The 255,785-nt window shown below is 44.1% G+C and overlaps 2 protein-coding genes across 5 annotated transcripts; one reads left to right on the plus strand and one right to left on the minus strand.

Moving 5' to 3' along the window:
* Nucleotides 1-42,513: 42,513 nt before the first annotated feature.
* Nucleotides 42,514-80,670, minus strand: PURG (purine rich element binding protein G). 2 transcript variants are annotated; one of them, XR_010785864.1, is made up of 4 exons: nt 80,571-80,670; nt 48,212-48,281; nt 43,927-45,231; nt 42,514-43,782 (listed from the first exon to the last, which is right to left on the minus strand). XR_010785864.1 is itself a non-coding variant. In XM_066574529.1 (3 exons), exon 3 carries the CDS (start codon nt 45,211-45,213, stop codon nt 44,239-44,241), a length of 975 nt encoding a protein of 324 aa, XP_066430626.1. In that variant the 5' UTR covers nt 45,214-45,231; nt 48,212-48,281; nt 80,571-80,670; the 3' UTR covers nt 42,514-44,238. The 2 variants fall into 2 exon arrangements, 1 of the variants encoding a protein (XP_066430626.1); XM_066574529.1 differs by having other exon boundaries at nt 42,514-45,231.
* Nucleotides 80,671-80,810: 140 nt separating this feature from the next.
* WRN (WRN RecQ like helicase) lies at nt 80,811-228,831 on the plus strand. 3 transcript variants are annotated; one of them, XM_066574530.1, is made up of 35 exons: nt 80,811-80,921; nt 93,055-93,161; nt 95,525-95,640; nt 97,896-98,041; nt 103,548-103,696; nt 105,805-105,954; nt 109,867-109,939; nt 110,046-110,148; nt 116,083-116,359; nt 123,712-123,783; nt 129,872-130,001; nt 130,666-130,741; nt 138,516-138,583; nt 143,482-143,590; nt 145,377-145,445; nt 147,014-147,096; nt 151,336-151,442; nt 153,588-153,775; nt 161,342-161,516; nt 164,941-165,122; nt 166,334-166,435; nt 167,045-167,137; nt 173,212-173,353; nt 189,362-189,532; nt 204,548-204,645; nt 206,088-206,163; nt 212,926-213,002; nt 214,386-214,464; nt 217,160-217,272; nt 217,420-217,534; nt 218,729-218,860; nt 220,892-221,054; nt 223,749-223,990; nt 226,575-226,709; nt 228,664-228,831. In XM_066574530.1, exons 2-35 carry the CDS (start codon nt 93,075-93,077, stop codon nt 228,769-228,771), a joined length of 4,206 nt encoding a protein of 1,401 aa, XP_066430627.1. In that variant the 5' UTR covers nt 80,811-80,921; nt 93,055-93,074; the 3' UTR covers nt 228,772-228,831. The 3 variants fall into 3 exon arrangements, with proteins under 3 accessions (XP_066430627.1, XP_066430628.1, XP_066430629.1); XM_066574531.1 differs by having other exon boundaries at nt 80,819-80,932; XM_066574532.1 differs by lacking the exons at nt 80,811-80,921; nt 93,055-93,161; nt 95,525-95,640; ... (1 more) ...; nt 103,548-103,696; nt 105,805-105,954 and adding an exon at nt 109,693-109,730.
* Nucleotides 228,832-255,785: the final 26,954 nt, after the last annotated feature.

Below are 255,785 nucleotides of genomic sequence, written 5' to 3' on the forward strand. Positions count from 1 at the left end.
GCTGCCATTTTTTATTTTGTTCCTGCAACTTTATATTGGGGGAAACTGGGCTTGTTTGTCTTTACCTAGTGATAGGATCGTCTATCTCCTCCTAGTGGATGAAGGGTATCTCCATACCTTTGGACTTACCTCTTTATCTTATTCCTGCAACTTTATTCTGGGGGAAACTGGGCTTATTTGTCCTCACCAAGTGATAGTATCGTCTATCTCCTCCTATGTAAAGAAGGGTATCTCCCTATTTTGGGATTTACCGATTACTTTGTAGCTGACCTACTAAATTACAACTCTGATGGTTCCTGATGAGGCTACGCTATCCGTAGCGGAAACGCGTTGAACCCAATTAAGAACCCATATAGCAGCTTGATATACTGCACTCTTTGGCCATTTGTTTGCCATGGGCTCACAAAGACTCTGTGTTGAGCCGTAGTGATTGACTATTGTCAGCTCTATATTTATTGTTTTTTCTTCGACTAGCCGTAAAAAGTGTGCCAAATACAATCTTGATACACAGCCACGGTCTGTTGATCAAATTGACAGCATTCATCAATAGTAGGAATGATGCACTCGCTCTGTGCTGGAGCTTGTGATTGATCACCTACATATTGAATAGCTGCAGTATTTGTTCACGAAGGTGGGAACATTACTTTTAAATCCATTGAGCCAAACTTTACTATATTCTCAATCTCAAGTGTCTTGAGACTAGAACTTGAAAAGAATTGGGAATTTTGATATCCCAGTACTACTGTTTCCAGACACTTTTTCAAAGGTGGCTCATGGGTTGTTCTTTCCCCATCAGTTGATAGGGGTTAGATTTTATATTTTTTTTCTGTTCGTGTGTCTGTAAGCTAGGATTTTGAGTAAACAAATCCTTTTTATTCTAGACTTTGAATAAAGGTTACCCCGTGTTTTACCGCGGATTGTCCATGCAAACAGCGATTGCGGAATACGCAATACAAATCTGGTAGTGTGAGACTGGCCTTAAGGAGTTAATAGGACATACCAGCACTGCGCTTTCTCAACTCTCATCTGCGGCAGGGAAAGGATACGGGACAAGGGGTTAGTTACTCTCAGCACTGTGAGTGCTGACAGATTAGCAGCACAGGAAGATAAGCAGGCAGCTCTATCACAAGTCATTACAGCGTCTGGCCTTATTATATATTAAAGGGGTTGTCCCGTGATAGCAAGTGGTGTTAAGCACTTCTGTATGGCCATATAAATGCACTTTGTAATATACATCGTGCATTAAATATTGGCCATACAGAAGTTATACACTTACCCCCTCCGGTGTTGGCGTCCCCGTCTCCATGGCGCCGACTGAAGCCTTCTTCCGCCTGGATTAGACGTGCTTGCGCTGTCTGCTTCTTCTGTCCCGCTGAAGGGGCCGCTTCGGCGTGCTCGCGCCGCACAGGTCTTCTGCGCATGCGCAGAAGACCTCTGCAGCGCGAGCACGCCGGAGCCGGACAGAAGAGGGCAGACAGCGCAAGCGCATCTAATCCCAGCAGGAGAAGGCTTCGGTCGGCGCCATGGAGATGGGGACGCCAACACAGGAGGGGGTAAGTGTATAACTTCTGTATGGCCAATATTTAATGCACGATGTATATTACAAAGTGCATTAATATGGCCATACAGAAGTGCTTAACACCACTTGTGACTCTTTTGGACCAGCAGACTAATAAGCTTAAAATTAAAATTTAACTTTTATTTATTCACTTAAAAAGTATGAAATAGACAAACAAACAAACATACACATATATGTAGTGGATTCTGTCTCACTTAGAGATCTCAATTCCTCAATCGAAGATTTCGGACAACTAATGTGTCCAATTACTAGCAAGCTAATATAGTGCGTATATTTTATGCGTGCCCTCAGGTAGAGTGGCAATTCTGAATAATTCACAGGCCCTCCCGGTTTCCACCATCAGGGCTGACATGCTGCATCTCTGTTTATTTATTTTCTGATATCTGCTTTTAAACGCTGTCTCTTATCTTAGGCCTCATGTCCACGGGGAAAATCAGGCCCGCTCCGGATTCTCCATGGAGAATCCGTAGCGGGTCCCTCCTGCCCCGCGGACATGAGCGCTGAAAATAAGAATAAACTTACCCCTCGCACGCTCCGGATCCTTCCTTCGCTGCGGCGTCATCTTCTCTGCGTCGCGGCCGGATCTTCTTTCTTCGGCCCGGCGGATGCGCAGGATGACGTCGGTGACGTGCCCCACGCATGCGCCGGCCCGAAGAAAAAAGATCCGGCCGCGACGGAGAGAAGATGGCGCCGCGGCGAAGAGACGAAACGGAGCGGGTGAATAAATTCCGATTTTTGTCTCCCGCGGATCCGGACGGCTTCCATAGGCTTCAATAGAAGCCCGCGGGAGCCGTCCCCGCTGGAGACCCGCACGAAAATGGAACATGGTCCAGATTTTTTCATGCTCCATTTTTTTTAAAATCACTTTTATTGACCATCCGCGGGTATTTATCTACCCCGCGGGTGGTCAATGCATCCCTATGGGGTGCGGATCCGCGGGCAGGAGAAGAGTCAAAATCTGCTGCGGATTTTAATTCTTCTTTTGCCCGTGGACATGAGGTCTTAGAAACAGAGGGTGAATAACCGATTGTGGGTTGTCACTATTGACTCCTGAGAGAAGGTTAGGTAGATGCATTAGATATCCAAGGAGAACAACTGCTCTTTGAATGCTACTACCTTCCCTATAGTGAGTCACCAGTGAGGGATTAGCTCCTTAGAGGACAAGGCAGTGGAAACCATAGAGGGACGTATTAATATCTATTGGGGTTTCCCTGCCTATATTAACAATACTCCTGAGGGTAACTCCAAAAAGGTAATTTTTTTTTGTTGTCCACGATTGTTTTTGTGGGAAGATTTTACTAGCTAATCACTAACAAATAACTTTGAAACATACTAGCCGATCACTAACGAATACGTACGTGAGGGAGGTGATTTGACCTTCGCACGACATTCTTGTTCTCCATAACCACTTGCCAGAAACTGATTCCTGGTATAACTATTGGCCCCTGAGGAGCCCCTGTGTGGTTGGGGGTGAAACGCGTAGGGTACTTATTAAACACTTGTTGCGGTCAAAATATATCATACAAATCGACCGCCACTGGTGTGTTTGTGGCCGGGAGGGCCTGTGAATTATTCAGAATTGCCACTCTACCTGAGGGCACGTGTAAAATATACGCACTATATTAGCTTGCTAGTAATTGGACACATTAGTTGTCCGAAATCTTCAATTGAGGAATTGAGATCTCTAAGTGAGACAGAATCCACTACATATATGTGTATGTTTGTTTGTCTATTTCATTCTTTTTAAGTGAATAAATAAAAGTTAAATTTTAATTTTAAGCTTATTAGTCTGCCGGTCCAAAAGAGTCAGTGGTGAATTTAGTAACTGGACCTTGACTGCCTCTGTGAAACCCCTTAACACCACTTGCTATCACGGGACAACCCCTTTAATCACAAAAATGTGATTTATATGATAGGTCATTTTCTGATGATACATTCCCTTTAAGAATATTACCATTGTAATAATGTAGGTAATGATTTTTTTTTAATTAAAACGTTATAGCAACAAGAATTTACAGGGAAAAATCAGTAAATTCTGAAAGTGTGAAATAGCCTAGTTTGGCTGCTTTGCTTATTTATGTTGACTAATTAAGAAGAATTTATAATGTGATTTCCTTCTCATTAAACGGCAAGTAAGTCTGGAATCTAGTTCTGCCTCAATAGTTTTTTTCATCAAGCTAAAATGATCCCCTGCTGTATACTGAGCGACATTATTAGAATAAAATCAGAATTTATTGCTGCTGACTATTAAGACCAGCAGGAATTAGATTACATGAACTGAGGCTTTGCTAACAAGTTACCCTACGATGGACTGATCACTAAACTCCATTGAAGTGTTTCTCATACCCATTTTCCAATAAGGTATTTTAGTTAGAGATGAGCGAGCATACTCGCTAAGGGCAATGCTCGTCACCCAGGTTCAGCTGCTGGCGCGGGTGACAGGTGAGTTGCGGCAGTGAGCAGGGGGAGCGGGGGGGAGAGAGGGAGAGAGAGATCTCCCCTCCGTTCCTCCCCACTTTCCCCCGCCGCTCCCTGACCGCCGCCGGCAGCCGAACCTTTTCTCTCGAGCGGGCAAGTACTCGCTAAGGGCAATGCTCGCTCGAGCAATTGCCCTTAGCGAGTATGCTCGCTCATCACTAATTTTAGTATTTATATTAATGAACATATAAAGAAAATATACTATCTAATATAAAATGGTTAGGACTACATTTTGGGTGGTTTCACTTCTGCGTTGGAGCCTCCGATCGATGGCTCCGGCACAAAATACTGGAAGTTTTCTGTCTGCAGCACTTTTTCTAGCTAAAAGCCGGGCAGCTGAGCGGAAAGCAAACTGTCCCAATTATAGTCAACAGCGTTCACTCGGTGCTGTTTGGTTCTGTCCCAAGAGTGAGCCATTTGGCCACGGGAATTCCCCTTATCTCCTCCCTGAATGGAATAGGAAAGCAAAACCCCCGATACAGATGTTTAACCACACTTACGTCACTGAAATAATTACTACTGACTTATAGAAGTGTATTCTACCTGTCATAGCAGACAAAGGACTTTCAATTTCCCATGGTTTCTAGTGATGATCACACTCTAGTATCATATCAATACTAAGATTATTGTAGAACAAAATCCTTCAACAGCAAGAACAGATTTTCCAATATTACAAAAAAAACAAAAACAGGATTTTTCAGTTAGTAAAAACAGAGTCAGGGGATAATGGTCAAAGTCTGCAACAAAAGTCAAAAAGGCAGGACACCCCAGCCGTTCAAATCCATTCCTAAAAGTCTATAACATGACATGATGAAAGGAAAATACATTGTGTATTGTCCAACAATGAGACACTTTCCAATCCAATTTGTATCCTGCTTTTCCTAGGGGGCTTACTCTTTTTCTGCAGTGATACAACAGCGCTATCTGCTGGCTAAAGCCAGTACTGCATGAGGTGACACGTTGGATAGGCTCCGACAGCAGAGAGGCTGGCAATATACAGTAAGAGAACCACGACGGACGTCTTCCAACATTGGAACTGTACAGCCTTAAATCATAATGTCTTCAGAGGTCAGACAGTGGATTGGAAAGGGTTAAACAGAGTACAACTATGAATAATGGAAATTGAAAAAGAAAAGGAAGAGGGGGTGGAGAGAAAAAAGGTGGTGGGGTTTAATATCCGGAGATATTGAAGGTAGATATAAGAATGGCCAGATGTAGATGAGTGTGAAAAGAACGCAGCGACAGGGATAAATACTCCTAGGAGTCTTTGAAGCAAAACTAATAATGCCAAGAGCCTAGGAATATATCGTGACAACCATGGTGGGAGGCTGTCAAGTCTTCCATTCATTTGATGTCATGGATTTGTTTTGGAACCAGAAGACATATAGGAGGGAGGGATCGCTTGTCTCCATAGGTCTGGAATTTATGAACAATCTACATTGATCATATGGCCAATAATGGACTTGTAATTAGAGAAGGGATGTTGTCTAGATGGAGAAGGAAGAGACCAAATTTAGGAAATGCATAATCTGTGAACTTCAAAGTGACACGCCAGACAATAACCCATAAATCAGCGAGTTTCTGACATTCCCAGAAGACAGTGAAGATTGCTACCTTGTAAAACCAGGCTAGAGGGGAGTTAAAAGATACAATGGAGTTTTGAAGGGTCCCTGTACCACACAGTCAAGATTTTAAACTCAGTTACTTGAATCATACTAGATATAGATGATATAAGAGTCATTGCATATAACTAGAGATGAGCGAACACCAAAATGCTCGGGTGCTCGTTACTCGGGACGAAATTTTCGCGATGCTCGAGGGTTCGTTTCGAGTAACGAACCCCATTGAAGTCAATGGGCGACCCGAGCATTTTTGTATATCGCCGATGCTCGCTAAGGTTTCCATTTGTGAAAATCTGGGCAATTCAAGAAAGTGATGGGAACGACACAGCAACGGATAGGGTAGGCGAGGGGCTACATGTTGGGCTGCATCTCAAGTTCCCAGGTCCCACTATTAAGCCACAATAGCGGCAAGAGTGCCCCCCCCTCCCAACAATTTTTACTTCTGAAAAGCCCTCATTAGCAATGCATACCTTAGCTAAGCACCACACTACCTCCAACAAAGCACAATCACTGCCTGCATGACACTCCGCTGCCACTTCTCCTGGGTTACATGCTGCCCAACCCCCCCCCCCCCCCCCGCACGACCCAGTGTCCACAGCGCACACCAAAGTGTCCCTGCGCAGCCTTCGGCTGCCCTCATGCCACACCACCCTCATGTCTATTTATAAGTGCGTCTGCCATGAGGAGGAACCGCAGGCACACACTGCAGAGGGTTGGCACGGCTAGGCAGCGACCCTCTTTAAAAGGGGCGGGGCAATAGCCCACAATGCTGTACAGAAGCAATGAGAAATATAATCCTATGCCACCGCCATCAGGAGCTGCACACGTGGGCATAGCAATGGGGAACCTATGTGCCACACACTATTCATTCTGTCAAGGTGTCTGCATGCCCCAGTCAGACTGCGGTTTTTTATAAATAGTCACAGGCAGGTACAACTCCGCAATGGGAATTCTGTGTGCACCCACAGCATGGGTGGCTCCCTGGAACCCACCGGCTGTACATAAATGTATCCTATTGCAGTGCCCTGGACAGCAGAGCTAACGTCTGATTAAATGCAGGTGGGCTTTGGCCCACACTGCATGCCCCAACCTGACCGGGGTTTTTAATTCATAGACACAGGCAGGTACAACTCCCTATTGTGAAGTCCCTGTGGACCCACAGCATGGGTGGCTCCCTGGAACCCACCGGCGGTACATAAATATATCCCATTGCAGTGCCCATCACAGCTGAGGTAATGTCATGTTTAATGCAGGTGGGCTTCGGCCCACACTGCATGCCCCAGTCAGACTGGGGTTCTTTAGAAGTGGACACATGCAGTTACAACTCTGTGTGGACCGACAGCATGGGTGGCTCCCTAGAACCCACCGACGGTACATAAATATATCCCATTGCAGTGCCCAGCACAGCTGAGGTAATGTCATGTTTAATGCAGGTGGGCTTCGGCCCACACTGCATGCCCCAGTCAGACTGGGGTTCTTTAGAAGTGGACGCATGCAGTTACAACTCCGTGTAGACCGACAGCATGGGTGGGTGCCAGGAACCCACCGACGGTACATAAATATATCCCATTGCAGTGCCCAGCACAGCTGAGGTAACGTCAGCTTTAATGCAGGTGGGCAAAAAATTAATTGGATTACACTGTAGGCGAGGGCCCCAAGAAATTGGTGTACCAACAGTACTAATGTACATCAGAAAAATTGCCCATGCCCAACCAAGAGGGCAGGTGAAACCCATTAATCGCTTTGGTTAATGTGTCTTAATTTGTAACTAGGCCTGGAGGCAGCCCAGTTAAAATAAAAATTGGTTCAGGTGCAAGTTTCAACGCTTTAATGAGCATTGAAACGTATAAAAATTGTTTACAAAAATTATATGACTGAGCCTTGTGGGCCTAAGAAAAATTGCCCGTTCGGCGTGATTACGTCAGGTTTCAGGAGGAGGAGCAGGAGGAGGAGGATGAATATTATACACAGATTGATGAAGCTAAAAGGTCCACGTTTTTGATGGTGATAGAGAACAATGCTTCCATCCGCGGGTGCAGACTACGTATTGTTTAGGTATCGCTGCTGTCCGCTGGTGGAGAAGAGGAGTCTGGGGAAATCCAGGCTTTGTTCATCTTGATGAGTGTAAGCCTGTCGGCACTGTTGGTTGACAGGCGGGTACGCTTATCTGTGATGATTCCCCCAGCCGCACTAAACACGCTCTCTGACAAGACGCTAGCCGCAGGACAAGCAAGCACCTCCAGGGCATACAGCACGAGTTCAGGCCACGTGTCCAGCTTCGACACCCAGTAGTTGTAGGGGGCAGAGGCGTCACGGAGGACGGTCGTGCGATCGGCTATGTACTCCCTCACCATCCTTTTACAGTGCTCCCGCCGACTCAGCCTTGACTGGGGAGCGGTGACACAGTCTTGCTGGGGAGCCAGAAAGCTGTCAAAGGCCTTAGAGAGTGTTCCCCTGCCTGTGCTGTACATGCTGCCTGATCTCCGCGCCTCCCCTGCTACCTGGCCCTCGGAACTGCGCCTTCGGCCACTAGCGCTGTCGGATGGGAATTTTACCATCAGTTTGTCCGCCAGGGTCCTGTGGTATAGCATCACTCTCGAACCCCTTTCCTCTTCGGGTATGAGAGTGGAAAGGTTCTCCTTATACCGTGGGTCGAGCAGTGTGTACACTCAGTAATCCGTAGTGGCCAGAATGCATGTAACGCGAGGGTCACGAGAAAGGCATCCTAACATGAAGTCAGCCATGTGTGCCAGGGTACCTGTACGCAACACATGGCTGTCCTCACTAGGAAGATCACTTTCAGGATCCTCCTCAGGCCATACACGCTGAAAGGATGACAGGCAAGCAGCATGGGTACCCTCAGCAGTGGGCCAAGCTGTCTCTTCCCCCTCCTCCTCAACGTGCTGAGATATAGACAGGAGGGTGCTCTGACTATCCAGCGACATACTGTCTTCCCCCGCCTCTGTTTCCGAGCGCAAAGCATCTACCTTTATGCTTTGCAGGGAGCTTCTCAAGAGGCATAGCAGAGGAATGGTGACGCTAATGATTGCAGCATCGCCGCTCACCATCTGGGTAGACTCCTCAAAGTTTCCAAGGACCTGGCAGATGTCTGCCAACCAGGCCCACTCTTCTGTAAAGAATTGAGGAGGCTGACTCCCACTGCGCCGCCCATGTTGGAGTTGGTATTCCACTATAGCTCTACACTGCTCATAGAGCCTGGCCAACATGTGGAGCGTAGAGTTCCACCGTGTGGGCACGTCGCACAGCAGTCGGTGCACTGGCAGATGAAACCGATGTTGCAGGGTCCGCAGGGTGGCAGCGTCCGTGTGGGACTTGCGGAAATGTGCGCAGAGTCGGCGCACCTTTCCGAGCAGGTCTGACAAGCGTGGGTAGCTTTTCAGAAAGTGCTGAACCACCAAATTAAAGACGTGGGCCAGGCATGGCACGTGCATGAGGCTGCCGAGTTGCAGAGCCGCCACCAGGTTACGGCCGTTGTCACACACGATCATGCCCGGTTGGAGGCTCAGCGGCGCAAGCCAGCGGTCGGTCTGCTCTGTCAGACCCTGCAGCACTTCGTGGGCCGTGTGCCTCTTCTCTCCTAAGCTGAGTAGTTTCAGCACGGCCTGCTGACGCTTGCCCACCGCTGTGCTGCCGTGCTGCTGCTGACACATCTTGATTGCGAGACAGAGGTTGCGTAGGAGGAGGAGGAGGGTGGTTTAGTGGAGGAAGCATACACCGCCGCAGATACCACCACCGAGCTGGGGCCCGCAATTCTGGGGGTGGGTAGGACGTGAGCAGTCCCAGGCTCTGACTCTGTCCCAGCCTCCACTAAATTCACCCAATGTGCCGTCAGGGAGATATAGTGGCCCTGCCCGCTTGTGCTTCTCCACGTGTCCGTTGTTAAGTGGACCTTGGCAGTAACCGCGTTGGTGAGGGCGCGTACAATGTTGCGGGAGACGTGGTCGTGCAGGGCTGGGACGGCACATCGGGAAAAGTAGTGGCGACTGGGAACTGAGTAGCGCGGGGCCGCGGCCGCCATCATACCTTTGAAAGCCTCCGTTTCCACAAGCCTATACGGCAGCATCTCCAGGCTGATAAATTTGGCTATGTGCACGTTTAACGCTTGAGCGTGCGGGTGCGTGGCGGTGTACTTGCGCTTGCGCTCCAACACTTGCGCTAGCGACGGCTGGACGCTGCGCTGAGAGACATTGGTGGATGGGGCCGAGGACAGCGGAGGTGAGGGTGTGGGTGCAGGCCAGGAGACGGTAGTGCCTGTGTCCTGAGAGGGGGGTTGGATCTCAGTGGCAGGTTGGGGCACAGGGGGAGAGGCAGCGGTGCAAACCGGAGGCGGTGAACGGCCTTCGTCCCACCTTGTGGGGTGCTTGGCCATCATATGTCTGCGAATGCTGGTGGTGGTGAGGCTGGTGGTGGTGGCTCCCCGGCTGATCTTGGCGCGACAAAGGTTGCACACCACTGTTCGTCGGTCGTCTGCACTCTCAGTGAAAAACTGCCAGACCATTGAGCACCGCGGCCTCTGCAGGGTGGCATGGCGCGAGGGGGCGCTTTGGGAAACAGTTGGTGGATTATTCGGTCTGGCCCTGCCTCTACCCCTGGCCACCGCACTGCCTCTTCCAACCTGCCCTGCTGCTGCACTTGCCTCCCCCTCTGAAGACCTGTCCTCAGTAAGCGTAGCAAACCAGGTGGGGTCAGTCACTTTATCATCCTGCTGCTCTTCCTCCGAATCCTCTGTGCGCTCCTCCCTCGGACTTACTCCAATTACTACTACTTGAGTGATAGACAACTGTGTCTCATCGTCATCGTGCTCCTCACCCACTGAAAGCTCTTGAGACAGCTGTCGGAAGTCCCCAGCCTCATCCCCCGGACCCCAGGAACTTTCCAAAGGTTGGGCATCGGTCACGACAAACTCCTCCGGTGGGAGAGGAACCATTGCTGGCCATTCTGGGCAGGGGCCCGGGAACAGTTCCTGGGAGTCTGCCTGCTCCTCAGAATGTGTCATTGTAATGGAGTGAGGAGGCTGGGAGGAAGGAGGAGCAGCAGCCAGAGGATTCAGAGTTGCAGCAGTGGACGGCGCAGAATTCTGGGTGGTCGATAGATTGCTGGATGCACTTTCTGCCATCCACGACAGGACCTGCTCACACTGCTCATTTTCTAATAAAGGTCTACCGCGTGGACCCATTAATTGTGAGATGAATGTGGGGACGCCAGAAACGTGCCCCTCTCCTAATCCCGCAGCAGTCGGCTGCGATACACCTGGATCAGGAGCTCGGCCTGTGCCCACACCTTGACTTGGGCCTCCGCGTCCTCGCCCGCGTCCACGTCCTCTAGGCCTACCCCTACCCCTCAGCATGCTGTATTACCAGTAGTGCAGAAATAGAACGCTGTAATTAAATGTGCTGCTTATTGGCCTGTGGTTGGAGGCTGACTTCGCTTACGGAACGCACAGGAAAGGCAGGAAAGAATTTTGCGCAAGCCTGCTGTAACACTTAGCTGGCTGCGTATGAATTAGGACAACTACCCCCAGCAGAGACGCAGTACAGTCAAGACGGTCACAGGCAGCACAAATAGATTTTTTTTCCCAAATTTTTTGGGAAAAGCCCACTGCGTATATAGACTGGATATGTCTTTCACTGTCCCTGCCTCACCACCACTACTGGCCGTGGACTATGTAAAATTACTGCAGGACGCAATGCTCTGCACGGCCGATATACAAAAAAAAAAATGTGCAACACTGCAAAAAGCAGCCTCAACAGTACTGCACACGGTCAGATGTGGCCCTAAGAAGGACCGTTGGGGTTCTTGAAGCCTAAAATCACTCCTAACGCTCTCCCTATAGCAGCTCAGGCATCAGCAGCACTTTCCCTGATCTCTGTCAGAATGCATCTGTGGCGAGCCGCGGGAGGGGCCGATTTATATACACGGGTGACACCTGATCTCGCCAGCCACTCACTGCAGGGGGGTGGTATAGGGCTTGAACGTCGCAGGGGGAAGTTGTAATGCCTTCCCTGTCTTTCTATTGGCCAGAAAAGCGCGCTAACGTCTCAGAGTTGAAAGTGAAAGTAACTCGAACATCGCTTGGTGCTCGCCTCTAGTAACGAGCATCTCGAATACGCTAATACTCGAACGAGTATGAAACTCGGACGAGTACGTTCGCTCATCTCTACATATAACCCTTTATAGAGGTTTTCCAACCTTTCATTTTTTAGTCACCCTTTGACTTACCACTGCTCCAATGTGGAAAGTCCCTTGATACTTACAGTTTACATGTAACCACTCTGCGTTCGCTCCAGGTTTATGCAGGTCATTGGGCAATAGAGTCATAGTGGGCTTCTTTGTAGTGTGTCATGACACATGCAGCAGTCAAACTTCCATTGAACCTAATTTTTCATTAAGTTGATACATTTTAACCTTGCTATATGGGTTGTTGCAATTTTAGCCATAACGTTTGTATCACTGCACTAATGCTTTGGAATACCTAGTGTTGGTAAGCAATCACCTACTAAAGACGTTTTTACCATGTGAAACTGCAGCTCCCAGTATTAACTGAAGAGTGGTATGGGTAAGCTAAGAGTTGTAGTTCCACAAACGAGAATGTGATCAAACTTTACTTCTCAGTACAATACTGATGTGACAGAGGCAGAATACACAGTGCCACTTAGTGATTCATAGGTGATCTCCTCTGGATTCCCTCCTTTTCTTTTCGAACTGGTCCAGATCTTCATAACGTCATTCAGCTACCTCTTGTCTCTGCAAAGTTTCTGTCAGACATCTTTTGCTCATCTGAAAATGACATTGTCACACACTGTATCATCTGAAAATAGTGCTACTCACTATACCCCCAGAAATAAATTATAATATACACTTTGCCCTCTGCAATAAATTATCTTTTCCTCTCTATCTGGCCCAGGCCACCATAAGGATTTCTTTCAGCCACAACTCCTCTCTAAACACGGTCCTCTTTCTGCTACTAAACTCAACAAACCACTTAGTGTGCCCTACACAGTACTTATCCCCCTGTGTCTCCCTCCACCCTTATTTTTTGATTAGCTATTACCACTATCATAATCTTTTTCCTTGCGGTTTATCAGATCTGTAAGCACCTGCACCGCTCTCCACAGCGCACAGAGCCACATCCTGTGCTAGGTCAAATACTGCTCCCTTATGAATTTATCCCTGGTTCCTTCTTCTCTCAGGTGCTAAAGACAACAACTTAACAGGGGAGTGGTATTGAAAATGCATAGGATGCCAGGCTATGCACTGTGCGATCTCAGTAGGTATTATTGTATCTTATCACCACTCGGATGCTAGAGGTTTGACAGGGCTTGGATGGTGGAACACCCCAGTCACGCCCTTAGCTCCCAATTGGTTGAATTCAGTAAGGTCCTAGCAGCAGCATGTTGATTGATTTTGTGGCCGTGCTGGAGGGTTAGGGATTAGTTTTTCTGTTTACCTTACATTATTACCTGTAAATGCTGAAGCCTTTACAGCTATAAATGTAAGCCTAATAGGAAAACTAACCCTAACCCTTCAGCATGGGCACAAAATCAATCTACACGCTGCTGCTGTCCCTGGGCTCCCTCAGTGGTCCGTGCAGCCACTTTTTTACAGCCGCTGTGCCGGCTGTCAGCTCCGTCCCGGCCGCCAATTGCCCCAGTCACTCATTAATGGGGTCCGCTGTCTCTCTGCCTCAGCTGCCGCTCCCAGTCTTGGCACGGTCCTCCTGCCGTGTCAGAACTGCACTTTGGGAATTCAACAGGCCACCGCGCTCAGCCTTGTCGGTCTTCTCTGATGCCTGTGCCTCTGCTGCCGCTCCTAGCGTCGCCGCTGTCTTCCTGCTGTCTCAGAATGGCAGCGGCCGGTGTCCTCCGGTGCCTGTAGCTCTTCCCACGCCGCCACTCCCAGCCTCGCTGCTGTCGTCCTGCCGTGTCAGTACGGCATTTGGGGGATTACACACGCCCCCAACCAATCAGAAGCTGGGGGTGTTACTACATTGTTTGACAGCTGGTACCTTATCACAACCCCTAACTTCCAGTGGTGACAAGGTACAATAATACCGTCTTAGTGTTCATAATGATTCAGGCCTTAGTCACACAGGCGTTTTTTCCCGCGATTTGCGGATCGCATGACGGATGCGCATCCGCAAATCGCGTGACCGGGCCGAAAAATCGCCCGAAAAAACTGCTCCTAGCCGCGTTTCAATAGAAACGGGCCGGAGCTGTCCAGCGCATTGAATTCAATGGAGCCAGCAATAGAGCCGGCTCCATTGAAAGCAATGCGCTGCGGGCGATCTCACGATGAATTGTCGGGAAGGGCTTAAATATATAAGCCCTTCCCTGCAATTCATCCAGAAATGTGTAAAAAAAAAAAAAAAAAAAATTATATACACACATATACACACACACTCACCTTGTCCCGGCCGACGGAGTTCAGCAGCGGCCGGCGGCAGTTCTGAACTGCTCTCTGTAGTATTCAGCAGCCGGGGATTTAAAATCCCCGCCTGCTGAATGAATTGCCTCTGATTGATTGGTCAGGCTGTGACCAGAGGCAGCTCTCACTCACACCCATTCATGAATTCATGAATAGGTGTGAGTGAGAGCTGCCTCTGATTGGTGAGGCTGTGACCAATCAGAGGCAGCTCATTCAGCAGCCGGGGATTTTAAATCCCCAACTGCTGAATACTACAGAGAGCAGTTCAGGAGAACTGCCGCCGGCCGCGGCTGAACTCCGTCTGCCGGGACAAGGGGAGTATATATATTTTTTTTATTTTTACACATTTCTGGATGAATTTCCGGGAAGGGCTTATATATTTAAGCCCTTCCCGACAATTCATCCCGCGCTCGCCGGCAGCCCATTGCTTTCAATGGAGCCGGCTGTATTGCCAGCTCCATTGAATTCAATGGGCAAACATCGTTCTTCTCTGCCACAGCTGTGGCAGAGGAAAATGATTTGTCTACTATATGTTCTCAATGGGGTCGGTGCTGCTGCCGCCAGCCCCCTTGAGCGCGTATAGAGAAGAGAACAGGAATCGCAGATCGCAGGTAGGTGCGATCTGCGATTTCTGTTCTATAATTTATCGGACGAGCGCATAAAAAGCGCTCATGTGTCCGATACCATTGCAAAGCAATGGTTTTATAAAATCGCCGGACGCATGCGGAAATCGCGCGAAAAACGTCCGTCTGACTAAGCCCTCATACTGTAAAAATATTATGTCCTTATCCTGCAACGAATGGTAAAAAAAAACGAAAAGAAAAAAAAAACTAAATTGCTATTTTTCATTCATCCATGTCCTAATTTTTTTTTTTTTTTTTTAATGGAATGTTCTCCAAAATGGTATTAATGAGTCTCTCCATAAACAGAACCTCACACAGCTCATTTGGCAAAAGAAATACAAATTTTATCATTTGGTATCACCAACATCATATTGATCTAAAGAATAAACAAGGTGATCACTATAAGGCCTCCTTCCCACGAACGGATTTCCGCCGCGTAATTCGCGGCGAAAATCTGCTGCGTTGCCCGCAGCTATTAGGTTCTATTGAACCTAATAGCACAATGCTCACGATGCGTAATTCCAGTGCGGAATTACGCACCGCGATTTCTCCCGTCCTCACCCGCAGCATGCTCTATTTTCTGCGGGTGAGGACGGGCTGTACGCACTGACGGCTTCCATTGCAGTCAATGGAAGCCGTCCGTTCACGCTATCTCCCGCTGTAACCAGCGGGAGATAGCGTGAAAAAACGCTTTCCCGCCCACCGCCGCGCGTCATATGACGCCAAATGACGCGTCCGGCCGCGTCACGTGACACGGCCGGCCGTGCACGTGACACGGCCGGTGACGCGGCGGTGGTGGGCGGTGACGCGATTTCACGCTATCTCCCGCAGGTAAGTATAGGGGCTCTGGGGGGCGCCGTGACGGGCTTCACTGCGTAATATTAACGGCGGACCCCGTCACGCTCGTGGGAAGGAGGCCTAAAGGGAAAAACCCTGAATAATTTAGAATATCTGCTTTTTCCTTGTTTGCATGCCAAAAACAAAAACGGATCATAAAATTGCATGTATCCCAAAAGAGTACTAATTGTAAACACAATTCAAAAAACAAGACTTCACATAGCTCTACTGGCAGAAAATGTTATAGGTCCTTGGAATGTGGTATTACAAATACAGTTTTTTAATGTCTTTATTGTGAAAAACTAGTAAAAAAAAAAAGCAACTACACTAATTTGGCAAAGTAAAGGTAATGTGATTTATGCCATGTGGCGAACTCCTTAAAACACTCAGAAATAAAAGTTGGTTTTTTCCCCATTCCCTTCTAAAAAAAAAAAAAAAAAAATGTATAAAAAGTTAAACAGTGCATCATCTATACTCCAAAGTAGTGGTATCTAATAATATTTGCCTTTCCCAAAAGAAAGGCCCTCAGAGGGCTGTAGTTGACAAATAAAATATTCTGGTTCTTGGAATGCAGCGATGAAAAAGTGAAAAACAAATTGCTTGGTCATTAAAGTGCAAAATGGGGCAGTCACTAAGGTGTTAAACCTCATCCACTCACAGCAGAAAAAAAATGAACTGCACATTCGTTATGTCGCAGATTTTCAAATCCACAGCATGCTCTATTCCTTGCAGAAAATTCACTGGCCTTCATTCATCTCCATGTAATAAAGTGAAATTCCGCAACCGAATCTGCAACAAAATAATGTTTGAATTTCATTGCAGACAGCGTGTGACAGCAGCTTTGTAAATATTGGGCAGAATCTGCCGGGAATAACAATCATCCAAGAATTCAGTAAGTAACAACTGTAAATCTCTTGTGTATTCTGTGATGTCACCGATGCTTCTCCAGGCGCCTTCATGTAGATGATGTAAGACTAGAAGTCTCTGGTCACACCTGGGGAATAACCATTTATTATGGCAGTGGAAATATGCTTAAGGCTTTGTTAGGCCGAGCTCACACCAGCATAATGTCACAGAGTGATACACAGTGACCAGAGTCAATGAAAGTACATCGTTTTCTCTGTTTCCATTCACCCTGATGTATATTCATTGCGTGTTACACGTGTGCAAAAAAAACAGCATGTTCTATTTTGCTGCGTATTACTGGAAATAGTCTTGTTTGTGTAGGTGAGCAGGCAGACAAATCATCTAACAGAATACAAAAAAAGATATAGGATTGTAAAATTGTATTCTTTAAAATACCACTCTGAGCACCCCTGTGTCACACCTAGTGTAGAGCCTGTGAAGGGGCTGCGGTATTACACAGGGATTCAGAGAGCACCAAAGAGAATTCCTCTGTCATTCACCACTTTCATCACTCACTTTCATTCACCCACAAGATTCATTCTCGTACACCACTATTTCTCCTTTGACAAAGAGATATTCCTGCAACTTAACGGGACCGCCATGGGCAGTAAAACGGCAGCGTAATATGCCAACCTTTTCATGGCAAAACTGGGGAGTGACTTTCTGGCCTCCTGCCCCACCAAACCATTGGCCTACTTCCGCTACATTGATGACATCATAATCATCTGGACCAATATCGAACAAGAACTAATAAAATTCCATGAGAGATATAAGCCTGACATTAAGCTACTCATATACAGAAATCAACTTTTTGGACACCACCATAAAAATATATACAGACATTCCTATACCGGAAATCTATTGATCAGCTGACATACCTCAGATGGAACAGTTCCCATCCTAAACACATCAAAAAGTCCATAGTCTACAGCCAGGCCATCAGATACAACCGGATCTGCTCCAACCCAACAGACAGAGAGGAACATTTACACAATCTCAAAAAGCCTTTTTTTTTTTTTTTTAAATCAAGGCTACCATCCCACCTCCATTGATGACCAAATCACCAGAGCCACCAGGATACCCAGAAATCAACTACTCAACTCAAATACAAGGAGAAAGACAAAACCAGACGTGTGCCTCTAGTAGTGAGTTACAATTCACAGCTAGATGTACTAAGGATGACTGCAAAGAAACTCCATCATACCCTATACAAGGATGATCATCTGAAAACCATATTCCCGGACCCTCCCCTTCTGTGTTGTAAGCAATCTCCTAATTTGAGGAACTCTATAATCAGTAGTGTATTGCCCTCTGATACAAAGAGGAACTTATCCCTGTAAGACCTGCTCACATATACTGACTGCGGACAGGATACGGATCCCCAACACACAGCATGACTATAAGATCCCTGGGACACCCACATCTTCCACGTCCAATATTGTATACCTGATCTGCTGCAGTAAATATCCTGCTGGGGGGCTTTATATTGGGGAAACAGGACAAAAACTGAGGGCCACAATGAGATCTCATCGCCACTCAATTACAGAGGGAAAAGACTGAACTGCCTGTGGCAAACATTTGTGTAGTCAGGGACACAGCATAGAGCAGATGAGAGTTATCATACTGAAGGGCAATTTCAAGTCGCAGTATCACAGAAGAATTTGGGAGTACAAATTTATGGTCATGTTTTACACCCTCAAGAATTGAATGAACCTCAGCCCGGGATTCTTGCATAAGTGGAAAGTATAAAAGGTCTCAAGGAGATCAAGAGGGATGTCCTCTTCCCAATCATAATTCCCCCCTCCTCTGTATGCCTCCAGTTTCATATATTGTATATTTTTCTCGGTTTCATATGGATTCTAAGCAAACAATAATATATATGAACTGCTATGCTACAGTGATGTTCTTTTTATGAACCTGCTCTCAACCAAGAACTTTCATGTGCATAAGAATTCACCCTCCGAACATCTCATCGTTTGTCGTTCTGCCATATTCTCTCTTTGTTGTTATATTGGATGTAATGGTGCTCTGTAGAATGTTCATAGTTTGAGTGTTTCCCCCACCACCACCCCTCAACCCCAATCGGGACTTCTAAACTTTGTCTCTGTCCTGGCTGGAGAGCTCCATGTTGCTTGCTTATTGCAGACCTAGTCCGACGGATGGATTATTGTTGTGGAAATCGCAGTCAAGACACCCGCCGCGATTTTCGCAGCAATGTCCGTCCATAGTTATGCTGTGTAAAACGATTCTCCCATGCCCATGAGTGGAAATCAGCTGCGATTGTCCGCCCACGGGGGAACAATCACAGCAGGTTCTCATATGTGCAGAAAAACACAAAGACGGCTTCCATTGCAGTCAGTGGAAGCCATCCGACCTGCGATACTCTGCACTGCAGGCACAGTGGAAGTATCGCGGGAATCCATGTCATACCCCAGTGCTGGCGAATCATGCGCTGCATTGGCATGCACGCTGGTTGACACTCACACGGCGGATCCCAACAGGTTTGTATGGGGTCTCTGGGGAGCGCCGGGTCTGATTCCACTCCGAGATTTTGCAGGCGGAATACGACCTGGACGTGGGCATGAGCCCATAGGGACTTTACAGAACGCCCCCCCCAAACTTCACGGCGCCCCCCCAAAAATTCCATACTCCCCTCTCCGGATCCGACATGCGCGTCCCGCCTGCAGAGTACAGCGTGTTATGTGTCGGCAGTGAGGGATGGCCAGCTTCCATTGACTACAATGGAAGCAGGCTGCGCATTTTTACGCGGCAATTAGAGCATGCCGCGGTTTCTGTCATGTTGCGGAATTCCATGGTAGAATTCCGCAGCGTGAACTTTGAGCTATTAAGTTCAAAAGACCAACAACTGTGGCATAACGTCACGTGAAACGCAGCAGAAATCCGGCCGTGGGCATTAGCCCTTATACAGACATCATGTAACACTTGGATCTTCTTTAACCAGTTATATGACTTGTACAGTTAATGGGCTGGACCACACGGTATTTAGGGGTTTATAGCAGAGTGGGTAAATACATACAGATACAGAACTGTCCCGTTTTATTTTGTAAACAAGATAATTTTTTCATTCTGCTGTAACAATTTGGGCGATTCTGTCAGGTCCGTTACAGAAAACTCATTTTAATTCCAGGTTGCAGCAAAACAAAAACCACCAGGGTGGAGGGAAGATTTACCTACAGATACTTTTTTCCCTCCAAGTATAAACAATCCCCTTAGTTGTAAAAGTTAGGAAATATGGACCCGGTGTGCTTGTTGGGCTGCTAAACATAATGTAATATAATGAACAAAGAAGATTTGCTCACTTCTGCGTTCTTCTACATACTTTTCAGCAACCCTTTGGTCAGTTTTATCTATCCATATATAAATGAATGTCTGTTTGTCCTTTATGCGCTACTACACCATTCATCCGATCGCCATGAGACTTTGGGAAGTTGCTGAGTACACTCCTGGGAAGGTTACTGGCATAGTACAACTATCCTACGATAGGTGCCGCGCGTGCGAGCATCGTCGACAGTTATGCCCCCCAGACAAAGATCGTTTGATTTCCATCTCAAGCACGAAAGAAAAAGGCATTACCAGCAAGCGTGTTCAACTACAAAATGGCGCATCCGCCGAACGTTGAAAGCTGCGCTGTGATTGGTTGCTATTTCTTATACTGCTGAGGTATAATGAAAGCTGCGCTGTGATGGGTTGCTACTTAGTATAAGAAGTTTGAGGTTGCATAAAAGTTGTGCTTTGGTTGCCATTTCTTATACTGCTAAGTTAACATGAAAGCTGCGCTGATTGGTTGTTACTTTCTAAACTGCTGAGGTAGCATGAAAGCTACGCTGTGATTGGTTGTTATATATTATACTGCTGAGGTAACATGAAAGCTACGCTGTGATTGGTTGTTATATATTATACTGCTGAGGTAACATGAAAGCTACGCTGTGATTGGTTGTTATATATTATACTGCTGAGGTAACATGAAAGCTACGCTGTGATTGGTTGTTATATATTATACTGCTGAGGGAACATGAAAGCTGCGCTGTGATTGGTTGCTATTCCTTATACTGCTGAGGTAGCATGAAAGCTGCACTGTGATTGGTTGCTATTTCTTATATTGCTAAGGTAACATGAAAGCTGCACTGTGATTGGTTGCTAATTCTTATACCGCTGAGGTAGCATGAAAGCTGCACTGTGATTGGTTGTTAATTCTTATACTGCTGAGGTAACATGAAAGCTGCGATGTGATTGGTTATTTATGAGGGCTCAGTCACACCGGCGCCGATGCGCCCGTGTGTCTGCCAGTTAGAAGACAGCTGTCTCTCTGCAGCGCTGATGAAAGAACACATGACCGGCAATGAAGCCGGTCACATGTTCTTTCTCCCGGCGCTGCAGAGAGACGCCCGTCTTCAGGTACGGCCGTCTGCTAGCTGCAGTAACACGGGCGCCAATGCGCCTGTGTGACTGAGCCCTTATACTGCTGAGGTTTACTGAAACCTGTGCTGTGATTGGTTGCTATTTTCTATACTGCTGAGGTAACATAAAAGCTTCGCTGTGATTGGTTGTTATATATTATACTGTGGAGGTAAAATTAAAGCTGCACTGTGTGTGTGTGTGTGTGTGTGTGTGTGTGTGTGTGTGTGTGGTGTGTGTGGTGTGTGTGGGGTGTGTGTGGTGTGTGTGTGTGTGTGTGTGTGTGTGTGTGTGTGTGTGTGTGTGTGTGTGTGTGTGTGTGTGTGTGTGTGTGTGTGTGTGTGTGTATGTATGTATGTATATATATGACAAATGTCTGTCTGTGCAGCAACGCGTAAGGTGGTAGGTTAAAAAAATTAATGGACTCAACTGATTGTGAAGGCTTTCCTTCTCTGTGTGCATTTATGATAATGTAAGTTACCCTATAAAAAATATAGTTAAAAAAAAAAAAAGAAGATTTGGGTGACACATTAAAAAAAAGATAAATGTTTTACTTTGCACCACATTTGGTAACTATCCAAACCAAGTTGGTCAGAGCAGATCATATGGAATTTCTAAAACAAACAGTTTAAGGCCCAATATCCACTTCCATGTACAGATTATGCCCGCGGACATGGGCAGAAAAATCTATTTTCTTACCTGTCAAGATCAAGCGCGGGTCTCCTCCGTGCCGGACGGATCTTCTTTCTTCAGCACTGATGCATGCGCAGTGCAATTTTTAAAAATCTTTCGCCTTCCCGCAGATCCGTGGTATGTCCACAGTGACCCGCAAAAAAAAAAAAGAAACTGGAGCATCCTGCAATTTCCATACGCACGCTATGGGGGTGGGTTGGGCTCTAAAATTGTTTTTCGGATGCTAATGCATCCCTATAGGCGTCTCGTGGTGCAGATCTCTCCGCCTGTGGACATTGGGCCTAAAGAACAGCATGCGATAAGAGTACTTGCAAGACTTTATTTGACGGGGCAAAAAAACTAAACAAAAACCACACAGACTCCATTACAGACAGAAGCAAATTTATTTGTAAGACAGAACAAATGGCAAACATCAATAAGCAAATTCACTGTATAACTGGGGTAAACAGACCTCAAATACAAAATATATCGATGGGACTGTATTTAATATCAGTAAGAGCAGCTCATGTCTCCACATTTGTTTCTATTTCAGTAAGATTAATTTCAGATTGAACCCATCCGGCCAAGAAACTTTAAACAAAGGGACAATGAAGTAAAGCATCAATGAAGTTGTTATGCATAAGGCTTCTTTGGAATGAGGAAAATTGCACTGAAAACACTGGCTACTGTATCTAATGGCACCGTGTGCCAAGCCAGACTCTTAGAGGTTATATAGCGCCTTTGTCTGCCATCTCTACTATTAGGCGGTGAACTATTTTGGGAATTTTCAGAAATAGGCTGCATTAGCAACACTCAGGGATGATGAATCATTCATGTTTTATTACCTGGTCTAACATCCTTTCCTAAATCAAACAGATGAGCAAAGGTTTGTGAGGCAGATACAAAGAAAAAAGTATGCATTCTTGTGTTCATCTAAGCTGGGAAGAGATTTCATCTTGACATAAAATATTATGTAAACTACATTTTTCACTGTAATAGTCACAAGTATAAAGCCTACGCATTATTATAGGGCCATAGGACTAGGAACCAGTTAAATCCAGCAGGCATATCTGTAATATTTCCTTACAGCAGTACCTTGGATCCATCATCTTATGGCAAGCGTTAGAGCGGAACTATCAGCCCTTCTTAGTGGAGCACCTTTCCCATTATTCATCCTGGACATGTAGAAATTGATAAGTGTGTTACTATTCCCCAAGTCAAAGGGACATGTTCCTACACAATGCCACGGTCAGCATGGTTTGGCCAGTGAGAAGACGTGTAAGGATACAACCTATTTGTGAGATAAATGGTAAAACCCACCAGTTCATGGGGAAATAAGGATTTGCTAAAAACAGACCTGTGCAGAGAACCACCGGGTCCTGTAATGTTTTTACCAGGTTCTAGTAAAAGGCTGGGCAAAGGTTTTCATATGCACTGCTCTGTACGCCACTTGAAGTAAGCTAACTAATGCGTTGCCGCATGTTCTAAATACCAGGAAGGAGCCTCTCTGAACCCAGGGCATCCAAAATAAATTGATTGTCTACAATGACTATGCAGCTTGAGCAGTGTTCTACGATACAGTACACGGCCTTGACCTTCATCAGTTACACATATCTAATAAGGCAAGATTGTAGCAAAAAACAACTTGTCAACTAAATGCAAATAACCAGTAAGTACCATTTTAGTCCATTCTCAAGGCAGGTATTAAGAGTTTAGTCCTAATAGGACAAAATAGATCCAGGTATGTGATACATATTGCTCTGGAGACCAAGTTGGACACTTATGTAGTTTAGGAATTTTTTTTTAGTTGTGCAATAAAATTTGTTTTTAACTTGAATTCACAGTGAATTAGCAGATGAGGGCGTTACTTGTAAAAGCAGAAATTTTAATAAGAGGGTTTTCAGTTTTCAGATGCCATTTTCCACACAAATCCATAAATGATAACTCTTACAGGAATTTTTGTATCAGAAATGGGTTCATGCAAGTCACATGCCAAATTTACCATGCAAAACCATTACAGTCACATCACAGTTTACAGAGCAGTATTAGAAGTAAAACTGTCACCCAAATCATTTGCTCAAAAAAGTTACCATTTTTAAATACTCATTACATATTTATATATATTTTTACAGTGTCCAGGAGCGATAAATATGAACCCTTGCAAAGCTCAATGAGTTTCTTGGCCATATCAGGATCAAAACAGTGAAACCTGTACAGAGAGATTATTTGTTTTTGAGAAAGAGGCTCAAGTTAAGATGTTATTAAATCTCCTTGGCTAAAAACAGAGAAATTTGTGGGATCAGAGAATGTCGTGTGGGTTGCACAGGATCAGAGCTGCTTTCTTGAAGAAAACAAAATAAAAATAAAAAAGGACAAAATAAAACCCCACATATAAAATTGTACAGAGATTGTCAATGAGTCTTTGAAAGGAAATTCAAGTTTATCAAAAATTGTTCTGTTGTCATTAGAAACAGACAGTGTTGCAAAATAGGACTTCTATCTTCAAGCTTTGCTTAGCATGTGTGCAGTTAGCGTCCACAGAAGCACCATAAGAAGAAATAGCACCACAAATAAGTTTTGTTTTTTTTTTTGTATTCAGAGGCTAACTGTCAACGTGCGTCGAAAAACTTGGAACTGGTGTGGATACACACAAAGGTCCAAATACAAGGCCATTTATATTTTTAATACAGTACGATACATTTAAAAGAGAACACATTTAAAGTACAGTGTAAAGGGAACATCACCATGCACCCTACAGATAGTGGAGTATGAAAAACTACCTCCACCACCACTACTTCCTAATATCAGAGTTACCTATGAAGTCCCAAACGCAACTTAGTAGTAAAACTACCCATAACTGCAACTTTCAGATAGAAGTCACATCCAAGGTGTGCAAGGTGATCTTGGCCTTTAGTTACATTTGGGCATAATTATCAATGTTTTACCTGGACCACAAGCCACATAGTAGTTATTGCAATGTATTCAAGCAAGGTTTAGGAGGAACATGAAACAGTATTGTTTCCACATCTGAAAAGTGGTTTGCTACATTGAGCAGATATACACACACATTTGAAAACAAATGTAACCAATGATATACTACGGAATGCAATTCTCAAACTTCATAGTACCCTATAATAGACTTGTTCTGGACCACAAAACAGACAAGGGTTTAAATTGGTTTTATCTAGGATTAGGCGAGGTTTAAAGCAACCTAGAGGACCTGCAGAAAACAAAAAGCACTTTCTAATATACAGCCTGTTAAGGACATCACACAGTTCTGTGTAATAACTATACCACAGTGCCGCTTTGTCTGCAGCAACATAATGTTATCCAACTAATGAACCATCATCATGGCCCCGTGGCTTATTCATAACACCAAGCTGATACCAGTGGGGGGTAAAAGACAAAACAAGAACTGATGGTAGAGATATTAGAAAGCAGTCACCCGCCCTTCAACATCTTTCTGGGTACGACCCATTTAGGAGGTCTAGTTAGACATTTCTACTAAACATGTATTTACCTGATAAATTGGAGACAGCAGCAAGTAGTAGTTAAAATGTGCAGCCACTACTTAAATAGGGTGTCATAGTCTCATGAAAGATCCACTTTAAGAGCAGCACAGTGTGGGGACATGTCCACTCACTCTCCCATTAGCTAAAACAGCACAAAAATGCTGTTTAGTTAATAGGGGCAATCTAAATGTATGGGACACATTTATGAGTCCGATACATTTGTGATGAAAGCACCATCTCCCTGCCCTTTCCAGCAGGCATTATACTGTGCATCTCATATGCAACACTCAATCACTGCGGGGAGGGTGATGCAATATGAAAAACAAAAAAAAAAATGTAAAAAAAATTGAGCGGTCTTTCACAGGTTTTTTGGAACCAGAATTAGAGAGAATCATTCCTTGTATAGTATATGGACATTGTGGTGGGGGTAGCAGATTTTCTGACATGGTTGTAGTGGTAAGATTTACATGAGGCTTACTAGATCCTGAAGCAGGGTGGGCTGGCAAGCCAAGTACTGTGTTAGCGAAGGGTTCTGCAGTTTTATATATCGCTTATAAAGTACAATCTCAATTGTAACGTACATCTTCGGTAGGTCATCCCTGTTCTCTTCTGTGCTTAAGTCAAATGAATGATTGCAGAGGAAGAGAGAAACATTAGTTGGGGAAAGAGGTTACAGCAATCATAAATAGATTAACAGCGATTATGCCCATCACCCATATTGTATCGGACACAATCCTTAGCACGTCATACATCCAAGGGCTAAAAGTACACATCCTATTCCACTACATTACGATTTGAAAAGAAATGTTCGCAATAAAGAGAGGTGTACATCCAGGCAGTTAATCAATATTGTCATACTGTATATTTTAGCGATTACAGAGAAAAACAATAGAAAATGTTTCCAACGGTCACCCGCTCAGACCCTGTTTATTATAAGAGGTTAGGAAGGGTAAACACTAAAGCTTTATAAGTCGGAATACAATGCCATTAGAGACACTTTCAAAGAACAGATTTTTGTTTAAAAACAGGTCCTCATGGCAAAAATTAAACTATAATGCCTCACCTGGCTCCCCGCAAGTTCCCAGCCGGCAGCTCAGGGTTTCCACTGTGATGTATAGTTCACAGGCTGCAGCAGCTTGTGTATGAGACGTCACAGGCTGTTGCAGCCAAATCACAGAATTCAAAGCTCCCGGACAACCCCTTTAACCTTTATATGCATAAGTTAGTGTAGTAAATATTTGTTTAAGGTCAATAGACTTATTTAATAGAAAAACAAAGCTGAAATAATCTTGATATAGAGCCGGGACATACGGACACAGAATGGTCATATATGGGCGAATAGTTTGTCTCAAGAACTGATGTAACACCAAAGTTAAGTTTGGTCATTTTAAGATAGCACCACTGGAAAACCACACCATTACTACTTGTAACTACTGTTCACACACTATTAACTTATATTGGTGTCAAATATACAAGCCAAGCGATCGTGTAAGTAGTCTGAAGCATTTAATGCTGCCACTATTGTAGGTAAAGTTGGGTGTTGAAGGAATGTGCAGACAGAGGAGGGGTCCAGAAGCAGCATACGTAGTACTACGTTTTGGGACCACAATTCAAAAAGGTTTTAATTCAGTTTCCTCTACTAGAGTGAGAAAATGACAGGGTTAAACTGTACTTTTGTTCAAATGCAAACATAAAGGTGAATTTATCTAACCACTATAGCAGAAAAATGGTGTAAATTCGCAATTTTGGCAGACATCTTTTTTTACATCTTCAACTTTATACTACTGATGCCATGCCTTTCAATTTCCAAGAAAGTGGGTGGGGCTTTGTGGGAGAGGACTTGTCTGTGTTTACCACTGGGCAGGGCTCCAACCTCCTGGGCACTGATCAGTTGGGAAGAAAGGAGGGGAGGGGTGGTGGAGTGAAATGGAGAGTCTGGCATACTTAAAAATCCCCATTTTGGCCAAATGAATAATCTGCCTGTTGTGCCCCCTTCCTTTGCCATTATTTCCTGTCTGCACACTTATTACTTCTTCAATGAGACTCTGGTTTACACATCGTGGCTCCTTGCCCAGCATTGTGTCCTACTCTTTGTTGACCATATTTCCTAGAAGCTGTCCTGGACAGATGTTTTATCATATCTGACAAACTGGCATACATTATTGGAAAAATCTCCAACAGCTCATAGATAGTATAGATTTCATACAGCCTCAACACATTTGGCGCATCTTCTACCAGCAAACGTCAGAATAAGATTGGTGTATGAAATGCTGGTATTAAACACCCCCACCCTTCCCCCCTATGATTCCAGACATCTTCTAATTCACTATGCTGCCCATATATCCCATCAAACTATAGACGGCCTGTACCCTACTTTCTACAAACTCAGAAGGTGAATGACGTGATCTGCTTAAGTATATACTTAAATAGAATCTATCATTAGAGCTTTTACATTATGAATTAAACGCGGTATCCCATAAATGAGTTTCAGACCAAAAAGGACCTAAACATCTGTTAGCCATCTTAAAGTAATACACAGAGTCCATCTTCCTTCGGATGGAGGAGTCGTGTTATAATCATTGAGACAGCTATCAAATGCTTAAGCCCCGACAGTTGTTCTATGTAAAAGCACCCTAATAGTCTGACACTTCCTATTCTGTAGAGAAAACACTTCAGCAGTCATCTCATCAGGCAGGATTACAATGAAAAGTAACACATGAATAGTGTGTTATAATGTATTATAACACAGTATTCAACATCCACAATAGGCAATGGTCACAGCTTATCTACTCCCCCCTCCTGCAATTTTTTTTAAACAGAACATACCTAGAGCACTCTCCATAATAGTCAGTGGGTCCCCTCCAGTCATTTGTGTGAATGGCCCATGAATTCTACTGTAAAGCATCTCTAAATGCGGTTAAGAAACCCAGGCAAGATGGCCGCCCCCAGAGGCATGTACAGCATAGAATTTAAAAAATAAATCTACGAATCAGAAAGAAAAGCGATAGAAAAATGGAAATCTTTTACTAAGATAGATATATATACAGTGGGGAAAAAAATTACTTAGTCAGATACCAATTGTACAAGTTCTCCCACTTAAAAAGATGAGAGGCCTGTAATTGGCATCATAGGTAGACCTCAACTATGAGAGACAACATGAGAAAACACATACAGAAAATCAGTCTGATTTTTAACAAATTTATTTGCAAATTATGGTGGAAAATAAGTATTTAGTCACCTACAAACAAGCAAGATTTCTGGGTCTCACAGACCTGTAACTTCTTCTTTAAGAGGCTCCTCTGTCCTCCACTCATTACCTGTAGTAATGGCACCTAGTTGAACTTATCAGTATAAAAGACACCTGTCCACAACTTAAGCAGTCACACTCCAAAGTCCACTATGGTGAAGACCAAAGAGCTGTCGAAGGACACCAGAAACTAAATTATAGCCCTGCACCAAACTGGGAAGACTGAATCTGCAATAGGCAAGCAGCTTGGTGTGAAGAAATCAACTGTGGGAGCAATAATTAGAGAATGGAAGAGATACAAGACCACTGATAATCTCCCTTGATCTGGGGCTCCACGCAAGATCTCACCCCGTGGGGTCAAAATGATCACAAGAACGGTGAGCAAAAATCCCAGAAGCACACAAGGGAACCTAGTAAATGACCTGCAGAGAGCTGGGACCAACGTAACAAAGGCTACCATCAGTAACACACTACGCCGCCAGGAACTCAGATCCTGCAGTGCCAGACGTGTCCCCCTGCTTAAGCCAGTACATGTCCGGGGCCGACTCAAGTTTGCTAGAGAGCATTTGGATGATCCAGAAGAGTATTGGCAGAATGTCATATGGTCAGATGAAACCAAAGTAGAACGGGTTTACAGAAACACAACTCGTCGTGTTTGGAGGAGAAAGAATGCCAAGTTGCATCCAAAGAACACCATACCTACTGTGAAGCATTGGGGTGGCAACATCATGCTTTGGGGCTGTTTCTCTGCAAAGGGACCAGGACGACTGATCCGTATACATGAAAGAATGAATGGGGCCATGTATCGCGAGATTGAGTGCAAACCTCCTTCCATCAGCAAGGGCACTAAAGATGAAACGTGGCTGGGTCTTTCAATAACACAGTGATCCCAAGCACACCGCCAGGGCAACAAAGGAGTGGCTTCGTAAGAAGCATTTCAAGGTCCTGGAGTGGCCTAGCCAGTCTCCAGATCTCAACCCTATAGAAAACCTTTGGAGGGGAGTTGAAAGTCCGTGTTGCCCAGCGACAGCCCCAAAACATCACTGCTCTTGAGGAGATCTACATGGAGGAATGGGCCAACATACCAGCAACAGTGTGTGCCAACCTTGTGAGGACTTACAGAAAACGTTTGACCTCTGTCATTGCCAATAAAGGATATATAACAAAGTACTGAGATGAACTTTTGTTATTGACCAAATACTTATTTTCCACCATAATTTGCAAATAAATTTGTTAAAAATCAGACAATGTGATTTTCTGGATGTGTTTTCTCATGTTGTCTCTCATAGTTGGTCTACCTATGATGTCAATTACAGGCCTCTCTTATCTTTTTAAGTGGGAGAACTTGTACAATTGGTATCTGACTAAATACTCCCCCCCCCCCCCCCCCACTGTGGATAGAATATATATTATATATACATATATGAGTGACACATTCCCTTTAAGGTTTATGACAGTGTGAAAATGGCCCAAATCAGCACCAATCAGGTAAATAAAACCAACCACACCCAGGTAACCTACTACAGAAGGTTCAGGTAGCTTTCCATACATGTAGAGAAACCAGGAATGTGAAAAGCATATAGTGATACAAATTGTTTATTGCAGCCTTTTCAGAGTAACAGTTCCTGGAAACCTCCTTCCTATATCCATCATCAGGTGCCACACAACTAGAATGTACAGACAGGAAATGAGCGTTCTTGTTTGTTAGCAGCTATGCATGGCCTGTGATTGATATAAACTCAATTGTACTCCATTACAAAACCCTCATGGAACGTTTAGATCTAATAGCAGCAGCATCGTGCGAAGCATTCTTGTCCTTAAGTCACACTGCAGCAATTGCTCTCTTTGTCTTTATCGTTTAATTCAAAATGACTATTATAATGCTGGAACAGGAATAAAAGAAGAACACTACAACAGATAGAATGTGCTAAAAAGGCACTAAATTTAGCCCTCAAGCACATTGCTGTATAACTGGTTCATGCTGAACAGATCCCAGAATGTAACCATAACCACACTACTATTGTTCACCCTCACAGTAACATAAGGAGCCCAAGACAAAAAGGTGGCATGCCATATTATGCAAGCATTTCCCAAAGGAACCAGAATGCCAACAGCTCCATAATATAGACCAGTAGGGGCTGGATGTGCCGTTGCAGAGGGACAGAGCAAGTGTCAATGCTAATTAAATTTGATTTGGTCATCAGGTTTATGCTACCCGTACCATAGGTAGCATGAACTTAACTAGCATGCCTGTTACCCCCACGGGTATCTTATTCTGAATGTTGAAACGTTTCAGAATACATACACTTTGAAGTTTGAGGCAGAGTCATGAGGGCGGGCCCCGCTGGGTTCCCTCTGCTTGCGGTGACAGCTCTCTCCCTACACACCAAAGGGGAGAGAGCTGTCAGTCTTCATGCTGAAGGCAGAGATAAGTAACATGGCAGAGATAAGTAACATGGTGAGTCAGAGCTGAGCTCCCAGTCAAACTTCAAAAGGTGTATTAAATTCTGAAACGCCATTGTGTTTCAGAATAAAACACCCGCGGGGGTCAACTGTCACCCCTGTCCCAGGTTCTGAACCGAGTGAGAAATCCCACTATCCAATAGCTGTAACCTGAAGACATTCCTTCTGTTTGCCATGGGCATCTATTTTCCCTTGATAAAGCAGTCCATTGGGCAATAAGTAGGACATTCCTGACATATAGATGATATACTTGGCAGATGTGTAATAGGAGAGCAGTAAACTCTGGCAGGCTCGGAGTCGTCACATGTTGATAATTTACAAGTATTGACCTGATAAAGGACCCGCCAGTGTTCACTTCTCTTGTACTAGCGCTATACTACAGTAGCATTGGCATCATTGGGACGGCAGCAGGACTTTTCTTTCTTGCAAGCTCTCTCAAGCATAGTGCCTTGCTATTCACAACAATGAAGGAGAGTGTAGAAACAAGGCCCATTAACAAGCACATAGCTTCTAATGCACATGCAATGCTAGATCTTATTTTCTTTTGCAAGAGGTGTGAATGGTCACTAACCTTTCAACAAACTTTTCAGCATTGTAAGCATTGGTTCCCGAATACCCTGTTTGAATGGAGCGGTGATCACATGTGCACGCTACTTCTATGGGACAGAGATAGCCAGGTACAGCACTTGGCAGACCGGTTGCACGAGCTACATTTATGGTATGCAAAACTTTGCTTATACCTCTTAGTTAGGGTTGGTTTCACACTTGCGCTGGGGATTCCACTTTCCTGTTCTGTTTGGGAAGCAGGAAAAGGGGAATCCCCCATGTCTGAGCGGTTTTGTATCTGGACGGAACCAAACAGCGCCGGATGGACCCCATTGACTATAATGGCGTGCAACGTCTTTTCCTCTAGTATTTTTAGCCGGATCTGCAAAGCAACTTCTGGTTGGAGGCTCGACGCAGATGTGAAACCACGTTTACACATCCCATGGATACATGGTTAATTGCGTGAAGAACACCACCTTCTGAAGGGTTTAAAAAAAAAAATGTATATTGCACCAGGTAGATATACAAGTCTTGAAACAATTGTATATACAGATATATAATGTATAAACAAAAAAAAACAAAAAGAAATCTGCGTGGCCAAATGCATTAGTGCAAGAAAGTGAATAGTATATAATTTTCTCTATAATATAATTTCATTTGTCAGTGTGAAAATATATTAAAAATACATTTCTATTATATCACAAAAAACAGTATACTACAGAAACTTTAGGATTTGCATGTCTTTCAGCACTAGATGATTTTGTTTGGACAAGCCCTTATATATAAAAATGTATAGGTAATTTGATTTGAAAATCGCAACAACATTTACAGGTTAGTAAGGTGGTCCACGTGTGTGATTTTAGGTGAATAACATGAAAAATGATTAATGCTTGAAAGCTCTCTTAAGTAGCATGCCATATTCCCATATTGGACCAACTAACGTATGTTCAGTCTGCAATGCAACAACAAGCAAGTAGCCCATCACCTAGCTGAGCGAGTCAATGTCTCACCACCCCTTGTATCAAGACAGAACGTCAGTGAGGGTATCAAGGCATAATGCACTTTAGGTAAGTGGCACATTACAAGCCTAAAAGCTTCAGAATTCATTCACTAGTACAAACAGGGAGCTGACACTGAACCTTCTACTTATTTTATCAAGTGTTGAAGGGTTAATTATTAGAAGAATGAAATGAACATCTGTAAAACCACACATGCCAGGAATGCAGTCACAATGCCTATAAAAGTAGATGGTCAATGGCTCGGAGGTGTAGACAAAATAGTTTGTTGAGGCTGACACTCTTCTTCGGTCTCAAGGCCAAATTTAGGAAAGCAGCAAATCATCTGGAAACCAACCTCATTGTGAGCCCTCTTCTCACTGATCATCCCCCTGTAAGGTAGTGCTGGAAACCAAGAAGCCACTAGAAGCTCTAGTGGCCATCCCAGTTAATCCCTATAGTATATGCATTAGTCTCTTACTGACTCAGCTCTGAACCCTTGTGACAGATTTGCCTAAAAAGGGAGCTCTACTAGTTCCATCCTGTCTCCCTCCATTGTGGGTGAAGAGGTGGCCAAGACCGTGCCGTCATTCTGTACCATAGTGAATATGTTGTAGCGCATGGTTCTCTTTCCCAAATCTAAATCAGTTTAACCCTTCCCAATCCAATTTGTAGCCTGATTTTCCTAGGGAGCTTACTCTTTTTCTGCCTTTATACAACGGCGCTATCTGCTGGCTAAAGGCCAGTACTGCATGAGGTGACACGTTGGATAGGCTCCAACAGCAGAGAAGCTGGTGATATGCAGTAAGAGAACCCCGACGGACATCTTCCAACATCGGAGCTGTACAGCCTTAAATCATGTTTTCAGAGGTCAAACAGTGGATTGGAAAGGGTTAATGGTGGTTTTTACACCTGCATTAGAAATTCGACTTTCCTGCTCCGCTCAAGAAATGGGAACGTCTGTGGCCAAACGGTTCAGTCTCGGTCCAGAACCAAAGAGACCCCACTGACTATAATGGGGGTCTGTCTGTTTTACTGTCAAGCTGCCCGGCTTTTGAACAGAAGAAAGTAGCGCTGCATGCAACGCTTTATCATCTGTTATTTTGATCCGGATCAGTGACCAAACCTCCTGCCGGAGCTACCGATGCAGATGTGAAGCTGTCCTTGCTTCACCTGATTTTGATTTAGGCCGGACAAACAATTACCATAAGGCTCTGCTCACTTCTGTCTTGTGGCTTCCCTTTATACAGTATTGCAAGCCACAAAGCGGTGACGGATCTGTTACACGACTGACATCTGCGGCGTCCAAAAGGACCCCATTGGGTTAACATGAGGTGTCCAAAGTCTTATCGGGGGAAAATAGCTCTGCGTGCAGCATTATTTGCCCAATCAATAATAATGTAATCTGCGAGGCAACACAGATGTGTACAGAACCTAATAGGTTTATTAAAAGTTGACATCTGTGTTACTCGTTTTCGGTCACTGAAGCAGAAACTGAAAATGATGGCGTGTCGAATCCATCACAGCAGACCACAAGGACTGAGAACGGGTTCCATCATTTTAGGTTCTGCATGCTGGGTTATTTTATGGCAAATCTGATGGAGGCCCTAAATGGAGTTTTTTTTGCGTCGTTGTGAACTCAGCCTTTAGCACCACATGAAATATTTTGTAAAGCATCTCAATGTGTAAGACGATCACATTCATTTTTTGCTGTTGAATATTTTAAAGCTCGCAGAGGGAGCTACACGTACTTAAACACAAAGGTTTCAGATAAATTTGGTCATAGTGAAGACATACATGTAACATCTGGGTACGTAGCTGTAAAATCCTAGAACTGAGCGATTACCTAGAAAGCTCTGTAATATGCAATAAGTGTGTGTCCGTCCACGTTCTACAGTAAAATCAGACCATAGAAACAGACAGACTATAGTAAAAGGGAACCGGTCAGCTTGAAAATGAAGTCCACTCTGGGCAACATGTTATAGAGCAGGAGCAGCTTGATGGAGTTTTGTAGGAAAAGATGCAGTACATCTTGTATTCTACTCATTTTGATCTCAGCTCATTTGGACCTAAAAGTCCAGTAGGTGGAGCTATTAGTGACTGACAGTCTTCCCTGCATCTACAGATAGCTGTCCATCACTGAAAGGACTGCCCAGTGGACCTTTAAGCTCAGAAAGACCAAACCACACCCCAGGACGTATAGTTACATCTTTGCTGACTCGGGTTTGGGCCCACTCCAAATACAGCCGGTGAGGCTGTCTTTGATAGCTAACACCCGTCTGCAAGAGATGCCTGTTCGAATGTGATACAACGCAGTACCATGGTATTGCATTATGCTGTATGAGCAACCAAACGACCAAAAAGTCCCATATGTAGACAAAAAAAATAAATGTACAAGAAAAAAAAAATCAGAACAAAATAAATAAATAAAATTCCAAACATTTGGTGTCGCTGCATCCATAGAGGTTTGATCTATCAAAGCAATGCATTATCCAAAAAAATATCACGCCAAAATTGTGCTTTAGTCACCCCATCTCCAAGGAAAAAAAAGGTGTATGAACGCCAAAATTGTACCATGAGAAACTACAGGATGTCCTGCAAAAAATGAATCCTCACAAAAGTAATTGGCAGAAAAATCAGAGTCATGGCTGTCAGAAGATGGAGCAGAAACGCTTTTTCTCCAAAGACACTTTTAAAAGCGGTACAGCAGACTTCAAATAAAAAAAGTGTATAAAGGTTTGTATCATAATTGTACTGAGCCACAGAATAGAATCATCATGTCATTTTTGCTTTAGTGTGTACATTGAACAAACAAGACCACCCCACCCGAAAGTTTTTTTCCCCCCATGTCACCCCACTTAGAATTTTAAATGTTTTTAAGTACATTATACGGTACACTGTCGTACCAGTGAAAAATACGACTTGTCCTGCAAACAACAAGCCCTCAGATGTCTATGATGGATAAGTTAGTTATTTTTTGAAAGTAGAGAGGAAAAATATCAAAAAAATACAAGTTACACTGAATCTTCGCCCACAAACCTATAGATCAATCTGTGGATACGCGGCTGGAGATGTGGAGCTACACATTCTCTCCTTTGTAATTTGTGTTCTCCCCACTGTGCAGATGTGTGGTGCTTGTATAATGCATGCTGACACAATGTATTACCTGTACCATATCACCTATATGCCAATTATAAATATCCAGGCCAAGACTGCTATTACAAGTGCACCATTAGAGATCATGTAATAGCGCTAGCTTGCAGGTTTAGCCCGACAATTGTCGGAAAAACGCAAGCGCTAGCGGCCGTGTAATCGTGCCCAGCGGTGCCATCAGTTCTGCACCACTTATAAATAAAGGTCATTGGTATGATTTAATATTTCATATATGCTTTTTACAGTAAGTAGAAATAGTTTACAAATTAAAGACTAAAAGCACAATGCCAATATTAAACATTTTACTATTCTTCACCCAAACACATGAACGCATCATGCAAATATCCCGAAGATCTGAAACCTAATGGGGAAGTATCACTTGTTTAAAACGCGCTTTAAAATTGGGGACTCCGGGCTCAGTGACACGGGCGTTTGTACGCGTGTATGACAGCTGCGTTTGCGATCCGCATCTATATAGACCCAATGCTTTGCAATGGGAGCGGTCACATGTGCGAAATTTTCATGCGCACGAACGCATGCGGCCAAAATTATAGCACAACGATTCACAGAATGTGGCTATCTGCGTTCTGTGGTTCAATGTTGCGCACAAACGCATGTTTTGAAGATGTCTGCGATTTATATTTGTTTACCACGCCGCACTGTACTCCCGTCATGGAGCACGACTAAAAAGTTCAGGACGCTCGAAGATTCATGCGCATTTTGATGCGCACTGCGCATATAGTCAGGTCAGACGGGCGTATTACTGGCGCGGATAAAGGCTGCTAGGTGCAGATTTTCGCAGTGACGCCAGCTTCAGTCACGTGATTTTTTGAATGCATCAGTTATGCGCACAAAAAAGTTGTGCGACAAACCGCCCGTGTGACTGAGCCCCCAGAATGCCTGGCTGTACACACCAAGTACAAAAACTTTGTATAATAAAGCTCAAATTGTCTTATATTAAAAGAAGTTATCCAAATCTGAATTATTTATTTTTTTTAAGAATGACTGTACATGTTGTAAACCAATAAGGCCGGGCCCACACGGCCGGGTCAGATTCTGCATGTGGGAGGCCCGCAGCAGATTCCAGCTGTCAGCCTGGTCGGTGACCCTGTGTACAGCACTCATCTGTACTGCAGAGGCTCGCATGCGGTCATGGTCAGTACAGATTTTTTTTCCTTCCTGTATTTCCCACGCCGTCGTTTAGTGATGTGAACTGCGTATGAGCCGCAGGTCGGAAGCCTCCATTGACATCAATGGAAGTCATCTGCACGGATTCCATGGTAAAATAGAACATGCTGCGATTTTGTTCTCGCTTACGGAATACGCAGTTCGTATCGGTGAGCGTGAAGGAAAGATCAAAAAGGTCTTTTAATGCCTACATTTTACCATGGAAAATGTACGCAGGTACTGGTCACGGAATCCGCAAATAGAATCCGGTCGTGTGAGATCAGCCTAAAAGCACTTCTTAAAGCACTTTTTACCGTTTTTTTCCCTAACAATCCAGCGGCGCTGCTCCTGCCGTCCTCCTGGTTTCAGTTTTCAAACGGCCACAGCAGTCACGTGGTAGCCAACTGCCAGGAGTAAGACATGTGACCACTGCGACCACAGATGGGTTACAAACTACCACCGCGTGACCACTGCAGACATAGACCAGGACGACAGAAGGAGATGTAGTGCTGGCTTGCCAGGTGTAAGAACAGGTGGGTACTCTTAGGGTGGTTTCACATCTGCGTTGGAGATGACACTTTTCTGTTCTGTTTGGTGAATGGGAAAGGGGAATCTTCACGGCCAAACGGCTCCATCTTTGGATAGAACCAAGCAGCACCAGGCGGGCTCCATTGACTCATGGAGTCGACCCACTTCCCACCAAGCTGGTGGACTTTCGGACAGAAGAAAAAGGGCTCCATGCAGCCAGTTAAAAGAAAAGTTTTACAAGAGTTGGATAACTCCTTTAAAAACCACAGAACATGTGAGCAATGTGTGGATTGTGTAGTTGGCAACATGATTAAACAGTAACCAGGGTCACTCTAGCTGCCAAACCAGTGTATCTAGGCCCACTAAACTCAGTGTTAAATGGCCATACATCATTAGAAAATACCAGTTTTGCTTTTCAACTAGTCCTAAAATAAAGCCTAATGGAACTTAATATTTTTCAGAGGAAAAGAAATGAGGACTTTTCACAAAAAAAAAAAAAGTTTTCGAAGGGTGCTTTCACATCTACGTTGGAGTTTCTGCTTTTCTGCTGTAGCCGGGGAGCACGAGAGGGGAATCCCTGCAGTAGAATGGTTCAGTCTCTGGACGGAACCAAATTGCACCGTGGGACCCCAGTGACTATAATGGGCTCTGCCCACTTTCCACCCAGCTTTTGGTCGGAAGAAAAAGCATTGCAGGCAGCGTTTTTTTCTCTGCTACTTTCATCCTCATCTGTAATAGAACTTCCAGCCAGGGGTTGCGACGCTGAGGTGAAACCACCCTAATACATATTGAAAAGAGGTTTTCCACCTGAATTTATCGTTAAAGACGACAAACTGACTTGTCAATAGTCTGGCTGCTAGGAAGACATTGCCCGGTTAACCAGCTTGGTCAGCCACTGTGCCACCTACCTCATACTCAAGTCTTCTGCTCAAGCAGTACTACGTAGAGGCATAGAAGGGACACGGCTAGAAGACCGTTCTGTAATTTGGCTGGAGGACCTTGCTGCAATATGTAGTTCTTAAAAGTATAAAACTAACCTAAAAAATTAACGGCGCTTGGGAAACCCCAATGTGAACAAGTACGGTTGTGAGCGATGAATACCGGAAGCCCAGGGTGCGAACAGGATTAGATCACGTTCCCATAATGAATAACACTAGTGGATTCCTTTTTTCACAGCAACAACGCTGTTAAATGGCAACAGAAAAAGATAATCGAATGTTCTGCTGACCGCATAGAAGTATCAGATTAAACAGCATTTACTAGAGAGCTTCTGATCTGTATTTAACCAGAATACTATATGACTAGCCAACGTCACAGTTGGCTTTAACTGGATGGGTTCATGGAAGCAGATCTGATCGACAAGAAGCCTAAGACAGACATACAGACAATTAGGTATAATCCGTTATAAAGTCCTACAATGGTTTGTCTTCTGTTAAAAGCACGTTCATCACCACATACAGGTTATACATCATATATATTGCACAGGTCCTCTACATCAGTGCTAGAATATTAGCGTTAAACAAAATAGAAGAACTTCAATTCACATAGAACTCCAATACTACATCATGACCTTTAGGGAAAGGCTAGAAAGATTTCTTCTTGTAAACTCTTCTTAATTGTATAAAATGCACTTCGAAAATAATTTAAATGACAGACATTGGACATGTGACGCCCCCTCTGGTGAAGTTATAGAATGGTCTAGTAGTTTTAAATATATGTGAAAAAGAAGTGGAAGTTTACATAGTGACTAAGAGTCACTAATGGTCTACCCACGTAGCAAACCCCCTTTTACAAAGTGCTTAAGTAGTAGTAGAGAGGTAATGTCAGTCATTTCAGCAATGTTCCTTCATTGTTTAATAAAGGTTACTGGTTTTCCTAAACAACATTGCCCCTATAAATGGAGACTATATCCCCGATACATGGATTTGGCATATGCATTGTGTGTGGTTCTATTTAGTACTGTACATAGGAATATCATAGTTGTAATAGTACCATCTACATTGCAAAAAATAATGCAATTACGGAGAAATATAAAATTCCTTACATGTGAAACTGGCCTAAAACGTTTATAGACAAGTGGCCATACATTTCAGCCGACAGCCCCATATGCATTAACGCCTGACTTGGCTAAGCGTGTGTTCTGTACGGGAAGAGGGAAGTAAACCAACTCCTCTTCACATGACCAGAACCGCCTACAAAATCAAACTTAGATCACCATAGAATCCCAGGATGATGCAAGTTTCGTTCACTAGAACTTAGGGTGGTCCGGGTGTTAAGACCATAATAAGGGGGCTTAAATTGGGCTGTGTTATGGTTACGTGGAAATCAGGCTTACACGTTTGATTACTTGACCAGGCCAATGGCAAGGGTTTAAGAATTACTGATACATTGGTTGTGGGACTTGTGTTGTCTCTGAAGTTACTGAACTAATCCAACAAAGATCTGCATTTTGCCAACTTACTTTGGCTCCACCCAGTGAAATGTTTCTTCTTTTTGGTAACCAAACATCATCATCAATTCTTGTTAGCAATCAGCAATTTTAAAAATGCAAAGCTTAAAGCCTCTGATCTGCAAGCTCTTCCTCCCTGTAAGCAGTAAGCTCGTGCTGCGGAGGGGCTGGCTAGTAGTGTTCTTCAATGGCATTTATTAATAAAGCCAGAAAACACTGCTTTCATGATAACTACTTCGTTTCTGAGAACCTCCAGAAACATTTATATAAGCTATAGCACACTGCTCCATCACTGACTTTTAGGCTCAGCTCACATTCTGATTTTACAAGATCCATGACAGATATGATGGAGCCCTTATGATTCCTCGGCATCCATTTTTTTTACCCCTTAGATTCTTATAGTAAGCCATTTCTGGCTGGATAGGATAGCAGAGTGTGCCATGTTATACTGACATTCAATAAGCAGCAGAAAGCTGGCGGGAGGAATCGCAACTGCGGACAGCTTACTTGCACGTGCTGTAGCATTGTTGTAGGCAGAGTTACAACTGCTCACGCACATAGTAGTAACATCATATGTTAGGCTGAATGAAGACAATGTCCATCTAGTTCAGCCTGTTTTAACCCCCCCCCCCCCCCCTTGTTGGTCCAGAGGAAGGCAACCCCTTTCCCCTCCCAGCAGCGATTTTGCTTATTTGTTGGAAAAATTCCTTCCCGACTCCATAATGGCATCTCGAGTAATCCCTGGATCAACATTGGAGATCATCAACCCCATTGGTTACCTAATTTCTATATTCTGTAATATAATAGAGCTCTAGGAAGACATCTAGTCTCCTCTTAAACTCCTCTATGGATTCGGCCATCACCAAGTCCTCAGGCAGAGAGTTCCACAGTCTAACTGCTCTAACAGTAAAGAACCCCCTTTCTATGTTGGTGATGAAACCTGCTTTCTTCTAAACATAGAGGATGCCCTCTTGTTACTGTCGCGGTCCTGGGTATAAACAGATCATGGGAGAGATCCTTGTATTGTCCCCTAATGTATTTATACATAGTTATTTGGTCGCCCCTTAGCCATCTTTTTTCCAGGGTAAATAATCCCAATTTTGATAGCCTCTCTGGGTATTCCAGTCCTCTCATTCCATTTATTAATTTAGTTGTTCTTCTTTGAACCCCCTCAAGCACTGTGACATCTTTCCTGAGCTCCGGTGACCAGAACTGTACACAGTATTCCATGTGAGGCCTGACAAGTGCCTTATGTAGTGGAAGAATAATGTTATCGGCCCTCGCCCCTATACCTTTTTTTAATGCACCCCAAGACTTAGCTTTTGCAGCAGCTGACTGGCATTGGTTGCTCCAGTTTAGTCTACAATCCACTAGTACCCGCAGGTCTTTTTCCATATCCCTTTTCCCTAGCTGTACCCCATTTAGTGTATATTGGTGACATCCTTTTCTCCTGCCCATGTGCAGAACCTTACATTTATCAACATTGAACTTCATTTGCCATTTTTCTGCCCAAGCCCCCAGCTTATCCAGGTCCGTTTGTAGCCGCACATTGTCCTCTGTTGTATGAATTACCTTGTATAATTTTGTATCATCTGCAAATATTGATATTTTACTGTGTCGTCCCTCTATCAGATTATTGGTAAATATATTTAACATAATGGGGCCTAATACTGAACCCTGTGGCACCCCGCTAGCAACGATGGCCCAATCAGATTACAAAATATTTATTACCACCCTCTGCTTTCTATCTCTGAGCCAGTTCCATACCCAGATACATGTTTTCGCCCAGACCGAGCGGCCTTCTCTTATATATTAACCTATTATGCAGTACATGAAAATTTGAGTAAGTGGTGAAAACAACATCCGTTAAGACCCTGCAGCTTAGACTACTACAGAACTTGTAAAAAATTATCGTTCTTGTACAGCATGTGAATATAATCATATTGAAAATTATTCCTTAAGTCCCTTCCTCAAGGAACTTCAGATTTCATAAGACTTGCCACAAATAGTTATTAGTGGGGACCCAAGAGCTGGGAGCCTCACAAATAAAGAAATGCAAGCACTATGTCCCTTTGGTGATCTCAGAGCTAAATGTTAAAGGGGTTTTCCAGACAGCACTCAATTGTCACTGTCGGGCTACATCAGGGTTGGAATGGATTTCAATGAGAGCTTCCGCTCAGACCCTGGGATACGATAGCCGCGACAGCAGGCACTGTCTGGAAAACCCCTTTACCACAGCACCCATGGACTTAAATGAGGCGCCAATGCCCATGTGCAGAGGAAATTTCATTTTAGTAATTGTAAGGGTCAAAGTTCATAAATCCTCATCAGTCCCTAGAACATGCCAGGAAGTACGCCATTATTTTCTCAGTCACATTTGTAGCATGTCAAGAAATAAAGGATGCTGGTAATGAAACAAATAAGAGTTTTCATACATTACCTATACGTTGGAACTACACTGCATCAATCTAGAAATAAAGGTCATCCGATCCAGTCCACGCTTTATATGTCAATGCATCATCATGGTCAATAAAAGCCCCAACAATGCAGATACTAGAATTTATCTCATATAGTATATAAACTAATCATCAAACTTTCTCTTCTTTTTAACATTAGAAGGGTATTCCTGTCTCTACCTTTCATAGCCGAGATGGGAAACTGCTGCTCTAGTAACCGGGCCGGAGCCTACAGAACAGCAGAGCTTCAGCCCAGCACTGTTCCTATGGCGCTCATTGACGTGAATTAGAGCTGTGGAAACAAAATAGCGCAGCTTCCGACTAGTGGTTGGAAACAGAGGGCCAAGATGGGAATACCCCGTTAATGTTCTATGCAGGAAGGAATGCAAAATGGAAGGAAAAAAGCCAAAACACATTGGTAATAAAATTCCACTAGTTTAGTGCAAACATGACCGACGACTTACCAAAGTAAGCAAAACAATTGGATATTTAAAGTTCCTTTGCAGTTGACAGAGGTAATCTAATATAATAGGACAAGAGAATGGCGTGCTTTGGTGCAGACAAACTGTAGTGTTACCCTCCGCATTCGTGAACTACCGTTCAGGAAACATAATAATGGGCGATGCCAGTTCTTGTTACTGTAGGATATTTATGGTCCAAAACATTAGATGTTACATTCATCCCCGAATTAGCAGTGTGAACATGTTCTCCATTACTACAGGCACTGTGATTAGCAGCAACAGTGTTAAGTGATACTTACTGTATACCCCACTTATAATCATTACTAAAGATAACTCTATAGATATGCTTAACATGCATAACTATGGTATACATACAATTTATAATTAAACACTAATGGTTCATATATATATTTATGTATATATAGAATTTTTTTTTATCTTTAAATAAAAAATAAAACTTTTCAGTGCTTCCACACCCAACATACAAAGTCAGCAACCCCTTGTGCAAAACAATACATAAATAAGGGCAGATTTGGTATGGTTCAATTGTCCATTGTCAGAAATTAGAACCCTACGCCTCTATCTAGGTGGAGTTAAAAGGTGTTTTTCCATTAGTTTTTTTTTGTTTTCCTTCGTTAAAGCATACAAATGTTCTTTGCTAGGAGATGCTGCATAAAACACAAATACTCAACTAAAAGATTAAATTTTTTTTTTTTTTTTTTTTTTTTAACATTCAGAAATAGCTTTATCGTTGTGACCAGACACTCACACGCACACACACGGGGGGAAGGAAGGTCAGTTACCTTGACTTACAATATAAACAATTTGTCATAGTACAACAGGCCTATACAGAGGTGCACCATAATCTATATATTTCTATATAAAATAGCCATGAAGGAGGGAATATTGTTAAAAGGCATAAATTCTACTCTTTTACATATGCAAACTGCCATCGTCTGGATGGATTTCCAATCCCAGCTACAGTGCATCCGTTTTGTTGACACTTGAACAGTTTTTTGAGATGTATAAATTCCTTGGCTGTAAACAGTGTAAACAGGTAACACAACACTGTCGACTACCATTCGTCTCTTTGTCGCTGATGGATTCTGCATCCAACAGACATTCCGCAACTCTAAAACAAGAGTTTTACAAATGTGTAAATGCATTTTCATATACATTCACAGTAATAAATGCCCTGTATATAAGCTTGGCAGAGCTGAAAGCAATCTGAAAACCAAACAAAAAAAGAAAAAAAAAATGTTGATAAGGTTATATATATATATATCTGTGTATAATATATATCTATATATCTATGCAGGTAGAAATATAGATATAATGTAAGTAGCTTCGATAGTGCAATTCAAGCCTTACCTAAGGTATTTTAAAAGGTTGAACTTTGTGCTGATCAAAAAAAAACAAAAAAACAAAAAAACACTTGTACAGTCTTGAAATTATTGAAGCAGCTCTATCAGAGGCTGGTAAAGAGCGTTTGTGTTGTAGACTAAAACATGGACACCAGACTCAAAGGATTTTTCTGTTCATTGATACTCTGCTAAAAAAATTAAAAAAAGGAATGAACAAAAATGAAAAAAACAAAATTTAGGGAAATCTTCTAAAAGACTACAGAATTTGTCTCCAATAAAAAGACTTCAACTTTTTGTAAGGTGTTCTCTGGCATTTGCTCTACTCGGGACACTCTTGCTCTTCGCTACTGTCCGCACGTGCATCCATTCTCTTTTCTTTATGGCTATTGTAAATTTTTCTCATTTCCTCTTCATATTTGATAAAATTGTCCCCAAATCTTGTCCATACTTTGTAAGGGACTGTGATAGTGTTGCGATAGGGTGGTCTAACCTCGCTTACCCTCAAGAATATGCCATAACGATTGGAGCCCACATCAAAGTAGAATCTCTTATTGTCCACGCGGAATGATGTTCCTTCTGGAAGCTCGGGGGGTTCATCTCCACCACCTCGTCGTTCTTCTATATCTCCTTCTCCATAATCTTCAATAAGTTGAACCAATGCATCTCTAAATTCAATCATACCTTGTGCTGGCAGAACTATGGTCTGCTCCTGACCCAAACTCTGACCAAAATAACCAATCATTCCAGGTCCTCTGGTCATGGTTTGCCTAATCCTTAAAAAACGGCCCCGTTGGTTCTCCTTAAGATCTAAGTAATATTTCCTATTGTCCCGTTCGATATATTCAGTTTTTAGAACGCTGTGTGTTGCCGGTTCTTCTGATCCAACAGAACCTGAAGGGGAGGCTGGATGGGGCCTCCTTCTAGAATCATGTTCTTTCTCACTTCCATGTTCACTTCTTTGAGACTGACTGCTTCGAAGACCCAGATGAGCATAGTGCTCAATGAAATCTCCTAAACAATCCTTTAATTCAGCAGCCACAGATAGGGATAACGTCAACTTGCTTTTTCTAATATTATCCTGTCGCCCTCTACCAATCCAAACTTCTGCAATCTTTAAAAAACGACCGCGGGCGCTCTGCTTAACATCCAAGTAAAACCTTTTTTTTTGAATGTCAACTCGCTTGGATGCCAGCTCTTGTATCTCTAAATTCTGGGTGGAAGGGTAGCTGTACTGCTGCGGGTAGATGTTCCTGCTTATACCTGAACTCTCCCTTTGGCCTCTTCCTCGATCCATATTTAATCTCTCAGTTAACTAGAAAAAAAACAAAAAAACACATTAAACCTAATGTCAATCGGAATTGAGAGTCTAAATATTAGATACAGTTGAAAATATAACACATTACTCTACACAGAGGGAGCCAATACCATGTTTTCACCTATGAAACCCAAGGTGTCTCCTGATAGCAATGTGGATTGAAGGCGTCCCACAGAGAAGAACTGCGGCTACTTATGAGACGTATTTTAGCATGGGTTTAGCTGTAATGTGAGGAGGGGAGGGAGGGGGACTTGTTATTTGTATAGCGCCAACTTATTCCGCAGCGTACTCATTTTACCGACCTCTGAAGGATAGAAGGCTGAGTCTACCTTGAGCCGGCTACCTGAGCCATGAGGGGATTGAACTCGCAACCTGCTGCCTTAACACTGCACCACACAAGGCCCTAAAAGAGGTGACCGCAAGCATGTTTTAAAGAAGCTTTACACCCCATAATGTTTAAATCTCCCAGACATGGAAAAATGGGTGCGACCAATGGAAAAATGTCAGCATGCAACGTATACAAAGATCTCGCTCTACCCATGGGATACAGTAACACTATTGGAAGTGACTCGAAACATTAATCACAACTATTTTACCAACTACTATAAGAACCCAATTCTTGAGACAGAATGATTCCAGTTTAATGTTAAGGATGACTAGACCTTGATAGCGGATAAGACAATTTTAAAGAGCTACTAAAAGGGGTTTTCTGACATTTTTAAAAATTGGTAGCAGTGGGGGATAAACGAAAAAAACTCATTCACCCACTGCTGCTCCAATCCTCTGTTTACATCAGAGGCAGTGGTCATGTGGGTTGTTTGCCCATGTGACAGCTGCAGCAAATAGGAGGCCTGCAGGGATGTCATCAGTGATGTTCCATAAGCCTGCCTTAGGGCTTCTAATGTGGAAGCCCTGAGGCAGGCTTATGAAACATCACTGATAACATAAGTGATGTCACCTGGGCAAACGGCCTGGTGGTGTCCCGTAAACCTGTCATGCTGCAGCGCTGGACTGCGAAGTGGCGTCCTAGCACTGGAAGGAGTACATTTCTTTTATATAGTTTTGAGCGTGCAGAAGTCCAAACTATAGAAATAATCAGAAAACTCCTTATTGTCAGGCTTTGTGGCATACCTAAGGGTTAAATCACATGCCATTAATGTATTGCTTAGCCAGCACAATATACTTAGTAAGCAGAAAATGGCCTTGATTTAGTGCTTACCAGTAGCTGGCATGCACAGTAGAGTATATTAGTTCAAATGAATTCTGCCCAAATTTGTGCCTCCTTTCTTTTAATACACTTTAATCAGAAGGAAAGAGCTGGTGACGTCACCAGCTTCTTCACGTTCGAACAGCCCCATTAGACTGCGCGATTTTCATTGAGAAAGGTGCAATTTGGGGACTTATTATTCAATGTCTTACATTGCGAACCAGCGCTGGCGTTTATTCCGGCCGCACGATTCTCACTGGTCATCCAGTCATCGGGTCGTGTTTAAACTTAATGATCATCGTTCAGGTTCATTTGTTTGAACGATTAACTGAACGATAATCTTTCCATGTAAACGGGGCTTCAGACTTTGATGTATGCTCTTTTGTCTCCTGGCTGGTTAATAATTGTACCAAGTGTGGAGCATTCAGAGAATAGTCAAAGGGGAACTTCTTTTTTAGTTCCATCTAAATTATTTTGACAAGAGGAAGGAAATCCCACCTTCAGAGCCAAGATTTCATGGCCCTTTTATACTGAACGATCACTCAGATTCTCACTTGAAATCAGAATGAATTTCGTCCAGTGTAAATGTACGATCTGAACAAGGGATACTTAGTTGTTAGTCGTTTTATATTGATGCCTGCACGATCCAATCTGCCTGTAAACAGGCTGTTCTTCATCTATGAACGACTGCCTGTTTACTTTGAACGGAGGCGGGTGGGCCGGAACGATTCCCGACCCGCTCCGCCTCAAGTCACTAAGCGATAATTGCTCCTGTGTAAAAATATAGTAGCGATCATCACAGGTATGGCGGTCTGCGCTTCTGCACCTGACGGTCGTCTCGTGGAGAAGGGACCTTACGGTGGTTTCTGACATGAACACTCTGGATGTCTTAAAGGCCCTTTGCTGTGATTCAGAAAGATGCGCATTCCTCTATGAATAGCAAGCCAAAGTTTTTCCTGCAGTTTTTTGAGTCAAAGCCCGAAGATCTGCGTTCATCATTCCGTTTTCCTGTTCCATCATAGGAACAGACAAATTGAACAGTCTTACGATGGACGCAAACAGCATTCAATGGGCCAGTTGATCGCATTGGGATCCTTTGGGTTTCCGTCATGCAGCCTGACATTTTCTTGCACAAAATAGCACAGCATGCTGCCCTAATTCACCCGGGATTTTATGTGGGATCTGCAACAGATATGAACACAACCAAATACTTTTCCTTCCTGCTGGAACCACTTCTGGCTATGGTTAATAAAAAAAGATAAATAAAAAATACGACTAAAACACTGTTAAAAAAAATACACCCTAAGGGTGCATTCCCACGAACGTATATCGGCTTGGTTTTCACGCCGAGCCGATATACGTCGCCCTCATCTGCAGAGGGGGGAGGGGAGGATGGAAGAGCCAGGAGCAGGAACTGAGCTCCCGCCCCCTCTCTGCCTCCTCTCCGCCCCTCTGCACTATTTGCAATGGGGAGAGGTGGAACGGGGGCGGGGCTAAATGCAGAGGAATTAGCCCCGCCCCCGCTCCACCTCTCCCCATTGCAAATAGCGCAGAGGAGGCAGAGAGGGGGCGGGAGCTCAGTTCCTGCTCCTGGCTCCTCCACCCCCCCCCCCTGCGCCCGCTGCAGATGAGGACGACGTATATCGGCTCGGCATGAAAACCGAGCCGATATACGTTCGTGGGAATGCGGCCCACATGTGTACTCTGTAGCAGCATCATCACCATGGTGTGAAAACAGAACCAAATCTAAGAAGTGGATTGGTGACCCACCTGTGCTCAAGCAGAGATCTCATCAAGCACGGGGACCGGCGGCGCCTCCTCAGAACTGGAGTTTCTGCTTCTGTTGGTAAAAATGAACATCAGACAATTATGGATTTAATTCAACATGCAAAAAGCATGTTTAACTCAAAGCATGCAGAATATTCATTAATACTAAAACATTAATTAGTCTTTACCACTTATTAAAAACGTAAACCCCATTTAAAACATGCTATGGAAGTGGAAAGTCTATGAGAAAACGCCCTTAATGGAAGAGTTAGAAATGGCCAAAAAAAAACACATAAATTTAGGCATCTGCAAATATGGCTTGGGATATGGATTTGTGTTTTAGTACTTCATCATATTCTACATGTAAGAGTGTTGACAAGTATCTATCATCTAACTGAAGTTTTCTTAAAGTCGCAAAATGCAGCACAGATACGGCAGGTTAGCTCATAAATCCGGCCTATAAAGATCACAAAACTTTTGTGTCGGATTTAAAGGAGAACCTGCATGGATTCCGCATCAAATTTGTGGTGAAATGTGTAACAAACGTGGGGAATGCATTGTTATGCAAATCTGCACTGTAGTTTATATAGTGCAGATTATTCCAGTGTACAGAAAGAGAAATAAACCATAGTACCAGGTTACTCATTAAGGACTTTACATCGGGAAATAGACATGTAGAGTTGCCTCATTGAAAAGTGCTGAATCAGCATGTGAATCTGCGATAATTGCAAATCTGTGGCAGAAAACCACAGCTCAGCCATGAATTTCCAAGTGGAAACTGAACTAGAAGCCAATTTTCCTTATTTAGGTGCCTGCACACGAACGGAATTTCTAGCACGTTATTTTATGCACATTGTCCGCCCCAGACCGCAGCCAATATACTCCTATGAGGATCCGCAGTTGTCCCCAGACGGACGGATTTGTATCGCGTTTTTTCACGCGCTTGAAAAAATCTGCGACCTGTTCTAATTTTGGTCGGATTCTGCGCGTGAAGCCTCCAATACAAGTGAATGGGTGCGTTTTTTCACGCAGTACATCCACAGTGCAGCTGCGGATGGAGTCACTGGTTGCTATGACTACAGGAAGTAGGCATGGTAGGAGGCATCCCAACACACAGCACAGAGCTTCACAGGCAAATTTAAGCAGCAGCACTGCCCTTCCAATCACCTCATCCACCAGACAGCAGCCTGCAGCCATCAGCCATCAGGCGTAACGAATAATGATCGACATGGGCAAACTTGACGCAATTATGCAGGACTTCCCTAGCAAAGGAACAATCCTGGCTTCAACTCTCCGCTCAGGTTTATGGGGATGCCTGGACGAACGCAATAGAAGCGGAAAAGAAGAACTTGCGTGATTATTCGCTATTGCGTCAAATGTCCTTTTTTTTTCATTTTAACCCCTTAGTGGCCAAGCAGTTTTACTTTGGTTTTTATTGTGCTTTTTTCCATCCCCACTTTTAACCCCTTAGTGACGGAGCTTTTTTGCTTTTTTCCTTTTTTTTCCCCCTACTCCCTAAAAAAATCGTAGTTCCTTTATTTATCCATCGACGTCGCTGTATAAGGGCTTGTTTTTTTGCAGGATCAGTCGTATTTTGCAATGGCACTATTTATTGTACCATATGATTTACTGAAAAACCTTTAAAAAATTGTAAACCGGAGAGAAAAAAAAAATACTTTCCACCATCTTTCGGTTGTCCTGTTTTTGCAGTGCGCAAAGTGCAACAAAAACGACCTGATATTTTTATTCTATGGGTCAGTACGATTACTACGTTACCAAACTTATATAGGATTTTCTTTGCTGTAGTACTTGCAATTTTTTTTTTTTTTAAGATATTTAATTTTTTTAAATTAATTTTCTGTGTCCATTTTTTGCGTGCAATAACTTTATTTCTTTGGCGACATAGTTGTGTGAGGGCTCATTTTGTGCGGTATGTCCTGATGTTTCTGCTGGTACCATTTTCGCACACAGTTGACTTTTTGATCGCCTTTTATTACATTTTTTCTCGGAAGTAGGGTGACCGAAAAAGTGCATTTCGGGCGTAGTTTCTTTATTTTTTTTTACCACATTCACCGTGCAGGGTAAATCATACATTACTTTGATAGATCAGACTTTTACGGATGCAGCGATACCAAAACGGTCACACTGCAGGACGGACGACTCTCCCCAACGCTGGCAAAAAAGAGCACATGACCGGCTCCATTGCCGGATTTGTGTTCTTTCCTCCAGCTCTGTGGAAAGACGTCCATCCTGCATTGCGGCCGTCTTGTGCAGGAAGACGGGTGCATCAGCCGCCAGGATGCACCCAAGTTACTAAGCCCTCCCTGTTTGTTTTTTGCGGGAACAGTTGTATTTTCCACTGGTGCCACTGAAGCGGCATTTATTGGGTTAATGGCCTTGTTCAGCAGACACCCGCAATGTGTAGAGGGAGATAGGTAGTATTTCTTGCCAATGCAGGATGTAAGAATGCAAAATCTGTAGTAATGAATTCCTCTTGTGAATTTTTTTGCAGTGACTAAAATAAAGTCACGCTGGAGAAGCGCCCGAAAAAAGTTACATGGATCAACCATGCCCACAAAGACATCAATAATTTAACGGTGCTCGCACAAGCAAGAGGGACAAAACAGAGTCTGGGTGTTGGTTTTTAAGCTGTTTTCCAAGGAATGGGCAGTTCTCTAGGGGTTGGGTTTACAATAAGGGGTGTCTGCTGGTTTTTCTGCGCGTTTTTTCTGCAACACATCCGCGTATATCCGTGTGTGATTTTTCACGCATCCGCAAGCACATTTAGGTACAATACGCGCGTGAAAATCCGCTAGCGGAATCCGGAACGCTCGTGTGCAGGCGGCCGAAAAAGGCCGCCTGCAGACGAGCGGGTCGGATCCGGCAGCGAGAAATCTCGCCGCGCGATCCGACCCGAGAGCCTGCAGGGACGAGCGCGTACTCACCCGCGCCTGGCGGCCCCCGGCTCTTTGATGTGCCGGCTGCCGCGCAGCCGGCGCATGCGCAGACCGGAGCCGGCGGCCAGGTGAGTGCGTGCCCCGCACAAAATTAGAACATGCTGCGGTTTGTTTGCCGCGCGAAATTTCGCGCGGCCAAACCGCGGCCGTCTGCATAGGAGTGCGTATTGTAATGCACTCCTATGCAGACTTTCAGCGGCGGAAATCCCGCGGCGGGATTTCCGCTCGTCTGCAGGCGGCCTTAAGAACCCCCTTCTCTGTCGGTGTAGAAACCTTCTTTCCTTTAGCCTTAGATGTAGCTTTGGATATACAGGAAGTGTTCTGTACAGTTATTACGTGTAATTAGGCTGGGCTCACACGGGTGGACTGGATTCTGCATACGAGAGGTCCACAATGGATTCCGGCTGTGAGCCCGGCCGATGACCCTGTGTACCTGCTATTTCTGCATTGCAAATGACAGTTTGTTTTATTTCGTGTATGAGCATCATTGGAGGCCGTCAACGCAGATTCCGCAGCAGAACGGAGCACGCTGTAACTTTTCTTCCACTCGTGGAATACATAATTCGTATCTGCGAGTGTGAACGAAAAACTGAAAATGCATGTCTTTCAATGCCAGCGTTCCATCACAGATCTACCGCACAGACAGCGATCGTGGAATCTTAAAGCCATGTCCGCCCGTGTGAGCCCGGCCTTACAGGAATAAAAGTAAAGTACGAACAATTCATAAAATCTCTCAGCCAACTTCATTTGTAGTCGAATCCTCCATATATTTACATTACGATGTAACTAAATACGTGTTGCATCTCTAGTTGTAGCCATGTGCGCTCAAGCATCTGTCTGCGGTTTTTATTTTTGTTTAACTTTGGGGAATTACATGACAATATCCTTGATCTCTGCTGTAAAGAATCCAGTTCTGTGGCTCATCCCCTCCAGGCTGTATAAGGCTGCCTGTCCACGGGCCTTGCGGGATCCCGCAGCGGATCTCCACCACAGGAGCCGCCGCCCGGGAGCAGGAGCCAGCAGACGGATCTGACAGATAGGCTGACCGTGGAGAATCACGGCAATTCACAGCATGCTGCGATTTGCCGCCCGCGGACAGAGGGGCTGTGCTTTCCATAGCAACGCTCATCGCCGCGGGGAACGCAATTCAATAGGGCCTGTGAACAGGCAGCCTAATCTGCACTTTTCTTCTGGCCTTCAGGTCACATGACCAACACTCTGACAACACTCTGTGTCCTGCAGTTAATGGGGCAACTTTAGGTCAACCGTGATAAAAGAATAAAAACAGACTTTCTTTACCATAGCGACCAATCACAGCAGCTTTCATTTCAGGGAGCAGAATACGAAATAAAAGTTGCTCTGAGATTGGTTACTATATGCAAAAAAGCCATTTTTTTTATGACCGTTGACATGAAGCCGATCCATTAACTGCAGGACACAGAGTGTAGAGCAATCAGCCTGCAGGGGATGAGCTGCAGAGCAATCAGCCTGCAGGGGATGAGCTGCAGAACAGGACTCCTCACAGCGGGGCTTGACGATATTGTGATGGATTTACACAAAATAAAAAAAATTCTAAATGCATCTTGAAGGCCCATTCCAGTGATTTTTTCTCCCATTCGTTATGTAACTTATCTTGCAGGTCATACAAGTCAGCTAGTATTACCTCGCTTAGTCATTACTTTCTAGCTGAAAGCTCCTGCGGTCCCTGCCTCCTCCGCTGGGTCATGTGATCTCATTCTGACCACCTGAGACTTACTTATTGTTAGCAGGTCAGTCATGAGGGCTTCCTGTATGATGAGATGGCACGGACCTCATATCACAAAGTAAAGGGGGCAGTTATGGAAAAATGTGTTTTTGCTGGAGGCTCTTTAGCGAGCATCTACAGTCACGTGCACAAGTACCAGTAAGAGGTTAGAATAGGTTTGTGTTACCCCTCCACAGGCAACGGCATCCCCAAAGCAACGCACAGCGACCTTGTATTGTCTTCAGTCAGATAACGCTTGCACACCGAACTGCATAAAGAAAGCACAAGCCCAACATTGTATCCCATTTATAGTCATTGGTCCGTTAACGGGAAGTTACATTTTTGCTTAGAAGCAGGGTTAGTGATTAACACCCTTGAGTGGCACGCCCGGAAATTTTCCGGGAGGAGCTCCACTGCCCATAGCGATATAGCCCGGACAGAGGTGCAACTTGAAGCTCCCGGGGCCTGATGCACAACTTGTAACAGGGCCCCCAACTATAATGCTATATTCATAGTACAGGGCTCCCTATAAGCATAAGAGAGGCCTTATGGGCCCCCTAAGGCTCCTGGGCCCGGGTGCAACCGCATCCCCTGCATCCTCTATAGTTACGCCTATGTATCACTATGGGAGCTGCAGAGCACAGTCCCACAAGCTGGGCCATTGTGCTCTGCCTGCACAGTCCCACAAGGTGGGCCATTGTGCTCTGCCTGCACAGTCCCACAAGGTGGGCCATTGTGCTCTGCCTGCACAGTCCCACAAGGTGGGCCATTGTGCTCTGCCTGCACAGTCCCACAAGGTGGGCCATTGTGCTCTGCCTGCACAGTCCCACAAGGTGGGCCATTGTGCTCTGCCTGCACAGTCCCACAAGGTGGGCCATTGTGCTCTGCCTGCACAGTCCCACAAGGTGGGCCATTGTGCTCTGCCTGCACAGTCCCACAAGGTGGGCCATTGTGCTCTGCCTGCACAGTCCCACAAGGTGGGCCATTGTGCTCTGCCTGCACAGTCCCACAAGGTGGGCCATTGTGCTCTGCCTGCACAGTCCCACAAGGTGGGCCATTGTGCTCTGCCTGCACAGTCCCACAAGGTGGGCCATTGTGCTCTGCCTGCACAGTCCCACAAGGTGGGCCATTGTGCTCTGCCTGCACAGTCCCACAGAGAACAGTGCCAATCTGCTGGCAATCTCCCGCTTCCGAATTCAAACTCTTGCGCTGGTTTGTTTACAGGTTGCCATAGAGACCATCGGCTTGTCAGAAGTCAGCCAATGGTCTCTGTGGCAGGGAGAGCACTAGCTCTTACAGCAGAGATCAGAGAAAACCTCCCATCTCTTCTGTGTTAACCCTTTACATGCTGCAGTCTATGTGACTGCAGCATGTAAAGGGCTGTCACCATCGGACCCCCGGAATGTGATCAGGGGGTCCTGATGAGTCTGAGGAAATCCCCTAAAAGGTACAAAAAAAAAATTAAAAAAAATAAAAACAAAAACACTTGTCTCCCTTTACTTTGTAAAAAATTAAAAGTAAAAGTAAAATTACACATGTGGTATCAGTGCGTCATAATAACCCAGAGAAGGAAGTTAGTACTTTATTTAACCCCTTAATGACATGGATCCTTTTTTTCTCCCCCCTCACTTCTTTTTTCCTCCCCAGTTTAAAAAAAATCATAACTCCTTTATTTATCCATCGACGTCACTCTATGAGGGCTTGTTTTTTGCGGGACAAGTTGTATTTTTCAATGGTGCTATTTAATGTACCATATAATCTACTGAAAAACTTTTACAAGATTCTAAGTGGAGTAAAATGAAAAAAAAAGATGACATTCCGCCATCTTTCAGTGCGTCTTGTTTCTACGGCGCAAAAACTGCTACAAAAACGACACGATAACTTTATTCTACGGGTCAGTACGATTACTACAATACCAAACTTGTATTTTTATTTTTTTTTAAAGACATTTAAAGGGGTTGTCCCGCGCCGAAACGGGTTTTTTTTTTTTTCAACCCCCCCCCCCGTTCGGCGCGAGACAACCCCGATGCAGGGAGGTAAAGAAAGCTCACCGGAGCGCTTACCTTAATCCCCGCGCTCCGGTGACTTCTCTACTCACCGCTGAAGATGGCCTCTTCCTCCGTGGACCGCAGCTCTTCTGTGCGGTCCACTGCCGATTCCAGCCTCCTGATTGGCTGGAATCGGCACGTGACGGGGCGGAGCTACACGGAGCCCCATAGAAGACTGCAGAAGACCCGGACTGCGCAAGCGCGGCTAATTTGGCCATCGGAGGGCGAAAATTAGTCGGCACCATGGAGACGAGGACGCCAGCAACGGAACAGGTAAGTATAAAACTTTTTATAACTTCTGCATGGCTCATAATTAATGCACAATGTACATTACAAAGTGCATTATTATGGCCATGCAGAAGTGTACAGACCCACTTGCTGCCTCGGGACAACCCCTTTAATTTTTTAAAATTATTTTCTGCTGCATCTTCTGCGCGTAATAACTTTTTTATTTTTCCGTCGACATAGTTGAGCAAGGGATCATTTTTTGCGGGATGTCCTGTAGTTTACGTTGGTGCTAATCCGGAATACATACGACTTTTTGATAGCTTTTTATTCCTTTTTTTTTGGAGACAGGGCACTCAAAAAGTGAATTTGTGGAGTCTTTTTTTTTCGGACTACGTATACCGTGTGGGGTAAATAATGCGATACTTTGATAGATCGGACTTTTATGGACGTGGCGATATCAAATATGTATTTTTCTTTTATGATTTAGATTTTTTATTATAGATATGGCAAAAGAAGGGTGATTTAAACTTTAAAAAAAAAAAGTCATAAAGTGTGAAAAAGTCGTGAAAAAGAAAAAAAAACTATTACAATTTGGTATTCGTATAATCGTACCAGCCTGTAGAATTACTTTAATATATTATTAATATTGCTCAGAGAATGCAGTGAAAAATAAAAATGAAAAACATGCCAGAATTACAGATTTTGTTAATCTTGCCACTAGAAAAAAATGGAATAAAAAGCAATCAAAATTTTACATGTTCCAAAAAAGTTAGATAAATGCAGACTGGAGTTCATCCTGAAAAAACACGGCCTTCTAGAGCTCTGGCAATGGAAAAATAAAGTGAACACGGCTCTTGGAATGTGGCGACACAAAAGAAAACATTTAAGAAAAAAAAAGGTTTTAAATGTACAAAAATAGCAAAACATAAAAAACTGTATAAACTTGTTATCGCTGGGATCGTGCCGACTCAGAGAATAATGTTATCACATTCATTATTCTGCACGCTGAACGCCATAAAAATGAAATCAAAAAAATAAATGGCAGAATTTCTTTTTTTCCCCCAATCTCCCTACAAATTATTTTTACAAAAGTTATGCAATACATTATATATACCCAAAAATGATGCCAACAAAAAGTACAACTTGTCCCGCAAAAAACAAGCCCTCATATGGCCGTGTCAATGGAAAAATGAAAAAGTTATGGCTCTTGGAACGCGACTTCAAAATTAGTTGAAATTAAATGATTAGACCATTTAAAGAACCTGCCCTGGTGGGTACGACAGGGGGGTAGGAAACCCGCCACTCATGGGGTTAATGGATGTCGTCCAGAACAGCAGCATTGGAGGGAGAGGTGTGGACAGACAGCGGGACGTGTTCAGGTCACACATTTTGGCACAGGTTAAAATTATAAGATGCTCTTCATTATAGGATTTAGGTTTTCACTGCAGCATACAGTACTGTGGGTGAAAACACAGTACATACACATCACAGACAAAAAGCTCAACATGAGACAAAACTAAACGCCATGATGGAGAATTAAAATCAGTTGTTCAGCATTTCATTCTCTAAAACCCTATTTACATGCAACGATTATTGCTCAAACAATGTCTTGTGTGTAAATGCTACCATAGTTTGCTTTTCGTCCGAACAATGTTTTTTAGTTGAGTTTAAAAAACAATCGTTCGCCGGAGAGCTGATAGCGGGACCGAACTCTGTGATTCTCGACGGGAGCGCTGATAACATTGTATTCAGCTGCAGTCCTGCAGTAGAACAAAGGGCCTGTGTATGCAGATAACAGACCACCTGCTGTTCTCTGCATACAGCTCAGGGACATTTATTTACATGCAAATGAAGCCAGTTAGCTGCTAATGGGCATTAGTGCCCATTAGCAGCTTATGCAAAATGATCGCTCAAAGGGTCACTTATCCTATCTTTTGAATTAATTTTGAGCGATCATCTTTGTATGTAAATGGGGCTTAAGGTCAGGCTCACACAGCTGTAAGTAGCGGCAATAGCATACGTACTTGCTGCGTGCCGTCAATCCCCATATACTATCTTGGCGGGTATACGCTCTCAGTATGCGCCAAGATGTGCTTGACGTCACTTTTCTTTTTTTTCCACACAAGTTAAAGTGTGAGTGGCCCAATAGAAATCAATAGCATTAGCATATAGCTATAGCTGTAGCATTACGTAATACTGCAGGAACGATCAAAGCATCGCATGTTAAAGTCCCCCAGGGGGACTTCAAAGTAATGTAAAAAAAATAAATCAATAAAGTTTTTTTAATTGTTTAAAAAAAATAAAATAAAAAAAAAGTAATAAAAGTTTAAATCACCCCCCTTTTGCCATATCCATTATTAAAAAATCAAAATCATAAAATAAAAATGTATTTGATATCGCCGCGTCCGTAAAAGTCCGATCTATCAAAGTAGAGCATTATTTTTCCCACACGGTGAATGTCGTCTGAAAAAAAAAAAAATAAAGAATACCAGAAATACACTTTTTTAGTTACCCTGTCTCCCAGAAAAAACGCAATAAAAAGCGATCAAAAAGTCGTATGTATTCCAAATTGATACTATCGGAAACTACAGGACATCCCGCAAAAAATGAGCCCTTGCTCAACTACGTCGACGAAAAAATAAAAAAAGTTATCGCGCGCACAAAATGACTGCAGAAAATAATTGAAAAAAATTAAATATCTTAAAAAAAAAATAAAAGTACTACAGCAAAAAAAAACAACAAAAAACTATACAAGTTTGGTATCGTAGTAATCGTGCTGACCCATAGAATAAAAATATCAGGTCGTTTTTGTTGCAGTTTGTGCGCCGTAGAAACAGGATGCACCGAAAGATTGTGGAATGTCGTTTATTTTCCATTTCTCTCCGCTAAGAATTTTTAAAAAGTTTTTCAGTAAATTATATGGTACAATAAATAGTGCCATTGAAAAATACAACTCATCCCACAAAAAACAAGCCCACATACAGCGACGTCGATGGATAAATTAAGGAGCTACGGTTTTTTAAAAGGGAGTAGGAAAAAACAAAAATGGAAAAAAGCAAAAAAGCTCCGTCACTAAGGGGTTAAACCATTTGGGCCAAGGCTTTTGCCTAATGTTACGTTTACTAACTTATAAGACTTCCTTTTCTGAAAATTGCTTCTAATATAGTTTTCTGGAGATAATATAGGGAGGATTGTTTTGATGATGTAATCAGAACTTCCTGCTAAAGAGTCTCCACAGCCAATGCATGTTGGCAAGCATGCGTAATAAGGTTTGGGTCATGGATATTAGAGCTTGGTGTAGAACACAGCTTCGGAATACATGTTGCCTGTAGTCTACAATATAATAACCGAGGTGATGGTTCACCATATTTGTAGGATGCCTGGTAGATGCAGCAATGCAACTTACCCCTGTGCCTAGTGTAACATTGAGCAATAAGAGAGTGAAAGGGATCCCTCGTATGAGTTAATTCTGCAAAGGAACGAGGACTTGGAAGTCAAACAGTAAAATGTTCTCAGTCCCATGAATTTGCATCAAGAGTCTAGAGACGGTTGTGCCCTTTTCTCTCTTTAACCTAGAAGCCTGCTGTATAAGCACATCATGAACAATACATGTAAGGGACGCTCATTGCAACAGTCAAGATGTGTCGTCAGGGGCATGGGTCTCGCAGGAAATTCTGTATGGAATCCTTGTGAGCAGCCATTTAAATAGTAGCCTGAAGTAAATTGTCATTAAAATGGTTTTCCAGGGAAATACTATTGATGGCCTATCATCAGGATAGGTCATCCATAGTTGATTGGCTGGGGTCCGTCACTCGGGACCCCGACTGATCAGCTGAGCGGGCGCATGCTATCAGCACTGCAAATACACAGAGGTCTGAGCTGACTGATTTCAATGAGCGCCGTGCCTGCAGTTACGAGCGCTGGCCACTACTAGGAAGTTGGCGTGGAGACTTCCGCTCCGACCTCTGTATCTGCGGCGCTGACAGCATCCCGAGCGACACACCTCAACCGATCAACTATGGATAACCTATCCTGAGGATAGGTCAGCAATATTATTTCCCTGAAAAACCCCTTTAATTTTCCATTGTTGAAAACACTTTAATGTTTTAGGAATAGTTAACGTGACAAAAACTGGTGCCTAGTAGGAGCATGATCTGTGACCAATGGAGGAGACAAGCTGCCACATAAGTAAATGGTGGCTGATAAGAAGGATCAAGTCTACTATAGATATTGAGAAGGGGGTTAAAGAAAAAAAAACAAACTAAAAGTATAATCCTTGATTTTAGGATATAAAACCCACCAAACATCAAATTGGCTACATTGTGATGGAGAACAGACTAAAGGGATTGAGGCAAGTAGAGAGTAATAGAAAACTCCTAGTGCGCTCGTCCCGTGGTGAAGTTGTAGTGAAACGTTAAATAATGAGACGATAGTAATCCGTTGTAGAGGGATTTTGCAGGGTAATCAATAGAAAGAAAACTGCATCCCTGAAGGTCCAGGAGCTAGCCGATAGTCCGGCGGGCTCAACCACAAGGTATTTCAATACTGCATAAAACACATGCAACAGACTAAAAGTGTACAATACAGAATAAAAGATATCAAGCATCATAAAGGCGTGAGAACACGACGAAACGTGCTGCATATATTTTGGAGGCCGCCCGCATAGAGTCCACACAAAAATAGAACATGCTGCCATTTTAAACCCGCTTGCAGAAACTGCAATTACTATTCGCTCATCTGAGCGGACATGCAAACGTTCTAGCCCTTCAATAGGCGTGGAATACCACGTATGGTCCACGCGGGCGACGATTGCAGATTCATCAACAGAAACGTAGTCATGTGAGACCGGGCTAAGTCTTGGGCACAACCTATAGATGAGTGTCCAGATGCTCGGGGATAGTGAAGGCTTCATTTAAAGCAGCTTGTAACGCGTTTCAAAGTAAATACCTCTTCCTCAGACAGCCAGATAATGAAACTATATATCAAAACACAAATGATATACAAAAACAAATAGTGACAAAAAGGGAAAATAAAAACACAAAACAATGAAAACTTTCAAATACTAAATGTAAAAAAAAAAAGGATTAAGGCGTTGAAAAGAAGTCTCAATGTAAAACAAAGTGCTAACGACCACTTGACAGTCCGAGTGCGAGTTACATGCATAGCCTGAGAGCACCATCTCTTAGCTCAGCCCCTTGATCATATGACTTCATCATAGGTCCTTTATCCTCCCTGGGTAGTGAATGAGGGATTATGGGCAGACTACACCCCCCACAAACCCCTGCGGCCTCAGTTGCTATGGATACAGCAGTATTCAGTCTGGCAGTTTATATACTCCAATAAATGACACCTCATAAATTTACACATACATGGCCTGTCTGCTGACAGGACCTGTGATGATCTCAGTGTCATGTGATCACATGGGCTCTGAGATGAATGAGGGATTTTGGATGAACTACATCCCCCACAAACCCCGCAGCATCAGTTGCTATGGCTACAGCAGTACTCAGTCTGACAGTTTGTTGTCAGACAGCTGGACACCTGAGTAGACACTCCGATAAATGACACCTCACAAATGTACACATACATAACTGGCTGTGCCTATTGACCAACAGTGAAGCATAGTCCTTCACCACTATCTTCACATCTCCTGAATGTGATATCATGTCATCTCAAGTGCTAATGCCGCCAACACCAGTCCAGCCTTCATCTAATCGTCAACTGTTGTCCAGTGTTGGAACAAACCATCGCTCTCGTGCAAACATGTCACCACAGAGGGTTCAATGCTTCCGTGAAGCTAATGCAGCTTACATGAAACAGCGGCAAGCAGCGACGTCACCTCAACCACCAGATGAAGTTTGTAAATCACATGCCACTTATATGTGAAAGCTACATAGCAGAGTGTGTGTGTGTGTGTGTGTGTGTGTGTGTGTGTGTGTGTGTGTGTGTGTGTGTGTGTAACAGAGCTGTGTGGCACAATGACAACTAGAAACACTGGTACTATAATATCCTAATTACTAGTATAATTTATGTAGAACCAACCAAGGTATTAAACTCTAGGAGCATGCCACTGAACATTAAAAAAATAAAATAAAAAAAAAATTTATACATTTCTGAACAAAAATGTTATCATAGTAGCTCAATTCACAACTGATAAAAACGCATTGCCCAGGATGAATAACGTATAGGACTGAAGCGTTATATTATTCTTAACCCATAAAACCAGTACAAACACAAGGATTGCTCAAAGTATGATATTTCATGGTTAGGACGCCTAACTGCGATCGGGATTGCAATTTTGCCAAAACTGACCTCTCTCTTCAGAGCTCCCTCTATAAAGGTTCCTAACAAATCATTAGAGCGGACCCAGCGGCTCATTTATAAATTTAACTGGGTAGGCTGCAAAGCTCAAGTCTCCAAAACAGGGTTGTGTAGATCCTGTAGTGGCGGCTTAAGCCTCCTTAAATTCAAATTGTATTATCAGGCTGCGCAGATTACGCAAACCGCAGCATGCAATTGCGCCCCCTTAACAATTAAATGGGTCTTATTCGAGTCCCTCATAACCTCTCTTCAGCTCTTCATAGGATGTTGATGTGATCTCCATCTCTGGACAACCATATATCAGCCATCCCAAACTAAATAGTCCAACACGCCCCTTCACTATGGCAGTCATGCTGAAATAAACAGAACCCAATTTCATCTTAGTCTCCAATACAACCTTTCTTATTGAATCCCAATTTCTCTCCTGGACCCCCGGTGGTGGTCTCAGGCAGGACTAACCACAATTGCCAAGCTCCAATAAAATAATTCCTTTTGAGATCTTAAGGCAAGAACTGGCTACCCTACTTAGGGGAATACTTTAGGCACATCCAACTCCATCACTTCTCCTCCTCCAATTATATACATAAAGGCCTGAGTATGAAGTTTTTGCCGTAACTTCCCTAGTGGTAGAGGTGCCATTTCCAACTTGTATAACCAATTTAGGTCTTCCATCTTTGTAGGTCCTACCTCACATATGCAAACATGGGAAAGCGAGTTGGGGCCCATCCCAGAGAAAAGGATCCTGGCAATAGATATTTAATATCAGTTCTGTCGCTCTCCAGCAGCATTAAAGCGGCCTCCTACAAGATCCTAACTCATTGGTTTCTCACCCTAAAGAGGCTTTCTAAAATGTATCCCTCCAACTTGGATACCTGCTACTGCAACTGTGGAGGCAAAGGGAGCCTAGTGCACACTATGGTTTTGCCCAGCAGCTCAAGCACACTGGAAGAGAGTTAATAGGCTCTTAAGCTCCAAGCTTGGAGTCGAGATTCAGCTTTCCCCTTGGTCTGCATTGCTAAATGCTGATATAATAGGCTTGCCTAAAAAGCCCTTACAATTGTCAGCTTATGTATAAAGCAGCAGCTAAGTGAGCTATTGTCAGCTAGAAGTCCTTAAAGGGGTTGTCCCGCAAAAGCAAGTGAAGTTAAACACTTCTGTATGGCCATATAAATGCACTTTGTAATATACATCGTGCAATAAATATTGGCCATACAGAGGTTATATACCTACACCCCCCCCCCCCCCCCCCGGTGTTGGCGTCCCCGTCTCTATGGCGCTGACCGAAGCTTTCTTCTGCCTCGATTAGACGCGCTTGCGCAGTCTGCCTCTTCTGTCCCATTGAATGGGGCCGCTCCGGCATGCTCGCGCCGCACAGGTCTTCTGCGCATCACTTTCTCTGGGATGGGCCCCAACTCCCTTTCCCATGTTTGCATATGTTTGTATAAGGGTCGGCACCATGGAGACGGGGACGCCAACACCAGGGGGGGGGGGACACGTATATAACTTCTGTATGGCCAATATTTAATGCACGATGTATATTACAAAGTGCATTTATATGGCCATACAGAAGTGTTTAACTTCACTTGCTTTTGTGGGACAACCCCTTTAAGACCTATTTACAAGCAACGATTATCACTCGAATTTTGTTCAAAAGCCATTGTTTGAGCGATAATTGTTGTGTGTAAACGCTCCCCATCTATTACTCTTCGGCTGAAGGATGATTTTCAGGTAAGCATAAAATCCATAGTTTAGCCGGAGAGAAGATAACAGACAGCATGCTGTGTTTGCTGTCTATGGTGCTGTATTCTCCGAAGGAGCGCTGATTACATTGTATTCAGCAGAAAGCCTGAAGCAGCTCTTGGCCAGCCATAGGAGCTGTATGCAGACCCCCCACCCCATAAAAATAGTTCTAGCGAATTAAGCAAAAAAAATAAAAAAAACAAATGTATCACTAAATCAGCGAAAACTTTGTAAATATGGGTTCTAGAGCTTTGAGCATTAAGAGTTTCCTTCAGAACTCTTGGGGTGCTAACCAGAACTCTTATAAAATTGCGGGATTTCCCAAAAATTTTTTGAAAGATGCAGTGCTGACTTCACAGAGGTAGACCAACTTCTGTTCTCTGCATACAGCTCCTGGAGGCTCATTTACATGCAAATGAAGGTGATAAGCTGCTAATGGACATTAGTGTCCATTAACTCAAAACCTATGTTTTGAACAATTATCTTTGCGTGTAACTGGGCTTTTAGCCATTTCCCAAGAAATTAGCTAAAATTAAGAAGATTCATAGCTTTAAAAAAATTGATTAATATTATAAACAAAATGTCTAGATGTGCAGCTCTAGTTGATTTATCTTCATATTTATACCCTGGTTTTGCCATTTATATACCTTTTTCAACCATATCTGGTTTAACTATTCAGGATAGTCCCTTTTTCAGTCCCTGGTCTCGTGTATGGATCATTCCCAGGGTTACATCTATTTCTTTCTGATTACCCTTCAGTTATGCCCTCTGTTTCTCTGGGACTCAAAATGCAATTCCAACATTTTAAAATGTGAACAGACTCTGCGCAGTCACCTGCTCCCAGAATGGGGAACCTAGCCGTATTGTGAATATGTTCAATAAAAAGTAAAAAACACACAAACAACGGTTTAGAATAAACCCTCGAGGGTAATAAAATTCTAAAACATGCCAACAAAAGAATACTAAGAAAGTGATATCTAAATTGTAGTAAACTAGATTAATATTTTGTCATGCTAATCACCCTAAAATTAAGAAAAATACAAAAAGAAAGGAAAAAAGACGGGGTAATATGATGGACTTTCAACAATGAGTTGAAACAATCACAGAAAGTTCCTGAAGACAAGAACACCCATGCACCAAACTACAGGTACCTAAACAGTTATGCATGTCTTTCATCATAGTATAAGGGTTTATTAGGACGAGCGGATATCGGTTGGGTTTTCACGGCCGGCAGATATCTGCTTCCATCTAAGCAGTTCCCCCCCTTCCCTCCCTCTCCCCGCTCTCTGCCTCTCCCCTCCAGCATTTGCAATGGGAGGGTGCGGGATGGGGCGGAGCTAAGCTCTGCCCTGTACCGCCCACTTCCATTGCTGGCTATAGACAAGGGTTGGGGAGCGGGTGGGAGCTTAGCTCTGCCCTTGTCCCGCCCACTCCCATTGCAAACTGCTTGAAGGGGTGGAGAGACGCAGAGAGTCAGTGAGTGGGAGGGAAGGGGGGGGGGCGACACGACTGCTCAGATGGAGTCGTATATCGTCCGGCCGTGAAAACACCAGCCGACATACGACTTAAGTTCTAAACAAGCCATTTCTTGTAATCCGTGTTTTTAGAGTTTTAGGCTGGGCTCACACTGGGCGGAATTGCCGCGGGAATTCTGTCCAGAATTGCGCCGCAGCAAATCCGCGTGCGGCTGCTAATCCCGGGATTAGCCAGCCATGTGGACGAGATTTCTCAGAAATCTTGTCCACGCGGGACATCGAATCTGCAGCGGCAAAGCCTGCACTGTGCACGGATTCACCGGCCGCAGCATGTTCATTTTTTGATTCTTCCGTTGCGCTTTCATCTATGGGACTGCCGGCCGCAACGAAAAAGCGAGCGGCCGGGCCGCTTCAAAACCCGCGGCTAATTGCCAAACCGCAAGATTTCTGCCCGGAATCCGCCCAGTGTGAACCCAGCCTAAAAGCGTTACTATACACCCCAGAGGAGACAACAACATGCGATGCTTTGATCGCTCCTGCAGTATTATGTAATGCCATAGCATTGCATCATACTGCTGTCGGGCAGGCAGCCTTTCAAGCCACCCCACAGGCATGGCTTGATAAGCATTCTGCCAAGACAGCCCTGGGGCCTTTCAGAAGGCCCCTGACTGCCATGACACAAGCATGGCTCCCTGCGATCTCACTGGGGGGGATTTGAGTGCTGCTGTCAGAATTCTCCCCTTGTAGATGTCGGGTTGTGCTTTCCATAGTTAGCCTATGGAAAGCTTCTCATAGCGTGATCCGCGGGCGATTTATCACTCTGATCATGCTATGACTATCGCCCGTAGTCTGTGAGACTAATATGTAGTGACAGTGCAGCTTAGTGATCTAGGCTTAAATAAAGCCTTTATCATCATCAGACTTGTCACTTTCATCTATAGGTTGTAACGAAGCCTATAATTGTTTAGCTTAAGATGCGAACAAATGACTGAATGAGAATTCTCATTCATTGTTTCAGTCGGCATAAAAATCAGCGCCGCCTCATTCACTGATTGAGAGTTCAAATACTGATATTTCAAACACTGAACAATTAGCGAACAGGAAATACGCTGCCCCACCATAACGGAGCTGGTGAGGACGTCACACAGATAGCCAGAGGTTCCATCGCTAATGCAGAAAGGGGCGATGAAACTGGACAACCTTGGCTACTACCCAGCTTAATGGATATTGGTGTACGTGAAGAGAAGGAGAATCATGTGAGCTGTGGGGTCACAGTATAGTTATGTTGTAGCTGCCACGGGCCCTGGATTCCAACTCGCTTTAAAAATCATACAGTCCCAACAGAGCAAGTCAAAAGCTAAAAGAGCTGCTGGCAGGTTCTGAATATTAGGTGTTCCATGAATGTTATCCAGGCCCTTCATGGAAGCTGCAAAACCCACCTGATCTTTATGTATTAAACTACTAACAACCACTTGTCCGTTTGTGTATGGGGCTTCTCATGCTCCGCCCCTGATCACATGCTGGTGATGTCATCGTAGGTCCTACAGCATGAAACATGCATAGCATGATAGCTGTGAGCTCACAGGTCCTTTCATGATGTCACCATTGTGTGATCAGCCACTTAGCTCCACCCCTGATCACATGACAGTGACATCATCGCTGGTCCTAAAGCATATGAAAAACACAGCCCGCCAGCAGCTGTGTGCTCACAGGAGCTGTGATTATGTCACCATCATGTGATCAGTCACCTGTGTTGGAGGAGTCCGGGGTCACATGACAGTGACGTCATCACACATCCTACACCAGCATAGGCCAACAAAGAATCTATGTAGCAGAGTTGTGTCTGTGCCGCGCATGTAATATAGCAGAGCTGTCTGTGTTGCGCCCATGTACCAGAGCTGTCTGTGTGATGTGCATGCAACAGAGCTTTGTGTGTGATGTGCATGTAACAGAGCTGTGAGGTGCACTGCACCACCAGAAACACTGATACAATATAATTTCCTAATAATTGCTAGTTATATATTGTAAAAGTAAAGTTTTAGAATACAGTATACCATTAAAAACAAAAAAAAAAGTATAAATCAGGGTTTAATAATGATATAGGTCTCTAATTTGGGGGCAAAGGGGAATCTTGAGAAAATAATATTTTTACTTTTAGTGTTTTACCATTAGTTAAGGGAGAAAAAAAAAAAAGTGTGAAACGATGCAACATGCCCTACAAGTCCTCCCCATCCGTGCCAAATTGTCTCAATGAGATGGTTTCAAATTCCAGGCATATTAGAAAGACGATATCTAGCCATTGAGGTCAAGTTACCATAATGCATCAAGGCTGGATTTACATGCAGGATCACAGACAGAAGTCCAGATTGCATTGTGTAAAAAGTGGAACAGAATTTTCTTGTATTAAAAGGGACCATAATCTTACAGACACTCGCTGCCCTACGGAGCATTGTGGAGGCCTCACCTGAATATCATATTACACAAAGCATTCCCCAGAGCTTGCAACAGCATCATAACTAATGTGGCCAATTTACAGTTGAATCTATTCTTGAGATCAAGTGATTAAGGCCGGTCTCACATGGACGGGTCGGATTCCGCATCCCGGTACCTGCAGTGGAATCTAACTGACTGTGGCCGGTGACCCCGCATGCCTGTAACTTCTTTACTGCGGATGACCGCTGTGGTTCGTCGTCTGCCATGCGCAGTAGAGATAGTTTTTAAAAAATAGTTGCATTTCCCGCGCTGTCGCCAGGCGATGACACAGGTAACTACGGCCTATCCGCCATGTCAATTGCAAATGGGCTGTGGGCCGGATGGCTTCCATTGACTTCAATGGAAACCACCTGTGGAGAATCCGCACAGAAATAGAACATCTGAGGAGATATGTGAGTTTTCCATCTTTGCAATGTGTTCAGATTACCGTGGATCACCCGCGCGGGTAACGTTTGTGGATTCCGCAATTCAAATCCGGTTGTGTTAATCCGGCCTTAGCCTTACCTCCAGCAAAAACAAAGACCCCCCCCCCTCAAATGATGCGTGCGGTCAGCCTCGCACCTCCCTGGACATTCTTTTAAATGTACATCAGATGCTTCCCAAACGGTTAGTGCGCTCCCAGCCCCACAACGTGGCTTAGTCATTATGGAGATCGCTCTTAGACGTGGCCAAGTTTTCTTCAGCCCTTTGGTAAAAACAGACTCAACATTGTCGGTGACTTATAGAAACAAAAGACTATTTCCACTAACTTATTGAAACTTTATCCTGAGTCACAGCACTTTTTTTTACTGTTCCTTGTGGGTTATTGGTAAGGGGTGCCATCTCTGCCATGTTCCCAGACTACATGAGCCATCAGCCTTGTTATCTCTCAATCACATATATGTTGCCATTTCGGCCTGGACTGTCTTCTGCGTACAGAGATTCTGTCATGGGACTCATGCTGCCTGAACTATGGCCATGGTGATCCCAGGACAGATTCCTGTTGCCCCATGTACGTTTTAGGCTGAAAAAACACAGACTAAGGCCTCCCTCACACAGGTGTTCGCAGAAACGCAGCGTTTTTCAATGCTGCATTTACTGTGGTCTCAGCAGCGTGTCATGCATTTTTGACAACGTTTTGGCTGTGTTTTCAGGATGCTGGGGGAAAAAAATAAAAAAAATTAAAAAAAATAATCAATTCTTCCCTAGCTGGCGCTGTCCAAGTCCCCTACGCTGCTCTCCGGAGCTCCCGGCACTTGTCATCGCCGACAGAGTATCTTTGCTAATGACAGGGTTTGAAGACCCCGCCTCCAGCAAGAGATTGCTCTGATTGGCTGAGCCTGCTGAGTGTCAGCAGGCTCAGCCAATCAGAGTTGGTGCTCCCGAACCAATCAGAGCAATCTTTCGCTGGGAGGTCAGGATTTTAATCCCCTTCACTAGCAATAGATGCTTTGTCAGCTTGACAAGTACCCGGCAGCCTGACCGGAGCTGCGGAATGCAGCGGCGGGGACCCTGACGGCGCCAGCTAGGCGAGTATTCCTTTTTTGTTTGTAGTGCAGCTAGCGCTTGTGTTTAGCACTGCCAAAAAAAGTGGTACCAAGTTGTGCCACGTTTTCAGCAGCGCTGAAACCACTGCCCATTCATTTCAGTGGGCGACGGACGGCTGAAAACAGCCAAAGATTGACAGCGATACATGTTCTAAGCGCAGCGTTGTGTGAGCAGCCCGTGCATGAATGGCTTTACATACAGTACAAGGATTCATTTCAGGTCACATATTAGGGAGTCGGATACTTGGACAAGACTGGACTAAACCTGGTCACTGTGTCCTCCTTACAACCCTATAAGTATTCAGTCTTTGGGCTCCTCAAACTATTGTTGAATTCATGAAGTCAACCAGGATCCAGCTTTATTTCCTCCTGCAGAGACCGAGCCAGACTGCTGCCGGCAGACCGAGCGCACAGCAGAATCTGGAGGTTTTCATGTAGCAGTCTGTATTTTTCAGGAGCGTATGGGAGTTAGAGGGGTTCAACAGATTTAGAAAAACGCAGTTGATTTCTTCCGGAAACAGTGCCATTATGTTTGGTACTGCAGTACAGCCCCAAGACAATAAACATGGACGGGTACCGTGTATCTGGAAGTAAGTAGCCATATTTTTTAATCCTGTAAATGTGTATGAAGAAGTGATATGCTGCGACTACTGGGACAGAGGTGAAAGTACCGTGACATTTAGGCCCCTGTCCACAGCAGTGTATTCGCCGGCGGTAAACGGTCGGTGAATCACGCCGGCCGACGCTTCCCATTGCTATGGAAAGCGCCGGCACCTGTCCACAAGAGGAGAACGCGGCGGGCAATTTGCGGCATGGTGCGAATTGCCACGATTCTCCGCGGTCAGCCTATTAGATAGGGCTGACCGGCGGAGATTCCGCGGCGGCTCCTGCTCCCGGGCGGCGGAGCTTTGCCGGGGGACACCGCATCGCCCGTGGACAGCCGGCCTTAGGGCAGGAGTGGTGGAGGACACATTGCTACTATCGCTATATGGAAGGTTATGATGCCGGAGTTCTGATGACATGTGAAGGAATAGACATACAGGCTTCAGAAAGTTACAATTTCTTTATATAGGCAGTATTTGGACGACAGCTGTATGATTTGAACCAATAACCACAAAATATGGATACAAAATGTATTTTTTAAAGTAAAACGAAGGGAAATGCAATCTTCTGCGTTGTGAGGCCTCAGGGCTCTTTCACACGACAGTATATATGCAGCGATATAAGCGTGTATTTTATAGACATGTAATACCCAGTGGATAGGGCCCATTGATGTCACACAGTTGTGTATTTTTCACGCGACTTTTGGTTGCGTGAAAAATAAACCGCAGCATGTCCTGTCTCGGTTTGTATTATGCACCACAATAGCCCATTGAAATCACGCCAAATCAATGGTCTCATACGGGTTTCTTTATACATTTAAAAAGACTGCCGATGGGCAGAAAGACAGAAGGCAACAATGTATTACGGTCCGAGAATACGCTGACAATTCATGGACTGAAATACATAAACGCCCGTGTGAATGCACCCCAAGACTTTATCCATGACCCATTGGACCGCCGTACATTTACACACGGAAAAGCATTTCCTGCTGTAATCTGATGAGATCCAGTCCCACCATTGCCATACAACAAACTCATGTGGACTGTTCAGACAGCCATAACAATAAACCCTTAGGCCTCCCTCACACAGGGCGTTTGCAGAAACGCAGCATTTTTCAACGCTGCGTTTACTGCAGATTCCGCCCGATCTGGCATACTTTATGCCAGCGTTTTCAGCTCGGCTGAAAACACAGCCAAGGATGCTGAAAAGAAAAAAAAAGCAATACTCACCTAGGCACTGCAGTCTGTGTCAAGGCCGCTGGTCTCTGCTGCTGATCCGGGCCTTCCACTGCACTCCCAAGTCTATTGCCGTAGGCCAGGTTTGAGAACCCCGCCTCCAGCAATAGAGTGCTGTGATTGGGCATTGAGTGCGCCGATAACCAATCACAGCCCTCCATTGACTGTCTCAGCCAATCAGCTCCAGCAAGCTCTGATTGGCTGAGACAGTCAATGAAGGGCTGTGATTGGTTGTCGGCGCTGGCTCGATGCCCAATCACAGCACTATTGCTGGAGGCGGGGTTCTCAAACCTGGCCTACGGCAATAGACTTGGGAGTGCAGGGGAAGCCCGGATCAACGGCAGAGACCAGCGGCCGCGACCCGGACCGCAGCAGCTAGGTGAGTATTGCTTTCTTTTTTTTTCTCTACCTAGCTGGGACTGATTTTCGGGGCAGGACTTCTATTGCAAGCCCTTCGCCCCCGAAAATCGGTGAGCGGTTAACGCTGCCAAACACGCGGCACCATGTGTTGCCGCATTTTCAGCAGTGCTGAAATTGCTGCCCATTTATTTCAATGGGCGACACAGGGCTGAAAACGCCCCCAAATAGAACATGCATCGCTGTCAAAGCGCAGCGTTGGAAGGCCTGTGTGAGCAGCCCCAATGAAATGAATGGGAGTGTTGTACAGCGTTTAGCGCTGGGCTGAAGAGGCAGTGCTAAACGCTGTACAAAACGCCCTGTGTGAGGACACGGGCGAGCACGATAGTGGCCCGAGAAACCTGGCCCAATATTGGGCTCGTCAACCTGCATTTTACCCACCGATGCAGGGAGATTTTCAGGCAAAAATCACCTTACATCCAGTCTGTGACATCCTCAGGGATGATAGAGGACCGGAAGGGTTTCCCGTTGATTTCAATGGAAAACCTTGCAACGCACTCTTGCAACGTGTTTAAGGTCTCACTGAAATCAATGGCTGATGCGTTACGAGGAAAGCAGAGAAAAAAAATGAACATGCAACGAGTTTTTTCCCTTGCCATGTGTACGGCTCCTTTCAGAAGAATGGAGTCCATATTCACACCAGTTTTGTGTGTCTTGCAAGGCACGAAACTCGTGCAAGATTTTCAGCCATGTGAAACTAGCATTTGGCCCCCTGCACACGGGCGGAAATTCCGCGGCAGAATATCCCTGAGAATTTCCGCCCGTGCCCGCCTGCATAGGATTGCATTAGATAACGCAATCCTATGCAGACGGCCGTGATTTGTGCGTGTGAAAACACACGGAAAACAGATCGCAGCATGTTCTATTTCTGTGCGGGTCCCGCAGAGGCCGGCACAGAAATGTCAGTGGTGACGGGCCGACCCCTCTCTGCACATGTGCCAGCTGGCCGGCAGCCGACACAGCGCATAAAGGAGACGTGGGAGCGGGTGAGCCGCAGGGCTGTGCAGGCCGTCTGCAGGTGGCCTTAGACTGAGGCTCTAACAAGCAAGGCTCTCCACAAAGTTCCACGAAGCCTGAAGTGCACCATCATGGGGGGGGGGGGGGGGGGGGGGGTATGATAACAGCCTTTTTTCTTGTCCCTGGCGACCAATCACAGAGCAACTTTAATTTTGCATTCCACTTTTAGAAAAATGAAATCTGCTAAAGGCCAAGACACTTTCTTTTCGATGGCTTCATATCTCCCCCCATAAAGTCTGTTGTATTATGCATTCTGTATCAGTTTCAGTAGGACTTCATATAAAAGCAGGTTTCAGCACATGCAATTTAACCCTTTAATGACACAGAATGTACAGTTACGTCCTGTACATTTAGGGTTATACGGGGGATTTCGGCGGCCGATCCCGTTCCATTCAATGCAGGTGCTGGCTGTTTATTACAGCCAATAACCTGCCGGCAACAGCTGCAATCAGCACCACTGATCACGCCCATTAACCCTTTAAATACTTAGTGGCATTTATATTCAATGATCAATGTACGGGGTGCCGTGTGGTTGCTACGGCAGCTGAGGGCTTTCTGAAAGCCCCAAGGGCTGCCATTGCAGATTCCCTAACAAGTCATGCCTGTAGCATGGCTTGATAAACTGCCTGTCAGTTCGCTGTATAACGTAAGAATACGTGCTATTTAGTGATGAGTGAGTATACTCGCTAAGGGCAATTGCTCGAGCGAGCATTGCCGTTAGCAAGTACCTGCCCGCCCCAGACAAAAGGTTCAGGTGCCGGCGGCGGGCAGGGAGCTGCGGGGAGGAACGGAGAGATATCTCTCTCCCCCCCCCCCCCCCCCCCCCGCTGACTGCCGCTACTCACCGCTCCCCCGCGTCGGCACCCGAACCTTTTGTCTCGAGCGGGTAGGTACTCGCTAAGGGCAATGCTCGCTCGAGCAATTGCCCTTAGCAAGTATACTCGCTCATCTCTAGTGCTATTACATCATACTCCAGGAGCGATGGAACGCTCTTGTCCCCCGTGGGGACAAAAAAAAAATAAAAATTATATTACATATGTAGTACATACACACCAGTTTAAAAAAGAAAAAAAAAAAAAAAGATAAAAAGTTTACAGGGGAAACAAAAAAAATAAAACTTGCCAAAGTAAATAAATGAAGAAAAAAAAAAAAAGGAAAAAAAAATTGAGTTGCGCTTTTTTTGATCACCCCCAGCTCCAACAAAAAATCAAAAGATCAAAATGTCATATGTACTCCAGATTGGTACCAAATTTTGGGATATCCTGAAACTAAAGGATGTCCCACAGAAAATGAGCCCTCGCACAGCTATGTCGACAGAAAAACCAAGACCAAGGATTCCATACAGCCGCGACCCCTTGGCAGCCTTAATCTGCCACCGCTCATAATGCATGGGCCTTATGAAAAGACAGGCTAATGATGTATGTGCAGGTTAGTAGTACAGGAAGCCCTGTAACGTGCGCAGCTTACATGTCCAAAGTGTGATTGGAAGGTTTTTACATAGTGAAACACGCCAAACCAGGTCTCTTAGTTCACCAAAGTGCACCACAGCGGCCGCTCCTCTCGCATGTACATACATGGTTACAGTTATAAATGAGCGCAGAACCGCGCAGTCTGGATTAAAATAAGTGAAATAAGCCCCAAACCGCACACATACTGGTCCAGATTCACCAACGTACTGTCAGTCAGGCTCTACGAGGTCTGTACCCCACTTCTTTAACGCATTTGTCAACTGTTTCCAATTAGAGATGCGGAAGAAGACAATGGCAGGTCAGATATAGTTTTCATATTCTTTAACAGGCGGTGAACACATTGGGATGAATATAGGGCACTCTTCATTGGATGGCATTAATAGGGATCACACGATCAAAGCTTGCAGTGTAGCCCTGGGGCCTCACACTCTCATTGAAGTCAATGGGTTCATAATGTGACTCGCAAATTGTTGCGACAATGGTCACAAACAAAGTTTGTATTTCTTTCAATCTGTGGGTCGCAGTAACTTGCAGTCACCCCATTGAGTTTAATGAGTGTAAAGGTCGCACGACTATATAGCATTATTCCATCATGTGGTCAAAGCCACCATGTAGTCCTGTTCTAATTCTCTCTCACTGTCTCATGTAATACAGAGTCTTTTTATTCTCATCACTACAGAAGGTTTAAAGGGGTTTACCAGCCCTACACTAGTGACAACCTGTCCTCAGGATAGGTCATCAGTAGTTGATCGGCTAGGGCCCACTACTTGGGATCCCCGCTGATCAGCTGATTGACAGGACAGCAGCGCTCAGGTAAGCTCCATTGTCATTTCACTCCATACCGGTTACAGCGTCGTACATTGTATAGCGGCTGTGCCTGGTGTTGCGGCTTGGTCCCATTCACTTGAATAGGACTAAGCTGCTCTCAGGCCAGGTGACTGATGTACATGGCGCCTGAGAAGAGGCCGTGACGGGCAACCTCTTCAGCAAGCTGATTGTTGAGGATCTCAAATGGCAGACCTCACTAAACAACTACTGATAACCTCTGAGGATAGGTCATCAATATGAAGTGCTGGAAAACCTCTTTAATGGCAAGGAAAAAAGTAGTGTATACAGGCACAGCGATTGACACTAATGGTGACAGATACTATTACTCTGCCGGCTGTAGAATAATTACTGCCAAATAAAATGTGTGGACAGTTCAGGCCATGATATTGTATAGCGTTCACCAGCGTTAGGCCTCCGGCACACTAGTCAAGGGTATAAGTTGTGCCAGAGAGGCTCAACTCGCATCAAACAGCACATGGACACCAGTCCATGTGGTGTCCAACTTACATGAACAGCACATTGACATCTCATTTCTCGATCATGAATAGGACATGTCATTAAAGGAGTTCTGTCATTAAAAAAGAAAAATTTTATACTTATCTATTCCTCCCCCATAAGTCTACTTACCAGATCTTCACCTCCCTTATCTTCTCCTTTCTCCTACAGTCCAGGGGGGTCACTTCACCTCCAGCTGCCTGATTCTTCTCCTTCCTGTGAGGTTACGTACATTTGGTTGTCAGTCTTCTGCCTGCCAACCAATGAACGTTACGTCACAGCTCACAGGCCAGCAGGGGGGCTGCCTATCTACTTCAGAGATTGCTCATGCGAGCTATTTCTGAAATAGATTACAATTCTTTCCTAGGCAGTGAAGCTACAGCACAGGGATGTGACCTTCACTGACCCAGCTGGAAGGAATTTGAGATATGCAGCCCTCATAACAAGCTGGGCCCAGCCTGCAGTGAGCTGACCTGGGGCACTGGAGAAGCTCAACCAGGAAAAGATGTGATAAGGAGACAGACAGGGAAGGGATAGGTAAGTTTAGATATTTTTTTTTTAATGACAAAACCCCTTTAAGTTTTTCATGCAGATCCATCTAAAGAAAGGTCACCGTGCACAGCCTCAAAGGCCTATAATAGGGCCGTGTGCAGTCCACGGATTAACACAGACAACACATGGTCCCAAACAGTAATATGTTGAGGGCCTTAAAGGTATTTTTCAAGATTATAATACTGATAGGCTTCCGACTCTTGGCACCCCTGCCAAGTCAACTTTTTGAAGGGGCCATTGGGTACACAAAAGGGATAAAGCCATAAACACCGAGGACAGTTGCTATGAAATGAACGGTGTGCAGAGCAATGAAGAGGGGGCAGCACTCAGCGAGCACCACAACCTCCTTATGGTTTACATTGCTCCTAGGAGAGGTGGTCTACCCTGAACAATGCCTCTTCGTTAAAGAACAGTTCCCTCAGAATAGGCTCCACATGAGGTGCCCCCCTGCTGGCACCACTGGCGATTGCCAGCGATCCATGGAGGAACCTGACAGCAAGTCTTAAAGTCCAGTTCAGTCTCACCACAGCGAACATGAAATGAACGGGTTCTGCACGCAACACAGGAATGTTCCAGGTCCTCCAGAGCACATAGACTCATATATTTTTCATTGCGGTTACTAGACGAGGGTACCCAACAAGTGACTCACTGCAATTAACTCAGAACTTTCTAATAGATTTAAAGAGGAGTTTTCCAAATCAAACATCTAGAACGAATGTGATTTAGTACCAGAAATACACTGAAAAAAAAAAAAAAAAAACACTCCACCCTCAGAAGTCATTTTGCTGCAAATCTCGTCCTGCAGTTCTATCTCAGGCAGATATGTAAATGATTAGAGTTGTGGTGATTAGATGAGCAGTCTTGCCACCCGAGACCCTAAAAGTGGTTCCCCCCTTGGCCTATAAAAGGCTCTCGAAGGCTCCTTGTGTGTAGTGACCTCTTCTTCCGCTTGTGTAGACCTTGTTGACCACTAGATGCCTCTACGACGCACAGAAGAGATTTCAGCCCATTACCATAGGACCCCCGACAGACCACCAGCATCTGACCAGACTGTTAGGAGGTGTTGGGACCGGTGGATATGTGAGGGCACACAAGGTGACCGGGCTCAGGACCTCCTGACAGACCACCAGTAGAGAAGAGCATCTGACCAGACTGTTAGGAGGTGTTGGGACCAGTGGATGTGTGAGGGCACACAAGGTGACCGGGCTCAGGACCCCTCCCTACAGATCACCATTAAAGAGGAGCGTCTGACCAGACTGTTAGGAGGTGTTGGGACCAGTGGATGTGTGAGGGCACACAAGGTGACCGGGCTCAGGACCCCTCCCTACAGATCACCATTAAAGAGGAGCGTCTGACCAGACTGTTAGGGGGTGTTGAGACCAGTGAATTGGGGCACAGTGAAGAGGAGCATCTGATTGTGCGACAAGCATGAGCAGCTCCAACTGTTTCAATGTCCACCATCCAGAGACAGGGCGCTACCGTTACACACTTTTCAGGCGCTTGGCTGAAGAACATTTGGTCTTACAGCCTTTCACTCCCACAGTCACCTCCATCTGCAGTGGTGTCATGAACGATGAAACTGGACATTGCAGAGTGGAGCCGGGTTGTCTTCAGCAATGAATCCAGGTTTAGTTTGGGTGCTGACGACGGCCGTGTTCATGTATGGAGACCTCGGGGTGAGCGCCTCAATCCTGCCTTTGCTGTGATGGTTTGGGAGGTGGGGTGGGCATCACATATGATAGTCTGTCACCCCTAGTAGTGTTACGAGGGACAATTACAGCTCAGCGATATGTTCAGGACATTCTGCAGCCACATGGGTTCCTCTCATAGCGGCTTCCAAGAGGCAGCAGGATAATGCTCGGCCGCACACACAAGGGGGGGGGGGGGGGGTCACAGGATTGTCTCCACAACTTTGTCATACTTCCGTGGCCGCCCGGTCTCCAGCTGAACATGTATGGTACCATCTGGGATGCCAACTTCGACAGCCTACAAGTTTACATGATCTAGAGGCTCATTTACACCAAATGTGGAGCGATATGCAGCAGGAACCATACAGAACCTGTATGCCTCCATGCCCGCCCGTATCACATATTGCATCCAAGCTAGAGGTGGTATAACAGGGTACTAGAGCCTTCATGCCCCCTATAATCACATCTTGTATCCAAGCTAAAGGAGGTACAACAGGGTGCTAGATAGAGTTGAGCGAACGTACTCTTCCGAGCATGATGCAAGTTAAAGTATTAGCATACTCGATGGTGCTCGTTACTCGAGCGGGTATCACGCCGTGTTCGACCCCTCCCTGCATTACCACTTCCTGCTGTGACGTGCGCACGTCCGCAGCAGTATGTGGCCTGGCAGGAGAGAAGAGAGACACAGACAAAAAAAAAACAACAACTAAAAGAAATTTGCTTGGCACCCGTTGGGTCCAATACAAACATTGCTCGAGTCTCCCATTGACTTCAATGTGGTTCGTTACTCGAATATTACGAAAAGCTTGACTCGAATAACGAGCACCCGAGCATTTTGGTACTCGCTCATCTGTAGTGCTAAGGCCTTCATGCCCCCTATAATCACATCTTGTATCCAAGCTAGAGGCGGTACAACTGGGTGCTGGAGCCTCCATGCCCGCCCTTATCACATCTTGTATACAAGCTAGAGGCGGTACAACAGGGTACTACAGCCTCCATGTCCCCCGTATCACATCTTGTATCCAAGCTAGAGGCGGTACAACAGGGTACTAGAGCCTCCATGTCTGCCTGTATCACATCTTGTATCCAAGCTAGGAGGTGATACAACAGGGTACTAGAGCCTCCATGCCTGCCCGTATCACATCTTGTATCTAAGCTAAGGGTGGTACAACAGGGTACTAGAGCCTCCATGTCTGCCTGTATCACATCTTATATCCAAGCTAGGAGGTGATACAACAGGGTACTAGAGCCTCCATGCTCCCTGTATCACATCCTGTATCCAAGCTAGAGGTGATACAACAGGGTACTAGAGCCTCCAATGCCCCCCTTATCACATCTTGTATCCAAGCTAGAGGTGATACAACAGAGTACTAGAGCCTCCATGCTCGCCCGCATCACATCTTGTATCCAAGCTAGAGGTGATACAACAGGGTACTAGAGCCTCCATGCTCGCCCGCATCACATCTTGTATCCAAGCTAGAGGTGATACAACAGGGTACTAGAGCCTCCATGCTCGCCCGCATCACATCTTGTATCCCAGCTAGAGGTGATACAACAGGGTACTAGAGCCTCCATGCTCGCCCGCATCACATCTTGTATCCAAGCTAGAGGCAGTACAACAGGGTACTAGAGCCTCCATGCTCCCTGTATCACATCCTGTATCCAAGCTAGAGGTGATACAACAGGGTACTAGAGCCTCCATGCCCCCCTTATCACATCTTGTATACAAGCTAGAGGTGATACAACAGGGTACTAGAGCCTCCATGCTCGCCCGCATCACATCTTGTATCCAAGCTAGAGGTGATACAACAGGGTACTAGAGCCTCCATGCTCGCCCGCATCACATCTTGTATCCCAGCTAGAGGTGATACAACAGGGTACTAGAGCCTCCATGCTCGCCCGCATCACATCTTGTATCCAAGCTAGAGGCAGTACAACAGGGTACTAGAGCCTCCATGCTCCCTGTATCACATCCTGTATCCAAGCTAGAGGTGATACAACAGGGTACTAGAGCCTCCATGCCCCCCTTATCACATCTTGTATACAAGCTAGAGGCGGTACAACAGGGTACTACAGCCTTCATGCCCGCCCGTATCACATCTTGCATCCAAGCTACAGGCGGTACAACAGGGTACTAGAGCCTCCATGCCCGCCCGTATCACATCTTGTATCCAAGCTGGAGGCAGTACAACAGGGTACTAGAGCCTCCATGCCCGCATCACATCTTGTATCCAAGCTAGAGGCGGTACAACAGGGTACTAGAGCCTCCATGCTCCCCATATCACATCTTGTATCCAAGCTAGAGGCGGTACAACAGGGTACTAGAGCCTCCATGCCCCCCATATCACATCTTGTATCCAAGCTAGAGGCGGTACAACAGGGTACTAGAGCCTCCATGCCCCCCGTATCACATCTTGTATCCAAGCTAGAGGCGGTACAACAGGGTACTAGAGCCTCCATGCCCCCCTTATCACATCTTGTATCCAAGCTAGAGGCGGTACAACAGGGTACTAGAGCCTCCATGCCTGCTTGTATCACATCTTGTATCCAAGCTAGAGGTGATACAACAGGGTACTAGAGCCTCCCTATGAGGGGTCGGTTCTCCACAATACATGATGGTTTTGCTCCGATACTATAATCACTTATAGCATTAGGCCGAGTTCACACGACCGGATCCAAATCCAGGATTTCGCGATCGGCGTCCGCGTGAGCGATACACGGTAATACACGGGAAATGAAAGACATGAACTTCTGCCGGCTTCGTTCATGCGGGTAGGAGTTGCGGATTTTGCTCTATTTTAGCGCGGATTTCGCGGTGGACGGCCTCCATTGATGCGAGTGTTCGCCGTCCACGACCAATTAACATTCGTATGAGCGCGGAAACACTTGCAACTTCTTAGGAAAATAGAGACGCCGGAGTGCCGGCTGGAGATCGTTCTCGCGCCCCGACGATATGCTGTGCGCACGCGTACAGCCGCACGGAAAACTGCCTGCTTCGGCGACCATGCGCAATTACTTTCCACGTATGATCGCAGTAATCCGCCCCCTCCGTGTGAGCCCCGCCTGACAGTCACACATGTGAAGTTTCATCCCCTCCGACAACTTCTAGGGGAGGGGAGGTGGTGTCGGTAAGTGTCTGCAGGACCTACCTAGCGGACTAGAGCGGAGCTCAGATACAAGTGGGATGAGTGCTGTCCGCGGTGCTGAAGAGTCCCGAGGACCAGGCGCGGCTCGCCCGTCCTCCCTATAGCGCCCCCACTACATACATGGATTACCCCTGCAGATACAGGACATCCCCGCCGGGGCGCCCACCACAGCGGAACCGATGACCTCATCCCATCGGGGCAGGACGCGGAGTGCGGAGAGCCGGCCCGGCGGCAGCGCTGACGGGGGACCCGCGGCCGCCAGCCTGGGACTATCCTCCCCTGACCTTGCAGCTCCTCCATCAGCGGAGTCTATGGAGGCTGCCGTACGGGGCGCCGCGTCCCTCGGCCGTCATGCACGCAGGAGGACATCCTCTACTCACGGTTACACGCAGTGCATGGCGGGCAGCCCTGCTCCCCGGTGCAGCCTAGACAACGGCGCTCCTCCCGCTTTCATGGCCGTCCGGGAATGACTCCTCCATCCGCGCGTTGGCGCAGAATGACGTCACCGCCACAAAGTAGCAGGTCCTGGAGACAAGCCTCGGCAGGCGGAAGTCGTCTGGGAGAGCGCTGCATGCCGGGAGCGGGGAGGACGAATCAGGAAGGTGTGGGCAGTGAGGGCGGAAGTGCTCGCCGCAGTCGGCTTCACCTCAGTGATTTCGCGCCGCAGCAGATGGCAGAGTGTCAGGGCAGGTTGTGGGCGCTCAGCTGGCAGAGACACGTGGAATGGGCCAGTAAGTTGGGGGTATGAGAAGCTTGGTTTGTGCTGGCAGCAGGCAGAACACTCCTGTCATCTCCTCAGGGGATTTACAGGTCTTCTCCATATTTATAGGTCCTCATACGTTTTCCTTTAACTAGTCGCATTCACATGGGCGAGTTTCACGCACAAGGTCCGCCAGATAGCGATAAGGACGGACTTGCGTGTGTTCGGGCGCCTTCACACGGGCGGATTTGAGCGTGCAGAGCTTGCCCCACAATACGCAGAGACCAGAACCCGTTGATTTCCATGCGGTGCTTCACATTTACCGTATTTTCGTCGCAAAAAAAAAAAATCACAGCTTGCCCTACTTTTCCACACATTTTGCCCCAAGGGTCCCCATAAAGGCCAATGGCGGCAGGGGTGCGTAATACGCCCAGAGATTCGTAATACCCCGCGTGATGCAGCTGGAGAAAGATCACATCTGGAACCCATCAGCCACCTCAAGTTGTGCATCTCTGCCGCACGCAGATGAACTCTCCCCGCAGGCGGAAAATGGAGAGCAAGACACACACGCAAAAAAGGCATTGTGGCGCAAAGATGCAGCGCTGAGCTGATGTTGAGTTTGACGTATTTATTCACATGAGAGATTTTTGTCGCAACGATGCTGCATGAATGAAAAATCGAGGCGTGTTCTGTTTTGGGGAGAGTTCTCGGAATGGATCTCGCGCTATTCAGTTTAAATGCGAGTGGGATGCAATTTTTTATTCTTTTTTACCACTTAAAAATATTGGCTGCACTTGTGATTGTTTTTTCCCGCGCACTGTAATGCAACGTGATTTTGTTTTTTAAAGCCAAATCGCATGGTGCTCGCATCTAGAAGCGCAATTTTACAAGCCTGAAATCGCTCCCAGTTTGTAATATCGCGCTCGCCCGTGTGAACGCACCCTAAGATAGCGGACACATTGGTGCTCATGGGCGAGTCCCTTTAGGAGTACATAATCCGGTACGGAGTATGGCGCCACACAGCGCCTCTGCTAAAGGATGGCGCCATTTATTTGAGTGCTGATTGTCCCAGTAGAGATTCTACACGAGCAGACGGCCAATACGGCTTATTACTGGCCTCACTAATGGGCTTCCAACCTGCACAGACATCATTTTAAGCTGTTGGTTTGGCTGACTACCTGCAGGCAGGTTCCTGCTCTAACCCCCAGCAGAGGAGAAACCTCAGGTTCTGGCAGTTTAACCTCTTACATGCCACACTCAATAGCTGCAGCTTGTAAGCAGATGGCAGGGGGAGGGAACTTTTTCACCCATCAGCACCCTGAAATGCAAATGCAAGGTACTAATGCGTTTCCATGGCAGCCAGAAGCTGATAAAGGCCTTTATGTCTGCTATTTAACTCAGCCTATTTAACCCCTCCTATGACAGAGTCTAATAGGCTTCTTTTGTAGTCTCAGTAGAATGCACTGCCTAAGTGTTGCAGTATACTATCCCAGTGATTAAACAATCATATCTTCAAGCCCCCTTGAGGGACAAAAAAATGTTATCAAAAAAAGTTCAATCAAGTTTAGCCGGTTTAGGACCAGGCACTGTAAATTTATGGCACCTGGTCCCGGGCTTAAAGCCCAACCATATGTAAAATTACTGCGGGGATTTAAGCCTCCTGTTTCTGCAATCAACCAGAGGGAGGACAGGTTGTCAGCTGTTGGTAATAGCTGGTAACCCGGAGGAGAAGGCAGGAGGGATTTTTAACGCATTCTGTCTTCTCCTTTACCGAGTACACAGCGCTCAATGGGCATTGTGTACTGAAAGGTGGAAGTTCTTCTTCCACTACGGGAGCCTGGGGGGTCACATGACCGCCGGGATTACCTGCTACAGCAGAGACCCTGATCACCTCTGCCAAGTCACTACAGGGGATGGTTTTCCCTGTAACTGGGGCTCCTATGGATGCTGCTAGATAGTAAAAAAACATAATTACATACATCAGTAAATAAAAATTACAGAACACAACAATATATACATAAGCAAGAAAATAACCCAAAGCAGACGCCAACCAAAACCGTCACCGCATGCGCCCTGTAAACCAAAACCATACAGGTATATTAAAATGTCCGAAACAAAATGAGGAACCCGTTCCTGTACTACTTTATTTTAGCGTAAATATGCTACTTAAAAAAAAATATATAAATGTTAAAAAAATAATTTTTTTTTTTAGCTTGTTACCATCAATAAAACTACAAAACGGCGAAAAAAGATATAAAAAAATAGTCCTATATGTCATGGAAAAAAAAATGCAGCAAAAATAATTTTGGTAGTTGAAGTTAAAAAAAAATAGGGCAGTAAAACCACCACATGGGTAGAATCCCTAAAAAGTGTCTGGTCCTTAGGGCGCATTCAGACGACCGTATATTGGCCGGGTATTCAGGCCGGCCGATATACGGCGTTTCTCTCTGCAGGGGGAGGAGGCTGGAAGAGTCGGGAGCAGTGCTCTGAGATCCCGCCCCCTCTCAGCCCCTCTGCACTATTTGCAATGATAGGGGGCGGGGCTAAGGTCAGGGAATTAGCTCCGCCCCCATCCCGCCTTTCCTTATTGAAAATAGTGCAGGGAGGTAAAGAGGAGGCAGAGAGGGGCGGAAGCTTAGTGCACTGCTCCTGGCTCTTCCAGCCTCCTCCCCCTGCAGAGAGGGACACCGTATATCGGCTGGGCGTGAATACCCAGCCAATATACGGTTGTCTAATTGCACCCTTAAGGCACAAAACAGCCTGGTCCTTAAAGGGTTAATGTAAAGAAAAAAATCGGTAAAAAGCACTTTTTTCACAAAGCCTATTGCAAATGGATAAAATACAAAAAAAATGTATTACTGCGTCTGTAACGCCTGTGAGGTACTGAGGGGCGTGATAGTGGATGGTCGCTACATTGCCCCTAGGTTCCGCTATTATGCCTAGTGGGGCTGGAGGAAGTCCATGTCCCGCTGTTTGAGACATGCAAAGCCAGGAGTACTTGCTGGAGGTTTTTCTTTAAAAGTATCTGGGTCTGGTTTTTTGGAATGGATGTCAGGTTGGTAGTGGGGCCATCCATTCTACTTCCTCCACTCCAGGTTGTGTGCGAGGCCAATCAGCACAGGTGCTGAGGCTAGGCCAGGATAGGGGTAGATATAAATAGCAGTGTGCACTGACATGAGGGGGGGGGGAATAAGATGGCTGCTGGACCCTGGCAGCCTGTGATACCGGCTAAAGCTGGAAACCCTGCTGTGTGTGCACCTGCGAACCGTGACCTGGTCAGGCAGAGACTGCCTATTGTTATTGCTGGACTGTTATTTTCGTGTCTGAAGCTAAGGCTGGATTCACACGACCGTATACCGGCTCGGTTTTCATGCCGAGCCAATATATGCTGTGTGTCTCTGCAGGCGGGGAGGGGAGGATGGAAGAGCCAGGAGCAGTGCTCTGAGCTTCCTCCCCCTCTCTGCCTCTTCTCCGCCCCTCTGCACTATTTGCAATGGGGAGAGGCGGGCGGGGCCGGGGCTAATTCTCAGAACTTAGCCCCGCCCCCGTTCTGCCTCTTTTCATTGCAAATGGTGGAGAGGGGGCAGGAGCTCAGTTCCTGCTCCTGGCTCTTTCATCCTCCCCCCCCCCCCCCCCCCCCTGCAGATGAGGACGACCTATATCGACTCGGTGTGAAAACCGAGCCGGTATACGTTCGTGTGAATCCAGCCTAAGGCTGAATTTGTGTTGATGATTCTGGACTGAAATAAACGCAGGTCACGCCTGCACTTGGACTTTATTCACTGGTTTCCGCCTTTGACTGCTGCCAACCCGCACTCTACCGAGCTGTCCTCCCACACGCCCCCAAAAATGAAAATATATCATTTATCTCTGGTGAATGCTTTAACAATTAATTTTAAAAAGTAACGCCATAATTCCTATTTTTCTTTTGTTCACCTCCCAAAAAACACGGTAAAAAGCAATCCAAAAGTCACATGTGCCTCAAAATGTGGCTAATAAAAACGGCAACGCTTACAGCAAAAAGCAAGCCACCACAGAGCTTCGCTACCGGAAAAATAAAAATGCTTTACATCTTAGAATGCGGCGATGCAGATTCAATTTTGCAAAAATAGTAAAAATAAAATCCCTATATAATTGTTATCGCAGTAATCGTGCCCATCCAGATACGGAAAGTATCAAGCTGTTTTTATTGAATGATAAACACCTTAAGGCTCATTTACATGCAAAGATAATATTTCTAAAGATGGAAAGATTTAGCGATCTATTTGCATAAAGTGTTAATGGCCATTAACACTTTATCATCTTCATTTGCATGTAAAAGGAGCTGCAGGAGTTGTTTGCAGAGCCCAGTGTGTGTTTAAAGACACTCCCAGCCACTGGCTTTACTATAGGGGATTCGGTTGCACCCGGGCTCATGAGCCTTTAGCTACACCCCTGCTCCCAGCTGCAAACAGCTGCCGAAACGTTCTATTATTCTCCTCGCGGTTAGTGTACAGATGCCGCGGGGAGAACCTCCTGCAGTCTATTGAAACATGAGCGAAATACATTCAAATGGAACATATTTACTCAGTCCTTCAGCAGCTGAGCAATGGTGAACGGAAATCCACGATGCCTGCGATCACATGTAACTAATTATCGCTCATTTTCAGACGAATTATGAGCGATAATCGTTGTGTGTAAAAGAAAAAAAAAAGAGGCCTTTAAAAACAAAACCCACAAATTATGGTGGAATTTCAGTTTTTTTCTTTTAAGTTTTACAATTTATCATTTGTACCCCAAAGTGGTGAGATTAAAAAGTACAATTCATCCCAGAGAGGACGAACCCTCCTAGGTTTATGTCAATGAGTTAGGATGATTGTAAGTCACTAAGGGTTTAAGCCAAACTTGTGGCAATGAATGAAATGCAGATGAGCTTCACTTATCTAGGCTGGGTTTTCACACTGCAGTCGTGGTTTGTGGCCAAAGTCCTTCCCAGTCATGATGGCGAATGGTTGCACAGTCTTACCAGCGAAGTCATGGGGCCGTTAGTTACCGCGGGTTGGTGGGGTTTTGGCTGCATGATGTTGATTACCGCAGTGTGGAAATCCAGCTAAGGGCTTATTCAGATGACCGTAAATCGGCTGGGTTTTCACGCCGAGCCGACATACGGTGTCCTTGTCTGCGGGGGGGATGGAAGAGCCAGGAGCAGGAACTGAGCTCCTACCCCCTCTTGCATATTTCTGTTTTCAGCCGCACTTAAGCAGCGCTGCTGATTAGAGCCACCTGATTGGCTCTTCGGCACCACGTGACTACAGAGCGTGCACGCGGATTGCCTTCAGCAGCCGTGCACTACACACTACACTTAAGCAGAACGGGGTTAGGGTTTGGTTTAGGGTTAGTGTTTCGGGTTAGGTTTTAGGGTTAGTTTTAGGGTTAGGTATAGGGTTAGTGTTTAGGTTTAGGGTTGGGGTTAGGGTTAGGCTTAGGTAACCCTAAACCTAACCCCGTGCTGCTTAAGTGTAGTGTGTAGTGCACACGGCTGCTGAAGGCAATGCGCGTGCACGCTGTGTGGCTCTTCGGCACCACATGGCTAATCAGGTGGCTCTAATCAGCAGCGCTGCTTAAGTGCGGCTGAAAAAAGAAATATGCCCCCCTCTCTGCCCCGTGCCACTATTTGCAATAGGAGGGGGTGAGATGGGGGTGGAGCCAAGTACTGATGCTTAGCTCCGCCCCATCCCACACTTCCCATTGAAAATAGTGGCAAGGGGCGGGAGCTCAGTTCCTGCTCCTGGCTCTTCCAGCCTCCTCCCCCCGCAGACAAGGAAACCATATATCGGCTCAGCGTGAAAACCGAGCCGATATACGGTCGTCTGAATAAGCTCTAAGAGATTTTGTTGATGAGATTACCCCTTTAATGACTGGATGGTAATCAGTTCCGTAACTTATATATTTGGGGGCGGATTTAACCAGGCTGACATTTTGTGACAGTAAAGATTGCACTGACGTGAAATCCAAGAATGTATAAGAGGTGTAACTCTTAGTACATCTGGCACATTATCAGACTATTTGCTCCAAATCTGAAAAGCAATTTCAATTTAAGCAACTTTCTGTTGTAATTCTAGTAACTCCGGCAAGAGCCTCCAAGATTGAGCCAGTGCTGCGAAATAGCAAACCGTTGCACTTTGTGGAGCACCAGAGTGTCCTGGGCCCCTCGTATCCAGGATGATTTTCACACTTCTGATATGTACAAATGAAAGCTACATTACAAAATAAACTTAGTTCCTAAACCCGTACCTACATAGAGTAGACACCCGGGACCTTGTCAACATGCCACTCTGCACTAAACACACAGCCACTTCATGCAATTTTGCGTTAAAGTGTAACTTTTCATAAAACATACTTAAAAACTGATATTGGCTAAAAGTGTGAACATTTTATAAGAACCATAACTCCTAAAAATGAAAGGTCAATGCTTGCAGGGTTCATACACATCAATTAAAGGGGGTTTCGTGATGTCAAACAAAAATTTCAGTCTACTTGCCACCTGCTGCCAAAGTCATCCCTAATGTCACCCATCTGGAAAACTTTTTGATCATTCGCCTACCACCATTTCCGCCACACGGCCACTCTGTGTGCTTTTCATGCCTCTGGCCATGGCAACTTCTGTATCCCATCCTCTCCCTTGCACACATGGTTCATTGCCAACAGGCCCATCCCCATGCACCAGCTTCACACAGCTACATCCCATCCTGGCCCTCCACCTGCATAATTTACAACTTAAAGGGGTTGTCTCACGCCGAAACAGTTTTTTTTTTTATTCAATAGGCCCCCCGTTCGGCGTGAGACAAACCCAAGGGATGGGTTAAAAAAAAAAAGTTTATTACTTACCCGAATCCCGCACTGCGGCGACTTCTTTCTTCCTTTACCAAGATGGCCGCTGGGATCTTCACCCACGATGCACCGCGGGTCTTCTCCCATGGTGCACCGTGGGCTCTGTGCCGTCCATTGCCGATTCCAGCCTCCTGATTGGCTGGAATCGGCACACGTGACGGGGCGGAGCTACGAGGACCAGCTCTCCGGCACGAGCGGCCCCATTCACCAAGGAGAAGACCGGACTGCGCAAGCGCGTCTAAAAACGCCAGAAGACAGCGAATTTAGATGGATCCATGGCGACGGGGACGCCAGCAACGGAGCAGGTAAGTGAATAACTTCTGTATGGCTCATAATTAATGCACGATGTACATTACAAAGTGCATTAATATGGCCATACAGAAGTGTATAACCCCACTTGATTTCACGAGACAACCCCTTTAAAGACCAGACAACTTAAGATGTGAAAACCCAGCACACGACATCACATGATCGCTGTCAACCACTGGGATCCCAGCAAGTAAAAATAATAGATGCACTTTGTAAAGTCCTTCAATCTGCATTCAATACACCAAACAAAGACAAAACAATGTTAGAGATCTTTGTACCTTTAAAAAAAAATGAAAAACTAACATTTAGCATTGATCTATGAAGTATTCCCACCCTGTACTCAGTACTTAGTTGAAGGTTTGCACACCTGGAATTAGGGATTTTCTTCCATTCTCTGCAGATCATCTCACGCTCTGTCAGGTTGGATGAGGGCCGTCTGTGGACAGCCATTATCTGGTCTTTCCAGAGATGCTCACCTTGGGGTCTGGCTGAGTCACTCAAGGAGATTCACAGAGTTGTCCCAAAGCTGCTCCTGTGTTGCCTGGCTTTGTGCTTAGAGTCCTTGTCTTGTTGGAGGGTGACCCTTCTCCCTGTTCCGAGCTCCTTTGCGCTTTAGATCAGGTTTTCATTAAGAATATCTCTGTATTTTGATGCATTCAGGTTTCCGCGGCCGCTGAAAAACACCCCCAATTGAGGCCAAAAGTTCATCAGACCAGATAATCTCAAGTCTGAAGTCATTTAGGGGCTTTTTTGGCGAACTCCAGGTGGGATTTTATATGTTTTTCTTTCTGAGAAGAAGCTTCTTTCTGGCCGCTCCGCCATAAAGCCCAGATTGGTGGAGGCTGCAGCGATGGTTGATCTTCTGAAAATTTCTCCAATCTGCACACAGAATCTCTGGAGCTCAGCCAGAGTTATCCATGGTTCTTGGTCACCTCTCTTACCAAGGCCCTTCTTCCCTCATTACTTAGTTTGGTGGGTCAGCGGCTCTAGGAAGAGTCTTGATGGTTCTTATATTAAAGTATCATGGAGGCCGCTGGGCTCTTGGGAACTTCCAGTGCAGCAGAGATTACTTGTAGCTTCTCCAGATCTGTGCCTCCACACAATCCTGTCTCTGAGCTCCACAGTCTTTCCTCCTCATGGTTTGGGCTCATGTCTACGACCGTGTTTTCACCACGTATTACGCATGCGTTGCACGGATGTGTGATATGCAGGGAATGGAGTCGATGAAAGTCAACGGACTTTCATTGGTCCATGCACATTTGCATGTAGACACTGTATACAAAGGTAAAGGCTGCATATAATACAATGTTCATACGCAATACATTTAGAAAAAAAGTCACACTGCGCATATCAATGTGATTCGAGGACATGCGTTGTGTCATACGAAGCCATACGGTCTCTGCTGACAGAGCGTATGGATACAAGATGTGTAAATAAAAAAAAACTACAAATATTTTTCACATTGAAAACCTTGGAGGTTTTAAATAATGGAGGAAAACTTCTTTTTTTGTTTTTTTAATTAGCACAAGGCCACGACATAAGAAGATGTAAAAAAGTAAATACTTTCAGCACCTATTATATATACTTTGCAACCAAAATCTAATGTTTTTAGAGCACCCAATATAACGTATAAAAATAAAACTTAGGCTGAGTGTCCACGGGCGGAACGCCGCGGGGAGCACTAATATCACCGCGATGAGCCTATCTTAATGATAGGTAAATCGCAGAGAATCGCGGCAAATCACAGTATGTCGTGATTTTTAGATGCAAGTGGAAAATCGTGAACGATTTTTCTGCATGTGTACATTGGGCTGCATTCCATAGTTATCCTATGGAGAGCGTGTCATGCGTGCTCTGTGCGTGAGTTATCACTGTGAATCATGCTACGACATCACCTGTGGCCAGCCAGCCTTAATATATAGACATCAGCTTCACACTGGTGAATCACGGCCCAATATCGTCCTCGCAATCCATGCGAACCCCTGGATGCGAAGCGTTTTCATGTGAAAATAGCCTCACATTACTGCAGGGAGTCCCTTCACCCCCCGCGGAGATGAAGGAATCCCCTGCTACAGCTGTCACAGCCACAGCAGGGGATCACGATGTTATCCCATTGTTTTACATTGTTTTAAAAACCATGGGCGATATTGCAAAAAGAAAGGACATGCTGCAATTTTTAATTTTTTTTTCACGCAGCATCACAGGAGTGAAGACATTGCAATTGAGAATGAAACCATTGAAAATCATTGGTTTCCTAATCATGCGTTTTCACTCGCTCTCGCATGATTTTCTTGCCAGTGTGAAGGCGCCCTCAGTGATTATAAGCAAAAATTACACAAAAATGGAAACTTGCACCTGAAGGCATGCTCAAAGCGATCCCATATGGAAATATAATGATCCCTTCCTCGAACTGTGGAGTCTGAGGCATTAATGCATACCACACATGTCTACATTCACAGGCGCATGTGTTTTATTAAAATTAATCAAAAAGTAAAACATGCTTCTTTACAAACATTAATATTAATAATCGTTAATCTGTATACGTAATGTAATGCTTTAGGGCTCCGCAAGGGGAATACCCCCCCCCCCCCCCCCCCCCCCCCAAAGTACCCATACTCGCCTCCCGGATCCGCTGTGCTGGGCCCACACGACGCCCAGGCGCACATGCGCATGACGCGCCGGCAGTGGGCGGGGTACATATTCACGCTATACTTCCGCTGTGCTACAGCAGAAGTATAGTGTAACAGCCAGCTTCTATTGACTACATCCATTGACTATTGGAAGCTGGCCGCACGTATTCCTCCAGCAAATAGGACATGCCTCAGGTTTTTTCACACTGTGGAATTCCGCAGCGTGAACATTCAGCTGTTGGGTTCAATAGAATCTAATAGCTGCAGTGTAACGCCGCAGATATCCGGCCGCGGGCATTAGCCTTTACTGAGGCTGTTTTCAGATGATTGTAATTACTGATAACAAATTCAGACTTCCTGAGATTCATCAGAACTTCAGTTTTGATGAACTGCTGGATGTCAGTATGTCGCATCTGTTCAAGTAGTGATTCATTTGTTTTCAACTAGTTTTCTAAAAAATAAACAAGCATTTATGGTGACAGTCAATTGGTAAAAATGTCTTTTCTGACTAATGGAAATCTTTTCTAAGGGCGCCTGCACACGAGTGGAAATTCCGCGGCGGGATTTCCCGCGGAATTTCCGCCCGCTGGAAGCCTGCATAGAATTGCGTTAACGGCACAGCAAACAAACTACGGCATGCTCTATTTCTGTGCGGGGCTCTGCGAGCCGGCTACAGTCTGCGCATGCGCCGTCAAGCCGGCACATCAAACAGCCGGAGCCGCGGTGAGTACTCGCTACTACCTGCAGGCGCTCGGGTCGGATCCCGCGGCGAGAATCCTTGCCGCTGGATCCGACCCGCCCGTCTGCAGGCGGCCTATCTGTTAGAAATATATTAGACAATTCTATCTAGTGCTAATCGTTATTGCTATGACTAGTGTGTAATAGGTATTGCTAGAGAATTAATCAGCATATTTACGCTAAAGATCAGGTGTGAATACAGGTAGACAAAATAAAATGTATAAAGTTTTTTGATATTTCTATGGTTGTGAGTAGCATGTGTGTTTGGTGGACTTAACACTGTGATTGTCAGGCAGGTAAATATCTGGTTGGTGGAATCTGTAAACTGTAAGAAAAAAGATCCCTATATCAGACAATCAGAGAGCAAGTATTTTTTATGATTGCTAAGGAAGGAGTAGAGTGAGGAGAGAAAATATGAACAAAATTCCACATTACTCAATTAATCTAAGCATTTTTGATGGCCATACACATTAGATATATATTAGCTAAATTGTTGATTTTTGGTGTGTCTGGGCCATCATCTGAGCTTTATGATGGCCTCTCAACTCTCCCAATTTTAATGCAGTAAATCTATCACTTTAAAACATGAGTCATATGTGAAGGAGTCGGGAGTCTGGGAAAATTGAGGAATCAAAAGTTTGGCTTACGGACTCTGGTGTTTTGACAAGATAGCCATCTAATGAGTATGGTCGCCATGACAGAGACAGGAGGAGGATCACAAATCATAAATTCTCCTCTCCCTCCCGCTTGTCAGTATGTTTTCCTGTAATTCTCAACGCAGTTCAGCTTGCTCTATCTCAGGCTGGCTTTTCATCTAGAGCAGGGGTTCCCAACTCCAGTCCTCAGGGACCACCAACAGGTCATGTTTTCAGGATATCCTATGGTAAGAACACCTGAGGCACTGACAATAATTCCATCACCTGTGCAACACTAAGGAAATCCTGAAAACATGACTTGTTGGCGGTCCCGAGGACTGGACTTGGGGAACACTGATCTAGAGCCTCAAACCCATGTGTGTTTTAAAGCCAAGAATCTTATCTATAAAACAAGGCCAGGAACGCAGCTCTAGCTGCAGTGTAGCCTGAGAGAGGGTCTTTAGTAGCAATAACCTATGTGATACTCCTTTGGTAACTGAAGAATGAGATAAGGTTCGTAGCAGAGAAAGGGTTAACATGAAGGTTCGCCTTTGAGTATGTGACATATCATTAAAGGAGTTGTATCACAGTTGACTTTTATCACCTATCCAAAAGATAGGCGATAAAAGTTTGATCAGTAGGGGCCTCACCGCTAAGACCTCCACTGATCCCAAGAAAGGGGTTCCCTTTGTTCCCCTCTTCTCATCACTTTGGGCTTGCTGCACCCACCCGCAGTGATATGGAGATTGAACAGAGCAGTGCATGCATGATGCTACGCTCTCACTTGTTCTACAGCTCTTTTAAGACTTCTCAAATAAATGCCACCAGTGAGGGTACATGAACCGAAACCTCTATCAACCACTGGTATAAAGTTGCTGCGACTCAGGCAGTGATTAATGTTTAGGTATTGCCTGTTAATATAACTCACTCCTGACACCTGTGTCTAATTCCTGATTACATTTTTGAAACTTCCTTTTTTCAGGACTTTGATTGTGAATTTAAATGAAAACAAAAATGTCCGGGGAGCAGCGAACGCTTCCCAACTGGATGGCTGAACAGGATACACAGTGTACAAGCGAGGCTAAAAAGGCAAGTCTGTGTAAATAGTTGTCTGAATTATCATGTTATATGAAGGCTTGCACTTAAAAGTGTTCTGAAAATTCAGTGTTGCCCATAGCAACCAATGAGATCATTTTTTCAGTCTTAAATAGTCACTGCGCTCTCAACACACTTGTGCTCATGTGATGGCCAATGTGACCTCTAGCAAAAGTACAAATCACATTATTTAGCTAAAATTACGTTTTTGTGCTGAAAAATCGCTCTAAAATCCTGGCTACTCGAGGGTCTCCATTCCTTGTAATTTGTTGTTCACTGTTGGCAAGTGAACTATATCTCTGGCAATGGAGATGTTAAGATAGATTACAGGAAGTGAGATTGAGTCTTTGTGTCTTTACTTGCTGCTCTCTCATGCTACGCATAGAAATCTATGGAGAGAGGAAGAGAGAAGCAGAGCTACTTGCACAGAGATGTTGGTGCAGCTTCTAGTAAGTGTTTTGTATCACACCAGTGGTGGAATCGCATCTACACTGCTCAGTACTGCTGTATTATGTCCTGCATGCTGGTGAGTCTCTTTATATGAGAACAGAATCTCCTTTTCTCTGTGTGTGCTGTGTATGTGGACATCATAATTTTCATCCTCCAGCTCAGGAAAAACTAAGTAGAGAGCCTACAGATAAGAAAACTGCTGAAAAATGCAGGATGCAATTCATATAGTGCAGGGCTCCAGAAACATACCTAAGAGTCAAATAAATGTTGTAGTCTTCAAATTAAAATACATTTATAATTTGGTTTTCTGATAAGAAAAAATATGACTTGCTGTGTGTGATAGGATTTTATTCTTTCAGCTCTGTGGCAACATGTGACACACATGTACATTACATATGTGCAGGGGAGGTATGTAGCAGACTCGGGGGACGAACTCACTCCATACCCTGCAGCTAGCTGCTGTTTAATGCAGCTGACAACCAGGCACATTGGCCACGATCATAGCTAGCTCAGATCAAGGCCGTTTAACCATGTAGATGCTGTGGTCAGTGCTGACTGCACCATCTGAGTAACTAGCCGCAAAATGCTCTGTTGCCCCAACCCCACCCCTCCATAAGACGATTGCTTGGTGCCGATGGCAGTCTGGGGCCTAGTGAAAACCTCCAAGTCTGTGAGCAGAAACACGGGGCAATAGCATTTGTGACCTCTGTGAAGTCAGCACCCCATCTTCCAAAAAAGTTAATTTTTTCATAAGTTCTGGATGCACCCCAAAAAGTTCTAGAGTTCCCCATTAATTTTAAAAATAGTTCTAGCGAATTAAGCAAAACAATCAACAAATGTATCTCAGCGGTGCTATCTTCCAAAAATGATATTACTAAATCAGCGAGAACTTTGTAAATATGGGTTCTAGAGCTTCGAGCATTAAGAGTTTTCTTCAGAACTCTTGAGGTGCTACCCAGAACTGTTATAAAATCGTGAGATTTCCCCAAAACTTTATTTAGACATAACTGAAATTTTTGATACGGCATCTGAAAATCAGCGAGAACATTGTAAATATTGGTGGAAATTGTGTGGAAAATCAGCCTGACAATCTGTTTTAATGTTGAGCATCGGCAGGTTTCTTCTTTGTTGGGAATGAACACAGGATCTCTGTATGTGCTGGACACATCATAGGAGCTTCAGGTGTCCTTGATATTATATATCCAGTACTTTGGGTCAGCAGTGCCCAATATCTTTACTTCTGTGCTATAAGTATGTGGATTGTATAGAACCATGCTTATTGTGGTGAGAGTCGGCCTCTTTAAAGAGGATTTATCAATCACTTTTAGGCTGCCTGTCCACGGGAGTTTTTGCATTGCGTTCCCTGCGGCGATAACCCGGCTGTGGGGAACGCAACGCAAGCTTTCCATAGCGTTGCTATAAAAAGCGCAGCCCTCCCTGTCCACGAGCAGAGAATTATAGCGAATCTCCGCTCGCGGACAGCAAATCGCACTATGCTGCGAATTGCCGCGATTCTCTGCGGTGAGCCTATCAGCTGGCTCCTGCTTCTGGGCGGCGGAGATCCGCCGCAGGCTATTGCAACGCCCGCGGACAGGCAGCCTAAGCCTTTGATGATAATTTGTGTTAACGTGTTTAAACAGGATTCTTTTTAGTCTTTGAGCTTGTTTGCCGTTTAGTAGCCTGCGGTGATTTGCCACATGTTATGTCTGGTAGAAACTTAAAGGGGTTGTCTGGGACTTTTAAAATTGATGATGTGTTCTCTTTTCTCGGCCATGTAAATCGGGCCTAAGAGCTTCTGTTCATTCCTGACATTCTTGGCTGTGTGCCGGTTGGTGGTGGTAGATGAGAGGACATCAGGGCTCTAGTTGAGGATGGTCAAGTGCTAAAGACTTTTACTTCTTCATTAGAATTGTGCCTGGAAGAAAAACTTGCTAGAAGATAATCTCCCATTCCTGAAATTCAGTGGCTCCATAGTCTACAGTTATGAAGCCCAGGAGTGCTCTTTCTTCTCGGAGTACATGAGGTAAGTCCTATCATATTGCACGATTTAAGCTTCAGTTTCAGGAAATATGTCAGAAGGAATCTTTATCTCCTATTTTAATCCTATGCGAAACGAAGCATATGGAAGCATTTGCCTCATTTAAGTTATTTTGGCCCTAACCTTTTGTTTTCTATTTTTTTATTTTTTTTTAAAATATTTTATTAAAGGGGATGTCCGAATCATACAGTTGTAATGTAAACAGACTGTCCATGGGTTAAAATAACCGTTCGGCTTGTACTCCCCTCTCCCGCTAACTTCCGTGCTGCCACTCGGTTCTCCGTGAGCAGTGTTTGTTTACAGGCAGCAGGCAGTCTGTTTACGGAACATCAGAGGCTGCTGCAGCCAATGACAGAGCTCAGTGATTGATCACTAAGCTCTGCCATTGGCTGCAGCAGCATGTGACATTCCATAAACTGGCTGTTGCTGCCTGTAAACATGACCCCACAAGATGAGACCCGGAACGGGAGCCGGGAGAGCTAAGTTTAAGCTGATTTGTTGCTTTAACCCACAGAGAGCCTGTTTATATTACAGTTGTATAACTCGGACATTCCCTCTAATGTACCGAGGAGTCGATACAAGTAGTACTAATTTATGCAGAAGGGATTGACACAATTAACACTAAATATGTATTATAATTCCCACTGCATATAGCTCATTTACTAGTATCGTTAGAAAGAGAAAAGCGGAAATCTGTTTATTCAGCTCTGACTTATGCAGCTGTCAACAAAATAAGTGAAGACCGGTCTCATAATCACTGAGTGCTAATTGTGTCAATCCCTTCTGCATGAACTAGCACTACTTGTACCGACCCATCAGGTTTCTAGTGGCACCCTGCATATCAGTACGGGGGCCACTTTACAAATTTCACTCTCTGTGAAGGAACCCATGTTTCACTGATTAGTGGAAAAACACGCACCAGCAATTGGTTGGGTAAATTAACTGTTTAGGTGTGAGATCTGTTGTAATATCCTTTAGGGGAGTATCAAAAGAGAAAAAACTTTCCAATCTTTTTTTCTATCTGGATTGATTCTTTCTTGCTTGAACACTAAAGGCTGGTTTACACGGCTGATGATCTCTCAAGGATCACTTAAACTACAGTTTGAATGACAGCTTTGAGCGATCATTTTGCATAAGTAATTGGTATGCGATCACTGGTATTTAGGTAGCTACTCAGCTACTTCAATACCAATTAGGTATGCAAATGAAGCCTTCCCTGAAGGCAGTTAATAGGCTGCTGCTATTATCTGCACTCAGATCCTTTGTTCTCCAGGGGGAAACAATGCTGTCAACCCTCCCAGTGGAGAACTGCTGATAAAAGTGAATGAGGATTTTTAGGTTAGCTTGAATTTAATTATCAGCTAGCATTGCCCGAAAAGCAGACGATGGGCGCACATTTACATGCACCGATTATCACGAAAACGATCGCCGATTAGCGGTTGTTTTTTTTTTAAGTGATCATCGGCTGGTGTAAATGGGCCTTAACCCCGTAGATGTGTGATAAGAGATGAGAAACAGAATACGCTATCAGATTAGAGAAATGAAGTCACAAACATTATTGGTAGTCGCATGCTTTATTTTAGTGAATAAAAGTTATATTTTAGCTTCATAACTCTGAGATTCTGGGCATTTGCAGGGATCAACACTGGCTCTCCCCAGATTGCTAAATGCATACGGCGGATGCCAAGTATAATATTGTACTGCTTTTCCATAACTTGCTGATTATACTGTTTGTATATACTGTTTGCACTTTGATCTTGTATATTTTTTTTCTAAAACTTGTAAGTAAACGTTTTGTGCATTGTTTGTCAACCTATTTGTTCTCGCATTTTCAAATTCACTGTAAAGCAAGAGCGAGAATGCTTTTATGCATAAATGACTCTTCAACTAGCGGCGGCTGCTATTTTATTCCGCATTTAAGCTGCTCCCTGCTGTTAAGAGGCAGCCATATTTACCTGTATAGACACTGAATACAGCTACCTGCTTTGGGGAACAGCTTCTCTTCAGTATGCCCTCTCCAAAACCAGAATGGGGGGAGGGGCGACACACAGACTCTATTATGTTGATACCTGAGGCACTTAGACCCAGTACATTGGATTGTAAAGGATTGTCCGTGTGGACGACGATCGCAGAATCGTTAATTCAAATCCGGTCGTAGGAGACCGGCCTTAGTACTTCTCCCTCCTTGGATTGGTACTCGTATCTGCACATATTTTTATTTGTGTGTACTTTTATTTCAGAGAGAGACTTACCGAAGAAGCCGTTCTTGGATTTGACATTGAATGGCCGCCCGCTTATAGAAAGGGTAAAAACGGGAAGGTGTCCCTCATCCAGGTGTGCACTTCACAAGAGGAATGCTATCTATTTCAGGTGTCATCCATGACAGGTTTGTTATATCTTAGTGTTATTTCACCTTATACTGATGATGATATTTAACATAGAAGTGTTTACTTAAGAGTATAGTAACACAGTATGTTAGGCTAAAGGGAGACAGTGTCCATCTAGTTTAGCCTGTCTCCCCACCCCCCTTATTGATCCAGAGGAAGGCAAAAAAAAAACCCTCAATGAGGCAGAAGCCAATTTAGCCCATTTGGGGGGAAAAAATCCTTCCATAATACCAGTCAGAATAATCTCTGGATCAACCTTTGAAAGGTTCCTACCTGGCTCCAATACCCAGATCAGCAACCCCGCTGGTCACCTATTTTCTATATCCTGTAATATCGTACACTCTAGAAAGACATCTAGTCACCTCTTAAACTCCTCTATGGATTTTGACATCCCCACATCCTCAGGCAGAGAGTTCCACACTCTTACTGCTCTTACAGTAAAGAACCCCCTTCTGTATGGGTGATGAAACCTGCTTTCTTCTAGACATAGTGGATGCCCTCTTGTTACCGGTGCAGTCCTGGGTATAAACAGATCATGGGAGAGATCCTTGTATTGTCCCCTCATGTATTTATACATGGTTATTTGGTCGCCCCCCTTTGCCGTCTTTTTTTCTAGGTTGAATAATCCCAATTTGGATAGCCTCTCTGGGTATTCCAGTCCTCTCATTCCATGTATTAGTTTAGTTGCCCATCTTTGAATCCCCTCAAGCACTGCTACATCTTTCCTGAGCACCGGTGACCAGAACTGTGCGCAGTATTCCATGTGAGGCCTGACAAGTGCCTTATATAATGGAAGGATAATGTTCTCGTCCCTCACCCCTATACATGTTTTAATGCATCCCAAGACTTTATTAGCTCTTGCAGCAGCTGATTGGCATTGGTTACTCCAGTTTAGTCTACAATCCACTAGTACCCCCGGGTCTTTTTCCATATCACTTTTCCCTAGCAGTACCCCATTTAGTGTGTATTGGTGACATCCGTTTCTCCTGCCCATGTGCATAACCTTACATTTATAAACATTGAACTTCATTAGCCATTTTTCTGCCCAAGCCCCCAGCTTATCCAGGTCCGTTTGTAGCCGCACATTATCCTCCGTTGTATTAATTGTCTTGTATAATTTTGTATCGTCTGCAGATATTGATATTTTACTGTGCAGCCCCTCTATCAGGTCATTGATAAATATATTGCAGAATGGGGCCCAATACTGAACCCTGTGGCCCCTCACTTGCGATGGTGGCCCAATCAGAGTATGCCTTTCCCAATCATCTTTCATCGGATTTAGAAGACCCCTTTTTAAATATTGTGTTTCAGTTTTCCAAGCCGCTGTGTATATTTAAAAAAAAAAAAAAAGGGGGGGGAGGGAAAAGTCCTAATATCTTGCTGCTTTTACTCTGGCCACTAGCCTAAGACTTGTGGCATGTAGGATATGCCATGTGTCCATGTAAAAAATCATCCGTGTGCTCATAGGCTATAGTGGGGCGGTGTGCTGTCCGTGGAATTTCACTGTGTAAAGGTGAGCATGCGCCACCAGGCTGATACTTTCTGTTCTGTAGAGGGTTACTGAGAAACAAGTGTTCACTTTCAACATTTTATAAAAACTAAAGTTTTATTGATGTATCCAAATACTGTATTTTTTTTATTATAAGACGCACCCCAGGTTTAGACAACAGACAATAGAGAAATGTTTTGTACTGATTAAAGCGTCCCTAGTGGTCTGAGGAGATGAAGGGGTCAATATCACTAACATGGTGGTCTAGTGTATCGCCTCCTTTCTGGGAGGTAGGTGAGAGGCTTAGTAACTAACTGTCTATACTTGGTAAACTTAGCGGCTTCTCCTTTGTTGTTCATTAACACAAATTGCAATAACGCATGTTGGTGACATTTTGCGATCCATGTACACTGAAGGTTTTCTGCAATCTGTCCAGTGAAAGTAATATTTATCATCCTGCAGTGCAGGAGCTTTAGTTCCCAGAGGATTTAAACCTGCTTTATATATGGTCAAACGGGATTTTTAGTATAACGTACGTAAAATCACTTTCTCATCACGTTCATTGGGGGACACAGCAAGACCTCAGGTATAGCTTCTGCCAGTAGGAGGCAACACTAAGCATAAAAGTGTAAACTTCACCTACTAGGTATACCCCTCCTGCAAGCATTAAGCTAGCTCAGTTTGTATGCAAGCAGTCGGAGCGGCCAGTAGGTCATGACAACCATAGTCAATACATAACAATGCTCAAGACTGTGACTTATTCTACCATGTGTGACTGCACTTGGAACACTCCAACCTAGAGGTGTATATGTTACAGTACTAATAACAGACTGCGCGGGTGATGTGTCCCTCAATGAACAGGACGAGAAAGGGATTTTACCATAAGTTATACCAAAAATCCTGTTTTCTCGTCCATATCATTGGGGGACACAGCAAGACCTTGCGAGATTTCTCAGGAGTCCGTCAGGGGTGGGGAAAATATAAGAAGCCGCAGGAGTAACGAAGCGAAATCGGCTCGTTCATTGCGACTAGTGTAAATGGATGCCTAGACATCCAACATGCCCAGAAACAGGATAAAAAGGGACCCGAGTAGCGGTCCCATCCACCCACCGGTAGGGAGCTCCCGACGAGGAGCTTCCTACGAGGCACCCACTGTCCGAATAACATTCACTGGCCTAAAGATATGACATCCCTGGCTCGGTTAACCTGTACTGCCACAGTGCGGAGTCAGTCCGAGGAGACCACTCCGAAAGCCCAAGGACACGACTTGTGTTGTCAGGAGGACCAGCAGGGAGCCAGGGCGACTGAAGAATGCCACTTGAGAGATGTAATCTTGTGAAGCCAGACACAGCCCACTTATGACCGGTGCGTTCCTTGGGATAAGCTGCCACCGAGAAAAATTCCAACCAAAATCTGCACTGAAGCGGATCCAGATACCACCGGCAGCAAGAGAATATGCCAGAGGTCGATAACAACTGTCTGCTGATGACAAAATGACCAAAGAAAGTCCGCCTGATAGAGCCTCCGGCTTGGAAGGGAGACAAGTAGTCAATGTGAGCCGGACGTGTCCTCAGGGCGTGAACAAAATTCAGCTGTAATACCTTCAGTATGAATAAGTATTCCAAAAAGAGCTGTGGCGTCATCGGCGCTGAAAACTTCAGAGAGCTGCGGACCTTCTAGCTGTTGACCTAGTTGAACAGTAATTTCCACAGAAATCCAGACGGTCAACACCATCAATTCCAGATGACACAAAAAAGGGCAGGCACAGTTAGACAGGAGGCGGCTCCTTCTACAGGGGCAGCAATGGGAAAGATACTCACCTGTGTACTTACCTACTCTGACGGGTGTTCTGAACCCCATCTGCTCCGCGACCTACGAACGGGGAGTGTGTCGAGATGTGGAACCCTATAGCTGGCGGGCAGCGATCTATTGCACAAAGGCATTATCGTGCCACATCATCTTCTTGGAGGAGGACAGACACTTGCTGTCTGCCCTGCTCATGGGGAACAGGTAGCAATCTGCCTGCCCTGTGTGCCCACATCCATGTAGTCCTGAAGACCTTGATTGAAGAGGTCTGCCTCCTGCAGACACTAAGCTAAAACTGAGTTAGCTAGGTGCTTGTAGGAGGAGTTAACACTTTTATACTTCGTGTCGCCTCCTATAGTGGCAGAAGCTATACCCAAGGTCTTGCTGTGTCTCCCAATGATTCGGACAAGAAATGTGCATTTTTCTTTTTTTTTTTTTTTCCAAGAAAAAATGTAGTGAATTATTAGGAATCTGAACTACAATCCTGCAAGAAATTTAGAGGAAATAATTAGAGATTTACTTTAACCCCTTAATGACTGCCCATATGCCTTTTGACGGCAGTCGCTTATGGACTTGATGCGCTGTCTTTTTATGGTGCTGCATCAGAATAAAGTTGCATGGCCGAGGAGTGTAATAGATCCCAACGTGGAACAGTGACCGGAGGCTGAAGAGAGCGTTCCGCGGTCAAGTGATCAAAAATGAAAGTTTTTTCTATATCACCTCATCTCAATGTTCCTATTGGGGAGAGGAGATGAAATAATACCAGAGGCCTCCGGGACCCTCTTCACTCACAAAGTGAAGAACACTCCTCTTTTCTTTTTTTGTTCTTGTTCAATTTTTTTTCTTTGGTGGGTAATATTGCTATTTAGGCAGCGTTACGCTATTACGTGATGTTAACCGCTGCTTATTTTCTTCATTAAAAAAACATAAAGAAGCTAGTAGCACCCTGCTTAGTAGTGTACATCTACAGCTTTCTCGGTTTTCGTTTGTAATGCTTTTAGGCAGCGGCATTGCGTTATCACGTCTGTTTCATCTCGGCCGTTTTGTCGGCTTATACGCCGTTCCTTACAAGAAAAAAATAGTTTTAGAATGGCGCGTAGGAGGTATGATGCAGAGCAGGCTACCCGGTGCTTTGTTCTGCCACTAGCCCTATGGAGATGGAAGCAGTTGTTGAGTCGATGGTGTAGTGCAATGCCTCCTGTATTGTGGGATTCTGCAGATTCATTTTCGCCTCAAACAGCCCAGTTTTATGTGACTCGAGTGTAAATGTGGATGGTGATAATTTTGTCCCCTTTTGATTTTTTAGATTTATTTATCAGTATTAAAGTCGTGGCATTAATTGTCCGCAGACCAACTTCTATGCTACACAATTTATTGCAGCCCACCTCTATCTATTCCAGTCCATAGATCCTACAAGTGTCCCTGAATTAAAACAATTTTTGGAAATCCTTTCGTTAATGGGTTTAGCAAAAAAAAATAAAAAATCCTCCAACCACTCATACTGGTCTACTAGTGCTGTCCATGCGACGCCTTCATTTGCAGCAGTTATACCCCAAACCCTCTTTGAAACGGTAACGTGTTTCTTCCATCTAACTGATAATTCCCAAGACCCCCCCCCCCCCAAGAGATGATAGATTGAATAAGTTGAGACCCCTAATCTCCCTGCTGAAGAATCCTCTGAAAATGTATAAAAACTCCATAAATGGCCCCATTTTAAAAACGGCTTCCCACAAAATATTTAAAACAGCATTTAAAGGGGCGCGCTCTGTTCAGACGCCTTCTGTTCCTCTACTAGTTTGTTAGTCTCATCATTTCTGTAATATACTTGCATTAAAAATGTTGTTGCTTTACCACTGTATATCAGCTTCAAAGTGGCTGCTACTAGGGGTCTCCCTTCCAGCAATCCACTGTCCGTCAGCGGAGTCCATCCGCATGAAATCTGCGGTAAATTGGGAGCATGCTGGGATTTCTTTTCTGCACAAAAATTACGCATAACAAATCCGCGTGTGTGCATAGAGGTGCGGACGCTCCATGCTTTCCTATGGGGCGGCTTGAACTGCGGATCTTCCACGCAGGTGCCGATCGCGGATTCTGCAGATCAAATCCGCCCGTGGATGTGAGGCCCAAGAGAAAGATAAATATATTTTCTCATGTTTTCATAGATGCCTGGGAATACATATATAGTCTAATTGTATCCAAATGCCGTACAGGTTTCCCGAAGGGTCTTAAGAGGCTGCTGGAAGATACGGCTATAAAGAAGGTTGGAGTTGGTATCGAAGGGGACCAATGGAAGTTAATGAGTGACTGTGATCTGAAGTTGAAAGGATTTATTGAACTTACTGATTTGGCAAATGAAAAGGTATGTCATAATGTGTGTGAAGCCCATCCTATTGGGATGCCATAATGTGTGTGAAGCCCATCCTATTGGGATGCCATAATGTGTGTAAAGCCCATCCTATTGGGATGTCATAATGTGTGTAAAGCCCATCCTATTGGGATGCCATAATGTGTGTAAAGCCCATCCTATTGGGATGCCATAATGTGTGTAAAGCCCATCCTATTGGGATGCCATAATGTGTGTAAAGCCCATCCTATTGGGATGTCATAATGTGTGTAAAGCCCATCCTATTGGGATGCCATAATGTGTGTAAAGCCCATCCTGTTGGGATGCCATAATGTGTGTAAAGCCCATCCTGTTGGGATGTCATAATGTGTGTAAAGCCCATCCTATTGGGATGCCATAATGTGTGTAAAGCCCATCCTATTGGGATGTCATAATGTGTGTAAAGCCCATCCTATTGGGATGCCATAATGTGTGTAAAGCCCATCCTATTGGGATGCCATAATGTGTGTAAAGCCCATCCTATTGGGATGTCATAATGTGTGTAAAGCCCATCCTATTGGGATGTCATAATGTGTGTAAAGCCCATCCTATTGGGATGCCATAATGTGTGTAAAGCCCATCCTATTGGGATGCCATAATGTGTGTAAAGCCCATCCTATTGGGATGCCATAATGTGTGTAAAGCCCATCCTATTGGGATGCCATAATGTGTGTAAAGCCCATCCTATTGGGATGCCATAATGTGTGTAAAGCCCATCCTATTGGGATGTCATAATGTGTGTAAAGCCCATCCTATTGGGATGCCATAATGTGTGTGAAGCCCATCCTATTGGGATGTCATAATGTGTGTAAAGCCCATCCTATTGGGATGCCATAATGTGTGTAAAGCCCATCCTATTGGGATGCCATAATGTGTGTAAAGCCCATCCTATTGGGATGCCATAATGTGTGTAAAGCCCATCCTATTGGGATGCCATAATGTGTGTAAAGCCCATCCTATTGGGATGCCATAATGTGTGTAAAGCCCATCCTATTGGGATGTCATAATGTGTGTAAAGCCCATCCTATTGGGATGCCATAATGTGTGTGAAGCCCATCCTATTGGGATGTCATAATGTGTGTAAAGCCCATCCTATTGGGATGCCATAATGTGTGTAAAGCCCATCCTATTGGGATGCCATAATGTGTGTAAAGCCCATCCTATTGGGATGCCATAATGTGTGTAAAGCCCATCCTATTGGGATGCCATAATGTGTGTAAAGCCCATCCTATTGGGATGCCATAATGTGTGTAAAGCCCATCCTATTGGGATGTCATAATGTGTGTAAAGCCCATCCTATTGGGATGCCATAATGTGTGTGAAGCCCATCCTATTGGGATGTCATAATGTGTGTAAAGCCCATCCTATTGGGATGCCATAATGTGTGTAAAGCCCATCCTATTGGGATGCCATAATGTGTGTAAAGCCCATCCTATTGGGATGCCATAATGTGTGTAAAGCCCATCCTATTGGGATGCCATAATGTGTGTAAAGCCCATCCTATTGGGATGCCATAATGTGTGTAAAGCCCATCCTATTGGGATGCCATAATGTGTGTAAAGCCCATCCTATTGGGATGTCATAATGTGTGTAAAGCCCATCCTATTGGGATGCCATAATGTGTGTGAAGCCCATCCTATTGGGATGTCATAATGTGTGTAAAGCCCATCCTATTGGGATGCCATAATGTGTGTGAAGCCCATCCGATTGGGATGCCAATATCATGTCTGCTAAGCCAGCCGTACACTTGAGACTTCTGTCATCCAAACTATTTCTCTTGACTCTGCTATAAGCGCACACATTCAGCCAGCGTGCCTGTTTATTACAGTAGTGATATAAGCGACTGGCACAGAAATCTCACAGGAGTAACGGATGAGACATAATGAAATCCATGACTGCATTGTCCATTGGGTGAACCCCATACACTTGAAATCATTGGGATTGGTACAACTTTTATTCTCCAATGGATGCTATAGTGTTTCCGTCCCTGGCATACATCTATCATGTTTGTGTCCACTCTTCATGTACATTAATGTTGCTCTAGGGAAACAACTAAAGTCTGCCATCTTTTCTTTACTGTGCAGCTTCGGTGTAAAGAGAAGTGGAGTCTGAATGGCTTGGTCAAACATCTCCTCAACAAGCAGCTTCTGAAGGACGATTCTGTGCGCTGCAGTGACTGGGATAGACTTCCTCTAAGTGAAGAGCAGAAGCTGTACGCCGCCTCAGATGCTTATGTAAGTGTCAGTCACATTAAATATATTCAATCTACTAATAACCGTCTGAGTTGCAGAGTCAGACTTTCTTCCGTTTTCTTAATTATTACATAATTTTTCTAAACTTGCTTATAAAATCGCAAATACAAAAAGTGTCTTGCATTAAAGCCGGACTCTCGCGAGCGTATGGTAAAATGCTACGTATAAAACGCAGAGTTCTACCAGCGTGTGGAGTTGCGATCGCCGCGACTGATCGCTTGTGCATGACGGGTATCTCACGTACGCCGTCCTGCATCGGAATCCTGGTTTCTTCTTTTTTTTTTACTTTCCTTGTTTTGTTTCCCAGCGACATGCATATAAAAAGCCGCACATACGCCATGTAATTACACATGTACAGTGATAAAGGTGATGATAGTTAAATACCTTGAAATCGCACCATATCATAGCAGCAAGTTTAGATTAAAAGTAAACTAGTTCTTCAGGAAAGCATTTTACACCAAGGGGCCCATATTTTCCTAAAAGCAGGATGAGTCCAGCTAGTAAGCTCCTCAAATCTCATTTACCTAATTTTGCCGCTGATTGTCAAGACCAAAGGATGGCGCCGATATCTGACGGATGACCTGTTCAATTTGCTTCCAATATGGAGAAATAAGTGGACACGACCACAAATATATAAGAGCTTGCCCACCCGGCTTCTACAACGCCAACATTTGTGTGAGTCAGACAATTTATGCACTAATTTGTAATGGCTCGCCTGCAAACGGACGCAACGCGAGAAGCCATGAGAATGGCGGATAATAAAGTTAGCCTCCCATTCAGATAACGTGACCCCTCACACTGACAAAAGGAAGGCGAGTTAATAATCTTGTGCAGTAGGTTAGAGGTTTTCCTACTAACATTACATTTAATTAGTACAGTTTTTTTCAAACTCCGTCAGGGGACTGGTTAAGGGAAACCTCTCTGCACACTGAGATGGGCATTTAGTAATGGGACAAAGCTGTAGTGACTGGAGAGAGGGATGTTCTGATTGGTGCCGCAGTGAATGGCTTAGCGGTGATGAAGAGGATAGAAGGGGGGCAAAGTTTACACTGAGAGAGTCCCAGACCTCACAGGCACCATGGAGGAGAGTATCAGGGGTAGGTCATTTATAAATTGTAGATGGAGGGGCCCATAAGTCTGCGAGTAAACTTGTTCCTTATGAAGCTTCAGCCAGGGCACACATTATATAACTTTTAGAGGGACAATTTTTGACCAAGGTAGTAAAGAAATGAGGACAATTCTGATGAAACATTGAGACATCTTAGGGGGTGATCCCATTTTGGCAACTATTATCCCAAATTGCCCAGGAATTACATTCTATGAAGCTGTCTCTATCAAGAATATAATTACACCTAGCAGACTAACACACTAGTATCTAACACACTGCTATCCATTGTAATAACTTCTTTAACCCCTTAAGGACGTGGCCTTTTTTTCCCATTTTTGTTTTTTCCTTCCCCCTTTTAAAAAATCGTAACTCCTTTATTTACCCATCAACGTCGCTGTATGTGGGCTTGTTTTTTGCGGGATGAGTTGTATTTTTCAATGGTGCTAATTAATGTACTGAAAAGCTTGAAAAAAATTCTAAGGGGAGTAAAATTAAAAAAAAATAGAAATTTCGCCATCTTTCGGTGCGTCTTGTTTTAACAGCGCACAAACTGCAACAAAAATGACATAATAACTAGAGATGAGCGAATATACTCCTTACGAGTAAATACTCGATCGAGCACCGCGATTTTCGAGTACTTCCGTATTCAGGTGAAAAGATTCGGGGGGCGGGGGGAGGCGTGGCAGAGCGGGTGTAGCGGCGGGGAACAGGCGGGAGCCCTCTCTCTCTCTCCCTCCCCCCCCCCCCACTCCCCGCTGCAACCCCCCACTCACCCACGGCGCCCCCCGAATCTTTTCACCCAAGTACGGAAGTACTCGAAAATCGCAGCGATTGGGCGAAAAAGGGGCGTGTCCGAGTAGGTTCACTCATCTCTAATAATAACCTTATTCTATGGGTCAGTACGATTACCACGATACCAAACTTGTATAGTTTTTTTGTTCGTTTTCTTTTTTCTCGAAGACATTTAATTTTTTTAAATTATTTTCTGTCGCCATCTTCTGCACAGAATAACCTTTTTTATTTTTCCGTCGACATAGTTGGGCGAGGGATCCTTTTTTGGGGGATGTCATGTAGTTTTCGTTAGTACCAATGCAGAATACTTACTACTTTTTGATCGCTTTTTATTTCATTTTTTTCTGGGAGACAGGGTGACTCAAAAAGTGCATTTCTGGCGTTCTTAATTTTTTTTTCGGATTATGTTCACCTTGCAGGGTAAATAATGCACTACTTTCATAGAACGGACTCGGCGATACCAAATATGTATTTTTCTTTTAGGATTTAGATTTTTTTTATTATAGATATGGCAAAACGGGGTGATTTAAACTTTTATTACTTTTTTTTTTTATAATTGATAAACTGCCTGGCAAATCGCAGGAGTTGTATCAAGGACAGCTTGATAGACAGCCTGCTAAGGCAACCCCTGGGGCCTTTTAGAAGGGCCCTGTCTGCCTAACACCCATACTGCTCCCTGCGATCTCATGCGGGGGGCCCGCACGGGACCCCCGAACATCGGGGGATTTAAATGCCGCTGTCAGAATTGACTGCAGCATTTAAAGAGTTAATAGCCGCAATCGGCCACGTGGTCGATTGCAGCTATTGACCGCGGGTGTCAGCTGTAATAAACAGCTGATGCCTGCACTGTATGAATAGAGGTCGTGCCGCGATCTCTCTTCATACATACCCCGACGCTGCAGGATGTAAATGTACGTACGGAAGGGGTTAAATGTAAAGAATCAACCTAAGTGCCTTTTGTTGCAAGATCATTACACATGATGTGAAGGATTTTTATTAATATGCATTAATCAGCATCTCAGTTGTAGTTCTGATTTGTATTTGATAAACTGTATCTGCGGCCTTCAATAGATGGGGCACAAATGACCACAGAAACAGTAATGAAATCAACTTCTTTAATCAGTATGTCCAGGCATTTATCTGTGAAGCACAAAGCGAACAGTTATCCCCATAGAACAGATGTAAAACAGAAGAAACCTTTTAATTAGGTGTGAAGTCTACTAGGTCTCTAGGCTTACAGAGCTTTAAAAGGGGTTTTCTGGGCAAATGCTATTGATGACCCGTCCACAGGATAGGTCATTAACAATCGATGAGCGGGGGGGGATTCACCGCTCGGGATCCCACAGCAAAGTGGCTGACACCTAAAATATAGGTAGACCCTCTCTAATGTTCCTTTTACTCTGCACAATTCTCGTGTGCACGAGCGAAGGAGCCGGTGACGTCATCACAAGCTCGTTTGCGTTCACGCAGCGTGTTTAGACAGGCAGATTCATTGTTGAATCGTTAACTTCTCATTCACATTCCTCTATGAAACGCTGAACGACAAGTGAATGAGTCAACAATGATTTTTTGTTCTGCAGGAACTGAATGATGAACGAAAAGTGAACGATTCTCGTCCGTCATTCAGTCGTTGGTTCACATTTAGACTTGAACAAGTATATCGTTCACTTTTGTTCATTTGAATGGTTTTTTGAGCAGTAATCATTCTATCTACACGCACTTTAGGTTTCCATCATCCCCCACATAAGCCCGTAGTCATTAACCTTCAGCTCTGTTAATGAGCCCCCACCTATGGGCCACTCTGGCTGATCGCACTGCACAGGCTATATGTATAAGATGACTTCTAATATTCTTTATGGTAAGGGTACACTATTCCTAATAATACTCAGAGTCTGCATTGTCTGAGTTGGTTTATGCTGAGAAGACGACTGATTATATCCGTATGCTGTTTCAGAAAGTTGATGTGGTAATCGTCTTCATACTTTACTTTGTAGGCTGGACTGCTGATTTACCAAAAGTTGGAGAGCATGAATGAAAAGGAGAGACTTGCCTTATCCGCCCCCACAGGTAAATTCTATACTAATTTGAACTATTCTTTGTGGCGGCATCTGTATGGATCTTGTATCGTGTGTTTCAGCAGGAATGTATATTTTAAAAGGCATATGTTTCATAGGAGTGAGTTCTGGATCAACTGAAGTGAAGAACAAGTTGAGCGGTCTGTCACAGGAGCTCTTGAATCTGATGGATCTAGTCCCGGGTAATTTTGAGGCACAAAGGTAATATTCCTAGTATTCTGTTTTCATAATAGTGATGCAAACTACTTCTACCGTGTACCATTTATCCATCATTCACACTGGCGTATGTGTACTTCCGTCCGTGAATATGCAGCTTATTCATGGGTCGCAAATCGCTGCTCCCTTTTGTTTTACCGCCTACTAGCAATCTTTTTCTCATGTAACTAGGCAGCGTATTTACTCATGTAAAAAAAAAAAAAAACGCACAAAATCGCATTGATTTCATAAATACACAAGTATAATATTTTCTGCATATTTACACACAGCCATTGTTTCAATGACCTTCTCTATTGCGTAATATGCACCAAGATAGGACATACTGCATGTTTTTTCACGCTTAGGTGAAAGAACCCATTGATATCAATAGGCTCTATTCACTGCACATTACACACACAAAAATTGCATGCATAATACGCTGTAAAAATACGCTTTTTGTAAATAAGCCCTTAAAGAAAATGGTGGTTGTTATGTTAATAGTAGAGATAGCATCGCTCTTCTTGAGTAACTGCATACTGGTCCGAGCAGATTCGGGGTGGCGGTGGGGGGGAGAGTGACAGATCTCTCTCTCCCCCCGCTCACCCCCGCCCCAGAGCCCAGACCAGTATGCAGTTACTCGAGTAGAGCGATGCTCGCTAGAGTAACTGCCTTAACCGAGCGTGCTCGCTCATCTCTAGTTAACAGTAATAATAATGAGTCTGGGATGCTGTACACATGGGACTAAGGAGGGGGGGTTGTTAAGTACATAACAAATAACAAGTACAATAAAAAAAAAGAAATATATAAGTGACAGACTGATGGATTGCGAGAAAGGACCCTGCCCTGCAGTCTTAAGGCTCATTAGACGAATTTTAAGCGATAATTGTTGCTTGTAAAACGAACGCATTTGCGCGATAATCGGTACATGTAAATGCAAAGCCACTGAACACTATTCATTCACTTGTCGTATATCGCTGATTTTCACTCTGCATAAAATTGGTCATTAGTTTGCTTTTCTCCCGAATTACATTCTTTCTGTCTTTTAAAAGACTAAATGACTGGAGACGCAGGGCGATTGTTTGCTGTGCTAAACACAATGACTATGTTCATGGTGGCAGAAGATAATGGCTTTTCCTCACACTAATTAAAAACCTCCTGGCCAGAGATTCCTCACATAAACACACGTCCACCTGAGCAAACAACATATACAGTGTTTACATAGTAATGAAGGAAATAAAGAAGATTTCACACGATTATCTCTATATTGAAATGATCAGCATTTCTATGAAAAAAGTTGTTTTTCAAGGCACCTTCCTTGAATTTTAGGAGGAAGTTATCAAGGCCCTAATATTTGAGGACCAGGAGGTGAGGGAGCAGCCAGTACTTTTGGTAGCGAGGCCACGCATATTATGCCAGGGCAGCACTTTCCCAGTGGAATTCCCTCCACTGGGAAGAAGGGAAGGATCCGTAAAAAGTGCAGAGTCTGCTACAAACGAGGGATAAGGAAGGACACTATGTATCATTGTTAAACATGCCCCACACAACCCCACCTGTGCATAAAAAATTGTTTCAAGACATACCACACATCCCTGAAATTTTAATGTTATTCTTCCTTTGAACAAGCTTTATATGTTTTACCCTTATGTACTCCGCACAGCTTGTACATAAAGCCACATGCCAAGTCCTTCCCTTCTGAGCCCCGCCATGTGCCCAAGCAGTTTATGTCCACATATGGGGTATTTCTGTGCTCAGGGGCAATTGGGTAACACATCCTGGGGTGCCTTTTTTACTTCTGTCCCTGGTAAAAAAAATAAAAATCTGGGTCTAAACCTAAATAGTACTGGAAAAATTTGAATTTTTCATTATCAACTCAAAATGTAAAAAAAAAGTCTGAAACTCCTGTGGGTTCAAAATGCTAACTATGCCCCTTGATAAATTCCCTGAGGGGTCTAGTTTCCTAAATGGGGTCAATTCTTGGAGGTTTCAAATGTACTGGTACCTTGGGGGCACTGCAAACACTACAAGGGGTCTGAAAATGATTTCAGTAAAATCTGTATTAAAAAAGCCAAATAGCGCTCCCTCCCTTCTGAGCCCTGCCATGTGCCCAAATAACAGTTTACATCCACATATGGGTCATTTCGAAAAACTGCAGAATCTGGGTAATACATTAGGAGTTTTGTTTCTCTGCTAACTCTTGTTGTTTTATAGAAAAAATGGTTTAAAATTGAAATTTTCTAAAGCTGTAGAAAAATTGAACTTTTCTAATTTCTGATGCATTTTTCTTTCATTCCTGTAAAACATCCGAAGGGTTAATAAGCTTCCTAAATGCCATTTTGAATACTTTGAAGGGTGCCGTTTTTAAAATGGGGTTTTTCTGATAAACAGGCACGTAAAATCCACATCTAAACTGATTTGGTCTTTAAAAATTTAGATTTTGCAATTTGCTAGTAAATTTGAAAAATTACTGCTAAATTTATATACTTGGGGGAGTCCTAAAAAAATAAAATAATTATTGCAATATAAAGTTGGCCTATGGGAAATGTTAATTATTAAAGGGGTTGTCCCGAGCCAAAACCTCAAAATTTTCAATTAGCCCATTCCCCCTGTCACCCCCCGGCATAAAGCAGCCCTTTAAAGCGGTTATAAACCGCTTCCTACTTACCGTTTTGAAGAAATAATAACTTATAAAGTTCTTCTTCCAAGATGGCGCCTGTGATGTCCCAGGGTGCGTTCCAGGGTGCACCGCGCTTCCAGAAGGTTTTCATGCGCGCTCCCGAGACGCCGGTCACGTGAGCAGGTGACTGACGTCATCGGTGGAGGCGTGCACTTGTAATGAATGAAACGCCGCTCCTGTGCAGTGACAGACGAGCTGTATCGCGCGGGCACGCTGGAGCGGCTCGTTCACAGCGGGGAGAGTACAGACTGCGCAAGTGCGTCTAAAAAAGACTGCTGAGGAAGAAATTAGACGGCTCTATGGCGACGGGGACGCAGAGACAGCGCGAGGACGGAGACAAGTGAGTGAATAACTTCTGTATGGCTCATATTTAATGCACGATGTATATTACAAAGTGCATTAATATGGCCATACAGAAGTGCTTAACCCCACTTGCTTTCTCGGGACAACCCCTTTAACTATTTTATAGTGTTTAACTATCTGTCTTACAAAGAAAAATTCAAAGTTTGAAAATTGTGAATTTTTCCAAATTTTCAGTGAATTTGGTTTTTTTTTTCTACTAAAGACAAAATTTATTGATACAATTTTTATACAGACATAAAGTACAATATGTCATGAAAAAAACAATCTCTGTATTACATCGATAAGAAAAAGCATTCAAAGGTTATTGGCGCATAAAGTGACAGACATCAAATTTGAAAAATAAGCCTTGGACACTTCAAGTCCAAAATAGGCCATGTCCTTAAGGGGTTAATAATGAATTTGCTTAAAGGGACATTACATTTTGAATAAGTATAGACAAGGGAGATACAGCTGTGCTCGTCTTCATATATTATAATTAAAAATATATATATATCTTTAATGTCAACTTTTTATTCATTCAGTATGTAGCTAGCCCCTCAGTATATAGAAGTGAAATAGCATTGTTTTCTATTCCCTTCTATCTGAAACTCCTGGTCTCTTCCTTTGGTGGTCATGGGATCTCAATGCTGAGATTTACTTGGGTTTATGTGTTCAATTTTTTAATCAGCTTCTCAATCTGTGTGATGCTATTACATGGATCCCACCACAAAAACTGCTTGGAGGAGGGACACAAACACACCTGTCACAGTTACTGATGATGATCACACAGTTACAATAGAGGAGATCACAGCTCATCCTCCTGACTGTATGCTTAGAGTCTGTAGCTTATTTAGGTGAATACAGTATGTAATGCCAGTGTTTTGCCTGCAGCAGGGATGGTACAGCCTCTAGCTGCTTGTGTAATGCTGAGCTGTTGCATTATGGGATTGATGTGAAAATGAAAGCAAAATTTTATAAATCAAGATGCAGCTTGATAAGTATCAGACAGTAGGCTGCACAACATGGAAGTGACTGCAATTGCACCTCCAGAGTGTGATAAGATGAGGAGTTCAAGGATGTTAAAAATATGTTGTCACTGGAGTTGGCCTCTAAGTTTAGTCCTCAGTTTTTTAAATAATTTAAAATCTGATAGTGAAACCTTTTCAATTTTTCTAATCTGTTTTTATTTTCTGATTTGTAGTTTGTTTTTTTTAAAATTGTACTAATGGTTCATATTTAGGGGGCGGCCATCTTCCCTAGATTGCAGTTAATGGTATTTAGAGTGTAATTACAGCATCCACCTGGGCCTTTTAGCCCTCATGTCCACGGGCAGGTTGAATTCCACCTGCGGGAGGCCGCAGCGGAATCGCACCGTGCCCGTGGCCGAGAATAATTACTTACCTGTCCGGGTCTTCTGTGTCCCATCCGGATTTTCTTTCTTCTATACTTTGGACGTGTGTGAAAGCACCAGCGCTCCACGCGCATGCGCAGTTCTATTTTTTTTTTAAACTTCTGCTTTCCCATGTAAGCTGTCTTTGCGGAATCCACAGAAAAATGGAGCATGCTGCAATTAGTTTTCCAGGCCAAAAGGTCTGCAAAACAAATTTGCATGCTTTAATGCATTTGCGAACTCCCATGCATCCCTATGGGTGGCTTGATTGTGGATCCTCAGTGCAGATTCCACAAATCAAACCCGCCCGTGGACATTGGGCCATACACAATGGACGGAACACATTACATTATCTGGACATGGTCTGTGACTTGTGCAGATAAACTGTGATTATCACCTGTTGTGAAGGGTGGATCCTGTGTTATCTGGATGTAGGTATCTACTAGAGATGAGCGAGCATACTCAATAAGGCAAACTAGTCGAGCGAGTAGTGCCTTATTCGAGTACCTGCCCGCTCGTCTCTAAAGATTTGGCTGCCGGTGACAGGTGAGTTGCGGCGGTGAGCAGGGGGCAGCGAGAGGGAGAGATCTCCCCTCCGTTCCTCCCCACTCTCCCCCGCCGCTCCCCGCCCCCTGTCGGCACCTGAATCTTTAGAGACGAGCGGGCAGGTACTCGAATAAGGCACTACTCGCTCGAGGAGTTTGCCTTATCGAGTATGCTCGCTCATCTCTAGTATCTACCTGTCATTGTAATCCCACATGTGATGATTAGAACTGCTGAAACGTTCTCTATATAAGATCAGGCTCGCATGACCGGAATTAGCTGCAGCACGCAGCAATTATGTAATGACATGCGTACTTGCTGTGTGCTGCCAATCCCTATATATCATCCTGGCGTGTATGCGCACGTAATGTGCACCAAGATAGGACATGACACAATTTTTTTTCACGTTCCTATTCCACATGCATTGTGTAGGCAAGATAATTAAAGTCTATGGGATATTGGTACTGCGTATTATGAGTGCAAAAACTGCATGTGTGATATGCAGTGAGCACACACTCATTTAAGCCCGGCCTAACAGGAAGTGTCAGACTACTACGCTTAGTGGTCAGTGTGAAAACTGCAAAATTTTTAGTTTTTTTTGTTTGTTTGTTTTTTTAATGGAGATTTTGACATTGGAAATTGGGGGGAAAAAATTACCAAAGATTCAGCGTAAGACCTGCCAGTCAGGATCTGGTGGGAGGAGGAGGGTGAGCACATATGAATATGCATGAGCTTCAAAGGAGTCCTCTCCAGTGCAGCCCTGCAAAATTTTAAAAAGTAAGATTTGCAAAACCACTAAAGCGATCAGTGACCGACGGCTGGAATCATCATATATGTTACTATACTCTGCCCCCTGCAGGCCGTGCAGCTTCAGGACCTGACTCCTCCACATAGAGTTGCTGTAGAAAGTTAGAGCGCTGCTTGTTTATATACGTAAAGAAACATTTTTTGGAACTGACTGACTTCTCTTTCTGTGTATCTTACTTCGTAGAGCTGTAGATATTCTTGCTCAGCTTTCTTCAAGTGTGGAAGAGTTAAGACACATTATTTTAGATGCCTCCAAAGAACATAAAACTACTGCAGAAGTGGAATATCTTTCTCGTGGCGATACCAGTTTAGCAAGCATAGAAGACGATTATACACAGGAAAAGAGCAATGAGCGTGCCAAGCATCCTGATACTTTACATCAGCGTCAGCAGGGGATAACCATAGATGAGCTTCACCTGATTGAGCAAGAAGAGGCCGAAGATGTGATGACGTTTGATGAGGTAAGATGAGGGTTTTGTTGTTTGTTTTTGGTTCGTTCTCTTCTCAATCTAATCCTGACTTTCATATAAACTGTATCCACAGTGCCTGAAACTAATTTATGTAATTATATCAAGTAAAGGCAATAATCCGGAAGCTGAGCATCTTGGACTTCAAGCTGAAGCCATAATAATTAATTTGAAACACAAAGCATGTTAAAATTGTAGATGCTTTCATTATACAACAATTCACACTTTATTTACATAAAACTTCTGAAACTCCTTCCCACAAATTGGTGTAAAATTACATTATCAGGGTACGTTGTTCCTGCAAGATGGGGTGATAAGGAAATTCTTCTAACACAGTCTCTTGTTTCACGGTGCGGAATGGTAAGTGGGTACATGTATTAAGGAGAGAGAAATAAAGAGGTGCCAAGGGATAAGAATACGGGCCTCGGAGATTCCTGCAAGCAGTAGCAAGCATCTGGCTGACACCTCAATATAGAAGGCTTTTAAGATGAAATTCTGGCTAACTGCCACCAGGAATCTTCCTTCCATGCTATTGGCCCACCGCCAGGCAACACCCGCTGTTGGTGCTGGAATACAGTGGGGTTGGAGTGAAGCCACTGCGCCGACCTGTGTGTAGTGGTCGGCATCTTGTTTATTGCAGGCGCAGCAATCATTGAACACAATGGAACCCCCAGCCTGCAATAACAAGCGCAGGTCCAATTGATTTCAATGAAAACTGTGTGTGCAATTACAAGCACCGGCCACTATACCGGGGTCAGAGCGGCGGCTTCCACTCCATCCCCGGTGTATCCTGGCTGTGACAGCGGATGCTGCCTGGAAAACCCCTTTAATATAATACATTCTTAACAAAACTTTTAGCCACTTTGTATTGTTTTGGTTAAAGTTAAACACACTGACCCTCATGCTACTGCCTGTCTCATTAGGCCAGTATTTGAGCTATGTACATGGAGAGAACATATACCCTAGAACATTTTGTTTACAGTGGAGCTGCAATACTACCGAGGAAAGGGTTAAACACGGACAGAAGCAGAGCAACACACACTGATGTGCAAATGAATTTAGGAGTACGGGTCAGAGAAGAAGGCCAAGTCAGAAATACAGGTATTTAATTTCACAGGGACTTCTCAGTGCAAAAGTAGGGACATACACCTGGGCCTTGAGTTGAAAGTACAGGGACTGAGAGGAGTAGTGATGCTTATGGTCCAGAGGAACACTACCGAATGCAATATTGCTGCATTATACATATGTTGGAGTCAATTACCAAGATAGTAAGCTATGCCACTGAAAATGGCAGCTTATTCCAGGCACATGCACATCAGTCTTATTAACAGGAAGGCTGCTGGTTTAACCATTGCAAATTATAGTATTGTATTATTATAAACTCACTAACGCTCTCTTCTATTCTGTGATTGTTCTCTGAGAGAAACCAAGTAATCTTGTAGATATGATACCTTTTAATGGCTAACAAAAATACATGATGTTACGGCAAGCTTTCAGATCCTCTATTGATCCTTCCTCAGGCTAAAATGTGACTGGTTTGGATGGGGCACATATATAATATACAAATGCAGGGAGGATGCCTCCTCTTGATTTGAAATACAAATGTTCACACACAGAAATTTGGGACTGTTTTGCACTCAAAACTTAAAACCACAGGCAAACAGAGCTGAGCCATAAATACTTAATCAGTCCACTGAGCTTAGGAATGTGACAGCTTTATAATGTGTCTTATCTCTCCTTCAACCTGCACATGGAAGGAGATGCAGCACCACCAATTGGATGGCAACATTATTACAAGTCAAGTTCTCAATTTTTATTAAAGGGGTTGTCCCGCGAAAGCAAGTGGGGTTCAGCACTTCTGTATGGCCATATTAATGCACTTTGTAATGTACATCGTGCATTAATTATGAGCCATACAGAAGTTATTCACTTACCTGCTCCGTTGCTAGCGTCCTCGTCTCCATGGAGCCGTCTAATTTCAGCGTCTAATCGCCCGATTAGATGCGCTTGCGCAGTCTGGTCTTCTCCCTTCTGAATGGGGCCGCTCGTGCCGGAGAGCTGCTCCTCGTAGCTCCGCCCCGTCACGTGTGCCGATTCCAGCCAATCAGGAGGCTGGAATCGGCAATGGAGCGCACAGAGCCCACGGTGCACCATGGGAGAAGACCTGCGGTCCACTGTGGGTGAAGATCCCGGCGGCCATCTTCGCAAGGTAAGTAAGAAGTCACCGGAGCGCGGGGATTCGGGTAAGTACTATCCGTTTTTGTTTTTTTTTAAAACCCCTGCATCGGGTGTGTCTCGCGCCAAACGGGGGGGCTATTGAAAAAAAAACAAAAACGTTTCGGCGCGGGACAACCCCTTTAAGTTTAAAAAAAAAATGAGTGGAAAGAGGTCATCCCTCTTGACTTCCTTCAGGCCTTTCATATTTTCCACTTATGCAAGAATCCCAGGCTGCTCTATGCTGTGTCCCTGGCTACAAAAATGTTTTGCCACAGGTAGTTCAGTCTTTTCCCTCTGTAATTGAGTGGCGATGAGATCTCATCCTGGCTCTCAGTTTTTCTCCTGTTTCCCCAATATAAAGCCCCCCCCCAGCAGGATATTTACTGCACATGAACAGGTACACAACATTGGACATGGAACATGTGAATGTCCCTGGGATCTTATAGTCCTGCTGTGTGTTGGGGATTTGTATCCTGTCCGCAGTCAGTATATGTGAGCAGGTCTTGCAGCTCCTTACCTTACAGGGATAAGTTCCTTTTTGTGTGTCAGAAGGCAATACACTACTGATTATAGAGTTCCTCAAATTAGGAGGTTCCTGTAACATAAATAAATCAATATTCGGTGTGACCACCCTTTGCCTACAAAACAGCATCAGTTCTTCTAGATACACTTGCACACAGTTTTTGAAGGAACTGAAGATGGAGGTTGTTCCAAACATCACGGAGAATTAACTACAGATCTTCTGTGGATGTAGACTCTCTCAAATCCTTCTGTCTCTTCATGTAATCCTAGACAGCTTGGATGTTGAGATCAGAGCTCTGTGGGAGCCATATCATCACTTCCAGGACTCCTTGTTCTTCTTTACACTGAAGATAGTTCTTAATTACATTGGCTGTATGTTTGGGGTTGTTTTCCTGATGCAGAATTAATTTGGAGCCAATCAGACACCTCCCTGATGGTATTGCATGATGGATAAGCATCTGCCTATATTTTTCAGCACTGAAAACACCATTAATCCTGACCAAATCCCAAATCCATTAGCTGAACTGCAGCCCCAATCTTGTAAGGCAGTGTTTCCCAACTCCCGTCCTCAAGGCACCCCACCAGGTCATGTTTTCAGGATTTCCTCAGTATTGCACAGGTGATGTAATTATTGTTGGTGCCTCAGACATTGCCACAGGTGTTCTTACCATAGGATATCCTGAAAACATGACCTGTTGGGGTGCCTTGAGGACCGGAGTTGGGAAACACTGTTGTAACGAACCTCCACCATGCTTCACTGTTACCTGCAGACACTTATTATTGTACCGCTCTCCAGATCTTCAGTTAAAAAACTGCCTTCTATTACAGCCAAGTAGTTGAAATTTTCACTTATAAGTCCAGAAAAGCTGCTGCCATTTTTCTGCACCCCATTTTCTATGTCTTCATCATAGTTGAGTTACTTGCCCTTGTTTCTATGTCAAACAAAGTTATGGCTTTTTGGCTGCAATTCCTCCATGAAGACCGGTTTTGGCCAGACTTCTCTGAACAGTAGACGAATGTACCTGGGTCCCAGTAGTCTCTATCAGTTCTGAGCTGATGGCAATGCTAATCATCTTCTGTTTTCGAAGGAAAGTAAACATGATTTCCCATTTGTGTCATTGGGGAATACCGCTTAACCATGTGGTATACAGCAACTGCCAATTGGAGAGGGACACTAAGTAGAAAACGAGTTGGCTCCTCCCACTTTCTATATATCCCCTGCAGGCACTCATCTATTCAGTTTTTAGTTTAATGTCTGAAGGAGATGGACAAGCGGACGGCGATCCTCCTGGGCCGCTCAGAAGAGGTCAACACAACCTCTACCTCCACACAAGGAAGGCGAACGGGCAGCTGATTCCTGATGCAGTTGAAAGCAAGGTGGCACGACTGGGTTCTAGCACATGACCTGCTACTTCCTCGAGCCACTCCTGCCCCGCCCTGGGGATCGTAGGCAGTGAGTTAGAGGGACCCTGCAGGGAGAACCGGTACTTGTCTATCGTCAAGGGAGGAGGAAGACCGGTAAGTAGGCAACACTATCTTCGCCTGCAGTCCCCACCCACCCCCATTGCGGCCCCTATGTTTGTGCTGGGGGCATCCAGTCACAGCAGGAGCCGGACGAGGCAGCAGCAGGCTCCATTTCCATGCAGCCTTCGCAGGTCAGTGAACCGGAATGGGTGGCCCCCCTGTCTCAATCGGTGGCAGACTTGTCCAGGGCCTCCATGGCGATCCTGGACAGATTGGATCAATTGGCAGTCCCATCGGTCAGACCAGTCTCCGATGATGAGGGATCTCGGCTGCGGGGCCCGTCACATGGTAGACCACCTAACAGAAATAGAGGCTCTCTTTCAAGGCAGTCCTCGGGCTGTCTGGCTTCATCCTCGCGATCCATGCCGGGGGCTCAGCTGCAGTTGTTCCTCAGCAGTAATAGTTCGGCAAAGCGGCTTCCTGAGGCTCTCTGGGTCTCTTTTTGTGGTACTGGACGGCCCAAGGGGGGCCTTGCCTGCATCCAAGGGGGCCATATTGCATTCGATACGCTCTGTGGTGGTTGAAGCATATCAGGCCAAGGGTGAGAGCTTTCTTTTTCACGGCACACCTTACTTGAGCGTTGGGGGGCCTTATGGGCAATGCGAAGTGGAGTCTATGCTGCCATGGCTTGTAAGGCTGCGACATGGCCGTCGCTGCACACTTTCAAAATTTTACCAGGTGAAAACCTTTGCATCTGTTGACGCTGCCCTCTACCGGTCGATTTTGCAAACGGCAATGGACCGCTCTCACAGGTTTTGAACAGGTTTCCCAACCTGGGGGACTGCTCTAGAACGTCCCATGGACAAGCTGTGTCCCTCAATGACACCAAGGAGAAACCTAGATTTTTTGCACTTGCCGTAAAATCTTTTTCTCCTTTGGCGAGCAGCACCCACCCGATAAGGGTACTTTTTTTTCCTTATATGTTTTTAGTTCTTTTCCCTGGCAGGGGTTTCTCTATGTTGTCACTCAGGCGCCTTCCTATGGTGGTATATGCGCTACCATATGATATCGGGCCCTACCGGGGCACTCCTACTGCTTGCGTACAAAACTTACTAGCTGATTTGCCTGCAGGCTGTATATATAGCAAGTGGGAGGAGACATCTTGTTTGCTACTTAGTGTCCATCTCCAATCGGCAGTTGCTGTATACCCCATGGTTAAGCAGTGTCCCCCATTGAACGAAACAAGAAAGAGATTTTTCGGTGAGTACAAAAAATCTAGGTGTGTCTGCCATCTGCTGCACTAAGTTTCCTTGGCCTACCACATCTACGGTCCTCAAAGTTGGCTGTTTTTTTGTGCTTCTTCAAAAGAGTTTAAACAGCACATCTTGAAAACCCCAGTCCCATTTTTTTCTTTTGCTTATCTTCAGCATATACACTGGGCAAAGCTCCTTACCTATATACCTGAGTACAGTCTATGACAGATACCGAACAGTCCATCCTTCACTCATAAACTGATTTGGTATCAGTTTAATGAATCTGTTGGTAAAAGCTATGGAAAACCTATTATGAATTCATTAAGTGGTTGCCTCTAACAGTTGCCATAAATTATAAGAACACCTACAAGTATCCACATATTGCAATAAATAGAAAACCAAAATACGTCTTTATTCTTCACATCATATATAAAAACAATAACAAAAAGGCATGAGCATATCCATGATAAATTGAGATACCATCAGGGTATGTGAAAAGTATGTATATCAATAAAGTCAAGCATGCAGTACAAAAACTTGGTTGTTGGGATAGTCTCCTACGCATTAGAGGGTTGACTGGTACAGGTTTGGTCAGTATTCATTTAATGTGTATGGCCACCTTAAAGCCCCATTTACACGCAACGATTCTCGCTCAAAATTTGTTCAAACGATGGTTTTTGAGCAATAATCGTTGCGTGTAAACGCTTCCATCTTTCACTCTTCGGTTGGAAGATGATTTTTAGGTAAGCTTAAAATCCATCATTCAGTCAGAGAGAGATAGCAGGGATGGCACACTATGTTCTCCACGGGAGCAGCTGATTACATTGTATTCTGCTGAAAGCCCAGGGGAGCCCATGCGAAGACAATGCAGCTGAGCTCAAAGTCCAGACCACATGCTGGAGGCTCATTTACACTCAAATGAAGGTAATAATTAGTGTTCATTAGCAGTTTATGCAAAACGATCGCTAAAACTGTCAGTGTTTCCATCCTTTGAAAGGTTGTCTTTGCGTATAAATGGACCTTGAAATTGTCAGCGGATCGCACCTAATTTAGATTCTTGTATCAATGGTCTGCATATTTCATGTCTATGGCCAGCTTTAGAACAAGATTTTCACACATTTCTGCAAATTGCACTACAATGTGTGTGTCTAATAATTGTGTTTTAACAATCTTACTCCTACTTCCACAATTACAAACTTCTAGAAAGAAGGATGTTGTAAAATCCACCAAATGTATTGATGCAGCTCCACCTTTTGGCTCAGAATGTTGATGTGTATTTGTAGATAAGCTATGCACTGATGTAAGGAAAGGTGTTTAATATTACTAGTTGTTGGCACCAAATTTATCATTCCATGTGTATAATGAGTTAATAAATCACTGCCATTAATGTGGGGATAGAACCTTGTGCCCTCAATAATGTCTTACTCTTGATGTCCTCGTTTGTTTGAGATTTGTTAAAGGGGTTTTGCTGGCTAACGCTGTGGATGACTTATCCTTAGGATAGGTCTTCAATAGTAGATCATTGAGAGTCCGCCTTTCAGGAACCCTGACAATCAGCTAGAAGAATAGCTACTATCGGAGCTTTAGAAGATTCTACCATACAGCAGGAAAACTCACACTGCTATCCTTTCGGCAGTGGTACAATTTGGTATTGCAGCTCTCTCAATTCACTTCTATGGGAAAAAGTTGCAGTGCCAAACAAGGCCACTGATGGACAGCTTTATAACTTTTCTGGCCAGCTGACAGCAGCTCTTAACTGCTGATCAGCAGGGGTCCCGAGCGGTGGACCTCCACCGTTCTGCTATTGATAATCTAAGGATAGGTCATCAGTGGTGATCACTTGGAAAGCTTTTGACCAATACATCTTGTATTATGTTTATTGAACTATAGGATGACGGGAAACCTGAACCATGTAATGTATTTCATGATGATGATGAAGAATTTGAGTCAGAGATGCTCAAGGTAAGAATTTTCATTTATTCTCCTCTCAACGAAGCACTTACTGTCCTTTTATGTACTGATTTTAAAAATATGCTAATACAGAGGTGGTGAACTCATGGCATGGCAGCAATTTTTTGTAGAATCTGAACTGTGTAATCTAACCAACAAGCCCCAAACAATGCAGGGTATTTGCAGAATTTATTTTTAACTTTTTTTTAAGAACCAATGACATATGGAACGGGCTTGGAAGTTGAACCTGCTTGATACCCAGCAAACTATCAGCTGTTTCACATGGTTCAGAGCTGCCAACGATTGCTGTAATCAAAGGTAGCAATACTGACTGCACTGCTAAGCAGCTAGTTGGAGGGAGGGGAGGCCACCTCCTGTAGCCCAGCAACCTCCCTGGTTGCCGATGGGAGGCCATGGCAGTCTGGGGCCATGTTAGGGCTCCCAGACATGTTGTGGATCTTAGCCTATTAAGCCCTGCCTCAGGTTTGGCTTAATAAGCAGACATCAGAAGCACAAAATGCTACTCCTATGGGGACTTACTTTTTTTTTTGAAGGCATCTTTATATTTTAGAAAATAAAGCAAAAAACACATTTTCATAGTTGGTCTCGTCGCATTTAGAAACATCTGAACTGATGAAATATTGGATTGAAAACAAATCCATAATGTTAAGATTGCAGTTTTTGTTGGCACCATGCCACTCAAGAAAAAAAATGACTAAAAAGTGGTCAAAAAGTTTTATGTCCCCCCCCCAGTGGCACTTCTGAAAACTACAGCAGTGGTAAAAGATAATAAAAACCTTATTTTTGTGGTATTGCCACAGTCGTACTGACTGACAGAATAAAATGAACATCTTACTTATACCGGACTGTGAATGCTGTAAAAACACAAATCCCCCAGAAATGGCGCAACGATGTCTTTTCCATTTAACCCTAGTTAGAAATCTTGCAAAGTCTTGTAATACATTCTATGATGCATTAAATTGTACCAATACTATATACAACCTGTTCCACAGCACGAGCCCCAACATGGACAAATAAAGTTATAGTTCCTGGAGCACGGGGATGAAAAAATAACAAAAAACTGAAAAATGGCTGGTCTTTAACCCCTTAATGACGCGGCCTCTTTTTCTTTTTCCATTTTCGTTTTTTTCTCCCCCTTCAAAGAATTTGTAACTCCTTTATTTATCCATCGCCGTCGCTGTATGAGGGCTTGTTGTTTTTTGCAGGACGAGTTGTATTTTTCAATGGCGCTATTTACTGTACCATATAATGTACTGAAAAACGTTTAAAAAAATTCTAAGTGGAGTAAAATGAAAAAAAAAAAAGACATTTCGCCATCTTTTAGTCTTGTTTCTACGGCGCACAAATGGCAACAAAAGCGACATGATAACTTTATTCTATGGGTCAGTACGATTACTATGATGCCAAACTTGTATAGGTTTTTTCTTACTATACTACTTTTTTTTTTTTTTTTCAAAGACATTTAATTTTTTTTCAATTATTTTCTGCAGTCATTTTGTGCGCGCAATAACTTTATTTTTCTGTCGACATAGTTGAGCAAGGGCTCATTTTTTGCGGGATGTCAATAGTATCAATTTGGAATACATACGACTTTTTGACTTTTTTTTGGTAGACAGGGTAACTAAAAAAGTGCATTTCTGGCGTTCTTTATTTATTTATTTTTTGGACGACGTTAACCGTGCGGGAAAAATAATGTGCTACTTTAATAGATCGGACTTTTACAGACGTGGCGATACCAAATACATATTTTTATTTTATAATTTAGATTTTTTAATAATAGATATGGCAAAAGGGGGGTGATTTAAACTTTTATAACTTATTTTTTTTTTACAATTCAAAAAACTTTATTGATTTTTTTTTTTTTTTTTTTACTTTACTTTGAAGTACCCCTGGGACTATAGCATTACGTCATACTGCAATTTAACAGGCAGTCTATCAAGCCACCCCACGGGGATCGCTTGATAGGCAGTCTGGTAAGGCAGCCCTGGGGCCTGTCATTAGGCCCCTGGCTGCCATGACACCTGCACGGCTCCCCTGATCTCACCGCGGGGGGGGGGGGGGGGAGGGACGTGCGAGACCCCCGAACGTCGTTCAGGGGATTTAAATGCTGCTGTCATAATTGACAGTGGCATTTAAATGGTTAATAGCCGCAATCGTCCGAACGCCCGCGGGTGTTGCCACGCAACCTCTCTTCATACATACCCCGCCGCTCCATGACATACCGGTACGTCATGAAGCGGGAAGGGGTTAAAAGGGATTAATAATTATCAAGAAGAGGAATATAAAGGAAAGCCAACTGTCTCAAAACGCCTCAGATTACTGTACATTAGGTTGAACATTATATGCTGCTTAGTAAAACCTGGGGATAAAACAAGATGTTAGTGAGTACTTCCTTTATCTCTCGTGGTAAGGCCTACTCTAGTGGAAATGGTACCTTTCGTTTGTCTTACTTTAATTCTCAATTTTTTTCAAAATTAACCTGTAGTTATTTCAGATTCTGTGTTTTCTGCCTTTGATTAATTCTACTAGAAGATTTTTTCTTTCATAACAGAAGAGAAACCTGGAATAAAGCTAGATTCACTGAAACTTCCTACTGGTCAAAGCGCTTCAGCATTTCCTAATTGTTAATACTGCGGTACTTATCAAAATGACAACAAATAACGGTGTGGAAGTCTGAGATTTTGAGAAACTCTTCATCACAGATTAATTTCTATTAAGTGTAGGCTTCTGAATAAAAATAAAAAAATATGATCACTGGTCATGTGATTAGAGCAATTTGTTAACTTGTTGTTAAAGTTAACTTTGGTGTTAGGGGCTCTCTTTCTTACTCATCTATCTTGCCATTACAGATGCAGCCAAGTTTAACTTTACTTTTAACTCCTTCCCGCTATAGGATGTACAGTTACGTCCTGTGGCGTTGGGGTATGTATGAAGAGAGATCACGCGACTATCTCTCCTCATACATCGCAAGTGCAGGCTGTTTATTGCAGCCGACACCCAGCGGCAACAGCTGCAATTCCCGTACGCGCCAATCAAGCCATTCCCATGGGATGGCTTGATAAACTGCCTGCCCAATCGCAGTATGATGTGATGCTGCGGCATTTCATCATACTGCAGGAGCGATAAAAGCATCGCATGTCGTGGTCCCCTGTTGGGACTAAAAGAGAAAGTAAAAAGAAAATCAATAAAGTTTTACTAATTGCTTAAAAAAAGTAATACAAGTTTTAAAAAAAAGCAAAAAAAACTTTTTGCCATATTTACAATAAAAGAATCTAAATAATAAAACAAAAATACATATTTGGAATCACTGCTTCCGTAAAATTCCAATCTATCAAAGTAACACATTGTTCACCCCGCACGGTGAACGTTGTCAGAAAAAAAACTAAGAACCTCAGAAATGTGTTTTATTTGGTCACCCTGTCTTAAAGAAAAAATAAAATAAAAGACAATCAAAAAGTCGTATGCATTCCAAAATGGTAATAACGCAAACTACAGGGCGTCTCGCATAAAATGAGCCCCTGTACAACTATATAGACGGAAAAATAAAGAAGCTATTGCGCGCAGAAGATGGTGGCAGATAATAATTTAAAAAAAAATGTCTTTGAAAAATAAAAGTAGTACAGCAAAATAAAAAACCATATAAGATTTGTATCGTAGTAATTATACTGACCCATAGAATAAAGTTATTATTTCATTTTTGTTGCTCCGTAAAAACAAGACGCACTGAAGGATGGCGAAAGTTAGTTGTTTTCTTCTTTTTTTTTTTACTCCACTTAGAATTTTTTTTTAAAGTTTTTCAGTACATTGTATGGTACATTAAATCATTAAATAGTAGCATTAAAAAATACGACTCGTCACGCAAAAAAAGAAGCTCTCATACCGCTATGTAGATGGATAAATAAAGGAGTTAGGATTTTTTAAAAGGGGGGAGGAAAAAACGAAAGTGGGAAAAAAAAGAAAAAGGGCCTCATCATTAACGGGTTAATGCATTACTGTAACTATCTGTGCCATGATTTATTTGTACTTTCAATGGTTTTTCAATAGCTTTTCTAGTGTGGTGATACCAAATAATAGCTTTTCAGTTGCTTAAACAGAATTAACTTATTGCAGAAGGTTATAATAAGCTAGTTAACCTTGGCTCTGTCGATAAATCGTTACTGATATCAAATGAAATGTTTTGGTGGAGCCATGATACAAGACAGGAAAGACAGGAGCTTCATGTAGAGACCCCTGCAGAGCAATACATTGAATAAACAGGACCTGCTCACCTTAAGGCCCTTTTAGACACAACGATTATCGCTCAAAATTCCCTCAAAAGCCGTCTTTTGAGCGATAATCGTTGTGTCTAACTGCACTGACATCCTGCAGTTTTCGTTAAGCCGTCGCTCATCCTTGTCTTTCAGCATGCTGAAAGACAACGATAAGCCTTATCAGGAATTTACAGCAGGATACAGCTGATACTATTGTTTCAGCTGTATCCTGCTCCCTGATGACAGGCTGGGTATGAAGTACAGAGTGGTCCAGCTCTGTTCTCCATACCCCACTCAGAGCGCTCAGCTGTATGACGGTCGGGCGCACGGAGCGGTAAACAGCTGGATGCAGAAGACAAGCGGGGACACCCCTCTTTTCTTTGCATCCTCCGCTCGTAGCGCAATGTGATAGCTCAATGTTTGAGCGATCATCTTGCGCTGTAAATGACACAACGATTATCGTTTAAAAGACATCTTTTGAGCGATAATCGTTTTGTCTAAATGGGCCTTTACCCAAGCCTAATGCAGACCTCCGTCAGTGCTGTAATTAGGTAAGACGGCCCACCACAAATGACCCTCTGTGAAGCAATAGATGGTCTCTTCGTTGGAGATAACACCGACAGGCCCTGGAGCTTCCAGGTGATTAGTGGGGACTTACCTGATGAAAAGGCCATTATTTGTCCTTGTCCTGTACATATACTGTATCTGCTCTCAAGGCTTTCTATACCCACCCCTTTCCCGGTGTGTGCGCCAGATGGAAGCTCCAGGACCTTCAGCCTTTATCTTCAGCCTGGGTGGAACCATAATAGCTTAGTTATTCAAAATTGATACTCAAGTCTTCTGAAAAATGAATTCTGTTGGTCCACTACAATTTTTTCTTTGGTACAACTGTGTCACATACTTTTTCAGGATTCTAAAGTATATAAACTTGTACACCAACACTCAAAATGTGTTGATTTTATTACTAATGCCTCTTAAATTCTCAGAACTATAAAACGGCTGGTATTTTTACCATGTAGTCTAGAGTACTTCTGGATTCTACTCTAAGAAATATGGTTGGTAACTTCCACAAGAACACAGTTAATCCCTCTCTAAAAAGAACTCCGTTATACAGTATATATATGCGGCACTTTAGCTACTATGCAGGTAGTGTCTCAATAAAGATTCCGGATGTCCCCGCTGCTCCATTTCTGATGCAGATCTAATTATATTTTGGCATTGTCCTAAATGGTTTGAATTGGAACTGAAGAATTGGACACAAATTGTAGATCTGTTATCCTTATTGTTCCAAGTAGACTTCTTGTCCGAACAAGTTAGCTGCATCTTTGGTGCTGAGGTTCGTCTGTCTAGTGACAGCAGGGCAAAGATGATAGTTCTTCAAGGCCTACTTCTGGAAAGAAGGGGCATTATTATTTTATGGACGTCCCCTAATCCAGCATCAAGGAAAATTGGATATACTTGATGAAATAATTTCTGCTACTCGAGAAATGCCAGTTATCCTTACAGTAAGAGCATGAGTCCGCAGAGAGTAGTGAGTGGCTGCAGCTGTCAGATGGGTATATGGGTATATCACTGCTGGAGCCATGCACACAGGTGGGCATGGGGGATGTCAAACTGGTAAGTATAGCTGCTTTTTGGTTAGCGTATTTCCTGCACTCTTTTTGTCCCGGACAACCCCTTTAATGTGGCCCTATTGTAAGCGGTAGCTGCTTCTTGCTAAGTATTTAAAGGGAAATGGTGCAGTGGGGTGGTTTTTCACCACAATCTACTGGGCACTGAGATCCACTACCTTTTTGAAGAATAATGAATAGCTGCTATTCTTTTTTTAGTATGCAGAGGCCCTGGATGAAAGCTTAGAGTCGTTCTCTACAAGCTGTCCGCAAATACTGGTACCCCACAATAATGCTGTGGATGAGGAAGAAGATGAAGGCATAGAAGAGGAGGAAGATGATGATTGGGGTATGAACTGCTATATAAAAACACTGTTTCCTCTGCAGATCATTTCCATATACTTTTCATTAGATTGCTCCTACAGTCATAGCCTCTGCTAATATGCTGGGGAAAACATCAGTCACTAAGTAGTTATTTTGGCCGTATATTCAGCCATATTGTACTTCAAGAGAAATCTATAAAGATCTTGTCTTATCAGGGCGACCCCTTTTCTAAATGCAGCTTGGGGACCTATTCACATTTCTTCTGCACTGCTGTGCAGAATAACGTGACGGAGGACATTGCTTGCTCACAGGGTGCCATGATGGTGGGTGGTTGTCATTGTTGTCGTTACTCTTAGAGGTAGAGGAGAATGGGGATGCTTTGGAGTAGACATCCTATTTGCACATTACACAGCTTTTCTTTAATTATTAATAATGTATAGACATTGAGTAAATTGGAAAGGTACAAAATTTCAGTGTGCATTGAATGATCCTCAATTGGTTTATGTGCGATGGCTGGAGACTCGTGCATGGGTCCTGTTATGAGAATACGACCAGTCAGCTACCTGTGTTTCTCCAGGCCTGATGCAAGGTTGGGTGGGAGAACACAATTATATTGGAAATGGTTTGAAACTACACGGGAAATGAGCAAACAGAATTCATTATTTTTCTTTCTTTCAATTTCCAAAAAGATCCCGCTCTTCCCGAACCAAATGTGCATCAAATATCTTGCTTGAAAACCTATTTTGGCCACTCAAGTTTTAAGCCGTAAGTATTTACTATTTGACTATAGTTCGTTTCATTGTTTTTGTTTCTTTTATATTCTATTTTTTTTACACTCTGATCAACCCTGAAATACTATTCTGGGTTAAAAGTTAGCCAATCACATTTTGAATTTGGTGTCAGCAAAGTGCTACTAATGTCATTTTTTATTTTTTTTATTAAACAAAACTTTATTGATCTCTCATACATATCATATACATGGCAATTGTTGCACAACTACTTTTGAAGAATAAAGTTATCATCTTCCGTCTGTCCAGGAAGGTGTAGCATTGCATGGTTAGCATTAAAACCAGTGACTGCTGAAGTAAATGACAACGATGATCTTGTGACAATGTCACCTGCTAAGGGCTGGGATATATTAGGCAGAAACTGAATGGTTAATTCTTGAAGTTGATTTATTGAAAACAGGAACAATGGGCAAGCTACAGGAGCTTTGAAAAGCACCTACCCTAACTGTGATGGCTAGATGACTGAATCAGAGCATCTCCAAAGCGGCGGGGCTTGTGGGATGTTCCCGATTATGCAGTGATTAATACCTACCAAAAATCCTCTAAGGAAGGACAACCGCTGATACTCTGGTAGTCTAAACAGCGTTCTGTTGGGAAGCCTTTGATGGCCACCACCTATCTAAACCTTGTTGCAGACTAAGTACACTTTTTCAGCAAAGTAATGCCCTGCCACACTGGATAAAGTGTTTGGGAAAATGACGGGGTTCAGGGTGCTGACTTGGCCTTCAAATATCACAGTTTGATTGAGCATCTATGGAATAGAAACTCCAGTTTAATGCTTCCAAATATTATAACGCTATAACCCAAGGTCTTTTTAACCTCAATACCTGAACAAAATTTCACTTTAAATTAACATAGTATGTTAGGCTGAAGGGAGACAATGTCCATCTAGTTCAGACTGTTTCCAACCCCCCACCTTGTTGATCCAGAGGAAGGCAAAAAAATACCAATGAGGCAGAAGTCAGTTAGCCCATTTAGGGAAAAAAATTCCTTCACGACTCCATAATGGCAGTCAGAATAATCCCTGGATCAACATTTAAAAAGTTCCTACCTGACTCCAAAACCCGGATCAACAACCCCGCTGGTTAATTTATTGTCTATATCCTGTAATATCCTAGCGCTCTAGAAAGGCATCTAGTCCCCTCCTAAACTCCTCTATAGATTTTGCCATCACCACATCCTCAGGCAGAGAGTTCCACAGTCTCACTGCTTTTACAGTAAAGAACCCCCTTCTGTGTTGGTGATGAAACCCTTGTTCCTCTAGACGTAGAGGATGCCCTCTTGTTACAGTCGCAGTCCTGGGTATAAACAGATCATGGGAGAGATCCTTGTATTGACCCCTAATGTATTTATACATAGTTATTTGGTCGCCCCTTGACTGTCTTTTTTCCAGGGTGAATAATGCCAATTTTGATAGCATCTTTGAGTATTAACTCAAGTTAAGTCTACAGTCCACTAGTACCCCCAGGTCTTTTTCCATATCACTTTTCCCTAGCGGTACCCCATTTAGTGTGTATTGGTGACATCTGTTTCTGCTGCCCATGTGCAGAATCTTACATTTATCAACATTGAACTTCATTTGCCATTTATCTACCCAAGCCCCCAGCTTATCTAGCTAGGTGCATTTGCAGCCGTACATTGTCGTTCTTTGTATCACTTACCCTGTATCATTTCGTATTGTCTGCAAATATTGATATTTTACTGTGCAGTCCCTCTATTAAGTCATTGATAAATATATTGAACAAAATGGGGCCTAGTCCTGAACCCTGTAGTACCCTACTTGCAATGGTGGCCCAATCAGAGTACGATGCATTTATTACCACCCTCTGTTTTCTATCTCCTAACCAGTTCTTTTCCCAACTACACACGTTTTCACCCAGACCGAGCTGTCTCGTTTTATATATCAGCCTATTATGCGACATGGCGTCAAATGCTTTAGAAAAATCCAGATATACTAGATCAATAGACTCTCAGATCCAGCCTAGAACTTACTTCATTATAGAAGCTGATCACATTGGTCTGACATGATCGACCCCTCATTAATCCATGCTGATGAGGAGTTATACCATTGTTTTCCTTGAGGTATTCCAGGATGGCATCTCTCAGAAACCGCTTGAATATTTTTACAATTATTGAATTGAGACTTACCGGCCTGTAGTTACCAGGCTGCCTTCCTGACTCCTTTTTGTATATTGGAACCACATTGGCAATACGCCTTTCCAGTGGTACAACCCCGGTCTCAATAGAGTCCCTAAAAGAAATAGCAGTCTGTCGATCACGTACCTTAGTTCCCATAGAACCCTTGGGTGTATTCCATCTGGGCCCGGTGATTTGTCGATTTTAATGTTTTTTTTAACTGGCCCTACACTTCCTCCTGAGTTAGGCAGATGATATTTTGTGGTGGGTTCTTTTTATCCCCCTGCATCTTGTGTGACATTTCTTTTTCCTTGGTGAATACACTTGAGAAAAAACTATTTAATAGATTTGCCTCCCCCCCCCCCCCCCCACATCATCCTCTAGGATTTCTCCTGCATTATTTGTTAAAGAGCCAGTGCTCTCATTGCAAATCATTTTACTGTTTATATCATTGAAAAATAGTTTAGGGTTATTTGGGCTCTCTTAGGCAATCAGTCTTTTTGTCTGATTTGCAGTTTTGATCTTTTCCTTATATAATTTGTTTTTTCTTTAAAAATCTGTTTATTGATTTTCCACTCTGCATATCACATCTGTATATATTAAGCATAAACAAGTGCAGAACATAATTTTTATGTAAAACAATAAGAATAGCCGACTCGGCAGGAACATTGATCCCAGTAAGAAAAGAGGAAGAGAGGAGGGAAAGGGAAGCGGGGGGGGGGGGGGGGGGTAGACTAGGGTGGCGGGTTTCAGCCCCTCGCGGCTCTCGTCCTGTTTCTCCGTCGCTTTCTACACAGATCCGTCGACGAGCCACCGGCACATAGCCATGAGGAAGTGTCTGAGAAGCCCTTTTTTGACTTTAGAGATGGGGCCGGGCACCATGGAGAGGAGGGCGATCTCGGGAGTCATTACAACCTGCGACATGCTCAACTTTCCATGGACTCTGGCGATGTCCCCCCATAGGGGAGCGATTAGCGGACAGGACCACCATAGGTGAAGCATATTTCCCACCTCTGCACAGCACCTCCAGCATTCGTCCGTGGTATCAGGGAAGATTCTGTGGAGTCTGTCTGGAGTTCTATACCAATGTGTGACAATATATAATTTGTTTTTTTCCTGTATGATTTTAGCGCTGCTTCGCTGCCTTCTTGTTTTAAAAATTTAAATGCTTTTTTTTTATTGCCCCTTACAGTCTTGTCGAGTTACATTGGTTTCCTTCTACTTGTAGTTCTTTTATTTTTAAAGGATATGAACTGCTCACATGAGGTAATTAGAATGTTTTTGAACTTCTCCCATTTGTCGCCTGTACGGTTATCTTTGAGGACGCTGTCTCAATTCATGTTACCAATAGTAGTTTTAAGCTGATCAAATTTTGCTTTACTAAAGTTTAATTTATTTGTCGCTCCCTGATAAGGTTTCTTATTGAATGACAGCTGGAAATTAATTATATTGTGGTCACTATTTCCCAAGTGTCCCTCAACCTGTACACCCTTTATTTGGTCCAGTTTGTTAGTTAATAATAAGTCCAGAGTGGCCCTCCCTATAGTTGGCTCCCGCACAAGTTGGGTAAGGTGGTTATCTTTCATTGTTCTCAAAAACTTATCACCTCTGTGAGCTTCACAGGTGTCGTCTTTCCATATTATATCTGGATAACTAAAGTCTCCCATAAAAATTACTACATTGCAGTTTGACACTACTTCTTTTTGTCTTATTAATAATTTTCTTCTTTTATCTTTGGTGGCCTATAAAACCCCTATCAGGATTTTGTTATTTTTCCTTCCCTGTATTTCTACCCACAGAGATTCCATGTATTGATCTCCTTCACCTATATTTTCTCGTAGCCTCGGCATTAAGTACAATTTAACGTACAGACAAACCCTTCCCCCTTTCTGAAGAGATTGTAACACTGTAAATTCACTGCCCAATCGCACCTATCATCAAGCCATGTTTCAGTTATTCTTACTGTGTCGTAATTTTCTTCAAACATTCTTGCTTCGAGCTCACCCGCTTTACGGATCAGACTTCTTGCATTCGTCGTCATGCAATTTATACGGTGGCTGTTATTCTTTGTATTCATTATATTATTTACATTATGGTCCTATTAGCTGTTCTATCAGTTCTAACTGTATTAAGCCCACCCCTTGCTCGACGCCCATTCCTAGTACTTGATCCCAGGTCACTGTCTACACTGTCTTCCCCCCTATTACTCTTTTTGCCCTCCCCTTCAATCCCTACTTTAAACACTCCTCCAATCTTTTAGCCATCTTCTCCCCCCCACACACCCCCAGCATATTTGTTGTTCTGTCTCCCACCTTTTTTTATTTCTTTATCTTGTGGGGCACTTAACGCTTCAGATTGCATAATAATTTTGTAGGTCTTATTTAGGGAAAAATTGTCAGAAATCATCCCTTTTTTTTTAAGGTACTTTGTCAATGACTATGTTTACCCCATTGATCTGCTAATTCTCCCATGCACAACAATACGAAATATTTGTACATTTCATGTTGGTATCTTTTCCCCTTAACATTAGACTCTGTACATTGAATGATCCAAGTACAGAATTCTTTTAGTGAAGATCAGGCTGATGTAGAACAGCCAAAAATTGGTGAACAAGGACAATTATATTTAGGGGGAACTCACCTGACACCTGTGCAGAATGCATTGTGACATGCAGGATGCCTAATATTGGTGCTCTTTACTGGGGTAGACTTTTTTTCTTCTTTCAATACTGTATCTTTATCTTATTTTAATTTTCTCTCCCTACCAAGCCTATGCTGTCGTTAAGACCCACAAGAATTATTTTTCTTTTTACATCACCTCAGTCAGAGAGCTGTAACTTTTTATTTCCACATCGGCCAGTCATGACAGCACTACTGCTATTGTCTGTGGCATCTAAGGCATTAAATGTGTAGGATCAGAGTTATCTCTTATCTCGGCTGTAACAGGATGAGCCCGGCTGTCGGTTACAGCGGGTCTCCCATGATGATGCCGCAGGTACACCTTCTGTGCCCGTATGAAAAACTATGACGACAACATATATAAAAGTTTTACATTATGGTGAGGAAGGTGTTAATTTACTATTTTCATTTTTACTATGGGGCACAGGATAGCAGGAAGCACAAGATCTGTGTGTTCGCTTCTTCTTACAGGTAACAGTGACCTAATGGTAATGGAGCAATAGATCGTTGTTACAGAAAAGAGGCAGGTGCCATCTTGTTTGCACGTCTCCAGGCCGCATATTAGCACTAACTGCTTAGGTTAAGCAGCGCTGCTGATTAGAGCCACCTGATTGGCTCTTCGGCACCACGTGACTACACAGCGTGCACGCGGATTGCCTTCAGCAGCCGTGCACTACACACTACAGTTAAGCAGACGTGCACTACACACTACAGTTAAGCAGCACGGGGTTAGGTTTAGGGTTAGGCTTTAGGGTTAGATTTAGGGTTAGGTGTAGGGTTAGTTTGAGGGTTTAGGGTTAGATTTAGGGTTAGGTTAAGGGTTAGTTTTAGGGTTGGGGTTTAGGGTTAGGTTTAGCTAACCCTAAACCTAACCCCGTGTTGCTTAAGTGTAGTGTGTAGTGCACGTCTGCTTAACTGTATTGTGTAGTGCACGGCTGGTGAAGGCAATGCGCGTGCACGCTGTGTAGTCACGTGGTGCCGAAGAGCCAATCAGGTGGCTCTAATCAGCAGCGCTGCTTAACCTAAGCAGTTAGTGCTAATATGCCTCTAGGCCACCCTTGCACTTAACTAATGAGGTCGCAGGAACTAGCAGGCGTTTGAATACAGAAGTAGTCTTCTTCATTGAGAGACATAATACATTTAATTAAAAATAAAAAATGCTTTTCATTGTCATATTCAGAACCCCGTAACTTTTTTTTTTCTGTCGATGGGGGTGTGTGAGGGCTTGCTTTTTGTGGGACAAGCTGTAGTTTTTATTCTTACTATTTTTCGGTATTCAAGACTTTTTGATAACTTTTTATTTAATTTTTATTGGAAGACCGAGTGATCAAAGAAACCCAACTCTAGCATGGTTGGTGTGTGTGGTTTTTTTTTTTTCCTCCCTTAGGGCTTAGTCAGACGGGCGTTTTTTCGCGCGATTTGCGCATGCGCATGCGTCCAGCGATTTTATAAAACCATTGCTTTGCAATGGTATCGGACACATGAGCGCTTTTTATGCGCTCGTCCGATAAATTATAGAACAGAAATCGCACATCGCACCTATCTGTGATTCCTGTTCTCTTCTCTATATGCACTCAATGGGGCCGGCGGCAGCAGCGCCGACCCCATTGAGAACATATACTAGACAAATCATTCTCCTCAGTTCTCCTGAACTGCTCTCTGTAGTATTCAGCAGCCGGTGATTTAAAATCCCCGCCTGCGGAATGAACTGCCTCTGATTGGTCACAGTCTGACCAATCAGAGGCAGCTCTCACTCACACTCATTCATGAATTCATGAATGGGTGAGTGAGTGCTGCCTCTGATTGGCTCAACGCAGGGACCAATCAGGGACAGCTCTCACTCACACCCATTCATGAATGGGTGTGAGTGAGAGCTGCCTCTGATTGGTCAGGCTGTGACCAATCAGAGGCAGTTCAGGAGAACTGCCGGCCGGCCGCGCTGAACTCCGTCTGCCGGGACAAGGTGAGTATATATATATTTTTTTATTTTTACACATTTCTGGATGAATTGCAGGGAAGGGCTTATATATTTAAGCCCTTCCCGACAATTCATCATGAGATCGCCCGCAGCGCATTGCTTTCAATGGAGCCGGCTGTATTGCCGGCTCCATTGAATTCAATGCGCTGGACAGCGCTGCACTGCTCCGGCCCGTTTCGATTGAAACGCGGCTAGGAGCAGTTTTTTCGGGCGATTTTTCGGCCCCGGTCACGCGATTTGCAGATGCGTCATGCGATCCGCAAATCGCGGCAAAAAACGCCCGTGTGACTAAGGCCTTAAACAGCATACACTGTGTGAGATGAATAATGTGGTACTGGTATAGTCTGGCTTGTTCGGATGCAGCAATGCCAATTTCATTTTTTATTGTTTTTATTTAACTCAAATTTTAGATTTTTTTGTTAGTCCCCTTAGGGGACTTCATCTTGCGATTGTTTGATCACTTTTACAATATACTGCAATACTTTGTATTGCAATACTTTTAGCATTGTAGTATATTGGATTTTTCACATTCTCATATTAAGCCATGCCATAGGCTTCACTAGGCTCGAGGCTGCAATGATAACCAATGGCACCCCATGATCTCACCATGGGAGACCGATTACGAGTTGGAAGAGGGACACACCTCCTCCAGCTGACAGTTTACATGGCTTGACCATGCATGTAAGCTGTCTAACAGCAGCGACTAGATCTACCTCTAATGGGAGCTGTTTGTGGTGGGTGTCAGCTTTCCTAAATAGCTGGCACCACAGGGTACGCAGCAGGCTTGGCTCCTGAGCCCGCTTCATTCCCACCAAGTACTTCTGTGACGTGAATGTACGTCACAGGGAGGAAGGGGGTTAAATGTGCTTCTAGCCTCTTCATCTATGTGAGGTGGGTGGGGAAAGCTTACTGTCACATCAATTAATATTAATTACACCGATTTTATTTTTAATTCCCAGGGTTCAATGGAAAGTTATCCACTCCATTTTAAAAGAAAGACGAGACAACCTTGTTGTAATGGCAACAGGTAACGGATCTGTTTTATCCATTCTAATTTGAATATGTTCTAGTTTACCTACATCGGTTATATATGAGGTGAATGAGACGACCCCTCGACAAGGGATGCACTGTTCTTTCACCAAGGTCATTCTTATTAAAATTAAAATGTAAAAAAAAATTGACCCACAGCATGCTCTATTTGCCGCGGGTGTACGCGCGGACAGCTTCCATTGCAGTCAATGGAAGCCCGTCCGTCACGCTATCTTCCGCTGTAGCACAGTGGAAGATAGCGTGAAACCGCTTCCCCGCCCACCGCCAGCTGTGTCATATGACGCAGCCGGCGCGTCATGTGACGCTATGGGCGTGTCATATGATGTGGCCGGCACGTCACAGGACGCTGTGGTGCACGCACTGAAGCGTCATGCGGTACGGCAGATGCTGGATCCGCAGGTAAGTATGGGGTCTCTGGGGGGGGCGCCGTGACGGGCTCCGCCGCGGAATTCCGCGGTGGAGCCTGTCACGGCCGTATGCAGCCGGCCTAAAGGTCTATAATTAACTGTATATACTTGATATAATAATTGCAATACCTGTTGACCTTCAGATAAAGATAACAGTGGAACCAAACACATCACTGCAGTTTATTTATCCTCACTAGACCTTTCTCCCATTTTTATTTTGCCTTTATCAGGAATTGCTGAGAGTAATGAGAAACCATCTGTGCATATGTGTATATATATGTATTAGAGATGAGCGAGCATACTCGCTAAGGACAATTACTCGAGCAAGCATTGTCCTTAGCGAGTATCTCCCCGCTCAGAAGAAGAGATTCGGCTGCCGGCGGGGAGTGGCGCGGGAGAGCAGGGAGGTACGGAGGGGGGATCTCTCTCCCTCTCTCCCCCCACGCCCCCCCCCCCTGCTCACTCCTGCAACTCACCCGCGCCGACACTCGAATCTTTTCTTCCGAGCGGACAGGTACTTGTCCTTAGCGAGTATGCTCGCTCATCTCTAATATATATAGATAGATGGATGGATGGATGGATGGATGGATGGATGGATATGTGTGTGTGTATATTTATATATATATATAAAGACGAAAGCCCTCACTCACTCACTCGCCACTAATTCTCCAACTTCCCGATGTCGTAGAAACATGAAATTTCGCACGAGCATAGATTATGTGCAAAATAGGAAAAGTAAGGTCCCAACTCGATTATTCTATTCTAGCGCAAAAGAATTAGCATCCAAATTTTACTACGTAATCTAATTCTCTCACTTCCTGATGTCATAGAAACTTGAAATTTGGCACGGGCATTGATTATGTCATAAATAGGAAAAGCTAATGGGTCCCAATTCGATTATTGAATTCTAGCGCAAAAGAACTAGCGTCCAAATATTACGTACGGAATCTAAATCTCTCACTTCCCGATGTCATAGAAACTTGAAATTTGGCACGGGCATTGATTGTCATAAATAGTAGAAGCTAATGGGTCCCAACTTCATTATTGAATTGTCGCACAAAAGATATTAGCGTCCAAATTTTACGTACGTAATCTAATTCTCTCACTTCTCGATGTCGTAGAAACTTAAAAATTTGGCACGGGCATTGATTATGTCATAAATAGGAAAAGCTAATGGGTCCCAACTCGATTATTCAATTATAGCGCAAAAGAATTAGCATCCAAATTTTACGTACGTAATCTAATTCTCTCACTTCCCGATGTCATAGAAGCATGAAATTTGGCACGGGCATTGATTATGTCATAAATAGGAAAAGTTATTGGGTCCTAACTCGATTATTCAATTCTAGCGCAAAAGAATTAGCGTCCAAATTTTATGTTCGTAATCTAATTCTCTCTTTTCCCGATGTCATAGAAATTTGAAATTTGGCACGGGCATTGATTATGTCAAAAATAGGAAAAGCTAATGGGTCCCAACTCGATTTTTCAATTTTAAGCGCAAAGAAAGTAGCGTCTAAATTTTACGTACGTAATCTAATTCTCTCACTTCCCGATGTCATAGAAACTTGAAATTTGGCACGAGCATTGATTATGTCATAAATAGGGAAAGTTAATGGGTCCCAACTCGATTATTCAATTCTAAGTGCAAAATAATTAGCGTCGAAATTTTACGTACTGAATCTAATTCTCTCACTTCCTGATGTTCTTTTATATAAAGGAAACGTTGCATGGTTACCTCCACGTGGTGTTTCCTGGGTAACGCAAAGAACCATGCAAAATGGTGAACATATTTTTTTCTTTGGTATTTCTAAAGTAACCACGACTCCATAAGATTTTCCGTGTGAACACCAGATAAACACCAGTACCAAATTAACTCGGGCGAAGCCGGGTATATCAGCTAGTTTATATATATATTTTATGCACACACACACACACATATATATATGTGTATGTGTGTGTGTGTGTGTATGTATATATAATATATATATTATATATATATATATATATATATAATGATATTATACCCTTCGTAAGTCCAGAACAACGCAAGGAAATTTGTCAAACGGTGTTGAAACCTAAGCACAGAGACTAACCAGGCCTGAGCAGCAAACACATGCCGTAACTGAAAGAAGTAACTATGGGGAACATCATAAAGCTCTCGAAGTTGTTCAAAATGTTGTAAAAGACCCCCAGAATGCGACTGGTCCTAAAACATTATCTCTTTTCTCTTATGGTGAAAACCCCTCCAACCTAAAAAAAAACCTTACAATTTAGGGTTCCTCCCGTGAAGGCAAAGGGGTGTATATAGTAAATCCATCTAGTTGTAAGAGCTGCTTGAATATATTCCATACCCTAATCATTAAAGCAATAGTTGGTTATAATCCTTTTTACCTCCTTTCCTCGCTCTCTCACGTACTGTTATAGGGGGGGCTACAACCTGCCATTTTAGAAACGAATCTGCTATCCCACCGTTTCTGCCCAGTGCTTCAACTGCTGCAATTGCGGCGCTAGAAAATCTATTCAAACATTTGGAATTGCCAGCCCTCCGACTGTTTATCCCTTTGAAGGGCCCCCGATTTTATTCTAGAAAATTTCTTATTCCACATTAAGCTCCTAGATATTGTATGGAGTCAAAAAAAATATCATGATGGAATCCAAACCGGGGAGTTGTGAAGTATTTAAAGGAGTTGTGGCATCAGAACCATTTTAATATGATTTCCCCTGCCAATTATCGACAAAGGAAAACAATTCCAGACCTTGACCTTATCCTTAAACGTTCATACTAATGGAAGCAAGTTAGCAGAAGGAACGTCCTGAGGTCTAGAAGAAACCGCACATGTTCTTAAAATAGGAAATGCAGACCTTTTTGAAGTAAAGCCCCTGGAAGCACTTTAATGGACTGCAGTAAGACCAGGCCGGCAGAAAAACCGACAGATTAGTTACTAACTACCTACGGGTGTGTTCACATGGCACGGATCTACTGCAGATCTTATCCCTTCGATTTAAATTCAATTGAAAGGGTGAAATCTGCTGCAGATCCATACCTACATATAGTAACAGTATGTAAAGCCGAAAAAAGAGACAGGTCCGTCCAGTTCAGCCTATTATACCCAATGTTGATCCAGAGGAGGGCAAAAAATCTGAATCTGCAGCAAATAAGCAACACATGAACAAACCCTAAAGGATTTGGATTCGGGTGTAATTCCAAGGAGATCTGTTAACACTGCAGTTGTAATGCTAATTTCCCAATGCGAACTGAATTAAAGATCATCGATAAATGATAAACCTACCTTTTAGTGTTGTTATTCATAACTAATCATTCACAGCATGATCTGTCAAGTTAAATGCCACTCGTGAAATTTATGTGCAAAATAGCATTTCTAACGTGGACGGCTCATTAGGATGGAAATTTCCATCTGATCCTCAGGAGCAATTTTGAAATTTAGATGTGAATTGCAGGTCCACCCTAAAAGCGTTTTTCAGGTGGCACCCGCTGTCAGTTTTGGGATACACAGGAGTTGGAGAGGAAGCCACTGCTCCGACCTGTGTAGTGGCCGACACTAGTAATTGCAGGCGCAGCTCTCATTGAAATCAATGGCAGCTGCACTTGTAATCGCAGGCTGGGGTCCCATTGATTTCAATGAAAGCTGCTCCTGATATTACTACTGCCGGCCACTACACTGGTTGGAGCAGTGTCTTCCTCTCCAACCCTAGTGTATCCCAAAACTAACAGCGGATGCTGTATTGAAAACCCCCTTTAACGTCTTAAGAACATAGCCTATTTTGGTCATAAGGACGCAACGATTTTAGGGGGATTTTCATCTCCACTTTTCAAAAGGCATACATCTTTTATTTTTCTGTTGAGATGGCCGTATGAGGGCTTGTTTTTTGCCCAGCGCACTGTAGTTTTTATTGGTACCAATTTCTATACAATTAGGGAAAAATGAGCAAAAAAAAGGTTTGTTTGTTTTGTTTTTTTTACACTGTATATATTTTACACTCTTTATGCCCCTGTAGGGGACCTGAACCATAACACCTATGATTGCTATTATAAGACATTGCAAGACTTCTGTGATGCAATGCCTTATTGCTTGTAATAGTGATCACAGACCATGACAAGCCGGGACGCATGTAGCTGTCCTTCTGTTGCTATGGCAACCCATCGGCCATCCGCGGTTATATCGCGGGGGTCTGATGACGTCACAGAGTGAGCGCCCTTCCTTTGTGAACCCTTTACATGCCACAATCTACATAGATCGTGGCATGTAGGGGGGTTAACAGTGTGGGTTGCTGTCCTCATGTACCCCCGCTGTTGAAGCAGGATGGCGTGGGCTCACTTCTCATGAAAGTTTACGCCCTGTTGCATTAAGTACCCCGCACCCAGAAAGTAAACTTACACCATGTGGCGTTAAGGGGTTAAATCTCTGGCATACTTATTAAAAAGTCATATTTGTTTCTCCGTTTAAAGGTTATGGAAAGAGTCTATGTTATCAGTTTGCTCCGGTATATACCTCCTGCATTGGCATTGTGATCTCACCACTTATTTCACTCATGGAAGATCAAGTCTTGCAGCTTACGTAAGTTTCACTTAATGGATCCTTTATTCAGGAATATTTTTAAATAAAGTTCCTTTGATCGGGTAACAATTCAACCACTTGAGCTCCACTAATTGCCACAACAGGTGATGAATAATACAAAATTGTTAATGAACTTTTTAGGCACACTGGAAAAATATATCAAACGTGTCCCATGCACAGCTAAGTAACGTCTTTTTCGCTTTATAAGGCCTCATGCACACTTGAAATGAGGCCTCATGCACACATTTGAAATGCGGATCCCTCGCTTGTCACCGGCGCAGGCGATCCGCTCCTCAATTTGCCCATAGATGTGTGTGGAGATTCCACTCTCCACGCACACAAGCGGAATTTTATTTGCGGACACGACATGCCGAAAATAAAATTGCAGCAAGCTCTATTTTAGAGCGGGATACGCAGGGGCGGCTTCCATTGAAGTCAATGGAAGCCGTCCATCCCTCGGCACTTCTGCAGTGAGCATTGCAGAAGTGTTGTGGAATCCGTGTCATTGCCTTGCGATGGCGCGGGGAAATCTGTACTGCGCTTGTGTTCCGGCAGCACATCCACAGTACAGAAGAAAAGAAGAAGTTACAGGTAAGTAGGGTCTCCGCCAGCGAGCACAGGCGGATTCCTTGCGGGATTTCCCACACGGAATCCGTGCGCGCCATGTGTATGAGGCCTTAGATGCAGCCGATAATAAGACACACCTGTGTTTTAGTAAGTGGCAATGCACCACTTACTAATATACTATAGTGAAAGGGATTGGATTTGGTAAACTAGCAGAGTCGGACAGCAGCCGTGTGCTTACAGGACCTGTGATGGTGTCACCATCATGTGATCAGTCACTGGGGCTCTGATCTCCGCCCCTGATCACATGACTGTGACATAATCACAGGTCCTGTAAGCACATGGCTGCTGTCAGACTCTGCATGTTTTGGGACCTTGATGACATCACAGTCATGTGATCAAGGGCGGAGCTTAAAACCCCCGGTGACTGATCACATGATGATGACATCACATGTAACTCACTAACACATCGCTCACAGACATGTGGTCGTTCGTATTTTGATGTTTGTTTTCGCTGCTTTTTGTGGCTTATTCTGGCTTAAAACGTTATACATTTTAGAGTAGTATCGAAGAGAATATTCTAGGTGCCTAGGTCCTCCCTAATGCTTATGTACCTGTGTGTCAGGCTGGGATTTAGTACTGCAGCTGTACAGTAACTGTATCTCATGGTACACTCCTTCTGTTAACCTACCTATGCATGCTATGCTAGACTTTGTGTACTGAACACCCAGAGATTGTCAGATGCAGGTCAGAATTAAAAATGGAATCCATTCCCTCGGCTGAAGTATCCCAGGGAGTGCTCTTTGCGCTCTGTATTATTCTATTATATACACCGTATTTTTCGCTTTATAAGGCGCAATTTCCTTCCTCCCAAAGCGGGGGGGGGGGGGGGGGCTCACTATGTTTTATAAAGCAAATGTGTCGAAATTCTTTGCATCGGCATTTGTTTGCACTTTCGCGCTAACTAAATCACGGTCGCACAAACAAACTCTTAACCACTTCCCAATTTTCTCTCCTCCCCACTGTACTCTACCCTGCACTGTCACTGGGTGGGTGAGTCCAACATATTTTTGCCCTACTTTTCCCCTCTAAAACAGGGGTGTGTCTTATCATCTGGTGCGTCCTATAAAGTGAAAATACGGTAATTGTTTTCCTTAAAATTATGACCTACTTCTAACCTATTTATACTCAGCATGCCATATGTTTATTCTTCTAACCTTAGGATGTCAAATATTCCTGCTTGTTTTCTTGGATCTGCGCAGTCTAAAAACATCATTCATGACGTGAAAGGGTAAATATTGAAATTTTATTAACCTGTTTCAATGTGATTGTATGATGTAGAGCAGGGGTCCCCACCTCCAGTCCCCATGCACCCCAACAGGTCATGTTTTCAGGATATACTATGGTAAGAACCCCTGTGGCAATGTCTGAGGCACCGACAATAATTACATCACCCGTGTAACACTGAGGAAATCCTGAAAACATGACCTGTTGGCGGTCCCTGAGGACTGGAGTTGGGAAACACTGATGTAGAGGACTAAATCTTGGTTAACTCATCTGTTCAGCAGAAATCCTGTTGCCATCAATTTTCTACAGGAGCAGGGGGAAAGTTTTGTAAAGAGAAAAAAACATTTAGTGCGGAAGCACTATTTGGTCTACAGCATAAGACTCTGCATTTTGACTTGTAGTTCTGTGAAGGATGCCATATCTTGAACCAGTTTTTACCCCAGAAGTAGTACCATGCTTTTAGAGAAAACTTGGTGCAATATCATAGAATGGTAGAGTTGGAATGGACCTCCAGGGTCATCTGGTCCAACCCCCTGCTCAGTGCAGGATCACTAAATCATCTCAGACAGATATCTGTCCAGCCTTTGTTTGAACACTTCCATTGAAGGAGAACTCACCACCTCCTGTGGTAACCTGTTCTACTCATTGATCACCCTCACTGTCAGAAAGTTTTTTCTAACATCTAATCTGTGTCTCCTCCCTTTCAGTTTCATCCCATTGCTTCTAGTCTTTCCTTGTGCAAATGAGAATAGGGCTGATCCCTCTGCGCTGTGACAGCCCTTCAGATATTTGTAGAAGCTATTAAATCTCCCCTCCACCATCTTTGAAAGCTAAAGATTCCCAGATCCTTTAACCATTCCTCATGGGACATGATTTGCAGACTGCTCACCATCTTGGTAACTCTTCTCTGAACTTGCTCCAGTTTGTCAATGTCTTTCTTTTTAAAGTGGGGTGCCCAGAGCTGGACATAGTATTCCAGATGAGGTCTGACCAAGAATGAGTAGAGAGCGAGAATTACCTCACATGATCTACACTCTATGCTTCTCTCAATACATCCCAGAATTGTTAGCCTTTTTTGCTGCTGCATCACACTGTTGACTCATGTTCAGTCTCTGATCTATTAGTATACCCAAGTCTTTTTCACATGTGCTGCTGCTTAGCCCAATTCTTCCCATTCTGTATGTACTTGATTCTTTTTTCTTGCCCAGATATAGGACTTTGCATTTCTCCTTTTAAATACCATTCTGTTAGTCACCGTCCACTGTTCAAGCTTGTAGCAGCCAATGAAGGGAAGGGAGAATGGATCCCTTTAAAGTAGGCTAATAAGAATGGGAAGAACAAGAGGAGTGTTTAGGAGCACTAAATATTTCTTGTTGCACTCTCATCTAAAGGATCGCTTGGATTCCTCTGGGAAAGACCTATGTTTCATATTATAATCGTTTGATGGAAATGGGTCTCCTTCCCCACGTCTTAGTGAATATGTCACCTACATGTAGAATAGAGTACCATCATAATTTAATGTGTGATGTGATTATTATTTTTTTATTATTCTCTTTTGCTTTGTAATTTCAGTGGAAAGTTTAAAGTCATTTATATGACGCCTGAATTTTGTTCTGGTGGAATATCTTTACTTCAGGAGTTAAATAACATTTACGGTACGGTATGAATTTCCTTTTCACTTTCTGTAAACCACTCAGAGCCAGCCTACAGTTTGGAGGAACACAAAGTGACATACTATGGAGTTATCTGACATTATCGAATATACCTTTACTAGCAGAATCATTCCTTTTACAGCATGTAAAATTCCTTACAGTTTTCCAACATCAACAGGCTACACTTTGTTTAATCACAGTTTGTAGCCTGCAATACATGAGCAAACTGGGTGGCTTTTAGGGAACGCGTCTTTAGAAAATGGACTAATATTAAAATCACATTTTTAAGATTAAATGGTGCTTTTTCCCACTTTTTGTTATCACTGGCAGCATTATAATGAAAGATCACACTTAAACTGAACAATTAGCGAGCGAGTCAACAAGGGTTTTCAGGCTTGCATTAAAAGAACAATAAGCAAACGAATTATCATTCGACTGTTGGCCATTTTATACGGAACGGTTATAATTATCGTTCAACTCTGAACGATCCAGCGATTTCACCCCCCCCCCCCTTTAACGATAATCATTCCATGTGAACGCACCTTATCACAGGGTCAACTGTTCATAGTAGATAATGTCACATTTTATCTACTTCTCCTCCCTCCACAATTACCTCTGCACAGGGAACAGAACATGCCTAGTACAGTCTCCCAGAGAAGTCAATGAAATCCTCAGTCTTCAAGTTCCTATGTGCTGTGTGGCTGGTGTTAAGCATTTCACTCAATGCTTTTACTAGTAGTTCAGGCAAGATGACAGCTTCCCTAATCGGGTACCAAAAAGTGAATTAAAAATCTATAAAGAAAAAATTAAAAACAGAATAGAAAAAGAAAAGAATGTGTCCGAAACTGATTTTAATTTGTTAAAAAAGTTAAAGTTGATGCATTACCTTTAAAGGGGTTGTCCCGTTACCAGACAACATCACTTTATAATAGCGCCCCTTGTGGTAAAATAATCAACTGAGCAGTGCTTATGTCTCCGCCATTAATAGGGCCATGTTAATTTTGTCTGATAACTGGACAACCCCTTAGTGACTACCAGTACGCCTATTTGCAGTAGTCGCTAAGGGGCCTCTCTATCTTTGTTTTCTGCATGTAAAGTAAAAATATTAAAAAAAAAGGAAAACCATGCCAGCATTGATCTTCCCTCCAAAAAAATGGGAGAAAATGTTCCCTTTGGCAGCGGTTCGGCTAGTAATGCTAGAAGTTTGGCTAGTGTACAAGATAATTACATATGATGTAATCCCCTAATGCACTCATTTAAAAAAAAAATCAAGGACCTAGATGGAGTTATCGGAATGGAATGAAACTTTCTATGTATGATTTATAACGTTGATATAAGTGATAAAAATATCAGAGCAAATGGGTAATTCATTGTGGAAAACTGACCCCTTCTAGGGAGGCTCTAGTACCACGTTGTACCGCCTCTAGCTTGGATGCAAGATGTGACACAGGCGGGCATGGAGGCATACAGGTTCCGCATGGTATCCTGTAGCATATTGGTACACAATTTCTCTAACTTGGCCTCTAGATCGTGCATACCCGTAGGCTGTCAAAGTTGACACCCCAAATAGTCCTATACATGTTTTATTGGCTATGTATCTGGTGACTGGGCAGCCATGGAAATGTGACAATGTTGTAGATGCGTTCCTGTGACCCCCTTGTATGTGCGGCCAAGTATTATCCTGCTGAAAAATGCCTTTTGGAAGCTGCCATGAGAGGAACCCATGTGGCTGCAGGATGTCCTGAACATATTGCTGAGCTGTCATTGTCCCTCGTAGCACTACTAGGGGTGACCGACTGTCATATGTGATGGCCCCCAGACCATCACACCAGCAGGGGGTAGTGTGCCACTACACAGCAAAGGCAGGATTGAGGCGCTCACCCCGAGATCTCCGGACACGAACACGGTCGTCGTCGGCGCCAAAACTAAGCCTGGATTCGTTGCTGAACACAACCAGGCTCCACTCCATGTCAGTAAAGTTTTGTCATTCACTATACCACTGCATACGGAGGCGTTGGTGGATGGGTATCAAAGACAGTACATATAATGTAAAACCAAAGGTCCCCCAGCTAAGTGCCTGGAAATGGTACCGACAGACACTTGGGCCTGTAACAATGGCGCCACCTGTCTCTGGATGGCAGATAATGAAATAGTTGGAGTTGCTTGTCATTGTCGGACGATCAGATGATCCTCTCTACTGGTGGTCTGTCGGGGAAGTCCTGAGCCTGGTCCTCACACATCCACTGGCCCAACACCTCCTAGCAGTCTGGTCAGACGCTCCTCTCTACTGGTGGTCTGTAGGGAGGGGTCCTGAGCCCGGTCACCTTGTGTGCCCTCACACATCCACTGGTCCCAACACCTCCTAGCAGTCTGGTCAGAGCGGCCATTGGGGGACAATTCATCAATACGACCATCCAGCTTTTCACACCCCAATAATGCGCCCCTCTCAGACTCTGGTAACGGGGTGACATCTCTTCTCTGCGTCGTAGATGCATCTAGTGGTCAACGAGCTCTACACAAGCGGAAGAAGAGGTCACTACACACAAGGAGCCTCTGAGAGCCTCTTATAGGCCAAGGGGGGGAACCACTTATAGGGCCTCAGGTGACAAGACCGTTCATCTAATCACCACAACTCTAATCGTGTTTGTTTGACTAAGAGTGTATTTTAGCATATGTGCCTCCAACCCTAGGGATTGTTTTGACAGTATTCTTTGAAGTTCACATTATTTGTGAGATTGAATCACTGATCGTCTTCCCAAATATGTAGGACTTCTGTCTTACTTGTTTAAGGGCCATTTACATGGAATGCTTATTGCTCAAAATTCGATCAAATGAACGGAATTGAGCGGTAATCGTTCTATGTAAATGCAAAAAAATCATTTACTATCTGTTCACTTCTTGTTATCGCTGACTTTCAGTCACTGGATCACGGAATTCTCACGGAGTGTAAACTGTCCCCGCTCAGCACTTCACATAGAGGGTGAAGCGCTGAGCGAGAAGCCTGTGATCCAGCGGCGATCTCTGCCTGTGTAAATACTCTCCACGAGTGAGCTAACGACCTTAGCGGTGATGTGCAGTCATTTAGATGACTCTCGTCCTGTCCAAATCGGACCTGGTTCATCTAATAATTCCATTAGAGCCCTCCTTCTCTTTTATTCCATTTTTATGGTATTGATCTCACATACCTTAGCTGCATTTTGCATGACGTCTTTTCTTTCCTTGCTCTTCAAAAGTTTTTCTGGGTTCACAGATTCTGTGGTGTTTTGTCTGTAGTTACTGCGATAAGATAGACTTTGTTTCCTTATCTGCAGAACAGACCTCTTTTCTTGTTTGCATAGAAGAGATACCAGTATTATAGAGCTGATGCCTTTAAGGGCAAATGCCCGCGGATGGATTTCTGCCACATTCCCCGCAGCTGAATAACGCAGCTATTAGGTTCTATTGAACCTAATAGCTTTTCTGCCGGTCAGTGCTCACATGCCTGATTCAGCCTTCATGGCATGTTCTATTTCACCACATTTTTCCGCAGCGGAGGTCTCCATTAATGTAGAATTAATGGAGACCACGGAATAACACGTGTTTTTCCGTGATCACCAGCGGGGACTTTTTGTTTACCACTTTGGTACTCCCGCGACAGAAATCCGCGGGCGTATCCTGCTCCGTCCGTTTCTGAGCCCTATTGGTTGAGCAGAAAGATTATATTTACAAGCTTGCAGTTCACACAGTTGCCAGTATAATTTTTCTGGTTCACCAATAAAGGTATCACCTCTATAAGACTGGGTTCACACGGGACGGATTTGCAGCGGAATTTCAGTGCGGCAAATCCGCCCGCGGCTCCTAGTCCCGGGATTAGCCAGCCATGTGGATGAAATTTTGCAAAAATCTCATCCATACAGGGTGGCCAATTTGTTGCGGCAAAGCCGGGCGGAACCAGTGATGCGACGCGGAATTGACAGCCGCATCATGTCAATTCTTTTTTTTTTTTCTCCGTTGCGGCCTCACTTCTCTATGGAGAGAGAAAGCCGTAACGGAATGCTGGCGGCCAAACCGCTCCAAAACCCATGTTGAAATGCGGGTTTTGAAGCTGTGGAAATCTCATGGTTTTTCAGTGCGGCCAAGCTGTGGGCTTTCCATCCCGTGGGAACCTAGGCTAATCCTTGTATATCTCCTATTCTAGACTATTTAACATGGCATGGATTTTTCTGGCTAACATTGGTCAATTCTCTTCTTGCTGTATTGTAGGTATAAGCCTTATTGCCATCGATGAGGCACATTGCATTTCTGAATGGGGACATGATTTCAGAAGTGCTTATAGGTGTCTTGGAAAGCTCAAGAAACTACTTCCTTCGGTAAGAACTGAACGTGTTCTTTAGTCTTAAAACTTATAAATAGATTTTAGGTTCTTCTTCCAAACACTATTTGAGTCAACGGGAAAATAGTTTTTTATGTTTAATTATTACTTTACCATTTATTTTCAGTTTTTTTTTAACCCTTTCCACTCCATGCCATAATGGTACTTTGCATTTGCTATGAAATTAGTGCAAGCTACAGTGTGTTAATGCAGCAGAAATGCAGTCCTAAGTTCTCGCTCATGACCTGAAGGTTGTGGGTTCAATCCCTGCCTGGTTCAGGTAGCCAGCTCAAGATTCACTCAGCCTTCCATCCTACCGAGGTCCATTAAATGAGTACCTAGCTTGCTACTGGGTAAAAAGATGACTGGGGAAGACAATGGCAAACCATCCCCCCGCATAAACAGTATGCCAAGAAAACATCACGATGTGGAGTCAGTCATGACTCGGTGCTTGTACCAGGGGACTCTACCTTAACCCTAGTGCAAGCTGCAGTATTATTATGGCGCTGTGATGGCATGAGCTTAGGGGCTTCATAACATGCAGATCTCATCTGTATTATACAGCTGACACCTCACACCAACGGACAGGATTGATAACATTGATCCCAGGCAGTTAAAGTCTTGGATGCCATGGTCAGTGCTGGCCACGCAGTGCTGACTGAGATTTATAAGTAGATAGCAAAGGTGAATCATCCGCTGTAACCCATCGGTCTTCTGCAATCCAATTGGTTGTCCTGAATGCCAGGGGTCTTACAATGGCCTTCATATCTGCCATGCCTATCAGATGTACAATGATTGTAATAATATACTGCAGTACAAAAGTATTGATTGAGTAAATATGATCAATCAGACTATCTAATATTAAAGAGGTGGTTTGGGGAGAAAAATTATAATTGAAATCTGCTCAGTGTTGTATAAAACATTTTAGGATAGTCTTCACACGTTGAAATGCTGCGGATCCTCCACAGCGGCAAAGTCCACAGCACTTCAGCATCAAAAACGGAGTCAAATTCCTCCTCATTGGTGCGGATTTTGAATCAAGATGAGCTGCAGATCCGCAGCTGATTTCAGACGGACGCTTCTCTGACCTTGCAATCAGCAGCCCCTTACTGCAGCTCACAAAGCATTTGTCACCCAGCAAGCGCTGCAACCACTGGTCAGGTTATCCATAAGTGGGTGCACCACCCGACTGGCATCTGTAGCGGTTGCCAAGTGAGGGCTGCTCTGTACATTGCAATGAGGGGCTGCTGCTTGCGTAGTGAGAGGAGCGGCAGGCTGAAATCGGTTGCGCATCTGCAGCTGATTTTGAGTCAAAATCCACGCCAGTGGTGCAGAATTTCACTGTTTTTGATGCAGAAATGCTTCGAATTTTGCTGCGGACCTTTCTGCTTCGGAAAATCCATGGTATTTTTCCTACGTGTGAGTGCACCATTAAAAAGTCAAACTTGCCTTCCCTGATCCCCTGCAGCTTCAGTTCCAATGGTGCCCGACCCCCTGCTGCATTCGTCTGGCTCCTGTGATGATGTCCTGTCACAGGTACATATGACCACTATTGCCGGTTACTGGCTAAATGTAGGGATCAGCCTGTAACTGGCTGCAGCAGCCAGATGTCCCTATCGCTGATGCACGACTGCAATGAAAACTGCAAGTTGTCCCACGAAAAACAAGCCCTCACACAGCTGCGTGGATGGAAAACTCTAAAGATTATGGGTCTTTTGAATACAGTGAAAATGTAACAACCTGCAGAAAAAGTGATGTCCTTTATTGCACACTGTGTACACTGAACCCCCTCAAATGGATGGAATTGTTGTTTTCACCAGGTCCCCCACAAAAAAAAGTAAGAAAAGTAATACATTATATGTATCTGAAAAGGGCCGTAGTGAATGGCAGTTCACCCTAAAAGTATAACTATAGAGCAAATGCATAGAGTGCTGGGCGCTCTTCAATAAAGTAGCTTGGCTGTAAACAGGAGGAGGACCCAGTTTTGTAGCATCGTTATGCATGTGACAGATTGGGGGACGCACACAATTACTTATTGTAACTGTCCATAATCTTAGACCGCTCATTTACTTGTCTGTTCTGCAGTATTAAAATCTTGCTAATTTCTCATTTCTTACGGAATTGTTTGGTTTGATGCATGTAGGTGCCCGTGGTGGCGCTGACAGCAACAGCAAGCCCTTCAGTACGTGATGACATTCTGGCATCCTTAAACCTGCATAATCCGCAGATCACCTGTACAAGCTTTGATCGCCCAAACCTGTACCTAGAAGTAGCACGGAAGACATCAAATATCACTCAAGATCTTCAACAGTTTCTCATTAAAAAGAAAGGGTAAGACCTATGTAAGGGGCTTGAAATAATTATCAGTCTACAAGAATCATTTAAGCTGCATTTGGTCATGCTTACATGTCTGGTCCATTTAAGATTCACTCATTTCATCTGTCTTAAGACCTCTTTCACATGGGCGACGGCGATATCGCATCTGTGTTCTATACTTTTGAAGTGTCAGTCTTAAGTTTCTTCTTCGCTCAGTCCTTTGAAGTAATCAGTGACTATAACATGTAATATTGTATTGCTCACGAAATGCATCCAGGCCCCTTTTGAACTCTTATCAAATTTGCTATCACCACATCCTCAGGCAGAAAATTCCTTGGCCCCACTGCTCTTACAGTAAAGAACCCTCTTCTATGTCGGTGTAGAAACCTTCTCTCCTCTAAACGTAGAGGTTGCCCCCCTTGTTACAGTCACAGTACTGGGTACAAATGCATGAAAGGAAAGATCTCTGTATTGTCCCCTGATATATTATCTATAGTTTTTAGGCCACCCCCTTGTTACAGTCCTGGGTATAAGTAGATGATGGGAGAGATCTCTGTATTGTGTCCTGATATATTATCCATAGTATTAGAGCGCCCCGTTGTTACAGTCCTGGGTATAAATAGATGATTGGAGAGATCTCTGTATTGTCGTCTCCTGATATATTATCCGTAGTTATTAGAGCGCCCCCTTGTTACAGTCCTGGGTATAAAAAGACGGTGAGAGAGATCTCTGTACTGACCCTGATATAGTTATGCACAGTTATTAGGTTGCGCCTCAGCCATCTTTTTCTAAACTAAATAGTTGCAATTTTGATCACCTCTCTGGGTATTGTAGTCCGCCCATTCCATTTTCTTACTTTAGTTGCTGCCTTTGTACCCAGTCAAGCTCTGATATGTCCTCCTTGAATACCGGTGCCCAAAACTGTCCATAATATTCCATGTGTGGTCTGACCGGTGACTTGTAAAGAGGAAGAACAATGTTCTCATCATGTGCCCCTAGACCTCCTCTGATGCACCTCATGATCCTATTTGCCTTGGCAGTAGTTGCCTAAGGGCTCCTTCACACTGGCGAGAGCAATATCTGGCTGTGATTCACGACCCCTATATCTCGCAAACCTTCTAAAAACCCCTAGATGCGAGGCGTTTTCATGTGAAAACCGCCCCACATCACAGCGGGGAATCCCTTCATCCCATTGTTCTCAGTGAGGCTGCAGCAGCAGCACCGGCCCCACTGAAAGCAATGGGAGTAGTTTGTGATCTTCTGCCGCTGCTGTCACAATGGAAACAATGGGCGATATTGCGAGAATAATGGACATGTTGCGATTTTGTTTTCACGCAGCATCGCAAGCGTTAAAACATCGTAAATGTGAAGTGAGCCATTGGAAACCACTTGCTTCAGAATTTTGCGATTTCTTGCGGGGCTGGGAAATCGCGTGATTTCATCGCCAGTGTGAGGGGGGGCTCTGACACTGGTTGCTCCAGTTAAGCTTACAGTTAACTAAAACCCCAAGTCCTTTTCCCTGTCAGTGTTTCCCATTTAGTGTGTAATGGTGACATGGATTTCCTGCCCGCGTGCAGAACATTTATCAGTGTTACACCTCATTTACCACTTTTCTGCCCCCAACTTATCCAGATCCTCTTGGAACCGCCTTATGTTCTTTCTTGTGTAGAGATGAGCGAGCGTACTCGGAAAAGCACTACTCGCTCGAGTAATTTGCTTTATCCGAGTATCGCTGTGCTCGTCCCTGAAGATTCGGGTGCCGCTGCGGCTGACAGGTGAGTCGCAACCGGGAGCAGGGGAGAGCGGGCGGGAGAGAGGGAGAGAAAGATCTTACCTCCGTTCCTCCCCGCTCTCCCCTGCAGCTCCCCGCTCCGTGCCGGCACCCGAATCTTCAGGGACGAGCACAGCGATACTCGGATAAAGCAAATTACTCGAGCGAGTAGTGCTTTTCCGAGTACGCTCGCTCATCTCTATTCTTGTGTTGATTACTTTACATGGTTTTGTATCATCTGCAAATATTGAGATTTTATTGTGCAATCCCCTCTACCGGGTCATTAATATATATATTAAAAAGAACAGGGCCTAATAAAGCTCTCCCAGTAGAATGCCTGATAGTCTGTGCTGTGGAAGGATTGTGATGGAGTGTGATGAGGCTTAGAATCCGGATTGGGTCTGATGTACTGTATTATTGGTTACATGTTACACTCCTGTTGCACACGCCACTCACACACTATCCACATACTGCACACGTTACTGGTACAGTTCCTACCGCACTAACACTGGGCACACACAGCACTCATGCACTGGACACAAGACGTGCCACTGATACATTACACACAGCTTACACAAATAACACATTTCACTTATACAATGGACATATACTGTCAAGTCTACACCCATCAGTCACACTACATCCATCCAACAACACTTGACTGAGGTAGCTTTATTTACTTACCTGCTAATTCATGGCAAGTAAGATGCTGGCAGGACATAGTCCTCCCTACCTGAGCCACCACTAAGCTCCACCTACATGCCTATTAATCCACGCCCCTCTTGCAAAGCTTTGTCCATCTGTTTTCCATGCTCACATCTCAATCCCTTCACTTAAACCCTAACCCCCACCCGTTCCCTCGCAATGGAAAGAACTAAATGATTGGGCATATTGAAATCCAACATGTCTGACCCTTCTATCTCTTAACATCTGCTGTTGAAGGAGAGTCAGAGCACCATATTGCAAATGATATGGTGGTCATTCATCTAATGTATATGGACACCTTTACTGGCCACATGCAGGCAACATCTTAACAAGGACCTTTCAAAAATATGCATGAGATCAAAAGTTTGACAACAACTCACTTGAGCCTCAGCTATGACATATACTCAGAATTAATAGACCAGGTTTCTGAACTTCGTTAATACTATAAGGATCTATCCACAACGACTTGTACCTAGAAAAACATTGAAAAGAGTATCTCCAAGTTTTTAATGCAGTGGAAGTACATTACCCACCTGAATAAGCCAAGCACAGCAACGGTCATGTGAGTTGTTTGCCCATGTGACCACTGCAGCCAATAGAAGAGCCAACAGGGACGTACGTCACTATTGACCTCCCGTAAACCTGCCGGGGTTCTGCAAGCCCTATGTGACAGATTTATGGGACGTTACCAGGTCTTCTGTCCAGGCGACGTTACCTGTCAGATGTCGCAGGGTGAGTATATTTGGGCATGGGGAGCTCAAAACTATAGAAAAGAACCCGGAAAACTGATTTCAGATATATTCTATACAGCATAGTTTTTTTCACAATAAAGTTGTTTCAAATATCTAGTGCAGGAGAGCACATACAGGGGGTGGACAAAAATATGGAAACACCATACGAATTACATGGGATTTTGACTATTAGCACTGAACTGCCCTTTTGACCCCTGCTTGGCTGAGAGCTTTCCCACCACATTTGTGTTTACTTCACCTCTTGCTCTGCTCTGGGTGGTTTTGAGAGTCAGCTGGTAATAGCAGCTGAGTGGCTCAAACCCCTGACCAATGTAACCTTGTTGCACCGGCAGATGTTCACTTCTGTCCGGCAACATCTGTGTCATATTACCACCACTTAAAATCAGTCTACATGTCTTATTGAAGTATGATTTATGATCCCATGTAATTTAAGGCATGCATTTCATACGGTGTTTCCATATTTTTGTCCACCCCTGTATTATTCCTAGAGCAATGACATCCCTCATCTAAGCTCTATTCTGAGGAGCTTGCTATCTGATTTGCAGCTGATGCACAGAGACAGAATCGCCCAAAAGCGACTTAGACTATTTTCCTCAGACATCTATCAAATTTCACCCAAGGTAGAAAAACACGCAGATGTTGTCACAGATGGGTAGAGCTTGAGGTCCAAATACAAATTTAATGTCAATAATTTCTCTGAGGGCCTCCTTCAGGTAGCGGATCATTTTACCAAACATATCATTAAGAGTAAAATGAGTCTGAGGACTGTCTGAAAATTCGTAGGGTGGTAATTGGCATAATTTGTATACTCTGATGGCTACATGCGGTCCCACATCCAGACGGCTTTTACTAACTTTTTCCCATTAACTCTTCACTTTCTGGATAAATATCCTTTTATGAGATGTAACAGTTTAAATTTATAGCTTGAAAGGGATCCAGACACTAAAATAGAAAATAACGCGAATAAATGCCTGTTTAATCCATTTATTATACTCCTAGCTCTAAACGTTCAGTTTTTTTCACAGTTAAAGTCTTTAGAAGTGTAAGTTTTATTTCTGGGGTTTTCTGATATAGTATCCAATTACAGCAACAGATTAGAAACCTGTCTGGCTCATGCTCACCGCTCGATAGATATGCAATACCTACGTATGCTCATAGAATGTATGCTTAAACAGTCCATGTGACTTGGATCCTGAATATGGCCGTGTGCATGAGCCCTTAACTTTTTTTCTCTGTTGTTGCCATGCCACTGGCCTCTATAGTTCCTCACCGCTCTCTTTTGTGACGTTGGTGACATCTCATCCTTAATGATGTCATGCAGTCATGGTACAAGTTGTACTTGGGAATTAACTCCTCATAGCTCGTGTGCTTGCAGCCTTAGACCACGTTCACATGCGGTATACCTACTTACGTATTTTCAGTATGGATTACGCAATCAAATGCTGCAATTAATTCCTGTACAATACATGTGAATAAGGTTCGGGGTCCTTCATTCATACGCAGCAAAACAATGGAAGAGCACGGTCTTCTACCACGGTTTAGTCACACAAATCTCTAACATTTCCTCTACTGAATCTTCCCAAATGTATCAATTTACTTTTTTTTTTTTAATTACATTTTTCGAACTATAAGACAGACCTGACCATGGACACACCCAAGTTTTTGACAGCACAATATAGGGCAAAAATGGCATTCAAGCTTTCCTATTGGTCAGGAAATGGAGAGGTTAATGCCACAAAATGTAGAAGAATCTCTGCAAAGTGTTATAAGGTGTCCCAGATAGCTCTACTTGGCTCTTCTTCACTCCCCAACTGCCACCCTTCTCTGGCTCTCTAGAGGCTTTTGAGGTATGCCCTCTCACTGTCGACTCATTTCTGTGCACATTACCAGTGCACAGGCTCCCCATTACTAACCCTACCACTAAGCATTCTCTCTGAATTTGGGACTCTGGTGGACTAATCTCCCCACCAGCCACTGTTTCTGTCTTTGTTAAGTCCTTTGCTGATCCCTGGTAACGATTCCCCCCAATCCTTTAGAATGTGGATAGACAGGGGCATTACTAAGCTGTATCATTTGCTTTCATTGGAAAGTATCTCTTCCTTTTCTTCTCTTCAGAGGAGTTTTAATTATCATATGTCACTAAGTGGGAGGCCAATTTAATTATCGTATGTCACTAAGTGGAAGGCCAAGTTAAACTTTATGGCTCCCGATGAACAGTGGTCCCAGATTTGGGCGACTAGTAAAGCCCCATTTACATGGGACGACCTTCGGGCAAACAATGCCCGACACTCGTCCCCGCATGTATTTTCTCCCATGCTGTTGCACAGGAGCGAGTATCGTTGACTTGCAGCAGGGTGGTTGGAGATTTCACTCCTCGCCCCCCCCCCCCCCCCTCCATTCACTTTGACAGCGGTCGGTCAGTACTGAACAATCATCGTTCAGGATTATGTGCAGCCTAAACGATGATCGATCAGTGTAAACAGCAGCTGTTCAGTACTGAACAGCCGCTACTAAAGTGAATAGAGAGGGGCGGGGGAGAGCGAGGAGTGAAATTTCCTTGTGCTCATTTAAGGGTCCTTCTTCCCGGGATGACTGTTGGGCGCTTAGGTGCCTCACAGTTATCCCTGCAGTTATTGCTCTTGTGCTTTCACACAGGAGTGATGATAGCTCAGTGAATGAAGGCAGAGCAAGCCGGGGATTGCTTCACCCACCTGCGTCCATTCACCGTAAACAGGCAGTAGTTCATAGATATTAGTTTACATGATTTACACTGGCTGATCGTCGTTTGATTTTTTTACACCTGCACAAACTGAATGACGAATGATAAGCAGACTAATTATCCTTCGTCTTTCAGTCGCTGGCAGCATTTACACTGAACAATTTACACAATCCTAGTGAGAATCTGAACGCTAATCATTCCGTGTAAAAGGGCCCTAAGGAGACCTTGGATTAGGGTTTACTCTCTTATCTATTGAGTAGCAAGATGTAATATAATGAAGGACTCATGGGAGGCCCTCTTGAATAAATAATTTGACAGCATATTCCCCCATACTCTCAGAAATTGATTTCCTTTTTCCTCCTTGACACCGAACAGGTCATTCCTCAGTCATGGAGAAAAGCCTCTTTTTAGACTTCTTTGAAGCCAAAAGACGGCTGAATTAGTATATTATCAACGAAAAGTTAATGTCTATTATTGCTCATAATAAAGTCCTGAGAGTCTGGACCGCATGGGTGGAGTATACCCTCCTTTCTCAGCATAAAGAGAGCTCTGATTTCTCTTTATAGGAGCTTCAATTTCGTATATCTCTGCACTACTTTGTTCTCCGTCTCACAGCAGAAGGTTCCCTCCCGCCCTTCCCTTTTTTTTTCTTTTTCTTTCCTTGTTTTTCTCTCTCTCATGCTTTTGGGACTAGCCAGGGTCAATGTTACACTAGTGACAGCATATGGAATTACACTGTGTTCAGATGAGTGTACTTACTAAGCCTGAAATAGAGCCCTGGTGACCTCGGTTTATATTACACCTTTGAAAAATCTAAATTAAAAAAATATATTAAAAAAAGTAAAGAAAAAAACCAAGTTGAAGACTCTGGTGTTCTGGAGAGGATCATAGAGCATCTACTGTGTAGGAAAACTGCAACTCTGTATGATGACAACTTTCTGTTTCCTGCAAGAAAATGATTACTTTGGAATGATTCACAAATTCATATAAATTCTTCTCTACAGAGTGCCTGCGTGAATCAGAGGTGTAAGTGCGCCCAGAAAACTAGATGACATTAATAGAAATGTTGCCACAAATTGTCCTGCGTCTAGTGATTTGTCATTAGTCTCTGAGATACTGATCAGAAGTATCCTTCTGTGGTTACGGATAGAAATACAACTCTTGCATTCCAGTAACAGATTCCAGACATGGACCGTGGCATGTATCATAAATTACAAAAGTTGAAGGGATTGTGTTCCCTGTGCCAAAACATAATAAAATCGTCTATACTTGCCTCAGTACTGGTGCATTATGTCTCCACCAGATGTATGAGTGGAGACATGGGTTGGCCGCGGTCAGTAACAGGGAACTCCCAGCCCACTTGTCTCCCCAGGCTTCCTGCATGTCCTCCGCTGCCTTTCCTGTCCTCAGTGTCGGGTTTGTCAGCCTGTGTATGGGATGTCAGAAGCTGCTGACCTCAGCGTTTGAGAAAAAGTAAACTTTGGTACAGGGAATTATCTGAATGCATTAAAAAAGTCAAGTTAAATTTGGCTGCATCTATAGCAATGTAAGCCGCAATGTTACCAAGAAAATGTGGAGATATTAGATATTAATCTTGGTAGGATACTATTTCAAATCTTTATTTATGCTCACAGGCCTGGCTGGGAACTGGAAGGTGCTGCCATCGTCTACTGCCCCACCAGAAAAGCATCAGAACTGGTCACAGCAGAACTGTACAAGCTGGGCATTTCATGTGAAACCTATCATGCTGGTATGAGGATCAATGCTAGGAGAGACGTACATCACCGATTTATGCGAGATGAAATACAGGTACGGTTGTGGCTGAAAATGCTTTTAAACGGAATGATAAGTTCAAAAAATCAGTCAAACGAGCAGAAGGGAACGATAATAATCGCTTGGTCTAAACACAAGCCAACGACTGAACAAGGAACGAGTCCTTTACTCTTCCTTTGTCGTTCATTTTATGCAGGTTATAAAAACTAGAGATGAGCGAGTATACTCGCTAAGGCACATTACTCGAGCGAGTAGTGCCTTAGCCGAGTATCTCCCCGCTCATCTCTAAAGATTTGGGGGCCGACGCGGGTGACAGGTGAGGTGCGGGGGGGAGAGAGGGAGAGAGAGATCTCCCCTCCATTCCTCCCCGCTCTCCACCGCCGCTCCCCGCTGGCCCCCGAATCTTTAGAGACGAGCAGAGAGATACTCGGCTAAGGCACTACTCGCTCGAGTAATGTGCCTTAGCGAGTATACTCGCTCATCTATATATATAAAGCTGAAAGCCCTCACTGACTGACTCGCCAAAAGTTCTCCAACTTCCCGATATCGTAGAAACATGAATTTTGGCACGAGCATAGATTATCTCCAAAATAGGAAAAGTAATTGGGTCCCAACTCGATTATTCAATTCTAGCGCAAAAGAATTGGCGTCGAAATTTTACATACATAATCTAAATCTCTCAGTTCCCAATGCCTTAGAAACTTAAAATTTGGCAGGAGCATTGATTATGACATAAATAGGAAAAGCTAATGGGTTCCAACTCGATTATTCAATTCTATGCGCAAAAGAATTAGCGTCCAAATTTTACGTACGGAATGTAATTTTTTCACTTTCCGGTGTCATAGAAACGTGAAATTTGGCAGGTGCATTGATTATGTCATAAATAGGAAAAGCCAATGGGTCCCAACTCGATTATTCAATTTTATGCGCAAAATAATTAGCGTCCAAATTTTACGTGCGGAATGTAATTTTTTCACTTTCCGCTGTCATAGAAACGTGAAATTTGGCACGAGCATTGATTATGTCATATATAGGAAAAGCTAATGGGTCCCAACTCGATTATTCAATTCTAGCGCAAAAGAATTGTCGTCGAACTTTTACGTATGTAATCTAATTCTCTCACTTCCTGATGTCATTTTATATGAAGTAAACGTCGCATGGTTACCTCCACGTGGTGTTTCCTGGGTAACGCAGAGAACTATGCAAAATGGTGAACATATGTTTTTCCTCAGTATCTCTAAAGTAACCACGACTTCATAAGATTTTCCGTGTGAACACCTGATAAACACCAGTACCAAATTAACTCGGGCGAAGCCGGTATATCAGCTAATCTCTAATAAAAACCATCATTGGCTTATTCACTAATTGTTCAGTTTAAGCAGCAAAATTCGTTCAGTCCCTCTCATTGGCTTATACAGGGACTGAGCGATTCTCCTTTGATTGAGCCAACAATGCCTTTGCTTGTCTAAATAGTCTGCACAAGTGTGAACAATTTATCCTTGTCGTCACTCGTTCGTTCAAACGAGAATCCTTAGTCGGATGTTAGAATAATAATAATGTGAAACTAAGGTTTGTTATACTTTATACACCTAAAGAAATTATTCCTTCAATCACATATATTCACGGCCACAAATTAGGTGATCAGTGGGTGCTCAACCGATCTCCAGTGATCACTAAAATGGGTGCCCCCACCATAAGGAAATCCTCAAGCATAACATTTAGCTGCCATATCATATTATCTTTTATCTTAGTCCCCATCTGAACATCTGAGTAAACATGCATATGGCTACAACTCTATGGGAGGTACAGAAAAGAGGTTCTTGGTGCACATAAATTTTGCATGGAGCAACAGATTGCATTGTCACTCATTGCTGTGTGCATCTTCTCACTGAGCCTGTTTTAGGGTAGAAAATACAGGGATTCCACGCTACTGATCAGTTCGGATCCCAATGGTTGAGTACCTACCAATCTAACACTTATCCACATCCAAGGGATGACAGTTAAAGGTGATTTTAGACAGAACGATTATATTGTTAAAAAAAAATATTGTTCAACCGTGCAGAAGTGAACGATAATAATAGTTTGGTCTAAGTGAGAGCCAACGCCAAACGATAATTGTTCACTTTTTGTTTGTCGTTCGTTTTATGCAGGCAGCAAAATCATCATTGGCTCGTTTACTAGTCGCTCGGTACCTCTCATTTACTAAGGGCTAATGCCCACGGACAGATTTCTGTCACGTTTCATGCAGCAGAACCCTGAGGCGTTATCCCGCAGCTGTTGGGTTCTGTTGAACCTAACAGCTCAATGTTCACACTGCAGAATTCTACCACGGAATTCCACAGCGTGAAAGAAATCGCAGCATGTTGTAAATGCCGAGGAAAAACACACGGCGGGCTTCCTTTGTAGTCAATGGAAGCAGTCTGTCATGCCATACTTCCGCTGTAAGCACAGCAGAAGTATCGCATGATTATGTGTCACCACCGGACAAGACTCGCGTGGCGGATCCGGAGAGGTGAGTATAGGGTCTTTGGGGGGTGCCATGCCGAACTCCGCTGCGATATTCCAATGGTGGAGTCTGACACGGCCGTCGGCATGAGGCCTTATACAGCAAGTGTGAAAGACTGAACGATTCTCATTTGAATGATCCAATGATTTATCTGCCTGTAAAGACGGGCTGCACGAGAGCAAACGAGGCAGCGGTGACGTCACTATGTCTTATAGGTGACGCAACAGTCTTGGTATGTTACCTGTATGGCTATAGATGCATCTTAGTGGGAAAGGAAGGACAGGATGGAGGGTAGGTTGGGGGTTGAGAGTATCTGTTTAGATTTTTATCTAGCGGTTTTATTGCAGGTTTTCTTTATAAATGCAGGGAAAAAATAACACCGCTTTCTGCACAATTTCTCTAGATAAAATGACGGAAACCTGGCTTATCCTTATAGTGAATGGGTTCTATTGGACGCAGGTGTCCTTCATCTGACGGATCAGCATGCTGTTATTTTCGTTTTACTATTACATGACAGAGCATATAAATAAAATATTAAACGGAACCTGTCACGTCCCCACAGCCCCATAAAGTTAGTTATGGTGTTGGTAGGGGATGTGACAGGGAGGCGGGTGATGTCTTTTTTTATATCCATCCGCTCCCGCGATCCAGATCTGTCGCCCTCCGAAGATCATGCGGCACTACAAAATACGATTCTTCTCACAGTCCTGTTCACACGCTTCTCCCATAGACTTGTATAGGAAAGTATGCACATGGGACTCTGGATTGCTGGAGTGGGTGGGTGTAAGCAATACATCGCCTGGCTCCCTGTCACATCCCCCTAACAGCAACATAACTGGGTCTATAGTGGGGACGAGACAGGTTCCCTTTAAGCATAAATCTAAACCGAGCCTAACTTCTCAAAACTAAAGCACCTCTTGTTGAGTAACAATGCCCGTTCTTCGCCTTTTCTAGTGTGTTGTGGCTACTGTGGCATTTGGCATGGGTATCAATAAACCAGACATCCGTAAAGTTATCCACTATGGAGCGCCTAAAGAGATGGAAAGCTACTATCAAGAAATTGGCAGAGCCGGTAGAGACGGTCTTCCCAGCAGTTGTCATGTTTTATGGGCTCCCACAGATATGAAGTTTAACAGGTAAGTATTGATAAGGCGGTGATAGTTTACTGGATTTTTACATTTCAACATTGCATGGACAGGAAGGAACTGTTCCCCTAAGAAACACGTATGTTAAATAAGTAATTCAGAGTAAAAATACCTACAATACGTCCAATTCTGCATAATCTAACTCTACTCCCCCTGGAATGAGGGGACTGTGCCAGGCTTCTGATGCAGCGTCGTAAAACCCGTATTCATCAGAATAAAGCCCATTAATGGCCGCTGTAAAATGCGTATGGGAAGCCGTTAAGGAGAAAACTGAACAATCCTTTTAGCTGAGTGATGGCAGACCATCATCATCATATAAAGAAGTTGTCCGAGTTTCCATTTTTCGCCTATAGTCATTTTCACGAATGATCTTTCAGTGACGAACATTCTCTAAAAGAACGTTCTCGGAAAGATGATTCATCCGTCTTCTGGTGTCGTTGAACACGTCTGGCCAGTTTGAACAACTTTAATTGCAATAGGGATTAAAATACGTCTAGCTGAGTCTGTAAACCCAGACGATGGTTTGTCCAACCATCACCTGACTTGTGTCTGCGTGTGGCCAGCTTAGGGAACAAGGCTTTCAGTAAACCATCAGTAACCTGGTTTGTTTTTATATAATACAGGTCTTCACTGTAATAGTAATTATGAATAATAAAATAACACATCAGCTTAAGGACTGGTTGACGTGACTAGAGATGAGCGAGCATTGCCCTTAGCGAGTACCTGCCCGCTCGAGAGAAAAGGTTCGGGTGCTGCTCCATAGTACAGAACCATTAGGATATTTCATGTGCCGAGGTTCATACTCTGCGATGCGGCCTTAAAGGGATTTTCCAGGGAGAATACTATTGATGACCTATCCCCAGTACTAGTCATCAATAGTTGATCCTCTGGGGTCCGTCGCTGATTGTCCGCCCACTGACAGTGCCTCAATTGCACAGAGGTCAGCAGAGACTTCGGCTGCTTCTCCTACGACCCGGTGTAATTGCAGCACCGTCCGTGGGCGCACAATCAGCTGATTGGCTGGGGTCTATTGCTTAGGACCTCAACCAATCAACTCTTGATGACCTATCCAGAGGAAAACTCCTTTTAAGCTGCACAAGAACTGATATTTAATGTTTTTGACTACAAAACTGTAGAATGACTTGATGTCTATGTAAGTGATGTGTTGAGAGTTTACAGAGGTCTTATTGTTTCTCCTTTAGGCACATGCTTAGTGAAATCCAAAATGAAGGTTTTCGAGAATACAAATTGAAAATGTTAGCAAAGATGGAAAAATTCCTTAATTCAAGCAGTTGCAGACGGAAGTATGAATCTTCTTGCATTTTATTTGCAGCATTGTATTTGTTTCATGTGTTGCGACACCGTTGCACTATGCATCATACATATTACTTTTATAACATTGGCTTACACTTATTGCTCAGCATATTACTTCCCTAGGCTAATACTAATTTAAAGACAATACAACATATTCACTTGATATTGGCACCCAGCTATTGAGTGCTGCTTTCTTCACATTGTAGGCATTCTCCTGGAAACAAAGGAAGCATTATAGGATAAGCAGGAGTATACAACTCCTTGTGATAGATCTATTCCTTAGCATGGGTAATATGTTGGCCAATGTAGTCCTGGCCTGAGATGTATTCTGATTAGAAGGCAGTCTGCTGCAGGGAAACATTCTTTGACTTTTTTTTTTCTGTACCAAATTTGGACAATTGTTCCCCTTTCTATACTATATGCACCTGTATATTTTTTAACAAGAATGACATCACTGTCTGTGAACTAAACAAAGCCAGATAATTATGTCCCTTAAGATTCAATTAATGAAGATAATTTTAGCCCATTGTTGTCTTCATTCAATTTAACATGTAAATTCTTGTTCTTTTGTCTTCACCTCACATCGTTCCCTTGTGTAGGATCATCTTGTCTCATTTTGAAGACAAACAACTCCGCAAGGTCTCTTATGGCATTATGGGAACTGAAAAATGTTGTGATAACTGCAAGACAAGGTAAGTGATCTCTTAAAGGGGTTGTCCCGCGGCAGCAAGTGGGTCTATACACTTCTGTATGGCCATATTAATGCACTTTGTAATGTACATTGTGCATTAATTATGAGCCATACAGAAGTTATAAAAAGTTTTTTACTTACCTGCTCCGTTGCTAGCGTCCTCGTTCCCATGGAGCCGACTAATTTTCGCCCTCCGATGGCCAAATTAGCCGCGCTTGCGCAGTCCGGGTCTTCTGCTCTCTTCAATGGAGCCGCTCGTGCGGAATGCCGGCTCCGTGTAGCTCCGCCCTGTCACGTGCCGATTCAAGCCAATCAGGAGGCTGGAATCGGCAATGGACCGCACAGAAGAGCTGCGGTCCACGGAGGGAGCAGACCCCGGCGGCCATCTTCAGCAGGTAAGTATGAAGACGCCGGACCGCCGGGATTCAGGTAAGCACTCTCCGTTTGTTTTTTTTAACCCCTGCATCGGGGTTGTCTCGCGCCGAACGGGGGGGTTTAAAAAAAAACAAAAACCCGTTTCGGCGCGGGACAACCCCTTTAAGGCTATTAATGCCTGGACAGCTGCGCCATCCCTGTGGTTTCTCAATAGTGTTGCAGGCGCTGCTGTTTCAATAAAACAAAGTTAAATAAAAAGACAAAGTTACAAAAGTTAATTTTGCACTATAGTTATTCAGCTGATCGCCGGGGCCAAGGATGGGTAAGTACTGCTGGATTTGTTATTTTCACACATCTATAACTGCTATTAGAATGTCACAAAGCAACCAGACAACCCATTTAATTTACAATAAAAGTTTTCCAACTCAGAGGGCCGTTCAACACTGCGCTTCTTACTGTATAAGCTGGAAAGCTGTTCGCTATGCAATAATTATTCACTGGCCATGCATCATGAGATTTAAACGGGGATATGTAGGCGTTAGTCATTTTCTTTCAAAATTAATATAAATCTTACGGCTGGGTTCACACATGGCGGATTTGCCGCGGAAATTCCGTCCGGAATTTTGCCGCGGGTTTGGAAGCACTGCTTTCCCGGCAGAAATTTCGTGTTTTTTCACTGCGGCAAAGCTGGGAGATTTCCGCCGGGAATACGTTCCGTGTGACTCCAGCCTAAAAGAAGCACTACTTACCTGTTCATTCCCTCAACGATCCAACGCTGCAACTCCCGCTGGCTTCCCAGTCTTTGTTTACAAACAGCTACCGCCTGATCATTTAAGCCACTCATTGGCTGCAGAAGTGACTGCCACAACCACTAAATGGCTACAGTGGTTAGGAGGTAGCTGTTTGTAAACAATGACCGTGAGGACGGCAGGATCTGAAGCACAGGACTGGCAGGGGAACAAGGAAAAAGGCATGATCACCTAAATTGTTCTGAAGTGTACTATATGTTGTGAATCTTAAGACAGAAGGGATACCTTTGCTTTACAGAAGCAATCTACTCAGTCCAGACACATGGCACATGGCAGTTTGACCAACCGTGCATAAAGTAGGCTCTGTTATGGAATCAAACATATGCTGCTGGGTTCCACCACAGATTAAAGCTGTTGGACAAGACAGACAAGACACTCTGTGATAAGCTTACTGTCTGGGTGGGAGGAAGATGAGACTGAAGCCAGTTTCACATCTGCATTGGAACTTCCGTCCGAAGGCTCCGTCGCGGTTCTGGCTGAAAACCAGAAGAAAAAGCGCTGCATGCAGCGCTTTGTCTTCCGTCCCACAGCCAGAAAGCCCGGTGGTGTTTGGGTCTGTCCAGAGAGAGAACTGTTCAGCCATAGGGATTCCCCTTTCCTGCTTCCCAGGTGAAGCACGAAAAGCGGAAACTCTGACGCAAATGTAAAACTGCCCTAACTCTTCTATTGGCATTGCTGAATCAAACAACCTCCTTAAGGGATCCATTGTGGGGTACTTTATTTTTAAATTATGTGTATTTGATATTTTTACATCATTATGTTGACCTTTTTTGGTTAATTTAATATAAATGTTGAATTACCGTTAATGTGCCTCCATTCTTGGACTTGTTCCATGTATGTAATAATATGCTCATTTTGTTGGTGCCACATTAGTGATAGTCTCGGGCAGGCAGCCAGATCATTGCTGCAGCCTCCAGGAGACTAGACAATCAACAAATAATGTGCGATTTGTTTTGTATGGAAGACTGCAAACATAAAATGTAATTATAAGTGCAGCTCTAACCAGGTTTTTATCATGTATAGTAGAAACCGTTCCATTACAATTGCTGGAGATGCAAGCACTCAACATTATACTGAAAGGCCCACTATTAGTACACTACAGCCTGTGACTGTTTCTGCATGTAAAACCCCATTTACACGCAATGATTAGCACTCAAAATTCGTCCAAACGATTGCTTTTGAGCAATAGCCGTTGCGTGTAAATGTGCGCCCATTGTACATTTTTCGTCCACAGTTCGTTTATTGTTGACTTCAAGTCAGCATAAAATCCATCGTCCCGATAGCAGGGACCGCATGCTGAGTTCTCCGTGGGGAGTGCTGATAGCATTGAATTCAGCGTGCAGCCCGTGGCAGAACAAATGAGATGTATTTAGAGAACAGTCCACCTGCTGTTCTCTAAATGCATGAAAATGAAGTTAATAAGCTACTATTGGCAATTAGTGGCCATTAGTAGCTTATGCAAAATGTTTGCTCAAAACTGTCACTCAAACTGTCTTTTGAACGAATTTTGAGCGATCATCTTTGCGTGTAAATAAGGCTTTAACCCTTTGCAATCCAATTTTGGATTCAGGGTCTTCCTAGGGAGCTTTCTCTTTCTGCCATTATACAATGGCGCCATCTGCTGGCTAGAGCCAGTACTGCGGTATGGGACATGCTGGAGAGGCCCCAGACAACAGGGCAGCCAATAATCCACAGTAAGAATACCCTGCCGGATGTCTTCCGACATCAGAGTTGTACAGCCTTCAATCAGAATCTCTTTAGACGTCAGACGGTGGATTGGAAAGGGTTAAACTCAAAACTTCTCAATGGTTTCCCATTTGATCTGTTAGATAGCTTTTATTTAGCTGTAGATGACTTTAGTAGAGCTTGATCCCCATTTCAAATTTTAGCAGTGAAAAGATCAGGGGTTCGTATTGATATGTACCATCGGCACTTTTGGGTACTGGTGGCCTAGACAGTAGTATGACTTTCTGGGGGAAGGGTGGTGATGATTAAGAATGGTCAAGTAGATTTAAAGGGGTATTCCCAAGATGACATGTAAATCTATTTTCAAAAAATATTAGAATTTGCAGATGCAACCAATTTTCAAAAATCCTTGTGTCAAAAGATCTCACTCCTGAAAGTAGCCCACCTATTTGTTTGTTTTTGCTGTTCCTGCATATGACCTCTAGTAGTTCTTTTTCATTTCAAGCCAAACATGCTTAACACGAATACCACTGTGTTGGCGCCGTGGCTCCCTGCCCTTGTTCAAAAAAAAAAAAAGAAAGCGAAAGAAAAAAAATAAACTGGGCTCGCACATTCAAACAATATGAAATAAACATCCAGGTGTGTGCTGCCATTGCTGAAATCCAAAAACACACACATAATATACGGCGACACACTACTTTAAGTGCCAAAACTTGCATAAATATCACATATATGTATTATTTTAAATGGTATTACTGCTTCATTTACTACACTTTATTAATTTGAAGTTCTTAGCACACATTTTGATCAAATTGTGAAAGCCCATCTTCAACGACAAGGTGACTTTTTCAGGTAGGACCCTACTCTACCAGACTTCCCTCTCCTGGGCTTAGACCTATGAAATGAAATCAGGGCAGGTAGAATCCAAGCTAAACTCTGATCTAACTAAAAGCCTTGGACAGATGTGGGTGGGAGAGCGGTTACAAAACGAAGGCATCCACTCCTCCGAAAGCATAAGGCTAAAAAAAAAATAAAAGAATAGCCCAACACATCCAAACAACGCTACTTTGGCTGAAATACAAACGCCGCGACAGTACAATAAACAGTAAATGGAAAATTGGGGGGTTTGGCTGATAATCTAATGTGTAAGGCTACCTTACGAGTTTTCTAACCCCTTATGCAGACTTTTTTTTTTATTTTCATTTTTCCACCCCACTTAAAAAAAATAATAATAACTCTTATTTATCCATCCACTTCGTTGTCTGCTGGTTGTTTTTTGCAGTACGAGTTGTATTTTATAATGGTACTATGTAATGTACCAAATAATGTAATGAAAAACGTTTGAAAAATTCCAAGTGGAGTCAAATGGAAAAAAAACAACTGCATTTTATATATAATTAGCATCTAAGTGATTGATAGCTGTCCGTGAATTAAAATGCTTACACAGATAGCTGTCAATCACTGATAGCTCCGCCCATTGGACTGTTCCGCTCAGAAAATAAATAAAATACAAGTTCTACTGAATCTTTCTCCATAAACCTATATATCAATCTGCTCGGCTCCTCCTGCTCTATAACATGCTGCGGGCAGCTTGCACAGCATGTTTGTGATAGAAGGTTTTCTCTAAAGAGACTCTGTATTACCTACTTTTAGTCCTATGAGTTTAGCTTATGGGTTAAAAGTAGGTGACCGCTGAGTCCGGGGATGTTAATGTTATACTTGCCTTCCCCGTCATTCTCCCTGTGTCAGCGCTGGAACCCGATGCTGAATGCATTGAGTGACTCTGCTAAGTAGTCCACCCATTTAATTTTATAATGGGGAGACTCTTAGCAGCACTGCTCAATGCATTGAGTGCGTCTTTCAGCGCCGACATTGGGGGACCAACTTCCTCAGCTGATCACCTACTTTTAGCCCATAAGCTCAGCAGATAGGGCTAAAAGTCGGAGAGAGTCTTTTTAAAGACTTTACAAATACAATAGAACCTCAACTAACGTCATTAATCCGTCCAAAAGCAATGGACTTTACCAGAAATCAATGTTAGTTGAGGACATTATTTCCATAGGAATTAATGTAAATCCAATTAATTGATTCTAGACTTTCCAAAAAACACCCCAAACCCCATTTAATAGAGGATAACTCTGGTCTTTAATACCAAAAACAACAACAATACTGAATGAATATAAAACACAACTGTAAGGAATAAATTAACATTTAACAGGTTTTTGGACATTTAGCATACAGTGCTTCGACATAGGACTGCAAGGACATCATTATAGCTGTACGAATCGCTGTGTTATCTGTGGTTTGACATAGGACTGCAGGGGCATCATTATAGTAGTACGTATTACTGTGTTATCTGTGCTTTGACATAGGACTGCAGGGGCATCTTTATAGCAGTACGTATCACTGTGTTATCTGTGCTTTGACATAGGACTGCAGGGGCATCATTATAGCAGTACGTATCACTGTGTTATCTGTGCTTTGACATAGGACTGTAGGGGCATCATTATAGCAGTACGTATCACTGTGTTATCTGTGGTTTGACATAGGACTGCAGGGACATCATTATAGCAGTACGTATCACTGTGTTATCTGTGCTTTGACATAGGACTGCAGGGACATCATTATAGCAGTACGCATCACTGTGTTATCTGTGCTTTGACATAGGACTGCAGGGACATCATTATAGCAGTACGCATCACTGTGTTATCTGTGCTTTGACATAGGACTGCAGTATTTATTTGCAAACATTTCTTTACTGTACTGTACTCATCTGTACCGTACTTACATTTTGCAGTACAGTGGGGATTCAGGAGGCAGGCAGCGTTCAGCCGGCACTTTGGGGATTCAGCTGCTGTACTGTGTCAGGAGGCAGGCAGATACAGCAACGTTCAGCCGGTACTGTGCACTGTGAAGTGGAGAGGGGGAGGAGGAGTAGGCGCGCACTGATGCAGGAGAAGCAGGAAGTGAACGGCATCAGCTGTGCGCCGGCTCACTGAGCGGTGCCCGGGGTCGTGGAACGGTCGGCGCCCTTATCTGAGGAATGCAAATTTATTTGAGGGACCGCCGCTGCCCTGACATCGATTTAAGTTGAAAACCGCTTTACTTAAGAGCAATGCTACTCAAGGGCTTACTGTATTTCTTACACTGCCTGAAAAATTAGTTTTCCCTCCATTCAAACTAGAAATTTGTTTTCTGCCTTTAGAGGAAGTCACAACATTTCAGTTGCTGATCAAGAAGACAGTCTCCAAGATTTTGGTCAGCGGGCCTTCCAGTTACTATCTGCAGTGGAAGCTTTGGGGGAAAAATTTGGAACTGCTGTCCCTGTCTTATTTCTTCGTGGCTCAGTAAGTATATGATTGTAGAATGACAAATGATGCCAACCTCAGGAATAATATAAGAGACAATGCTCCCTCCAGGCAAATCATCATGTCACCAAATATAACGTGTCCCTCTCACTGGAGGCCCAGAAAAAGCTGCCATAACTCTAAGACTAATGAACTAATTTTGATCAAATTTTGTTAAAACATGAGAATCAGAAACTCCTCATAACTTGTGCTGGAAGTGTCCTCCATTTACAGTAAAGCACGCCTGAATCTGCCGCTCCACACTGCTGAACGTTCTGGTAAGAATATCTGGCATCACTGTGGCAATCTCTTACACTATGTTCCTTTTTCAATTCCCTTGATAGTTTGTGGCTTGGGGCCCTTATACACTGAACAATTATTGTTCAGATTCTCACTGGATCGTGGGAATCCGAGCCATAATCCTTCAGTGTAAATGCCTGCACCATCTGTAAAAACAAACGATAATTCGTTGGCCATTAGGATCGTGCAGACATAAAAATTAAACGACAATCTGCCTGTGTAAACAGACAGTCAGTCATTTATGAATGACTGCCTGTTGACTGTGAATGGAAACAGGAAGGATGGAATTATCCCCAACCCGCTCCACCTCCATTCACTAAGTGATGATCACTGGGGCGCCTGACGGTTGCCTGTGTAAGGGGGCCTTTATTCCTATGAAGTTTCCTTTTCAGACGGCAGCACTGGTTCCTACTGACTGGAACAAGACTTGGCTATCAGAGTGGCGGAGTATGCCGCCCAGACTAGCTGTTCCGTCACCAATGCTAGTGACTGCTGCTGTGTAGATAGATGGCGGCAGTCAGGGTAATTAGTGCTCAACAGACCTCTTATGACGGGTTCCTGATTCTCCTTGAGTAAGGCATGTTTTGACCACATTAAGACGTGTTCATTAGTCTTGAAGTTATAGCTGATGGTGACGGGCCCGCAGCTAGAGAGATTTTTTTGTTTAAACATTACCACAAACCTCTTATCCCCACCGGACCCCCACCCCACCCCTCTCAACTCTATCTCCTGTTTCTGGCAATCAATTCATTCCGTAATAAAGTAAAAAGTTGAGTTTCCAGAATGTCCATAAGTGGAAAGAGTATATAGTCCTTTAGTTCCGGGTACATAGTCCAGGTTTCCTGAATGTGCTGAGAGATCAGTCCTTAAGAATTTAAAGGGGTTGTCTCGCGGCAAACCTCAAAATTTTACCTTACCCCATTCCCCCTGTCACCCCCCTGGCATAAAATAGCAAAGTAAAGCGGTTTTTAAGCCGCTTGCTACTTACCGATCCGACGAAATAAGGACTTTAAAAAATCTTCTCCCAAGATGGCCGCCGGTCCTTTCCCAGGGATGCACTGCTGTTTTCTCCCATGGTGCACCGCGGGTCTTCTCCCATGGTGCACCATGGGCTCTGTGCGTTCCATTGCCGATTCCAGCCTCCTGATTGGCTGGAATCGGCACACGTGACGGTGCGGAGCTACGCGATGACGCGTAGAAGGGGGCGGAGCCAGAACACCGCTCGTGCCTGGACCGAGCAGAAGGTGAGAAGACCGCACAGCGCAAGCGCGTCTAAAAAAGCAAGAAGACATCAGAATTAGACGGATCCATGGCGACGGAGACGCCAGCAACGGAGCAGGTAAGTGAATAACTTCTGTATGGCTCATAATTAATGCACGATGTATATTACAAAGTGCATTAATATGGCCATACAGAAGTGTATAACCCCACTTGCTGCCGCGGGACAAACCCTTTAAAGGATAAGCGGAAATCCCACACATCCTATGTAACACGTCTGTCTGAGGATCAGGTCCGCAGCGTGTTTACAGTGCAGAATATACAGACAAGCTTAAAGCCAGCATACTTATATCAGATTACCTCCTAAATTAGACAGTAATCGTCTGGTTCAGAGATGTCAGCTCCGGGCTACGCAGCCAAATTCTCCACACCTTGTCATATTCATGACCAATTTTACGTTTCAGATATATCCCCTTCTCCCATGTTAGAAGGCGGCTGACCTTCGTTTTAAATTCTCCAATTGTGGCTGGTGCTTCATCCAACCATTGCTGGGCTATTAACGTTCTCGTAATATAGAGTAACCTTGCTATTGCTCTCTCTTCCTGCTCCTCTACTGGCAGATCATGCAAGTACCCAGGTATACACACCGATGGCATAAGGCCTGGGGGTTCCTATTTCCTGCTTTGTTCAGGTAGCGGGAAAGGGGAATCCCTGGGCAGAACGGCTTTGTCTTATGGAACCAAACCCCGTTGACTATGATGGGGCCCCTTCGTTTTCACCTCAACTGCCCACATTTCTTGGAAGAAAAAGTGCACACAGTGCTTTTCCGTCCGGTATTTTGTGCTGCATCGGCGATGGGACCTGAGACCAGAGCTTCCAACACAGATGTGAAACCGGCCATAGGAATATATATATATAGTTTTTTTATTTGCCAGAAATTGATATAATCATAACTGAGTGATGGGAATATGCTAGTCCTGTATTTTGTTTAGTCTGTCAGTCTTCCTCTTCCACTACCCTTCTTCTCTTTAATTTAGGGACCATATAGTAGTTCTCTCGGGCTCTGAGCACTTTGTCTACCGCAGTCATTTTGCGAAGGTGGCTTTTGATGGAATACCTCTACTGTACCAAATCGTAATGGAGTATTCTAGAAACCTGATGTTAATCCATTACACTCCTACACCATAGAGAGCGGGGACCCGTCATGAGAAACTTAGTCATGTAGCTCAGTTGAAGTTGCCAGTAGGCGATGCCCTTTGTTTCTTCATACAGGTGTTTACATTTAATACTAGCACAACTTTTTGCGTACAGTCCCACAAGGTATTTCCTCTTCCTAGCTGTGGATTGCTAATGATTTAAATGGACATTTTTGTGAAAAATTAGTATCTTCAATTTAACCCCTTAAGGACCAGGCTATTCTGTACCTTAATGACCAGACACTTTTTAGGGATTTTACCCATGTGGTGGTTTTATAGCCCTTTTTTTTTTTACCTTTTTGCTACCAAAATTAATGTTGGTGCGTTTTTTCCCCCGTAGCATATAGGACCATTTTTAAAATAGCTTTTTCATCAATCTTTTTTCAGTTTTTGTTTTTTTTTCTTGTTTTATTGGGGGTAAAAAGCTAAAAAAAATGGGATGGACAGCTTAGAACCCCACCTGCTCCTACTTGATTGCAGGAGCAAAGGCTTAAATTCCGCACCATATTTCTGCTATCGGGCAGGATAAATGCCCAGGACCAAGCGCTGTATATTTACCGCACTTGGTTCTTAAGGGATTAACAGCCTATGTGTACATCCTTATTGTAATAGACTGTGTTTTCTCAATAATTAGACCTATCCTGATTTTCGGGGGTGGGGGACCTTGAAATATAAGCCCTCCTGAAAATAAGCCCTAGTTACACTGCATGAAAAAAAAAAAAATAATAATAATACTCACCTAGCAGGCAGCATCCTGGTTTCTCACTCTGGGCTGCAGCACTCCAGCAGTCTTCCATGTAGTCCTCAGTGCTGAGAAAGAAATCTCTTTCTGGAAACGGGGCTTGAATACACTGTCTCTAGCAAGAGATTGCTGTGACTAGATCACGAGCGCCGTAGCTCAGCCAATCAGAACTGGCGCTTGAATTAACCATTCACAGCCTCATTCATTGAATGGCTGTAATTGGCTTATCAAGCCTGAAAATAGGACACTGTGCCTCTTTTGGGGCAAAAATTAATGAGACAGTGTCTTATTTTGGGGTAAACGCGATACTTGAATTAAAAATTTGTTTTACCACAGTAGATTAAGTTTGAAGTGCATGCCACAAGGGGTCTCCCTTCCAGCACCTTGTTATCCACTGCCTGTTGTTAGGCATTCTGCTTCTCTAGTAACAGATGTGGAGACGTCCCTCTAGAAGTGTGGGCGGGGCTATCTTCACAGGCTGGCTCCCTGCTCTGTCTTCTCTCCAGTAGTCACAGATCTATTGGCAGATGGAGCAGACATTGGGTTATTAATAGGGGTATGTGGGGTTGTGTGTATATGACATAATGTCCTTTTACCCTTTCTGCTCATAGTTTGCTGAATGTCCAACTGTTCTGTAATGACATACAACAGAGAGGTGGACATTCATATGCTACCTTACTACTGGGTGCAGCATGGGCTATGCAAGGTAACATGGGAAATGTGGCAGAAAAAGTCCAGTTAGTACAGTAATGGCTGGACAGCTCCCTACTTGTAAGTGATTTGTAGGAAAATCTACATGGGAAACTGAATTGATCGAGTTCAAGCTTGGTGCAAACAGCAGCAGCCAATGAGGAGCTGGGCTGTTGTACTTCAATAGCTACACAGTTTTAGGCAAACCATGTGGCCATTAACCGTGAACAGTTAGACTATATTCACATGCTCCGTGAAACGTACAAAACTCGCACAAATCTATTAACGCCTTTCTTTTGCACAGACTTATTCACATGAGCGATTTTATTTATTTTCCCCTCTTCCAGTGGTGCTGCATGTCATATCTTTGCGCAATCCCTCAGAATACCTCGCCCATTGTTTTCAATTGGACCTTATAAGACATCACATGGCACTCGCGGTGCCGTACAATGTGCAGGCAAGTGCGATGTGATGTTTCCCATTGAAATCAATAGGAAACACTTGCAGTCCTCTAACCTACGTGAAACGCGTGTCGGAGGATCGCAATTTGACAGAATTCATCCGAGGCATTTTTGAATGAAAAACACCTCGCATCGGCATGAAAAACGCACATTGGCAAGCCTGATATTGCGCTCGCCCCTGTAAATGTAGCCTTAGTAATCACCTACATAATTAGTGAGGTGCAGCTGGCCGAAGCTTTCTGCTGCATTTCAGCTGCACAGTGAACACTTCGTGGGACTTGTAACCTCTTCATGTTCCGGATCAGGAGGGGACAGTAGATGTTATAATGTGATTATTTAGCACTTTTTCCTTGATACCAATGTTCATACGTGTAGTAATATATAATTGCTATGATTTTTTTTTCCTCTAAAAACTTTTAGCAACATTCAGTGAAGATATTTATTTTTGCAGCAAGTCTATGTAACGTGCCAATACATTAGTGTGCGAAAGTTTTAGGCAGGTGTGGAAAAAATGCTGCAAAGTAAGAATGCCTTTAAAAATAGAAGTGTTAATTGTATTTTGTTAATTGACAAAACTAAGTGAATGAACATGAGATAAATCGAAATCACATCAATATTTGGTGTGACCGCCTTTGCCTGTGGATGTCGGCTCGCTCCAATCCTTCTGTCTCTTCATTAAATCCCAGACAGACTGGATGTTGAGATCAGAGCTCTGTGGGAGCCATATCATCACTTCCAGGGCTCCTTGTTCTTCTTTACGCTGAAGACTGTTCTAAAGAACATTGGCTGGATGTCTGGGGTTGTTGTCCTGCTGCAGAATTAATTTGCAGCCAATCAGATGCTTCCCTTGTGGTATTACATGATGGATAAGTATCTGCCTGCATTTCTCAGCATTGAGGACACCATTAATTCTGACCAAATTCCCAACTCCATGTGCTGAAATGTAACACTAAACTTGCCAGGAACCTCCACCAGGAACTCTATAAATTCAGTTTCTCATGTAGAGTTTCCTATGGTTTTTTTGCTGCCTTGCTTCACTTCTAGCTGCAGACACTCATTTTTGTACCACTCTGCAGCCCTTCTGCACTGCACTGCTTCAGAATAGCTTGAAAAGCCATCTTGAAACCCCAGTCTGCTTGGAAAGCTTTGCCTGGGAGAAACCTTGCTGATTTAGTAGAACTGCCTTGTGTCTTCTTGCTGTGCACAGTCTAGCCATGGTGTATGACCTGTGACATGAAACGGTCTTCCACAACCTCACCTTTCGTAGCCTTCCACAACCTCACCTTTTGTAGCCTCCTACACAGCTTTTAATATTTTGGTTAATGACTGTATTTTAACCTACATATGAAAATGCTGATCATTATCCCCTGTTGGGTATAATTGGTTAATCATTAACCTGACTATAATTCTACAAAATCCCTGACTTTGTGCAAATTTATCTAGAAGAATTGATTCGGCTTTGAAAGCAAAGAGCGTCACACTAAATATTGATTTAATTTAGATTTCTCTTTTGTTCATTCACTTTGTATTTTGTTAATTGTGCAAAATACACTATTAACCCTTCTGTTAATGAAGGTGTGTCAGCGAGTCGCGGAATGTGTGGCACTTTGCCCCATCTTGTTAGAAGAAGCAGTACATTCTGTCTTCTGGTGTCAGTTGGTCGTAAAGTCAGGGTTTCATGAGTCAGTAGCTCGTATTCTGTGAATTCATGTGACCTGATAGATGAAAATATGCTTATTTTATGGTTAAGTGCCGAAAGGGGTCCAGAAGTTCTCTAGTAATCACAATCAGCAACCATGTACAGTGATTTGTGCTTATCTCTCTCAATTTCTCCGTTCCTGTACAAGTTAGTCGGTACGGTGTCAGAGATTTCCACACTTGCTGATACATCGACCATGATACAGCCATTCACTGGAATAGCCTCTGACTTTCTTTTCGAGGGCTTTTTGCAATCTGCTGCTTAATGTCAGCCAGATATCCAAACTGAAGGAGGCCTCTGCTTGTTCTTGTTTGCGACAGACCCGATTTGGCGCCACTTAGCAGGTGGTTTTCTGCCTGGATACTTCTCGGTGGAGGCATCCTGCATTTCCTTAGTTGACCCGCTTTACACAATAACTATTCGCTGTTGCAAGGAGAGCACCAAGAGGTCTAAAAGAACATCTTTGTTGCTCGTCACAACCAATCACAGCACAGCGTTCATTTCTCATAGTGTTAAGGTAAAATAAACGGGCTACAGCCTCCTCCAAAGAGTATGATGTGTAGATCGGACGCGAGCTACTGTAATCCACCCTGTATATACAGCATCAGTGCAAAGGTAACGCACATTGATATACTTGATTAAAGTCATGAATACTTACATATAGTAGAATGTTAACATACGGGGGTAACGGTCACATAGTTGCTAACAACATATACAATCAAACCTAACAAACGCCTACGCATTAGTAACACATAAACTTGTATATACAATGGTAAAACAGATGCACGTATGTGTGCATTTCTACAGTTGTAGTACTGATTCAGTCCTGCAACAGATGCCTAGAGCCCACTGCAGCGTGCTAGAGAGAGATACAGATGGTGAGAGTAGTAGTGGGTGACTTGGATCACGGTGGGCATCACCAACACTTTCCTCCACCAATAGCAGTGAAATGGGTGTTGATCCTTTCCACAATAAATAATAATGGTGACGCTGGTGCTGTGTAGCACAATGATGGCATTAATAGCAATAACTAGGGATGAGCGAGTGTACTCGGAAAAGCACTACTCGCTCGAGTAATTTGCTTTATCCGAGTATCGCTGTGCTCGTCCCTGAAGATTCGGGTGCCGTCACGGAGCGGGGAGCTGCAGGGGAGAGCGGGGAGGAACGGAGGGGAGATCTTTCTCTCCCGCCCGCTCTCCCCTGCTCCCCGCTGCGACTCACCTGTCAGCCGCAGCGGCACCCGAATCTTCAGGGACGAGCACAGCGATACTCGGATAAAGCAAATTACTCGAGCGAGTAGTGCTTTTCCGAGTACGCTCGCTCATCTCTAGCAATAACTTAGAAGTAATACAGCAAGGTTGAATCAGTAGGGGGCACTTTTACTAACAATTGTAGATATCCACTGATTTACAACTTTCATAATAATACATTTGCATTGAACCTGGTAAACAGCAGTATATTTGTATACAAGCAGAAGTGACGGAAGACAGCAGACTGTGGGAGATCTAGTAGGAATCCACTGGCTGAACTGACTGTGAGCACCATTGAATTTCTCAGAGGCGAACAGTGTTTAACCGTAGAAATGGCCTTAGTATGCGGGGCGACCTGTGAGGGGCTCTCCAGCCCTGTTATTTGAGTACAGTGACTGACCCCACTTTCATAGACTCGGCCTCAGTTGCTCAGTAGCACTTTCACTCTTGGTTCCGGATTCGGATTTGCTTGCTTTCTGATCCACTTTACACGCTTCTCCACTTTTCACACTCTGTTCTGGTATTATGGTGTTTCCCGACAAAACTATCCAATACCGCTGGCTTGCGGATAAGATGGCTTACGGATCTTCTGTTGCCACTTACACTCTGGCAACAGCGGCGTCTCCACAATCACTTTAAGTCTCTCTGCTCGGCGTACTGAATCTTCACCAGCTCTAGCAGATCCCTCATGCACTTCCTACCCATGCAGTTCTCTCTGCATTACCGGCCGTCGTTTAGGACACCGATCCTCCATTTCCAGGCGCTGTATTGTTCTCACACCCCTGTCTTCTGGCCAGTTTTGTTATTTCTCTCATTTGGCAGACTGGCCAATGAGAAAAATCACTGCCTGCAGCCAATAGCAAGGGTTTATCATACCCGTTGCTAGGCAGACTTCCTTACTCATCTGGTGCGCTGTTTTTACCCATTCCTGAACCTAGGGTAAGTACCAAAACGACCTCACTTTCTCATTAGAGATTTGTAGTAACCTGGGTCACCACACCACTGAACTGCTACAGTTCATGCGCCTATTATCAGATTCACGGCCCTGTCTCCACCGAAGCATATAGAGAATGTGCTGGGCAGGAACAGGTGGACTCCTGTTTACCCCAGAGGTGGCAGATCCTGTAAAGGGAGATATCACAGTGAGGTTTTCATGTGACTACACTCTCTACAAGGTTTCTTGTGTAAAGCAGTCTGTGGAGAAAACTACAACACTCTGCAGGAACCTGGAGGTCTGCAGCTGTCGGGGCATGCTGCGAGTTATAGTGCACTGCTATGATATTGGGGCCCTAACAGAAGGCGGGGCCCTGGGCAGGAGAATTCACCCCAAAATGCAACTGTGCCTAGATGTCATCTCAGCTATCTTATGTGTCTGTGTAAACAGATAAACAACCCAGTTTATTACATGGACATACAGGCTCTCCTAGTTTATAGCGCAGCAAGTATACTATCTCATACGACACTCATGGGGATTTGGGGGCCCACCAGGGAATTCACCTGTTCCCCTGTGGATGGGCCCGTCCGAGCCTGGGTTCATATACATACACATCTATGCACAAAATGATAAGACACAGCATGTATGAAAAGTTTTCTGTCTGCAGTTGATGAAATGACTATTTTGCTTGTTTTTCTCTCCATGCCTGTGTTGTCCCTCAGATGACTAGGTGCAGATGGGCTTCCCAGTATTCCTCATACAGACCACAGGAGGGGATCAGGTTTCCTCTTATTATTTGAGAACTAGTCAGTCTGCTGTAGGGAAAGTTCTCCTGGGAACTTTCGAATTAGAAAGTTGCATTTGATGAAATTTTATACCGCCTTTGTTATGTTCGAAGATTAAGAGCTCTTCAGTAAGGAAACCCCAAATGTAAAGAAAATAAATCAATAAAAACAAAGAAATAAGATGTTAACAAAGACAACAAGGATACACGATGCCTGGAATGCTCTGTTATTGGGTTCGTTGAATAGTTATTGTTTCTTTTAGTAAACAAAAAAATGTTCTGCCACCTTTTATTGTACATTTAGGTTTTGTGCAGTTTAACCCCTTCCCGCTCCAGGGCGTAAGTTTACGTCCTGGCAGCGGGGTACTTACCGCAACAGGGCGTGAACTTAAGTCCTGGGGATAGCGCGAGATCATAAGTGATCTTGCGCTATCCAGCAGCGGGAGCCATCTCTCAGTCATAGCCGGCCTCCTGCTGCAACAGCTGGGGTGCATCGGAGATGCGCCCTCATCCTATTAAACCCTTCCCTGCTGCGATCTATGTAGATCGCGGCATGGGAAGGGTTCACAGAGGGAGCGCGCTGGGCTGTCGCGATATAATCGCAGAGAACCCGGCTGGTTGCCATGGCAACAGGATGGTAGATACCGGCGTCCTGTATTGCCAGAGCCTGTGATCGCTGTATAATGCCTTATCACAGCGATTATCAGTGCTGTACTGTAAGTCCCCCAGAGGGAAACAAATGGTGTAAAAGATGATAATAAAAATGTACAAAAAAGAAAAATGTAAAAAAAAAAAGCTTTGTGCTTTTTCTCATGTTAAAGGGGTTGTCTCGCGAAAGCAAGTGGGGTTAAGCACTTCTGTATGGCCATATTAATGCACTTTGTAATATACATCGTGCATTAAATATGAGCCATACAGAAGTTATTCACTTACCTTCCCTGCGCTGGCGTCCACGTCTCCATGGCTCCGTCTAACTTCAGCGTCTAATCGCCCGATTAGACGCGCTTGCGCAGAAGGGTCTTCTGCCTTTGGGTCTGTCCGGCAGCAGCGGCGTTCTGGCTCCGCCCCTTCTACGCATCATCGCATAGCTCCGCCCCGTCACGTGTACCGATTCCAGCCAATCAGGAGGCTGGAATCGGCGCACGTGACGGGGCGGAGCTACGCGATGATGCGTAGAAGTGGCGGAGCCAGAACGCCGCTGCTGCCGGACAGACCCAAAGGCAGAAGACCCTTCTGCGCAAGCGCGTCTAATCGGGCGATTAGACGCTGAAGTTAGACGGAGCCATGGAGACGTGGACGCCAGCGCAGGGAAGGTAAGTGAATAACTTCTGTATGGCTCATATTTAATGCACGATGTATATTACAAAGTGCATTAATATGGCCATACGGAAGTGTATAACCCCACTTGGTTTCGCGAGACAACCCCTTTAACATAAAAAAGGTTAAAAAAAATTCAAATCCCACATATTTGGTATTGTCGCGTCCGTAACGATGCGTACAATAAGTTGCACATGCTTTTAATTCTTCACAGAAAAAAGCATTAAAAAAAACGCTAAAACACTAAAATTTTTACGCGTTTTGCCTTCCTAAAAACGCAATAAAACTGATCAAAAAGCTGTATGTACCCTAAAATGGTACCAATGAAAACTACACCTCATCTCACAAAAAAGAAGCCGTCATAGAGCTTTGTACTTAAAAAAAATTAAAAAGTTACAGGACTTTGAATGCAGCGATTTAGAAAAAAAAAATCTAAAAAAAAGGGTTTTTATTGCAGAAAAGTGAAAAAAACCTAAAAAAATGTAAGAACCATCTGAGAATGATAATTGTCTACTTTTCGCTCATCGTTCGTCTTACGCGGGCGTGAAAATCATCGTTGACTCGTTCACTTATCGTTTGGTTTAACCAGCGCTCGTTCAGTCGTTCTCAGTCGCTTGATACAGCGAGTGTGAACGACTGAACGATTTCTCATCTGAACGAGCCGTATACACAGGCTGTATGAGCGAACGATGATGTCATACGCTTGTTCAAACGGTAAATTGGCTCTTCTAAAACGGCCCTTACCTATGCCGCTCCAGTCTGGAGCACCGTGAAGTATATTATGGATTTATTCACAAGTCCAATGTCAGAGTCCATACCTTTGCAAACACAAGTGATTTGCATAATCAAATTTCCATGGCTGCAGGTGAAGTATAGTGTAAGTGCTGACTGGTGCCGCCGGCGTTCCATGAAGATCCCATGTTGAGAAAGGCAGGTGACTGTAAAATCATAGAGTTGGAAGGGACCTCCAGGGTCATCTAGTCCAACTCCCTGCTGAAGTCCGTGACACTCTGAACACATGTGAAAGCTTTGCAAGTAGTACATGTAAAGATTAACCCTCCTGTTACTGCATTGCTTGAGGCCGGCTGCACACGGGGGGATTTCCATTGCAGAATCCAGAGCCGGCATCCGCCTCCGTATTCCGCAGCAAATACCGCCCATAGCATGCTATGGAAAAACGCTTTTTCTTGCACACAAGCAGAAATCAATCGCAATTTTCAGCTCGTGAAGGAAAAATTGCAGCATGCTCCATTTTTGCAAGGATTCCGCGCAGATGGCTTCCATTAAAGTCAATGGAAGCCGTCCATTTCGCGGCCCTTCCGCATCATTGCTCGGTGATGACGCAGGAAAAGCAAGTGTTTAAAAAAAAATAAAATCTGTACTGCGCATGTCTGACGGCGAGCCGTGCGAACCATCCGCAGTACAGATGAAGCGAAAAGAAACCAGGTATGCACGTATCATCGTTGCGCCACTCCAGTCAGTCTTTCATCTACTAGCTAAGATAATACATGTCACCTGCTCATACTTTGTTGTGAACTTACAGGAGATGGCATTGTGCCATTGATGCTCACAGATATGGGATAGAATGGTTAGGGCTTGTTCGCTTATATCCAGACAATCTTTTTTTATTTTTTTTACAACAGATATAAGTGAACCCAGCCCTAGACGTGTAACCACCTCTCTGCGTCATGTTCACATTTTTAACCTCAATGTACTTGGATCAGAAATGTTCCCATTCACTGATGGAACTGAGAACTTTACTGTTTGGAGCTCTTCTTGTATCTATGTGGAAGTAAACCGTTATGTTTCCATTCAGTGACAGACAACTAGGATCTTGACAAAACAGAGCTCTTTTCATGTCCTTCTAGGACATATCAGAAGAAGATTTAACTAGATTTCACTTCCAATGAAAACATTCTACAACCTTGGAAGCAGAGGCTCTACGATAACAATCTAAGCTCAATTAATTTTGACTCTTCCTGATGACTTTTGTTTTCACTAAGTTGAGCTGAAAGAAGTTTGACAAGACATTAAATTAATGCCCACCTCCAAATGGGCACCACGTAGACTTTGGCACAGGCATTAAGTTTTGCATCAGGTGTCGGGATCTCAGGGCACTCTGCATCTAGCAATCCCTTTGTTTTCTTTATTCTGTTTTTTTAGGGCTCATGCCCACCTCCACGGCGCCCCCCCCCCCCCCCCCCCCAATCCACATACTTGCCACTCTGGATCCTCCTTACGCGTCTCGCATAGAGGGCTGGCGTGCATGCGCAGTACAGCGTGTGATGCGCCAGCAGTGGCAGATGGCGTAGTGGGCGTGACAGACGGCTTCCATTGACCACATTGGAAACCGGCCACACGTATTCCCGCAGAATTTAGAACATGCCACGGTTTCTTTTACACTGCAGAATTCTGCGGTGGAAATCCGCAGCATGAACATTGAGTTATTAGGTTTAATGGAACCTAATAGCTGCGAGGCAACGACGCGGATTTCCGTTGCGTACAACTAATCTGGCAGTCGGAATAATCCCCGGATCACCGACCCTTCTGAACTAATTAGTGATGACATGTAATATTGTATTAGGAGACCCCTCCTAAATTTCTTTATTGAGTTCACCATCACCACGTCCTCAGGCAGAGAGTTCCACAGTCTCACTACTCTTACAGTAAAGAACCCCCTTCTATGTTGGTGTTGAAATCTTCTTTCCTCTAGACGTAGAGGACGACCCCCTGTTACAGTCACAGTATTGAGTATAAACAGATGATGGGTGAGATCTCTGTATTGTCCCCTGATATATCTATACATAGTTGTTAGGCCGCCCCCTTGTTACAGTTCTGGGTATAAATAGATGATGGGAGAGATCTCTGTATTGTCCCTTGATATATTATACATAGTCATTAGGTCGCCCCTCAGATGTCTTTTTTTCTAAACTAAATAACCGCAATTTTGATGACCTCTCTGGGTATTGTAGTCCACCCATTCCGTTTATTACTTTAGTTGCTCGCCTTTGTTCCCGCTGAAGCTCTGATATGTCCTTCTTGAGTACCGATGCCCAAAACTGTCCACAATATTCCATGTGTGGTCTGACCGGTGACTTGTTAAGAGGAAGAATAATGTTCCAATGTTCTCGTCATGTGCCCCTAGACCTCTTCTGATACACCTCATGATGCTATTTGCCTTGGCAGCAGCTGCCTGACATTGGTTGCCCCAGTTAAGCTTACAGTTAACTAAATTCCCCAAGTCCTTTTCCCTGTCAGTGTTCCCCAGTGGTTTCCCATTTAGTGTGTAATGGTGACACGTATTTCCTCTGCCCATGTGCAGAACATTTATCAGTATTACACCTCATTTACCACTTTTCTGACCAAACCTCCAACTTATCCAGATCTTCTTGCAATCTCTTTGCTTCGTCTCTCGTGTTATATTTTACTGCACAACCCTTCTACCAGGTCATTAATAAAAGTATTAAATGTATAAAGAATAGTAACTGATGATCCCGTTTTATCCTTGAGGTTTTATTTTTTATTTTCACAACCCTGAAAAGAGAAGTTGCGGCTGTGTTCATGCCATGGTTGTTGACCTTCATCTGACATCTGCTGGACAGTATCCATAGGCTATTAGACAAGTGTGTGCTTAAAGGGGTTGTCCCGCGGCAGCAAGTGGGTCTATACACCTCTGTATGGCCATATTAATGCACTTTGTAATGTACATTGTGCATTAATTATGAGCCATACAGAAGTTATCAAAAGTTTTATACTTACCTGCTCCGTTGCTAGCGTCCTCGTCTCCATGGTGCCGACTAATTTTCGGCCTCCGATGGCCAAATTAGCCGCGCTTGCGCAGTCCGGGTCTTCTGCTGTCTTCAATAGGGCCGCTCGTGCAGAATGCCGGCTCCGTGTAGCTCCGCCCCGTCACGTGCCAATTCCAGCTAATCAGGAGGCTGGAATCGGCAATGGACCGCACAGAAGAGCTGCGGTCCACGGAGGGAGCAGACCCCGGCGGCCATCTTCAGCAGGTGAGTATGAAGACGCCGGACCGCCGGGATTCAGGTAAGCACTCTCCGGTTTGTTTTTTTAACCCCTGCATCGGGGTTGTCTCGCGCCGAACGGGGGGGGGGGGGGGGGTTAAAAAAAAACCCGTTTCGGCGCAGGACAACCCTTTTAAGTGACTAGATATTTCTTTTCAAGCTTCAAAAAACTGTAGGCAATGTTTCCCTATTCCAAAACAAATGATGTTACTGTAATTTATTATAATAGACATCAAGGTCAGATTGATCCAACTTTCTGACTTCTAGCTTAGAAAAAAAATATGAAAAAAAAGATCCTTCACATCGAAGCAAACCATTATGTAACTAAAACCAAATGTACACCTTTTCATTCATGAGGGATCATTAGCTGGTCCCTTAGAAAATATGCTAGGTATTGTACATTTGCTTTATTATATGGTTTGGAAATAAGGCTAAGGCTGCATGCCCACTTTGGCCAAGATGCCCGTCTTGCAGCCAAAGATGGCAGTATAGCCCTGTGATATTGCAATGCAATGAAAGTGAATGCAGTTATGTTGTGGCTTGCAAGTTGCTACTACAGTTGTCCGGGCAAGGTCACGGCAGCTTGAGAGCCACAACGAGATTGCATTCCCTACCATTACTTTACGATGTTGCAGAGCTAAACTGTGATTTTTGGCCATACAGGGAGCGTTGTGGCAAAGTCTGCACATAGCCGAAGCCTAAATTGTGTGACTTTGGTTATTACAAAGTTGCCAAATTTGTTATTAAAGGTGCCTATACACATTAGAGTAAGGGTGCATTCACATGGGCGACCCTCTCAGGTGCGACTCGCATTGCACAGGACATGGACACTCCGTCCCTGGGACTGCACATCTGCATGGTATTTTCTCATGCAAGACTCACACAACAATAGAACATGCTGCAATGTTTTGCCCATGTAAATGGACATATAGCATTGGTTCTATTTTCCTGCGAGTTTTGTGCGTCTTATCGCCTGTGTGAATGTTCCCTAAAGTTGATGAAAATGGACAGAATTAACCAAAATGATACTTTCTTGGTGAAATATAACAATGGAGACCATTTAGCTAGCAAATGCCAGAGACTCATCACAGGGAAAGAAATGGTCGCTGTTTGATGTTTTTGTACAATAGTCGGATGAAAGATCTTTCCTCCAAAAAAGATCTCTGAAAGAACATTCGCGGAAAGATCAATCTTCTGTTGCTTGGTGTCATTGAACAAGTAAGGCCAATATGAACAACTCGAACAGCCTGTATGGACTAAAATATGTGAGTCAATCCCTCACCAATACTTGTTCAGGCATCAAGCTATTGTTTTGTGTAATGTGTATGACAGACTTTAAAATCAAACAAGAGAAATATTAAGTTTTACTTGTTACTTACAATTGAATTGTAGACATCCCAAAGACTGCCAGACAGATATCGCTGCCATCCTCTCTTCGGTAAGGGAAGGGACATATCGGAAGTATTTTGGAAAGCTCTGGCAAGACAGCTGATCACTGAAGGATTCCTCCAAGAGTTATCTGGTCGAACCAAATTTGCCATTATTTGTGGCCTTACACAGAAGGTAATGTGTGACTCTCTTCTTTACTAACACCTTCCGTGGTTATATTGCTACTTTTGTTAATGATGGTTTCCTTTGGTTATGTTTTGAGTTGAAATCCGTGCAGGAAAAAAGACACGAATATGCACTAGATGATAAAGCCACAACTACCTTCTAGTAGCCATCAACTGACTCCCAGCTTATCACAAAACTGCCTACCCATCTATAGCTACGTTGACAGCAGAAAATACCCATCAAAATCCGCATGTAAGACAAGGATTTAGTTCAAAAGTGTTTTATTAGACACCTAAACAGATGCCTAGCCCCCTCTTAAACGCCTCTATTGATTTTGCCATCACCACGTCCTCAGGCAGAGAGTTCCACAGTCTCACTGCTCTTACAGTAAAGAACCCCACTAGAAGAGATCAGAGACTGGTCAGTAGTTGGCAGCTCAAGTTGGGTCAAGAGAATAGGGATTTGACAGTATGTTTAACCCCTTAAGGACACGGCCTATTTTGGCGTTGAGGACCGAGAAATTTTTGGTATTTTCCCATCTCCATTTTTCAAAAGCCATAACGTTTTTATTTTCCCGTCGACGCGGCCGTATAAGGGCTTGTTTTTTGCGTGCCGAACTGTAGATTTTTTTTGGTACCATTTTTGGGTACATAGACTACATTGTAAAACTTTTATTTTTTTTTTTTATGATCGCAGGGAGAGAAAACGCATCAATTCTGCCATAGATTTTTTGTTGTTTTTTTTTTTTATTTAAAGCGTTAATTATGCAGCATAAGGCCTTAGTCACACGGGCGTTTTTTGCCGCGATTTGCGGATCGCATGACGAATGCGCATCCGCAAATCGCGTGACCGGGGCCAATAAAATCGCCCGAAAAAACTGCTCCTAGCCGCGTTTCAATAGAAACGGGCCGGAGCTGTCTAGCGCATTGAATTCAATGGAGCCGGCAATACAGCCGGCTCCATTGAAAGCAATGCGCTGCGGGTGATCTCACGATGAATTGTCGGGAAGGGCTTAAATATATAAGCCATTCCCTGCAATTCATCCAGAAATGTGTAAAAATAAAAAATATATATATACTCACCTTGTCCCGGCAGACGGAGTTCAGCATGGCCGGCCGGCAGTGGGTGTGAGGGGGTGTGAGTGAGAGCTGCCCCTGATTGGTCCCTGCGCTGAGCCAATCAGAGGCAGCTCTCACACCCGGCTGGAGACACAGAGGGAGCGCGCTCCCTCTGTGAACCCTTTCCCTGCCGCGATCTACTTAGATCGCGGCAGGGAAGGGGTTAACAGTGGGGGGGGGGGTGTCTCCGATGCCCCCTGCTGTTGCAGCGGGATGCCGGCTACTAATGACAGCCGGCTCCCGCTGCGGGATAGCGCAAGATCTGCTATGATCTTGCGCTATCTCCATGACGTGAGGGTACGTCATTTTGTGGGAAGTACCCGCCTCCCATGACGTATCCTTACGTCATGGGGTGGGAAGGGGTTAAGGACAAGCGAAAGATACCAGAAGAAAGAGACAGGTTGAAAATTGTTGTAAGGTGACTGATAACAGCCAAGAAGTGACACTTGGGAAGTTGAGAGGGAATAGGGTCACTAATGCAGGTCGTAAGACGAGAAGAAGAGAGGAGCCTGGAAAACAGAAGTATTTCTGTTGGATCAAATGCTAAAAGTGAACTAGGAGGAGATGAAAGAGAAAAGGGGATCAAAACTAATCGGGACTGGAACTTATTTCCTGCTGAATGAATTACCCCATTTAAAAAATACCCCCTTTTAATGTGGTCACTGAGGGGGGTCGGGAGTATTTTGACCGCACAGGTTTTTTTCAGGAGTTAATGCAATTTAGAGGAGAAAAAAATAAAATGTCATATATTTGCAAATGTGTCATTATAAAGGCAGGTTTTTCTTCTATAGTGCAAATGAAAATGAGGATTTGCACCCCAAAATGGATACCCCTGTTTGTCCTGTGTTCAGAAACAGCCATTGTGGCCCTAATATGTCTATATGTTTAACGGGGCCCAAACCGAAAGGAGCCGCCGGTGGCTTTCAGAACAGACATTTTGCTTGAAGGTGATGTAGAACCATTGAGCGGCCAAAACAATAGAGAACCCCCACAAATGACCCCATTTTGATAACTAGACCCCTAACAAATTCAGGGGTGTACTGCGTATTTAAACCCCACAGTTTTTGAATGAATCTAAGCAAAGCCGGAGGAAAAAATTACGGTTTTTATTTTTTTGGCAATTGTGTAATTTAACTGTTTTTTTTGTACAGCATACATAAGAATGAAGACCCCCCCCCCAAATAGATACCCCGTTTGTCCTGTGTTCAGAAACATACCCATTGTAGCCCCACCCTGCTTACTGCACAGATGGCTAGCGGCCTATAATGAAGGGAACACCCTTTCGCTTTCAGGGCCCAACTGAATAAATTCCAGGCCCCAATGCTCCCTTGTAGAGTCATCAAGCTACCAAAACGATAGAACGCCCCTCCAGTGACCCCATTTTGAAATCTAGACCTAATAGTCCATGTATCTAGGGGTGTACTGAGCAATCTGATCCCACTGTGTTTTTGCAAAAATTATTATAAAGCATAAATAAAAACTTCATTTTTTTCTCAAATATGTCATTTTCACGACAGTTTTCTTTGTTTCCAGGAGGGAAAACTATGGAGACACACCCTAAATTTTATAGCACTAGTTCTGTGTTCAGCAATACCCCCATTGTAGCCCCAATCAGCTCATAGGGCACATGGCTCGGCCTGTAATGGAGGGAACACCCATTTGATTTCAGGGCACAACTGAATAAATTCCAGGCCCATTTGCACAATTGTGCAGGGGGAAAAAAAATGACTCCCTAAAAAGAATTCTCCTTCTTGGCATTCCCTAAATCTTAGATAAAAGTAATAACTGTAATCTGTGTGCTATGTCTCAAAACGGGTAATTACGGAGGCCTGGTGAGGATGGGAGCATGGGGCCGTAAAACCGGGTATCTCTCATCTTCCCACACTTGCTGTAAACCCGACACTCTTTTGGGGGATATTTCTTGACCTCAGTGGCAGGCATGGGGTGTAAAAAGTGGCGTTCTGTGAGCCTTCCCCCCTCCTCAGACTCGTACACTTGCTGACGTGCGGCGGTCGCACACAGAAGGCGCTCAACAAGCTGCTCCTGGAACTGCAGGAAGGCGAGCGTTCCCGGGGACTCCTTGTAAATGACGTAGGCATTATAGGCAGCGATATGAATAAGGTAGATCACTATCTTTTTATAGCATAATGGCGATCACATGACCGGAGACCGCTCACGAGGGCCTCTGGTCACTGCTCCAGTCTCTCGGCTTTTATCAGCTTCCCTCGCAGATCAGATCCCTGATGGGAGGTGAAACTTTTTTACTTTTTAAACTTTTTTTTTAAACTTTCATGCGATCGCCGTTATCCATTGGACATTAAGCCGAAAGTGTTAGCTCCTCGTTCACAGGTTATGCCCATTCTGCAGACGTAGAGCTCATCATTTGTACTTTGGTGTCTTTAGGAGGCAGGCCTTTTTGCTTTTGTATGTCTTCTCTACTTTTTAATATTTTTAGTTTTTATTTTTATTTTCCTTCTTAGTTGGAAACAGAGATTATATGGCTTCTCTAATAGGTATAAAATTTAGGCTGCAGCTTCACTGCAACCCACTTGGCTAAACTGTGCCCCTATCCCTCCAGGAAGTGGTGTGCCACTATTGCTCATCACCAATTTCAGACCCTGGTTCATTGTGGCCTGATGAGCTGCACTCTACTCCTACTTTTAACCTCCAAGGGATGCACAATGAAGCTGTTTGGCCACATCAGCTATTTTAGGCTTTGACTCCATTGTGGCATACTAGGTGATAAGACGTGGACCTACTTTGTTCTCTTCCCTCCCCTTTTTGTCACATAAATCGGGTATAGTGAGGGGTCAACTTCTCCTGCCCCACATCCGTATTGTGGTTAGCTGTTATCTTCTCTATCTGCCTTCTACTACTGATACAAACCCGTAGAACCAAAGTCACTGCTTTACAACATCTTGAAGTATTACAATAAGACCAGCAGGGTATTGCTTCCTTATTTTAGTTTCCTCTTGTTCTGAAAGCTATGCAGCCTTCTAATCATCCTGGAACCTCTTATTCATCCTTCTCTCCATTCGGACGAATCAGTTTCCTGGCCAGAGTATTAACAACAGCATTCCTCCCAGTGCTGGTACATAATGCATCCCATTAGGGGCTTTTCTATGCAGCCATTCTTCAGGGCTGGTCTTTTCCCTTTCCTTTTTTGTATGGACTCCCCTGCAGAGTCATGCAATCCTGTCCTGTCTGACAGCGCTACCATGGTCAGAGAAGATAACAGCCATCAACTTGGCCTATGACTGCAAATAATTGCCAGTGTCAGACCGGATCCTATTGTGGAGTGTGGGTCACATTCCATTTCTGTCTGCAGGCCATATCCCAGTAGCGGTCTTTTGAATATAGATGGCAGATAAGTGGTTACTTCATGCTCTGGCTTCTGCAGTGGAGATACTAGTCTTTCCCTACTTCATTCTAATGTACATCTTCCCTCTTCTCTCCAGTATTATCAAAGCTGGTGGCATATCAACAATCCTGTTTGCATTGGGCAGGCATCTTCTGTGTGGTATGCCCACATTGTCTCTTCTCTGTGCAATGTCTTCTGGTGATTCAGTCTTTCTCCAGCTTTCTAATGTCACTATGTTTTTGGCATGACTGAAGCTACAGTCCTGAGATTTGGTGGTTTTTCATACAAGCCATTTCAGCCATGGTAAAGACCAAAAATCCTTCCTTATCTTGTATTTACCATGTTACCTAAAAGTCTTTCTTCTAACTTGGCAGCAACTTCTTCAACAACCTCCTTTTTTTTAACTTGTCCGAGATCATGTCTTTTCTCCAGCAGGAATTGAATCTGGGGCTTGGCCATAAGCTTAGATTTCTCCCTGCTATGTAGGCTTCTCTCTAACGGATCTCCCATCTAGTTCCTATATCAGCACTAGAGATGAGCGAGCGCCAAAATGCTGGGCTGCATCTCAAGTTCCCAGGTCCCACTATTAAGCCACAATAGCGGCAAGAGTGCCCCCCCCCAACAATTTTTACTATTGAAAAACCCTCATTAGCAAGGCATACCTTAGCTAAGCACCACACTACCTCCAACAAAGCACAATCACTGCCTGCATGACACTCCGCTACCACTTCTCCTGGGTTACATGCTGCCCAACCCCCCCCCTGCACGACCCAGTGACCACAGCGCACACCAAAGTGTCCCTGCGCAGCCTTCAGCTGGCCTCATAGCCACACCACCCTCATGTCTATTTATAAGTGCGTCTGCCATGAGGAGGAACCGGAGGCACACACTGCAGAGGGTTGGCAGGGCCAGGCAGCGACCCTCTTTAAAAGGGGCGGGGCGACAGCCCACAATGCTGTACAGAGGCAATGAGAAATCCAATCCTGTGCCACCTCCATCAGGAGCTGCAAACGTGGGCATAGCAATGGGGAACCCATGTGCCACACACTATTCATTCTGTCAAGGTGTCTGCATGCCCCAGTCAGACCGGGGTTTTTTATAAATAGTCACAGGCAGGTACAACTCCGCAATGGGAATTCCGTGTGCACCCACAGCATGGGTGGCTCCCTGGAACCCATCGGCTGTACATAAATGTATCCCATTGCAGTGCCCTGGACAGCAGAGCTAACGTCAGATTAAATGCAGGTGGGCTTCGGCGCACACTGCATGCCCCAGTCACACTGGGTTTTTTTATAAGTAGACACAGGCAGGTACAACTCCCTAATGTGAAGTCCCTGTGGACCCACAGCATGGGTGGCTCCCTGGAACCCACCGGCGGTACATAAATAAATCCCATTGCATTGCCCATCACAGCTTAGGTAACGTCCGATTAAATGAAGGTGGTCTTCGGCCCACACTGCATGCCCCAGTCTGACCAGGGTTTTTAATACATAGACACTGGCAGGTATAAATCCCTAATGTGAAGTCCCTGTGGACCCACAGCATGGGTGGGTCACAGGAAGCCACCGGCGGTACATAAATATATCCCATTGCATTGCCCATCACAGCTGAGGTAATGTCAGGTTTAATGCAGGTGGGCTTCGGCCCACACTGCATGCCCCAGTCAGACTAGGGTTCTTTAGAAGTGGACACATGCAGTTACAACTCCGTGTGGACCGACAGCTTGGGTGGGTCCCAGGAAGCCACCGGCGGTACATAAATATATCCCATTGCATTGCCCATCACAGCTGAGGTAACGTCCGATTAAATGCAGGTGGTCTTCGGTCCACACTGCATGCCCCAGTCTGACTGGGGTTTTTAATACATAGACACTGGCAGGTACAAATCCCTAATGTGAAGTCCCTGTGGACCCACAGCATGGGTGGCTCCCTGGTACCCATCGGCGGTACATAAATGTATCCTATTGCAGTGCCCTGCTCAGCAGAGCTAACGTCACATACAATACAGGTGTGCTTCAGCCCACAGTGCATGCCCCAGTCAGACTGGTAATATGTACCTTAACAGTAACCGCGTTGGGAATGTGGTGGCGACTGCGGACCTAGTAGCGCGGTTTTATTTAGTTGGTTTTCGGAATGTGGCCAGGATTAAGTGGACCGTGGCGGGGGGGGGATGGTGGGGGGGCTCTCTTGTTGTGTCGGTAAAGGCGAAATTCTTGGACTGCCACCAGACGGACCAATGCAAAGGTATTTGCCAAGAATGTTTTCATTGTTGGAGGAGGAGGGGGATGTTTTTGAGGCACTACGTGTCCTCTCCACGTGTCCGTGGTTATATGCACCTTAACAGTAACCGCGTTGGTGGGAAATGGCCTCGCCACCATCATGTCTTTGGGAAGCCTCCGTTTCCACACCCCAGTGACATAGCATTAGCAGCGGTATAGGTAGAGCCCAGAATTAGTAACATTTCAGCGGTAGCATTAGGGACAGGCCCCAGTAACATATCACTAGCAGCATTATAGGGGGAGCACAGTATTCGTTCCATTTCAGTAGTAGTAGCAGTCCAGACAGGCCCCAGTAACAATTCTGAAGCAGCAGTATAGGAGGAGCACACTATTAGTTCCATTTCAGTAGTAGTAGCAGTCAAGACAGGCCACAGTAACATTCCCGTTGCAGCAGTTTAGGGAGATAACAGTCTTTCACATTTCAGTAGTTGCAGTATAGACAAGGCCCTAGTTACATTTATGTAGCAAAAGTGTAGGCCAACCCCACACACCTCGCTGTACCATGAGTGCAGGCGAAGCCCATAAGAATTAGTGGGATTACACTGTAGGCGAGGGCCCAAAAAAATTGGTGTACCAACAGTACTAATGTACCTCAGAAAAATTGCCCATGCCCAACCAAGAGGGCAGGTGAAACCCATTAATCGCTTTGCTTAATGTGGCTTAATTTGTAACTGGGCCTGTAGGCAGCCCAGTTAAAATAAAAAATTGGTTCAGGTGCAAGTTTCAATGCTTTAATGAGAATTGAAACGTATAAACATGGTTTACTAAAGTAATATGACTGAGCCTTGTGGGCCTAAGAAAAATTGCCCGTTCAGCGTGATTACGTGAGGTTTCAGGAGGAGGAGCAGGAGGAGGAGGATGAATATAATACACAGATTGATGAAGCTAAAAGGTCCCCGTTTTTGATGGTGATAGAGAACGAAGCTTCCATCCGCGGGTGCAGCCTACGTATTGTTTAGGTATCGCTGCTGTCCGCTGCTGGAGAAGAGAAGTCTGGGGAAATCCAGGCTTTGTTCATCTTTGAGTGTAAGCCTGTCGGCACTGTCGGTTGACAGGCGGGTACGCTTATCCGTGATGATTCCCCCAGCCGCACTAAACACCCTCTCTGACAAGACGCTAGCCGCAGGACAAGCAAGCACCTCCAGGGCATACAGCGCGAGTTCAGGCCACGTGTCCAGCTTCGACACCCAGTAGTTGTAGGGGGCAGAGGCGTCATGGAGGGCGGTCATGCGATCGGCTACGTACTCCCTCACCATCCTTTTACAGTGCTCCCGCCGACTCAGCCTTGACTGGGGAGCGGTGACACAGTCTTGCTGGGGGGCCATAAAGCTGTCAAAGGCCTTGGAGAGTGTTCCCCTGCCTGTGCTGTACATGCTGCCTGATCTCCGCGCCTCCCCTGATACCTGGCCCTCGGAACTGCGCCTTCGGCCACTAGCGCTGTCGGATGGGAATTTTACCATCAGTTTGTCCGCCAGGGTCCTGTGGTATAGCATCACTCTCTAACCCCTTTCCTCTTCGGGTATGAGAGTGGAAAGGTTCTCCTTATACCGTGGGTCGAGCAGTGTGTACACCCAGTAATCCGTAGTGGCCAGAATGCGTGTAACACGAGGGTCACGAGAAAGGCATCCTAACATGAAGTCAGCCATGTGTGCCAGGGTACCTGTACGCAACACATGGCTGTCCTCACTAGGAAGATCACTTTCAGGATCCTCCTCCTCCTCCTCAGGCCATACACGCTGAAAGGATGACAGGCAAGCAGCATGGGTACCCTCAGCAGTGGGCCAAGCTGTCTCTTCCCCCTCCTCCTCATGCTCCTCCTCCTCCTCAACGCGCTGAGATATAGACATGAGGGTGCTCTGACTATCCAGCGACATACTGTCTTCCCCCGCCTCCGTTTCTGAGCGCAAAGCGTCTGCCTTTATGCTTTGCAGCGAACTTCTCAAGAGGCATAGCAGAGGAATGGTGACGCTAATGATTGCAGCATCGCCGCTCACCATCTGGGTAGACTCCTCAAAGTTTCCAAGGACCTGGCAGATGTCTGCCAACCAGGCCCACTCTTCTGTAAAGAATTGAGGAGGCTGACTCCCACTTCGCCGCCCATGTTGGAGTTGGTATTCCACTATAGCTCTACGCTGCTCATAGAGCCTGGCCAACATGTGGAGCGTAGAGTTCCACCGTGTGGGCACGTCGCACAGCAGTCGGTGCACTGGCAGATTAAACTGATGTTGCAGGGTCCGCAGGGTGGCAGCGTCCGTCTTGGACTTGTGGAAATGTGCGCTGAGCCGGAGCACCTTTCCGAGCAGGTCTGACTGTCAGGGAAATTTCTGCGTACAGCACCAATCAGGCCCACCCCAATGCCCCGCTGCCGGCGGTAAAGAAGAGACACCACACACGGAAGTCTGGTATAGTTCCTCACACGGGGACATGACTGCGCACTTTATTACAGATTACATGGGATCTTATACCCTTTGGTCTCATCACTAGGAATGGGTAATGGTCTCATTGGCTCAAATTCACCGCATTACCATATATGTAAAGTCCGGATTTCCGGCTGAGACAGTGAAAGTTATATACGTAGTTGAACAGTCGTTATCTAGATACGGCGCTTCTGGGAAAACAGCCAAGCACGCGGCCTTCGTGTACGGTTCTTCCTTGCGGTGTTTAATACATTTTGTCTTCGCCTTGCAAGGCCTTTGGAATATCTGATGTAAGGCGACAGATTAAGTTTTTCTCATTTTAGCATTGAATAGAACTTGCATACAGGTATAAAAGCATAAAAAACATATGGCAATATATACATATACCCTCACAAATCCCCCCAAAAACTTAATGTTTCCACATGACAAGCGTCGGTAGCTTTTCAGAAAGCGTTGAACCACCAAATTAAAGACGTGGGCCAGGCATGGCACGTGCGTGAGGCTGCCGAGCTGCAGAGCCGCCACCAGGTTACGGCCGTTGTCACACATGACCATGCCCGGTTGGAGGCTCAGCGGCGAAAGCCAGCGGTCGGTCTGCTCTGTCAGACCCTGCAGCAGTTCGTGGGCCGTGTGCCTCTTCTCTCCTAAGCTGAGTAGTTTCAGCACGGCCTGCTGACGCTTGCCCACTGCTGTGCTGCCACGCCGCGCGACACCGACTGCTGGCGACTTGCTGCTGCTAACACATCTTGATTGCGAGACAGAGGTTGAGTAGGAGGAGGAGGGTGGTTTAGTGGAGGAAGCATACACCGCCGCAGATACCACCACCGAGCTGGGGCCCGCAATTCTGGGGGTGGGTAGGACGTGAGCGGTCCCAGGCTCTGACTCGGTCCCAGGCTCCACTAAATTCACCCAATGTGCCGTCAGGGAGATATAGTGGCCCTGCCCGCCTGTGTTTGTCCACGTTTCCGTTGTTAAGTGGACCTTGACAGTAACAGCGTTGGTGAGGGCACGTACAATGTTGCGGGAGACGTGGTCGTGTAGGGCTGGGACGGCACATCGGGAAAAGTAGTGGCGACTGGGAACCGAGTAGCGCGGGGCCGCCGCCATCATGTTTTTGAAAGCCTCCGTTTCCACAAGCCTATATGGCAGCATCTCCAGGCTGATCAATTTGGCTATGTGCACGTTTAACGCTTGAGCATGCGGGTGCGTGGCGGCGTACTTGCGCTTGCGCTCAAACAGCTGCGCTATCGACGGCTGGACGCTGCGCTGAGAGACATTGCTGGATGGGGCCGAGGACAGCGGAGGTGAGGGTGTGGGTGCAGGCCGGGAGACGATCGTGCCTGTGTCCTGAGAGGGGGGTTGGATCTCAGTGGCAGGTTGGGGCACAGGGGGAGAGCCAGTGGTGCAAACCGGAGGCGGTGAACGGCCTTCGTCCCACCTTGTGGTGTGCTTGGCCATCATATGCCTGCGCATGCTGGTGGTGGTGGCTCCCCGGCTGATCTTGGCGCGACAAACCTTGCACACCACAGTTCGTCGGTCGTCTGCACTCTCAGTGAAAAACTGCCACACCTTTGAGCACCTCGGCCTCTGCAGGGTGGCATGGCGCGAGGGGGCGCTTTGGGAAACAGTTGGTGGATTATTCGGTCTGGCCCTGCCTCTACCCCTGGCCACTGCACTGCCTCTTCCAACCTGCCCTGCTGCTGCACTTGCCTCCCCCTCTGAAGACCTGTCCTCAGTAGGCTTAGCAAACCAGGTGGGATCAGTCACCTCATCGTCCAGCTGCTCTTCCTCCGAATCCTCTGTGCGCTCCTCCCTGGGACTTACTGCCCTTACTACTACCTCACTGATACACAACTGTGTCTCATCGTCATCGTCCTCCTCACCCACTGAAAGCTCTTGAGACCGTTGCCGGAAGTCCCCAGCCTCATCCCCCGGACCCCGGGAACTTTCCAAAGGTTGGGCATCGGTCACAATAAACTCCTCTGGTGGGAGAGGAACCATTGCTGCCCAATCTGGGCAGGGGCCCGAGAACAGTTCCTGGGAGTCTGCCTGCTCCTCAGAATGTGTCATTTTCATGGAGTGAGGAGGCTGGGAGGAAGGAGGAGCAGCAGCCAAAGGATTCAGAGTTGCAGCTGTGGACGGCGTAGAAGACTGGGTGGTCGATAGATTGCTGGATGCACTTTCTGCCATCCACGACAGGACCTGCTCACACTGCTCATTTTCTGATAAAGTTCTACGGCATGGACCCATTAATTGTGAGAGGAATCTGGGGACCCCTGAAACTTGCCTCTCTCCTAATCCCGCAGCAGTCGGCTGCGATACACCTGGATCAGGAGCTCGGCCTGTGCCCACACCCTGACTTGGGCCTCCGCGTCCTCACCCGTGTCCACGTCCTCTAGGCCCACCCCTACCCCTCAGCATGGTGTATTACGAGTAGAGCAGAAACAGAACGCTGTAATTAAATGTGCCGCTTATTGGCCTGTGGTTGGAGGCTGACTTCGCTTACGGAACGCACAGCAGAGCCAGGAAACAATTTTGCGCATGCCTGTAGTGAGACGTAGGTGCGTATGACTGAGCTAGTGGAATTCACAGCGCAGAAGCAGTCAAGTGGCCAAAGGGCAGTGGTAGGCCTTAAAGGGGTTGTCTAGCGGCAGCAAGTGGGGTCATACACTTCTGTATGGCCATATCAATGCACTTTGTAATATACATCGTGCATTAATTATGAGCCATACAGAAGTTATTCACTTACCTGCTCCGTTGCTAGCGTCCCCGTCGCCATGGATCCGTCTAAATTCGCTGTCTTCTGGCGTTTTTAGACGCGCTTGCGCAGTCCGGTCTTCTGCCTGGTGAATGGGGCCGCTCGTGCCGGAGAGCTGGTCCCGCGTCGTCATCGTAGCTCCGCCCCGTCACGTGTGCCGATTCCAGGCAATCAGGAGGCTGGAATCGGCAATGGACCGCACAGAGCCCACGGTGCACCATGGGAGAAGACCCGCGGTGCATCATGGGTGAAGATCCCGGTGGCCATCTTGGAGAAGGAAGAAAGAAGTCGTCGCAGAGCGGGGATTCGGGTAAGTAATATATGTTGTTTTTTTTTTTTTTTAAACCCATCCCTTGGGTTTGTCTCGCGCCGAACGGGGGGCCTATTGAAAAAAAAAAAAAACGTTTCGGCGCGAGACAACCCCTTTAAGTATTTTGCTTCAATTTTTTTAAATGGCGAGCTGAAACACCAGACAGATACTGTATGCAGCGTATATTATGTATACTGTTTCCCTCTGGCGCTATGGCGGCGGTGATGTAACGGGCACAGCAGAGCCAGGAAACAATTTTGCGCACGCCTGTAGTGAGACCTAGGTGCGTAGGACTGAGCTAGTGGAATTCACAGCGCAGAAGCAGTCAAGTGGCCAAAGGGCAGTGGTAGGCCTTAGGCCTCATGTCCACGGGGAAAATCAGATCCGCTGCAGATTCTCCATGGAGAATCTGCAGCGGGTCCCTCCTGCCCCGCGGACATGAGCGCTGAAAATAGCAATAAATGAGAGTAAACTCACCTCCCATCCGCTCCGTTTCTTCTCTTCGCTGCGGCGTCATCTTCTCTGCGTCACGGCCGGATCTTCTTTCTACGGCCGGCGGATGAATTCGTCACGCCGGCGGCACGTCGCCGGCACGTCGTCGACGTGCCGCGCGCATGCGCCGGGCACATCCGCCGAGCCGAAGCAAGGGAGATGTGGCCGTGAGGAAGAGAAGACTTTCTCGGCCCGCTGCGGGTGAGTAAATGCTTTTAAATTCCTATTTTAGGTCTCCCGCGGATCTGGACGGCTTCCATAGGCTTCAATAGAAGCCCGCGGGAGCCGTCCCCGCGGGAGACCCGCATGAAAATGGAGCATGGTCCAGATTTTTTCATGCTCCATTTTTTTTTAAATCACTTTTATTGACCATCCGCGGGTATTTATCTACCCGCGGGTGGTCAATGCATCCCTATGGGGTGCGGATCCGCGCGCGGGAGAAGAGTTAAAATCCGCTGCGGATTTTAATTCTTATTTTCCCCGTGGACATGAGGCCTTAAGTATTTTGCTTCAATTTTTTTAAATGGCGAGCTGAAACACCAGACAGATACTGTATGCAGCGTATATTATGTATACTGTTTCCCTCTGGCGCTATCACGGCAGTGATGTAACGGGCACAGCAGAGCCAGGAAACAATTTTGCGCAAGCCTGCTGTAACGCTTAGCTGCGTATTAATTAGGACTACTACCCCCAGCAGACACGCAGTACACTGAAGACGGTCACAGGCAGCCCAAATATAGTATTTTTCCCCAATTTTTTTGAAAAAGCCCACTGCCTATATAGACAGTATATCTCTTTCACCTTTCCCTCTTTCCCTGCCTCACCAGTACTGGCCCTATACTCTGTACAATGACTGCAGACTGAGGACGCAATGGTCTGCACGCCCGATATACAAAAAAAAATTATTTGTGCAACACTGCTAAAAGCAGCCTCAACAGTACTGCACACGGTCAGATGTGGCCCTAAGAAGGACCGTTGGGGTTCTTGAAGCCTAAAATCACTCCTAACACTCTCCCTATAGCAGCTCCAGCATCAGCAGCACTTTCCCTGATCTATGTCAGAATGCATGTGTGGCGAGCCGCGGGAGGGGCCGATTTATATACTCGGGTGACACCTGATCTCACCAGCCACTCACTGCAGGGGGGTGGTATAGGGCTTGAACATCACAGGGGGAAGTTGTAATGCCTTCCATGTCTTTCAATTGGCCAGAAAAGCGCGCTAACGTCTCAGAGATGAAAGTGAAAGTAACTCGAACATCACGTGGTGCTCGCCTCTAGTAACGAGCATCTCGAACACCCTAATACTCGAACGAGCATCAAGCTCGGACGAGTACGCTCGCTCATCTCTAATCAGCACCTTACTGCTGCGTAACCTGGTTCTTGGAATATGTAGTCATCTCCTTTTTAAGCCTCTGCTGCCGCTTCTTCATATGTAGCCTCTTTGCTGGTTGTCACTTTTATCCAACAGGATTTTGAGTTTGCAGTTCTTAGTATCTTTCTCTGTTCAGTTTCCCTTTTTTCAGTCAAAGAAGATCCTTCCCATCATAGGGAATGTTCACAACACATCTGGATGTGGTTACAGGTCTTTGGCCTTTTTTCCTCCAAATCTCTTTTATTCTTTCTGGACGGTATCCATGTCTGTTATCATTTCATGGATCAGAATGGTCATTTGCATGATGTATTGTGTTAAAGGCAAAGCTCTGTCTTTCCAGCTCATGGTTTGTTCCACCAGCACTGTAGGGGCCTCTTGGCTGGCCAGCTATGGGACCTCTTCTGTAGAGGTGTGTAAGACCACCACCTAGTCTTAGCTCAGTTCTGTACAACACAGTTACATCCTCTGATTTTATTTTTCCCACGGTTGCAAAATTCTGTCCTTCCTGTTTGCTGCTGACCAGGACATGTGACTGCTGCAGCCAATCACTGGCTACAGAAGGTCCCTGCTGGAAGTACAGAGCGGCTGGAAGCAATTTTAAGTCGCGGGAAACCCCTTTTAATGGGCATATATTGTGCGCATACATGTTATTATGCTGTAAACATTTTGCAGTATAAATTGAGGCACACATTATGTACTAAAAACTACAAATGAAATGTACAGCGCAGGTGGGAACAAGCTAAACGATGTAAATTACAAGATGTCTGATATTTTAACTTCTTTTTGTTTAAAGATGGAACTCTAGTTACACTGAATTTTAACAAATGGGAAAGTTGTGCTCATTCGACATGTACTTGAATAAATGGTTGCTATCTGTGGGGTAGAGCTTTGTGAATCATGAAATGTACTTTTTCTTTAGGGAAGAAACTGGATGAGTAAAGCGACCACTCAGTCGTGCCCAAGTCTTATGTTGACCCCAAACGAAGAGCTATGCCCTCGAAAATTTGTTGTGCCAAGGTAATATTGTAACCAAAGCTTACACACCCATATAGTACTGTTCTTGGACAGGTGGTGGAGGTGAGGGAGATATACACATGGGCCTTTGTATGTGTGGTTAAAAAACACTGCACAGAAGATGGCTATTGGAATATGTCTAGCCTTTATTTTTTTTTTTCATAGGTGATGTCCCACCAAAAGATGTTCTCCCCCATCTACAACATGCAAGATGATTAGTTGATCGATGGGAGTCCAATTACTGTGACCTAAGGTCGCCAAATGAACGGAGCAATGGTCATACTTACACCACTGTTCATTTCAACGGGACTTAGGGAGATAGTTGAGAGCCTAATCTCTTATCTCTGGCAGTCCCTTTGAAGTAAATGGACTGGCAAGGCGCAAGCTGCACTGCTTCTCTATTCATGCACTGACATTCAGGACCCCCGTTCTTGTGATCATCGTGGGTCCCAGTGTTCAGACTACCACCAATCAACAATAACATCTCTTGGTGGGACAACCCCTTTAATGCTTCAAAACGGCTTTGAATCTAAGACCACTTTGATCCATATTTTGAATACACATTTGTAAGCAAAACTCGGAGTGGGTCCAACACAGGGAAGAGGTGCAAATCGTTCCATTATACTTGTAGAGTCCAACCCTTGTCTTGGCTTACAAATAACTGATCACTATACTGCCATGTATAAAAGGCCTGAGTATACCAGAGGATGGAATACAGAGTGTAAACTGAAATAACGAAGTATTCCATCCCCAAAAAGAAGAGGATAGGAATTGCATTGCATTTTAGTTCAATTCTCAATTTATTGAAATCTCCTAAAAATATACAAATGAGGGGGAGGGCTAAAGAACTGAGGAGAAATTAACAATTCATTATTCTTGCATATAGGACTTCTATAATTCTACAATATATATATTTTATATCAGATGCTTTCTAGCTGAGCAGCTGATGAAAAACCTAAGAGAATAGTAATAAGGACTAGATTTAGTATGATTGTGGGTTTTGTTCTTTATTGACCTACTAGGAGGAGTTAAGTGACTATAGACTGTGTTATAAAAGTCTGGTCTTTGGGGATCTCGCTGCAGGGACCTCTAAGACAGTGTTCCCCAGTCCTCATGGCACCCCAACAGGTCATGTTTTCAGGATTTCCTCAGTTATTACACAGGTGATGTAATTATTGTCGGTGCCTCAGACATTGCTGCAGGTGTTCTTACTATAGGACATCTTGAAAACATGACCTGTTGGCGGTCCCTGAGGACTGGAGTTGGAGACCCCTGCTCTAAGATACCAGGAGGGTCTCTCTTCATATGTGATGCGGCCAAGCATGTACTCTTTATAAAACTGGAATATACAGACACAGCTGAGTTCACAAGAGGGAAATAGAGAGGAAGAAAACTTAGACTAGACAAAGTGTCATTGTATTCTTTACATCTGTGTTCTTAAATAGTTTGCAGGCGCGTTCTCCATTGATTAAGAAGGCATTACCAGATGTGGGATCAAAGACGCCTGAAGCTGGCATTCAGGTTAGTTTCTTGCTTTTTATGCTTCTCTCCACTAGTCGTGGTCACACTGTTCATATCACTTTATTTGCATCTTCACAGCACAAACAGGGCCTGCAAAGATTAAAAGTTCTCTTGCATCTGATTACATGAAATAAGCACCCAGAAGACACAGCAGTTGGGTGTGCGAGTGAACAGTCATTTGCAAAGCGGGAACCCCACCTTGTTATGGGTGATCCTCAACAAGAATCTACTACCAGGCCCAAGTACATGCTACAAATAAATAAGGCCCAAAAGCTTATGGCCTAAGATAATGAGCAGGCCAATGGTAGTTCAAAATAGATCACACACCTTGGTTAACCCCTTTGTGAGACATATACAACTATTTACGTCCTAACTGTGCATACCTCGTGCAGTTAGGATGGAAATAGCCGTCCACAACACATGCTGTGTATGCAGCGGGCTCGTAAGCCGAACCTACTCATTACACGGCGGGTATCGGCTGTCTCTGGGGCCTGTAGCACATCTTTAATAGGCAGCTTGTTAGAAAAACGTAAGCAACCAAACAATCACAAGTTGAAGTCCCCTGTGGGTATTAAATAATAAGAATAAGTAAAATGAAGATAAAATTAATGACTGTTTTCAGTATTATAAAAAAATAAATACATTTTTCTAGTCGTCTAAAAATTGGCATTACTACATCAATAACAGTTCAATTTTTTCATTGGGCAAGAGTAACTGTCAGAAAAAAATACGTCTTCAAGAAAAAATGTAATGAAAAGCTACCAAAAATCCATATGTTACCCAAAATGGTACCAATACAAACTACTGGTCACCCTGCAAAAAACGAGCCCGCATACAGCCCCATCCACGGAAAAATAAAAAGTTTTGGAGGTCAAAAGATGGCAACAGAAAACAAATCTTCTATTAATTTTTTTTTTTTTAATTACTATTAAAAAAAAGAACTATGACATTTAGCATGATTGTACTCATACTTGAATCAAAGATGCGTTATTTTTATTGCACCATAAACATGATAAAAAAATGCCACCCCCACCCCCTCTTTTTGTTTTCTTTTTAACAAAGGCTTCCAATACATCATATAGAAGTTGTCACTAGGGATGAGCGAGCACCCAAATGCTCGGGTCCTCGTTATTCAGGCCGAGCTTTTCATAAAATTTGAGAGCTCTATTTGAGTAACAAACCCCATTGACTTCAATGGGAGACTTGAGCATTTGTGTATGGGACCCGCTGGTTGCCGAGCTTTTTTTTTTTTGTTCTCTCTCTCTCTCTCTCTCTCTCTCTCTCTCTCTCTCTCCCTCTCTCCCTCTCTCCCTCTCCCCCTCTCTCCCTCTCTCTCCCTCTCTCTCCCTCTCTCCCCCTCTCTCCCCCTCTCTCCCCCTCTCTCCCCCTCTCTCCCCCTCTCTCTCCCTCTCGGCGTGATGCTCGTTCGAGTAACGAGCACCATCGAGTATGCTAATACTCGAACGAGCATCAAGCTCGGAAGAGTACGTTCGCTCAACTCTAGTTGACACGCAAAAAACAAGCTTTCATGTAGATATGTCACTCAAAAAATTAGAAAAATAAGATTTTTTTTTTTTTTTTTTTTTAAAGTGGGAATAACAAGACTGCAGAATGTAACCTGCACGCAGGCGCATAAATGACCCTTGGCCATAAAAGGGTTAAGCTGTTATACCAAAACATAGAATAATAATGAGAAAATGTACACCTAAACAAGTGTTACCCTTAGACATGTACAGTTTAGTTTGAACTGCTATCCATTATCTTTAGGGCCTATGTTTTTGGGCCTAGTAGTAGGTTCCTATTCGGGTATGCCCTTAGGGCCGAGGGTCTGCTCTGAATAGGCAAGTCCTCAGTATACATTATGGAGAGCCGTTTGCATTTTTTGGTGATGTAGTCATAAGACGGCATGCTTTTTGCTCGATGAACTGTATTTTTCGGCTGCACAATTTTGCAGTACATAAAACCTGCTGGCTAATTCTTATTTACTCGTGGTGGTGGTGGGGTGGGGGTGGGGGGGCGGGGGGGAGATAAAAACCACAACCGATTTACTACAGTTTTATAACATATTACATTTAGTACTGTCTATCTTGTCTCATTGATAATATTGCCTCTATTCTGTGGGTCAGCATGGTTACTATGATATAATAATAGTATATAGTATGTCAATGTTTTTCTACTTTTACACAATAAAAGCGGTTTTCATAGACTTTTTTTTTTTTTTTGCATCCCCAGATTTACAGAACCATAACTTTATTTTTTTGTTGATAGTTGTGTATCGTGTGCGTGCAACATATGCGTGTATCATGTGGGTGTGCAACATATGCGAAATACATGGTTAAAGAACACCCGTGGACATGAGCACTAATAAATATGCTGTATTAGTGTAATGAGCTTGGTTCTGGTGCTGTATTTACTTACTGAGATTAGTTATGGTACTGTAGGTATGTACTACGCATGGTTTTAAGCTTATATTATAAGCTGGGTTCTGGTGCTGTATTTATGAGCTTAGTTCTGGTACTGTAGGTATGTACGCGCTTCATTCTGCTGCTATAATTATAAGCTTGGTTCTGGTGCTGTATTTATCTGCTTATTTCTGATACTGTAGGTATGTACGGCGCTTGGTTCTACTGCTATAGTTATGTTATAAGCTTGATTCTGGTGCTGTATTTATCTGCTTACTGTGGGTATGTATGGCGCTTGGTTCTAGTGCTCTTCATTCTACTGCTATAGTTATGTTATACGCTTGGGTCTGTTGCTGTATTTATGTGATTTGTTCTGGTACTGTAGGTATGTACGGCGGAGCTTGGTTCTAGTGCTATAGTTATGTTATAAGCTTGGTTCTGGTGCTGCATTTATGATATGAGATTGGTTGTATTTTTGTTATTGAAAGCGGAGATAAATAGGTTAGGGATGAGTCGCTACTGAGGGGCCAGCACTTTTTCCTCAGCTCCAAAATTTGCCAACAGGTAAGCACTGCATAGTTTATTTTATCGTATTCCCTGCCCTTAGGTTGTGTTTTAAAAGTTCCAGAAACCCCTTTAAGTCTTGGTATGTCCCCTGTCCTACACTGGGCCCATAAATGTGAAATTAACTCAGTTTTGTAAGGGGCGGTATATTATCAGCATTAAAGGAGTTGCCAAGTTAGTCGTCTTTCACATTGCATTTATCTCTCCAGCGCAGGTTTCATCTCAGGTTTTCGTTTACGATGCAGAAAATTGCAGAGGGATGGAAACCTGGGCAGAACCATAAGACTTAATGTATGAGTCTACAACCTCTTAGGTTTTCGTCTCACATGGCTTCCGTCCCCGGCAGTCTTTGCAGCTGGATACAAAAGCGTCAGTCTCAGCACTTTTGTATCCAGCTAAAAATACTGACCGGCACATAAAACCACATGGAGCAGACATCAAAGAGATCCCAGCTCACAGACTGAAATTACAGGTTCTATCCTAGGTGTGTTTGGGGTTCCATCCTTATGAAGTTTTCTGCTTAAAAGATGGGAATCAGTGACGGAACCTGCACTGCGCTGACCTGAGGCATAAATAACATATTACCTCTGTTCTTGTGATTTGTACCATTGTATAGTTTAGGTTTTTTTGTACTGCATTCCCTATGCTTGATAAATAAAGCCTTATTTTATTGTACTACTTATCCACATAGAGATACGAATTATGTGTACTTTTCTTGTTTCATTTATTTATATTTTTTACATAAGTAAATGATGCATAAGGAGAAATTAGTGCCGGGTGTTTCTTTTTTTTTCTTCTACTAGGTCGGCTAGGTCCCGATGGCATGCTCCCTGCGGTTCTGAGGGAATTCACCCCTTAGTGACTAAGCCTGTTTGCACCTTAATGACCAGGCCAAATTTTGGAAATTTGACATGTGTCACTTTAACATAGAATAACTCCGTAAAGGTTTTGCATATCCAAGTGATTCTGACATTGTTTTTTCACCACATGTTTTTTTTTAATCATTTAGGAGACGTACAAATTAAACGTTATTTAACATTTTGAGGAACACTTTGTTTTCCTACACCAAATTAAGATTGCAAAGGCTCATAGGTGTCAGAATGATACCCCCACAAATGACCACTTTTTAAAAAATGTACCCCTCAATGTATTTATAGGCGTGTTATGAGTATTTTGAACCCACAGGTTTTTTTTTCAGGAGTTAATGCAGTTTAGAGGAGAAAAAATAAAATTTCATATTTTTGCAAATATGTAATTTTAACACAGGATACCCCTGTTTGTCCCGTGTTCAGAAGCATACCCATTGTGGCCCTAATATTATGTCTCTATACATAACGGGGCCCAAACCGAAAGGAGCAGCCGGTGGCTTTCAGAACAGACCTTTTGCTTGAGGGCATTTTGCACACTTGTAGAGCATTTGAACTGCTAAAACAAAAGAGAACCCCCAGAAACGACCCCATTTTGAAAACTAGACCCCTTATCAAAATCATCTAGGGTCGTACTGCGTATTTTGAGCCCACAGTCTTTGAATGAAGCTAAGCAAAGCAGAAGGAAAAAATTACGATTTTCGTTTTTTTGGCAATTGTCTTATTTTAAAAACAGTTTTTTTTGTACAGTGTACATATGAATAAAGACTTGCGCTCCAAAATTGATACTCCTGTTTGTCCCGTGTTCAGAAACCTACCCATTGTGGCCCTAATATCATGTCTCTATGTACAATAGGGCCCCAACCGAAAGGAACAGTTGGTCACTTTTAGAACAGAAATTTTAGAGCCCTTGAGCTAATAATGGCAATCACGTGACCGGGGTCCGCTCACCGTGGCCCTCAGTCACTGCCTCAGGCTCTCTATTTCCATTAGTATCTAAGAGCAAGGAGACTTTAAATTTCCTGGACCCCTCCTAGCATCTGCACTTGCGTCTGCCATTTTGAGGATGGGCATATGCGCAGAAGCCGGGAAAAAGTCTGTTGATAATCCCTGTTGATAAGTCTGTTGATAATCAGGGGACAAATCTTGGGAGACATTTAACTTTTTTTTTTCCTTTCACTTGATTGCCGTATTCATTGGATAACGGTAATCACATGACCATGGACCGCATATCGTGGCCCTCCATGACATTTTCAGGCTCTCAGTTTCCTTTGGTGCCCAGGAGCAGGAAGATTTTAAATTTCCTGGGCAATCCTTGGCTTTTGTGCATGCGTCCTCCATTTTGCTGACGGGCGCATGCAGAGAGCGCCAGGAAACATCCGCGGATAAAGGTCCCATCGGGGGACAAATCCAGGGGCTTGAGGTTTCTATTAGTGAGGGGAGATGAAACTTTAACTTTTTAAACTTTTTGTAACTTTACATGGTCACGTTATCCATTGGATAATTGCGATCACATGACCAGGCAACATGCACTGTGGCCTGCAGGGACATCTACTTGCTCCCGGCTAGCTTTGACAGCCGAGAGAAGGGAGATTTTAAATTTCCTGGGCTCTCCGGCCTTCTGTGCATGTACAGAGCCTGCATCAGCTCCCTGCAGGACCAGGTCGCAGAGACCGGTAGGGGAGTAGTTTCATCTCTCCTCACGGATCTGAACTGCGAGGGAAGATGAAACTTTTTCTTTTTTTTAAACTTTTATCTGATCGCTGTTTTACGTTAAATAACGTTGATCGCATGAAATGGGGACTGCACGCGCGGCCCCTAGTGACAGCTCCAGATTATCAGCTACCTCTGGTAGCCGATAGCATGGAACTTTCATAAGCACGGACCCTTGGGGCTTTGCTCTATAGGGCCAGCGTGTTTTTATAGCCCTGTAGATTAAAGCCCAGGCTCCGACAACATGAAAACACGTATGGGTGGTCACTAACGGGTTAAGTAATCTGATAGACTATTATTTCTTATATTTACAGACTCTATAGTGATGGGGTCTGTTCGACTGGATTGGTGCATAGCAAATCTGATGCCAACATTGCAGTGTATTGTATAGTCAAACTGGCAGTTTAGCATATTGGACCCTGCATCTAGCAAGTTTTCCTAGTCTTATATAAATAGCTGGCCTTTGTAAAGGCCCATTAACACGAAGCAATGATCGCTAAAAGGTGATCTTTTTAGTGATAATCGTTGCATCTAATTGTGCACCCATCGTGCACTGCTAGCTAATCGGTAAATTCAGTCCAACCTAAAAATTGTTGTTCAGCCTTACCAGCAGTTCTCCACGGGGAGTGCTGATAGCATTGTTTCCCGCTGGAGAACAAACGATCTGAATAGAGATAAGAGCCATTTGGCTATTAACTGCTTTCAGCTAAGGATTCTTTTGCACACTTAATTGCTCTTAAGTAGCTAGTTAAAAGTTTATGCAAAAGGAGTGCTCAAAGCTGTCACTCAAACTGATCTTTGAGCCATCATCGGGCTGTGTAAACGGGCCTTTAGGCTTTTAGTTGCTAATCATTAGCACACCATGAGGGCTGATGTGCTGACAAAAGGCACCCCTCCATTTATCAATGACTTGGATGCGGTTTTCAGCATTGACCACTGCATCCAAGGAGTTAAACTGCTGTGATTGGAGCGAACTCGGATCCCGGCAGTTGCAACAGAAACCTGGCAATGATTGTCAGCCGGGCTCCTGCTACTGATATTCCAGTTACAGTAGCAGCACCCAGGAGATCTTTTGACGTATACTTCTCTCTTGAAGTAGGATGTAATGCCCACTATGTTTACGGAGGTCTTTTGTGTTGTATAGGTGTTCTTTTGACTTCTATCACTTATATATTGCCTAATTTTCTCAGTTCTGTGACTTCTGTTTGCATTTACAGAAAGTTTCTTTGAAAGACAAGTTTTCATATCAAGAACCTGGAAAGCTTTTGAAGACTTCAGAACTTCCCTCAACAAGGTATTACGGAGCGTTCATAAAATATTTGTTTAGCTAGGGGTTAAATTCTGATTTATAGTGTACTATTTGTTTAAATGAGCAAAAGCCATTACATTTCTTTTAAAAATGGTGGTTCCACAATTTACATTAATCACCTGTCTAATGAGGATATCTGATCACTGGGTGTCCCAGCGCTCGGCTGTTTCCATCACCACCCTAGACATTGCATTGAGTATTGGAGCACATTCAAACACCACCTCTTTGTGGTCTTACAGGGTGGAGGAGCAGGGGGACTTGGGCCCTGTTTCTAATAGGTGGGAGTTCCAGTGTTGGGGCTCCCAGCCATCAGACGCTTTTTTACCTATCCAGTGAAGGGGTGACAGATGTTAATTGTGGCACAGCTCTTTAAATGTAATAATGCAGCATAAAACATGTTGTTCTCCTGTTATGCTTAGTAAGACGTATCAGACCTGATTTCTTTAGTTCAGGACATTGTTCATACACGTACAATGGCAAGAAGAACTGTACTGTACTTGTCAGAATCTTGACTCTTTGCAGCTGCCACTATTGGGTGAACTCTATACAACTTTATAAAGTAAATAGCTTTAGGCGAAGGCTCGTTAGGCTGACCGCTATCTTATAAGACTTAAAGAGTAGCTACATTTTTAATCTTTTTCATACATCATTAGTAGGAAAAACAGGAAACCTTGTACTTTATGACTCTTTCTCCACATATCGGGCTCCTCCACCCTTGCCTCCTGCGCTGATCACTGGCACTGAATGTACTGATTAGTATGTACACAGACTTTCATACACCAAGAGATTAGTTTACATTCGCAGCCCATAGAAGCCTATGAGGTAGGGGTGAAGGGAGCTGCTGGAGGAACACAGGTGGAAATACACAGAGATGTGGCTTTAGTTCCTAGTGAGTATTTTAGCTCATCCAAATCTTTAATTCCCAGCTATATTGCCCAGTACTGATGTATAATGTCCTCTATTTAGTCAGTACTGCTTTATAATATCCCTTGTGTCACATTTAGTCAGTACTGCTTTATAATATCCCTTGTGTTACAGCTCCTTCTGAGGGTGTGCTACAGAGTGATAGGAGAGCAGGATCTCTCTTCTGTCTGTGCAGTGTACCAAGACATCACAGTTGTCAGCACAGACCTCCTGGAGAGGCGTTTAGGGAAAACTGACAATACCAAATTGATTCTACAGAATGCTACAATGGTCAGAGATGTTGTCGTCCCTCATGTATTGTACACATACATAACCGCTTGTGTGATTCCAAAATCACCCAAAAGGGTAGTTACGCTTTAATTTAGTAACAATGTTTGAAATATATCACTAGTTTGAATAAAAAAGAAACCGTTTTCATCTTGTGCACTAATGTTTTTTTTTTAGTATTTTGAAACATCTTTCTCCACGCAAACTATCCAAACCGGCAGAACCAGCCGTGTCACCAAGAGAAATGGAGCTGCAGGTGAGTAACGATATAAGCCAACAGCTGGGAAGCCTTCTTTGTAACAAAGGCATCCACATGAGGTTTTTGGCCTAACTGGATGCATGTTGCAGCCTCCACACCAAAAGCAATTATTAGTCTCAAAATTCTAAGCTCGTGTTGAAAGCAGAAGCACCCGGCCCCATCAATGGACAAATAAAGGTATAGGTCTTAGAATAAGGCATCAGAAAGCCATGCTTAAAAAAAAAGTTTTCTGTAACTTTTTAAGAGTAGTAAAATGGGAATAATGTGTGTATATGGGTACTGTATTTTTCGCTTTATAGGACTCACCGGATGATAAGACACGGCCCCGTTTTAGTTGGGAAAGATAGAGGAAAAAATTATTTTAAACTTGTCCAGGGACAGTGCAAGGAATAGTGCTGGGCGACGGAGCAGAAGGAGCAGCAGAGGTCTGAAACAGCACAGCGGCATTTGTTTGGCAGGAGGAAGGAAAAAAGCCGATTGGTGGAGGCGGGGAAGCAGCAGCAGTTCCCGACGATGCTTACCACCATTCAACGGCACGTATGGGCGGCAGTGAGGAGGAGAGAAAACTGGTGATTGCACATTTGTTTGTGCAATCGCGAGTTTGGCTACCTGCAGAGGGCCAGGTCGGATCCCGCTGCGAGAGTTCTTGCAGCGGGACCCGACCCGAGCCCCTGCAGAGAGCAGTGCGGCACTCACCTGTTCCCGCGGACCCGGATCTTTCACGCACAGAAATAGAACATGCCGCGATTTGTTTTCTGCGCGTGATTTCTTGCAGACAAATCGCGGCCGTCTGCCTAGGATTGCGTATTGTAATGCAATCCTATGCAGGCGTGTACGGGTGGAAATTCCGTGGTGAATCCCGCCGCGGAATTTCCGCCCGTGTGCAGGAGGCCTTAGTTGCGCGACCGCGATTGATTTAACACGATTGCACATTTAAACTTGCGATCGCGCGAACAAATGCCGATATGACAAATTTCGTCTGCTTTCGTAAGAAGAAAAGTGTGTCTTTTAAAGCGAAAAATACAGTGTATATATACTTTTGTGTGTGTGTTATATGTATTAATGACAATTTGGTGGTGGTTAGCACAGCAGACCATCAGCTTTCCCCCACCAGCTGGATGGCAGCATATTAGAAAGCAACGACCAAGGCAAAAGTTTATAGAGTTTAGTATATTAAAGTATTTCACCCCCTTGGTGTTTTTCCTGATTAGTTGCATTCCAGCCTGAAATTAAAATTCATTTTTGGGGGGTTGTGCTATTTGATCTACACAACAAGTCTATCACTTTGAAGGTGCAAAATATTTTTTTTTACTGTGACCTAAACAATAATTAAGGCAAAAGAACAGAGAGTATTCCTCCCCCCTCCCCGAAGACCTTACATTTACTGGTCTCTTGGGGTGTCTCTATTAGCTTAGCACAATAAGTAATGAGAATTAAAAGGTGGTTGGCGGGGTTAATATCTCTCTCGCTCCTAAAGACTTAAGTCTTTGAGAAGAAGAAATGCCCCACCCCCAACGGTGTTCTTGATCAGAATTTTTGGTGACACATTTTCTATTCCCCTGTATCCTGTGTGTAACTGACAGCTAACTCCCTGACCTTCCAACAAACATGCTTGGCTTGGTCAAGTTGCATGTTTATTCAATAGCAGAGAAGGGGATAAGCTGCTGACAGACACTTTTGATGGCGCTTATCTATCGGCTCCAACGCGCTTCTTGCAGTCCTCAGCCGCTCACAGAAGATTACTTCCTGGTTACAGGATTCATAAGTCCCACATCCAGGAAGCGATGGCTCTGGTTCTCGAGAGCTACTCAGCCAATCAATCAGTGCAGCTCCTCGATGAACCAATGCAATGTCTGTGATTGGTTCATCAAGCGCTTCATTGATTGGCTGAGCAGCTGTCGAAAAACCAATCACAGCCATCACATTGTGGAGGCAGGATTTATGAATTGGCCAATCAATGCCATGGCTCAACGCGTTGGAGCAACAGAGAGCAGCAGAAGAAACCTGGACCGAGCCTGCTATGTAAGTATAATAAGACATCGGCCAAAAATAAGACCTAGCATCTCTTTCGAGTAAAAAAAAAAAAAATATATATATATGACAGGGTCTTATTTTTAGAATAAAACCGGTACATGACTGAATATCGCACTCTTTGCATGTACTTTTATCCCTTCCCGCTATATGACATACGTTTGCATCATGTAGGTACGGGGTGTGTGAAGAGAAATTGCAGGGTGACCTCTCTTCATACAGCGCGGGCATCATCTGTTTATTACAGCTGACACCCACGGGCAATAGCTGCAAAGCTAAAATAAGTTCAATAACGTTTTATTAATTGTAAAAGAACAAAAAAAAGTAATAAAAGTTTAAATCACCCTTCTTTTGCCATACCTATAATTTAAAAAATTCCAAATCATTCAACAAAAATAAATATTTGATATCGCCGCGTCTGTAAAAGTCCGATCTATCAAAGTAGTTTACATATTATTATTTACATTAAAGAGCACCATTGAAGAATACAAGCCTTCCTGCAAAAAACAAGCCCCCATACAGCTACGTCGATGGATAAATAAAGGAGTTACAATTTTTTTAAAGGAGGCGCAACAAAAATGGGGGGGGGGGTGAAGGGTTGCATCATTAAGGGGTTAAGCAAGAATAATATCAACACTAACTGCTGTTTTCTTTCCCACAGACTACACTTTATGGCAAACTGGTAGCAGCTAGACAAAGAATTGCCAGTGAGAAGGACGTCCCGCCGGCCGTATTGGCTACTAACAAAGTGCTTGTGGATATGGCTAAAATTAGGTAATTCTTTTTTCTTACCAATTATTGTTTTTAAATGTTTTTATTTGTAGAGAGGATGCATACAGATAAACAACAAAGAACGCCATGATAACAGATCAAGGCCTTTGTATACAAGTCAGTCTTTGTTATTTCTCCATAAACCTGCAGACCAACTACCGTTGAAAATATGAAAAAACTTGATGGAGTCTCAGAAGCAAAGGCTAACATGCTGGCACCCCTCGTGGAGGTCGTGAAGGAATTCTGCCTCACCAACAGTTTGAAGGTATCGTACATTACTGGTTTGTGCTTTTCGCACTGTTACTGTAATCTCAGGTACAATTTACTAGCAGGGAGATTACCCACTTCTGTAATCTGCCACATGCAGCTCGTTACGGTCTTACGGTCTGCCATCATACAGTTTGGTAAATCCTTCTGTTCTGCTGCAGCAACCTGTTTAATTCTTCATAGAGTTCCAGAAGTTTAATAAAGTGCAAGGAAGATTTATAAGAATGCAGTAGAATCTCGATACTTTAGTAAGCAGTTGGTGTGTTGATCATCCCAATTATACACAAACCACACTTAAATTATACTTTCACCTAGTTTAATGGGATTAATAACTGTTCAGTGTACATAGATCACACAAGAAACAGGCAAGTTTATTCCAATGGTAGAAGCTCCTCTATAATATATGACAAGAAACCACTGTTCATATACAGCAGATATTTGTAGGCAGTTCCTTCACTTCAGATGTAGTTTTCATCTTTAGGTATCTTTATACACCTGCTGCAAGCATATATATATATATATATGAAGATCCCTAAAGATGAAAACTACATCTACGGTGAAGGAACTGCCTACAGGGTACAAATATCTGCTATTCACTTGCTCAAACAAGAAATCATTTGGTGTAAACAGACCCTTACATTAATTTTGATGAAGTTTATTATATATATGTGAAATAAAGTTAATCCATATTAATGTAAGGATCCGTTTACACCAAATGATTTCTCGTTTGAACGTGTGAAGGATGTTGAGTTCACTCACGCAGCCTGTTTATACAGGCAGATACATCGTTGGCTCAATTAAACAAGAAATCATTTGGTAGTTTGGATTCACTGTATAAGTGACTGAGAACGACTGAACGATCGGTATTTATACCAAACAATTAGTGAACGAGCCAACGATAATTTTATGCCTGCAAAAAAATGAACAAAAAGCAAACTATTTATTGTTTGTCGTTCCATTTGTTGGCTGCGTTTACACTGAGTGATTATCGTTCATTTTCGCTCATTTTGAATGATTTTTGGGATGATAATATTCCGTGTAAAAGGGCCTTATTGTAAAAGCCCACATTTGTAAATAAAAATACACACTTGTATGTTTGCAACAGTTGGTCAAGTGGAACATTATTTTCTATCCCACAGCTGAACACCAATTCTTTGGACATGTATGTAAGCTTTATGTCTTATCATTCCAGACTGATTCACTTAAAGTTTCGGGTGCAAATTTACAAATCGATGCAGCCGCTTCCAAGGGCTCAGCTTGCATGGCGCTCCCCGAGTCTCCTCGTACTACCTATTCCCTGTTTCAGGAACAGCGATTATCAATGGTGAGTGTGACAGGCTTTTTAGCTCTCTAGAACTCTGCACTATGGTGTAAAAAATGTACATCCTTACTTGTATATTATCTAATACACAGTAAGTAAATTCAGCCCAAGAGTTAAAACTGGTTTTATTCTGCATATTCCACTCTTCATATGAAGAAGTAATTGTAAAAAAAATGCATGCTGAGTGAAGGAAGCATGACTAGGGTAGAATCGTGAGACACAGCTAAATACTGGCTTTGAATCATATTATCTTTCTTACTTTAAGTATATCTCAAGCTAAATCTTGCTGGACCATTGGATGTGCGAGGGCACACAAGGTGATTGGGCTCAGGACCCACGACAGACCGCCAGTAGAGAGGAGCACCTGACCACACTGTTAGGAGGTGTTGGGACCAGTAGATGGGGGCACACAAGGTGACCGGGCTCAGAACGCCCCCTACAGACCACCAGTAGAGAGGAGCATCTGGCTAGACTGTTAGGAGGTGTTGGGACCAGTGGATGTGTGAGGGCACACAAGGCAACCGGGCTCAGGACAACCCTGGAAGACCACCAGTAGAGGGGAGCATCTGACCAGACTGTTAGGAGGTGTTGGGACCAGTGGATGTGTGAGGGCACACAAGGTGACTGGGCTCAGGACGCCCCCAACAGACCACCAGTAGAGAGGAGCGTCTGACCAGACTGTTAGGAGGTCTTGGGACCAGTGGATGCGTGAGGACACACAAGGCAACCGGGCTCAGGATGCCCCCGACAGACCACCAGTAGAGAGGAGCGTCTGACCAGACTGTTAGGAGGTCTTGGGACCAGTGGATGCGTGAGAGCTCACAAGGTGACCGGGCTCAGAACCCCCGACAGACCACCAAAAGAGAGGAGCGTCTGACCAGACTGTTTGGAGGTCTTGGGACCAGTGGATGCGTGAGGACACACAAGGCAACCGGGCTCAGGATGCCCCCGACAGACCACCAGTAGAGAGGAGCGTCTGACCAGACTGTTAGGAGGTCTTGGGACCAGTGGATGCGTGAGAGCTCACAAGGTGACCGGGCTCAGAACCCCCGACAGACCACCAATAGAGAGGAGCGTCTGACCAGACTGTTAGGCGGTCTTGGGACCAGTGGATGCGTGGGGACACACAAGGCAACCGGGCTCAGGACGCCCCCGACAGACCACCAGTAGAGAGGAGCGTCTGACCAGACTGTTAGGAGGTCTTGGGACCAGTGGATGCGTGAGAGCTCACAAGGTGACCGGGCTCAGAACCCCCGACAGACCACCAATAGAGAGGAGCGTCTGACCACAATGTTAGGAGGTGTTGGGACCAGTGGATGGGGGCACACAAGGTGACCGGGCTCAGGACGCCCCCTACAGACCACCAGTAGAGAGGAGCATCTGGCAAGACTGTTAGGAGGTGTTGGGACCATTGGATGTGTGAGGACACACAAAGCAACCGGGCTCAGGATGCCCCGACAGACTGTCAGTAGATCGTCTGATCCTCCAACAAGAACGAGCAGCTCCAACTGTTTTGTTGTCCACCATCCAGAGACTTGAGAACGAAAGGACATTTGTCACAGCACCCACTACATGTACCACGTGGTTGTTCCACGTAGCATTGAAAACTCTACTATTTGAGCTCAGAAGCTACAAACTGCCACTTATAACAATCAGAGTTTTGGATGTTGTGGCAAATCTCAGTAAATGTTGACTTAAAAGCCGCCTGAAGTTGCACCCGATCAGCTGATGAAATGACAAGCACTCATTTATTGGCTGATCATGTAAAGTCATGTAAATGTGGAGATGTGCTGTTCATATAAGGTATGTGGACGAACGGACGTAGTTACAATATTTCATCACCATACTACATGTCATCTGCCCATGTAAGCATTGCTAATGAGTACCTATTGAGTGGTCATCGTTGCTTGATACTGATTACCACTGGCAGATGATCTGCCGGTGTAAAAAACACCTTTACAAATTAAGATTAGTAAAGATGATTACATTTTATATTTATACTTGAAGTATATTCTTTCAATATTTTCTTTGCAGCAAAAAATTGCTGATTCTCGAAATATAAGCTTGCTAGCCGTTGGAATGCATTTATGGCAAGCACTGAAAGCTGGTTACCCCCTTGATGTGCAGCGAGCTGGCTTGACACCTGCTATACAGAAGACTATTACAGAGATCATTAAAGGACCAATCATCAATTCAGGTAAGACGAGATCTCATGAATACATTTTTGTACATACTGAATACATCCAAAGACCAGCCACATAAAGAATTATGATACGAGTTAAATAATGCCACACCCCTTGACAAATATTGGGATAGTTCAAAACACAGAGGTGTTAGCAGTTGCAACATTGTTATACAAAGTTACTTGTTTATAGTTAAATTTAGTCCCCAATTATAAAGCGATTTGTATTTACACTTATTAAGAAAAAATGTTTCTATTCCCAGATATTCCAGGGCTAATGCTAGAATAGCGCCACCTGCTGTTTGTATTGAAGAGCTTTTCTGTGTCCAGTCCACCTCAGTAAATGTTCCAAGGTGGCCACACATGCTCAGTCCTGCTTTTCAGCAGTAGCTCTGTTTCACCCTCATCACTTGCTCAGTATCTCTTGTGGAGTAGAGGGAAAGGCAAGACTGAGCGGATGCAGCAATGACTGCGGTCGATACAGAGTAGAGGCAGCAGATACTGTGTAAGTGATATTCATGGACTGGATTTAACACTAAACAGTATTTTTAGTGGGACAACACTTATAAGTTGCAGCAGAGGTCAATCCAAAAAGTTCTGCTTATTGTGAATAGTGTTAGGTTTCATCTGTTTTTATTTACTCATGTATTTTTACTAATATGTGAAATCCAGTAAAAATAACATATTGCATTATGAGGTGATCGACCAGCAGAAAACTTGCCTCCTGCACAGACATGGCTTTTAACTGTTTCTGTACTGGAGGCCCTCACAAGAAACTGCAGCACGCCTGGCCTTGGGCTTTGTGAGTTGAGCATAATTACTTGTGCAGCAGCAAGAAGCTGCAAGATTGTTGGTGATGTTGAACCCCAGGGGCACATAATAGGTATTAATGACTTCATAATGACCCAAACTATGAAAATGTTGTTTTATTTATCTAACCTGGCAAATGCCATAAAAATAATTTTAACAAAGTAATGCCAAAATCGCTATCTTTCTTTTCTTTGCTTCCCAAAATGCAATAAAAAGCAATCCAAAAGTCACATGTACCTAAAAGTGGTACCAATTAAAACTATAACTCCTCCCACAAAAAATAAGACCTCACAGAGCTCAGTTGCTAGAAAAATAAAAATGTTATGGGTCTTAGACTGCAGTGATTCAGATTTAAGTTTTTTCTTTAACCCCTAACGACACAGGATGTAAGCTTACATCCTGCACGTTCGGGGAATGTATGAAGGGAGATCGCGGAGCAATCTCCCTTTATACATCGCGGCTGCCGGCTGTTTCTAACAGCCAACACCCGCCCACAACAGCTCCAATAAGCCACGCAGCTCATCAGAGCTGATAACTCTTTAAATGCCACCGTTAATTCTGACAGCGGCATTTAAATCCCACGACCGATGTTGCGTGGGCCAGAATTGTGCTATTTTGGTCACCCCCGTCTTTAATAAAAAGCGATCAAAAAGTCGTATGTACTACAGAATGGTACCAACGGAAACTACAGGACATCCCACACAAAAATATCCCTCGCACACCTATGTCAATGAAAAAATAAAAATCTCAGAAGAGGGCAGCAGAAAATAATTTAAAAAAAATTAAATATGTTTGAAAAAAAAAAAATAAAGTCGTACAGCAAAAAAAAGAAACACTATAAGGAATTTGGTATTGTAGTAATCATACTGACCCAAAGTTGGCGGAATTCCTTTTTTTTTCCATTTCACTCCACTAAACATTTTTTTAAACTTTTTTCAGTACGTTATATACCACTAATAAATACACCTCGTCCCAAAAAACACCCTCAGACAGCAACGTTGATAAATAAATAAAAGAGTTATGATTTTTTAAAAGAGGGGGTGGGGGACGAAAATGGGGAGAAAAAAAGGGGACGGTCCTTAAGGGGTTAAAAATGTTTTTTAGTGCTAAAATAGTAAATAATAAAAGCTCTGTAAACTTGGTATCGCAGTAATCGGCTTGTCCATCTCCTCCCCTCAAAAACAAATTACAACTTCCTACAAAATACAATCCCTCATACGGCTAAGTCAACCTGTTATGGCTCTTGCAAAAATAGCTTGGGCTGTAAGGTACAAAATAGACTGGTCTGCAAAGTGTTAATACATTTTTCACCCTGACGTCAGCATATACATAATGGGCCATTTACCCGGGACGAATATAGTGCAAAATATGTTCTAAAGAACGAATTTACGAGATAATCATCGTGTCAAAACGCGCAGCCATCATGCACTATTCATTCCACTTAACTGCTTAGAAGAGACTGAAAGCTAGAGATGGGGCAGAAGGGGAAAACTGGTGAAAAATTCAGGATACTTTTCATGTAATAGCCAGAAATCATGTTATTCCTCACGTACAAATACATGGCAGCTTATATTGAAAAGTCACCAGAAAATGTGTCTTAGCATTAACTATCTTCTGTCATTGGGGTACGGTATCCCTAAACAGTTACCTTAATTTCAGTAAGAGAAGAGTAAACATAAGTCAAATATAGAAATCCCAAAGTTAACTTGGCAATGGGCTCAGTACGGCTCACCCGTTCTTGCATTCAGTCCGCGCTCCCCCACTGAATGCTGGGCACAGTCATGCCAACTAGTTAGAAAGAAATGTACTCATTTTCCTTTGGCCTAGTTTCATTTTATATTTCTTCAGATGTTAATAGTTTGGGTTTCATAACTTTTTTATTTTTTTTTTATTTTACAGATCTGTCAAGTTTTCAAGCTATAAAATCACTGGTGGCTCCTGAAATTGATATCTACCTCATAAGAATGGTGATCAGCATGCTTGAAAAAGAGATGGTTGGTGAACTGGAGAACAAACCACTAGGCCTAACCAATGTACAAGCGCAAAGCCAGACTTCGCAAATACGGGACAAGTCACAGGAGCAAGAGCGCACACAGCCCAAAACAACTGTGGACAAGAATCAACTTTGGATTGAAAAGAAGGTAAGATCCTCTCTGTTAACTGCGGTTTCTGGAATGCTAAAGGATTGTCTCACACCGGCGACTTGTTTTCCAATGTCGTACTAGGTCATATTGGACATCCTAGAGAGGGGTCCTTTGACTCCTGTTTGGCACTTCAAAAACATATAAGTTAGAGGTGGCTGTTCATGCACGTGACTCTCTCCATTGTACTTCATGGAAGTTGTGAAATGGAAGGTTGTTGCCACAACACCCATAATTTGCAATGGCGAGAGCCAAATTCATGTGATGTCTCTTCCTCCTCTCTCTAGTACTGACTGAGAAAGCGTAGGACTCCCATTCTTCTGATAGGTGGCTGTTCTGGAAGTGAAACCTTCTCTTATGAGACATCTTTGGTGTGTAGTTTTGTCATAAATGTTTTAGATGGGAATACTCATCTAAGTTTTTTTTGTTTTTTTTGTATGACCTCTGCGAGTTGTTCAATATGGCAGGGTGGCCCTCAGATCAAAGAAGATGGTGTACCCTGATGTACAGGATGAGATATAGGATAGGAATTTGCATAACTTTGTCTTAGAATCATAATTTCCTTCTTGACAGAATCACTGATTGGTTCATCAGGGAAATGCTGTGGATATAGTATATCTTGACTTTAGTAAGACATTTGACAAAGTATCTCATACTATACTTATTAAAAAAATGACCAAATATGGGATTGACAAGGAAACTGTTAGGTGGATTCACAACTGGCTGAGTGATCGTACTCAGAGTGCTCATAAATGGCTGCACATCCAAGTGGAAGAATGTCAACATATTACACGCTTTGTCGAGCAGTGAATCGGTAAGGAATGCTTGGAGGAAATCTGACATGTGTCACTTTAACATAGAATAACTCTGTAAAGCTTTTGCATATCCAAGAGATTCTGACATTGTTTTCTCGCCACACATTGTACTTCATCTAGGTGGTATAAACGGACAGATAGAATTTGTGTTTATTTATTAACAGCTTCAAAATTGGGAACCTTTTGAAAAAATTGTCATTTTTTTCAACTGTAATATCTCAAATATGTGCAAACTTACTGTACAAATTTTTTATAAGATATACTTTTCCATCTGTTTACTTTATTCTGGACGCACATTTGAGAAACTTTAGTTTTTTTTACCATTTAGGAGACGTACAAATTTAACATTAATTATTAACATTTTGAGGAACATTTTGTTCTCCTACACCAATCCAAGATTGCAAAGGCTCATGAGTGTCAGAATAATAGATACCCCCACAAATGACTCCATTTAAAAAAAAGTACCCCTCAATGTATTCACTGAGGGGGGTCATGAGCATTACGACCCCACAATTTTTTTTTCAGGAGTTAATGCAATTTAGAGGAGAAAAAAATATAAATTTCATATTTTTGCAAATATGTCATTTTAAGAACAGGGTTTTTTTTCTATAGTGCAAATGAAAACGAGGATTTACACCTCCAAATGGATACCCCTGCTTGTCATGTATTAAGTAACATACCCATTGTGGCCCTAATATTATGTCAGGGCCCAAACCGAAAGGAGCAGCTAGTGGCTTTCAGAACAGACATTTTGCTTGAAGGCATTTGAGGCCCCTTTGCACAACTGTAGAGCTCTTGAGCGGCCAAAACAACAGAGAACACCCACACTAAATAATCCATTGGATAACAGCGCTCACATGATCGGGGGTCATATTGTGTCCCTTCATGATGGCTCCAGGCTGTCTGCTACCTCCGGCAGCCGATAGCAGGGAGCTGTCATGTACACAGACCCCGCTGCTGCACTCTGCAGGGCGAGTGTGTTTTTATGGCACTGGGGATTAAAGCCCAGAAACCCAGGATGTAAACGTCAGAGATCACTTTTTTAGGTTAATGAAGATTTATGCTGGGTTCCCACGGGTCGGTTTCACCACGGAAATCTCGCGGATTTTGCCGCAGCGAAAATCCACAAGATTTCCGCGGGATAAGTGGTGTTTCAAAACCCGTGGCAATTAGCTGTGGGTTTTAGAGCGGCTTCACCGTATGTTTTTCTGTTGCGGATGGCTCTCTCATAGAGAGGAGCGAGGCCGCAAAGGAAAATTTGTGTAATTCATTGACTGTCTCTGACAAGCTTTGATTGGCTGAGACAGTCAATGAATGGCTGTGATTGGGCATCGAACCAGCGCCAAGAACCAATCACCGCAATCTATTGCTGTAGACGGGGTTCTCAAACCTCGCTGACAGCAATAGATCTGAGCGACAGGTCAAAAGTTTTGATCAATGTCGTTCTCTTGGATGGCATTGCCTGTCGGCTCCACTCAGCAGCTGAAGATTGATGCGCAGATGTCTGTATGCGTCCATCTTCAGCAGCTGAGCAGAGTTTTTTTTTTAAAGTTCAGTTAATCTTGCAAAGGCAGATAAGGTTATACAATTGCATTCATTAAAAAAAAGGGATGAAAAGAAGTGTTGTGAGCCCCCTCTTATTTTTGCGAGTGACTGATAAGAGGACATGTCTGTTGTTTACTAGTGATCTAATAGATTTCCATTGATAGTCACTGCAGTGATTGCTTTCAGTGTTCTAAATTCTATTTCTTTTGTACTTTAATGTTAAGAAACCAGCTGAAGAGATCACATCAAGTGTAGAAAAACCTTCAACATCCGTTGTAGCCCCGATGAAACTTGCCTCATGGAATCAGCAGGTGCTGGATGACGACACCGAGGAATTATTCTCAGAATCTCAAGTTCAGGTATTTGACATTAAAAACATATAATCATATAATGCACTATTGACGTTTTAAGATCCCTGTGATCCAATAGGCAGATGTAAGCTCTAGTTACCTTTTGAACTTGATGGCATTTAATGTCCCTTAAGCCTAAAAATGTAGCGCATGTTATTAGGGAGTGCCTCAGGTTAGGAGATGAGATAAACATACCCTGATACTTTCCAAGCATTGTCTTAGAGGGGTATTCCTGTCTCAGCGTTTCATGGCTGAGATGAGAAACCGTGAGTGTTTCCCGACCACCACGTCGGCAGTTACCGAAACAGCCAAAGTAGCAGTCTTTATAGTGTATTGTGTAAAAGCAGAAACGGTTAAAAATTGAAAAAAATAAATTGAGGGAAAAAAACTACATTTTGGTATCTTCCTACTCATGATGAGAAACAGAGTAAAGTTATGAAGTAATTTATACCGCACAACAATGCTGTTACAAAAGAAAACCAGTGATGCAATTGCTGTTTTTTTCACCCGATTTCTCCAAGAAAATAAACAAAAGTAATCATTATATGTCGACATAAAAAAACAAGCCCTCACGTGGCAACAAACAAATTGCAAGGTCCTGGGTTTTGAAAACCAGTGATGAAAAAAATTAAAAAAAAAGATTGTGTCCTCATGAGGTTAGGAAAAACCTTAAAGGAGATGTCCCGCGCCGAAACGGGTTTTTTTTTTTTTAACCCCCCCCCCCGTTCGGCGCGAGACAACCCCGATGCAGGGGTTAAAAAAACCACCCGCACAGCGCTTACCTGAATCCCGGCGGTCCGGTGACTTCAATACTTACCGCTGAAGATGGCCGCCGGGATCTTCTACCTTCGTGGACCGCAGCTCTTCTGTGCGGTCCACTGCCGATTCCAGCCTCCTGATTGGCTGGAATCGGCACGTGACGGGGCGGAGCTACACGGAGCCCCTCTCTGGCACGAGCGGCTCCATAGAAGAAAGCTGAAGACCCGGACTGCGCAAGCGCGGCTAATTTGGCCATCGGAGGCCAAAAATTAGTCGGCTCCATGGAGACGAGGACGCTAGCAACGGAGCAGGTAAGTAAAAAACTTTTTATAACTTCTGTATGGCTCATAATTAATGCACAATGTACATTACAAAGTGCATTATTATGGCCATACAGAAGTGTATAGACCCACTTGCTGCCTCGGGACATCTCCTTTAACCTAAGCTCCTCTCCATCTACAAACCCGTTTTTGTCGCAGACCTTTTGCTATTCCCATCTTAAAAAGCCATAACTTTTTTATGTGTTTTTGTTGACAGAGCCGTATAAAGGCTTGTTTCTGTGGGAAAAGTTGTTATTTAATAGCATAGTTTAGTGAATCATATAATATATTGAGAAACTTTTGAAAACCTTTTTGGAATGTAAAAATGCTCAATTTTTTAGGATTGTTTTTGGGTTTTGTTTTTAGGTCATTTACTGTGCAGTTAAAATGACATGAGCTTTAGTCTGTGAATTAGTACAGTTACGCAAATTCCAATTTTAGTTTTGTTGTTTTACTACAAAATGTGGGGAAGAAAAGGTTTGTGTTGCTGTATTCAGAGCCCCATTGCTTTTGTTGCTCGTATCTATTGCTGGAGCTCTGTGGTTTTACTTTTTAGTCCCACTAGGGGACTTTAATATGTGATCACTCGTATGATACATTCCAATACTTCGGTAGTGCGCTGTCAGCAATTTCCTATATAGTGTCTAACTGCTCGAATTCTACGATCACTATTGATCAGGGTTTAGATGGCCAGATTCAGAATGATCATTGCTCACCGTTGCAGGCGGATCTCTGCTGTATAACAAAACCTGTACGGAGTGAGTTCTGATCCTGAGCCTGTTCCACCCAGTCTCCTGTGATATCTGATGTACCTTACATCTCAAGAAGAGGTTCAAAATTAGCACACTTGTTTAATTTGGTTCATTTTTTTTTCTGTAATGCAGACACCAAAAAGAAAATTGCCTGAGTGGCTCGGAGCTCCAAAAGGAACAACAAGTTCATCTGATACAAAGAAAGTCAAAACTGCAACGAAGAAAGGCCTTTTTGGATGAATGTGACTTTGTATGTTGCCGCACAGTATGTTTAGATATAATACAGTCATTTATTTTTTATATGTCTATTTGCACTTTAAAAGTGACATTCCAGAGTTATTGACTAATTATCACCTTGCAGTCTTGTATTGCTGTATGTTCTCATACTGATGATACTACTGAACATAATGTTCTGCTTTTGTGTTCACACCATCCAAAATTCATCTTCCAACATGAAACGGAGACACGTTAGGAGATTCTATTGGAGAAAATTATGAGCGCAGCCCCACCAATATACATAATTGTAGAGTGCCTAAAACTCTTCAGCACAGCTAATGGTCCTTTTGCATGATGCACGGCCATCGTCGCCCTGATGATTGCTCCTGGGCTGTTACGCAAGAGCAAGTATCACTGGCATTGAGGTGGAGTTGGTCAGGAAGCGTTCTTCCCCTCGCTCGCCTCCACTCACAGTAAGCAGACAGTCATCCAGAAGTGAGCAACTGCTATTTACACTGAACGGGAAGTTGTTTAGTTTGCAGAAACTGAGCAATTCTCCTTCAGTCACTGCAGGCATTTACACAGGACGATTATCATTCTGACCGATAGTTGTCCCGTGTAAAAGGGTCGTCAGTAGTGATGAGCAAGTATACTCGCTAAGGGAAATTACTCAAGCGAGCATTGCCCTTAGCGAGTACCTGCCCGCTCGAGACAAAAGGTTCGTGTGCCGGCGCGGGGGAGCAGTGAGTAGCGGCAGTCAGCAGGGGGGATCTCCCCTCCGTTCCTCCCTGCTCTCCCCCGCAGCTCCCTGCCCGCCGCCGGCACCTGAACCTTTTGTCTCGAGCGGGCAGGTACTCGCTAAGGGCAATGCTCGCTCGAGTAATTGTCCTTAGCGAGTATGCTCGCTCATCACTAGTCATTAGACATTTCCAGCAATGAAAATCATCCTAAATAAAGGACTTTGCTTTGAACTGATCTCAGTAATTGAGATCTATTTAACAACTATTCGGGTACACTAAACACTGCTGCTTTACCTTCTTTCTGGAAATTAATGGCGGTATGAGGACTTCCCCAATGTACATGTATCTAGTTGTCATATTTGACTAGATTTCTTTTTTATGTAGAAAAACTTGAAGCAAGGAAAAATTCATGGTCTACGTTCACGGCGCACTGGTGCTAATATTTGTAATTTTTGTACTATACAAGCCTAGCTTGAAAATGTAAATGCGTTAATCTACAGTTAGTGTATAGAGACCAGTACGAATACCTCCAACAGCAATCTAATGTATAGGAGGGAAGCGTGGCCGCCCCCTAATGCCTGCTGTCAGGAAGAACAAGGATAGCACGTGGTAGATTTTAACATGCCTGATCCTTTGTTTCTCAGAGATGAGCATCTAACAGCCACTTATCGGCTGTCTTTCAATGGCCAATAAAATGCTTGTGCTGCTGATTCAAGTGTGTATGAAAACTGAGGAGGTGGGGGGGGGCATAGCTTTCAGCCAAACACACATTCTATAAATATATAGGTCATATTTTTCACAAAATTAACATATGCTTTTGAATATTTTTGGTTTTTTTTAGAAGAGCTTGTTTAAATAAAGAATTGTGAAAGTAAATCTTTTTGTGTGTGTGTGTGTAAACAGCAGTATAAACATACATAGTAGTAACATAGTATGTAAGGCCGAATGAAGAGAATGTTCATCTAGTTCAGCCTGTTTATCCTCCTATGTTGTTGATCCAGAGGAAGGCAAAAAAAACCAAGGCAAAAAATTTCTTCATTCCTTCCCGACTCCCTAATGGCAATCAGACCAATCCCTGGATCAATCCCTAATAGTTCTTACCTGCCGGTATACCCGGATTAACAATTAACCTAAGATTTATATCCTTTAATATCCTTCCGCTCTAGAAAGACATCAAGTCCCCTTTTAAACTCCTCTATTTTGCCATCACCACATCCTCAGACATAGAGTTCCACAGTCACCCTTTTCTGTGTTGGCAATGAAACCTGCTTTCTTCTAGACGTAGCGGATGCCCTCTTGTTACCGACGCAGTCCTGGGTATAAACAGATCCTGGGAGAGATCCTTGTATTGTCCCCTCATGTGTTTATACATGGTTATTTGGTCGCCCCTTAGCCGTCTTTTTTCCAGGGTAAATATTCCCAATTTTGATAGCCTCTCTGGGTATTCCAGTCCCTTTATTCCATGTATTAGTTTAGTTGCCCTTCTTTGAACCCCCTCAACCACTGTAACCTCTTTCCTGAGCACTGGTGACCAGAACTGTACACAGTATTCCATGTGGGGCCTAACAAGTGCCTTATATAGCGGTAGAATAATGTTCTCGGCCCTCGCCCCTATACCTCTTTTAATGCACCCCAAGACTTTATTAGCTTTTGCAGCAGCTGACTGGCATTGGTTACTCCAGTTAAATCTACAATCCACTAGTACCCCCAGGTCTTTTTCCATATCACTTTTTCCTAGCAGTACCCCATTAGGTGTATATTGGTGACATCCGTTTCTCCTGCCCGTGTGCATAACCTTACATTTATCAACATTGAACTTCATTTGCCATTCTTCTCCCCAAGCCCCTAGCTTATCTAGGTCCATTTGTAGCCGTACATTGCCCTCCGTTGTATTAATTATATTGTATAATTTTGTGTCATCTGCAAATATTGATATTTTACTGTGCAGCCCCTCTATCAGGTCGTTGATAAATATATTTAACAGAATGGGGCCTAATACTGAATCCTGTGGCACCCCACTAGCAACGGTGCCCCAATCAGAGTATGAACCCTCTGCTTTCTATCTCTGAGCCAATTCTTTACCCAGATTCACACATTTTCACCCAATCCGAGCTGTCTCATTTTATATATAAGCCTATTATGCGGCACAATGTCAAATGCTTTAGAGAAGTCCAGATATATGAAATCAAAAGACTCTCCCAGGTCCAGCCTAGAGCTTATTTCATCGTAGAAGCTGATCAGATTGATCTGACATGATCGACCCTTCATGAATCCATGCTGGTGAGGAGTTATTCCATTGTTCTCCTTGAGGCATTCTTCAATGGCGTTTCTCAGAAACCCCTCGAATATTTTTCCAGCTACTGAAGTGAGACTTACCGGCCTGTAGTTACCAGGCTCTCTTTTGGACCCCTTTTTGTAAATTGGAACCAAGTTGGCAATGCGCCAATCCAATGGTACAACCCCGGTCTTGATAGTATCCACAAATATTAGATATAGCGGCCTAGCTATCACATCACTTAGTTCCCTTAGTACCCTTGGGTGTATTCTATCTGGGCCTGGCGATGCATCGATTTTAATCTTTAACCGATTCCGCACTTCCTCCTGCGTTAGGTATGAGATATTTTGTGAGGGGTTCATTTTATTCTCCTGCATCTCGTGTGGAATTTCCTTTTTGTTCATGAATACGCTTGAAAAGAAACTATTTAATAGATTTGCCTTCCCTCCATCATCTTCAATGATTTCTCCTACACTATTTGTTAAAGGGCCAGTGCTCTCAGTCAAAATCCTTTTGCTGTTAATATAGTTAAAAAATAGTTTCGGGTTCTTTTTGCTCTCTTTGACAATCAGTCTTTCAGCCTCCACCTTAGCAGTTTTAATCTTATCTTTGCATAATTTGTTTTTTTCCCTGTACGATTTTAACGTTTCTTCTCTGCCTTCTTGCTTTAGTAGTTTGAACGCTTTCTTTTTTTCGTATATTGCCCCCCTTACAGTCTTGTCGAGCCACATTGGTTTCCTTTTACTTGAAGTTCTTTCATTTTTAAAGGGAATAAACCGCTCACATGAGGTGATTAGGATCCTTTGAAACTTTTCCCATTTGTCCTCCGTACTGGCATTTTTGAGGATGTTGTCCCATTTAATGTTACCGATAGTAGTTCAAAGCTCATCAAATTTTGCTTAACTAAAGTTTAGTTTAATTGTCGCTCCCTGATAAGGCTTCTTATTGAATGACAGCTGGAAGTTGATTATATTGTGGTCACTGTTCCCCAAGTGCCCCTCAACCTGCACCCCCATTATTCGGTCCGGTTTGTTAGTTAGTATTAAGTCCAGAGTGGCCCTCCCTCTAGTTGGCTCAAGCACTAGTTGGACAAGGTAGTTATCTTTAATTGTTCTCAAGAACTTATCACCCTTGTGAGAATTGTAGGTTTCGTTTTCCCATGTTATATCCGGATAATTAAAGTCCCCCATGATAATTACTTCGTTGCGCTTTGACACCTCTTCTATCTGCCTTAATAGTAAAGTTTCAGTTTCTTCTATTGCTTTTGGTGGCCTATAGAAAACCCCTATCAGGATTTTGTTATTTTTTTCTCCCTGTATTTCTACCCACAGAGATTCCACAGGTTTATCTCCTGCCCTTATATCCTCCCATAGCCTCGGCATTAAGTACGATTTAATGTACAGACATACCCCTCCCCCTTTCTGGTTTCCATGGTCTCTTCTGAAGAGGTTGTAACCCTGTAAATTCACCGCCCAATTGCACTTATCAAGCCATGTTTCTATTATTCCGACTATATCATAGTTTTCATCAGTCATTCTTGCTTCTGGCTCACCCACTTTACCGATCAGACTTCTTGCATTCGTTGCCATACAATTTATACAGTTTTTTAAATTCATTTTGTTACTAATGGTACTTTTGGCTGATCTGACAGTTCTAACTGTAATAACCCCACCTCCTGCTTGACCCCTATTACCATTGCTTAGACCCAGGTTGCTAGCTACGCTGACTACCCCCTTATTTCTCTTTTTGCTCTCCCCCCCCAGTCCCTAGTTTAAACACTCTAGCCATCTTCTTCCCCAGCACAGCTGCACCCTCCCCATTAGGATGCAGCCCGTCCCTATGGTAGAGCCTGTAGCCGACAGAAAAGTCAGCCCAGTTCTCCAGGAGCCCAAATCCCTCCTTTTTACACCAACTCCGGAGCCACTTGTTTACCTCCCTAAGATCCTGCTGCCTTTCTAGTGTGGCTTTAGGTGCAGGTAGTAGTTCCGAGAAAACTACCTTGGATGTCTTCACCCTAAGCTTGGATCCTAAGTCCCTGAAGTCATTTTGAGGGCCCTCCATTGACCTCTAATTTGTTCATTGGTGCCAACGTGCACCATGACCGCTGGATCCTCACCAGCCCCTCCCAGTAATCTGTCAATCCGATCCACGATGTGTCAAATTCGAGCACCAGGAAGGACAACACACTGTTCGACGATCCCGGTCTTTATGGCAGATTGCCCTATCTGTCCCCCTTATAATTGAGTCCCTGTCTCAATTATAGGACCTGTCTAGCCTGCCCTGCACTCCCCGTCCCCATCTCACTGGAGTAGTCAAGTCATCTCCCTGGCGTTCAGAGGGCATGTCGTGCTGCAGCGGTGCTGGCTCTGTAATGGCATCCCCCTCATCTGCCAACTGCGCCAACTTGTTGGGTTGTGCCGGTTCAGGACTAGCCTTCCTGGTTCTCTTTTCCCTTCTACCCTTTCTGTCACCCAGCTAGCTGCCTGCTCTTCCGTACTACCATCCGCCCCCTCCTCTACCCCAGCGAGTGTCTGCTCAGTGAGCAGCAAATTCCTTTCCATGATGCCAATGGCTCTCAGTGTTGCCAGTTGCTCATTTAGATCCAGGATTTGGGCTTTTAAATGTGCGACGAGCATGCATCTTGCTCAACAGTAGGCACCCTCGATCGGCTGATCAAGGACTGTATACATTTCACAAGTAGCACACTGGATGACATTGCGAGGCATGGAGCTCATCCTAATGGGGATCTACAATTTACTTGTGGAAGTAGTGAAGATAGACTTGCTCACACTCCGCTAACACCTCGCCGCCTATGCGCAACCGCTCACACACCACCGCCTATGCGCAACCGCTCACACACCGCCGCCTATGCGCAACCGCTCACGCACCGCCACCTATGCGCAACCGCTCACTCACCGCCGCCTATGCGCAACCGCTCACAAACCTTTTCTTTTTTTTTTTTTTTAATTATTTATAAAGCTTTATTCTAAGATGCAAATTGTATCATCACTGGAGAGGCTGAAGCTCATTGCATTACATTTACAGGTTATCAGGCTTAGGCCGGTATCACATCTGCGTTGGAACCTTCAATTGGAGGTCTAGTTGCTGATCCGGCTAAAATACCTGACGTAAAAGCTCTGCATCTGAAAAAAATATATAACACTAGAAATGTGCCTTTTTGGTCACCCTGTGTCCAAGAAAAAAATTTAATAAAAAGCGATCAAAAAGATGTATGTATTCCAAAATGGTAGCAACTAGAGATGAGCGAGTACCAAAATGCTCAGGTGCTCCTTATTCGAGTTAAGCTTTTAGTAATATTCGAGAAACGAACCACATTGAAGTCAATGGGAGACCCGAGAATTTTTGTATTTTCTCTCTCTCTCTCTCTCTCTCTGTCTCTCTCTGTCTCTGTCTCTCTCTCTCTCTCTCTCTCTCTGTCTCTCTCTCCGGATGCTGGCACGTCACAGCAGGAAGTGGTAATGCGGTGAGGGGTCGAACTCGGCGTGGTACTCACTCGAGTAACGAGCACCATCGAGTATGCTAATACTCGGACGAGCTTGTTCATTTAAGTCTAGTAGCAGCACAAACTACAGCACGTCGCACACAACTATGTCAACGGTAAATAAAAATATCGCGCACAGAAGATGGCGGCAGAAAAAATAAAGTATCTTTGAAAAAAAATAAAAGTAGTACAGTACAGCATAAAAAAACAACTGTACAGGTTTGATATCGTAGTAATCATACTGACCCATAGAATAAAATTAACATGTCATTTTTATTGCAGTTTGTTCGCCATAGAAAAAAGACACTCGCATTGATGTTGGAATTTCGCGGGGGGGGGGGGGGGGGGGTGAGTGTGGGGGGTTCATTTTACTCCACTTAAAAACTTTTGCGTTTTTCAGCGCAGAATGCGCTTCTAATAGCAACCAATAAGTTCCAGTAGAAGCGCTCACATACGCGTACCTAAAAAAAATAGGAAATGCTGCAGCTCACATGTAGCTCCGTGGTGAGAACCTGTCCTACCTTTGGTGCGTGATGTGCAGGAGTTTACATTGACTCCTATGGGAGCTGGAGTCTATGAAAATTCCTGTGCAGGAAAAGAAGATTCTCCTCTGCTTACACAGGACATTTAAAACATGCTGCCCAGAAGCACATTTTAAATGTCCCGCTGTACACTGCTGTTAGTCCCTGTGGGGATGAGCGGACTCCCTGAGGGCTCCCCTAGGCCTCAAGTCCACGGGAAAATTCGGGCCCGCATGGGTCCCTCTTGCCCCGCAGACATGAGGCCAGAAATTAATCAGATATACTTACCTGTCCGGATGCTGCGGATCTGCCCTCCGTCACAGCTGGATCTTCTTTCTTCGGCTCAGCAGATGTGCTTGGCACGCCGGTAGCGTGCCGCTCGCATGCTCTGTGCACATTTGTTTTTCTTTTAAACTGCTTTACCACTGTCCCTGGCACAATACAATTACAGCTGTGGGTGTGCCGCGGGACCGGACGGCTTTCATAGGCTTCAATAGAAGCTGCGGGACACCCGCACCAGAGAAAAATGACATTCACAGGTATTTAATTAACTGCAGGTGTCCAATGATTCTCTATGGGCGCCATTCGCACATGCGGGGAAGCACCCGCAGCATGCTCCATTTTGTGCGGATCTCCCACGGCTTCCATTGAAGCCTATGGAAGCCATCTGGTCCCGCAGCACATCCGCAGCTGTATTTATTTTGGACAACCGCGCAGATTTAATAATTCTATTTTGCCCATGGACACTGGGCCTTAATCCGCGTGGGGACTACCAAGAATTTACAATGGGACATTTAATGTTTTAAATGTCCTGCTGTAAGCAGCTGGGTATTCCTCCTGCCCAGCTGCTGGGCAATTTCGCAGCAGCGGGGGCAGTAGGGGACTCCCTCTACCTCTCTTCCTATGGGATTTCCCTATAGCTGGGAGAGAGAGGGGAGGGGGGGGGGGTTACAGGGCTTTTCCTGAGTGTGGGTAGAGGGGGCGAAGCTACAGGGAATCCCTGTCAGATACCATGTAGCCCTGCCCCCTCTGTACTATGGGGATAATCCCTCAGGGATCCCCATAGCAGAGAGACAAAGCTAGCTATGGGTTAATCCTCCATAGCAGGGACAGACAGAGCAGGGCTATGGGTTAATCCCTTGTAGCCATTCTCTCTCCCTGCTATGTGGAAATCCCGAAGCCCTACGAGGCTTCTTTCGCACCTTATGGAGCAGCTGCCCATTCAAGTGATTTTTACGCAGCATTTTGTGTATTGGGTTTTTTTTTCGCGCATCTATTTGTGCGCAGAAAAAACCACTTGTCTGATTCAGTGTAAGTGCGTGCACCAACTGAACTACGAGCGAGAAATCTTTTACTTCTCGTTCGTTGAGCTTCTGCAAACATAAGGCCGGTTTCACATGAGCGCTAATCTCGCAAGAGTTTTGTGCGTTGCGAGACTCACAAAACGCTCACGAATATAATATCGCGGTTGGCCATGTGAAACTAGCCTAAGGGGGTTTTGCAGGTTCTCTGAATTGCAGGCTAGGGTCCCATTGATTTCAGTGAGAGATGAGCCAGCAATTATGAGCACCGGCCACTACACAGGGGTGAGGGCAGCGGCTTCAACCTTGGTGTAACTTGGCGGGCGCTGCCTGGAAAACCTATTTAATGTCAGCTCAGTGATTCCCAGCCTGAGAGCGGCGGCACCCTGGTTGAGAATCACTGATCCTATATATTACAAAACCCCCATAAGTTACTCTTTAACTATTTTGTGTGGTATTACTATTTGTCTTACAGGCAGAAAATTTCAAATTTAGTAAAATGCTCATTTTTTACCAAATTTTCCTTTACATTTAGATTTTTTTTGTTCATTAATAAAATGTCCCACTAATGTAAAGTATAATGTGTCATGAAGAACAGTCTTTGAATCACTTGGACAAGTGCGCACAGGAGCCCCTGACAGTTGCTGCAGCGATAATCGCTCCTGTGTTCCCACACAGGAGCGAGGTTCGCCTAAGGCTGGGTCCAGATGAGGCTGATTTGCAGTGGGATGCCCGCAGCGGGCACTCCACTGTAGATCAGCCGTGGAAAGGCTGTCTCCAAATTTGCACCATTCAGTGCTGGTTTTATCGAAAGTTCATGTCTGGAATTCCATCCCCTCAGAGGAGAGGTGAATTCTGTGCTGCATGTCAATTTCCACACGGGTTTTGTGCGGGTCTTTTCCGCAGCTTGTGGATGAGATTTTCAAAATCTCATACACTTTTCTGTTACGGTAAATGCCTCAGAATTTCCTTGCGGATGGTCTGCACGGAAATCCCATGACAAATCTGCCCCGTTTGAACCTCACCTTAACCCTTTCCAATCCAATTTGTATTCTGGTTTTCCTGGGGGGCTTACTCTTTTTCTGTCGTTATACAACGGCGCTATATACTGGCTAAAGCCAGTACTGCATGAGGTGACACGTTGGATAGACTCCAACAGCAGAGAGGCTGGCAGTATACAGTAAGAGAACCCTGACGGACGTCTTCCAACATCGGAGCTGTACAGCCCTAAATCATAATGTCTTCAGAGGTCAGACAGTGGATTAATAAATAATAATAATAAGGGTTAATAAATTGAGGCAGAGCGCAACTGAGATCGTTCCGACCCGCCCGCCTCCATTCACAGTAAACAGGCCGGGCCATCGTTTATAGATGAATGACTGCTACCTACAAGACCGATCGTCGGCTAATTTTTATGCCTGTGCAAACACATTGTGTCCTTCAGATCGTGGCGGCACTGGCCGATTATTGTTAATATTCCTACGATCCGGTGAGAATCGGAATGATACTCGTCCAGTATAAAAGAGCCAGAACTCTTTTTGAATGTAGCAAAAGCTGATTGTGAACACAGGTGTGATAATTCTTTTGTCACTGTATCTAATTTTCCTGTTTTTAATTTTCACAAGTAAGTGGTAGAAATAGCTGAAATGTAATTGGTACTTGGGAGTAGATGTCAAGTGCTGCAGCAGCCCGTTCTCACTTGTCAACAAAAATAGATTAAGAACTGCAGTTACCATAGAAACACAATTACTTGCTATACAACTATACATAGTAACAGAGAACTCTGCACGTTTACACATTTCTCTGAATACCTTCCATGTAGGAGGCAAGAATAGAAATAGTTTCATGTTAAATGTCTGATTTTGCTTTACACATAAATCTATGATGGTAACAAATAATGGAGCACTATTCACACTATTGGCAGGAGGGTCTCCGTTCGGGAAGCAGGAAGTGGGGAATCCCCCACGGCCACACGGCTCCATCTCAGGAAGGACCCCATTGACTATAATGGGGTCTGTTCAGTTTCTGCTCAGCTTCCCGACGCTGCATGCAGCAACTTTTTCTTCTGGTATTTCGAAACCCCTCTGCGCCGGAACCTCCAACCAGAGGTTCCAACACAGATGTAAAACCGGCCTATCGGTGCAGAAAAAAAGAAAGTGTAAAAGTGAAACCAAGGGTTAAAATATAAAGCCGGTCACATTGATGAGATCTCTGTACACTGAGTCCTTCTTCAGAACGGGAAGTGGAGAATGACGGAGGGTTTGGATGGCAGCTTAGCTCTTATTGGAAAAAAGAATTGGGACTGTTGCAGTCCAATATGGCTGAAGCGTCTATAAGTGACGTCGGCGTACGAAAAGTACAGTAAAATACACAGATGCGCGCCCAAATACGCCTTCACTCGTGTGAATCCGGCCTACAACTGTGGGATAGACTCGAAGCGCGTTGTCCAACGGTGTTCATTTCTGTATGCTTTAAAATTAGTCGTGTTATTACTATTAGGTTCTTCAAGCTTTAGCATTATGGTTTATGTGATGGATGGAAGATGTTCTCTGTTGGGGTGACCTGCGTGTTCTGGAGTTCAGTGGGACGCGCCGCTAGAGAACAGCTGGATGCTCACAGTTTGCAATTCTTTCAGCTTCCATTTAGGAGAAATTGTTCCCTGAAGATAGATATAGACCATAATATCTGTACTGTACAGAGGATGGGACGTGAGCTCCCCCTATTGGACAATCTTGTAACAGTCATTGCAAATTTAGCTTTCTGCTAAATTCTCCACATTGATGTTTTATTAATCACTGCTCTATAATGGACTGTCAATTTTTGTATACTGGATTTTCAGTGTTCCATAATATAAAACGTGAACGTGCGGTCCAACCATCACCGACCTGTAAGTGATGCTGGAATCACACCTGCAATGTTCCTAGCGGAACACAAGCAAATGAATACAAAAAAAGAAGGAAACACCAATTCATCTACTCGCTCTTATCCCAACCCCTGTGTGAAGCTACTTAGAGGGGTACTTTTACACGTGGAGATAATCGTTCGCACGAGCAAGCGATAACACGGTTCGCCCGGCGCGTTGAGTTTAAACACCAAGATAAATCATTTATTTTTCTCTGTCCCAGTGAGTAAGAACGACTGAACATTGGTGACCGATCAGCAAACGAGCCAACGATGAGTTTCACACCTGCTTAAAATGAACCATAAAGGAACCAATTACCGTTCATTCGATGGTTGGCCATTTTTACATTGAGCGATTATGGTTCAAATTCGAACGATCCATTGATTATTTTTTTTTTACTATAATTGTTCCGTGATTCACACACATCGGCTGCGGAATGTGAGCCGAAATTCTGCCGCGGTGTGCAGTACAAACTAAGTGAATGGGATTGTAACAAACTTCATTCACTTAACATGAAAAAATCCACAACAGAAGATTGTTATTCAGCGGCTTCTCAAATCCCCGACACGTTCTATTAGGAAATACCGCAGATTTTCAATGAGTGGACTTTCAGTGAAACATTGAATCAGAATCTGCACTCTGTGATGTGTGATCGTACTCTTACGGTTGTTTCATGCACATTTTTAAAGCAAGTAGTCTTTTGAACCAAAGCCAGAAGTGGATCCAGTGGGAAGCAGAGATACCTTTTGTCTTTACATTTACCATGTCTGGCTCGAAAAACTGCTGCAGCTTTTTAGATTATAGAGGGATCTGCTTACTGCACGGTTTAAACACATTCGTAAACTATGCCGAAAAACATCACACAGAGGCTCTTTAGAGCCGGAGCTCCAGGGTGATTAAAGTGCTCCTCTGGTCACGGCCAAACCAAGATGTCCACATTGCTTCACTGACTCCCTGATGTACTAGCGAGTCGGTAGTCTACATGCTGCTGTGATTGGCCGCTATGATTGGCCATGCTGTTCACGTGATCTTGATTTCTTGCTCACCACCTCTTGGTTCATCCTGGAATGGAGAGTCAGTTTAAAAGTCGTCAACTAACCCCAATGGTCATGATTTGAGGATATCCTATGTAGAGAACATCTGTGGGAATTCCTGAGGCATATCTTGCAAGTTAGATGACAACACTTAGAAGTAGGTAAAGTGCTAAAGTAGGAGTCACATTCCAATACAGGCGAGGAACTTCAACATGCAGTAAATGAAGTGAAAATGTTATTGGGCAGTCCAGGTCATGTGACGTTTCATTCTATATACAGCCCATAAGGACCTTTATCAAACACTATAGAGAGAACATAATATAAGAATACATGTACAGTCAAGATTAACGAACTCTTGTACCCAAAAAGAGATGGACAGATAGAATGTATGCGGTTTACAATGGAATAACTACATATTCTACATAAGTAGATGTGAAAAAATAGTCCTGTCTTTAAGAGATAGTGAACAGAATATATGTACAGTTTATAATGGAATGAAGTGGGTCAGGAGGGGTAACATCACTCCGTAGGGAGAGCAACAAGAAGGTGAGTAAGGAGACTTATAAGGCCATCCATGCTCCTCTGGGTAATATGCAAATAAGAGAGTTGGAACAATACCGCTGCAGCGCCACCAACTGGATGGCAGCATTCCTTCAAATCAATGCTTAACCCTTTAGACAGATCTTTAGAGCAATGATTGGGAATTGAAACGATATTGGAATGAAGAGATATTCCACATAACTAGATGCCGGATCGAGCAGAAATGAACATGGAATATGTGTGGTTTATAGTGGAATGAACATACTCCATACAGATACCTATGATGTCAAAATGTTGTGTTTGCTTTAGGGATTAGTTACTAGTGGCTTCGGTTTCATACTTTATAGGGGTTGTCTGACTTTGAAAAAGAAATAAAGACTGGTCATGCGTTAAAATAACAGAAGCCATACTCATCTGTCTTCTGCCCCCCTGGAAACAGTGAAACACCTCCTGGTCTGTACGACAGCGGATGTCAGGTGACGGCTACCGCATCACCATTCCAAATTAAACGTCAGCGTATCCCGCAAACAACAAGGCCTCACACAGCGTCGTAGACGGAAAAATAACGAAAATTATGAATCTCTGATGACGCAATGAAAAATCGGACCAACAAAACGGAAGCTCCAAAATCCACAAGGTGCTCCTCCATTTCTGAGGCCTTTGTTTGAGTCATAATGCGCACTGGAGACACGGGTGGGATAGTTCTAAAAAGTGCAGATTTAGAGCAATAAATTATTGAGTTTTGTTTATCTGCTACACTCTGTTTCTGTTACAGAAAAAAAAATGAATAAAACCGAAAATCTGCAAGAAAAATTAGATTTTCAACTGTATCCTCCACTTTGATTTAATTTCAATGAAACACTTGAAGCGTTACCAGAACATATAAATGGCATTTTGAAAACTTTGAGGGGTGCGCTTTTCAAAATGGAGTTATTTATAGGGGTTTCTACTTTGTAGGCCTCTCAAAGTCACTTCAGAACTGAACTGGTCCCTTCAAAAATAGATTTTGGTAATTTCAACAAAGTTAGAAAACGTGCCACTATAACTACATGCTTTCTGCTGTCCAAATAACAGAAGGACACTTTCAAAATGGTACCAACATACAGCGCACGTACGGTACATGTTATTTATTAGTAGAGATGAGCGAGTAGTGCCTTAGCCGAGTATCTTCCCGCTTGTCTGTAAAGTTTCGGGGGAGCGGGGAGGAACGGAGGGGAGGTCTCCCGCTCCCCCCTGCTCCCCGTCGCAACTCACCTGTCACCGACGCTGGCCCTCGAATCTTTAGAGACGAGCGGGGAGATACTCTGCTAAGGCACTACTCGCTCGAGTAAAGTGCCTTAGCGAGTATACTCGCTGATCTCTAGTCATGACAATACACTCTCTGAATCACTTGAATAAGTAAAAGCATTCCGAAGTTATTACCACTTAAAGTGACAGATGTCAGATTAGAAAAATGAGGCCTGATCAGGACACGGAATGCACAAGCTATGTGGAGTTAATAGTGGAATAGCCACATACATAAAACATGATAAAAAATACCTGTGCTTGATAGATGTGGAATGAATACCTATCCAAATAAGTGAATGCCTGATAATTGCCTGATTGGAGAGCACAAGTATAGTGTGTCAGGTCAGGATCACATATTCTCCATAAGCAGCTGCCTGATACATTTCATGGAACGGATCGATATGACATGAACAGGATTTATATTCCATTAAAACATGTCTATGAAAGTTGACAGAATAATAGAAAATATGACTAGAAACATAGAAAGTTGATGGCAGAAGCAGACCACATGGTCCCTCTAGTCTGCCCTTATATTAATTTCCTTTTATCCGTGTACGGTTCGCTGATTTGCTGCGGATTTTCATGGATTTTGGTGCAGATCCGCAGCAGATTTTACCCTTTCAGTTGAGTTAAAAGAGAACGGGCGAAATCTGCTCAGATCTGTATCAAAATCCGCAGAAGCTCAATGTGTGAAAGCATCCTACGGATTGATCTATGCCTATCCCAGGCAGCTTGAATTCATTTAGGCTTCATGTCCACGGGGTTAAAAACCGCAGCGTTTCTCCCACATGCGGATCCGTGCCCCATAGGGATGCATTGGACACCCGCAGGTAGTTAAATACCTGCGGATGTCATTTTTCCCGTCAGGCGCGGATCCGCGTGCGGGAAAAAATCCGGACATGCTCCATTTTAGTGCGGGTCTCCCGCGGGGATGGCTCCCGCAGGCTTCTATTGAAGCCTATGGAAGCTGTCCGGATCTGCGGGAGACCCGTACCAGAATTAAAACTCACCTGCTCCGGACGATGCGGTTCTTCCCTTCTTCGCGTCCGGATCTTTCTTCGGCCCGGCGAATGTGCCCGACGCGGCATGCAGCCGGCGTGCCGAGCACATCCACTGGGCCGAAGAAAGAAAATCCGCATCGTCCAGAGCAGGTGAGTTTATTCTTCTTTTTAGGCCTCATGTCTGCGGGGCAGGAGAGACCTGCTACGGATTCTACATGAAGAATCCGCTGCGGGCCTGGTTTTCCCCGTGGACATGAGGCCTTACTGTTGACTTTCCAACCACATCTGCTGGAAACTTGTTCCAAGCATCCACTACTCTTTAGTAAAATAATATTTTCTGATGTTGCTTCTAATGTTCCCCAACTTCTCTCAGACTGTGCCCCCTTGTGCTTCCTACACTTGTGCCCCCTTGTGCTTGTACACTTCCCTGCTGAACCTTATTTATAATTTTAACATAATGAAAGGTTTCAATGATGTACACTTTAAAGATTTCCATCCTGTCCACCCCTTCTCTCCTCCAGGTTATATAAATTGGGTTATTTGAGTCTTTCCTGATAGGTTTTTGGACTCCATTTTATCAATGTATTTCCGTATATGAGGTCTGCAGAACTGAACAGTATTACTTCAGAAGGGTCGGTAATCCGGGGATTATTCTAATTGCAAGATTGGAATCAGGAAGGAATTTTCTTCCTTAAATGAGGAAAATGAGCTTTTACCTCATTGCGTCTATTTTTGCCTCACTCTGGATCAACATTTGGTGGGTAATAGGCTGAAAGTGGATGTCCTTTTTTTTTTTCAGCCGTACATACTATGGTACTATGTTACTTTTTCATCACTGAAAACGGCCATATACTTACTGACACAGTAGGGCAAACGTGCGCCACCTCAGCATGCAGGCAGCCAAATGCCAAATAATAATAAATAATCTTTATTTGTATAGTGTTAACTTATTCCGCAGCGCAAGTGAGGGAGCCAGTTACACATATGGAGGACACCGATGTGACAGCCACGCAACCTCTTATATAGAGGGGGGTGACTGCTTGGTGTAAACTCCTTTCCATAGTGTGGCTTTTAAACGCCGGGGGAGCCCGAGGTGACAGTAACAATGTGGTTCACTTCTAAGGGTGCAGGGCAACCGGACGAATTATTATGGCATCATTAATAGGTTGCTTGTCTGCATGGTGCACTACATGTATCAGGATGGTCTGACACTTTGTATCTACTCTGTGCAAGAGTATACACCAAGCAGCCACCTCCCTCTATATAGGAGGTTGTGTGAGTGGCTGTCTCATCGGTGTCCTCCCTAGGTGTAACTGGCTCCCTCATTTGGCATTTGGCTGCCTGCATGCTGAGGTGGTGCACATGTTTGCCCTCCTGTGTCAGTAAGTATATGGCCATTTTCAGTGATTGTTTGATTTATATTTCCCTTTCTGTGATACATTTATGTTACTTTTCCAGATGAAGTCTCACCAGAGCGCTATACAGGAGGATCACAATCTCCCTCTTTCTACTGGTAATTCTTCTAGCTATGCAGCCAAGCATCCTCCTTGCTTTCTTTGCCTAACCACACTGTGGACTTGTTTTGAAGCTGTCAGAAGGCAGAACCCTTAAATCTTTGTCTTCTGAAGTCCTGGATAACACAGAACAGCCAATATTATACTCAGTCTAAGGATGCTTTCCCCTAAATTCATTATTTTACATTTGGAAACATTGAACTGCAATTTCCATGGTTTTGACCATTTATCCAGTAAGGTTTAATCTTTCTCCACGTTCAAGATACCACCAGGTATATCAACCCTATTACACACTTTCATGTTATACATCAAACAGCAGACCTTCTCCTATGATACTTGCAAACGTATTAAAAAGAGCAGGACCCAGAGCAGACCATTGTGGTCACCACTTGGAACTCCTCTCTATTCAGAATACACTCAGTTAAGGGTGTGTGCACACAGGCAATTTTTACGCCCGAGTGCCGTCCAGTTCTGATAGTCTGATATAGAAAGATCACAGCATGTCCTATTTTCGGGCGATTCTTTTTTTAAGAATAACCCATTATGGGAGAATGAAAAAAATCATTTTGCACTCGCATGTAATTGCAGTTTTCATGTGAGTAAAATACAATGTTTCTCTTTTTACTAGTGAAACAATATGCGATGTGCTTTTCTCAACTGAAATCCAGATGGGTGATATTCACGGTACCATCTTTATCCACCATTTTTGTGACATAGGAAAATAAATCAATGAGATTAGTTTGACATGATCTGCCCTCCATAAAGTTGTGTTGTGTAGGGTCCAACAGGTTGTTGGATTTTAAGTAGTCATTAATTTACCTACAACAGATGTCAAACTATAAACATGAGAGATGTAGTTCACGCCTTCTCTTCTACTTCCCTTCTTATGGATAGGTACAACATTGGCTATTCTCTAATCATCAGGAGCATCATCTGTTAGCACATCACCTCCACCCCATATCAATCAGAGAACATATTTCCTCTTTGATCGTCACAGAGGTGGTCTTTTTTCCCCAGAAAAGTAGGTAGACGATGCGTACTTGCTTCTCTGAGCCCTCCTTTACACCATTTAACCCCACAGATGCTTTAGTCATTGCTGATCGCAGCATCAAAATAGGTTTTAAAAAAAAACTTGTTTTCCCCTTATGCTTGTTTCCCTAAGGAGCTTCCTTTTCATCGTATCGCAAAGCACAAACTTGCAATTTTGTGCGATGCATTTTTAACAGAAAGTCCTATTGACTTTGGTGTGAGAAAATCACGAACAGCAGCGATGTCAATGCTCCAAAATTGCAAGAAAATACGCCATTTTCTCACAGGCATATCGCGTTCGCCCATGTGAAACTTACCGAACAGCTACACTCATAAAAAAAAAAGTTGTGACTGATGGAATACAAAAGGGAAATGATTTACTGGTCCTTAAGGCAATATTGGTAATGGGTTAAAAATGCAGGTATGTGCCAATTTTAAGATGAGACGTAAATTCAAAACCTAGGAAAAAAAAGTGACATTTTCAGGAGGGCTATTCCAATATTAATGTGACTGTTAGGGGGTTCACCCCCTTAATAAAAAAATAAAAATAAAATCTTGGTATTTGTATAGCGCCAACTTATTCCGCAGCGCTTTCAGGTAATTATTACCTCCCACCAAGCTGGGTTCTCATTTTACCAACCTCGGAAGGATGGAAGGCTGAGTCAACCTTGAGCCGGCTACCTGAATCATGCGGGTATCGAACTTGCAACCTTCAGGTTGTAGGTGAGAGCTTACACTCTGCGCCAGTACTAAATCCTGTTCATGCCTTAATGATCAACTAAATTTTCAGTCTTTTTCATTGTCTCATGTTTTTAATCTTTGCATCATGATAGCTGTATGAGGGCTTGTTTTTTGAGGGACAATTTGTTTTTTAATGCCATTATTTGGGGATACATTTTCTTTTTTTGGGGGGGGGGGGGCATTGAGGAAAAAAATAAATTCCGCCATTTTTTTTTTCAATTTAACCTCTACAGCATTCAGAATAAATGTGATAACATTATTCTCTGGGTCAATATGATTCCACCGATACCAAGTTTATACATTTTTTTAAACGGGTTTTCCAGGGAGAATACTACTGATAACCTATCCTCGGTAGTTGATCGGCTGGGGTCTGTCACTCAGGACCTTTACCGATCAGCTGAGCGGGCACATGCTGTCAACGCCGCAAATACACAAATCGGAGGGAAAATCTGCGTGCTGACATCTGTGTAGTAGCCGGTGCTTAAAACTGCAGGCACAGCTCTCATTGAAATCAATGGGAGCCGTGCCTGTAGTCACAAGCGCCGGCCACGAACTTTGTGTTTTAGGGGTGGAAGTCTCCGCTCCGACCTCTATGTATTTGCGGTGCTGACAGCTTGCACGGACCAAACGACGGACCCTGGCCGATCAACTATTGATGACCTATCCTCATGATAGGTCATCAATAGTATTTCCCTATAAACACCTTTGGGGTGCATTCAGACGACCGTATATCGGCCGGCTATTCACGCTGGCCGATATACGGCGTCTCTCTCTGCAGGGGGAGGAGGCTGGAAGAGCTGGGAGCAGTGCTCTGAGCTCCCGCCCCCCCTCTGCCTTCTCTCCACCCCTCTGCACTATTTGCAATGAGAGGAGGCTGGGCTAAGCTCCTCATTGAAAATAGTGCAGGGGGGTAGAGAGGGGGCGGGAACTCAGAGCACTGCTCCCGGCTCTTCCAGCATCCTCCCCCTGCAGAGAGAGACGTTGTTTATCGGCTGGCGTGAATACCTGGCCGATATACGGTCATCTGAATAAGCCCTTAAGTTTTGCTATTTTTGTACAAAAAAAAAAACAACACTTTTTTTAAGATTTGCATTGACAAAGCTCTATGAGGGCTTATATTTTGTGGGATGAGCTATAGTCTTCCTTGATCTCATTTTTGGGAACATAACATTTTGATCTCTTATTCCATTTTTTCTAGAGGCAAGATTAACAAAATCTGCAATTCTGGCATGTTTTGGTTTTTTTTATGGCGTTCACCGTGCAGTATAAATAATATGTAACTCTGTGGGTCAGTATTAATTCCAAATTTCTATAGGTTATGCTGGTGATTCCCCTCGCAGGAGGTATAACAGAATATAGTCATAGCAGATCCGATCATATAGCAACAATGTTTTTGGGTGGTCGTTAAGAAATTAAAAATGCTAAAAGTATAAAGGTTCAGGAGGGAAGTGTTTTTATTAGGAAGTGAAACTCTGGAACAAGAGGGTATAATCTGAGATTAAAGGGGTTGTCCCGCGCCGAAAACGGTTCTTTTTTTTTTCAACCCCCCCCCCCCCCCCCCGTTCGGCGCGAGACAACCCCTATGCAGGGACCTAAAGAAAGCTTACTGGAGCGCTTACCTGAATCCCCGCGCTCCGGTGACTTCTATACTTACCGGTGAAGATGGCCGCCGGGATCCTCTTCCTCCGTGGACCGCAGCTCTTCTGTGCGGTCCATTGCCGATTCCAGCCTCCTGATTGGCTGGAATCGGCACGTGACAGGGCGGAGCTACACGGAGCCGGCATCCTGCACGAGAGGCTCCATTGAAGAAAGCAGAAGACCCGGACTGCACAAGCGCGGCTAATTTGGCCATCAGAGGCCGAAAATTAGTCCGAAACCATGGAGACGAGGACGCCAGCAACGGAGCAGGTAAGTATAAAACTTTTTATAACTTCTGTATGGCTCATAATTAATGCACAATGTATATTACAAAGTGCATTAATATGGCCATACAGAAGTGTATAGACCCACTTGCTGCCGCGGGACAACCCCTTTAATTGTGAATGAAATCAGAAACGACGTCAGAAAATATTATTTTTCTGAAAGAGTAGTTGATGCTTGAAACCAACTTCCAGCAGACGTGGTTGGAATACTTTCCCTTGAGACGGAAATGCTGAGAAATCTCCACAGCAAATACGGCAGCATTTCCGCATCCAAAATAGAGTAAAAATCCACACCATCCATCTGTGCAGATTGTGACTTGAAATCATCTGTGTGTCTGCGGCTGATTTCAGAAGATTTGGCGCTCCTCTTCACCTCCAAAGCCTTCCCACTTTTTAATGCATCCGGTTGCCTGTAGTGAGCGCCGCGCTGCTGGTCAGGAGGTGCAGAATTTGCTGCAGCATTTTCAGTTGTATCCTAAGGCCGCCTGCAGACGGGTCGGAAAATTCTCTCAGTGGGATGCAGACTCATGCCCCTGCACAGCCCTGCGGCTCATCCGTTCCCGACGTCTTCTCTCTGCACTATGTGCCAGCCTGCCAGCCCGTAACCAGTGACATTTCTGTGCCGGCCTCTGCGAGACCCGCACAGAAATAGAACATGCCGCGATTTGTTTTTCCGTGCGTGTTCCGCGGCCGTCTGCATAGGATTGCATTATGTAATGCAATCTTATGGCAGCGGGCACGGGCGGAAATTCTGTGGGAAATCCTGCCGTGGAATTTCTGCCCATGTGCAGGGGGCCAAAGAGAAAAAACATCTAAGGTCTTTTTCTGCCTTCAATTTTTCTACATTTCCACATTTTGAAGAATCCAAGGGTAAGAATCAGATCTGCATTTTCTTCTCAAAAGCTTTTTCCTCTTAAGAAGTAAATTACGTCATCCGTGACCGAGATCTCCTGGCAATTAAGTTGGATCTTGAAGAGTGGCGACATCTGCCTGAGGGTGCCAGACACCCAATCTTGATATACACTGATCTTGCTCTACCTACAAACCGCTCAACGTCTGAATCCTCATCAAGTCCAGATGTCCCTGTTCTTTGCCCGATTTGATTTCCATTTGCACTTCTGGTTCACTAATTAAAACATTAAGGCAGGTGCCCTCTCGTGAACATTTGATGCCACAAATTATTGAAGCAACTCATATCTGTGACTCCCCTACACCTAAAGGACGTAACACCTAGGAAAACTTTTGTCTCCTCTGCCAAGCCTTATTAAATTCTATGCTGGAGTCATAGTTCCAGAGTGGCTGGTTATCCTGAAGTTAACCCTTGTGTGGTATCAGTTTTAAAGTGCAGGACTGCAGTGAAGAAGGCTGGTCAAGTAGACCCCATAGTCACACGCAAGGATTATAATGACTGAAGTTTTCTCCTCCTGCTATTATTGGTGGCAATCCTTGTTCAAGGATATATGGGGCTTTCTGTCTGTTTGCCAAGTATGTGCCCGTAACAAACCTTCTCGTCAGCATCCAACTGGTTTCCTATTGCTATTACCTGTTCCAGACGTTCCAAAGAAAGATAATGCCATGAATTTTGTCTCAGATTTGTCCCGCTCTTCCAGGTACTTGGTTGAAACAGTTAGTCTCACGGTGCCCATTATGTTTACTGCCTTTGACACCCACCGTCACCTCCAAGTATGTATGGGACCATGTGAGACGCCAAATTTAACGGCCTACGAGCTTGTACAATCTAAAAGCTTAGTTACAGCAAATGCAGAGCGATATGCCTCAGTATACCAAGCTAGAGGCAGTACAACAGGGTACTAGAGCCTCCATGCCCATCCGCATCACATCATGTATCCAAGCTAGAGGCGGTACAACAGGGTACTAGAGCCTCCATGCCCATCTGCATCACATCATGTATCCAAGCTAGAGGCGGTACAACAGGATACTAGAGCCTCCATGGCTATCTATATAGCATCTTGTATCCAAGCTAGAGGTGGTACAACAGGGTACTAGAGCCTTCATGCCCGCCTCTATCACATCTTGTGTCCAAGCTACAGGCGGTACAACAGGGTACTAGAGCCTCCATGCCTCCTGTATCACATCCTATATCCAAGCTATAGGCGGTACAACAGGGTACCAGAGCATCCGTGTCCACCTGTATCACATCATGTATCAAAGCTAGAGGCAGAACAACAGGGTACTAGAACCTCTATGCCCTCTGTATCACATCCTGTATCCAAGTTATAGGCGGTACAACAGGGTACCAGAGCATCCATGCCCACTTGCATCACATCTTGTATCCAAGTTAGAGGCGGTACAACCGTTGTCCACAATAAATGATCCTTTTGCTCTGATATTGTAATCACTTACTTTTATCAACTTTACAATCACACAGAAAGTTTTACCCGATCCCGACAACTTTTAAGGGAGTGATTGTTTTATTTGACAATAAGTGTATATCCTGTTCACTCCACATCTAACAAACACAGGAAATTGCAGGCACATCTGTTTAAATGGAAATTGTGCTAACTTGACTATAAACTACATATATTCCCTGTCCTGTCCAGGTCTATCAGGCATAGGAAAACTATTAGGCATCTATAAGAATTATGTGTTCATTCCAATGTAAAATGTACATATACCCCATTCAATGCCTGTCTAAGAACCCCATACATTGCCTAGGCTTCTGTTTATATAGGCTATTATCTCATGCTAGAGCCCTGTGTGGCACACAGTGTTTAGGCCAGCAGAATTGCAGTCCTAAACTCTTGCTCACAACTTGAAGGTTGTGGGTTCAATCCCCACTTGGTTCAGGTAAGCCTTCCATCCTTCTGAGGGTGATAAATGAGTACCCATTTTACTGACTGGTGAAGGCAATGGCATGGCAAACCACTCCGCAAAAACAGTCTGCCATCCATGTGACCCTAAGACTCAGTCATGACTCGGTGCTTGCACCAGGGGACTTTACCTACCTTACTACAATATATCCTGTCAAATATGTGACTATTGAACAATCAACTACATATAGTAGTTTACAATCACAGCAGATTGTGTACAGATCTGTTTATATGGAATTTGCATTCATTCTACTATAACCTCCCTCATTCATTCCATGTCTACTAATCTCTTAGTGACTGAGCTTTTTTTTTTGTTTTTCCATTTCCGTTTTTTCCTCCTCCCTTTTAAAAAATCGTAACTCCTTTATTTATCCATCGACGTCGCTGTATGAGGGCTTGTTTTTTGTGGTATGAGTTGTATTTTTCAATGGTGCTATTTATTGTACCTTATAATGTACTGAAAAACGTTTAAAAAATTTTAAGTTGAGAGAAATGGAAAAAACACGACATTCCGCCATTTCAGTGCGTCTTGTTTCCACAGCACACAAACTGCAACAAAAATGGGTCAGTGCGATTACTACGATACCAAACTTGTATAGTTTTTTTGTTGTTGTTGTACTACTTGTATTTTTTTCAAAGATATTTAGTTTTCTTTTATTATTTACTGCCGCAATCTTCTGCGCGCAATAACTTTTTTATTTTTCTGTCGACATAGTTGCGCGAGGGCTCATTTTTTGCGAGACGTCTTATAGTTTGCATTGGTACCATTTTGAAATACATACGACTTTTTGATGGCTTTTTATTGCATTTTTTCTTGGTGACTATTTGTCCAAAAAGTGCATTTCTGGTGTTCTTTTTTTCTGACAACGTTCATCGCACGGGGTAAATAATGCATTACTTTGATAGGTCGACCTTTAAGGACGCTGCAATACCAAATATGTATTTTTGTTTTATTATTTAGATTCTTTTATTAAAAATATGGCAAAAGAGTTTTTTTTTTACTTTTATTACTTTTTTTTAGTAAGTAAAATTTTATCGATCTTATTTTTACTTTTTTTTTTTTGTCCCCAGAGGGGACAACAACTTGCGATGCTTTGGTCACTCCTGCAGTATGATGTAATGCCATAGGATTACATCATACTGCTATCGGACAGGCAGTCTATCAAGCCACGCCCCCGGCTACCATGACACCCACTCAGCATCCTGTGATCTCATTGCGGGGGAACGTACGAGACCCCAAAACATCGTTCAGTGGATTTAGATGCTGCTGTCAGAATTGACAGTGGCATTTAAAGGGTTAACAGCTCCGATGAGCCGTGCAGCTAATCGGAGCTGCTGCCGCCGGATGTCAGCTGTAAGAAACAGACGGCAGCTGCGATGTATGGAAAAAGATCATCCTGCGATCTCCCTCCATACATACCCCGACAGCCATCAAAAGGTGTATCGGCAGTCATTAAGGGATTAAGAATTACACATTTGTTTATATTGTAATTGTGTTTCATCCACTGTAAAGTGCACAATTGTGCCTAAAGGTTTGTGAACCCTTCAGAATTTTCTGTTTATATTTGATGTAACACTACATCAGATTCACTCTACTATATCTTTAAATCAGATGGACGTACCAAGTATGGAAGATGTCTGGGGAACACCTTTTCCCTGAGTGTGTTGTGCCAACAGTTAACCCCTTCACGACCAAGGACGTAAGGGTACATCCTGGAGCGTCGGGGTATGTATGAAGAGCGGTTGCGGGGTGACCCCTCTTCATACAGCGCGGGCATAAGCTGTTTATTACAGCTGACACCCATGAACAATAGCCGCAATCGACTGTTCGGCCGATCGCGGCTATTGACCCTTTAAATGCCGAATCTGACAGCGGCATTTAAATCCCCCGAACATCCCACACGACCCCCCCCTCCCCGCGCCGTGGAATCGAGGGAGCCGTGCAGGTGTCATGGCAGCCGGGGGCCCCAGGGCTGCCTTAGCAGACTGCCTATCAAGCCATCCCCGTGGGGTGGCCTGATAAACTGCCTGTCAAATGGCAGTATGACATAATGCTATAGTATAACGATCAAAGCGTCGCTGGTTGTAGTTCCCCAGGGGGACTTTAAAGTGAGGTAAAAAAAAATCTATCAAGTTTTAATAATTGTAAAAAAAAAACAGTTACAAAAGTTTAAATCACCCCCCTTTTGCCATATCAATTATTAAAAAATCTAAATCATAAAATAAAAATACATATTTGGTATCGCCGTGTACGTAAAAGTCCAATCTATCAAAGTAGCACATTATTTTCCCGCACGGTGAACGTCGCGCAAAAAAAAAAAAGAACGCCAGAAATGCACTTTTTCAGTTACCCTGTCTCCCAGAAAAAGCGCAATAAAAAGCAATCAAAAAGTCATATGTATTCTGAGTTGGTACTATCGGAAACTACAGGACATCCCACAACTATACAAGTTTGGTATCGTAGTAATCCTACTGACCCATAGAATAAAGTTATCATGTCGCTTTTGCTGCAGTTTGTGCGCCGTAGAATCAAGACGCACGGAAAGATGACGGAATGTCGGTTTTTTTTCATTTTACTCTACTTAGAATTTTTTTAAAGTTTTTCAGTACATTATATGGTACAGTAAATGGCACCACTTAAAAATACAACTCGTCCCGCAAAAAACAAGCCCTCATACAGCGACGTCGATGGATAAATAAAGGAGTTATGATTTTTTTGAAGGGGGGAGGAAAAAACTAAAATGGAAAAAGAAAAAGAGGGGCCGCGTCAGTATTGTGTAAAACCTTGCTCAGTAAAATAATAGAATACGTAGTTACTCCTCCCCATACCCCGCCGCTGCCGTCTCACCAGCTCTTGAGGGAAAAATTGCAGCGTGTTCCATTTTTGTGCAAGCTCCGCACAGACGGCTTCAATTGAACTTAATAGTAGCCGTTTGACCTGCAGCCCTTCCGCAATAACATTTCAGAAAGGTCGCAAGTACTCACGTCATCGCCTGCTGCCGCCGCGAAAAAAGCCAGGATTTAAAAAAAAAAAAAAACCTGTAGCGTGCATGTGCGACGGCGAGCTGTGCGGATCATCCGCAGTACAGGAGAAGAAATAAGCATAGAACGCCCGGACGGCGGCCAGGGCACAGGGGCGGGTTCCTATGGGTTAGGGCTCTTACTCGCTTGCGTTTTTTTAACAATGCAATATCGCTGCTTTTTTTCACACGATTGTCAATGGGACTTTCTAATGTTAAAAACGCATCACAAGTTTGTGCTTTGCGATTTTCATGCGATGCGTTTTCAATAGAGATGAGCGAGCGTACTCGGATAAGCACTACTCGCTCGAGTAATTTGCGTTATCCGAGTATCGCTGTGCTCGGGTCTAAAGATTCGGGTGCCGCTGCGGCTGACAGGTGAGTCGCAGCGGGGAGCAGGGGAGAGCGGGCGGGAGAGAAGGAGAGAAAGATCTTACCTCCGTTCCTCCCCGCTCTCCCCTGCAGCTCCCCGCTCCGTGCCGGCACCCGAATCTTTAGACCTGAGCACAGCGATACTCGGATAAAGCCAATTACTCGAGCGAGTAGTGCTTTTCCGAGTACGCTCGCTCATCTCTAGTTTTTAACATTAGATATCGCGTGAAAAAAATGCAAGTGGGTAAGAGCCCTTAATTCACACATGTGATGTTTTGTAGCAGGTGACAACCTGACACAAAACCTCGCGGGTCTGGCGATATGCCCACGACTCGTGAGGTTTTGTAGCCCATGTTTCCCTATGTAGTCTTCCTCTCTGTTGCATCGCACGAAAGCGCGGTTTTTGTGTGGTGCAATGCAACTTTGACAGTAGGAGATCCTACTGTCAAAGCCATAACCTAAACCCTAGCTACAGGAATTTTTTTTTTAAGTATACATCACCTTAC

Source organism: Eleutherodactylus coqui, chromosome 7 (genome assembly GCF_035609145.1).
Source record: "Eleutherodactylus coqui strain aEleCoq1 chromosome 7, aEleCoq1.hap1, whole genome shotgun sequence".
Taxonomy (NCBI): Eukaryota; Metazoa; Chordata; class Amphibia; order Anura; family Eleutherodactylidae; genus Eleutherodactylus; species Eleutherodactylus coqui.

Excerpts from the sequence above, each read along its gene's own strand:
- WRN (XM_066574530.1), top strand. The coding sequence starts at position 93,075 with ATGAAAACAAAAATGTCCGGGGAGCAGCGAACGCTTCCCAACTGGATG. Across the intron at positions 166,436-167,044 it reads TCAAGCAGTTGCAGACGGAA|GATCATCTTGTCTCATTTTG; the intron begins GTATGAATCTTC and ends TCCCTTGTGTAG. Across the intron at positions 217,273-217,419 it reads GTGGATATGGCTAAAATTAG|ACCAACTACCGTTGAAAATA; the intron begins GTAATTCTTTTT and ends ATAAACCTGCAG.
- PURG (XM_066574529.1), bottom strand. The coding sequence starts at position 45,213 with ATGGATCGAGGAAGAGGCCAAAGGGAGAGTTCAGGTATAAGCAGGAAC.